This window comes from Photinus pyralis, unplaced genomic scaffold, assembly GCF_008802855.1.
Source record: "Photinus pyralis isolate 1611_PpyrPB1 unplaced genomic scaffold, Ppyr1.3 Ppyr1.4_LG2, whole genome shotgun sequence".
Lineage (NCBI taxonomy): Eukaryota > Metazoa > Arthropoda > Insecta > Coleoptera > Lampyridae > Photinus > Photinus pyralis.
This window is the reverse complement of record NW_022170403.1, coordinates 27,345,075-27,599,788: the sequence shown is the minus strand read 5'-3', so window position 1 is coordinate 27,599,788 and position 254,714 is coordinate 27,345,075. Positions and strand designations below refer to the sequence as shown.

The window sequence follows — 254,714 nt, the reverse complement described above, 5'->3', positions numbered from 1 at the left end:
TATATTATTTAGCTTCGGAAAATAACACAAAATCCTCCCATTATAAAATTGTTTATAATAATAAATGGATAGATTTTTTGTGTTATTTCTCCGAAGCTTCTTTAAAGCACTCCATTGAGAGTCATGGGATCTCACAATTTCAGTATATTATTTAAATAATAAAGCCATATAATTTAATATCAGATCAATTTTTCCTGATATTTATCAAATATTTTTTGCTTTTTTTCCGTTAGCTTTACAGTTTCTTCTCTTTAATTTTAGCGGAAACTCCTCAAAAATCTATTTTGTTTTACCGTTCAATTGATGAGATTCTTTAAGACATACATACGTATTTCGTTATGTGTCCTTTAAATGGACGACATCGAGGTTAGAGAGAACTGGAAACTTTAACTTGCAAGCTACAGTTTTTGTAAGTTTATCGGGTGCAAAAGTGTCCAGACATCAAAATCTCAGGGAAGCCGAGAATTCTGGGCGAATTATTCGGGTGCGAAATTGTCCTATCAACCAAAAAACCATTTGTACATGATCGTTAATAAGTAACTTTTTAGTGGGTTCACATTCACCACCAAGCTGTCAAACGCCTCCACGCTGGAATAATTGACATGTTTTTTATTTTCTCATGCGATGAAAATGATATATTGTATAAGATGCGGTTTCTTTTGAACTGAAAGCCCTGTGTCGACATACAGCAAACTACACTGACGATTAATAGGAACTTGCTGAAAAGGAAAATTCAAGAAAGAACACTTAAAACATGCAATAAATAAAAATCCAATTTTCTCTTAGATGTTGATCTGTGACCGTGACAATTTATATCTTGTTTTTAAAGGAAATCGATACTGCGAATTCTTTTCAAGGATAATAAAGAGTTTTATGTTCCTTTATAGACGAGGTTAAAAGCCAAGAAACTTGATTCGGCATTGTAACATCACATTTTGTCTCTCCTTTAAAATGTTGTTCCGTCGACCCATAATATTTACAATTTCGTATTTCTTTCCTAATTCGTCTAATGCGGATGATATTAATTATCCGTAAAGCATCTAAGGTTGAAGGTTGGTTATTTATTTATTTATTTTTTATTTATTAATTTATTTATTTATTTGTTTTAGCCAGACACCATACAGAATAAAAAATTCCAATTACATGGCCCTAGACTCTGAACTAAAAATTAGGAACTTAAGATTAATTTGAATTTGTTATTGCATTTAGGAGATTGGGAAAAAAGTCAATATCACTCTACTGAGGAGAACCTTATTAAAAGTGATCAATATCTTAATAAGTGGGGAAGTTGTGTTTGCTAACTGCAAAAATGGTATTATTTTTCCCTTAGCTTAGAGATATTGGTTATATATTCCAATCATTGCAGTTTATTGAAAATCTGTAGGTAACAGACGGTTACAGTTTCGATGTTTCATTTCTTTTTAGTTGCTAGTTTAAATAGCTCAAGTAACATTCTCCTGGTAAATGGTATAGTGTATAGAAGATGAATAAATGCGCAATGAAATACGAATAGGAAAAAATTCTCAAGCATGCGAAACTTAGCAAGCCATCGACTATTAAACAATAAAATTCGGTGGTGCATTAGAAACCATACATAGCTATTTCTGTAAATTAAAATAATTTTCAAAAAACGCTTTGGCACGTCAAATTGATCATGGAAGGAAACAGTGTCTAATATTAAACTTGCTCACTAATGTCTTTGTCTGGCATCGCTGACAGTGCAACCCTTAAAATCTTAAATGATGCATCGTTGGTAAGGTCGCCCATCTCTTAATTCGGATATGTAATTTTTTTTGTTTAGTTGTTTCATTTCCAGCGCATTCGACGTTGCAGGTACAAGTTTTCTCTTTTTTATACCACTTGCAACTGCATAATTTTGACGCACGATCGCATTAGCTTCTATTACATAGTGATCGGCCCGACATCTTTCCAATGACATAAACAACAGCGCGCCCTCAACTTACTTTTAAAACATTTCATAGTACTAGGTATGCCATACAAAAATTAAAAAGGAAGTATATAGGTACTTAATAATTACAAACATTTAAAAGAAAAAATCATAAATATCGACCTGTTCCTAAAACGTTTCAAGATTTACTGTTTTGATTATTAACAATCTTTTAAAAAATTGCCACAATTTTTCCACGTATCTCTTCAAACTATAAAATAAATAAGAGTAAGAAAATAAAAAAAAAAACTTTTAAGTTCATTCATTACCATAGTTGTAGCAAAGATAACGCAAAAAAATAAGCAGTTAGTGTAATTTTACTCAGTCCCCAATAATCAACATAATAGCCATAATGTGATCAAAGAAACGTAAAACTGGTTCTAAGAAAACTGGAAACTTACCTTTTCTGAACACCACCACAACACTACCACCAGAAATAAATTTTTTTAAAATTAAAAAAAAAGTATACACAAAACCAAAACCCCTGCTCAGATAAATTTTAAAATACTACTCTGTCAAACGTTCAAGAATGAAGATACTATACAGGCGTTAAAGTTCTAATTAGTTTTGGTCATACGTACTTAAACCTGATTTTTCGGACGTAATTACTTTTACCTTGTAATAAACCCTATTCATCTTCCAGAAATAATAGAAAGGATGCCATTGCAATATTTCTCTTATTGTTTCTTTATGAAGTGAAATTTGTGTTATTGGGGTCTTTTCAAATTTACCTTTAATTATAATATTATCTTAATTCCTTATCCAAATTTAGTGCCATCTATGAAATGCATTGTTCTATTGTCATTTATACATACTCGTTTTGTCTAAAATAAATTTAATTCATTTCCTTTGTCACCCTTTTCAACTAAAGAAATAGAGAACAATCTTTTATGTGTCTTCATTAAGAAATCTTTATGTAAGGGAGCGTTAAAATTACTTCCTTTTTCGATTTTCATCTTGATCTTATAATGTAAATATTTTTAACTTTAGACTTATCATTTTGTTTGTGTACGGTATTATAATTATGTTGATTCTGTTTTAATATTAAGAGCGTCTCAAAAGTAGCGAATATTACACATGTATTGTAGATATACTATAATTAGGTATAACTATTTGGTATTTAATTACTCCACAAAAGACGTTTCAGTTACCTATTCTTATTTTCTCAAAACGAAAGCGCAGTAGATAAAAATTATGTGTTCTTAAATTACAGGATTTAACTATATCCGACTCTTCATACAACTTCAAGAAAAAACCAGCGTGAAATGGAAATACTTAAAGAATCGCGATGTGTTGAAAATGAAAGACCAAATAACTATTATTTGAAACATTTTTCCATGAAGTAGATGACCAAGATGAATGTGTTTAGATTCTGTAAAGGCAATCGTCTAGTAGCCTCTTAAAAATATTTAATTTTAATAAACCAAAGATTTACAGAATTATCCGGGTGTGAATTATTCGGGAGCGAATTTTTCGAGTGCGAATTGTCCGGGCGCGAATTGTCCGCACACGACAAAGTTTTCATTTCAAAACGAATCATCGATTGTAAATTGTAATTTTGAGTTTAAGAAGCACAAATTGCAAAGCCATGTTCAAATTTGGATTTTCAGGTTATGAATAATTTATAAAAATGTTTTTTCTATTTCGGTGTCACAATGATGATTTTGTACAACTGTTTTAGGCCGAAAACAGTTGTACAAAGACAGTGATTATAGTCGTTTTTTTTTTGGTAACTCATCTCTTAAGTTGGCAGTTACTAGTTAGTACAAGTAGGTACTTCGTTGGGTACTTCCATGTTTAAACTTCAAAATGTCAGTCTTACTACGCTGCCAACCTAAAACTTAACGGCATAAAAAGTGTTCCCAACATAAAACATGTTAGTTCTAATGTTCCCTATAGTTTCTGATAATGATTTTTTTATAGTATATTAAGTATTAAGGTCAGTAGGTGTACTTTACTGGTTGAGGATAATAATTGCAAACCGAGAGCGCAGCTCGAGGTTTGCAATATTATCCGAAATCGTTTAAGCACCTACTGACCGTGGTGCTTACGCTATTTTTTGCACGATCAATTTATAATTGATATAAACTAAATTCGAATGTATCAATGTGGTAGCATCACAATGGGTTCAGTAATTTTTTGTGGGTTGCTAGAGTTACGTTTCTGTTTTTGAAAACAAAACAACACGTGCGCGAAACGTGGTTTGGTTGAGACTAAGTGAACATACCTAAATGATTCAGAAGATTTCGAAATAGAAGGTGCATGGAGTATTGGCTGCGCATCGATCATTCACGAAAAATTTAAAAGTAGATATGAAGCCGCATATGATTCTTTCCTTAAATGGTGTGAAAGTAAATGTCAAACTGACATAAGTGAAAAAATTGTGTTAGCATATTTTCTTCAACGTAGTGAAGGATTGAAATGGCTTATGGTGTGATTATTCCATGTTGAAAATATGATTTTTCTAAGAAGGTGTGTTGATATTTCTAAATACAGTACGCTGATAGCATTTTTGAAAAGAAAGAACGTTTGGTATCAGCCAAAAAAATCTAGCGTTTTTTCTAAAGCAGATTTCCATAAATTTCTTACGGAAGCACCCGATGACACGTACTTGGTGAGTCATTAACTAACAAGATTGAAACCGCTCAGAAGATTTTATATGTGGAACTCCAGGGAACCCTTCATCATCTTCGTTGCCATCAACAGAACCTGCTATTTCATACCGTACTAATTCAAATCCGCTATCGACTGCTGAGTGTGAAGAATCTGTAAACACCGTGTTTTCCAATTGCCTGTCTAATTCCCGAACTAATTTTTGTAACTTGCAAATTGTACATTTAACTTCCACATTAATAAACAATAATTTGATTTTTGACACATATCCTACGTGTCGCATGTTACTGTAACTGTCACTTGGTTGCTAAGCACGTTGCTATGATACACTTACCGCCCTAGGTTGGTAAGTGCACCTTACCGCCTTGAAAATGAATTAGTAAGTAGCCGACTATAACCGATCGTGCAAAAATTAAATTAAAGCACCGAAATAGAAAAAATAGTATGAAAAACGCGTGTTACAATGCTTTATTGTAATACTCCTATGTTGCGGACACTCGTGGCTACGCTTCGCGTCGCCACTCGTGCCACAAGATAGTCGTATTACAATAGGTCGCATTGTAACACTTGTCTTTCAATATACTATTGTGTTGTCTTGACAAATGCAAAATAAATCAATTTGCCACATTTCATACTTTGATCAAATGATCATATAAAATTGGTTTCATTTGCTCCAAATGATCTAGCTTTACACAGACAATTATACAGGACGTCAAATAATAAGTTGGCTACATTCATGTGCCTTATTTATCTAGACTATAGGAGATAGTCTTTCGTTGGAGTCATATACTCTATTTATTTTAAGATCCCCAAAGGAATTAATCAAACGGAGTCAACTCGGGAGATCGTGGTGACAATTCTATATTACCCCCTCTGCCAAACAATTTACCAGGATTTACTCCTTCAATGCTGGTCATCTTCCCCCATTGTACCTTGTACAAGACATTTTTTCAAATATCTACTACACTGCTACTGTTATACTCATGTGCATTTAGTTCAGCTCAATTTCTCAAACGATTTCGACGATCTTTACTGTAAAGCCTTACAATATTTTATAGCGCTTCTTGTGTTGCAAGTTGCAAGTAGAAGGAAGGTTGATTGGTTGAAATTGAAATTACGCGCTAATTAATTAATAAGGAAGAAGAGCGTATAATACATATTATTGTTACTTTCGGAAGAGCGGTTTTCACAAACAACGGCCTCTACGCATTAATGAAAACATTCATTTGATGCTTTGTTACGTCTAGGAGCAACCAAACACTTTGTGATAAATCAAATGTTTAATTTAATTTATTTTAATTAAAACATTTGTTGTGTTGCCTTTGTGTAATGTAGACACCGTGTCTGTAGATGAAGTTTTAATCCATGAAGACACGTTGTGCACTTGACCTGTACGAATGGCGGTCAATAGGCATTTATTAATAGTAACTTATGTGAAATTACTAATTAATTTTGCTGGTCTCAGGTAAGGGACTCTAACGCGCGCATGGGCGAGGGGATTTCCTGGTCACTTAACTAAAGGGTGACCTTATTCTGTGTGCAAGGTCGTGCCCTGGGATTTCCGCAGCGAAAAAGACCTTGGTGAAGGGAAACCTTGTTTGCGTTGGTTTTTTGGTAAAATTTATTTTTATACAGTTCAGGATATCTCAAAATGCACGATAAAGAGGGTAAAAAAGAAATTGATAGAGAGAGAAAATGATCTTGAATTAATTAGCATTGGATGGTAGTTTCTGAAGCAAGTAATTAACCGTGGCTTCCAGCAGCGACAGTTGCTGGCCAACGGACGACCAGATTTCAGAAATAACGCATAAATGTAGTTTGCCTGGAACCAAAAGTTATTTTTTAAACATTGCGAAATTATTTCAGACAAACCGAGTAGAACGACACAACAATATTAATGTCATCTAGATGATATTTCGGTCTGAAAGCCAAAAACAATGACGGGGCATCCTGTATATGCGAATATTTTAATTTATTAAGTGTACATGTGAGGGATTATTTACGAATGAGCACAACGTTGGTTTATTTTACTTGAATTTGTGTTTTAGTGTTGTTTTACCTTTTGGAATTGTTAGTAATTACGTAATTTTTCTATTTAGTTTTTATCGCGTGTGAAATTGCGTGTTAAAATGTAAAGACATCTGGTCGTTACCACAAAAAAAGGGATTTTATCAGATGAAACGCACGTGTCTTATCGAAATAACGTATTTCGAAGAATTGCGTATTTTTTGCGGCGTAAGTGGGGACGCGGGGCGCGTTGCTGCGAAGCTGGCCTCAAGTCTAATTATGATTGGCAGCGTTTTTGAAAATGCTGTAGAAGGAGATTATTTTATGGTGAAAGTGGTTTTTCTTTAAATACAGCACGTTAGATGAAAATGAGACAGCCGGTAGCTGCGAGTTCCGCAACGGTAAAGTGCGTGGGAATTTATTTCCGTTAAACCCCGAGCGTTCAGCCGTATTGGTTTTAGTTGTTAAAACGGTTTGTCTGTATTCAGAAAAAGTTAGCTCGAATGCGAGTAAACAAATCAGTTGTCTGCTTAGTGAAGGTTTCTGTTTCATTAAAAGCGAGATTAAAAGTCAAAAGTTTCTACTGGTCAGAGAGCCACGGAAAATGTGTTCATTTTACTCATCAAACCAGATTTTATCATCAAGTCCAGTGTTCTCAAGAACAAGTTTATTTTTTGAGGCCGACAGAGAGTGTTTTTGTGTCTTTGTTAAGTGCACCTGAATGTCACAAACACTTTCACAACCAGATTTTTTTGGATTATTAAAAAAAACTGTAAGTAATTTAAGATTTTTTATTTTTAATTATCGGCCGTCTGCGTGTGGGGTAATATGTCCAAACAAGCTTTGTAAGCTTTTATTACTTTTAGGGATTTTGTTCTAATTGTTTCGTGTGTTTCGGAATACATTTTTGTCATTGTTAATCAATTCATTGCGAGTTTATTCGAATTCATTGTGTGACCCGGATATAGAGTTTGCATGTCAGATTTTTTCTATTGGTGCCTAAGATTTATTTCAGGTGTTGATAAAATTTGTGTAATAAAATCTTTGGAATTGTCGAAAGTGGATCGAAGTTACTGAGTCACTCGTATTGAGTATTGCATTTTCCCTTTGTAGGTACGACACTTAATTTTAAGATATTTACACTGAAATTTTCACATCTCCAGTAGATATGTCTCGTCTAGACGTTCCAACCTCTCCTCTGACACTTCGTTCTGCAGATATTTGCACTGAAAGTTTTGACATCATCAACAGACATGTTCAAGCGATTCATTTGGCTTTGTGAGTACTTTCCTCTGACACACCGTTTTAGAGATATTCGCTCTTTACAAAAAAGTCGCATCCATTTTTTGCGTCGGATTCAAAATAAACATACAGATTTAACATGAGAAATTAGTTATATGCAATATCCTGCCCTCCTGTATATTTTACAGGAAAAACTGTAGAGTTTAAAGTTGTTCAGAATTAAAAGGTCCATACAATTTAAAAATAAATTTCAACATTTCTGTTATTAGTAACAATTCATAAAACAAAAGTCATGGCTTTTTGGCCTTTTAAATCTGAACAACTTTCAACTCTACAGTTTTTCCTGTAAAATGTACAGGAGGGCAGGAAATTCCATAAAACTAATTTCCCATGTTAAATCCCTACTTACCGTGCACCACTCGGTATATTGTAAATCCAACATTTTGAAAGTTTATATGAGATCAATAATATTGATTGGTACAACATAGATTACATTATTCGCTCAATATTTCCATTCTATATTGTGGTAATATAGTTCAACAATAATGGCCCATATTTACAAAGCATTTACATCCTAATATTGGTCAGATGTAGGCTGCAATATTTCCCCGATATTGTAACAGATTGGGCCAATGTAGCATAACATTATTGGTTTCACATTGTAAGTGACATTGAACCAATATTGTTTACTATATTGGCCCAATTTTTAAAAGCGTTCACATTTTATATTGGCGCAATATAAAACTACAATATAAAATCAATGTTGCGCCAGTCTATAGCCATTATTGCTTCCATATTACGTGATACTTGGGAATATGTGATAGTATTGATGGAATTCAATTTAATGGCAAGTAAAGTGAAAAATAAAATAAATAAATTAAACTACAACAAAGGAAACTGGGTCAATTTGACAAGAAACTTAAAAAAATTAATCCTCCTGATCGCACCGATTTAATGGAATTCCTATAAAAGAAAACCCGCTTTCTCTATACGCATAACGCTACAAGTGCTTTCCCCTTGGGATTTTCTTTCAAGTTGTTCTTAAACAATACAATCAATCAATAGCACAACCCGTTAAGGCGCAAATCTAAATTCAATGACGGCGTCTTCATCGCTTTCATTTCCCTCGTATCTCGTTAATCTTTTTATAAGTATTCAAGAGATAACGGTTCAGCTGCGCCTACAAAAGGAAAATGTTTCCAGTTTGTTACTTGCAAGTATAATCTCGTTAAAAATTAAACATCATTCAAAAGTTGGAAACTTATTTTTCTGAAGAACACTTACAAAAGTTCGAAGTTTTTTTTATCAAAGGAGATCCAATTTATTAGAAGTGATGTCGCATGTGAAATTTGGAGAAAAAAATTCTGCCTGTTAACCTACTTTGTAAACAGAACTGAATCCAGCAAATCGAGTGGTTTAATCTATTTCCATATAGAAGAGGTATAACGTTTAGCAGACTACGAATGGCTCTCTGTTAAGAACGCGAACGGCTATTTCAGATCCCGTGTTATTACTTTTATATTACCCATCTGATAGGCGAACAAGATGACCATTATCAGTGAATAGGTCCTGAGGGATTCAACTGAAGTTATTAGCGAGGTTGTGGAAACTCTTACCTTGTAGCAAAGTGCAAACTTTAAAATTGGTGGACGGATATAAATGCAAAGCGGAAGGGAAGCTAAGTTCCTTTTTATTTTTTTGATCGTGGATTTTTAGTTATATGTTACAGGTAGTATTAGTCATACCGAGCTGGAAGTGGTTCATTACCTACACCCAGGGCTTTATAAGCCCTAAGCGTTGGTTATGAACCCCGGAACAGCGAGGTTTGTATACTATTTTACTCGTTTTAAGGAATATATGGTACATCGTTGGTGCACAAAATAACATGGCAAGTTTGTTTGCCCAAAATCGTCCTGAAACATTCATTTTCATGCCTACTTTCTGTCAGGAAATTTTAGTTTCAATGACAGAGGCAGAGCAGACTACGTTTCCTGCCGCTTGTCACGTTACTGACTGGCTGCACTGTCACTTTACCGGCCACACCTGTGACATTTCTAAATGTCTATAATGACTCCTGTCATCACTGACAGATTGACATTAATTAAAAGTTCTATACGAAAATTGAAATTTTATATTAAAATACCATTTCGGGTAAAATTTAATACGAAACTCGTCAGTAAAATGGCACTACTTGACTCGGAAATTAACGTGCCCAGCACCAAAGAGGCCTCGTACTCACATATTTCCTCGCCAGTAATGTATCATTGTCCTGTCAAACTATGTAACTATTATTATTTGCATATTTATTTATTTTTGACTTTATTTTTCAGTGGACGGGGTTTCAGTCATTAAACTTTACTGAAAAAGTTCACGTAACGAAATTTAAAAAAAAAAGCTAATGGTATAATTGGTACTATCGAAGAAACTTCACAAAGTTCTCAAGGGGGATTTTATTTCCCTTAACACCCATATTAATATGTCACTTGTGCACTGTTTAACAAGTGGGTACACCCCTCGCAACCGAATTATTTCCCCCTCGAAAATATTCCGTCGAAATTTTTTAGTCACCAAAAAGTCGTTTTCGAACAATTAACCTCAAAAGAGAATTTAACAAAGATTAATTGCCGTCGGTAAATTTTACTCTCGAGAAATTTTCTTGCGGGTTTTTAACTAATAAAAAATTGTCTTTTCGAAATGGACAAATGGTCGTCAACAGAAAATCCGTCATTAGTCACATTTCCCACCGACGTGTCAAACTCCATATAGGCCGAGAGATAACGACAGATCTTGTGCGATGATTAGTAATTGTCTATCGCTGAAATTTTCTCTACATAGGTTAGAAGTAGTGTGTATATCATAAGTCTGTTGAGAAGTCCATTCCATTTTTATGTAATTTTTAAAATTTTGACACAAACAAGTATTTATTAATTATTTATTTATTATTAAAACGTCTACCTTTAATACAATTAATTATGGAACATTACATAATATACCTATGCTACCAAGCGAATAGACAACGAAAAACGAAATTTTATAGTAATCTTTCAAAAACGATTTCGGGTAAAATTTAATACAAACTCGTCAGTAAAATGCAGGGTAAAATGGCACTACTCGACTCGGAAATTAAAGTGCTCAGTCCCAAAGGGGCCTCGTACTCACATATTTCCTCGCCAGTAATGTATCATTTTCCTGACTTTTATGTAAAGCTATGTAACTATTATTATTTATATATTTATTTATTTTTGCCTTTATTTTTCAGTGGGCGGGGTTTCAGTCAAGGCTGTTCTGCCAACCCAACACATTTTACACATTTACAACCATCCGTGCCCGAAACAGGATTCGAACCAGGGACCCTTAGTACCTCAGTCCAGCTTCAACTGAACTGCGCCACACGGGCCTACTATTAAATTTGTCAGTTTCATTACCTACTTCATCCGACGTAATAAAATTATCACTGTCCGATAGTAAACTTGAATACACTCAGTTTATATTTCCAAATAGTCTTGTTGTTATTGTTATTACTTGGTTCACGTAATTACATACCAAATAGATTTTTTGAATGGCATTAACACATGCTATCCGGGAAAGTGACACATGGTAGCCGGTATAGTAGATTGTATATCTAGTGATAGAAGCAATACATTCCCAGACAACAATCTTAAGGGTGAAGCGCACTTGTCTGGACAGAATCGACCCAGACCGAATGGCAAAAATTCCCCACTTATCCGGACGAAATTGGCGCAGAATGGATTTTCAATAACCGCCCGTTCCGAACCGGTTCCGTCCGGACAAGTATGCTTCAAGCTTTAGCCAGCAAACATTGGAATCCGGGAATGTGCTTTACCCATGAGGTACACATACTATTTTTTTTCTGAAATTGCAATCAACATTATCATAAATCAAGGAATTTTTATAAATGCATAACAATCTTTGGTTACCATCTTATTACACAAAGTACTCCTGACAAAGTACCATCTTCTTGCCTATGAAATCATTTTTCTGAAACCCCCGAGAATTCTTACTTTCTCAGAGCAAATACAGACCTCAAAATACACCAATCCAGTATTTTAGCCCGAACTTTCCTAGACCGAAACGAATCCGGGAACATTTTTGCCGGGCTACACCATCAATTAATGTCAAACAATGGTGTCAAGGAAACGATTTCATAGGCAATAAGTTGATAACCAAAAATTGTTATGCATTTATCAAAATTCCTTAGTTTATGATAATGTTGATTGCGAATTCAGAAAAAATTCTATGTGTGTAAATGCACATTCCCGGACTCCAATGCTTGTCGGCCTCGGCTTAATGTCTCGGCCACCAATTTACACTGTCGTCCGAGAATTGATTGCTTTTATTACTAGGCATACAATCTACTATTCTTTGGCATATGTGGAAGCGTAAGCCGGTAAAAATGTTCTCGGGCGTATTTTGAGGTTTGAATTTACATCGAGAATATACCTACTTCCGAGCCATAAAAAACAAGTTTCGCAATCCATACAACTATCGGAAATGACAACTATATAACGCCATATCATTGAATAAAAATTATTCAATGGCCATATGTAAAACACGAAAAACCCTTATTCAATCGGATCACTTGCTCCACTTTTATTTATTTTTCATTAGGTCCCAAACCTGAGTGAGATTATAGTGTAGATGGTATGCTTTGTGAAAATGCGCTTACATTATTCATTTTAGAGAATGACCTGTCAAATGAAGCTTTGTAAAGGAAATGCTGGTGGTTTGGTTCTCTGCTTTATTAAATAATGAAGTAGAATACCCCACTCTCCAGGTCTGCTCTTAATTCTCGGTAAAGAGGCTGACGTTCACTATAGTGTAAGAGCTTCAGTTCAAGATTGGTTCAAGTGTCTATTCTCGGAACTCAATCAGTTACCTTAATTAAATCCTGTAAAAAATTGCGTAAACATCGCGTGCACTCCACTCTTCGAACTAATTTTCCAGAGATCCTTTATAACATCTGGCTACCAAATTACGATACGGGAGGAAAATTCTCTCCGTCATTTAAAAAGAAGCAGTAATTCTGTAAATGAGCTTATTTAACTGAAAATTATACTAATAAAGGGAGCAATTGTGTTAATTCGACGTTGCCCACATAATGTAATGCAATGTCCTATTATTAAGAAAGATAAACAGGAAGTAACGTTTATAAAGGGAGTGGTTAACCCAAATTTATCGACTGAAATAATTAAAAGGCGAACACTATCATTGTGGGTAGAAAGGAAAGATGCGAATTTTTATGTTTTCTTGTAGGTCTTAACCTTCCCCGTTTCTCGTCTATACTCAGAAGCATTATTCTTTCTTCTAATAAAGCGATAAAGCTTTTTACCCTTACAACAGAAGCAAAATCTGAATTTTTCATTACAAGGGTTCATTACCGTTCTAACGTATAGAAAAATCTAATGCTACTTCACAGTTTAACGAATTTGCAAAATTTTCGTATTGGATTTGGAAGTAGCTAAATCCTTAAATTACAGACCTTATAGGTAACTTAAAGGTTTTGTGTAATCACTGACGTAATCGTAAGTACGCAATGTAAAAGGTACAATATTTAAGAATTTATTCGACAAATAAACGAAATATTAAGACGTTCAACTTCAAAATTCAGTACCGTTGGCGTATATAGAGATACCGTTTTGCAGTCTGAAAAGACGTTAACCTCGAAACAAAATGTAGTTACTTTGCAAAAATGTAATAATTTTGATATCAGCAACTTTTAAAACAATGATCGTCTGTATATCAGATGTCTTGAATTAGATTTACTAATGTTGCACTTTGTATGTTTATTATAAGCGTAGCGTCTCTATTGATTTTCGCTTCAGAGAGTACACTGGTTGTTTGCGTTAATCTTAAAATTCAAGTTTCATATAAGTATTTTGTGCTGTAACAAAAGGTAATGTACTTAGTTGTAATTGCAATTGTTGCATTTGTTGATTGTAAATTGTGTTGCGTCTAACTGCGTGTAAAGGCGGTTCTGAAAGTATTTCCTTGTTTTACTTCAAATTTTATATTCATTTAATTTGTTAATTCCATTTGATGTTTAATGATTTAGATCGATTAGCGATTTCAAACTTTTGGTATGCGAATCTTTTTAATGTAACGAAGTGTTTCGTCCGTGTAGATTTAAATACAGAAGTTAATAAATTAATAATAAATTAAAATTACTTAGCGACATTCGCCTCCAAATAGAACTTTAGTGTAAGAACTACCGCATCTAGGGCCCTAGATATATTCTGGATAGGGGGAGATCGGGTTAATTAACAATGTATTACATTTACTTGATGTAGGAGACTTCGAAGTATTCCACAATTTACAAGTGGGAAAGGATGTGTAGTTACTTCTAAATCTATTTGAGTTGCAAATTTTGTATTAGATGAAGGTGCTCACGGTTTGTGCATTTTTGGTTTTAGAAACATTTCGAAAAACCAAGTGAGGGCTAAGGAAATGTATAGTGGGTTGGGTTGATAAAGCAACCTTGACTGAAACCCCGCTCACTTAAAAATAAAGTCCAAAAAACCAAACAAGCACACATCGGTAGCATAAATACACCATAGGTAAAGCACTAATGCACAGTAGATGCAAAAAAACTATTCATTTTAGGGCTAATGGGGGAAAAAGGTCATACACAGGTCAGTTGATTTAATCAAATCGTTCATTATCCTCTAAATCGTTTAGTTTGACTAATACAACGCAGCTGCTTTTGTTGCGAAACCAAGGTCTCGTGACTTCAGGGAAACTGTGAAGTGTCATAAATTGGGACATAATCAAGTCAAATTGTCCTAAGAAGACGCTCGACAAGAACCCTGATGGTAAGAACATGTTTTCTGCTATATCGTCGTTAAAGTGTCCCGAAAAAGAATGGATTTTTTTATTGTGGCGCAACTTCTCATATGTGCAAGGCCCTTAATTTGATGCTCGTCAATTTCATCCTGATCCTAAGATTGTTGAACAGAGCACTCTAACAAGTGTTACACTAACCTCTTGGGTTAGAAAATCTTCAAGAGTCATTATCTGTTATAGAATGTTAATTTGAAATTATGACAGCAAGTAACTCTACAATCAAAGGACAGTTTGTTGGAAATATTATCATTCCAGCAACGCAAATTAAATAGTTTTTAATGTCTTGTCATGGCAGAGAAATTGAAAACATGGTACTACATCATTAGGAACCATTTTGAAATTGAAAAGTGTGCCTAAATACGTTCATTTTGAACCACTGATTGGTCTCAAACCTCGGACAAAAAACGTAAATATAAATATAAATTTGTTGGAAATTCCATGTGATCAGGTGAAAAACTGAAAAGTAATTTAATTTTTTAATAAAATGTGCCAAGAAATTTTGTTGGCTCCGTTAAATTTGGATTTAGAGTATTCCACAAGAACTATACACAAGCACAACTGATGTAATCAGAACTACTCGACATCCTTCCTACCAAAAATACAACGGTTCTGGAGTATTAATGGCAAGATTACAGTAGATATTACCTACAAACTACATTCAGATTAGCAATTACGTGGCTTAACAATGATAAGTTACTCCCACCTCGAATATGTATTATATTATCTAACAATTGAAGTAGATAGCAAATAGAATTCCTCTTAAAGTAACATTTAATGAGAAACATAACTATTGTATTGTATCAGGTTTATTAACTAAATTAAAACCGAATTTAAAACTTAGAGAGATGAACACGCTATCTAATTAGCAATAAGAAAATGCCAGCAAAATCAGATGCACAAAGAATACTAACGGGGAGCTACGCAAAAACTAATTATAAAGCTGATTTAAAGTTCTAATCTTTACATTAAAGGGGTTTATTTCAATTTGTAACGGTTTTATTTTAGCGCACTGTGCACGTTTAGCGTATTCTTGCCAGTTGATCATTGAAATAAGGTTACGAAACTCGAAATTTAATTTACCACTTCCACTTTAAAAGTTTGTGATTAAGTTCCATGGAAACTATTCAAGAAAGTTAGGGAATTAGCTATTCACTTCGGAAAATACTTTGAAGGCGACCGATTTTTTGTTAACTTGAAGTTGACGGATTTAGACATTTTCACCCGCTCTATGCGGTCAATAAGAAATTAAGTTGTCAACTTACAAATACTTTTTGATTACAATTCGCACTCAAACTGTTAAGTCCGTTGTACTTGCATTTTTGCAGGCGATCAATTTTTTTCTAATTGAACGTTTTCAATCACCTGTGGACGAAAAAGCCGTGTTCCTGGCGTATCTTTCATTTGCTGACTACGACATATTTGTACATTGTTTCTGAGTTGTAGGAAGTGGGTATTTTTTGTGAGAAAACAAAAAATGGCCGTTCTTTAGTACGCTCATCACAAAATCAGTTTCATTTTATAGCACCTTGTTTCTACTTTTGTATAGAGTGATCATCTTCTAAACATGAAAAGTGTTTAAGATGTAATGGGAAAAGTGGGCTAGCGTTTGCCGATACTCTGCACAGAAATTTGCAATTGCAGTAATATTTAGAGACGAGAAAAAAGTAGGTAGCTAATTAATTTCGGTCACGGCCTATAATAGCGCTTTTTAAATGAGGCCTAAAATAATGTCAATAATTAGGTAGTGGAGATGGATGAGCAGGAAAAAGATTGCCATGTTATACAAGCTCCATTTAATTATTTTTTGCATTCTTTAGAAAAATGTGTGACCCACTGGATATCTCGCAAAAATGATCTTTTTATATTTCTTTTGATTTCGATTGTTCTGCATTAAGAAATATTGTAGTCTAATTAACAATCCAGCGTAAATGAATGTTGTTCATTGAGTTGCGACAAATTGTTTGATTAGTACCTAATTTAGTATCTAAATTATAATTGAGATCCTGTATAATCGCTGAAAAAAATCCATTGCAGTTTTGGACGACTATATGGTTCCCATTACAAAAAAATTAAAGTGTTTCATAACTCATTAAGAATAATTCAAATCGAAGACTGTTACCTATGTGGGAATTCAATTAAATTCCAATTACTGTCTATTCAATAGATAATAACTACCAACAAAGCAGGGAATCCCAACCTAATTAACAATACACCTATGTTACCTTCATTACTATTTCTGTATTTACTTACATAGTTTTCTAATTATATCTATTATTTAAGTATTTTCTATACCTGTCGAGAAAATTAAGTGCAACAACCCTTCAAATATGTACCTACTTTAAACTGGTATTTTGTGCAAAATTCTGCTTATATTTTCAAGCACGAAGGCACGATTATTGAATCTTAGAGCGCTAGATCTTATCAGCCTATATGCGTTTGTGCAGTTCCTCTGGTAGGCTTATTTTATATCTTAGATAACCTCCTATCTGCAGCAATTAACAAAAACCCTTAGCAAACCGAACCTTTTACGTGTTTCTTATAGTATTTTTAGCGTATTGTTTAAGAATAAAAAAATGTGCTATTGTCCGTCCGTCTCTCCGTCCGTCCGGTCCCACTTCTGCGGATTTGAACTACTTGAATGGTCCTAGAGTCCTGAAATGTTTTGCAATATGTGGCGTATACCTTAAAGGTGTGTCAGACGGCCATTAAATTTCGCTGGGCCTCTCCATGAATTATTTCCTGAGACGCAGTTTTTGAATGTAAAACGTTCATAACTTTTACATGCGACAACCAACTGGTTTCAGAATTTGTATACGCATACCGTACAAGTACCTAACAGTATTGAAAATAGGGAGGGGGGAGGGGTGAACACACGTTCTACCCTTCATGGTATTCTAGTGAAAGGTCTCTCCGAAATGAATTGGTTTGTACAAACTTTCCTGCGCGACTATTTCTGTTTTCTACCAACTACCGCCCTACTTTCTGACTTCTTATCAAAAAAGGGTTGACTGATTTTATCTTAATGGTACTCTAAAGAAAGGTCTCAGCAAAAGGATTTAATTTCTACCAACCATAGTCTCCTCCTCGACTCCTTATCACGATCGGATAAAATAATTCCTTATATCTCAAGAACAGATTGTCGGATGATGGTGATGTCAAAACTTTACGAGCGAATATCTCGAAAACACTATGTCGGAGGAAAGTCTCCCCATTAATCATCTAACAACAAAGAAAAGATCGAATATAGCATGCTACTGTGCTACTTTTTTTTTTAAATGCGCTTTATCTACACAAGATTTGTGCATGTGTATAAATAAAATCATATTGACGATATACTCGAATTGATGTCTAATTATTGGCCGTTTGCACCGACAATTTAAGCTTAGTTTAAGCGTAGCTTAAAATCCATGGCAACGACTATTGAGACTATGGTTGCCATAGATTTTAAGCTACTCTTAAGCTAAGCTTAATTTGTCTGTGCAAACGCCATAAGTGGACTGTTTATTCGTAATTCCATGATTTCCATGGAAATGTGAATTATGCTTATAAAAATCACCATTTTTGTAAATAAAATGACTTCGGTTGAAAAAGATAATACACCGTTCATTCAATGGCTTGTTGCAGAAGCAGAAGAAAAGTGGATAGATGCAAAATCCAAATCCAGTAAAACCTATTATAAATAATGTGAAAAGTTGTTTTCGTAGATGAATAGGAAGCATCGTACGAACAAAGTCTTCAATGCATCGAATATATGAAGAAAGTGTCAAAGGTATATAAATGTTCTATATCCTTTCCTTTGGTGCATTCGTTCAAAACCTCAAACAGTGCTGCAATTAAGAAACAAAACAGATTTGGCAGCATACCCTAAATTACACGCGTTTTTTAAAGCTTCAGACAAAGCTACATGCCAAAGAAATCTTTGACAGAAGGCAACCGATTTTTTATTACAGCTCCAGCTGACTGTTCCATAAGCTTGTAGTAACATTACTTTTGCTACCTGGAGCAACTGTGTACCATGAATAAAAATAGATTTTTCATCCCTTTGAAAAAGAGGTAGTTTTTTCAGAAATCGTGAGATCTCGGAAACGGTTCAACTTTACGGGTCCAAAAAAATTATGAACAAGCTATGTTTCTTCCAAATTTCAAACCCCTACGACTTTTTCATGTTTTTTTTGCAAAAATAAGAATAAAAAAACGAAAAAAAAACAGTTTTTTCGGTTTTTCCAGGAAAATGGGAGGTTATCTGAAAATAGTGCAGATACAAAAGTTGTTCATTTTTTTATTCTCTATAACTTTTGCGTTGAACATTTTCGTCAGGATTTTCGTTTAAATTTAATAGTTTTGCTATAATTTGCAAAACACCAGTTTCCACCACTCCCGGGAAATTCAGCTGTTTTAATTATTTTTCCCCAATTTCTAATCATTTCACCTGCATGAAAAACCGGGTTCGAACCGATAACTAATTTTTTTGTCAAAAAATATTGCATAGCCTGGACTACAGGGTTAAACACAAAATAAAAGCTTGAGAATCTTCCACAGCGGTAGTTCCTTGTGAGTAATAATGATCTTCGTAACTTTGTTACACTTATCAATGGTTGAGCGCCACTCAATTTCTAACGTAACTCTCCCTGGGGTAAGTAATAATAGTGCAAATCAATTCCGGTACCAAAAAAATACTGGTTTATTCACACCCAGTGTCAAATCAAAAATAAAATCCGCAATGGAATAGCACACAAATATTGGAAAATATGTTATGTCACACACAAATCTTGGTAGGTAACTTGACTTTCCAATTGAAATCTCCCAGTTTAACAAAACTCCAATCAAGAAGGATCGATTAAATTGATTACTGGATCTTTCTGCAACTTTCCACAAATAAATTGATATTCCGGGCCAGGTACAAGTCCAACATAAAAAATCAACGCTCACATAAAATTAAAATTAAACGGTGACACCAAGAAGTAAGCTCAGATCTCGGATTCCACAACCTGCAAACAAAAGAAAACCTTCCAAGACGCAGAGTTTAGTATATAATTATTTGAAGAATGCCTCAAGGGCCCATGAAGGGCCTCGCTTTACTTGTAATAAGGTTCTATCACAGGAAACGGCGGTCTGCAATAACATTCGCGTGTCTAACTCGATCATAACTTAACTAACATCTCAAAGATACTAATTAGGTTCAGAAGTTAACAAATTAATTGAATGTGACTGATAGCATATAGCCCAGAAGAGGAAAAAATAGTTAATACTAATACGCTAAAAGTTACGAAAGATGTCTATCACATCTCGCTCATGATCCAGTGAGCCATTTCTAGCAAAGGGCCGCTCGTTATCAGCAGATGGAAGATATTGTGTCAAAGGCGTCGGCAGTCGCAAACAAATGTTTAGGCTAGTCCAAGGTTATCAACTTCAAACTCGTACGTCGACAGAAATGCAGGTAAAACGCCTCCGAAACTTAAAATAGGACTAACACTGAAACTGGAACTGGTCCTTAAACTGATACCATAAATTAAAACCCTAACAGAAATCAAAGGTAACCCCTCTTTCTTGATAAACTAAAATGTACATGCCTCTTAAATAGGAGGGCGAATTATAGATTAAGCAACAATCATCGATGGAAATTGCAATACAAGAAATGTGAGCCGAAACCTCAAGCCAGATACAAGCAAGGGCATTAAATGCAAATGACATACTTACAAAGAAGAAGAAAAAAAAACGCCATTATATCCTCCTCACATAAGAGTTATAGGTGAATCCGTTCACTAAATATATTTCCGGAATCCCTAACACTAATGAATCCAATCGCCCGAAATTACTATAATATTGATGATGGCAATTTAAATTCCATGCGTTCTAAACTAACGCTTTAGCTGTTTAATTAAAATGAAGTGCACTTTGTTTCTACTGACAATAGACAGAGGAAGACGAAGGTCGGCAAACGAAGAGCACGGTGTCGGCAAAATGCGCGCTAAAATTGAGTGGTTCAATTTCCAATAATAGAGGGAGATATGTGTTAAACTGCTTCCCAATAAGAACGAAGATCATTCAACGAAATATACCGTGAATGCTTGTAATTAAGAAAATAAACTGTTACAATACTCTCCGTGGCGTGTATGTAGAATATTTCTAAAACTAAGATCTAAAACGCTCTTTTTTAAAATTGACCAAATATTTTTTAGTTAAACAGTTCACGTATAGACGCTTGTATTCGAAATCATGTACATTTACACGTAGGGGTGCCAGAAGTCGCAAGAACTATATCTCGAATAAATTTAAAATTCACAAAAAGGAGTTATCTTTAAATTGCTAACTCAACATAAAAGGAGGCAGGCGATGAGTGAAATGATGAATTCAGTGATAGATACTTGTAACAAGACGCGTTTCTCAGAATTCGATTTCTTCAAATGTTTATTTTGTCATATACAATCTCTCAAAGCTTTACCTACCACGGCTGTAATGTTAATTTCAAACCACCTACCTTAAAACGTATATGTGTTACACCATATTCCTATATTCCAATATTCTACCTTAATAACAAGTGAAAATTTTTCCCTCCAACAGATTTGTAATTTAATTACTTACTGAGGAATAAATTCTTTATGGGCGCAAATATTCCGAACAAAATATAAGAATTTTTAACGTCATGTCTAAATCTTATGCGTAAACATGGAACGTATTACATTTTTCCTCAATTTGTTTTAATAAAGCAAGCAGGAAAGAAGCCACACATCTAATACGCCTTATTATTTTCTTTCAGGAAGCGCTTCTAAAAAGACTGGGTCCCAATGCTTACCCGTTTAGTATGGAAATTACGCCTTTAGCGCCCCCAAGTGTACAGTTAGTACCTGCAAAAGAATATAGTGGAGCCCCTATTGGTACGAGTTACGATGTTCGAGCGTATATAGGTAAGCCAATTTATTTTATAGCTGAGATGATGTTATGAACCGGTGGAACATTATGTTGTGGGAAAGGGAATGGATGAGTTGAATATTAAAGCGCGCAAATGTGAGTGATTGCCATCTTATACCCATGCTTTTTTTCTCAATCCTAGCAGATCAATGTCAATTTTCCGTTTCCTACCTTTACCGTATTTTTCATTAAATGGTATAAATTCATTATTTCGGTTACTGTACATATTTACAGAAAATCCCGAAACACCTCAGATTTAAATTATAAATTGACATTCTTCAACGTGAAAACGTGATCCTATACGTTCAACCTCCATCGAGAGACAGTTACAAAGCCCAATGGGAAGTACCGCCGTGTTATATACCGTTTGAAAGGTCTCTTCATTCTCTATTCAATAATGTTGTTGTTTTAATTTTTCGTGTCTATCTCGAGGTCTATCTTTAAGTGGCTGGGATTTCAGATGATACTGCTCTACAAACACGACACTCCATACAATATTACAAAAATTGAAATAAATTACATTGTAAAAACAAGTTTTGAAAAAGGTAGTTCACCGTGTAAAAATAAGCTGCGAAAAAAAGAAATGACCGGTAGCCAACAAATTAATAGTACACTGTATAGCAAAATTAAGGGTAATGACATGAATGCATATTAAGATAATTATCAACAATCCTTGCTTTGTGTCTTTGCGCAAGACAAGAAGTGATTTTTGTTCTTGCATGGCGTTGTACGATAAGACAAGAAACTCACTACAAGACAAGAAGTTTCTTGCATTACTCGCACTTCTTTCAAGGTCTTGACGAGCGATCTTGAAAATATTTGTTTCAGTTCAGTTCAGGGACTGTGGAGTATGTTTCAATATGTTTCAGTGTATATTTAAATGTGCAGGGGTGGAAAAGATCTTCTTTTGACAAAAATTCAATCCAATCTGGAGATCAATTTCTTGTATAAAACTTGGTTTTTGTTCCCAAATTTAAAGTTAAGTACTTATCCTTAAATCTGTACGCTACATATCCTGCTATAAATTTAAGTCTTTCATTAGAAATAGCATCGTCTTTTGTTCTCTTTTTTGTAATATATTTAAAAGGTGGTCGTGGAAGAGGAAAATTCAGAATTATGGCACTCTGGCCCTTCACAATCACAAGTGGATTCATTACAATCAAGGTCCGTTTGGATATTAATAGTTTTGTTGAAACAATCGGATGAAAGATCAACGCTATAAACGTTATACGACAAACATGGGAAAACTCTCTGGTGACGTCACTGCGCGCAACCGAGACCGAAATTCGTCTGCCTCGTGAGCACATCATCCTATATTCACACCACGTATGTGTACCAAATTTGGTTCCAATCGATTCAGCCGTTTAGCCGGAAATGAGACTACAGACGGACCGACAGACGGACATCATCGAGATTTTGTTTGATTCGGATTTCTGACGCTTCAAAACGTGTATTTGTGTTAAAAAAAGGAGGGTGTCATGTTTTTACCCCAATACAATACATCCCTTACTGACGTGCGGGTGGTAAAAATAGTTCACCGAATTAATAGTCTACATTGAGTAAACTCCTATACGAAACAGTCACACATTGCAAGATCTGCAAAAAATTTGCAAGACAAGACAAGAAGTGACAAAAATAGGAAGTTGTAAGGAACTAGATAAAACACAATATACGGATCATTATGCAACGAGAGCATTTATTTGAGTTAAATTTTTTGCGTGTTTTTACCGTCGAATTACGCGGAAGTAAAATTTCTAAGTTGTAAGGGAGTTAAGGTTTTAAAAGTATTCCCCCAAACAAACGCATGATAAGTTCCAGTTTTTAGTTTGTCGATTATTACAATCGTGAGCTTTCGTCATCTTACCATGTTTATCAATGGGATAATTGTTCTAAATCGTATTTGTAGCCTCATTGTCTGGCTATGGTTTGGAATTACACGCTGGAGATTAGTCGTGTTCTGTTACTTCTGCAACTCATCAAATTAAATAAAGCTTAATAAAAAAAAACAAGCAAAATGCGAAAGTCAGATACAGTCCTGGTAGCGGGTTGAATCAATGAAAATTAATAAAATACCGCGTCCATGGAGTGGGCGTTACTGACTATTCAGAGAGGGGATTATTTTGCACAAGTAAGGGATTCGCGTTTTAGCAGTCGAGCTAAAAGTTATGGTATTGGAAGGTTAGCCGTAAGCTGGTAAACAGTACGGCCCAAAAGAGATTGGTTAATTCGCATTTTGTTAGTCGAATTGGTCAGAAGACGGTCTAAATAAATTCATAGCGACCCAGTGGTTAAGTTAGAAAGTTGTGAAGAATTCGCGTTTGTGGTCCAAGTTGTAAAAAAAAGTATGTTGCATAGAAGTCATTTTACGAATTGGTTAGAAAAGCGGGCAGGTTGTTTCGTTCATTATTTGGTTTGGGAGGGCGTATAAGTTTCGAATTTGCAAATTTGTTACTAAATGCCAGTTCATCGAAAGTGAGTGTTAGCAATCAGATCCTTTAGGAAACTTTCCAGTATACGTGTGCGGCGTAATAGAGCAGGGGAAACGGAGTAGTTGACTCATTTTGTCGCGTGGAATTACAACAAAGAAAATTGCCAGTAAAAATAAAGTGTATTATTAGTGCCGCTAACATAAATAGTCGGTCGGTTTTTAGTAATTTATGTCTTTTATGAAATTTACGTAACTTACGTTTTTTATTTAAAAAACCGTAATTTTTGTAAGTTACATAAATGTAATACCTATTTGATACATTTTGATCGGTACTACCGCAGACCATCAACGGTACTACCAACGTAAACGATTCACCGTTGAATCTAGTTTGGTTTAATGAGGATGATGCAGCATCTAATTCGCGATCTGGAACTTCTTCCTCCAAACGACGCGTGTTGGCGAAATACCTACTGCTTGGGTATTTTATTTAATACACCAAACTATATAATTTAGCAAGTGTTTTTGTTTTCAAACACTCACAAAATGCAAAAAGGTTTATGGAATATTAAAACAAACATAAAAAACATAAATGACAGGCAATTTTACAAAAATATTTGTAAATTACGTAAAAAACGTAAATTACTGGTAATTTTACTGTAAAATTACGTTTATTTCATACTGTCCGGTAGATGTTCGATTACACTATCATTTTGAGTCCGGTAGGTGAGTTATTACAGCATCAGAGCCGGTAAGTGTCTCTAAGCAACACTTACCGGACTGTTATTTGTATACATCAAATTTGACATCTTCACACAATTAATTAAAAACCCCAACATAAATTTGGCTGTAATTCTTTATTTCAAACATTAACATTGATTGTAATGAAACAATTTGTATTGCCCTCAACACTACGCCTGGGTTATTACTGTATGTCGAGTTAGTAATGTTTGATTCCTTCTGCTGTAGAACTTCAATGAAATTTTCGCCGCCTTGTATCAGTTGTATCATACGGGCAATCTTAACTTTTCCTTCTACCGAGCCTTCGATGTATTTTTCTGCCGTCGATGAGCTTTTCCATGCTCCATGACGCTTTTAACACCGAAACCCAGGCAAAAAAATCTCAATTCAAAAACTTACTGCGTCCAAAAAGTATGCCAACATGACTTTTTCCTCTACTTGTTTCGCCCCATGTTCGTTCCTCAATTGGCAAAACACTTAGTACTCTTTTTCATCCCTTGCGGCCGACTTCTTAGGAACCAACTTTTCGGTTGCTTCATGAGATATCGACAGGATTGTATCGGGAACAGTGGAACATTCCTCAACGTTTATAACGTCAATTTTTCAGTGAAAAAAATTCAATTGTCAACAAACTACAAACTATAGCAACGGCCGTTGCCACAGAAACAAGGTAATGCGATTTTTACAATATGATGAAATTTTGTAATCTTTGAAATGAAATAATGATACAAAACAGACTTACAGTATGAAATAAAATACGTTACGATATACGTCCGGTAGTACTTGTAACAGTACTCGTTTAAGACATTCTTGACTCGGCTCCTGACGTCGCCTCGTCCATAATGTCTAACTCGTACTGTTACAAGTAACCTACCGGACTTATAACGTAAATAACTATTATTTCATACTATCTAGTAATCGCCGCTTTCCCAGACTGATTTGAGTCTGGTAAATCGTATTTTACCAGACTGAAAATTTTTACCAGACTGGAAATTTTGCCTAGCAACCGCAACTGACATCCATCTAAACGTGATATTTGATTAATTGATTGATATTGATATTTGTCAAACTACTGTCAGATCAAACAAATCAAGTGATCGACTTTTGCTTTTATTTTAATGTGTACCACAGAATACGGCCTTCTCAGAATAGAAACAGCAATGTTACAAATTTGTAAGCATAGATATATAAATACCTAGATACAGCCATCCTTAACAAACGTACCTCGGTTTTTAAAAAACATATCAAAGAAATTTGTACATCTCTCCATTACTTTCTAACCAAGATGAAACATGTTCTATCTCTTTTTATTGCATTAACCACTATGTCGTACGCGGATCGGACGCTTAAAACAAACTTAGCGCGTCCCATAAGTCATGTGACAGTTGACACTTTTCACGATCGCGCGAAATCAAATCTAACTAAAAATATTCGCCCTAAACATGATGGGCGGTTTTTTCACTAAATATTATGTAATTATTGCGTTATCAATTGAATACGAATAACATTAGTGCTTGCCACAATGATAGACGCGTCCATAATTGTTATTCCTGAAATAGTTTTATTACATAGAGCTACGCCATTCAAATTTGGGATTATGTTTACCTTGTTTGGCATGATGTGCTGCAGTGAATTCATTGCTGGCTTGCAGAATATCAAAAAAACCGTAAGTAAGTAAAGTTTATGTTCAACATTTTAATTTTAATTGTATGGTTTTAGGCGTAATGGTAAAGGAAATTAAGTTGCGACAGGAAGTGAATTCGTTTCCAATTATCATTTTGGCCTATATGATGTTGATGCAGTGCGTTTGTATCATGATCACAAAGAAGGATCCGTGCAATATTCTTAGGAAAACGAGATTTATAGACTGTGTGTGCGTGCAATATCAAATTTTGGTCGCTACGCGTCTTGCCTACCTTTCGGCATATGTCCATTCGGTGGGGTTTCTTTTTGAAATTATAGTGCTAATTGTAGTAAGTAAGCTACACGTGTACATTTATTTAAAATAAATACAACACCTTAACAATGATATCCAATTGGTGATAATACTCATTTAGTGAACATTCATTACGTTTGTAAAAGCTCACAATCCGAATCATCGTCAGATGAAATTGACAAATTCGAATCATCACTGTCATTATTAACACTTATTATAAAGTTCAGCAACATCAACCAAATGTAACTTCTCTTTTAAATTAATCACTTTCCACATGTTCACACACTTTCTTCCAGTTATCAGCTGTAATTTTTTCAAATTCTTCATTTGCCAGCTTTCTAAGTAACATCTTCCATTTTAAATGCAACATTTCTTGCTGCTATGCGATTTAAATAAATAAAAAGGCGGTTTATTTATGTTGTAAAGTCTCAAATCTGATAATTTTCTGTGTGATTTGTGCTAACAATTTGATTGACAGTTATAATAAATAATGCGAATCTTGTCTTCCATGCTCAGGGTACCTCTATAAAGGATAGCGCTATACGTAATTAATGTGCCGAAAGTGATGGTAATAGATGGTACGTCCTTTTGAACTATGTTAGGGTATGGCTGTATCTATGTATTTATATATCTATGTTTGTAAGGTATTTTGGCGGACCCTGGTGGGTGTACTGTGAACTAAATCATCAAAATAAGAGTAGCGCCATCTGGTGACCAGCTTCTAAAGCCATGAAGTCATTTCTCCAATTCGATTTGAATCATAAATATCGATAAAGAATACACAGTTATTAAATTAAAGTGTATTTAGATACAATCACATTACATTATTTAACACAGAGAACTTAAGTTACATGTTTACAAATTACATATAAAACTCAGAAGTGATTTGCACTTACGCTTTGTAGATGTTAACACTTTGCAGAAAGATCCTTACATAACGATTTGTTGTACGAAATATTTGGTTTGAATTGCTGTTTGGACTAAATATTTTTGTTAAATCTTGAGAACTGAATTATTTGTTCCAAGAGGTAATAAAACCGTTTCAGTAAATTGTCACACAAGTTTTTGACAACAAATGTTAGCTTGATCCTGGTGCTTACTTTGTTACCAACCCTTACTCTTTGCTTGTTACTTGAGAAGCGAGGGGGGAAGTTGTTGAATTATCTAAAACGAGTTACAATATAAGTATCTACGTCTATATAAATGTATAAAACTCAAGTCTACACCCTTTTGCGCCTATACCGTTGGTAATTTATAAATTCCATAACTTGAATAAATAGGAAAAAATAACAGCACCTTCAACCTTCTTCGCGTTCCAAGCACAAAACATTGTTTCAAAATATGGGAAACGGTGCCTTTTTGATATTTTATCGTTACAATCCGCCACACAACACTTTTTACCGTCACATAACTTGTTCATATTTTAAATCTTTCAAAAGTCAAAATTGACATGTGTAAAACCATGTGTACGTATAAAATCGACGGTAAAAATATTTCCTGTAACGGGCAAAATTACAGGTTTTGCAAAAAAATATTTGAGTCTGCGATAAATAGTTCTCCGTACAACCACGGGAAACGCTGTAATCAGTGACAATTTAGCGCCATTTATGTTTCTGTTCTGTGAAGGTCCTATTCTGTGATGTGTACCTGCAACATTCTAATCAAAATGGTATTTTAATAGAAATAGAGCAGTATGAAATAAAATGTTTTACATTATTTGTATGTTAAATCAGTTAACGTTACTCGTTTCGAAATTCCTGCCTCAGCTACGCTTCGGCAGTAAACATCTCACTCGTTAACGTAAACCTTGATTTACCATACTCATAAGGTAAATAACTATTTTTTTTTAAAAAAAGGAAGTTACATAAATTACATAAAATACATAAAAAACATAAACGATTGGTAATTTTACACGTGATATTACGCACTTAAAAAAAACGTGTAATTTAACATCACTATTTTTAGCAGATACCTACCTCTGAAACTAGACAGTGACCAGGATCGACATTTAGACTCGGCGCTATTCCAAAACCTATGTCAACTATTGGACATTCGTAAGACGAAAACACAAACCCACAGTCAGCGGAATGGTAGAAAGTGTGAATAGGACCATGGGGAAATACCTGTCGAAAGTTATGTCCGACCACTAAGTTCGTTAGGAGTACTATCTATATTTATTCCTGATGGCGAGTCGTTATGGGGTGCAGAAAACTATAGGACAGATCCTAACTGTTTTTTAGCCGGAAACTCCGGTTACTGTGTGATTTGATCTTTGGTAGAAAACCCGACCAAGAAGAAACTGTGGGGCACGAGTACGTCGAAAACCTGGTGCGTCAGAAATTGGGGAGCATCCATGATAAAGTTCCCTCTAATATGCTGTTAGCTAGCGCTAGTACGACGTGAAGGCCCAAACTGGCAGGTTATCAACCCGGAGATCTGGTTTCGTTGTAACGTCTTCAGAGGCGAAATTACAAAGAGCTTAAGAAGGACCGAAGTGGTTAAGAGAATAATCGACCTAGCATGTGGGATACGGAAACTACCATGAGGAAAACCAGTTGTAATGCACATAAATCCGTTGGATCCACACGCGAGACAGGGGGCACGATAATTCACTTGCACAGATTTGCCACACTACTCTGGAAATCAAAGTACTCTGTGATATTGTCCGTGAAGAATGTAAAGATTTGTTTGCAGCGCCAGCAGAATACGCTTTGGCTCACCACGTGGTCAAGGACGTCAAATTGTTCCAGGGTATCTCCTTAAGATTTTCAATTCCAGTTTGATCGTTTAAGAGAAATTACCATCAATGTATGAGGTTGGTAACGCGTGTTTCCGGTTTTGGAGATACTGTTCCAAGGTGCCGGGGTGAAAATATTGGTCTGCGTCAGAGGAACCGCGTTTCGTAAGACTGTTAATTGCGTTATTAACTGAGTCATCGTTTAAGTGTCGGCATCAAGGTCGCATTATGGAACGATACAACCGTAGTCTCGACAGATTAACAGGGGGGAGCGTAACGAATTTTCTGGACGATATCTTTCCATGAAATATGATAGCTGATTCTATAATTCTTGAAGCTTTTTGTTGACTATTATAGACATCTTGAATTGTTGTTTACAGTTCCAATTTGGATTCCGAAGTGATAGATGGTCAAATTCACGATTGCGCATGCTTTAAATTTGCAAGTAAATCGATAATAATTAAACTATTATAAATCAATCTATTTAAAGGCTATTATAAATTCATTAATGGTTAATTGTAGGTACATAAATAAATAAGGTAGTTAAATTTACGTTACGGTATTTTATGGTTGAAATATGTATGCGGTTTATTGATGTTCAAATAATTTACGCGAAACATTTTTGTTGGATGATTGGCGCTAGCATTTCTAAGTATTTCAATGCTTTCATATGTGGACTACTATAGCTTGCCGATTTAACACCGAATCTGTTGCTTTTATGCAAATACCATGCTGGAGTTTGTAATCTCCGATTGGTTAATATAGGGACAGATAGGGTTAATAACGCCAGATGCTTTGTTGAAACCCATTATGAATAGGTTAGGTCCATGTTTTCAATCAGTCAGATTGAAGCTTGGAATTTATACAGGAAACGCAGAGATGTATGAAAAGTTGCACATTTCCAGTTAATATATTTTCTTTCTAGTTCGACTCCTGAATTTACCGAAATTTGATCCACTCATCATCAACTATTTTTTGGCAAATTTGTAAATCTAAATACGCCGCCATGCACCCGAATTTTATTTGTCTTAAGTATCAGACATCTAAACAGCTAAAGTAACTCGTGACACTTTAAAAGTGTCTAAGGTGCTTTTAAGTATACCTAGTAGTTGCAAAATATAATAAATGTGTAAACAAATATAGCAAACGAGCTCCTGGATATGGCTGTAGCTGGACATTGCAGCATACTATACCTATGGCTAAAATTCTGATTTTGAATTTCATGCAATTCGGTTCATAACTAACGGAGATGCCAAAAGGGCGTAATCGATCCAAAGGTTTTTGTTTTCGTGCTAAAGGACATCAGACACCGCAAAATTATGAACTCGCTAGGAGCGCTATGTGTCGTTGTATTGTATTTCTTCTACAGTAATACTTTAACTTTAATTCTCACTTTAATACGCTACTCCCTCTTGAGAATTATTTCGTAAATTTTTCCATCTGATAACTACCCTAATAAAGTGAAATGATTATTATTGATGTGATTATTATAATCATCATTGAAATCCGTGTGAAATAGTATAAAAATTAGATGATTTTAAGACCTGCTAACTGCTAAATATATATAGATAAACATGTGTCACGGTTTGTTCTCTTCCACACTTTTCAGATTGAAATTGGAACACGGTTGCTTTCCATCTCATTTGCACCGACTGAAAATTATAGATTTGCGGCCTGTGTATGTGGAGACGAATTGGTAGATTTGGATCATATCCCATTAATGCCCAACCAGTAACTGCAGGCTATAATGGTGCCATTTTCTTGTAGTAGGCTGTTTTAGTACATATAAGAAAGAATAAGAAATAAAAAAAATAAAAAACTTTATTCTTCAAAAGTTAGAAAGGTGAACTCAAATGAGTACACTGGTCATTAACGTGTATGAAATTTTACAAAACATTCTCTCTCAATACACAACGTAGTATTACATTTGCTACAGCTCCAACGAATCCGAGAATGACACACAGCACACCGTAGTTGATTGGGTAGTTTTCTTGGATAGTGTCCCAAGCTATCTTTTGCAATGCTGGAGATGGCACAATAGGTTTATTTCGGGTAACTTGAGTTCTGTTTGTAATTCGAAGGTAATGTCGAGTCACACATACCGTGTGAACAAAAGCTGGTCCATTTTTGCATCGCAGCATAGCATGTGAAGCTTCCAAGCATTTGTCATGGCCATGTTTATCATATGGGTGAAAATGGGCCACCACCACTTCTTTGCACGGATCGCTATGCGGTATGTACTGACTGACTGATCGTGGAGATCAACCCATACATTTGTTATAGGAATGAAATACAGCAGGCTGATTCATCTCAACCTTTTCCTTTCTAGCTTTTGACCACCTTTTTATCTTGCACATTGGTTGGAGGGTGTCACAATTGGTAGCCATAGTCACCACGCTGTTATCTTTCCATCTAATGACTAAAATCTCATTTTCTGTATCAAACTGAAAATCATAACTTGCCCTCTCCATCTTTGCCATTACCTTTGTTGATTTTAGTGGACATTTCTTCAGTCTGTTTTCCCGTACAGTTCCAGTAGCTCTAAATCCCTTCCGTTTTAGTTGCGCCAATAAATTGTAACTGGTAAAAAAATTATCAAAATATATAACGTGATCAGTTGGATCAATGAAAGTACAACTCGTGACCCCAGAGAGGAAGTTGATCGTTCGTGTTGGAATCAGATTTCCCACAGTAGGTGTCAAACTTGTAGCAGTAACCATTGTAACTGCAAAGCATCCAGTCCTTGAAACCGAATCGCACGGGTTTCCCTCTTATAAACTGTTTTGCAGGATGGTGGCCAAAATATTTAATCATTGCTTCGTCCACTGACAAATCTTGATGAAAAACGCCCCAAAGTAAGTGTACTCAAACGAGTACAGCGGGCACTAATGGGATATTTAATAGTATATTAAGATACAAGTGTATAATCAAGTCTTTAAAGCACGCGCAACGAGTTTAAGGGCACGACGCAAAGCGGAGTGCCTTTAACGTTGCAAGTGCTTTAAAGACCAATTATACACGTGTATCTTATAGTATTTTTTATTATACCTGCAGTATAATTTAAAAATAGGAAATACAATGAAGTCATATTGACGTTATACTCGAATACATGTCTAATTAAGTGGGCTGGGTGTTCGTAATTTCACGATTGCCATGGAAATGTCACTTGACGTTTGCTTATAAAAATCATCGTCTTGGTGAATTAAACGATTTCCATTGAAAAAGATAATACACCGTCCATTAAATCGGTTGTTGTAAAATCTAAACAAACGTTGGTAGGTGTAAAATCCAACTCCAGTAAAGCCTATTATAAAGAATATGAAAAGTTGTTTCCATGGATGAATAGGAAGTTACTTACGAATACAGTCTTAAATGCATCCATAATGCTGGCATATATGAAGGAAATGTCAAAGGTATTTAAATCTTCTATATTTTGGTGCATTCATTCAAAACTTTAAAGCAATGCTGCGATTAAAAAGTGGAACAGATTTGGAAGCATACCCTAAATTACGCGCGTTTGTGAAAGCTTCAACCAAAGGATAGGTACAAAAGCCAAAGAAATGTTCTGCATTTACAGAAAGCGACCTAAGAGGATTTTTTATTTCATCCAGATGACAGTTTCAAAAGTCATACTTGAAGTATCGTTACTTAGCAACTTTAAAGCACGTGTGTTTTAAAGGCCTTTTTTCGCACGCATTTGAGTGTTTAAAACGGAGATTGTGATTCAGGTATAATAAATAGTTATTTATATAACAAGAGCGCGAAGTTCAATTTCGCGCATTGAGACTGAAGGTATTTTGACGAGGCGAAGCCGAGTTAAAATATAAGTCAAATGCGCGAAATAACTTCGCGCTAGCGTTATATACAATATTTTTTCTACAACTGAACCGATTGTTAATTAAGTTGCTGTTTAAGTTCAACTTTGTCCCGTGCGCGAAATACTTTTTTTCACTGTTGACGATTTCGCGCACGTTGTCAAGGGCAACCTTACTTATTAATTAACCGATTAAAAATCTAGTACTTCGCGTTTCGAAATCCGTCAGAAAATGACAGGTTTTTTTGACAGTTGTAGAAAAAAGTAATATAAAACAACTTCCAGAATACTACTTGAAGTGGGAGTGTCAGAAAAATTTGAATTACACATTAACCTGATGAGCAGAAAATTATTAGATACTTGGAACTTAATTCCTTTCAAGTCGACACTTCAACTTCACCGACTCGTGCCCCTGTTTAATTCTTGTTTATATGTAATATAATGATGTTTCCCCATCTCACTAAATATTTAAATTAACGTGACTGAATGGGGTGTGATCCAGATAAAAGCCAAAAATAAATTAGATGACTAGTGTAAACAAAATTTAACTCAACGCGTGTTTATTATTAGTGAAGAAATCAATGCTGTAAATGAGAAGTGCTATTAACCAAAGGTCTAAATTTGTTATACAAACAGAACTGTGTGTGGATATTCTTTTCGGTAGCTAACAAAAATAGAGACACAACTCTCGAATTAATTCTGGAAATAACGAAAAATGCGTAGGAAACTACAGAGCTTATACCCGCGCAATCAGCGTTTTTCAGATATATTTGCACGGTTTTTGCTCCCACGTGCCTGGTTTACTAAGGGCGTAATAGTCTGTTGTGGAGCTTTAAGGCGCATTACAGTATAATTTCTATTGCTCTAATGCGGTGTGTAAGTAGCGCTACATATTCTCTCTTAATGAGCCATTTTGCTATTTACATACACATTTCATTTAACAAACATATTTTGCAGGAATTATTTTGTATTCTACGACATACATATTGTAACGTGATTTATAAATTCGGGTTCGATTTATATCAATATTTATTAAACAAAGCTAAAACACTATAAAAACCGTACAATTTATATCGATATTTATATCACACACTTCGCAATTTATATTTCCGCGCTCGATCTCGTTCGGTAGTAAAACTGGCGCGATGTTCGGTCCGCAACCATTTATACACGCAAGCAATGTAAGTCCCGAACATCCGCGTACATTCTCGAATATTCCTACACAATCCCACTATCGCGCGCGTAGAAAATTCCAGAGCGCCAAAGGCGACGTCATGTCTAGAGCATTTCCGTTACAATATCTATCACTTTCAGAGGTAGTCTTCGTGGTAATTTCCAAAGTGTTCGTGCGATATATGTACTTACGCTTCCTTTTAAATTTCAGCTCTGTCGTTAAGGAGATTTAAACCTTCGAAAGTTGAAGATTCCGAATTTCTAAATGGAAAAACCATCCAAGCCATTCTATAACATTATTTACGTTACTCAATAGGTTTCCGCTATATAAGATGACTGAGCTAAAACACCGAAGTAACAATATGTATTTTGAATCTCATAACTAATTCCATCATATTAATTTTTTCTTAGTGTCACTGCAGACTGCATTGTGAATAACTACTTGTAAACGTGCCAATGGCCACTAGTAGTCGAGACAAATTAAATAAATAACTAAATATATTTTTTTAAATTCCAATCATATTATTTTGGTCTTTTGTTCGCCTCTATTCTATGAACCTGTGGCGATAAGTCTTGTGGAAGGTGGCTGTGGACGGTTGGCAAAAAGAAGAAAAAATACCAATTCTGTAATAGCGGCCATTAAAATACGGTGGGTAACGTCACAAAATCAGCAAGAAAAATGCGGCCGTCAAAGCGTAATTGCATGATGGATGGTTTTTATTTAGACTCTATGGCTTTTACCCATAAAGCACGAGTACTCATTGAGGTGGAGCCCTCAGAGGGTTTCAGATTATGGAGGTCCTGAAGTCAAAGGCAAGTTTTTGTTAGACTCTGGCTCCGCAATTTGTAGTTTTCTGCTGAAATTGTTTGCCGAGCTTCGATGTCGTGTCAGTTACAATAATTTCAGCATTTATACATACCTATGGTAGTGTGCTGTTCAATTTAAATTTTGAACTTCGATGTACCTTTGTTTGGGGTAAATCTTGGCTTGAAGCTCTTGCAATTGTACTGCCTGGAATTCGCACTGTTTTCGTATACGGGTCAGACACTCTGTTTACCGGATGAAGTGTTAACTCGCCAGGCCGAAGCTAAGCGACAGACGGTATATAGCTGACATTCGCCCAGTTTCTGCTTCTCACCATTCTACGCCCAAAGCTTTTGTTTTTCAAGATCTTTGCAAAAATTCTTGTTTTTCATTTCAGTAGTGGACCATTATTTAATCGGTACCTGCTTCAACCTAAAAATCACGACGTTAAAAGGAACTACTATAATTCTTTGTGAAATGTTTCCCAAATGTCTTCACAAGCATAATAGTCCAAATGATATCAATGATATCGAATGTTGTTGGTTGGTGTATCATCACAACAATACTTATATTGACATGTCAGAATTGATACCACTCATCTTTTTTCAAAAGTGTCTTATAGTGGAATATGTTTTTTGATGGGTAAACTAAACGTTTCTGCATATACGTCTTCCCGTAAGATTCCACACGGTGGCCATATTTTTTGTAAACCACAGTGGATGAGTGGATCAAACAAAATCTTAATGTTTTTAAGTTTTTCATTTCTTTTCAGTCATCCCATTCTTAATCTTTTAGATTCGTCGTATAACTCGGATTCGAAAGCCGTTCTTTTGATTTTTAGATACATTCTTATATGATTCTATTATCTATAATTCTTCCGATTTTTTATCATTTAAATTTTTCGCATAACTCAGATTATTTTGATTTTTAAACTTCTCATAATTTTTATTTTTCCCGTTCCATGAAAATTGTAAAATACTTTGGGTTCTTTTTTTACAAAAATGTCAAATTGGTCACACTTCAGACCTCTTCGCGTTCTCCAGGACACTTCGAATACTTTGGATGTTTCTCAATGGAATATTTTTCTGATCTTTCAGATTCTTCAGATCGTTCGAATATTTCGGATTCTTCCGTTCCTTTGAATGTTTCAGATTCTTCGAATTCTTTCGTTTCTCTCACATTCTTACAATTCTTCAATTTCCACGTATCAAAGAAGAAAGTTACAGTTATCTTACTTGACCCATTGCTTCATTAGAATAGGTGTTGTATTATAGCAATAAAAAATGGGTATATTAGTGAGACAGTGTGATTGTAACAAATGATTCCTTCTAATCTAAAATTTACGTCTGTGATTTTTTTTTGTAATTTTTTCTTGAATTATTCTAAATAATGTGTTTATTTTTGACGCCATGTATTACAAGAATGTGCAATTGCAGAAAATTGGCGCCCATATTAGAGGTGAAAGTGATTCTATTGGTGCAAGAAATGTCTGTCGGTCGGTAACTGCTTGATAACTGAAAGTGAAGGAAATAAAAAATATACAGCTTTTCGAAACATCAACAGCTGTTTTTTCGACCTAGAGTCGCATAAGGGTTTGGTGAGAGATTCTAGGACAGAAAATTGAATGAACCTTACTTACTACAAGTTTTCAGAAATATGTTCAAATTAGTTTTCCATTTAAAAATCAAAACAGTTTGTCAGGCTGGATGCAAACGTATATCTGTATTGGGTATTTTTGTCTAATTCAGATAAAAGAAAATTGTGACATTAGCTCTGTTCGTTACTTGAGGAAATATAGGAAAACATTTTAAATTACACATATATGCGTGTTACCTATACATCACCGAACCGATGTATAATTATATAATAAAGGATACGAATATTATAATAAAGGTAGGTTGTGCGTTTACTCCGTCGAATTGCTCAAAAGCAAGATATATGAGGTTGATTTTGAATAACGATGGTGAAATGTAAATAATTATAATGAAGATGGGTCTCAAGAGATGTCTATACGTGCTTGTACAATGTACAGTGGTACACATTGACTGAAGCTACATCATAAGCAACTTTCGAGTTTTTTGCTACCTACACGATTTAAATGAAGACATTATGTGATGGTGTATTAATAGTTATTAATGATACAAGTTCGTTTATGAACGTCATAATGAAACGCAAGTTTCATTAATAACGTTCATATAGAACGTGTATCATTCAACATTTAATTTACGACGGTCCAAATAGATTTTACTCAGATTTTTCAGTTATCTAAACGTTTTCATAAATTATGATTCAAAATTATCAAGTGCTCATACGACTGGATGTCATGGTAATAGCGTTTGTCAATTTTGACGTCTGCTATAGAAAATAATAGTAATTGTGCTTTTATGAATTCATAAGAACGCTAGTGCTTTTATGAAAGCCGTAATGACATCCAATTGGCCATGCTAAATCTGTAATTATGACACCGTCGTACATTATATATAGTACATTATATACCAAGGTAGAGAAGTCTAGTATTATCGCCTGAGCACCAAGATGTAAGGTGCAAAGGCAATAAGTAATAGACTTCTCGACCGTGGTGTATACTATTTTTTTCACTACGAGTACTTGAAGTCCTCTAAATTAACATATTATAATTTATATTGTTAAGAATGTGAACGGTTGGACAGAATTTTTTATTTATTAATTTAACATGTTATGCAAGTGCGTGGAAGTAAAAATCAGGCTGGCCGTATTTTGTTCTGTCATTGAGATATTTTCATCAAACAGTAATTTCGTTCGATCTTTTCAAAATCTGGCAATTTTAAGTTAGTTAACAAAAATTACATCTTTGCGGCGGCGGTATGGCGGCTATGCGGGCCCATCGGAGCGGTATGGCAGGAAGATTGTCGTGTGAATGATTGAGGGCTGATGCACACAAAAAAATTAATTTGTAGCAAATCACCCAAAAAAAAACCAACAGTCGACACGTTCAACTGAGTATGGCGGACTATATGGCCCACGGAAAAGTATGGCATTTCGTTTCCGCCATTTGTTTTGTCACCGTCCAAAGAATTTTGTGTAGAAAATTGTCCAAAATCATTAAATTTTCCCACATGTTTAAAAAATCATCACACAATAACGGCCTCACTCCCAGAGAGTTAGCACCATTTCCGTTTTGAGGAGTACCTAATTAAACCTTTGAATGCTCGCCATATCTATAGCAGATGTGATTACCAAAAGTGGTCTAATTCGTTAATAAAAAAAACTCTTTGCCATAAGAATGCTTCTCATAAAAATTAAAGTAACGTTACCATTAATTTTCAGCTGAGAAGCTGGACGAAAAGCTTCACCGACGCACCACGGTCCGAATGGGTATTAGAGTGGTCCAACGTGCAGCAGCGCCACCTAGTCCATACATTTTCAATCCGGCCAATATTGGACAACACTTACCAAAGCAGCGCAGCAAAAATGGGCACAAAATTCCATTATTTGCCTGTAAAAGTGTACCACTAACAAGCAATATTGCAACACATAATTTAGATGAAGATAGAAAGCCCTCGTCCGGCACGGATGCGAGAAATGTTAAATTAAATTTGAAAAATGAATCAGAAAGTTCGAATGGTCGAAATATCGAAAAAGAGCTATCTCCAGAAAACGAGTGTAAAGTTGAAGCTGAAAATAATCCTGATTCAGATGTTATGGACTGTCTCCTGGCTAGATCAGAAACAGAGCAATATACCAAAAATAAATCTAGTCCGGAAGGTATATCCGGAAATAGAACCCCTACACACGTTTCCTTTAAAGATCAACTTACGAATGGGTTGGACAGCACCGAATGCCATACTTCCCATATAAATGAATCCGGTTCGAATGTTGACGAGAAAGAAAACATACAGAAACAGATAGGATTCTCTCAGGATAACAATAAGGTATGTATTTATTATGTACTTGGTCATGTCGCACTTTTGCGATTCTGAGCATCAAGTGATACCTTTGGAAATTATTTTCACTTCGTGTCAAATGCATGTTCATTGATTTCATAGCTGTACAAACCCCTTATATGATATTGACCACTACTAGTTATTAACTCCAAAAAAAGCTTTCCATAATTCTACCAGTCTTATAGGCTTGTTTCAAAAACCAACAATCGATCAATTTTTTGTAATAAGAACCAATCTATACCGTGGACACCAAAAACAATCTGATAATCATTAACGGATTGGATGTTTGCAGGGTATAACCTTCCTTTTTTACCAAAAATCGACCACAACAGAATTTCACGGGAAAACACTTTTCCTTATTAATTTTGGTGCGTAGAATCCAAAACAATTCGTACCATTTCGATTAGACTCTTCAATCAAAACTTATGGAATAGAAACCAATTGCGAAAGAAAATTCAAAGGGCTGTAACTTTTGAACTAGTAGCCCAATCTTGGAACTGTTTGAAATTATGAATTCTACAGGCCACATTCTGTAAGAAAATTTTTTTCCGGGTAGATCTGAGACAATTTTTTTCTCGGTCCTCAAAAAAGGGCAGTGTATAACCTTCCTTTTTTACCAAAAATCGACTGCACCAAAATTTCTCGGGAAAACACTTTTTCTTATTAATTTTGGTGCGTAGAATCAAAAACAATTCGTACTTTTTCGATCAGACTTCTCAATCAAAAGTTATAGACTAGAAACCAATTTCGAAAGAAAAATCAAAGGGCTGTAACTTTTGAACTAGTAGCCCAATCTTGGAACTGTTTGAAATTATGGATTCTACAGGCCACATTCTATAAGAAAATTTTTTTTTCCGGGTCGATCTGAGACAATTTTTTTTCGGGGCTCAAAAAAAGGCAGTGTATAACCTTCCTTTTTTACCAAAAATCGACTACACCAAAATTTCTCGGGGAAACACTTTTTCTTATTAATTTGGGTGCGTAGAATCCAAATCAATTTGTACTTTTTCGATCAGACTTCTCAATCAAAAGTTATAGACTAGAAACCAATTTCGAAAAACAATTCAAAGGGCTGTAACTTTTGAATTAGTAGCCCAATCTTGGAACTGTTTGAAATTATGGATTCTACAGGCCACATTCTGTAAGAAAATTTTTTTCCGGGTCGATCTGAGACAATTTTTTTCTCGGTCCTCAAAAAAAGGCAGTGTTATAATCTTCCTTTTTTAGCAAAAATCGACTGCACCAAAATTTCTCGGGAAAACACTTTTTCTTATTAATTTTGGTGCGTAGAATCCAAAACAATTCGTACTTTTTCGATCAGACTCCTCAATAAAAAGTTATAGACTAGAAACCAATTTCGAAAGAAAATTCAAAGGGCTGTAACTTTTGAACTAGTAGCCCAATCTTGCAACTGTTTGAAATTATGGATTCTACAGGCCACATTCTATAAGAAAATTTTTTTTCCGGGTCGATCTGAGACAATTTTTTTTTCGGGCCTCAAAAAAAGGAAGTGTATAACCTTCCTTTTTTAGAAAAAATCGACTGCACCAAAATTTCTGGGGAAGACACTTTCTCTTATTAATTTTGGTGCGTAGAATCCAAAACAATTCGTACTTTTTCGATCAGACTTCTCAATAAACAGTTATAGACTAGAAACCAAATTTCGAAAGAAAATTTAAAGGGCTGTAACTTTTAAACTAGTAGCCCAATCTTGGAACTGTTTGAAATTATGGATTCTACAGGCCACATTCTATAAGAAAATTTTTTTTCCGGGTCGATCTGAGACAATTTTTTTCTCGGGGCTCAAAAAAAGGCAGTGTATAACCTTCCTTTTTTACCAAAAATCGACTACACCAAAATTTCTCGGGAAAACACTTTTTCTTATTATTTTTGGTGCGTAGAATCCAAAACAATTCGTACTTTTTCGATCAGACTTCTCAATCAAAAGTTATAGACTAGAAACCAATTTCGAAAGAAAATTCAAAGGGCTGTAACTTTTGAATTAGTAGCCCAATCTTGGAACTGTTTGAAATTATGGATTCTACAGGCCACATTCTATAAGAAAATTTTTTTTCCGGGTCGATCTGAGACAATTTTTTTTTCGGGCCTCAAAAAAAGGCAGTGTATAATCTTCCTTTTTTAGCAAAAGTCAACTGCACCAAAATTTCTCGGGTAAACACTTTTTCTTATTAATTTTGGTGCGTAGAATCCCAAACAATTGGTACTTTTTCGATCAGACTTCTCAATAAAAAGTTATAGACTAGAAACCAATTTCGAAAGAAAATTCAAAGGGCTGTAACTTTTGAACTAGTAGCCCAATCTAGGAACTTAGACTTAGACTTAGACAATTTTTTTTTCGGGCCTCAAAAAAAGGCAGTGTATAACCTCCTTTTTTTTAGCGAAAATCGACTGCACCAAAATTTCGCGGGAAAACACTTATTACCCCCTGGATGTTTGTGATTTGGCTACTTTAAGTTTGTGTTTTTCTTTGTAGGCATTTTCATATTCTAATGGCACAATTTAACATTACAGAAAAATCAAATTGAAAAGTTTGAGCCCCCGTGCGGAGGGAAGCGACCAAGTTTAGCAGCCTTTCTCGCCCAAGTGCCTCCACCACACGCGGTCGTCGAGAAACCATTTTTACTGAGCGATGGAAGAATTGAATTAGAAGCGAGTTTAGACAAAGCTATTTACTCACACGGTGAAGAAATAGAAATCACTTTACAAGTACGAAATCTTAGCAGTAAAACTGTCAAACGAATAAAGGTAAGTTTTAAGTAATCTCAGTGCAATGCAAAATTGTGTCCGCACTTCTAATTCATTGTCGTTGCGATCCATATGTTTTTTTAAAAAATTTTTGAAACTTTTCGCAAATTTTGTTACCATTCAAATTCTACTAATAATGCAAATTACTGCACTTTCAGGTTTTTGTCGTTCAACACGTCGACGTGTGTATGTTTTCTAACGGGAAATTTAAAAACGTTGTGGCGTCGACGACGGTAAAAGACAATTGTCCCGTAGCAAGCGGTTCTACAGTAACCCAAACGTACAACTTGATACCAACAAAGAGCTCTACGAAAAACTGGATTGCACTCGAAGACTCATACACAAAAACAGGAACAAGTTTAGCGTCAACAGTAACTAGCGCTTGCGATAACCCACAAGATCGCAACGTATTCGCCATTTACGTAACATACTACGTGAAGGTGAAATTAATTGTGAGCTTAATGGGTGGTGAACTGTCACTGAAATTGCCTTTCACTCTAATGCACACTTGCTCTGAATTTGACCCGACTTGGACAAAAGAGTTAGAATCGCCTCGTGCTGAAACGCAAGAGAAATCTACACCAGAAGAGATAAAACCTGGAATCGGAGAGACTTGAGATGAGGAAAAGGTGGTCGTGGAAATAAACAAGAATACCAGCGATAGGACTTGTCTTAAACCAGAACATGAACCTGTTATTCAAACTAATCGTCACCCAATCAAGAATTCTTCGCCAAATTTCGACGAGATCGTTACGGAAAAACGAGAAGACGTCGAATTAGAGAAAACCCTTCCGGTACCTGTAGTTAAGAGGACTAGTATTGATGATAGTGATAAAAATTGTGGTATTCCCAGAGCTTGGTGTTGTTTAATGAGCAGGCGTACTTCATAACAACGGAGAAGATTGTATCTTGGTGTAGTAAAGTTTAACTTGCTGTCAATCAAACTTTTCATTTTTCTAAAGTTAATGTTTACTATGTGAAGCCTATCAGATTTAGTCAATTGAGAATTTAATGTTGTGTATAACTGTAAATAATAATCTAACAAGGGCTGAGTTCGATAGGTGCCTATCTTGGAGATAAATTCTCTGTGACCTTTTGTAATTTGTATATCCTTCTTTTTTTATTCCTGTACATAGAAATAAAAAACTATGTTTGTAAAGAGATGTACCTAAGTAAATTGATAAGTATGCAATATTAAGTCTCCTAATAAAGATATCAATTAATATATTGGTGAGATACCTTTTGAACTTAATCGCGTCGACTTCTTGCTTGTGATAATGGCAACAATTTCGAATGTTGAAAATGCAAAGTAACGAATCACAAAAACAAAAGTTACTCCTGCACTCGATGTGTTGTATTTTGAAATAACATACATCTCGAACGTAAGTAATCCCTCAGACTAGATATATGAGATATAAGAGGTAAGTAAGTTATGTCTCCCACCAATAAATGAAGTTAGAGTATGTCCTTTGCGTTCAAGAAGGTCTGCAAATATGAAACCGAATTTTTTCAAAATTAGGTGTTTATTGTGTGAAAACGGCACAAGTTTCTCACGCAATTTGTGGAAGCTCATTTTTTGCCTATCGGGCTTCCACTTTCTGTGAGCACTACTGGGTCAGTAGATGGCCCACCGATGCAAATAAGTGATAATCAGAAGGGACCAGGTCTGCTGAGTAAACCGCATGCGGTAGTTGCTCCAAATTAAGCAACTCTACCGTTTCCTTGGTCGGTTTTCCGCGTTATCGTCAAGAAAAATCACTGTGTTGTCTGGTCTCGGCTCGTGTAGGCGTACCACCCACCCGCGATGAACCTCTTGCCAGAAGATCTGGATACGCTCCTAGACGAGAATGTAGCTACCTTCATCGCCGGGTGATCTCAACACGTGTACTTCCGTAACGGTTACGCAAACGATTGCCCGAGTGTTTTAGCAGAACCGGACGGGTCAACACATTAGAGTTCGGAAGAGGCGACGTCCTATGGGAGATGTACCTACCCCAACGCCCAAACTGGATAATGAATAAAGCACAAATATGACTAGATCAAATATATATTTCTTTCAAAAACTTGACACCCGCGTAATAACAAATGTGACTGGGTGTTGGTGCTGGTGCTGTTTTGACAATACGTGCAATGTTTCATTTTGTGAAAGTTGATAACTTCTTATTTTTTATATCCGACCGGTACGACTCTTACAATGTTTTCTTTATTGTTTTGTTTATTCTTGGGAGCCTTTTGCGAATAACTTGTGACGTAATGGCAAAAAAAATTTAGCAAAAAGTATACAATTTCAATTAGGCTTATGAAGCTAATTCCCAGGAAAAGTGACAAAGAACCTCCAAGTGAAACTGAAATGCAGGACTAAAAGATGAGACCTCAATTCAAGATCTTCGACTTACCTACAAGATCTTCAAAGCTAAACAGGACATCTCGTCTATACTTTGTGGTTGGATGAAGAAGACCCCACCTAAACGTTAGCCTTTGATCAAAATATCCGCTCGTCCTGACGCAGGGTTTTAGTGTTCTGTAGATTAAATATGATATACTACTTACTTACCAAGTTGCTTTCTTTATGGGTAAAGGTAGGTAGGCGACGTTGTGGCATGGTTGAGGACACTCGCAGTTTAAATCTGAAGATGGTTTTGCTATCTCCTTAACGTGTTTAGCAATGCACAACATTTCGGTAATGTTGCAAATTTTTCCACCTGTTTATATTTGTTATGGTCAAGTCGTTGTTGATAGAAACATATTTACCCAAAAAATGATAGAAAAAAGGCCGGCAACCGCAAAATTGGAATACGATATGATATCTACAAGTTAAATAGCACATCGTTGGACTATACACTTGCAAATCATCTGTTATAGGTTCATCATCAAATCGACATTTTCTTTGCGAAGGTGTTAGTTTTCGTAAGGTTGGCGAGGAACTAGTCTCCTCCATGAAGTAGTTTACCTCTAGTTCCTCGCTTTCTCCTAGCGTATATGAACGGCTGTCAATCGCATCGGCAATTTCTATGTAGGAGTGTATAAAAAACTGGAATTGAAATTATTTCACATGAATCATGTTTAAACTTTGAAACTGTCAAAATACGAATTCCCATTAACTAATTAATCGATACAAAAATATGATCGGTTGTGTAAGTAATGAAGCCCCCTTACAACTTACAACTTTTCGCCCTATTTGAGCATTTGTGAGGGATTGCCGCCCCTAGCACAGAGTTAAAGTGGCAATAGTTATTTACATATAAAAGCAGAGCTGGGTACTGCTCGCGAGCGATTCGCTCGTAAAAGCGCTCCAAGCGGAAAAAGCGCTGATCGCAAGCACTTTTCGGAGCGGCCGCTTGGTGCTGGAAACTCGAACGTTTACTTAAAGTGCTCGGTGCTTGAGCGCTTTTTCTGCCCGCGAGCAGTTTTTCCGCTCATGAGCGTTTTTTTTCGCTCGCGAGTTCTTTTTCCGCTCCCGAGCATTCTTTTCGCTCGCAAGCGCTTTTAAACGCCCTCAAGCGCTGAAGGATTAAGCGCCGCTCGCGAGCGTTTAATCCGCTCCCGAGCGCTTTTCCCGAGCGCTCGCAATAAACCGCTCGATCACTCTCTATACTCGCGAGCATTTTTGAAACAATTCGACCGCTCGTCGCTCGAGGGGTTTTTTAGAACGCTCGAGCAAGCTCTGGATAAAAGTGAGAAAAAGGACACATTATCTGGCGAGAACGTATTGAAGTACAAGATCCCTTTAATTTTTAATTTACGAGTGCATGAAGAAAATGAAGGTTTCATGACGATTTCAGGAAAAAAATCTTTTTACTTCTCCTAAATAGGCAGATAAATTTTTGTCAAAACACTTATTTTGCCGGGCTTTATAGGGAGTACAAATTTTTATTGGGAGACCTTTTAGATCTGGTTCTATAGGAGTACAATCCAAGGAGATTTGTTAATATTGGACGACTTCATTAAAAGGTATGCTCCCAAAACTGCATAGAATAGTTCCTTTTCAATATGATTTTTTTCATACAACTAATCCCATAGAATTTCAGTAACCCGTTTCACCGCTGCAGTGCGCTGCACCTTCGCCGCTAGTTTAAAACTCTTGATACCCACTTCTTAAAGTAAGAGGTTCCATAGTAAAACATGATCGCCTTGAATCCCGTCTGCCTACGCATCTTCACGCTCCCTCAAGACATCCCATCGCACACCACTTTTGTCCCTGTAGCATACTAGTGAATGGCTCGAGATTCCACCATCGTGCTCCTGAACCTCTTTCTCCTCAAGAGCAAAAATACCACTCCGATGAACCACTCAAATACAGCAATCCCCAACATGTTCACCACGAGCCACTACATAACATACGACACAAACACGATCAATGGAAACATTCCACACACCACACAAATCCAAAAACAGCTTTACACTTCACTTGCCACATTTCGTCTGTCTCTTATGTACATCGCCTCCCCTCCAATATGAAAACATTCAGCTAATCTCGATGTACATCAAGCCCGAACGAATTGAAGGCAATATAGAGAAGCGGGTGCGTAAACCTTGATCTCATCAGTAGAGGAGCACATCCATGTCAGGCGTTGCCACAGCAGCAATAACTTCGGGCACGTAACGGCAAACTGCCCCGAGAAAGAGGATAAATGCCCACGATGTGCTGAAGACTGAAGAACTGTACCTTGTCAGCGACTGGAGGCCAAAGATACTCCTCATACTGCTATGGATGCATGCTGCCCCATAAATAAGGTCAACTATTAATAGCAGATCGACTTAAAAACAGCCTACGCCGAGGTACCTCTCAACCTTCCCTCTCACCCCTCAGCACAACAACGCAGTGCTGGGAGTAGACAATTCACAAGCACCTATTCTCATAAAAGAAGACATTAAATACATGACCTTCACACAATATAGCAACAAAAACTGAACGCTAGTGGAAGTCAAAAACCAAGAGGGCGGAGTAATACTCAGAAATCTTTATATATCGAGTCAATGCAAATCTGTACCCAAGAGATGAACCTCTTAATGACGATATTGACAAAACACGAGGGCCAAGTGGTAATATTTGGTGACCTAAATGCAAAACACCCTGACTGGGGAGACGACTTGTGCAACCAATGAAGCGATAACCTCTTCGACCTACAAAACGTAGTAGGCGCAGTAATATGGAATGACCAATACTCAAATCTGACCTTCGAAACGGCTAAAGCTGGATTCACATGAATACGAAATCCGACGATACGGAAGCACATTTCAAGCTATTGACCAATCATAAGCATTTCGGATGACCGTATCGTCGGATTTCGTATTCATGTGAAGATCCAGCTTAATGGGAAATTCTGGGTCGACATAACCGCCAGTATAGACGTGTAAGGAGAAAAGGAATGGCGTATCCTGGAAAAGGAGTCGCTAAGCGACCATAAGATCATATACAATGGTCAATAAACGCACGAGACATTCTTTTTAACACTAAGGCTGCATTCAAATAGACAAATACCAACATTTTTAACTTAATAACCATCAAGCAAGATTTACCATTGCAATCTCTGTAATTGGGCCAAAGCTGTTGAGGGCCCAGAACAAGAGAGGGATAATAAATAAATAAACACGTTCAAAAAAGGAAAGTAATTTCAAAACTTGTCCCCTAATAGTCTAAGAGCCCGCGACGCAAACCATTACCATTCAAATAGCAGCATAAAACGTATACTTACATGAGCAAGTTTGGAGGTGACCATACACGAAACGCTCGGTCTGTCGGACCGCATTTAGCCGGAAGGTAAACAACAATTGTTTATAAGGATGATATTTGCGAATGCTTTACTTTTGAGCTAGCAAGTTTCTGAGATCATGACATTGTAGCTGAGGCTTTCCGCTACAATCCTGTTAAGGTCTGTCACCCCTCGCGCGGCCGGATAGCCTTGTCAGACTGGCGGCAAGGGGTATATTTCATAACAAATCATTACTGGAATGGTAAAACACGAAATCTCTTGACGCATCCAAAATTTAATGACAATTAAAGTTGACAGGTAGTACTGATGAAAAACACGACATGTTTCGAAACGCAACTCGCTCCATTATCAAGTGTTACATAAAATTTATCATTACATGAGTGATAGCAAGAGGAAAAAAAAGATTAAATTTCAAGACGACACATTTAAATTTCAAACATTTTTCAGGTTGTTGTGTCTGAAGGACCACAAACAATCCTTTTTTATAACATAATTTAAATAAAATTAAAAGGGAGGCCCCAACGCGGACCACAGCTTAACAGGAAGAAACGTCTAACCTTTGGTTAATTTGGTTTGGTTAATTGTCATTAAATTTTGGATGCGTGGGGAGATTTCTTGTTTTACCATTCCTGATCGAGCTACCCCATTGTGAGGTATACCAGCCAATTTCATCATGTCAGAAATCATTACTTAAATTACTTAAATATGAAATTAATACTTTTCTTCACTTTACAATTGTTTCATTACTTCAGCTGACCTGCTTTTGCAATCTCATTGATGAGCTTCAGAGCTTGTACGGTTTTGTTTTTGAATTGAATGATTCTCTTATATTTTGAGCTAACTGTGGGATTCCAGCAGCAGACTAAATGTTCAGTGACCCCGTAGGGTCAAACTGAGGAGCTCATTCGCTTTTTTAAATCCGTTGTAGAGGTTTATGGTTATTTACTCTTTGGTACAGAACTAAAATGCTTGGATCAGAGTGACCGTAGAAATTTATTTGTAGCGGAAAGCCTCAGCTACAATGTCATGATCTCAGAAACTTGCTAGCTCAAAAGTAAAGAATTCGCAATTATCATCCTTATAAACAATTGAATTTGTTTACCTTCCGGCTAAATGCGGTCCGGCAGACCGAGCGTTTCGTGTATGGTCACCTCCAATACTTGTTCATGTATCCGTTTTATGCTGCTATTTGAATGGTAATGGTTTGCGTCGCGGGCTCTTAGAATATAACCATTACGGTTTTAGTGCAGAGAGGTCCACCGTATAAGCAACTCAAAATTTAAGAAGCACCTTTGGGAGTAATAAACAACATAAACTGTACAGTGCTGTAATTACATTGGATCTAAACAACGCTTTTAATGCAGGGTGGCACCCGGCAATTCGGAGAAGACTGTCCAAATTCGCGACGGCTAGTAACAACAAATTAAAAATGTAGATCAACAGAAGATAACTGGGCAAGGGCCATTTCCCTTCTGGATTACAGAGATGCAGGCGGGTTTTGACTCGCGTTCAACACTGTAATGGGACAGAAATGCATTCCCCTTTCCCACCTCATTTACCACGGAAGCAACTTTGTTTCTTCGAGCAAAGACAAGCCTAACTTATTCGTTAGGTACCTACAAGGGAACACGATCTCCAAACCTACCTCATTTTGATCTCAAACTTAAGCAATTGGTTGATCAGCTGTCGGATTACTTTCAAGAACCGGACATCCTGTACCTGACGAACTCGTTTTAAACGGAATCGCACCCCGTTACCACCCTTAAACATGGACAAAACTCGGCTCCAGGACTAGTACTGAGACGCCTCTCTCCGGTTGCAATCACCCGCATAGCTGATATATTTATTACCGGTTGCATTCAACAACCCCTGAAAACCCTTCTGTATATCCATGAACCCTGAACCAAAAGACATTCCCGTAAACGTGCCGTCTTATGCACTACCATGTCATTTCTCAGTTGCATCAGTAAATATTTTGATCAAATAGTCACCAAAAATCTCTGAGTAAATGTCAAATATAACCTTCTTTCGCCCACACTCCTTTTCAAGCACATAGGTTGCACCCTTGCGGTATTTCAAGATATCCAAAAGGCGATTCGGATACAACTACAACCCTTTGCGCCTCTAGCCGCAGAGCCCTAAAGTACCCTGCTAGTCCATTTACTGTAAATAAACTGCAGACACGATTGACAACAACACACAAACACAACCTTTGCATACGGCGATGTTACAAAATCACCCGAACACTCGACGACACACGTACAATTCCATTGCAGCTGGACTGCGGTACTAAGAGTCCTTTGGTTCGAAGCCGGGTTCGGGCATGGATATCTGCAATAAATTTGAACGAAAATTGAAACTAGGACGAAAGAAAGGTAATCTTCTAAGCATTCCAAACAATTCCATAAAATTTAAACATAAATTGAAAAACTAAGAATGATATGAATAATATTGAGATCACCACCAAATCTACAATAGTATTCATGAATAAAACATAATATTAACTAAGTGGTTCTGAGCAGAAAGGGGTCATCGTAAGGACGAACAAAACTCGACATACATAATATATTGAGTTCATCTCCACCACATCTTTTACCTACGATGGCAGGAAACAACCCATTTGCAAAATGTAAAAGTGTAGTATTTACCCTAACCAGCGCCGCACCGACAGACATCCGCCGATTATTTTAATAGCACCCGTTCGAACTGACAATGGTGAGAAGGAAAGGGGATGTACACTAACAACGAGGGTGATTGCGGGATACATTCTCCCAACACAGAAATAAAGTGCCAAAGGAGAAAGTTTTGCAAAAGTCCCCAATCCATCGAGTAAGAAGAAATATTTCTAATCGACATAACAAACATGCTTACGAACAACCTAACGGAATACAAATCTAAATTAACCCTGAACCTTTCCTACTTTTCTAAGTGTCTGTTGATTCATCGCCTCTTACGACATACAGTGTCTCGGTAGTACCTAGGTAGGTATTCTTTCCCTACCCTAAACGAGTAAATCCCAATTGAAAAAATAGAAATCACGACTACTGTGTTAACATCAATAGTTGCTTTTCTAGTTATGCTCAAAAAAGTATTAAGTAGGTATCTTACGCTTATGTGCGACTGAGGATCTGAGTCGTATCGAGCGTAACATAGACCGTTTAAATAGTGACAGGTCAGCAATGTCTCGTCGGCATCGTCGTCAATAACTTTAACACCTTCTACACTAAAAGCATGTTTAAACAAAAGCTGAAAACGCATACACTCTGGCATACTTAAATGTCAACACGTTGGCAAACTTATTATTGACTGTGAAACATATTCCTTGCTCCGCCATAATTAGCTTCCAATCCGTTTTGCGCTTCGGATCATACGTGACTAGCGTCCCTGTTAACTTGGGATGAACCTAGTTTAACTCACTGCAATTAATTACTTTCCTAAACTTTATGGGTAATACCTTTGCAGCTAACTCGAGCAAGTTAACTTTATTTAAATTCTTGTCCGATGCGAACTTCGCAAATGCGTCAAGACTGTGGTAAGAAACATTTGCAACAGTTTTAACAAATTTCGCATAATACTCGTACTTCGTGTCATTCACCATGATTCCCCAAGCCCTTAAACAAAATGTTTTAATATACAGATGAGAAAGACCATATAACTACTGCTCGATATAATTATCCATCAACTCCTGAGAGTACTTCGTTTTGAAGCATCCCGTTGCAGAGGGCAGCAAATTATTCCAGTTTCGGAAGTCTTTCTGTATACTAACGACGGTTGGATTGGCATTGTATCTTTGCCAATTTGATACTATTAAGGAAGCCGCACCCGTTGCCGAAAGTAAGATCGTTGTTATCCAAAATAATCTACCGATGAGAGATGTGTTTTCACTGCGAGATTGACAGACACTTACCTTTCCAATGGATGCAACCGTGGAGTAACCACCAAAGGAACCCCGTGAATTGTTGTGTGAGCTGCAAAAGGTTTGATAAAGTATGTTATTACACATCTTTTCAGATTTTTAAACATGTCGTCAACGCATAGAGTTAAAATAGCTGGAAATTTATATGAACTATAATGCAGATGTTAGTATCTTGATTCCCTCAGCATTTTAAGGTCTAAAAGCTAACGATCGTCGTTATATACGATTAATGTATGAGATAGTGTATATATACCTACCTATTCTTTTCTTTATATGTTGTACATCCAAACCTTTTAACAAAATATTTCCATTGTATTGCAGCTCAATATTAATTATTACTAGGTAATTGATTTTAAATGTAGTTACGATATTACATACCAATATCAAAGAGTACTTACTACTCTTTGCCAATATCAAAGAGTATCTTATGGAAGTACTGATCGGTAATTTCGACGATCTTTAACCTTTTACTTGTGGTGCTCGTAATAGGTACAATATACTAATTACACTATTAGTATATGAAGCATATATGCATCAAATAGTAGAAGTGGCCAAATGTTTCTACCAGTAGAATGCACTAGAATAATAATTTTGGTAATAATACACCTTTAACGACTCTAACTAATTGTAATCCTTTATATCCTGTTGAAATGTGCAGGGTTCTTCGCAGCCGTAACACCTAAATCCCGAGCTACTTTGAAGTACCATTTCTACTCTACTCGTATCTTACAAAGAATGCTCGTTGTAAAAAAAATACAGGTAGTTATAATAAGCAATAATTTACTGCATTCCCACTCTTGACATTATTTTATAACTTCGGTAATAGTTAAACTTCCAAGTAAGCATTTTCTTTATCATGATTTGATTTAAAATTAAAGGTTCTCTTATCTCCTCCGCCCGGTGTTTCACTTCAAGCACATCATAGTGATCGCCCTTATGGAACTTCGTGTTCGAGACGAACTTTTCTTTTTAAACCTTTTACCATTCGTAGTCGTAGGATGACCTTCGGAGGTGAATTCACCTGATGGTGTCGAGCCGGTTCGTGACAATATGGTCACAAATATGAAGGAGTCTGGAATTTGGTTTTAATCCAAGGACAAGTTTTCTTAAGGACTTCTACTTCTAGATTGAGTTGTCCTGAACATGAATTTTTCTAGCCACCCGGCTGATGAGCGAGTGTTTGGGTTGGGGGTAATCAAGCCAAGAGCGTATTTTCCTATAATAAATAAATAAATAATTTTAGGAAAGTGTATTTCTCTGAAAGTTCGCAAAAAGTGAGTGTTTCGAAAATATTAAACCCGTGATGGTGAAGAGTCCGGACCCAATTTAAGTTAATCTAAACCTCGCTCTTTCTCTTTAAATTATCATCCAATTGTATTTGAGTTGATCGATTTATATGCAAATGTACGGTTTCGCTTATCTTCTCCATTTTCCTTTATGTGTCTTGTGCAAGCTAAAACTTTGATTCTTATTCTCGACTGAAACGCATAATTATGGAAGCGATACCTCGAGTATGTCCTTGTGTCATAAAAATTTAGAAATTTGATAACAAATTGAAGGGTGGCCTCGGTTGACTTAACTTATGGAAATTGGGCAAATTCCCTCTCTTGGTTATAAATAGTAGTTAAACAGGGATAACTTCTTAATGTAGTGTAGCTTGATGAATTTTAAAATGGTATTTCATGATCCTGAAGGAATCCTGAATCACGGTGTGTTTTACACTGGATAACTTCAAATACCAATTCCAGCAAGCTAAATACATGCGCCAGAATTATCGACAGTTACCGTTCTAACACGACATTTCGACTTGCAACACGAAATGTCAAATTGCAAAACGAAATTTCGACTCGCAAGATGAAATTCGCCAAGACAATCAAAAACAAATTTTTTTTTTATAAGGCTTTTTTCGGGGATCTAAGCCCATTTGGTAATATACTATGGGAAGAAACAAGGACACTCGCTTCTCGCCCAGAGGTCTATCAAGGCTTTTCAATCACAATACTGTACACGACCATGGTTAACGTCAACGAGGAAAAGGGTGGCACAGAGGATAAGACAGCGGAAAACAGAATTTTATATGAATTTATATACGGTCAAATATTTAGTTTGATTTTATGAATAAAATCCACTATAGTTCGTTCACCCAACAGAAATAGTTAAGCCCCTCCTCAACAATTATCGCCACATTTGAATACGACATTGTTATTGGTGTAATTTTTGAAGCCACAATCACACTTGTAAAGCGAATTGGCCGAATTGGGTAATCTGTCATCTTGCCTATTGCGTTTTTGCCGGTTTTTACGTTTTTACATCTTTACTTGCGTCAATTTGCCATTAATCTCCTTTATTCACACAAAATAGTCTTTATAAAGACTCGTCGGTGTATTCTAAAGATAGTCAGGTGAGTAATTATAAAATTTTATACACGATTTTTACATGCCTGTTTTTAGGGTTATATTATTCGCGATCAAGAAAAGTTGTACGCAAACATGAATGTCGCCGGTGCTGCTTTCTCTCCACCGAAAAGACGTTCTGCCAAGCACTTTTCAGTTGAAGACAAAACTGGCATTTAAAATATCTTCAAGGCATATTCGGAAGACAACCCGGAGGTATTTAAAACGGATAAAGTTGAGTTTACGGCTAAAGCAGCAGGTAATTTTCATCTTAGGCACATTCATTTTTACTTATTATTGTGTAATTTAGGTGTAAGCATTCCGAGTGTCTACAAGATTCTTCGGGAGTATACAGAGGTACACGAACTTCATTCAAGATATGGTAAGAGCTGAACTTCTACAGCTTGTGAAACGGGCAGCTGTTACACCAAAATATGTAGTTGATGAAATTGCAAAGGAACACAATCGTACCGTGCTGCGATTGCCTCCATATCACTGCGAATTGAATCCAATTGAACTGATATGGGCGCAAATAAAAGGTGAAGTGGCCAGAAACAACACCACATTTAAAATGAAAGACCTTCATCCACTATTTCAACAAGCAGTGGAACATGTTACTGCTGAAAATTGGAAGAACGCAATTCGCCATGCTCAAAGTGAAGAGGAAAAAATGTGGCAAATTGACATTTTAATGGACATCGTAGTGGAGCCATTAGTAATTCATGTGGGAGATGACTCGACATCAACGGAGTCCGAATCCGAGTGAAGCGATACAGGATTTAAATTGTTATGTACCTTTGTTTATATTCAAGTGCACTTGTAATTTCAAAACTTTGTGCTGATGTAATAATACTTTTTTGTACTTTTCTCAATATAAACAGTGTTTTTATGTTGCATATTTACATGTATTTAACAGTTTGCAGGTTTTACTATTTTTGCCACGAGTTTTGTTCAGAGAGATAGCGCCATAATTAGTCTTGAACAAGTGACATTTCAATTTGATTTTTCAAATTTTCCGCTTTTTATAATTTTGTGGTTGTAAAACTGGTTGCTGCTTACATTGGCCCAAATTTTGTAGGAGTGGCTTAACTATTTCTGTTGGGTGAACGAACTATAGCAGATCAAACACCCCTCGGTCGTTACTTCTTAATACGGTGACTATATTTAATGTGGACCCTCTGCGCTTTCGTAGAATTTTACCTTATATGTCACAATAAGGTATATGTACCTAAATGATTATGGAAAAATTCTTTAAATTAGTGTTATTTATTCATGGTATACAGTTAGCTTACATCATATCATTGAATAACTAATTTGTCACTCAACGATCATATGCAGGTATTGTTAAAAAATATGTGGGTTTCTAAGATTTTTGCTCATTTATTCCTATAAGCTCCATATCGGGTAATACCGAACACACTGTTCGGCTTTACGCAGTATAGAAATAAAATAATTGGTTTTTATTTTTCAGATAATTTCCTATTTATTACTTACTTGTCTTGCTATGTGCCATTACCCCATATCTGTGCGGTATTGCTCGATAGTGTCGGATTTTACGAGAATGTTTGTAATCCATTTCACAGATCCCATGGTTGCTAGTCCAAATTCTAAATTTTTAGCATTGATTAACTACCCATACGCATCGGAATTATTTGGAACATGGTTATATTATCAGAAAAATTAATTTTTTTCCTTAGGTGGGCGCAATTACCCTCCGTTCCCCTAATTTTGCAATGACATTCTGAAAACTGCGAGAAAATGATAGTATTAGTAGGCTGACTGAAATTTAGCTTTAACAAAATTGCCATATATTACGAAAATTTAAATTCGGAGGTGTTTGAACCCCTGAAAGTTAAGCGCAACAGTAAAGCTTAGTGACAATCTTCACAACGGGTAAGTTATAATATTGTCTACTACTACAACTCTTCCTTTACCTACTTTCAGCGCCGAAATGCTACGAAAGAAAAAATCACTATACAGTAGATTACACTTTTATTTATCGTTGCTAGTCGCTGTGAGCATCTTGATACAATATATTACAATTTGCGACCAATCTTAACAGTACTTAACAGCTTTAAGTTAACAAATAACATATTGATGAGATGAGAATTTTTTTCTTAAATAGGTACAATTACGTAACCTTGTAATAAAGATTACTTTCAGAACTCGAGGTTAAAGTTTTATACAAATCAACAAATTCCTCGTTGACCTGAAAATAATAGTTATTAACTTACTAAATATTTTTGACCAAAAGTACGTTATACGTATTAAATTAGGTACGGATATTTTCTATTCACGCTAAAAGTGAACAAATTGTCTCGTTAAAATGCCGTATAAACGCATACTTTTGGTACTGTGCTCCATTTTTGGTTTTTGAGCTTTTTCTAGAATCGTTAACAAAGTGTGCAGTTGCACGTGTGTGTTTTATCATTAATATGGAAGCCGCGCGGTGCTCAGTATATCTACTAATAGAAAACTTTGTTGCGTCATTATTATAAGTACTCAAAAAAATAGTGTGATGTTATGATAAAGTAATGAGGTAAAAATTAAAAAAAAATGAAGTTGCATGGGTGATCCAAATGCGAGTGGATCTTTATATGGATGATTCGTTGATAAGGTGTCTACGTTACACAATATTTAATATACCCGTTTTGAGAGACTTTCACTGAAATATAATTAAAAAGATATTGTAAACCTATGAAACTTTTCTATCAGTCGATAGGTGAATACTTTGTGATGATAGTGATTGACTATATGTATCTAACACGAACACCGTCACTACTGCACAATTGCTTTATGTATGAATACATACATACAATATATCTATCGCGAATAGATACCTTTAAAAATAATATTACATCCTAAATAACAATGGCCGAGGCCCGTTCATACGATACCTTGTGCATTTGCTACTGCATCCAACAAAATCTACTAGACTTAAAAATTCTATCTATATAATATTTGTAATTTATTGAACAGTCTGTAATTAAAAATGAAATGTATGATTCAATAACTTATATTTAAGACAATACATATTAGTCTTTAGTAATGCAAGCATTAATTTTCGTGTATATTAATAGTGCTGATATCTAAAAACGTAATCTTGAGATATTTACGGTACTCACAGTCTGTTCAATAATGCAGTGCTAAAAGAAGGCAAACTGATAACGTTGCAATTATTAGGATATCTTTTTAACTATCTCTAAAATATCGAATAATTTTTATATTGAAAAAAATACAATGACTGATTTGAGGAAGACAATGTTACACATAAATCGATGAATTGGTGTTAGTGCTTCTCCAAAAACTAATATATGTTTACAAAACGTTAGTGCCATTTTATGTGTTACTACCAAACAAATAATCAATTGTGTTTCAGCCATTGCATTATTTCAAACACGTTTAGGTTAGTTTTACATAGATTATTTTACACCATCAGTTTATATCAGCCTCACGACTATAATTTATATTACCTAATTGATTACATACAACGTTTTCTGCAGTGCCAGTAAAAACCATAGAAATTTTATTAACTAGTAAACTACATTGAAAATATGTTTGAATTGTCTTTACTGTTCAAAATTGAAACAATTTTCTAGTAGACACGCTATAATATTATACTCAGTTAAATTATCAATGACTCACAGTGCTTTGCAATTCATAAAATATTTGTGCAGCAGCATGCACTTGATTTTCTCAATTATTACACGCTATTTAAGACTCTACAGGAAGCCCGATCAGAAATTTAACATCATCTATATAGAATATCTACTATACAAAACAGGTGCAAACGCATTTTAAATAAAGGTTTCTTCGCGTATTGGCTCTGCAATACGATAATTTAATTTTCGGAAGGGCATTTAGTATTGCGAGATCGAACCGAATCGACCATTGCAATTTTAACTATATTATCTATGTTAAAAAATAGAAAGTTTTGGGAAGTACATGTCAAGTCAAGACCAATATGCACGTCTCTTTCGAGTTTAGAAGAGAAAATGTATGAAGATAAATGTAATGATCTACACGTTAATTACTTAGAGTAGCGCCATGGTTCATTGTCAACTTTGATTGTAATAGGTAGGTAATTTAAAATAACACTGCCTACACTAATTCAAGAAGTCAAGAATCAATTTAACTGAGCATATTTTAATAATAACTATATGTTTAAAATATTCGTACGTATTCCCTTGATGCTCTTAAATCGCACTCATCAGTCACTGTTTTAATAACAATATAAGAACAAACAGTATAAGATACAGAGTTTATTTCAATTTGTTTTATAACGACGGCTACGAAAATTGCACACAGAATTATAGAGATGCACAGTTTAATCTCCATTGGCAGTTCACTACACTAGTTTTTCATTTTTGTGTGCCAGAGAAATCATATTCGTTGTAAAAATAAAATTTGGAGCACCAGCACGTGTAAAATATTAATAATATAGGTTTTAACGCCGGTTCATGTAAAACCTCTCTATATTTTAAATACTTCCGTTCAATACGTTTGTGCGAATGTGCAAAATCTACCTATTTATTGAAAACGTATAAATGAAGTTGTGATTTCTAAGAGGTGTTACAATTAAACGACGTACAAAAATCTTCTGCCCAACGTTTTTTAATTATACTTTTAAAAGGTCAATTGACCTAGGAACATTTCTAGGTTCAATAAGTGCATCTAACATCACGCGTAAGTATTGTTTCACGGAAATACAATAACGTCTTACGTATACCTCGCACTACAACACGCAGTAATTATTATTAATATCAATATCGTATTCTAAATCATTTTATTATTATTGTTATATTAAACCAGGAATCGTGAACATTTTTTTAAAAATTGTTTAGAAATACCGATGTATTTATTGACTGCACATGTTTTGCTGAAGACGGATCTATGCCAGCCGCCAGCAATACATTGTTCATGATTGTCCAATCAACCATTATTTCTCTACTCTCCGCTTCTTAATCCACATGAAACTGAAAATCCATTGGTGGCGTATCTATTGCTAGGTAAATGACAAATCTGTTGCTAAGATTTGAGTGTAACGTTTCACTAGTCTTTAAAAAATAAGCTCCAGCCGCGTACCAAAACTGCACAAAAATGAAATTACCCTGTTTGTACACTTTAGTGTAATCGTCTAATTGAAAGCGTTTCTCGATTGTCGTATTAAATCTAGTAAATGTCCTAAGGAAGTTGATGCCGAGAGTAGAAATATCTTTTATTATTAGCGTTGTCAATAGCTTCTTAAAGACAATGAAAATAAGCCAACATTTACTTTAATATAAATACGGTTTCAAGTAATTTTCGACCCTGTTAGTGTATAATATTGCTGACGACGGCAGTAACGATAACAACCGAAAGGAAGCCACCATCAAACACTGTCAACACTAGCGAAACGTTCTCCTAACTCTTCGCACACGTGTTGAGGTGGCCTTCGTGCTGAACCGCCAGGAACTGGTAACGGAAACGGTCGTTGATGTGGCCTTTGACGTCGTCGCCGTTTTCGATGGCACAACACGCACAGTATTAAAAGTAGCGCCACGATTATGCCTATCGAACAGGCAGTCACTATTGTATGATCTTCTTTTGGTGCTTCTGATCCACCTATAATTTAAAACCATAAGCTTACTCTTGTAAGGATTATTCCTAAACACACTTATCTCATATTGCAAACGAAATTGTTTATAAAATACAACTTTCAATTACTTACTTAACGCGTGGAAACTGTTGTTAGCAAATGTAGCAAGGAATTTAAGCTATTTTTGTATTCCTGATTGTTGTTCTAAAAAACACCCTTGGTTCTTAAATAAAAGGTATTGAGATTGTATTTTTGAAGTGACTTCATATTGCTCGTTAGGCACTCAGTATTGTTTTGGACGAGTGTATAATCATCCTAACACCGCTGAATGTAGAGTACGCTTCTATATCCTGTTGTCATCATGTGCAACGCTCGGCAGCCGAAGGCGAGCTCGGCACGCTCACTTGGCTCACAATTGTTTAAAGCGTATTTGTCCATTTGAAAGGAAGTATCGCATTAAAACCATCGCTGCGTCTTTGAAATTGACTAATAATCACATTTGAAGCCTATTTCTTCGCAGTAAATAAATGTTAATTATAAGTATTGGTATGTCGTTTTATAAGCGGTATTGCGAGCTCGCGCATTTTTTTAAAGGTAGATCGCGGCAAAAACAAAGGAACGAAGGATTGTGAGAAAGAAAGAAGTAGTTACTTCCGTCATCAAGGATCATCGTCAGTGACCCGCCGAAAAGGTCCGAATCGTCCTTTTTGGCCCGACGGGCGCGCCCCGCCCGTTAAAAAGGTTGAGCACCCTTGGCCTAGTAGTATAAGTCTGAAAAATGCGTAAATTAACGTTTCAATTTTGAAAAAAGAAGGGAGAACAATGCGTGAGAAGTGTTGTTGTCTCTAACATATACCCCTGTTTCTTGGTTTTAATTGGTCATTTAGTCTGTTGAATTGAAATCGGAGCAGTAAAAACGTGAAAAGGATCTAATCTGGGTATTTTTCCTGCTAAACGTCTTTTCATGTACACTAAATTGTACAACCATTATATTCAAAACGATGTGGATTATGGACATCAGATCCCGACGCTGTGTCGTACCATGCTGAAAAGATATAGGGTTTTGCACAATCTGCTGGAGGCACTGGGAAGGACGCAATAAAAGACACTTCAATTTTTCCTTTTTAGAAAACCTTGATATAAATTAGGTAAAGAAAATCTAGAAATTCTACTAATCTTTACGATAGTCATGTTTCTTACGAAGAAAATGTAAATCTCATACTAGAAGGGCGGTGGAATGAAGAGATATTAGTTAGACGAACGCAATAAAAATGTAGGGACAAATACTTACAGTGACAAAGAATATCAGTCGGATAGAGCTATTGAAGAGATAGTACAAGATCCATCGACAACTTTGAACTGTGAAAGAGATCTCGCGAATGCTTGTAGTAACCATGAAGAATGCTAAGTAAGAACTTTCAAGGAATAATAAAGGATCAATAGTGTACATTAGAAAATGAGATTGCAAACGTAACTACATTCAGTCCTGGACCCTGTAGACACAAACAAAGATGAACATAGCAATGGTAAAGCAAGAAATGGATGATTTTTTTAAAGACAACCAAAAAAGTCTCAAATTTTGATAGAAAATTTTACAATAGCGCCTAGAACAAGATACCTACCACAAGGAACATTTTTCGTTCAGAAACAAATCTTCCAAAATCTGATTATAGATCATGAAACCTAACATAGGTTGTGTTGAAAAAACTTCAGAGAAAGATATTAACAAAGTGTGTTAAGAGGAGTTTTTTATCAACTGAATAAGTGATTCGTGCACGCGTAAGACAATAAGCGGCGGAGCGGAGAGGCAAACAAGGAGAACGAGGGTGCTTCGCGAGTGTAATGGGTGCTAGAATGGGTGTGCGTGTTTACTTTACTATGAACTAAATATATAGATAATAGTTATTCTTATTGTCACGATTTGATATTGTAAGCTGGAGCTTTATTGTGTTGTTAATATTAATAGTAGTTAGTAGCTACTTTATAAACAACAAAAGAAATTATCGGAATGGCAACGCGAAAGATATACACCATGTACGAAAACAAAATGTGTCTGTATCCTATGAAAGAAATTACAAGTGACATTTGGCACAAAAGATATACACCATGTACGAAAACAAAATGTCTGTATACTATGAAAGAAATTACAAGTGACATTTGGCACAAAAAATACCGCGCCCCAAACGAAGCAAACCGATTAGCGACATTGTATGAAATAAAATCGGCTCCAGTTACCGGTAAAGCTTGTGGAACCTGCAACATAAAAAGAAAAAATTTTCTGAAGACAACGAACAGTCGACGTAATACATTACGTAATAGCTGTTCATATTTATACACGGTGATTTTATCCGTTATTCCGGAGTATACATAATTTATTTATTTATTTATTTATTTATTTGTTTAACGGAAATATCATTTTTACAAAAAAAAATACAAAACATAATATCATATAGCAAAATGTAATAACAAAACAAAGTGTGACTATAAATCAAAATTACTGAAAAGCTTAACAATAGTTATTTGTTTCATTAGTACAATAAATGTCAGTTTTCGGGACGAGGAAGATAGTTGCTGCAGCAACCTTCCGAGTCCCGAAAACGCATTTTTTGTACGAATAAAACATAAAATTTTTTCTCCAACCCCCTTTACTTCAAATTATATTCGAATTTAGATTCAGTTACAGTTTCACTACTATAGTATAAGAACTTCTGCTTTCTTGTCCTCACGTGTCATGCCACTCTAGTTTTTAGGTTAACTTATAACCTATTCGTTTTTACATCTTACTTCTCGCACCTCTCGCGACTTTATAGGGAGCAAATCTTGAGGTAGCATGTTCTGCCGTTTCTATAATCTCTGGCGGAGTGCAATCCATTGCGCTATCAGTTTCAGTCATTTTATTGTATACACAATTAATATTGTTATATTTTGTTTTGAAATAAAAAACTTACCATACAGTTTTTTAATTAAAATTAATTGCAATTAACTTTTTCAAATTTTGAATTCAAAATGACAGATAATAGTGCAATGGGTCTGAAGTAGATGGCGTTACGCGCGACGGCGGGTTGTCTACGTATTAAAATTACGTTCACGGAATATGTAAATTACGTTACACATGGTTTAAATAAAAATAGCGAGCGTAAATCATTTTCAATACATGTATGTACAAGTACATTCGTATAGGTAACATCATTATTTGCATTGAATCTGCAAAAATATTTGATTTGTATGTATAGAAATATCTTACAACCTGCAATATAAAACGATGTCAATGTGACATATCTCTGTGATTGTAATTTTTTAATTGGCCAACTTTCAAGGTCAATTTCTTTTTGGTACTAGGACCAAAAGTATCCACTTTTTGTACAGTTGCCATTGTGAAAGCGATTAATCCGCAAAACGTCAATTTTAGGTACCGAACACTGTCACAAAATAGCGTCTTATTCAGGTGGTTGGAGAAAAAAAATATTTCAAATAAAAACCAAGTAAATTTTAATTGATAAAAGAGCGATAAATTTCATTGATTCTAATAACCCTCAGATAAACACCTACGTAAAAAAGAATACAAACACAAATTATACTGTTAACCGTTGTATAACATCAGCTTCCTTCTGAATTCGATAAACGTAGTACCAAAACAGTTAATATTAGTACATAGTACATTTGCGGAATTGCACATTGTTACTAGAGGAGAGTATTGTCCGTACATTGTTCTGTGGAAGGGCACGTGAATTAATTGTATATTACGTAAAATTCTGGATGGAAAGTTTAATCATATGTTTGACAATAAGTATGGGCAATCTATATCATCGTTAACTAATTTAAATAAGTAGTAAATAAGTTATAATATTGCTAAATGAAGGGGCGATTTTATCAACTATAATGTTTTCAAAGATTTTTTGAATTTTGTATATTTAAGATTGAAATTGGGCGATAGTTACGAATATTAGATTTGTCGCCTGATTTATGTATGGGTGTGGCATGAAGCACAAAAGCAATGCATTAAGCAAGTCTATCGAGTATAAACGCCAAGTGGAGAAATTACACGACAAACGAATAACAGCATTAAGAAAGTGACAACGGAAGAGAATGTTTCAATCGCAATTTTGAAAAATATTTAGTAGAAGAAGGTATTCAACGAGAAGTTACAACGCCGTGCACAACGCAACAAAACGGCTCACCTGAAAGTTGAATCAAAATTTGCTCAATATACCGATGCTTCATGGAAGAGTCCGGAGCAGATAACGGTCTATGGGGGAAACCTTACTGCATCCGTAATCGGAGAACGACAAGCGATAATGGAAAAACGCCTTATGGAATTTGGACTAACAGAAATACCGGAATAAAGCACATGAAACCTTACAAACCTTAAGAGGAAAAGGGAATATTTTTTGGTTACGAGCCATAGACCAAAGCGTACAGGATCTGGAACTATCAACGAAAGACGACAATAAGCCGAGACGTAAATGTCGATACATTACGAAATGAGCACGAAAACGAAAAACACGGCGAAGAGTTTGACGAAGATTCCTATTAACGACGAGCGAAGTCGACAGCCACCAAGAAATTACTAACGGAGACGACGACTCATCATCGGAAATTTACGAGAATGACGTCAAGCCGAATCTACAAGTGGACGAAAAATAAAGAAACCAAATTGGTTGCAGGATTACAGTATCAACGCAGTATCACTAGATTATAATCAATGGCGACGAAACAAACATCATACAAACTGACTATGAGCGGTCCTGAGAACGAGAAGTGGGTCGGGGCAATCAACGCCGAATTCAGAAATTTAACAATAAAAGGTACCTCTACAAATAATCGACGCAGCCAAAAATTCGATTTTAAAAAACGATATGTATTTTCAAAAGGAAATTTAGCGAAGAAGGAGCAATAACTAGTTATAAATCTAGATTTGTGGCGCTAGATAATCACGAAGTAGACTACGGAGAAACGTTCTCAATGGTAATGAGAAAAACCATGCCCGTTTTGTTGGCACTAAGCATGATGAATAAATGGGAAGTAGGGCACGTGGACATCGACATCGACGGAGCTTCCTTAAACGCTGAATTAAAGAAGGACATGTTTATAGATATCCAACAAGGACATGAAGACGATCATCTACGTCACCGATGCGTGCTACAGTTAAAGAAAAGATTGTATGGACTTAATGAATCTGGAAAATTGTGGAATGAAACTGAATAGTTTTATGATAGGTGAAGGTCTAGGACGATGTATCTCAGATCCCGGAGTGTATTACATACAAAGACAAGAGGAACATAATAATAACCACATGCATCGACGATCTCATGGCGAGAAGGAAGAAATCAAAATCTTCAAATTAAAAAAATTAAAAAAGAATTTTAAGGTAAAGGAATTAGGCGCGGCAAAACGAGTATTATCCATAAATTTAAGGCGAAGTAAAAATTCAATAAGGATAGTAGTCCAGGCTATATAATATTTTTTGACAAAAAAAATTAGTTACCGGATGAAACCGGGTTTTTCAGGCAGGTGAAATGAATAGAAATTGGGAAAAAATAATTAAAACATCTGAATTTTTCCGCGGGTGAAATCACGGGGGTTGAAAAGGGTGTGGAAAGTGGTGTTTTGCAAATTGTGGCAAAACTATTAATTTTAGACGAAAATGTTAATTGCAAAAGTTATAGAGATTAAAAAAATGAGCGACTATCTATCTACACTATTTTCACATAACCTCCAATTTTCCTAGAAAAACCGGAAAACTAGTTTTTTTCGATTTTTATTCTTATTTTTGCGAAAAAATGTCGTAGGGGTTTGAAATTTGGAGGAAAGATAGCTTGTTTTATGATAAAAAAGAAGATAATTTTTTGGGCCTGTAAAGTTGAACCGTTTCTAAGATCTCACGATTTCTGAAAAAAAGACATATTTTTCAAGGGGATGAAAAATCTATTTTTTTTTCATCGTACAGAGGTGCGTGGAGTAGCAAAATTTTCGTCTTATTTTTTCCCAATTTCTATTCATTTCACCTGCCTGAAAACCCCGGTTTCGCCCGGTAACTAATTTTTTTGAAAATAAATTATTTTAGAGCTATTTAGCCTGGACTATAGATCAAAGTGGACGAATGCAAAACGATGAAGACTATGTCTAATCCAAATCCACATGTAAAGTGTATGTGAAGAACGAGGATAAGGATAGGAAATATTAAAAAAAGAAATATCAAAATATGTACGGTGGATGTTCCAGCGTTTCCCACCGAAACCGCATGTTCGGGAGTGGACGATAACTTGATGTAGGGTCCTCCTTCTTTTCGATGTGTAACCAAACACTTAAAAGGTACAATGAATAACACTGTGACACAGAAAGTAGGTACACAGCAAGTAAACATTTACACGGATGCAGATTAGGGCAGCGATCCAGATAAAAAGTCGTATAGCGGTTATGCTATAATAATCAGGTCCAATGGAGTAGTAACTTGATCAAGCCGTAAGCAAAGATGTGTTGCACAGGTTATAGCAGAAGCTGAGTTTGTAGCCCTCGGTGAATGCATAAAGGAAGTTCGATTCACTTAGAGCCAAATAACGGGAACGCGAGGGCCAGTAGACCATGAACATGTACAATTTAGTAGCAGTACAGATGGTTGAAAATCACTGGACGAGCGACCGAACTAAACACATTGATATGAAGGTTCTCATGATTCGACCAGTAGCGTAACTACAATGTCTCAAAGGTACGCAATGAGGACGGGCCCCGACTTAAAAGGGGCCCCGGCAAAAATGTACAAAAAATGTAATTTTTATATAAAAATACTGAAAAAAATTGAAAATTTCCCGAACTCCTTCAATGTTACGTTTGTGTTAATTATTTACATAGTTTGCGTTACTAAAGGAACAGATACCATTGTTCACAGGCGGTAAATAGGTACCTATATGTGAAAAATCCGGACCAATATCTACAACATACAAAATTAACAATCCGAGGAAGTAACTATTGAATTTAAATCATCATATCATATCATTTAAACCTGACCTTACTTTAATACGAAATTTGATATGCTCAAAAGTAGCCAGCTCAAAGAGATTTAAGAGCAACTCCACCCGTTTCCCATTTGTGAAACATAAAATTCCGAAGTCTCTTACATAAAGTACCTTCATGAAACACTTTGTTAATTAGCGGGACCTTCTGCAGTCCAGAAGATATCTGAAGGTCCTGAATACGGTAACCTTAAACTGAATTTGTATTTCGAGATGAATGCGACTAAGTACTTTTAACACTCTAGCATTTACCTCTGCATGGACGAAACAGTTACCGTCATTCAAAAAAGGCGGATTCATACACAAAGAATAGAAATCGCTAATCAAACTTAATAACTAAATGAGTTTAAATGTATCTCCAGCGGTGTCTGTAGATACGGCACCTGTACTTATCGTTTGAAATTTTGAAAGCAGACATCTCAGAATGGACGAAAATACCATAGTGGAACCTCCAAGAGAAAAGCAAAAAACGAACGTTGAACAGCGAAGAAATAAGTTCAGAGTTAAGCAACGTCGGATGATCGATATGAGGGTGATATCTTTATTAAAGAATCCGAATCTGCTGGAGTGTATTTCTAGTGAACTTTCATTTATATATTTTTAAGGTGGTTTTCATTAGAAATCCAAGCGGTTATATTAAGCGTAAGGGAAAGGGCCCCCAAATATTTTTGAGGACGGGCCTTTAAAATGAAGTTACGCCACTGGATTCGACAAGAAGTAGAAGAACAGAGTATGCAACTCTAGTACGTCCCAAGCAAGTATAATTTAATTTATCTGAGGGAATGACTATTAACGGTAGCTAAAAATAAGTAAATGTGTCCTAGGCATTGGCCGTCCAAAAGCACGACCGGGTTGTTAAGAAGAGTTTTTTTAAGTGAATACGGAAGCGTAAGACAGTGAGCGGAACGGAGACGCAGACATCGAGGACGGTTCGCGAGTGTAATGGGTGTGCGTGTGTCTATTTTAATATGAACTAAAGTTATAGAAAGGGAGTTATTTTTACGATTTAATATTGTATGGTTATTCGGATTCCTACTTGCCTAGTTCAACCCAAACAAAGTAAATGGGCCAATGAATATAATATCAAAGCAAGAAAATGATTGAAGGATCTACATTGAATGGTGAAAGTATTCTGGAAAATAATTCACCAACTTTCAAAAAGTTATTATATTGACCTGAGAAATCTAAAGCAGTAAAAACTAAAATAACAAATAAAAGATTCCATCCGTCGTAAGTTCTGCTCAATGGAAAGCAAGCAGAAAAATGTGAAAGAGCATGATATATGTGAACGTATAAGAAGAGACGATTAGAAACCGCGGCTGCAATGCACAAGTAACGAAAATGTGTAATTTTAATGTATATTAAATGCAAATAACAAAGATACAATAAGATGATAACAATATGAAACTGTAGACAGTTTATTCGTTGGCAGTAAAGAATTGAAAGCTGTAAATGTAAATTACCTAATTACAAACCGCAAACGTTTACATGCATGAAGCAGTGCAACAATGTTTTAGGTCTATTCTAAACCCTTTTACTTATCTTAAATAACTATACAGTAAATGCATTGTCACAGAAAATTATGAACGTAAAAAAGATAAGAAATAGGACTCACGTGAATGTAAAGAGAAGCATGCTATTCTGGAGGACATCACGCCAGCAGTAGTGCCACCAAGCACAGTGGTGGCAGGAGCTGGAGAGGAGTTGCTATCACAAAGGGCGCACGTGACCCACCTGAACATACACAACACCTGCCACCACTTGTTCCTTACACAAAAAGAACACATCGTTTCATAATCCAACTCAGCGCTATAAAACGATGTGTTCAATGTGCAAACAGAAACCAGCATCCAATATATTTAGGACGCAAATATGAATAATTTAAGTGATTTAAAAATTTTAGAAATCATTGTTTAAAGAGAAACAACTCGTGCAGAAGCAAAATGTACCTAACAAATAAAATTTGTGTTTAAGCAATTTTTAATTTTGATCTCATTATTAAGGTATTATTCAAATAGTAACCATTATGTCACTCACAGTCGGCTTCGTCAGAATCGTCGTCAGCCCCACAGTTGTTTACGAGGTTGCATTTGAGCTTCTTTGGTATGCAATGGCCGCTTTTGGCGCATTGAAACTCCGTGCAATCATCAGTCTCTTCCACTTCAGTCCACACCGCTCTAAACCCCTGGGAACCCACGGCTTTATCGGCAGTTATAAAACTGCGAAAAATTTGCATGACACATCTTCCGTCATCTATAAGGCTACCTTACCTTAGTCTAATGGCGTTTGAATGCGACAAATACTCCCACTTGCTAGCGGGCCTTTTTTCTCCGCACATCTCCTTAGGAGTCTCCGATAAGTTCAACCAAAGCCTTAAAACAGCCGCGGGGCAGCCTCGACCTGTAAGCAAACATTTTTCAAAACGTACCAAACACACTGTGTAAGTAACTCACTTTCAGGATCTCCTTCGACGGCAAACCGTTCAAAATTGATCAATATTTTACATTTCGGTTTCACCGTAACGTACCAATTACATATTTTGGATGCTTGTCCTCTACTAGGCCCATCGTAATTGCTTGGAAAATTTGGACTAGAAATTACGCCGTACTCTAAACTACTCATGTTTCCACCGCAATCCCCAAAAATGGATTTGGCGGTTTCAAACGTGTATCTTGCCTTAAAACCGCTATATACACCTTCAGAGTTTGCGTGTAGCACAATCTTTAGGCCGATTGCGCCGCGATTTGATTCAATTGGACCCGGTGCTGTCATGCCACAATATCGCCCAATTGCCTTTTCAGTGCCGTCGCGGTAAGTATTGTAAATTTCTAGCCAATCTTCCTCGCATACGTTAACTCTACAAGGTAACCAATAAGCATTATGGTAATAGAATATTGAATGAGACATACCCATAGGAGCCAAATGTACCGTTCGCCGCATCCGCACGTACTTTGAAGTTATCAAATACGATTGAAACTTGTTCATTGGGGGTGCTGAGAAATAAATATGTACAGTTAGTGTCGCTGGGATAGTTTGAAGGATAACGGGGCGAATTAAATTCTCCTTTTTTCTTGCTCGAACTACGGTATGTGAATGTACAACTACCGTCCGGGGCAGGGGTGCCTGGGATACGGTATTCTGAAACATTGGCTAATAAGTAAACGCCACAAAAGGGTGGGTATGAATGCACCTGTTTCGAATGTATAATTTGCTTTAAACCCTCTGCCCATTAGTTCACCACTACTAAAAACCATTACAAGGCGAGGTCCATCCGATACAACTACCTGAGGTTTAGTTTCGTCTCCGCACATTTCGTGATCAAACTTGTCGTACGAATCCGTTGTTTCTTGCCCTTTCAAATATACTTTTAGGTAACCATCTGAACAACTAAAAAGATACCATCACTATAGCACCTACGGATTATGTATTTTAAAAAAATAAAACACGTAACACCATCAAGAGCTAATAAATGAATTCGTTAAACTTATTAAAGAGGTAGATACATGTCATCTAGTGCTTTTTGGCTAGTCTCGTTATTAAATAAATTAAATTTTATTCATTAATGTGACTTTTTGGTTTCAGGCACCTCCACAATATTTGAATTTGAATGCGAAACCCATAACCAACCACTTATGTATTCTACCGTTACCGAATTGCATAGATTAGACTGAAACTGCGGCCTGCTGAGATAATCAATACCAGTAAATGTTTTCCTCCAACTCGTAGGTAGAAAATCTGTATGAAAATAAATAAATTTAAAGAAAAGCGCGGTTTCCCAGTCTCTATGTTACGTTACTAGAAAAAAAATAATAGAAAATATTATAATGCACTTACTCTTCTTTAGGGCCCTTCGGAATTTCGAAAAGTACGAATTCTAGACGAACCCTTTCGAGGTGTTGAGCATCTTGCATACCATAAATAAAATATCGACATACTAACTTAGGCATGTACGGGAACGGATAATTCGGACTAAATACAAAGCCACTTGATTCCTTTTTACTTAATATTTTTTGATCACATTCGGATCCTCTTATGTGTTCTCCATCATTTTTACTTATAAAATCTGAAAGAAGAACAACATTTAGGTAAGTTATATACACTACTCATCCCGATGGATTTTGTAAGGATTTCACTATAATTTTAAGGGATTTGAAAGATATGACCTGATTATAAGTATATAGTATAATAAATAAGTTAAAATAGCACCTAAAGCAGAGCAAATCTCTGAACTGTAAAAAATGTAAGAAGTCCATTCTGATTTCGCCATGACTTTGGGTCGTCAAATTGAGGGAATTGCGCATAAAATATAGATACGATAATCGGTTACAGGTGACACAACCGCGCGATCTTGTCACTCTAGAACGATTTTTAAGCGACATCACTAAGTACAAGAATACACCATCAGTTTTCCTCCTTAAAACTGTTTCTTATTTTAGTAATGAGGAGAGGATGTGATCTATATCTGTAAGCAGCATCGTCCATGGTTTGACCGGCTTAATGATCCTTCAAGTGCAATTTACTATACATACATATACACAATCCCTAAGATACGATATAAAACTTGGTCGATTTGAATTCTACATCGTTGTGCTTGTGTTACTGTAAAGAGTGTAACGCCAATTTAAAATCTAACCATTTTCTCTTTAACTGCCACGCATTGTGGTTACACAGTGTCATCATTAAATAAATATTTATTTTCAAACTGAATTCATTAAAATATAGTAGCAGGTTTTTTCACTGCCGCCGTTTCTCGTAGTATTCTAGTTTATCATTTTTTAATTCTTTTATCACACATGTAATACTCGTTGTCTATTAGGAATTTAAAAAGTAAACAGTAAACTGTTTAAATGTCGTTTATTGGAATTAGCTCACCCTATCTATGGAACCTAAGGCAACCGCCTTTGAAATATCTGTATTGAGTTTTGGGGTTCCATTATTCTATTTTTGTGCGAAACATTAATGTGAATGTACCTAAACGAATGATGAAGCAACCAGGAGACCACACTTTATTAAGAAGGAGTGGAAAATTCGTCTGAGTGGAGTCTTCTTTGGGCAATTAAATTACATAGGGAAAGGCATGTGCAATGAAGCAAATACTTCAGAAGCGTCGCCATCCCTACTGAGGATGAGATCTTTTGACCCCGATTGTTTCAATGTTTAATGCTTATCACCAAATTTACCGAGGCAAACCTTTCATTGCGAAAATTTACCGCCTTACTTCAGGAATGAAGAAGATAAATTATTATTGATGAAAATAAAAATGATTATGTTTTATGCTATAAAACAAAATAAATAAATAGGTGACCTACAATCTTGCTTTTCTGCAATTTACCTACAACCCAATCCACTTCGAAAGAGTATTTCATAAAAGCTGTAGAGATATCTTATAAAGCGAAACGTTACGAATGTAAACGTATACTCACATTTGAATATTACGTTTTTGTTCCCACAGCTTCACCGTTTTTTGTTCAGTTTTTCATTTCAGACCAATAAAGGCTTGTGTATAATCTACAAAATATGCCGAGTTACATATCAAGGGATGTACGTTTTACCGCCCCATCGCATAAATGATATCTACAGTTTTAAAGGATTCGTTTTAATTTTTATTAAGAGTGAAAAGAAAAATGTACATAAATATGCGGTATCTAATAATGAGAATTGCTAATGATTAGACAAAATATGTAGGTACCTACAATACACAACAATAAAATGAACGAAATAAAATTCAATCATGATTAGCATCAATCGACAGTGTTTTTACGTCTGCTGAAATTTGCAATGGGTTCTACAGAAACTGTTCAAGATAAGCCACAGATCTTGCGTGCACGAAAATGAATATCGGTTTGGGATCTAAACTTAACCCAATTGCCAAAAAATATTAACGGTGTTTTTGCCATTAAAGAATATTTAAGTTTCTGCTTTTGTCTTTTAAAGCCCGATATAGTTTCCTTTTCAAATGGTCTGCGCAAAAAGAAAGTATTTATAACTTCCCTAAAGTTTTTTTTAATAAAAAATAACATTACGACTTTCTTTGTATGACCAATTGAGGTAGATTAAGGTAGCACCCCTAAATCAGCGTCCCAATTAGTTACATGGCCATTTTTTCGAATCGATTAACTTGAAATTTTGACAGTAAGTATGGTATCATGCCAAAGGGCGCTTTCGACCTGGGGGTGGTTGCCACCCCATCTCGGGAGTGGTAATTTTTTTATTGTAATTTTAACACAGGAATAGATAGAAACATTAATTTTAAGCAAAAAGTGTTCCATACATTTTTTCGGAAAGTTAATACTTCTCCAGTCATTGGCGACCGAAAAAGTATAAGTTTCTCATAGAAAAGATCAATGTTTTTAATTGGTTATTCGCGAAAAACTCGAAAAGTATGCATTTTATAAAAAAACTGTGACCAACAAAATGGTCGCTTATACAAAAACAAAGAAACTGTTTTTTTTTAATACTTGCAGACCAATACGACTCGAGTTGTGGCTTGTTAAAAGTTAGCTCTTGTTCGTCAAACGCTAAATTAGAAAGTTTTACAGTTAAATAACGGCAAAACTAATCATTTTTCGAGAAAAACTTGTCAAATATTCTTTAAAGTATTTAAAAAACCTTTCTTTTTTAAAAACAAACTTTAGCATAAAAATTAAGTGAGTTACGTTGAAAATAACGGAGATGTACTTTTTTCAGCGAAAAAAACAGCGCAAGCAACCCCTTAATTACCACCCCAATTAAAATTAGTCTTTCCCTTTTTTCACTTTTCCATAATTACGTATTATTAGTACATTCTAGAAGTGTGACCAGTTTAGAGGACTGAATTTTGAAATAATCCAAGCTAAAAGTGAAAAACGAATCTGGTCAATTTTGTGAAAAACGTCCTTCGCTTCAAAATAACTACAAAACAACTGGAGATACGTAAAAATTGCTACAGCATCCAATTGTAGCATTTTTAATTCCAAACATTTTCCTCACCGAGAATTTTCTGTACGACAAAAATTAAGTGAGATATAGACATTTAAAAAGCGTGTATTTATATGGGCGCACTACCTTGTTTTAGCCCTTTAAGCTCACCCCATTTTAAAACTAAGAGTTTTAAGGGGTTTGATGTAAAGGGCCTTGTAGCTTTTGCAAAAACCTACAAAATGGTTTTTTAATGCACTTTCTATCATAAAAAACGAATTTTTTTCGAGAAATTCTGAAAGCACAAATCGGAGCATGAGTATCTACATGAGCGGTATACATTCCGTATATTACCTACACATAGAAACTTTTATACTCACTTACATCCATTCCATACACCATCTATATATACAGGGCCATCAAAAAGAATATCACTACTTTTAAAATCTGAATTTTAATTAAAGAAACAAAATAGAACCATGGGTTATTTATCAAAATGAGTAAGTTTTTTTTCACTAAAGAATACGTTCACAGATGTTCAATATGACTCCACTCGAGAGATATCGATATGATTATACGTGGGCGGCTGCCCGCAAGTTTTCTCTTTGCGCAAATATGTAAACACTCCTTCTTTTGAACTGTTTAATGTTCATATCACCGTTGGATGCATCACCATCTATCACGAGGTTGAACACCATACTTTGTTCCAAATTCACACTGAACAACTGCCGTCAATACTAGATTATTAACTTTTTGGGGGTAAATACTTTTTTTTATTAAACGACAATAAGGGTTGATTTTTAAGGGTTAAAATATTCTGACATAATGTTCCAAAACCTTTAACAATCATTACTCAACTCATCTAAACCAAATTTTACCTGCATTAAGCTTTAATATGTATAGTTTTATGAGTTTTGGTAATGAGGGGTACTTTTCACCAATAAAAAATGAAGAGCGCCCATCGGCATAGTATAGATTTTGAAGTGGAGGGTAAGTTGACCTTAATCCCTCATTTTCATGCAAAGCGATGCATTTTGAAAAAAATGCCAGGTTTTATACTATTTGAAGTTAACGTTGTGCGCGGCTGCACCATCATGTTGAGATCAACAGTTTTCAACTTTGGTTTTTTTGCCGTACATTGTTGTATTCGTAATTAAAAAAATGCTACTCAATACGGTATGTAATTTTTTTACGGTCCGTATTAAAAAATAAAGTTGATGATGATTTGTCAGAAATGGAACTTTGAATTAAAAATCTCTGAACGCTTTCTTGTTCAAATAGTGACCATGAGAAAGTGATTTTTTTTACTTTTCTGTAACTGCTCAAACATCAGGAAAAAATAAAAATAAAATCGGCAAGGTTTTTCTGGCATATCTTCGAAAGTCATCGGAATTTTTTGATTTTCTTCACAGTATGTTAATAACTGTTTAATTGCGGAACTTTTCCGTAATTTGATAATCATCGTGTCTTTTAAACTGTTTACCAATTAATTATATACTAAATTCTCCAGTAAGCACTGGTACCCACCCTCAACATTATTTAAGTAAAACCATTGAGTAATTTTCACTCAACGGTAAAACACAATCAGTATTAACATAGTGGCACGAAGTAGGCGCACTGAAAGTATAGGCGCACAAATCGGCAGAACACGAACACAAAACTATGGTATTAGTGTCATGTGTATACGAATATGATGGAGTTCCAGTGTTAAGTTTGACCTTTTGATTCTTTCGTAAACGGAAAGCGCACACAATATGGGGATTAGCGCACAAACTATCACAAAATGAGCAGAATATTTTGGCGATGTAACAAATTAGGATGCCGAGTTATGGGTGCTCCCTTCACCCAGCCATGAGTAGTAAATTTGAAACCTTTTGCAAACTGTAAAATTTACCTACATACCAAATTTTTTATTTCATCTTTTACTTTGTAATTTCATGAAAACGCCTCTAAAATTACTGCATGGAGATAAGCAAAAAAACCCTTAACGCAATGCTCGTTCACATTTAAACATAAATAACATCATATAAACTATTTTTATTCCCCTTAAAGTTATTTCAGGATCTACTTCATCATTTTGAACTGTCATTTCTAAACTTTTTCTTTTCCATTTTTTCGATAAAGTCGACATCTATAGGTATATCAAATTTCTAATTAGGCATTCTGCTGTCGATATACATGTATTTGTTCATAATAACAATAATAATAATAATAATAATAATTATAATGATTTTTTGTTTGTTTTGTTTTCCTCTTTCCTGATAGCGTTGGCTATTGTGCCCATCAATAGGTATGTTGGTAAGTACGAATTACATTATCCCTAGATGTCCAATGTACGTGTGTGATTTTTTTTTTTTTTTTTTAAGGACCCTACATAACTTCACCAGACACAGACACAGACACTAATCGTTACTTGATTTTAATCCGTGCGATTAGTTTACCAGGCTAGACCTGAGTTCTCACAAGAAACACCGACCATAATAATAATAATAAAGATCTTTATTCTTGGAACTGTGCATCACAGCCATTAAAACGTCATACAAAGAGGGAAAAAATAACAAACTTTACGTGCAGGTACGAACAACATTGAGTGAACACATAATAAGTAAATTAGCAAGTGGATTGCTTAAGTGAATCTAGCCGTCATGAACTCTGTGAATTCCTTGGCAGAATAAAATGTGTTTTCTTGAAAGAAATTTTTAATTTAAATTTTAAATGCTTGTTTGTTACAGGTGGTGAACTTTAACGGCAACAAGTTAAACAATTTTGAACCCATCATATAGGGGGATTTATTATAAAAAGAGTGGTGTGCTTCCTTGTGGAATTTTTTTCCTTGCTCCTCGTATTGTAGGTGTGGGTATCTCCCACTTTCCCAAAACTGTTTATATTTTTGTGTATATAACAGAGCAATTTGAATATGTAAATACTTGGGAGAGGTAAAATGTTAAAAGTTCATATTTTTTTGTTTACGTATCACACTGTACACGGAATGGTCTCCCTTTTGTTAGTTTTAGAAATAGTGTAAATTGACCCCACGGTACTTAATTTCCATGGTTGGTAATGAAAACTCTTGAATTTTCTTCTTTTTCCTGAATTATTGGTTTATCATAATCGTTTCTTTCTTTTTTATAAACTAATTTTGACTTTTCTATCTTCCGTATTTTTAGGGGGATTTTTCGAAAGAAATTCAAGCAAAGAGAAGGTGATGTCAAACCAATCGATTTCTTTCAAAGATCAGTGCTGTTGAATTTTTTTTTAATGTGAGATGGGTGTCAAAAAATCCCCTACCAAGGATCGTATTCGAATCTTAATATCCTGTTTCATTTTTGGTAATTTCTTCTAAATTTCTTCTTTTTTCTTGTTGTCGTTAATGTATCGTTTCACTATCTATTCAACTTTGTGTTATACGTTATTTTCGGCATACTATGGTCGCAAATTTTTTAATATTGTTCGTTAAATTTTCTGTATCACTATCAATTTGTTCTTATGTTCATATTTCCGAAAGCTTTTTAAACCGATTTTTTTGTCTAAAATGTTGGATTTTTAAGATTTGCTTTATCTGCTGTATTTTAATTTGCAAGAATGTTGTTTGTTTGCTTCCGAAATTGTTAATATTTTTAATTTTATTAAATTAACGGTTTGCTGACAAAGTTTACTTTAGGTTTAAAGTTCATAATTGGTTCGGCTCGATTTAAAGTTTAATTTAATCTTCTCTTTGTTTATTAACTGTTTTGTTACTACTCTAAAACAACTTTTTTATCCAAATGATCCCTGATATCGTAAACATTAATTAACATTAACAATTAACAATTAAGTAACATTATTTAGATCAGTGTTTTTCAACCTTTCTGAATACGTGACCTCTTTGCAAGTTGAACAATTCTGGCGATCCCCTGGCGCCTTAATAACGTTATGCCAAGTACAAGACTACGTATACAGAGTGTTAATTAATTGAGTGCCAATAATACAGGGTTGAATCCTCGAGAGATTTAAAGGAGAAAAGTTTATATCAACATATGTCCTAAATCTCTTAGTTTTTGAGCTACAGGTGTCAAAAAACCCTGTCATTTTCTGACGAATTTTGAAACTCGAATTACTAGATTTTTAAACACTTAATTAATAAGTAAGGTTGCTCTTGACAATGTGCGAGAAACCATCAACAGTGAAAAAAAGTATTTCGCACACGTGAAAAAGTTGAACCTGAACAGCAAATTTAATTAACAATCGGTTCAGGTGCAGAAAAAATATTGTGTATAACGCTAGCCTCTTCAAAATACCTTCAGTCTCAATGCGCGAAATTGAAGTTCGCGCTCTTCTTATATAAATAACTATTTCACTTTAGACTTCAATATCAGTAACAGTAAACAGCACATATCTTAGGTTTATTAAAAGTAAGACTTTGCTCAACCAACCTTTCTGTGATACAATAATTAAAAAATTACTTACCTAATTTTGTAAAAGAGTTTGAGAATTCAAACATTCCTTTAAATCCTCTATTTTGTGTATTGGCAGTGCGTGATAGAGTTACAAAGGATATAAATAACGACGCTTCCGATGAGTATAACACCAGGTTACGTTGTTGACCACAGTAAGTTCCTATAACCGCAGACGTATTATCTGGACCGTCGTACAATTTTACGTAATCGAAGGGACAGCTGGAAAAAAAAAGGCAATCAATACCGTAAGACAGGTCTATGAATTTTTAAAGTCTCTCCCCCAAAAGAAATCGGGCATGATTTTATTGACGTTGGCATCAAAAAGGTAGCGCAGCATTCGTCCCGGTTAATTTGATGTTACACTTTTTAAATTGTTTTTACTCGTTCGAGAGCTTTGAAGCTAATTATTTTCGGCACAGGAGAAACTTTCTCTCGCGCAAACATTATTTTCAAAATTTTCAATTATACATTTTTTTATTGGAGAGATCATTTATACGAAAGAAAAACGAAATCTAAACCCTAAATTGAGAAAAAGGTACATCATATCTTGTCTAGAACTTTATAACTGTGTTATTTATATAAGTACCCTAGAAGTAAGAGGAAAAAAGTATGTTTTATTTTACTTTTATATCGTACTAAGGGCTTTCTAAAGTTACTAAAGTTACTTTGATCTTTACAAAACTTATTTCTATAATTATTTAGAGTGTGACAGAAATACTTACTGCGGTCCACCAAAAAACAAGTCAAAATCTCGAAACTCCAATCGCACCCGTTGTCCAGGCGTACCAAGGAATTGGTATGTACATGTAATATCCTTTGGATAGGCACCCGGATAAGTAGGCGACATTATGAGTCCTGTTGGTTTAACTGCCCCTTTAATAAGAAAGCTACAAGGAGTGTTCGCTACCGGTACACCCACTTCGTATTCAGCTGCAAACAAAAGGGTTGTATTAAATTTCTTATCATTTGGGTAGGTGCCTAATAAATTGCCGTATAATCTTTACAATGTAAAATTCTATTACATTGAATTGAATTTAATGTAGAAACGGTTTTTATCTATTAGAATATTTTTTGATATCGTATAACTTGCGAAACCTAGAAGAGCCGAGCCTAATTTGGTGTGCTGAATTTAATGTGTGCATTGTGCAACACAAACAATAGGTTTTATTACACAACAATGAAACTAAATGGGTAGATACTGCATTTAAATGGCATGTTTAAGGAATCGCAGGGTTTGATGAAATTTTCAAAGTAGGAATAAGGGAAAATAGTAGCATTGTATTTGGAACAATACAATTACTTTTGGCAAACATCATCTGTAAACGCTAACAAGCTTACATTTTGAAGTGGTCTAAATTATTCATCCTTTAAGATGTATTAGGACAATCGCATATTCAGAAACCTGGATGTATTCCACGTAACCGTTTATTACATGACGTTGCCTCAGTTAAGCTACCTAATATCAAACAATGCCTTCAATCTTCTAATTTGAATTCTAAAACCTACTTAATGTGTACAAAACACAGAGTTATTTCATGGAATTATTGTTACACTTTGTATCAATTTGTAGCGTAAGCCGCTTTCAAATTTCAAGTAGAATTTGTTAATTACCGCCGTAGTCGACGTCACCTTCATAATTTCTCTAATAAAATTTAATAGCGTGTGGGGAAATTTCAGGGTAAAATAAATTGGAGATGCTATAATATGTTTATTTATAAGGCATTGTTGAGAAAATTGGTTTTTCGTCCGACACAAGTTCCCAATAATTTCCTTTGAAGGATTTGCTGATGCAGATCATGGAAAGGATAAACTAATTGCAAATTTTCTAGATTAGGGAAACCTACCTTTGAATAAATAAACTAGTTATCTATTCACCTTGCTTGCAGTATTTAACTACATGGAATTGGAGTAAACAATAATAAACTTAAATGGTATTTTGTTAGGAAACATTACCCAAAAACTTTTTTTTTCTTTTAAATTCGTTTATGTATTTATTTATATTTTAATTTGTACTTAAATCACCGTTATCATACAGAGTGGCCCAACGAGAAGTATACTAAAACACCCCCCAAAATTCTAAAGAGAATAAGTGCTTACAAATAGACAAGAAGTGAACAAATGAAATGATTTCGATGTTCCGGTTGTCTTAGCGTCAGGGTTACCAACGTTTACTTCATATACGTATCGCTTAAATACCCTGGAAATCGCCCAAAATCACAAAATACGATTGTTATTAATGCATTGTATTAAGCCAAAATAAAAGGTTGAGTTTTGTACTACGTCTTTCAACAACCCCCCCTCGAAAAAAGAAAGACAACTTTTAATTCTAGCACCTCTCAAAGCAAATTTCTGATTGCCCCACTGATTTTAGTTAAATGAATGCTTTCCCATTTAAAATAGGAGTTAAAAAGGTTATTCATGGGAGAGAGGTATTTTTGTAAGGAAGACACAGTTGTGGTGAAGAACTTGGTTAATAATTGTCCTTTATGTAACGATGGTTTACCGTGTAACAGCATGAACAGAACTAAGAAAAATTAAAGGTAGGATTAACTATGAAGTTGCGAGAAGACCATTTCTTTATTCCTTTGACATAATTTTTATAATGCTGTGTTTCCCAATATCTTTTTTTTTATTCATTATTGCTGTTTTTTTTTCTACAATTAATTAAATGGTGATCAATCGCAAACGGCAATCTTTTTTTAAAGTCTTAGTGCTGTATATAAAAGGCATTTTTAAACTCCTATAAGAGTGCCTCCTATTTGCTATTTCGGGAAATTGGATTCATTGACTTATAATAAAGACATTGCGAATTTAGAATATCGTTGGACAATGTATATTGAGCTAGCAGGAAATATTGAAAATAAAGCATTTCTGTTCGAAAACTTGGGTTTTACTATTTGTTGTTACGCCAAATCATTCTCTAACAATTCTCGTCCACGTACTTCTTCCAAGAAAGTATGAAAGATTATATGTAATAGTTATTTATGTATTAAGGGCATAATAGTGATGTTTATATTCTCGAGGGCGACAAGTTAAAAAGCTCGAGGACCTATGGCCCGAGAGCTTTTTAGTCGCCCGAGAGTATAAACATCAGTTTATGCCCGTGGTACATACAAAATTTTATGTTTTACAAATAGTTTTCTTCGTCAAAGTAAATATTCGTTTACAAAATAATTCATTGTGTTTGATTAAGTATGCGTGGTTCGAATTTGTTAATGTCATTGAAACCATCCAAACGTCAAACGTAATTTTAAATAATTCACGTCATCGTGAATGAGCAAGAAGTTCCAGAAACTATACGGAATAAGGCCAATCTTGTGATTTAGTATTGACAATTAATAATTGACGTTTCTAATTTTCAATGACCTGCAAGTATTTGTTAGTTTAGTCATTAAGTATGAATGAGTTACTATGGTGATACTTAATGCCCTAGGGCATAAAGTGGTACTTTATGCCCGCGTATCACAGATATAAAATGTGCTATGATAGGTTAGTAAGACATAATAGTACATTATATATCAAGGTAGAGAAGTCCACTATTATTGCCTGAGCACCAAGATTACATCTCGAGGCGCTTGCGCCGAGGGGTGAAAGGTGCGAAGGCAATAATAGACTTCTCTACCGTGGTATATATACTATTTTTTTCACTACTAGCACTTGAAATCCTCTAAATTAACATATTATATTGATAAGAGAGTTAACGGTTGGACAGAATTGTTTGTTTCTTAATTTAACACGTCAATCAAGTAGTGGAAGTACAAGTCAAACAGGCCGTATTTTGTTCTGTCATTGAGATTTTTCAAAGAGTAATTTCGTTCGAATTTTTTCAAAATGTGATAATTTTAGGTATGTAATTTCTCTGGAAATTGCGAATGGTGGCAATTATTCATTTTAGAGAACTTGTCTAAACGTTTATTGAGCGAAATTTCGGGTTGTGTTTTCTAAAAGTGACAGCGTGACAGTTCTCATTTTTGACTACTAGTTAATAATAAAAAATTATTAACCACTTTGAACAAATGCCGAGAAAGCCTACTTTACAAGTGGAAAAAAGGTTAATAATCATGTCATCAGACGCTAGTAGTGAAAAAACTATATTATGTATCTATACCTACATTATTATTATAGTGCAGCATTTTCTTTATGCCACCAGAATATGGTTTGATAAATTTCGTGCTTCAACCCGTGGCGTGTACATAATTATACGAAACGTTATATCGGGCTGTTTTGTTAGTTGAAGTATAGTCTTTTGCATTAATTAATTCCGCCGTTGTATGAATAGATCATATACTAAGAATAACAGTATGTAGGCTATTTGAATTTTACTCTGTTTAGTAATAATATCGACTTCAGCATACGCTACAGATCTAGGAAACTAATTAACATCAAATCCTACTTACAATCGTTAATAAAGGAATATCTGCCAGTGAAGAGATCGGGCGTCGAGTTGTTCTTATCCGAATAGAAACTGAGGGCGATGGCGCGATAAAGCGAAATCCGACGTCTCGGTGAAATGGGTCCACAGTAACGTCCTCCAAAAGGGGAGTTGATCAACTCTGCTGGATCCGGCTGCACCACCTCAGAGTACACGTCCATGTACTCGTGGATACAGCTAGGTACATACAAAATATACGTGACGATGTTATACTCAAGTTCTAAAGATCTTAAAAGCAATTTATTTTCTCGCATGCTTATGATAAAAGAAGAAAAACAGATTATTGAGTAGGTATTCGATAAAATCAATCCCTCTTTGTAATTAAACGTGAGATTGTAGAGAAGCCATGCAATAAAGCAATAACTATACATAGACGTGCGTGTTTATTACTCAATTTAGGTATATCTCTTTGAATTTATAGAAGATTGGGTTTAATTATGTCAAGAATAATTTATGTAGCGAGTTCCAATCCAATGTATACATGCTTTCCATACCAGACAAGTATAGCCATATAGCAAAATTTATTCTCAAATTGTGTATAACAATATAGAACCGACTTGCACCTACCTAGTCCATTTAAGTTATCTACAATTAATGCCAAAGCTTTCTTTTCAAATACAAACTGATTTTCTGAATTCTCAGTAAATAAAGCACACGCACTTGTTTCTGTCTTTCTAAATGTGGATAATTTTCTTTAACCACTGTGATTATTTTTAACGTGTTTCAGTAAAATACACCTTAGTCCATCGGTCGGTCAAAGGGTTTGAACGTTCAACACTCAGGCCTCATGGAAAGCTGCGGATTTTTCATTTAACAAGACGTGTTACAGTCTAACAGTTAGTGGCATATTTTCTTAAAGTTTTGTTATTGTTGAAATTTGGTCTTCGTATATGCTATTACAAACGCGATAATTCCTTATTACATGTAATTATATGGCGTCTTTCAAAGTCTTACTTATCATTTCAGTACATTCATATAAATAAAATAAAGCAAGGTTCATTAATAGTAAAACTGATTAAATTTTGAAAATCTTCGATCACCCACCACCGCCGCGTCATCCGCGAAATGGCTGCCAGACTCTCGCATAATATGCTATTAGCATACACATCTTATATCCAAATATCAACAATAATAAAACTCTTTAAGAAAATGTGCCAGTAGCTCTCCTACTATTTGAAAAGAAGGGATTTTCCGGTGCCGTTTCCGGAATTATTCGACTCCGAAAACCCTGTTTTTTATGTATGGGTAACTTGTGTGGCAATTTACAAAACAATCGCAACATTATTAATTTTATTATCTGACAGTTTGTGTCGTCGCGCGTTGTATACCGTGTGTCCCAGGTTAAACACAGCATAGACAAACATAATTAATGTATTTTTTCGTGACGGATTCACGAGGCCTTTGATATGTATATTTGAAGTTGCTTGTTGCGCTTGCCTGATGCTAGAAAGAGAACAGCAGTACATTGAACGTTAATTTCAAAGACTGCGTGGATCTTTCGCGAGAAAATACATTACCGTTTCCCTATGATGGGTTCTACCTGGGGCACACTGTATGTATCGAAATTAATAAAATCGAATACCGAGCTGTTCTGTTCTTTACAAAACAAGAAAAACCTCCAAAAGTTATCCGGCAGGAAATGTTGACTGTATACCCTTCTAAATCAAGCATTTGCGAGTGATAAAAATTGTGTAAACTTGAACGCGAATCATTGTATGATGATCGCCGTCTAGGACACCCTGTTGACGTGATCACTTTAGATATTATTGAAAAAACGAAGTGTTAGAATGTTAGAGGATTCAAAACTAAAGAAGAAACAATTATGAGTTTCAGAAAGCACTGTTTTCAGTGCGCAAGTGTAGACTTTCAAAAGCTGCTGTAGCTGACGCTGGTTTCGAAGAAATTGAACATCCGCCTTATAGTCCAGATCTAGCACCCAGTGACTATTTTTTGTTTCCAAATTTAAAAAAAAAAACCCTAAAGCACCGACAAATTTAAGCGGAGTAGCTTAAGCGTAGCTTTAAAATCCATGGCAACGATTATTGAGACAATGGTTGCCATGGATTTTAAGCTACGCTTAAGCTAAGCTCCGCTTAAAATTGTCGGTGCAAACGGCCATAAGAGGACCAAATTTAGAGACAATGGCGAACTTATAGCAGCTGTTGAGCGCCATTTTTCTGAAACACCAAATTAATATTTGTGTATTGGATTAAGGATGTTATTGAAACGGTGTTACACCGTATTCAAAAGCAGGGGAACTATATTGAAAAATAAAACTTTGTTTTTTCATGCCTAGTTCGGGAATATAAAAACGACTCCTCGTACTTATGATATTATAGTGAATGCGGCAGTATGCTCAAACATAGATTTGAACACGCGTTAAAAATATGAATGCAACACACAAAGCTATAAAAATGTACTTGCGTTTTGTAAATTTTATCATTTCTTCCCTAAGTCATGGTCCACCGATGTATCGCTACTTTGCTATTTGTGTAACTTATTAACGAGCTCCTAGCGAGTTTATAATTTTGCGGTGTCTGTCCGTCTGTTCGTTAGCACGATATCTCGATAACGAATGGACCGATTACGATAAAATTTAGTAGATGGATTTATTTATCAAATTTGTAGATCGGAGTTTGTGAATTGGCAATGTAGCCCAAAAAATAAGGAAGGCCCTTTTGACATCTCCGTGAGTTATGAACCGAATTGCATGAAATTCAATATGCGTATAGCTTTAGCCATATAAAACGCAATTCCAAAAATTGAGCCTAATCGATCAACATTCACAGTGCATCTCGACCATTTATAAACCGAATTGCAAACTTTCTTACTTATGGAGGGATGTAAATGAAATTTCATACATGGCCACTTGGAGTAAAAGCAAATGTAGCGCCATTTTCCAAATTTGGTTTTGTGCAGGATCCAACATTCTTATTTATGGAAGCAATTAAATGAAATTTCATTCATACATTTATACACTTTAAATAAAAGCAAAACTAACATCCGGTTTAAAATCTGGTTTTGCACATGCTATAGCCATACCTAGGAGCTCGTTTTCTATATTTGTGTAGTTTATTTCTTTATTTATCTTACTGAAATAATATGTTGCTCTACACCATCTTCGTCGAGACTACAACTCACTGCTTCAATACTAAATAAAAAAGGAAGCGATTACACAACAGCCACCAATCAGATGCATGCTATTAACTAAAGTGAATTAATTTAGAAATCAATACATTCCACGTGCAAAGTTCTTGTGCTTACTCAACTATTTCAACAACAACGTACAATGTTTTAGGATCAAAACTCTGCGTATTGAGAACGGGTATTTAACTTTACCTATCCTAGGTATAGTAAAGGGTAGTGCATATTTGTGTTAAATGGTGTCTTTAAAGGTAATAATGTAAAATATCACTTTCTCTAAATGCTAAGGTCAGTAAAAGTTTTAAGAAGACAGTTGCCAGTTGGTACCCTCTACCGTCTTCCCGGAACAACCCTACAGCTTCGTAATTGCCAAAAATGCCCTAAAAACTTCCTACTGCTACGTGAAATGATTCATCAACTACGTGTATAAGTATAAGCCAAATACCTTAAACGCTTACCTATTCCAAAATAAAGAGATTTTCGTACTGACTTTAGGTGAAAATTCCGACTACAGTAGTTTTGATTTACAGATTCAACAATCAGTAGCCGATCTATTCAAGTGGGACTGGGCCCGATGCGAAATGGAAGGTGGACGTCCAAAATGACCGAAAAACTCCCAACACAGGAAGGTGTGAGAGTTAAAGGTGGATTCAAAAAGTGATGTAAACGCATGAAGCAAAACATACCGTGTTCGTCCATCCGCGACTACGATTGGCTATTGGCTCTGCGTTTACACAACAAACCTAACCAATTACATCATTCCCCCTCCACACAAAAGATATAAAATCGGTTGCAGTTAGTATCATATCAACGACTAAGAGGTCGGCAACAAGCCGGAAACTGGAGTGGAAGTGAAGTCAGGGGTTAACAATTTAATCACTTCCCATTAGCAGTTAACCATACCATCATTTTTCGAATGGAGAGAATTTATTAATAGTCCAGTCATATAAACCGTAAATGGCGTAGCTACTTATCAGCACCTGAAGGGGTAGGCAACCCGCACTTAAAGGGTTCAGATTATACCCCTGAATGCCATAAAATCTTTGTGATTTTATTTATTTTCCTTTGTGGCTAATTATGCAAGTTTAGAGCTAAAAGAGTGTCGGAAAAATGGTACAGTCATTAGAAATCTCAACATTTCCGTAATCAAACTTTCACCCCCCTCTAACAACGGGGTTTCCAGGGACGAAAAAGTGTGGCGCCAGGTCGGAACTCTAAGAGGAACGATCAAAGAGCACGTGTGCCAATTATCATAGCTTTACTCAAAAGTGCGAACTTTTACCGTCATCTCCCAGACTATGGGTGATACAACAGGAATAACAAATTTAATTACAGGCCTGCCAATAAAAAAGAACAAGGAGGAGATTAATAAACAACTTGATACATATTCACAAGTAGAGGGCAAAAAAGGAGGAAGCTGAAAGTACTAGTGATGTAGAAAACTAATAAATGCCTGAGTTGGATAAAATATAGGTGATGGAGGTTGATGTGCGTGAGAATCTACGGGATTTACAATAAACCATAGGTACTGTTATTGTGGGTCATTTTAATCATGTTTATTCGCATTTGCAGTAATTTATCGAACTAGGGGACAATAGTACGTGGAAAGTAAATGAGGATTTTAATGATGTTATTAAGATAGGAATGTGTGGTAATTTAGTAGCAGCTTTAGTTAATACAGAGGAGCCAAGGTTTTATTAACTTCAGAAACTATTATGAAGAAAAATAGAAATATTTAAGGTAGGAATTACTGAGATTTCAAAAAGATCATGTCAATGCATAGAATAGATGGCTATAGGAAGCCAACTCTACACGTAATAAAGATCTGCAAAAGTCACGTGATCGATTCGAAATGTTTTTGTAATGACGTCACCACGAAAGTGCCGAATGCGTCTTTAATTAATTTTGCCATTATTTTAAAACGAAAAGCTTGGAGAGGGGTCCCAAAAATTTGAAAAGGGTTTTAAAACGGGTTTCGGTAACATTATATATTTATAATTATATTTTCAAAATGGTGGCACTTCCCGAAAGACCGGAAGTGGCTAGTAACTTCGTTATTTTAAATGGCAACCCCTATTTTTTATTGTACTTTTGATTTCTACGCGAAATTTCAGTTCTTTTGGCCCACATGTCGACACCTACAATTTATGGTTTTTATATTATTTTAACCTTTAATTTAAAAAAAATGCCGGATGCAAACGATACTGATTACTTGAAAACGATTGTAGTTATGGCATTCCATTTTTACCACTGCATAGAGAAAGAATAGAGCTTTCGTTTAAAAGCTCAGTTTTTTTTTAAAATGACAAAATTGGCATATTTTGATAATGCATGTTCTTATAGCTACCTTCAACAGTCTCTGACTTTTCCCATTTCACCGTATCGATACCATTTTTTCCGGATTTTCTTTTTAGTAGTCGGCCATGATTTTATGACAATTGAATTTTAAACAAATCTAGTGACACTATAATGTATCTCGATAGTCGAAAAATTGCCCGCAGTGGTTTCATCCATGAAGATATTTGGAATTTCATTGTTATATTTGTGGTGAAATGGACAGAATCAAGTAATCAATTTTCAAGGTACCGTCTGTATCTGACCCAAAAAACACCCTGTATAGTATATGTACTTTGTATACACTGTCATTTAGTAATAGGTTTACCAAGAAAAAATCTTCAAAGCACAATTTGCGGTATTAAATAGCCGTGAAAAAACTGTAGTAGACACACAATTTTGGCACAAATAGGGGATGCTAAAAATACCGATAGTATGCTAATGCTCTGGTGCTCTCTTGTACTAATAAAATTAAATTATTAGGAAACTTTGGTATACGAACCGTCACGATGGTTTCGTTCAAAACATTAAACATTAACAAAGGGATGGTATGAAAAACACCTAAATGTGAACCTCAACTATCTATACAGTATACGTCAAAATAAACCGTATCGAAAGCCATTTAGATCATTTGAAAGTTAAACATGTGCAGCATTGCGGCGCAAACGGGCTTAATAAAGACTTGCAAATTATCATAGTTATTTGTATACCAAGGCTGCTAAATGATTGGTGTACCGAGAGAATAAGTTTTGGCCGAGGTGTAAGCGACAACATTTTTTGTGCAATCGCAATATTTATAAATAAAAATAAACAATGTTTCAAATTTTCAATTTTAATTTTTAAATACCTTCTGTCAATTGTGGCCTGCCATGAGAAAGTGTACGAAATAGTGTTACCATGGCTTTCTATTCATAAATATTACACAAAATGGTCTAATTTTACTTATATGTTATAGCTACAGGGCTAGCGGCCGATTTCGCCCCGCTAGAGAGGCCGCGAATTGCCCATTTCGCAGCCGATTGCACAAAAAATATTATAGTGACTGCGGTAGTTGCAGTTATCCTTTGTCATAGTTCTCTACGTAGTTCTCACAGTGGTCTTAGTTTCGGTACTGTTTAGCTTGACGGAACTGTATAATTTAAAAACTAAGTAAGTACCTGCGTTCACTATGAAATTTTACTTATAGACTGTGCAGTATTAGGTACACATTTAAAGCACAACAAAAATAAATAAAACAGCATGCAAATAGGAGAGAAAAAGAAAAATGAAAGTTGTGGTACTCACGGAGGGATTTCTCCGGCTGCCCCACTGTGGCAATATAAGAACAATCAGTCAACACCTGCAGTGGCCTTTTTTCGTGCAAAGGTACTTGAATATGAACCACCTTCGTTAACATTTTATGCCAAGCTTTACGATGCTAATTATTTTCCCTTAACCGTACGAAAATTAGATTTAGAAGTTGATAGTTTAGACAAGAGTACCATAATGTCGATGTTTTGTCCCTAAGATTAAAATGATTTTCTCAAAGATATAGTCATTTACAGCAATTATGTCAAAATGGCAAGTTTAATGACAACGTATATACAGTATGGAGGGAAAATGTTAAATATTGACTAATAAAACAAAATTATTTTTCATAAAATGTTGTGTTACTTTGAAATTACTAATGTTGAAAAAATGTGAAGTGAATTTTGATTCTAGTATGAAGATTTAGATTTCAATTTTTTAAATTACGATTCGTAGTTACTTTTATTGGACGATAAACAAATAAATTTTTTCAAAGTATCTGTCATTCATATTTGTAAATAAAGCACAACAAATGTTTTCCCGTTTATATACCCGATTGCTGACACTATACATGTATAGTATGTAATATAAAGTAAAGGTTTATGCAGGAGAAAACTATATAAATGTAATATAGATAATAAGTGCCAGTTTTACAATTACTCGTGACAGGATGGTGCACTTATTAATCATTCGAAAAAGCTACACTGCAATATTCCAATTCCAATCAAATATAATTGCGCAACTGTCAGACCTCTCCTATTAACACGGCGCATTATATCGGGATTATTGAAATTAAAACTAACCCCGCTTATAATATAAAAATCTGTGTATGGAAAAAAAAGAGAGCGGAACGTTATTGGAAACGTTTTAGGAGTCTCTCATGCTGCAAATTACTTTTCATACACTAATGCATATGTTGATTGCTGAAGGTTACTAATAAAAAACCCCATTATGATATGTTCGTGTATATTTGCAAACCCTCTTCACAAAGAGATAGTCCACTAACTGCCAAAAAGGAAATTTGTTAGTACACTACGTCGATTGCGTTAACCGTCGTCATTCTGTTAGGTCAAATATACTTACGTAAAAATCTGATGATTTGCCCGTTGGTTACATGAAACGATATATATGGAGGTAAATAATTGAGAAAGTATGTATTACATATTTTATACAAAAAAGGGTGTACACAAATACACAATATATAAGCTTTTCCAGTTATTTTATTTACTTCCTTCAGAACAATCAGCCGCTTAGTGCCTGCATTTGGAAAACGTAACTGTCTATTCGTGAGTTTGCCCAAACGGTGCAATGTGGTGTTACATTAAAGCGTATCAACTCGCCACTTTAGGTATGTAGGTATGTACGAGTATGTACCTACCTAGGTATACCCACTTCCAAGATAGACCCAAATCCAATGTAAATATAAAATAAGGAACCCCATTTGCATTAAAATCCTTTGACAAGCAATTTCGAATTTGAAATTTATCGAACTCGTGAACCAACAAGTAGATTTGTACACGATTTGTATGCAAGTTACGTGTAAATAAATGCTACTGGCTAATGCTAAATCTGCTTTCCTAATTCAGAAAAGCGCTTGTCAATGCATAAGGTGCATATTGCAATTGCTAATCCCGTATTCTAAACAAACAGTAAATTACAGTAAAATCAAGAAAACACAATCTAGGATCCGTTAGTACTTTAGAATATATCTTGCAAGAAGATGAATGCCCGATTTCACAAAAGTAATCAGTGATTTAAAAAAATTTGAGGATGTTAGCCATCTTTAATTATGTGTTTCCGATTCTAAGATTTCTAATCATTGATTAACCTTAATCATCGTTTGTGAAACCAGCCATATGACGAAAGTCTAGGCCTATGATTAGGTAAATGCATATACGTAATCCATAAGCATACACTTGCTACCTATTGAAAACTTCCCACTACGGATTTATCGAAAACCACTGACTAATGGCAAAAACCCCGAGACACGTCAAAAGATTTGTCAAGGGGGACCACTGTTTAACCAAAAACTACATCACCCTCTTTCACCCTCTGCCCGCCAGGGCCATTCCTTTAAAAATCTTAAATGACAATTGGTATCGAGTAATATCTTGTTGGAAAGGTCTTTCGAAGTCCGTTATTTTGACGCTTGATTTTTTAAAATCGGTCGATTCGTTTTCGAGAAAATTAGAAAAATCGACCTATCTTAATTTGTTCAGATAGAAAACTTTTCCGGAGGTCCGGCATTAAACGTGACGGCAGTTTGCCGAGCACTATGATTTTGGGCACCATAAATTAGATTAATTTCCACCCTTTGGTTTAGTGTGTAAACCCTTTTGGAAGTAAAATCTGAATCAATAAATTGATTTTCACTATTCCAAGATTGTCACAAAGGTAACTAACAGCAAATTAAATTATTTCCTTCCCATGGGAATAAGTAAGTGATATTTTCGTTTGTTTTTGTTTTCTATCTGAACAAATTAACATAGGTCGATTAAATAAATTAAATAAAGATTTTCCTGTGTGTGAAAGGGAGTGAAGTAGTTTTTGGTTAAACAGTTGTCCCCCTTGTCAAATCTTTCAACGAGTCTCTGCGATTTTTCCATTAATCAGTGGTTTTCGATAAATCCGTGGTGGGAAGTTTTCAAATGAACACCCCGTATACTTCGCTTCAGGTTCTATTCACTAAAGAGCTGTTTTGTTTAAGTAAAAGGCTGTGCTCTGAAGTAAAGGTTTGCTTTTTTGGTACAAAAATAAGGATACGGGCAAACACAAATTCAGTAATGCAGAATAACTTCCGGCATAAGAGCTCCCATTGTTTGATCAGTTTTTGAGGTACTTTAGTAAAATTTATAATTGAGCGCAAGTGTGGAGGATAAGTAAAGGACGATTTGTAAAAATGTGGGCAGTTATATGCATGTAAAGCAACAATTTGCGAAAACGCCTCTGATGTGTAACGATTTATTTACAAAGCATTATTATCTACCGTTTACGGTTTATTACTTGTTAAAAGATCGTCGTAACATTTAAATCAATTTCATAGATAGCTCCGTCTATTGTTGGAAGTTAAAAACGCAAAATGCGCATACTACCAGCGCTTTGATTCGTGCGTGTCGATTTTCATCTTCTTTTTTTTCGTAATCCGTATTAAAATACACTTCGTTTTCACAAACAGCTGAAATCGTGAGTTAGAACGCCCGGAATTTTAATTGCCATCATCCATGTATACTCGTATTGATCTCTGGCGATTGGATTCGTAATTTGGGGATTCTGAATTTCACCTATACTCTAGTGAGGATATACATTGCGTTATTTCTTTCTTCCTTATCGTAAGACCACCATGTGCATGTGCATCTGGTGAGGAAGAAGAAACACCACTTCACGTCATTTGGCATTGTGAAGTAACGTGGGTTCGCCTTATCAAAATTCTGGACTTTCTTAAAGGCACAGGCATTTTTGAAGGATAGACAATACCGGGTAGCACAATAGACCAAAGGGTCGCAGTGCAGAAATCAACTGGGACCACCCCTAGTACGATAATAATAAATGATAGTCTTTCAGAATTAATAATTTTTGCTCTGAAGCAGGCTGCGCCCACTTATTATCGTATTTATTTCACGAAAAATGTCTCAGCACGTCGTAGAAGGCTCCGTTTTTTTATTTTATAGGTTACAACACGTAGGGAGAGCGAAAAGAAAAACGAATGTGCAATGCGTTTCCGTTTCTGCGTGAGTGCACAGTAACTGTTATTTACCCCGATATTTTAACAAAATTTTAAATACCGATACTTCTCATAAGTGACTCTAGTGGACATACTATGAAATAGATTTTCGCATGTGCAGAACCAACTTTGTTATTATTTATAAAATTCTGACATTCTCTTTCCTATTACCTATCTTGCAAAGGCGTGTATCGCATTTCCTGTTCTTGTAGTTCAGTCTACAGCTTCGTTAGCACTCAAGTTTCCGAGCACGAACAGCATGTTCGAGGTCATCACATCTCTTAAGTCTGCGTTTCCTGACCATTCTCTTCAAAACGGCCACAGTATTATATTTCAGGAGGCAAACTCTCCCATTCTCCCTTCTTCTACCAAAGAAAAATCCACGAGGGCATTGAGATCTTCAAGCACCCTAACAATTTCCACCGTGACAAGGAATGGTCACTTTCTCCGCTTTGGAAATCTGTCATCCGATTGGATGATGTATCACTTTCGCCAATTTCTCCTGACGGAATAAGTTTCAATAACAAGGGTCTTGTCCTAAGAAGTGGGCGAAACATTGATTTTTCGTTCAACAGTAATACGGTCGTATCTCGGAACTTGCTCGTATCTCATACCATATTATTTACTTATAGACCGGGAGGCAGCGTACATAGTAACTAAACCATAATAAAAATATTCGACAATACAGGCTGAAAGTACGTTGAAAACTAGTAATAAAATCACTCGTCTGCCAGTTGTAAGTGGCAGCATTATTTTTTTATAATAATTCGAAATATGTCGGGCTAACTTCTTCGTTTGTGACTCATTTCATACCCTCAACACCTTAAGATTTGTAAGGATATACAGTGAGTTTTTTTTTAAATGCGAACATAGGAGTTTGCATGCATTGTAATTTCCCTATATTCGATTAAAAAAAAACACATCAATCTATGAGAGGTGCGCGGTTCACATTCCCAAAACGCGCAAATTGTGTGACTATGAACAGCAATTCATAGTCTTTATGATGAAGAGCACTCGGTAAGATTTTTTTAATTAAGCCATGTGAGGTCATAGCAACTTTAGGATAAATTTTTCTTAAACTTACGATAACTTGACTTCACATGGCACGCGCTGACATCACAATTCATTGTGAACCAACCTTCAATTATTTGTAGGCCATGTGCACCTGGTATTCTACTAATTTGCTTTATTCAATACATAAATGAAGAAAATAATAAAATAAATAACGCAAACAATTACAATAAATGTTCGAAGTGTCCTCCTTGACATTCTAAGCAATAAACTAACCGATTTCGTAATTAAATTGGGCGACGGTATTTTTAAAAATGTGACAGCTGTCAATTGTATCTACTACTCATTTGAACTACTCAATAGATTGATGTGTTTTTTTTTAAATCGAACATAGGGAAATTACATTGCATACAAACTCCTATGTTCGCATTTAAAAAAAATTCACTGTATGTGCATATGGCGGTTTTGGGCTTTTTGACTATGGTCGAAATTTTGCACTAAATTGGCGGTTAATCGCGCTACTTTTTATATCTACTCACTGTAGATTATTAACTGGGTCTACATCTGCTTGTAAGTTCACGCCCTACCTTTTACATATAGTTTTGTATCGCTAAGTTTAATCTAAACTTCGATTATTGGTAAGTACCTATAAGTTTCCTATAACACCTTTAAGCACAGATTTTTTGTTAATTTGATATTTTCTATTTGGCACTGTATTATTATACGAGTATAGTATTATAACACCTTCGTTACACATGAACTCATTCATATATTGTATACAGCTTGAACGTGATTAAAGTCACCTTACATGTACTGACCAGAACTTTCAATAATGGTGGTTAATATTCAAGCACCCACTTACTTTAGGAGAACACACATATAATGCACATATATTATTATGCACCATCTAATGCGCTTGCAATAGCAAAAAGTTACTAAATATTAGCAGAGTCACTTTAGGTACCTCAAATTTTTTATTGACCAAATCAAAGTTATTTTGTCTTTTTAAATTTAAGTTTAGTATCTAAAATGCTAAATTTGTATATTAAGATTGCGTTGACGTTAATAAGGCATGCAGCATTTTTTTGTACACCGAAGTAAATAATAATAATTCAAGAGGAATTGCTAGTACTCACTCGGGTGGGGCTCCACGTAATTTAAACGAGGTGAAAACCACCTCAACGCGATGTCCTGGTCCAGCAACGAAAATATAAACGCACTGTCGTGAATGTCCCTTTGGATTTAGATATTCTGGAGCGTGGAATGTGCCGTTTAATGGACCTCCTTGTCTACTCACAAAAGTCTGGTCGCACTCTGAAACAGAAAAAGCTTTATGTAGTAAATGCAGATCTCGTATATAAATATTAAATTGTTGCTGATATCACGAACTCAATCTACCTACATTCCCACTGATGTTCCCGATGAAGAAATTAGTTTTCAGATGGAGTATTTAAATTGACAAGAAAAGGTGCGTGAAATTGCATGCCAATCGTTAGTGCTTCGTTAGTGCTTGATTGTGCACGAAAAAGTAACCCAGCACGTCCACCTCTTTTTGAGATACGTGGCAACTGCAGGCCACTTTTAAAAGCACTATAACGAAATGTTTTGGGGAGTGCGAGGGAATGTTGTGCCTCCTCCCCCCCTCCCCCTTTCAGGTCATATTTCAGATTTGCGCCCCTAATCTGAGAAGCGAAAGAAATCTGATATCACTGGCTAAAAATACCATAACGAATCTCTTGATTAGGTACAAATAATGGGCGATAAAAAATGAGTTGCTGCGAGTCACCTTTGCAAGTTTGAAAAAAATATCCAGTTCTCCGACACACAGGATAAAGATCATAATGACTCTGTTGATCTCCCTAAAGTTAGGTACCTATACACACATTCGATATGCAATTCCATTTGTCTGAGAGCATTTGTTTTTTAACGCATTTTTTAAGAATTAAAAAAAAAAGGTGTTTGCGTTTTGTTCACCCATCTGTCTGTACACCCGGACCCACTTCTGCGGTTTTGAACCTACTTTTAGGGGAATTGTCCTAGAGTCCTAGAGTGGAATTGTTTGCAATAGGTAGCATATAACTTGAAGGTGTGCTAGACCACCATCATCGAATTTTGTTATCATAATCCCCCCCCACCCATGAATTATTTACCGATATACTGTTTTTGAAAGTAAATCGTGCTTTTACATGCGAGTTGCGACAACTATTTGGTCTCACATTTTGCATACGCATGCCTTTTGAAAAGCTATGCTTAGGGAGGGGGGGGGCGATTTGATCTCTCATGGTATTCCTGTTAAAGGTATCAACAAATCGAACTATTCTCTACCAACTGCCGCCCTTCTTTCTTATCCCTTATCAAAATAGGGTATGGGGCGGGAGAGGGGGAGCTTATTATATCCTTCATGGTACTGTAATGAAAGGTCGCAATGAAAGGAATTAACTTCTACCAACCATAGTGGTTGGAAAATTTCTTACACTCCCAAAGAGCGTAAACCTTTGACTTTGAGCCACCTTGGAATACGACTTTTAGGAAAATATTTAGGAAATCGGAAAAATGCGTATTCTAAAGCGTTCACACATGTTTACCTGCACTGAATAAATGTAACTCTTTCTTACAGTATCCGTTATTAAATTTCATAAACCAATAGAACGGCATAATATAAAACTCAATGTTTGTGTTACCATTATATCACTCCAAAAAGGTACGTTTCACGTAGTGTATAAAACGCAAAATGTAGCTAATCTTTCGGTAGAAAAAACAGAGCCATTTTCGGTTACTCAAAAGTAAATTGTCAAAAGCGGCGGTTCTTAAGTTTGCGAAGAATTTTTTTAGGTTCTATAAAACTTACTCGCTAATCTCTTTAGGAATTCTAAAACTTTAAATTGCATTTTATTATTCAGAATATTCCACACTTCAATTCCAAACGCGCTCCTATAAATTTATGCGACAGGAAAATAAAAGAAAACAAAATCAGGTGATATTCAGCTCATAACTTGATGTCCTTTTACGTAATTTTAAATTTTACTTGTGGGGAAAGATGGAATTAGTAAATAAACTTCATCTTCAAAAATATTTCCTTCAAACCTAAAATTGGCATATCGGCGCTTTTTAAAGTTCTAAAACGGAATTATCTCTATCTCGTTTTTAATCTATCCGATGGAAAAATACATAGAAAAACTTTTTGTAAAACCGTATGTGAAAACTGTTCGATGGTTTAGTTTTTAAATAGATAAAAAGTATGTGCAGTCGACTACGAAAAGTTTTGACCATCTGTGTTGTTCGGGCAAGAATGACAGTTTTGTAAGAATTACAGAACTTTAAATTCGTTATGTTCATGTACAAAAACCCCCAGAGACCCAATTCGTCGAGAAATGTAATCATTTAGGGGTAAACCCTTGACTTGTTTGGACGAAATGCCCTTTTTATCTACCCTCTCGCCCATTTTTTTTTACAAATCTTGTAACGGACTCCTGCATCGTGAATTTTGTGTTTATGATGTCGTGGGGGGAGGTGAGAGACTTCAGAATTTAAATAGGACATGTTTACCACTCGCGCGTTAGTAAGGTAAGGGAGGTATTGCATTGGGGTGAAGAATGGCCCTCCACTTTTTTTTACGGAAATACACGTTTTGAAGCACCAGGAATCCGAATCAAACAAAATCTCGATGATATCAATCGGTCTGTTTGTCGGTCTGTACTCTCATTTCTGGCTAAACGGCTAAACCGATTGGAACCAAATTTGGGACACATATTCTTCGACATAAAAGGCCAGAATCGCACATGCACAAGTGTGGGGGTGGTATCTGTGCTAACCATAGAAAATTTTTTATTATACGATAAAGGTTGTTCATTATTAATTGGTAAGTGGTATAAATTTCAGCTATGTTGTATAGTATAGGGATAAGGATAAGTGTTCATGTTCATTTGTCGGGAATATTTTCCTTGAGTGTAAACGATTGAAAACAATTCCATTGGCGTTAATTAACGAACCTGTAAGTGTATTTATAGAAGAATAAAACCTTCTCGCCAGGTAACGATTGACTAATTCTGATAATTTAATTAGTGGTACCACAGCCTTATTCAAATTACCGTTTCATTCTTAAAACAGTAATAAACGGAATGCTCCAAAGCGTCGTTTGAGAGGTACATACACGAAAGCTCCAAAATTTGCATTTGCACGCCGATCATCTCAGTGCGATCAGTGTTGTTTTGGACACGTCAAAATTTCATCAAATATCGATAATTTTAAGCAACATTAAAGAATAAAATTTTCCTCGTCTGTATGTATGAACGTACAGAGTGGTCCAAATGCGCTAGCGATTTTCTCTTTAAAATTGAGTTGCAGACACCTAAGTCTCTTTCTTCTATCTCTTAAAATAAAGGGTGTTTCCATAAGAAAGTTGGTAAATTTGGACCACCCTGTACGTACACGTACGTATGCACGTACGTTAGCAATTTTCGGAGATACTCGACGGATTGTGTTCAAAATATATATATTGGGTATACGCAAACGATCCTTTTTTCTATGTACAACCTACAAAAATTGTGCCAGATTTTATTGCAAAAAAAATAAAAAAAATAGAAATACTTATTGTTGGCAAAACGGTCACTATAATTTCGTTAAAATTTTACGAATTGTACATTAGGCGTAAAGGATGTCAGACTGTCAAAAATATTTTTTTATATCATATTTTCTTTATTAACCAGCAAAATTTTCAAGTGGTTAACTATTCAAATACGAGTACCCGACAACGTGAGGCCCGAGGTATTTACGAGAAAGCGGGTCATAATAAATTATCGACTTGCGTGAGTTAATTAGAATTACTAATTTAGCAAAAGGTAAATTTCGGTTTTGTCCCAGTATAACCAAGACGTGGAATTCGAAACAGAACAATAATAAATAGCGGATTATATACGATGGTTTTGAAGCAAGCATTTTTGCCTAGAAAAGATATCAGTTTCAGGAGAAGATTTAACTGCACCTGCATGAGTGAGACGAATTGGGGTGTTGCGGTCATTTCTTTTGTGAGTTGCAGTAAACTTTGCGACTACCAGTTCAGTAATCTTATATTTGAATGCCACGTAATTAATTTATATACAGGGTGTCCAATTTATCATGAGACAATCGATTGTTGCAGAAACTAGCGGGAATATCAAAAAATGATTTATATAAAATATTCTTTATATGGAAGGGCCCAGTTAACAATGCTAGGTGCATTTTCACATAACTTTCCTTTAAGGGCCAAGTGTAAAGCAATTTAATTTTTTTGAATAGAAATCTATACTTTTTATTGCATATTCTTATTTTACGTCGGAAAGTAATAAGCTTTCGTGGGAAACGTTTTTTTTCCCACACTTGCCATTTTTTGAAGACCCTCTTCCAAAAGCGCGAGTTACTAAGTTGTTCTGTCAAGAATTTGACACGTACATTATTGTCCTAAGTAAACCGGTGGTTCAGAATGTGTCGTTTTATACCGACGTCTTCGGCCCACAAATTTGCATTTCTACTAAACTTAACGCTGCATTTTGCAGCAGGGGAAATTTTAATAATAGAAAACAGAAATCAAGAGGAGCTGGTCTCAAACACCTTGAAAACATTGAGGATGGGAAAACCCAAATACCAGTAGCCTGAATCTTCTTATTGCCCTTATGAAAGTGATTTAAAGTCCCTATCCAGTGGATCGCCACTGCTGCACCAACTTGAGTAAGTGTGTACAGTGGCCAAAATTCGAGAATGAAGTCGGTTATAGTCAAAGTGGCACAGTTTAGTGTCAAATCTAACGCTGCTTAGAAAATGAAGCAATTTCGAAACCTTCGAAAAAAAATTTAAAAATGTAGTTTGTTTTTTATTTTATTTTAATTTAAAAAGATTTTTGGAAACACCTTCCCATTGCAACTTTTTCTAGCCTACAACCTCACATTATTAGATTTTAAATGTCAAACGCTTAGGTTTTTTAGAGTCATCCTCAACTTCATTTCCTTAAAAACAGATCTGGTTTCTTTATTTTATATTTTGATAAAACTGGTCATTCGAAAAATAGACATTTACTTTAAAATTGAAAATAGAGCACAAAAAATAAGGTGGTCATGAAACAAAAGCATCTTTGTTAATCCGTCTGAGTGTATTTGTTTATTATTAAAGTGCCAATAATGTTCACTGTTGTATGTAATGATAGTAGAAGAATGTTGTCAAATGCAGAAAAGCACAATATATTGCTTATGTATGTCCTATTACCGTTCAAATAGAACCTCTAAAATGACTCACGGGTTACATCTTGAGAATTACTCGTGAACGGTACTTCAATCAATATCCTCAGCGAGTGCGACCGCAAGGAATTTCGAATTATGAATCTTGCAAGACAGAATTAGGGTCGCATGTGACGAAATCGTTACTGATTAATGATGTTAATAATCAACGTGTCACACCTTGTATTCGTTAAGTGGTGACACTTTGAATAAATATTGAAATAATAAAAAGAATTTTAGTTTAGCTTTTACGATTGTTTTGTACAGTGAACTGAAAACAATAGGTATAAGGTTAGCGATGGCACTTTTTTACCTTTTCAAGCTACCATAACTCGAAAACGAAGCACGATTGGACGTAGGTATAACAATTTCTGCTATTCCAGGGTGGACCTTTAAATTAGGAAACCCTGTATACGGGAATTTGATACTAAAATGTCCTTTTCTAAACGAGGCTATTTTGTTTTTATTCGTCATGCATGAAAACGGTAATCTGTAATACCAGATCGATATCTCTTATTACAGATTATCGTTTTCAGAAGTGCATGCATGACGAATAAAAACAGTAGAAGGGGGGCACCTTCCGCCATCTTGGATTTTGTGACGTCAGCTGACCTTGGGTTTTTCCCAAGGTCATGGGTTTTTCCCAAGGTCGTGGGTTTTTCCCAAGGTCATGGGATTTTCCCAAGGCCGTTTCTTTGGGTTTTCCCCAAGGTCGTGACCTTGGGTTTCCCCCAAGGTCGTGGCCTTGGATTTTCCCAAGGTCATGGCTTTGGGTTTTCCCAAGGTCGTGGTTTTGGGTTTTTCCCAATGTCGTGGCTTTGGGTTTTCCCAAGGTCGTGGTCTTGGGGTTTTTCCCAAGATCATGTTTTGACTCGTGACTTTGGTACAGGATCATGGTCTTGGATCCTGGGGCAGGGTTGTGATTATGGATTCTGGATCAAGGTCGTGGTCTTGGATGCTGAGTTGAGATTGTGTGATTTGGATTCTGGGATTTGAGTTGGACTAAAATTGTGCTCTGGGATTTTCCTAGCGAATTTAAAAGAGAGAGGTGTAGAGAAAAATAAGAGATGTTGTATTACAAACCTAATCTAAGTACATACTCTTAGAAAATAGTAATCCATACATTTCAAATTTTACAAAGAAGAAGAAGAGGAAAAAGCAAAGCGAGAAGCAAGCAAAACAAGAAAATATTTGTGTACTTACTTTTTCTTAGTTTTTGTTTGAAAATCCTTGTTTTTTCCAAGTTTATCCACACACACACACACACCCTAACATATAAGAAAGAGAGATGCACAGATTAGCACTGTATAATTACGTAAACTGCAGTAGATTATGCGAGGCTAATAAAACTTGTAACAATACGTTAGGTGATATTAATGAGTCGGTAGTCAAATACTAACTGAAATTAGAGCGTACATTTCTTATTTGGGTATTTCCCGAGGCCATTGCAATGGGTTTCCTCAAGTCATGGCCTTGGACTATGAACTTGTCGTAGCATTGGGGTTTTTCCCAAGGTCATGGTCTTGGACTTTGACCTCCCCAAGGTCATGGTCTTGGACTTTGACCTCGAGTTTTCCAAGGTCGTGGTCTTGGACTTTGACCTCGAGTTTTTCCAGGGTCGTGGTCACGTAGTCGACCGCTATGCTTTAAACCATATTTATGAACCTCACTCAAAAGGGATGCTTTTTTATAAAAAAATCAACCGATCTTTAAACGATTTTAACTTGTCTTTATTAGTATCAACCCTTAAATGTAAACAAATTTATATTACAAAACGTAGTAGTATACAATAAACGGATGATGTCGTCGTTAGACTTTAAGTTATCATTAAACATGTTTACAAAATCGCTAGTGGCAACATTATTCATTTTAAAAACTAAGTACATCAAGCAATATTGGCCGCAAAAAGTCGAAAGGGGATGTTGTAACATTAAAATGAGAAACGGCTAACAAAGATTCAAAAGATGATTTTTGCGTATTACTGTTTCCAAAAAATAATAAGTACTTAAACTGAAAACTTCGCACCCCGAAATAGCTAACGATACGAACTCGTTCATTTATTTTATAACATTTTAAAGACAAAAATACGAAAGCAAAACAAAATTATTTAGAGTTTGCTCTGCCTTAAATAAAAAATCTTCGAGTTTAATTTATAGATTCATAAAAAAAAGATTAGGAAGGAAGGTAGGTATTCGAAATACGTTTCAGAACTTGTATCGTATAAGTGCCGTTCTTAAGACTACTCATGAAAAAATGTCTTTAACAAGGTGTGTATTCATAATACCTCGGGATACAGAACCAGTACGAGCATGTACGCTCAAGTTGAAAATTTCAAAATGTCCCTGATAAAACTTTAAAAAATGCCTCCGGGCGATTTAATCACATACAAAATTTAAAAGCTTTAAACCTTTTGAAGGAATTTACAGACAACAACATCTAACGCTACCTAATTTTTATATAAATTAGAACATGATCCACGCAAAAATAAAACAATTGGAACTGACCAAATAGAAACCATTTTCAGTTCATTTGATAGCATATACAATCACAAGTATTAGATGATAGTAAAGCGCAATTCAATGAATGTAATGGTTTTGAAGACTGATACTTCGAAATCATTGCGTATGTTGAGAATTTATTAACTCATAAAGATCATCATCATCGTGTAAGTGATGTCCAAGCTCATATATAGATTCCAATTAAAAAAATTACATTATCAACAATTTTATTTAGAGGAAAAAACATTAAGATAATACATATAGGTACATTTTTTGCGATATTGTACTTTCGATAACTTAATTAATAAAAAAACAATTACAAAGGAATAGTCAATATTTAACATTCTGCTTACAAGTTGAAAGTAAAAAAAAGTGGTTGTTGTAATTCAAGTTTGTTACGGTAATTATGCTATTTTTAGTAATTGCTTGCTGTTATTTAATTTGTAGATAGTAGGGTAGTGTCAATATAAAGAAAAGAGCATACTTGTCTGTCTATGTAAATTGGTTTTTATCATAATATACGGTTATAATTGAAGACCTAGTACGCCTATTGAATTTATCTGTAAGTGTAAAAAATTTGGAAAAATTAAACGAAAAATACAATTTAAATATTGAAGAGTTGGCAATGTGTTATAGTGCCATAAATCAATGGAGTGTGTCCTTTTTGGAAAACTTTGTCTTCAAAAGTCAATCTTTTTGGTGTAGCATAGATACAATGCTAGAACGTGCCGTCGTTCCCGTACCAAATGACACGTTGTACAATTTGTGTGCCAAAAAAATGCTGCGGAGACCTTCTGAATGGATTAATTTACCAATCGATATCCAAACGGAATTGTCGTGGAAAAAGAAGAAGCTAGATGATCTCGGTAGAGACCTACTACATCTTGAAAAAGAAACGGACGCAGAGTTAGTTAGACGAGTAGAGACATAAATAGTTATTTAATTTCTAGTCAAGAACTTGTAGATATTCTAATAGGTAGTTTAAATAAAGTTAAGGATGATATAGATATTGAGTTGTTTAATAATAGTTATTTTGTAGATGTTAGTTTCAATTACTTAAACTTATACGAAAGGATTTGTATAAATATTGTTAGTATGTCTGATTGTTATAGACAGTATTATAGTAGATATAGGGACTTAATTTACAATTGGTCATGTATATATAATAAACAGATTTAAAAAGGGGTATAAACAATTTTTTTATTGTTCAAGTTTAATTTTATGTCGATAAAAACAAAGGTTAATGCTGTTTCAGATAAACGAGCATCTTTTTGAAGATGATGACGGATGATATTCTGCCCGGGGCGATATTCCATTTGCAAAGCGAAACGATCAGAAAATCCAAGTAACTCGGCATAAGTAATCTGAATTATTTTTGCTGCTAAGCTAAAACGCTAAACCATGCACAAATAATTGAACTAAGTGTAAAATGATGTAATGATGTTACTTTACTCACGACAATTTTGACACTCAATCATAAAATGTATATAGAAGGTGTATTACTATAAAATCAAATAGGTCCTTTTATGTACTCCACGTTCAGGCGCGGTGGGCAAAGTTGTATTTACTATCGATGTACTCTTAAGAGCATTTCGTTGTAAATGATGAGTAGTTTATACCGAAAGAATCACACTTAAACAAAATTTTGAAAAATGAAAATGTTCACTTCACTGGATCAAAAAATACAATTCATGTAATGCTAATTATACTAATTAGGTACTTTGCTACAAAGGTACAATAAGAAGGCAATGTCAAACGGGGGATTCACATCGGTATTGCGAACGAGTATTGTAATAATAAAACGAGTACGTAATAGGCTTCTCTTCAAGATACACATCAGCCACGTTCTACAAGCGTATTAATCGGATATTTTGCCCGGGGCTATATGCCCGGGGCTATATTCTGATTGTAAACCGAAACGTAGTAGTCTCGAATGTTTGAGAAAAACTGGGTGTCAAGTTCATCTACTTACCAAAGTTTTGTACGATACGCGCGAAAATCGTTTTGTAGTTGTTTATCCGCTAACGCCACAACACATTGGAATTTAGTTAGGAATGGTTCATTGCGCATCGAAGTTGGATTTCAAGATGCGTTAACTGAAACAGTAAACTGCTTGGTATATGCGGAGTTCGACAAATGTCATTGAAATCGATAAACACCGAAATGTTAACGCAGATTTCAACAGTTAAAAGAGAAATCTCAAAATTGCGTACATTGCATAGTCTTACGCACATCAATAAGTTCGAAAAGCAGAAAAATAAATTAAGCTGATATCCTACGTATGATTTCACTAATAATAATAAATAAAAGATCAGTTTATACGAGTCCTTAGCCAGTTTAAATGTTTTCTGCAATGGATGCATACGTCGATATGCAAGGTTTCCGAGGTGCTCTTAATGAGTTTATACCCAAAGAAATTTCGATTGTTTCCTCGGAGGGTCCGAAATGCACGACTCTATTAATAAAACCCCCTCAAAATTATAGTATTACTGCAACTATGAAAAAAAAGAGATTCGATATTTAGAGGATTATTATCATGGCTTAAAGTGGACCTCCGGTCACATTCGATATGAAAATTTTGAAGAGGAACTACGTACCCTGCTACAGCCATTTAGCAAGATCTATGTTAAAGGACTAGAGAAGCAGTACATTCTAAATTTCCTAAACAAACCTATAATAAATGCAGAGGATTGCGGATGCCCTTCTTTAAAGAAGCTGAAGAAAGAATTTGGAGGCATTATGTGCTTGAATCATAACAGTGAAACTTTAATGTGCTCGCAAGAAAACGCTTTAATGCTATACGAATGGACCCAAATTAGCTCCACCGATGAATTCCCTAGAACTTCAACGAGCCCTGAATCACATACAGGATTCTGTAAGGCCTGGTGTTTTTGCAGCTGATAAATTACCAAAATTTATTCGTCGTCCATATGGACTTATAGTCAATACAGATGTTTCCACCAGACCTGGTCAACATTGGAACGCTATCTACATCGATAAAGATGGAATTGGCGAATTCTTTGATTCCTTCGGAAGGTCTCCATGTGGCCTTCATTTAAAATTTTTGAAAGCCAACTCTAGACGTTTTACATGTAACTATAAAATGTTACAACATCCCCTTTCGACTTTTTGTGGCCAATATTGCTTGATGTACTTAGTTTTTAAAATGAATAATGTTGCCACTAGCGATTTTGTAAACATGTTTAATGATAACTTAAAGTCTAACGACGACATCATCCGTTTATTGTATACTGCTACGTTTTGTAATATAAATTTGTTTTTTCACTACTAGCGTCTGATGACATGATTATTAACCTTTTTTCCACTTGTAAAGTAGGCTTTCTCGGCATTTGTTCAAAGTGGTTAATAATGTGGACATTATTAACTAGTAGTCAATAATGAGAACTGTCACGCTGTCACTTTTAGAAAATACAACCCGAAATTTCGCTCAATAAACGTTTAGACAAGTTCTCTAAAATGAATAATTGCCACAATCAACCATTTCCAGAGAAATTACATATCTAAAATTATCACATTTTGAAAAAATTCGAACGAAATTACTCTTTGAAAATATCTCAATGACAGAACAAAATACGGCCTGTTTGACTTGTACTTCTACGTACTTGATTGACATGTTAAATGAATAAACAAAAAATTCTGTCCAAACGTTCACTTTCTTATCAATATAATATGTTAATTTAAAGGATTTCAAGTGCTAGTAGTGAAAAAAATAGTATATATACCACGGTAGAGAAGTCTATTATTGCCTTCGCACCTTACATCCCTCGGCGCAAGCGCCTCGAGATGTAATCTTGGTGCTCAGGCAATAATACTGTACTTCTCTACCTTGATATATAATGTACTATTACATTTAAGGGTTGATACTAATAAAGACAAGTTAAAATCGTTTAAAGATCGGTTGATTTTTTATAAAAAAGTATCCCTTTTGAGTGAGGTTCATAAATATGGTTTAAAGCATAGCGGTCGACTACGTGACCACGACCCTGGAAAAAACTCGAGGTCAAAGTCCAAGACCACGACCTTGGAAAAACTCGAGGTCAAAGTCCAAGACCATGACCTTGGGGAGGTCAAAGTCCAAGACCATGACCTTGGGGAAAACCCAATGCTACGACAAGTTCATAGTCCAAGGCCATGACTTGAGGAAACCCATTGCAATGGCCTCGGGAAATACCCAAATAAGAAATGTACGCTCTAATTTCAGTTAGTATTTGACTACCGACTCGTTAACATCACCTAACGTATTGTTACAAGTTTTATTAGCCTCGCATAATCTACTGCAGTTTACGTAATTATACAGTGCTAATCTGTGCATCTCTCTTTCTTATATGTTAGGGTGTGTGTGTGTGGATAAACTTGGAAAAAACAAGGATTTTCAAACAAAAACTAAGAAAAAGTAAGTACACAAATATTTTCTTGTTTTGCTTGCTTCTCGCTTTGCTTTTTCCTCTTCTTGTTCTTCTTTGTAAAATTTGAAATGTATGGATTACCATTTTCTAAGAGTATGTACTTAGATTAGGTTTGTAATACAACATCTCTTATTTTTCTCTACACCTCTCTCTTTTAAATTCGCTAGGAAAATCCCAGAGCACAATTTTAGTCCAACTCAAATCCCAGAATCCAAATCACACAATCTCAACTCAGCATCCAAGCCCACGACCTTGATCCAGAATCCATAATCACAACCCTGCCCCAGGATCCAAGACCATGATCCTGTACCAAAGTCACGATCTTGGGAAAAACCCCAAGACCACGACCTTGGGAAAACCCAAAGCCACGACATTGGGAAAAACCCAAAACCACGACCTTGGGAAAACCCAAAGCCATGACCTTGGGGAAACCCAAGGCACGACCTTGGGGAAAACCCAAGGTCACGACCTTGGGGAAAACCCAAAGAAACGGCCTTGGGAAAATCCCATGACCTTGGGAAAAACCCACGACCTTGGGAAAAAACCCATGACCTTGGGAAAAACCCAAGGTCAGCTGACGTCACAAAATCCAAGATGGCGGAAGGTGCCCCCCTTCTACTAGCATATAAAAAGTTTTAAAATCTAAAGCAACGAGTAATTACCGCCGTTATTCTAAAAGTTTTAAAACAATTTGTACGGCACATTCGAAGAGAAACGCATAATTATATGAAGTATGCTTTAGGTCTAAATTCGAATAACCCACACAAGGTTTGGAGAACCCTTAAAAACTTCCTAATCCGCACACCTTAATAAATGTCCAGTTCCGCCAGATCTCTATCGCCCTTCGGGCTTTAATTAATATTTTATTAATTCAATAAAACTTCCTAAACGTATAAATGTATAGTTACAAATATTTTCAATTTCAATCAAATAGATATTAAGATAACTAGGTGCTTTATAGGTACTTTAAAGAACGATGCCAATTTTAAATCCGAGGATTCATTATCCTTTCGCCACCTCTCGATTTACCACATAGACATTTTTATTAAAAATTAGTGACGTTTCGCCACCCAGACCTTTTGGGCATAATTTACAATTTCGCAATAGTCTCGGTTGAGCACCTTATAGAATGTTATTGCAATTTTTGATCGTACTTAAGATATATGTCGTCTAAATACTAGAACCGAAAATATTTTCTCGTCACCCGCAGGACCACAAGGTTCGTTTTCCTCCGTTTCGTGATGCTCGATTTGGGTAGCCTGAATTTACGAATTTTGAGCATCTTTCCTCAAAGCGGTCAGAAGCTCGAAAACGTTTGGATTCTTCGCGATTTTTCTATTTAGCCCACTGTGCCGTGTGCCAGTCTTCCACGAAATTGGTGGTACGTATATCGCCACCTCCTATCTGTTACCCGAAAAGTCCAAGGGCCAATATTTGAAAGAATATGATTTATTTATAAAATGGAGTCGTGTCGAAAAACACTTAGTGGTAGGGTTTTATTATGTTATTTTGACGAAAAATCCAAACAATGGAAGCCGCCAATACTTTGTCGACCAATTCCAAACTAAAGATAGTATCTAAAGAGTTTCTGTTAATCAATAATAATGTGGATATACGAAAATACTCAAAGCTAATTGCTTATTTGAAAAACAAGTCCGTTGGCAACAAATCCAAAAAATCAAGAACATTTGCTTGGGATGAAATGTACAAGTTCTTTCACAATATGCTCCTGATGAACATTTTCTAATGCACAAGGTATTAAGAATTTGACCGTTTGTTATACGCTTCACTATGTACCTATTGTCGTTTACAGATCGCTCTCATTTTGGAATCGCGGGTGCCCTCCGTCGTGAAAAACTGTATACAAGGTGACTGTGGAAGATATTAACGATACCGGACCTGGGCTGATCATTACTATTCCGTATTCGAAAACGCATATTCACCGTAGATTTACCGTAATCAGAAAAATTTCAATCGATATTTACAGGAAGTGTAAATCTCAACGATCATCAACAGTAAACAACCCAATAATCCAAAAATGTCTGGGTCGCTAATCGAGAGGTTGGGAATATACGGCAATATACCTAAACTAATTTCATTTAAATGCATTTAAAATTAATTTCAAGTTATATTTCTGTTAGTAGTACAATATTTGTTATTTAATGTTTCTTTTATATTGCGGCCGAGTTAATTTTATTTTTCTGAAACTACTTTAGAAAGAAATGCTTTCGTCCCTAAAAATGGTGAAGAAAATGCAATTTTCTTCTCTAGTGGGGAAAGTAAAAAACAATTGCTGTGTTAATCTTAATAATGGCATTTAAAATTGAAATATACTCCATCTAGATTGCTATGTGTCAAACTTCATTATTGCATACGATAATTTTTCAATTTTGATTGTAGTTTCAGAAAAAAATATGTGTAAAACTTGAAAAGAAGGGGTTTGGTTGTAGAAAGAAAATATGAACAGAGTTACTATTAGGAATAGTGTGAGATGATGCAGAAAAGTGGCTAAAAGACGGAGCTGTTAAAATAGTTTTTTTTTACTGTTTAGAATGAATGTATTTTTTTATCTACTTTGTATAGGTGTACTTATCAAAGGTAATTATCTCACATTCTGTATTGTAGAATAAATTAAAACGAAAAGTTTGTCAGCGTTTAGGTACCTATATAAACAAAATACGCAACTAACTCCATAATTTAAAGATATAAACGGAAAGGGCGACGTTATATCAGATGCAATAATATACCTATACCATTCCAAACTCACAAACCGCAGCTTTTATAAAGAACCGGCACATTCACAACGCTCCCTTTGAATACAAAAGGGAACGAACAAAACAAAATTCATGTTCTATGTAATCACCTTTTAATGTTATATTCAGATAAAAGGGATATAGAGCAGTATTCATTAATGACGGCAATTTTCTTTTTCCCTTTCGCCGATAAAAAGACTCAGTTTTCGTCCAGAGTTTGATTGAAAATTCTTAGAACTATCTAATCAAACTGTCAATAAATCACAAAGTGAACTTCATTTAGGAATCCCAAAAAGTCAACTGATGGCTTTTCGCAGATCACTTATAAATTACTTTTAAATTAAAGGAAATTGAAAATGAGCGAGAATCTATTTTCACAGCCGGCATTCCGTTTAACTTGATTATTTACAATTCCAATAATTTGACTTACCTATTTAGATTCGATAATGACAGGTGAAATGAAAGGTAAAAACGGAAATGATAATGAAGGCTTACGCTATTGGATTACCTACATTTTATCGAATAAGAAAGATAATTGCTTTTCTATTGATATGCGAATATGGAAAGTATGCAATTTGGAAAATTGATTGCCAATTATACAACGGCGTGACTGTTAATTTTCCGGGGCGATTTTGTTGAACACCCGATCAAGTTGATTACAACCTTTCCGCCTAAATTTACAACGCATGTTTCACTAAGTACAAAAGACAAAGTAACGCTCACTTTACTAATAATATAAATATAATTCATTAGAAAGAAGTTTACAGAATTATAAAGTTATCAGATTTTAAAGAATACAACTTATCCTACTTTAATAAAATCGGAAGAAGAAAAAAGTCAGATAAGCATTTACAAGTTTACCGCTTTACAAGAGCATACCAACAATTAAATCCATTGTAAAGGAGAAGTTTCCAAATGGAGATTTCACAAGGGCCTTCGATTTTCTTTTACAAAGGAACAGTCAGCAAAGCAAAGTATATATTAGTAATTACAAAGATGATAAGATGATTATAATTTAAGTGCTACCTAGGGAATTAGTTCTGAGGGGTTACTCCTTTGGTTCCAGTTTCAACAGAATTGTGGAAAATTCGAGCCAAAGAGTATCCACAGTAAGAGAATCGACGATACAATACAAAGCCCGAAAGGATGTAGGAACTCGCTCGCTAGAATCGGATCCCACGATAGAACCGTATACCTATAGCTAAAGGTAAATGTTCATTTAAGTAAAATTTTACAAAACATTTTGGACGATGGCAAAATGTATTACATAACGGGTATTGAAAGTACGACTTACATTTTTTCTTTGTTGCCCGAGTTATTACGATAAACAAAATAGTGAAAAACGCAAATGTAGTGGTGAATCTATGAAGAAACTACCCCTTATGCACAATATATGTTTTAGCCTAAATACGCGTTTTTGCTCCCTTCCGGGACCTTTAAGCAAGCCATGATATTTGCCGTTGTTTTATAGTGCATGAGCTTAAACAATTATAAAAGTGGTGACTTGCAGAACGTATCATAGGGATTTCAATGTAAAATTCATAACATGCGATTATTGGCTCCCCAAATTATTTTAGAGCAAAAATGTATTCGTTTGTTGTAGAAAATTTTTTTTACGCCAATCAACTGTATTAGTTTTCGATTTTTTTCATATAAAGCCGGAAAATTGGAAAAATAAAACCCGCATCTTTTTCAATAATCTACGATGGTGACTTATTCGAACATTCTAACATTTATTGCAAAATGTTATATTAGGAAACCGTTTTTAGTAATTTGGTCTTCCTTTATGTTGAATTCGCTGTTCTAAATATAACACCTTTTGATAGAATTTGATTTGTTTTATAGCACACATTCCATGGCATCACAGATTATTGAAAAAGATGCGGGTCTTATTTTTCCAATTTTCCGTTTTTATTATGCAAAAAATTGAAAACTAATACAGTTGATTGACGTAAAAAATTTTTTCCTACATTTTTGCTCTAAAATAATTTGGGGGAGCCAATAATCGCATGTTATGCATTTTAGATTGGAATCCCTATGATGCGTTACGCAAGTCACCGCCCTGAACACTTAAGTTCAAGCTTCTATAAGCTTTCTCTATGGATGTTGATTTACTATATTTTATCTATTTGGTTAACTTTTCACTTCCTTTTCATTACGAACATGTTGGTAGAAGGCTATGTTTAGCAGTTTAGTTGAGCGATGTTTGAACGGTGTAATTGCAAGATTTTGAAGTTCTCCTTCAGGGATTGCAACCCGTTAATTAACGCAGTCAATCGTAAACTGAAATAATAGTATATTAAGTAACAAGGGATTAAAAAGAGTTTTTGTTACTGAAAGAACGGTTTAAAGTCCGAGGCTTGCCAAGGGCTTTAATATTCTTGAGGGAACAAAAACTAGTTTAAACCAGTGTTACTTACCTATACTATTTTTTCCAATACCGACCGATCTGAATCCAAAATTATATGCTATAAAAACTTTGAAAAAGTAAGGTATTTTTTTTAATTTGTTAAAACTAATTGCAAATTCGGTATTTTCATGTTAAAAGGCAACCAAACACGAAATCAAAATGTACGCATGCCTCAGTGAAACATCCAAAACGATATTTAATTAGGCACTGTCTCGGGCAATATTAAGAATTATAACACATTTATAGATGTGATTTGACGCTCTAATTTACAATAACGTTCAGTTTAGAAGCAACAGCAAGAAATAGAATGCAATGTTATCCTTTATCGTCGTCTAATTACATTGTGGCATATAGTGTACCTTTAGGAACTCGATTTATTTCCAATAAATTAATTGATTTGATTTGTAACCCAAAATAAGGGGTTACCAGTAGATCAGTGGTCTTTTATCTTTCTACAGACTATTGTTATGGAAGACACTTCATTATACGCACCAGAACTGCCACCAGCTTTGGAAGTGCTCATGCTAGGAAACATGCCAGACAAAATTCTCGAAACTAAATAAATGGCCGCAGAGCGTCAAAGACACCACTTTGCCCAAGGTTCAATGGCTTTGGAAAGGCTAGATTTTTCACAAGAGTGTCAACCACTTTTCCAAAGAAAAAAGTACTCTCTTTTTATCAAGGTTGCATTGTTTGAGGCAACAGGGTGTTGATTTCACCAAGAGGTGAGAAAGAGAGTAGTAAAAATACTTCACGCAGTGCACCCAGGCATGCTGAAGATGAAGGAACCGATCTTACGTCTAGTGGCCGAAGATGGATCACGATGAATAAGTTAGTACGTGTTCAAGTTTTCAAGAAGTGAGACCGATGCCTAAGAAACCTTCAGTACCTACTGCCAGGGGAATACGCACGGGGACCATGGACGCGATTGCATTTAGATTTTTCGAAACCCGCTAACGGTAAATTATTTTATTGTCAAAATATCAGTCACATAGGTACTATGCGATCAAAAAAAGTTGCTGTAGACTGTTGAGTCACCTGTGGAATTTTTGTTTACATATCATTTATTTAACTGGAACTTCCAAAGGTGACTCGACGTCAATCCTTTTTTGATCGCCCGTTATTAGCTTTTACCGATACAAATATCAATAAAACCTTAAGTTAGTGTGAGTGCAACCTTAATTAATAATAATTAATGAAGTAGGTCAGATACTTCTGGGACGACCCTCGTAGATGACCGTAATTCGCTACTTTAGCCACATTTAAGTGCATAATGAAAATGAGGTTATGTTATAAAAGTGCAGTAAAAGTGCAGTGTTTTAAGTGTTTACTATTTTGAATGTTGTATTTTAGCATGGCCAATTTATCTATTAATGCCCCTACATCAGCCGACGCGTGTTTGAGCATTGTTCACAGTTTACTGTGTCACAGACAAGGGGGAGAAAGTGAGGGATTTTCTAAGAGGGCTATCGAATCTCTTGTAAAGAAACTGAAGGAAAAACGAGACGAACTTGATTCTCTCATCACTGCCATTACCACAAATGGGGCTCATCCAACCAAGTGTGTCACAATACAACGAACGTTAGACGGCCGACTGCAGGTATTAACTTTAAAAATTCTTAACCGAAATGTTCACATTTGGTTTGCTAAAGGTAGCCGGTAGAAAAGGATTCCCACATGTAATTTATGCTCGAATTTGGAGATGGCCCGACTTGCATAAAAACGAATTAAAGCACGTTAAATACTGCCAATTTGCATTCGATTTGAAGTGCGATTCTGTATGTGTCAACCCATATCATTACGAAAGGGTTGTTTCTCCTGGTATTGACTTATCTGGATTAACACTACAGTCTGGGTCCTTACCGATCGTTAAGGACGAATACACGGCTGGTGCTGCACCCATATCCGGTAGCGTTGTAGAAGATAATGGAGAAATGGAAACCTCACAAACCATTCAACATCATCCTCCACAACAAAATTTCAATTTTAGCAATCTTCAACAAAATTCGGCAGGTTTGTGAACGATTTGGGTTGATAGTTAATTTACTGGTGACTGTATCTTTCTTGTATTTGTGTTTTATTTAGACTGAGTGTAGCGGTAGAGTAAACACACAGAGGAAATACAGTGATGACTTCTTGCACTACTCGATAAACCCTTCACTTGATTTAGTAGGTAGAAAATGTGTGCACTGAATGACAATTAAGTCTTATTCAACAAAGTAAATCCAGTAATGTCAATAATATTTCGAGTAATACCGTGTGTAAAGCGATGGTATACAAGAGGGAATTTTTTTACATTGATTTATGAAAAAAATTTATTCTTCATGATATTTTTTGCTTGCTTTGAAAGTACCAATAACGTTTCGATAATCTAAAATTTATTTATAGAAATCTGGAAAAATAATAAAATTAATTTTTTTTATAGAAAGTTATCATTACATCATATCACATTATAATCAAGATAGCGTATTGCTATCAAACCACAAACAATCGAAACGTTATTGGTACTTTCAAAGCAAGCAAAAAATATGAAGAATAAATTTTTTTCATAAATCAATGTTTTAAAAAAATTTCCTCTTGGATACCCCATCGCTTGACACACTGTATATTATATACAATGCTAATAAAGTGTATGTGTATTACTGTATTACTTTCCCCCTAAAAATAAATGGCTCAACAAATTGCTAAATTTGGTTAAACTGTTCGCATATCAAATAAACATTCAGGGGGTCCATTTTTCACACGATTGTTTGCTGAAAAAAACTACATTATTTAATCAATTTTGAACTCAATTTTGAAGCAAGAAAGTCACTTGCAACATATGGGTAAATTTGTTTTCTGTAAGATGCCACAGAATACTCCACACCCTCCAATAAATATACCGGACCCGTTTTTGATAGTATTGCCTAATAATAATTGTGCACTGAATGCCACAGTGGATAACTTCTCAGTTGTATGTCTACATGTTTGATTTTGTTTGCGTTCTTTATCTTCATTTCTACTGTAGGAAATACTGCTCTGTACTCTGCACCAAACAGACCTCTATTAGGACAACCTTCAATAGTTCCCAAACTTGAACATGGACTTGACACATCTCCAAGACCTAACTGGTTACCTACGCATGTTCATCCACCTCTTTGTAAGCTTTACTTTAATCACCCACTTGTTTCATTTTAAATAATTTTAAAATGTTCAGCTAATGTAACGACACCAATTCATCAACATACTCCACCAAGCAGCAACCAAGCACTAAATTTACATCCACAACAACCACCTGACAACACAGGGCCACCTGTCCACGTTCCCGGACCCCCCCACAATGCTCAGCGTCAGTTTTTCAACCCTACTTCAAATCCTGGTCAATTAACGGACAGAAGCAACCTGGAAACCTCTTCGCTGCCTTTAGGTAAATATCTCAAATGGCTACTCTCTTACACAATAGCACCAACAATTTTCGCCAGGTGGAACCGCACCAGTTGTCACGCACCAAAATGGTTTTAACCGGCCCCCAAACAATACTCGCCAAATTATAGCTTCGCAACCCACTACTACTGTAGGAGGCATGTGGACTGGTTCCAACACTTTAACTTACACTCAATCAATGAAGCCACCTGACAACAGATTACAACCGGCTGTTTATTGTATGAAACTCATCTTTTTAGCATAGCGTGTAAAATTGATTTTAGGGAATCATAATAATCGAGTTGCCAATGATATGGGCACGACTGGCAGGTTACTTTCAAATCAACCCGCCCCCGAGTACTGGTGTTCAGTCGCATACTTCGAATTGGATACTCAAGTGGGTGAAACTTTTAAGGTTCCCTCCAGTTGTCGAACTGTGACAGTGGATGGGTATGTGGATCCATCCGGAGGAAATCGCTTTTGTCTTGGCGCTCTCAGCAATGTTCATCGAACGGAGCAGAGTGAAAAGGCCAGGTAAGAAAAACCCCTAAAGCGAATCTAAAAAAGCGGCAGAGTACCTTGGTGTAACCCTACGGGGTCATTGGATTTGACCCATTTTCAATAGACTTGTTACATGTGGCATACAGGTCAACTGTACAAAGTTTGAACCAAATAGGTTTCGCAGAGAGAGAGAGAGAGAGAGGGGCGTGACACCATCGACTCCCTTTGAAGCTTGCATCGCTTTGCTCTGCCCCTTAATAATGTAAATTGTAGTGTCTACCCTTTTATCAGGTTACATATCGGCAAAGGTGTCCAGTTAGATTTGAGAGGGGAAGGAGATGTTTGGTTACTATGCCTAAGTGATCATCCAGTTTTTGTACAGAGTTATTACTTAGATAGGGAAGCTGGACGCGCTCCAGGTGACGCGGTCCATAAGATTTACCCGTTGGCCTATATAAAGGTGGAGCTGTTACATGATGTACAGTAGATGTTTATATACACAATTGTAGGTTTTCGATTTACGACAGTGCCATCACCAAATGACATCTCAAGCTTCTACTGCTCAGGCAGCAGCTGCCGCTCAAGCTGCTGCAGTTGCTGGCCATATTCCGGGCCCACATTCTGTAGGTGGAATCGCTCCGGCAGTTAGTTTGTCTTCGGCTGCCGGTATAGGAGTGGATGATTTAAGGCGTCTGTGTATTTTGCGACTTAGCTTTGTGAAAGGTTGGGGGCCAGATTATCCACGGCAATCCATAAAAGAAACTCCTTGTTGGATTGAAGTTCACCTACACAGAGCACTCCAGCTGTTGGATGAAGTTCTGCACACAATCCCAATTGACGGTGCCAGAGGTAGTAGGTCTTGAACAGGGATGTAATTGTTACATGTAGTGTGTCAATAGGTAATCTTTAGAGAAGATTATAAGAATAATGGTGAAACAGAATCTTCAAATTGATAACCATCTTCCAAGAAATATATGGGGCAACAATTCCACCTGTTACCATTCCTTGGATAAAGTTACGTGAGAGCTGTTTTGGCTGTGAACCTCTACCAGATATTAAGTTAGTTCTCTTTTGTCATAAATTTTGTGCAAACATAGTATGTAACTTAGGAAAAGTTATAAATATAGTTTTTAATTACTGTATCGTTTATTTTCTTACCAGGAAACTAGTTTACAAAAGTTTTGGGGCAAGGCAAGGTAGGTCAACTTAAATTTTTTGTTTTGCTTTATGTATTGTGAATAAAAAATGGAGCATTTCGTTTACTGTACGAGTGGCGGCTTGTCCAATGATGTAACGCAATCATAAATTTGAATCGAACAATAAATTAAATTAAAATTTGTCCACGAATTTGCTCTGTAATTTGATGCGCGTCACAATACGAAAGCGCGAGGCACGTGTATCTGCCTCTACAGTTAATAATAATAATCCTTTATTTGCTCAACAGAAAGACATAACCTTTCCAATTTCAGAGCAAATACAACATTTTACAACTTGCCAGACAGCCCAGAGTTAAAAATAAATCAAATATAAAAAAATATGTCTAGTAATAATATTGATAACAGTACTTAAACTACCAAAACCAATAACAACAAAAAAATCAAACAAAAGAAAGAAAAAGAAAAAAAATTATCTATCGGCCCTCTTGAATAATTACTAAGTGCGACTAATAATACCAAAAGTTTAATTAATCATAATTGATTATACGACAAATAATGTTCTATGAAAATATTAAAATTAATTACTGTTAATGTTACTAACCGAGCGTAACATTGCCGGTAACGAACTGTAATGAAGATCACAATTTTGTGAAATTAAATTAAAATTATAAGATTATAAATAACGGGTTTTTGCGCAACAAATTAGATTTAGGAGTGGGGTTTGTAATGGTACTAGCATTTCTAGAATGCGCATCGGAACGGTGAAGTTTAGGCCCGCTAATAAGTGCGGACGATCAATTAAATTATTGATTAAGCCAAACAAAAATGTTATACTATTAATTTCTCTGCGACATTTCAGTGACAATATGTCAAATCTTTGAAGGAGACTAGCAGTTGGAAAACCTCTTTGGGGGTATAAAACCCATCTAATCTATAAGATATATATTTTAAAAACCTTCGTTGCAGTGGTGTAGTGGAGCCGGGGCGCAGCGGAGCGCTGCTCCGGCACTGCTTGTGAGAGGGGAGCGGCGCTCCGGCACAGGATAGGAGACGGAGTTAATATAAGTGATGATACCTAATGATATTTGCGACTTAGATAAGCCTTACACCTTTAGAGCAATAATTTATTCAAAAATCTACGAACTGAAATTGTTTCAAAACCCATTTATTTTACTACAAATTTTTAAAAATTTTTCTGGACCCCAATTTTGCTTGGGGGGGGGTGTATTCGATCCCTTGGTTGCCTACATTTTAAGAGCTCCGGCACTGCTAAATTTGGCACTACACCACTGCTTCGTTGTATTCTTTCAATGCATGCAGTTCCATATAATGAAACACTCTAGGACAACGTAAACTTTCCACGACGCGTTTTAAAGTGCTGTATGATTGACCGATTTGAGGCATGCCTCTGTGCGTTTAGCAGCTAAAGTGTAAAAGATACGGAAAAGATTCGATGCCATGTACGGAAGACTATCGTCTGACGTTCTCCATTGCGGAGCAGCAAATTCTAAGCTGGGAGGACGACTGGACGACGTATGGCGATTGAGTTTTGTTATTTATATTAATTTAAGTTTACACCAATTAATAAAAGAAAAGTAATTTCTGATTTGACTGAACAGTGTGTCTGTCTGTATGTTTTTCCGAAGTTTTAAAAGAGGGTGCTTTTCAAATAACGGATCGTCATCATACATTTTTTGTGACTAATTTTTTCGGAAAAAACTGTGAAAATGCGCATTTTGTAAATCGTTTACAATTACCTACTTTTGTAACTTAGTTGGTTATGCGTTCCGTATCATTATTATAGCGGTACAGACAGCGGCGTGAGTTATGTAGGTATTCGTAGGTAGGTAATAATATATATGGGTAGGTATTATATAAGAGTACCCATACTCTTTGGTACAATGTAACAATCTTTCTATGGCAGTTTCAAGTTTGGCGCTATGGTTTCTGTTACAACAATGATCACGCAGAGTGAAAAGTAAAACACACACAATAAGGAAAGCAAAGTTATCAATGTTATACCGGGTGGTGCACGGTAAGTAGGAACATGGGAATTTAACATGGGAAATTAGTTTTATGCAATATCCTGCCCTCCTGTACATTTTACAGAAAAAACTGTAGTAGAGTTTAAAGTTGTTCAGTATGAAAAGGTGCATACAAAACTGATTTTACATGTTTCATTATGCTTTTGGTAAACCCGCAAATTTAAAAATAAATTTCAACATTTCTGTTATTCTTATTAGTAGCAATTCATAAAACAACAATGGCTACATGAATAATAATTACACTAAGAAAAGGTCTTTATGTACGACTGCTTGATAATGCGGTGATTACAGTCGCAATTAGTGGCCATAATTTGCAATATTATGGCCTAGTCCATAATGATAAAGTAAAACGGCCGCCTGTCAATGTGACAGTCGTAGGTACTTAGGTGTCAATCCAAGGTAAATTCAAGTATTTTAGAAATACTTGACAAATGCTTGACATCTGTTGTCAATGATATATAGATTTTATCGTTTATTGAATTCCATGAAATTTTCATTTTTAAGGGTTGTTGCAGTCGTACATAAAGCTTTGTATATATCGCGTCCATAAATAGGCTTTATGGGGACTCGCCTTGTTTATTTGTGCCTCGCTCGCAAGCTCGCTCGCCTAAATAAATGGCTCGTCCATAAAGACCCAGTTTATGTACTTGATATATAAATAGCTATTATTGTAAAATAGTACCTACACAGAGAAGTCCGTCATTTATTTTCAATTAAGTTTAAGTAGGTACAGGCGTTGAGCGAAAAGTTATTTAATGGTGCAGGACAATCTTTTGTAGCGTAAGTAGGTCACCCTTTCGTGGTTGAAGTGAGATGATAGTCAAAGGAAAAATTTCAGTGAGATCTTGTCGGGGCTACCACATTCTTTCGTTGTCTGACCAGTTCCTCAACCATCATTTTTGACAGTGGAACATTTGCAGCAAAGGACCTACAGGATTGTCGAAGTGTCAAAAATATAATAAGACAGAAAATACATTCGTTCACATTTCAGATGAACGACTTGAAAATGGAAATCTACGGAACTATGTAATGCACGTACTACTGGTTTTCTTTTTAGGAAAGGGAAAACTATTGCATGTGCTTGAAATATTTAAATGGTCCACCATTACAGCCATTACTAGAATATCCATCTGCTGATAGTTCTGACATCATTTCATTTCAAAAACGCTGCTCTCGTTATACTTTTTAGAAATATTGTATGCTAGACTCGATTTCATTGTCAGTTTGAACTGTTTGCGGGTTCATTTATTTCACAGTTGCAAAACTGATATCAGAAACTTACCACTCACGGAAGATTCTTTCCATAACTATTTATTAAGAGCAGTATATTAGTTACATATTTGGAAAACGGGGAGTGTTGTTCATCCTATGCTTTCTACCATGTATTATTAGTTGTTATTGTGAGGATCGATGCCGCATTTTGCGTTAAGTCTAGGTAATACGAAAATACTGTGGAGAACATTCCATAAATTTCGATAGACATCGAGGTGCCATGAAAGATTAGTCATCAGCGATAAAGAACGCAGACGGATGTGCCGTAATATTTCCTAGAAATATGACGTGTTTGTTCGAGAACATTTTGAAGCGCTTTTCACTACTCGAGAATCTTCTAAGAACATTCTAGAAAGAATGTTGTTTGCTATATAAGCAAATCGAACTGCGTTTTGAGTGCAGTCCCAACATAGATCCGCTTGAGTTATGTTATAAATAGTGAGTGATAAATATTAATTACCGTTATAAGTTAACCCATTTTATGACTGTTATAAATTTATTCATAATTATTTGTAAAACAATAAACGCCGTAATTAAATTCTGCCCAAAAGCTTTACAGCTCTTTATTTTATGTCTAAGAATATGTGTACCAAATTTGTTTCAAAACGATTCAACTGTTTAGTCGGAAATGAGAGACATACAGACCGACAGACAGACCTATATGATAGAGATTTTGTGTACACGTAGATCGTAGACAAATTTATGCGGCAGGGTACCTACATGTGTCAGTAGTATTGCTATTCTGACGTGCTCCTGTTACATTTCTATTAATGTTTAACCTATTACATTTCTTAAACGGTTTTTCTGAGTGAAAAAACGTTTTAGTAAAAAAACTACCTTGTTTCATTCTACATATTTTGTCTCGTATATGTATACCTCTATCTCCCATAATAACGAAAATACCTCGCTACTGAAATTTTTATTACACTTCTCGCGCATTTACAGCTTTAACGCGCAACATTAACTTTCTTTTTGTTCCGTGAGACGGAACATGCAATGACGAATGAGCTTTCGAATGGTACCCAAATTCTTGAACAACATTCTTAAATAACTTCAGAAATGCGATGTAAACGTAAAATTTCTAATTTTTGGAAAGTGCGAAATTTTTTACTAATTATTTTTTTCTGACTATTTGCAATCCCTGCGACCATCGCGCCCTTTTGATTCAAAATCGGCATCTAATTCTGCACAAGATACGTAGTATTTTTAAATTTGAAAATTGTGTATGTTCGAGTGCAGGTGGCACTATTTTAGAAGCGTCTTTATGATACCCAGATTCCTGACTAGTAGGTACCTAGCAGGTGCGACACGTCACTCCATGGCCAACCAGTTTTTACCAATTTTTAGGATTTCTAATTCAAATTTTAGGCTCGCATTGCTCGCTCGCATGAGACTTCACAGTTGCGTATTTCTATATCATCCAATGGATTTTTTTAATTATCTATTCGAGGATGTTTTTATTTTCATGTAGGATAAAATGGGGAGCACGAATTGCCGACTTGCCACATTGTATATGGATGACTAGTGTTTGCTACACGATGATCGGTATTGCCCATGAACAACCAAAACGAACTGCCATTTCTAAGAAAAATTCGAGGACCGCTAGAATCGATTCCCAATCAATAATGAATCAATTCAATGTGATCCGCGAACACGAAACTAAAAATCCTACTACCTTTTAGACTGCGCATGCGTATCGTCTCTGAACTGGTTCAGAATTGCATCAGCGAACAACGCTAATACTAAAAATGAATTGCCGTCATAATCCTAAACAATTGTGGAACTGTTTTAAACGATTTAATTAAATATTGCCCATTCCTCCTGGACACCCTATATCAAGGGTCTGCTTGAAGATGGAGACTTCTTCAACAAGTTGGTTACCAGTATTTCCGAGAAGATTTTTGAAAAGTTAAAAACCTACGTCGATGAAAAAGTGTGGGAAAGAACTACTGTGCTCAATCGTAAATTAGATAATTTAGAGCAGTATACCCGTAGAAATAATATTTTGATATTTGGTGTTCGTGAAGAAGATAACGAAGTTTTAACGGACAAGGTTATCTCACTATTGAATACAAGAATGGGTGTCAAGTTGGATAAAGGTGATATAGACCGCCTGCATCGATTTGGGAAGTTCGGTGACAAACCACGTCCGATTATAATTAAGTTTAAAGGATATGAGCCTAAACAATTAAGCCATCATTAGGAAACGGAAGCTTCTTAAGGGGACACCCGTCGTAATCAAGGAAGACCCAACTAAGGAACGACTATCCTTGTTTAGGGAGCTACTATCCAAGGTTGGGAACAAGAACTGCTGGTCCAGGGATGGCAAATTGTATTGTAAAATTAATAACCAAATACGGCTGATAACTACTGACGCTGATTTAAATGATGTTCCGAAGTTTAATTAGTTCATGTTTTCTCCTGTTTTGCGAATGTAATGTTAATTTAATTTAGATTACCTTGCCATATCTCACCTTAAATTATGCAAACTTTTGCCGGAAAATTATTCTCATTTTTTATGGGCTAGAGCGCACATCTTATTTTATTTTTTTTTTTAATTTTTAAAGCGTAATTAATAAATTAAATTTTTTTTTCTTTTTGTGTATTGTCACCTTAATTAATTTATTTTGTTTTAGGCATGTCGCACAGGAATATAAAAATTGGGCATATAAATGTACGTTCATTAGTCCCTAAATTATCCGATGTAAAAGAGAAAATCTTCATGCATAATTTAGATATTTTGGCCATTTCGGAAACCTGGCTGACAAGTGAAATTAATTCTAACGTTTTGGAATTTGACAATTTTAAAATACTACGGAATGATCGTCCGACCAGGGGCGGCGGGGTCGCTTTGTACTATAAGCAAGGATTAAATATGACTTTAATAAAGACAGCTGGCAATATTGAAGAACTGTGGTGTTTGGTAAGCGGAAAAGGTGTTAAAATTGTTGTCGGTGTAGTTTATAGGCCTCCCAATCATGATTACAAAGGATTTGTAAACGAATTAGAAGATTCGATTCTTCTGTGCTCGTCATTGGCCGCCGATTTTGTTTGCTTAGGGGACTGTAATATTGACCTTTCAGATCTTGATCATCCAGGTACATCCCTCTTCCTAGCTAATTCTCTTGAGTAGTTTAATTTAAAGCAGTTAGTCTCTAAGCTTACTAGAATTGGTTTACACAAAGCTGCTTTATTGGATCTCATTATTGTCTCAGACGATTCAATTAATAAGCAGGAGTGGAGTAGCTGGTGCACACTTTTCTGATCATGAACTGATATTTTGCGATGTATTATTTCCCTCTACTCAAAAAGTGCCTACGATTCATACTTTTCGTAACTATAAACGCTTCAATAGTGTTTTGTTCTATGAAGAGTTGCATAACTTATCTCTTGAACGTTTGTACCAACTTGGCAATATCAATGACAAGATTCACTTTTTCAATAACTGCATAATTGCCTTATTTAATAAACATGCTCCCTGGTGTACAGTAGCGTTTTCCAGAAAACCATTACCCTGGCTAACAGACAATGTTAGGCTTTTAATGAATTTACGGGATAAAGCAAAAAATAGGCACACACATAATCCTTCTGGGGGAAGCTGGAATTATTATAAGCAACTGCGAAATATGACTAACAATGCAATTAAATCTGAAAAGCGAGCCTATTTTAAGTTCATTGCTCAAACAAAAAATTCCAAACAATTATGGTCCGAACTCAAACGATTGCATATAAAGGATTGCCGTAAAAATGACTTTAGTAATCTTCAACTAGATGCTGATGCAATTAATGATCACTTTGTTTTAAATACGCCAGATTTACCTATTGATCAGGAAGTTCTGAATCACTACAAATTTAATTGCGTTGTGCAGTCTAAGCTTAATTTTAACCTTGTTGATCAAGAAGCTATTCTCAAAATTATAAATTCGCTTCAAGGCAATTCGATGGGTATTGATGGCATCAATCTGGAGATGATTAAGTTATGCTGCCCATATATTGTACCTTACCTCACCCACATTGTTAATTGTTGTTTAGCTGATTCTATTTTTCCGGAAGAGTGGAAAATTGCTTTAGTTACACCGGTTCCGAAAGTCAAAGCACCCGAGATGATGAATGATTTTAGACCGATCAGCATCTTACCGACGATCTCAAAAATTCTCGAGCGTGTCGTTAACTCCCAAATTATCACTCATTTAGAACTGAACTCTCTTATCCCAGTTACACAGTCTGGCTTTAGATCATCCCATAGCTGTAGTACGGCCCTCTTACATATCGTTGACGATATTTTATCTTCAATAGATTCTGGAAATAGTTGTGTACTTGCACTGTTAGATTTTAGCAAGGCTTTTGACACCATTAACCATTCGATGCTACTAGCAATATTTAATTATATTGGGTTTGGGGATAGTGCGATAAACTTATTCTCTATTTAAAACACAGATCTCAGATGGTAAAGTGCAATAACAACATATCCGAACCACGAGCCGTTTTTAAAGGTGTACCACAAGGTTCAATATTGGGTCCTACATTGTTCCTAATCTATACAAGTGCTCTGTGTAAACAATTGAAGCATTGTAACATTCATATGTATGCGGACGACACGCAGATTTACTACTCATTTTGTCATACTGAACTACACGAGGCTTTTGAGAAAATCAACTACGACTTGAAAGTTACCCGTGATTTTTGCCAAAAACATGCTTTGCAGCTTAATCCCGCTAAGTGTAATGCCATGTTATTTAGTAATAAGTTAACAAAATCCCAAATGCCCAGAATGCACATTAATAATCTGGCCATCCCATTTGTGGATAAATGTAAGAATCTAGGCGTAATTCTTTACACATCCCTTAGGTTTAGACCTCACGTTACAATGTGCATTCAGAGAGCATTTTTGAACTTGAGATTATTGTTTCCCCATAAATTCTATTTGAGTACTTCAATTAAGTTAATGTTATGCAACTCTCTGGTGTTATCACATTTTGCTCACTGTTCCCCGGTTTACTCATCCTGTATTACCCATGATACAACGCATAGTATTCAACGTGTTCCGAATTCTTGTCTCCGCTTTGTATACGGAATCTCTAAATATGACCACATTACTCATAAGTTAAAGGACGCTAATTGGCTATCAATGACGAGTAGACGGCATCTCCAAAATGCTGTTTTATTTCATAAAATCATTTCCGATAAGCGGCCACCATACTTATACAATAAAATCAGATTTAGGACTGACATTCACAATTTAAACCTTAGGCATAGAGGGCTACTAACTATACCTCAACATAAAACAGCACTATTTGAGCGGTCATTTAGCTACACCATTGCTGTGATGTACAATGCATTGCCGTCGCCTCTTAAGAGTTTACCAACTCGTCAGTTCAAAAAACAATTGTTTAAACTTTTATTTCACTCTTTAATTTGATTTTGTGTTACTGTTGATTATTCCTGTTCGTATTGTCTTTTATCTTTCAATCTGTTCATTCATCATTTCACTATACTTAGTAAGTAGTTATTCTAAAATAATTTGTTTTCTTTTCTTTTCTTTCGCTGTTTTGCTCTGTACAAATATTCTCTGTTTTGTCATGGTGTAGATGGAAGAGCAGCGTTTTGCTGAATCTATGCCATGAGGTTCTAAAAAATTTTTTTTTGGAATAAATATGATTATTATTATTATTATTATTATTATTCTGCATTTAGTTACAATTAATTCGTTGTGTTTTTCTTCCCATATCATGCATTTTTTTTTAAATTTTTCTATTTCGCTAAACTAGATAACTGCCTAATTGTAATGATATTTGAGTTTTCCTGACGACGTAGGTCCTGATTTTATCCGTACCACAGATTATATCTGTGCCCGTACTTACCTTTGTTTTTGAATTCCCATTTGGAAAATTGTTAGTAGCGTTAGTTAGATCAGTTTCATAAGGTCCTTTTGATTCAATACCAAGTAAAGCTAGCATACTGAGACTTTGTCAATTAGTCGAGGATGTAGGATTTTAAGATTCATGCATTTGTTAGGAGGGTAAGTGGAGGAATAATTTCCGTTTTTGATTAATTTAAGTTAACGTTATCCTAGGCTCGATTTTGGGCAATAATGTTACAATGGGGATTCCAAATCAAGGGGTCTTCACGAGTTACCCAGTTATAGGTACCCCACTGCACCTGCATGTGCAGTATACCTATGTTTTTTAATTAGTCGCTTATAATAGAATTTATATAAGTATACACGTCGTTCAACATATACGTATATTATTCAACATTTTGGTTGTTAGTTATTTCAGTAATTGCTTTTGTAAATTAATTTTCGTCGATTTTGATTTAAAGAGGATGAATAGGTACTATTCGACAATTTATTTTGTTTAGTAGTGTTTGAAGGGCATTACTAATATGTAAAATATACAAATTCATGCCCTAGTTCGTGCCTATAGTAATGATTATCATGTTTTGTCAGAATAATGAGCTCTGTGTTTATAATACATTTTAACGTGCAAAATGAGTACCTACTTCCATTGCTACTTCTAATAATTCATTTATAGTTGATTAAAGAAAAGGAAACTATTCTAATAATTCATTTATAGTTGATTAAAGAAAAGGAAACTACATGATCTTCAGCTCTGAACGCACGCTAGTGTCACCCATATAATTTAATTTAAAAAAAACTTTTTATAAACGAAAATTTTAAAATAATCGATAAAACTATTGTTGTTGAAAATATGTAGCTGGAGCTGAATCCTTATTGGCACCTTTATTGCTTTACAACATAATAATTGACGTAGCTCATCGTTAGTAACAACAAATAATATACTTTATTACAATATAAATGTCAATAATACTATTATCTGCAAACTGATTTAAATTGAAGCGGGTGATAATTTGACTAAATCGTTTAAACCCCCGTAACGCAATGATGAATCCCCGGGGTGACGCTTAGGTCGGATTACAATACTCACGTCGATGTATAATTATTATATTATTGTATTTACAGTAACACGTTTCATTAAATCGATTCATATCTAACGGGAAATACGTATATTTTAAAAATAGAAACTACCTCCATCCCCTAATACCATAAATGAGGTCAAACGTTATGCAAGAGGTATAAGCACCTATTAATTACACCAGGGGTGGAAAATACCCCGAAAACCTAAACGCGGCGTTAGTCGATTGAGTTAGATGATACCTCGAATCATTTCTGCTTTCCCGAAATTTACCACTAATTTAGATGGCAATCGCGTCACTCATTAACAAAATCTGAAGCGCTGGAAAGCTCTTCCTACGAAGTAAATTCGCTTCGGGGAATGTTCATGTTGTAATTCGGATTAGTGAATCTGTTTTGCAAATTGCCGATTCTAATTAAGTATCAAATTATAATATTCATAGGGAAAGACTATTGTACACTAAAATTTCGCTTGATATCCTGTCAAAATTGAGAAGCTGACTTCAAGTTCCGCAGTAATAAAAGGAATGCGTAAATTTTGCAATAATATTCTGTTATTGATATTTGATAGATCGTTCCGTACTCTCAAATAAATAAACAAAAACTCTTTACTCTCATTACTGTTTAATTACGGCTCTTACGAATCAAATGATGGTTGTAAGTATAAATATGTTTCTTTATTCAGAAAGGTCTTGGTGAAGATGTGTACCTACACCAAACAAGTAAAAAGGTTTTCGCCCTAGGCGAGTAACTTCAGCACATTTTCGATAAATTAATCAATACTTATGCGTTAATTGGTAGAATGTTGTGATTAATTTGATTTGTGTTAGAATAAATGTTGCACTTGTGCTTGCACTTAATTGCTACTCCATCTATTATAATTTGCTTGTGAAGGTACGAGTAGAAGCAAGAAAAAGGTTTTGCTAGTCATTTACACCGGTACTAAATGAGTTGATCAAATAATATACACACATTTCTCTAAAGCGATACGTTTTTTTAAAATGTGACTTTTTAATGGCAGCAATGGAAAACACTTATTGACTTTATCACGCCAATAGCGATCAATAAAAACTAAATTATGTATCAATATGAACAATATGTATGGAAGATTTTAAATGAAATAAATGATGAATGAATGGTGAAATTGTAGCTGACCTTGTGTTTGATTTCTTTTTCTTGATGTCGTCTGAAGATTCAATTAAATTTTGACAGGTAGATAATGATTTTGCTATCGACGAATACTCCTGAAGAAAATTGCTGAAGCTGGTAAGTTGTTTTCTATTTGATGCAAACTACTTCTGAATTTTTGAAATACGGAAGCTGGTTCTTTTTTTTCCAGAAACTAATTCTCCCTTTTTCTGTTTCAGGGGCCCAAATCCGGTACGAAAAAAACTAAAATGTTGTGAAATATTACAAATTTGAAATAAAAAAATTGAAAAACTTACGGTTCTATGACCTTTTTTTAAAAATTATCATCAATAGGAATTTCAATACAATTCGATTTGAATAAAATTTTCTTAAGCGCAATTAAATAAATTGCAAATCTTTATCCGCACCAAGCGTACGAAGCCGAATGCGTTTTCGAATTGTTGATAGCAAAACTAAATTTCAAGTATATGTATAGTTTAAACCCAAACGACATCTTACGATAAACGTCATAACGTTACACATTCCCAGTGATCCCTCATAAGTGGTAAATTGCAATTTAAAATTTCTAATAGAAAAAAAAAAGAATAATCTCTTGAATGGTTTTAAATTGTGACCCCGTGTGTGGTGTAAAAGGTGTATTCGCAAATGGTTTTAACCTCACCAATAAAAAATATCCAGCACTGCGAACAGAATAAATCAAACGATTACACGCCTGTTTACAAAATGCGTCCCAAAATTTATTTTTCATCGTAATATACTGACTCGTGTTTTAACCAATCATAGGTCTATAAGCTTCTCTATGCGTTGTACCGCTACTTCTTAAAATGAATGGAGTATAATTATTTAAAATTTCATATTCGACAGATACCTGTTGATTTTTCATCTAAAAATGGTCCCATTAGCGTTCTGCAAAAAAATTGTACTCAAAAATCACTCTCCAAAAGGAACGTCACTTACGTGAAATACATTTTGGCTATTCCATGTAGTTCTTTAAACTCGTTGACAAACAATAATATCGTAACATCCGCCCAGATTTACATAAGAAAAAACTGGAAATTTTGTCAAATTTATTTTTAGTTAGTAAGCAGTAAAGATAGATATCATTTGGGATAGTTTATACTTCAACGGTACGTTTGTTGATTAGTAACGCCTTATCGGTAGTGAATACATTTGTTCGAAAAGAAAGTATCCAATCGCAATACATTATCGATGGAATTTTAATAGAATTAAGTAAGTAAGGATTCTTGCGTCCTCTCCTTAGAAATCAAAATTCGGATTTTAACATTTTAGAAACGATCAACGGTGCTACGATCGGGGTATTAATGACCCGAAACGCGGATTTTAAAAATACATCTGTTTATATAAATGTTGCACTTATTCACATTTTCATGTTTTATTAGAATTTTGTGTGCCGTTCAGCAGTAAAAGTGAATTTTGGGGTTTATAGTACCGTGCAATTAGTCGAAAAAACGGTCTAACCTCAACATCCTAACTAAGTTTCCCTCCAACTCCAAATTGTTCTACACAGTCCACATATTGTTTGGTAAAAAGTTACACCACTTTAAGCGTCGGGTTTGGATGGGCGATGGGAGGAAAGTTGATAAATTAGTAGTTTTGTTTGATTAGTTTTTCTTAAATATTTAGAAAACTATGGGGTTTAGCGCGAGGGGTGTTATGTACAAAAATAATCTACATTAAATTGTGAACAAAAAAAACCATAGTTATGAAAACTGACATGAGCTACTAATTTTCCAATTTTCCTCCTGCATCCCATCCAAACTCGACGCTTAAAATGGTGTAACTTTTTACCAAACAATATGTGGACTGTATAGAACAATTTCGATATTGAGGTTTGGGTCTAATTGCACTGTGCTATTAGTGAGTTTACATATGGATCCTAATTACGCAAAAATAAAAACTCACCCTTAATATAATTAGGTCAATCACTTGAGAGAGAAGCACCGCGCCGTTTAAACTTTCACCAACTATACTGGATTAAATTTTTAGTTACGTCAACCATAACAGGTAGAATTCAGTTTCGGCGTTACATAGTATCAATAGTCACCAATGCCGTCATTGAAATATTGAAAAATGATTTGGTTTTTTCATGAAAACAACTGCAGCTGTTGACTAAGAGTAAATAATAGTGTTTCTATCCGTCATGATACAATTATGAAAGGTCTCGACGAAAAGATTAGTATTTTGTCCCGTTCCATCCTCTTATTCTCTATTGAGATCGGTTATACTTCTTGAAAACAAAAAAAAACGGAAGAGGGTGCCCGCAAAGGGAGACTGCAACGTTTCAGCCAGCTTATCGATCTCTGTCTTAGCGACCCGGTAACCACACCAACTTTAAACTGGAATCTCCAAGCCAGCCTTTATGACTTACTTCCACTACACAAAATTCCACCATCTGCAGATGGAAGATAAAAATGCCGATTGGCCCAGCTTCAACACCCACTTATAAACACCAATCTATTCTAAAAATTACGACCATCCACAATGGAAACACTGCAGTGTCCAACTAACAGTGCTACATTTGTGGGAATATCGGCGATATGCGGAACATAGGATACGATGCAAATTGCAAACTAAAAACCGAACTCAAAGACACTATCGACAGTGTTCCCATTATATTCTCAGTTCAATCTCTGTCGCGCTTTATTTCCACGGGGTTAGGCTTCTTATAGTGTTTTTATTCAATGATTAAACCTAAAAGTAGAGACTAAATAATAAATATGACATTCTTTGCACCGTTCTATATAGAAGTTTATGGTGGAGACATCACAATTTTCCATCTTCAAAAATATTTTTCTCAGTTATGATTGCACCAAATTTTAAAAATTGCATATTGCTAAACCGAAAAAAAATCATTTTCAAATAAGGCGCCATACACACGACCCCCCTTTAATTTAATATTTTTAAGGGGGTGAGTATAATTCAGGGTGTTAGAGGGGGTAGTATTTTCACACTATAAATTGTCAAATTTAGAATAAAAATCGACTTTTTTCCCAAAATAGTACATAATAACGGTAACAATGAATTTATCCCACATATAGATATTATAAAAGGAACCATTAAAGCTTACGTATTTTATGTTAATTGCTCGAAGTTTTGTTTGTAATGTATGTTACTAGGCGTCTACTTACACCATTCAAGCGAAAATAGAATAATGTTCAGGGCCTGATGAATATTAGGTATTATTACGGTCAATCAATTTTTTACGCATGGAGCATTCATATTTTAATAACAAATTTGTACTGCGGATACGAAATCCGCCGTCAATCGTCAGACTCATTCAGAATACATTAAAATACACTTCACTAATTTTCTTATAAAATTAGTATGGACGCACAATGAATGAACGTTACTGCATTGTTTCGGACCCAATATTTATCAAAGCGGAAGCGTCAGATTACTCGAAAGTCTGAGAAAATTTGTTTCAATTCTGGAGCTTCTTGCAATCTTTCAGTTATAAGGTTTTCAGATACCTACTTAAACAAATAAAACAAAACAAAAACAATATTTTGATATTCAGAAGTCGTCTTCATATCTGTTGCAATACCTATATTTTTTGTAAATATTTTGACGCTTTTTGAAGCTCCAGTTCATGGATAAGTTTATACCTACCTATATTTAAACAAAGTAACTTATACAAATTATCCCTGAAGCAGTAGCTTGAATAAAATGCAATATACGAATTAAAAGAACTGCATAACGACCATAGAATACAACAAGATAAGCGGTGGCACGTATGTGATTGTATTACTATCATTTGCTTTTGTTGTTGATTTGTGGCCATAAAATATTGTTACGTTTTCGTTTTCACACTTAAAAATAGTTTTTGCTACATTATAAATAAATAGATCCAACAGTCAAAAGTAACTGAAACCCTAATGTATTACAAATATTTTAGAACAGTTTGACATTTATTCTTTTGTTTCATAGCCACCTTACTTTTTAATGTAAATTTTGCTTTATAGCGTTTATCCATTAACATGTATTTCTCCAGAATGACGAGCTCTTTCAAAAACCAAAATATAAAACAAAAAGTGCAAGTTCAAATATAACCATGCCATCTTGTAAGGGAGAAAACGTTGCAATGAGGGGGTGTAATTTGTTTTCAAACATCTCTTCGAAGTGAATAAAATATAACAATCGGTTTTCTACAAAGCATTTTTAATTCCTTTACTTTCGAAGTAACGGTAGAGTCAACCCCACAACGCGCAAGTTTGCCTCTATTTAATCGACTTCGTATCTCCTGCAGTTTCCGAGATCGCAATGGTCACCCTCGAATTTCTGACAGACTGCGCATGACGCTAATCTACATCTGAAAAGTGCGTCATCGTCGTTCGCATATGTGAGTAGACTCTTCGTTTTGTTTTCTTCAATATTAATGATTTTATTGATTAAAATCACTTTCTATTATAAACAAGTTTTTCCATTTGACAATTCGCCTTGCCTCTGATCTGCCCTCAAAATGGTGACCAGCCAAAATTCTTAGTTTTTTTAAAAATAAGATCACAGGAACTGCTATTACAAATATTTCTATACACTTAATTTTCACGGTTATTTCTGTTGTTTTAAATCAGTCACTACTTATTGCTTAATTGTATTTGACTACCATTTTCCTTGTTTCTTCATCACCTTTCTCAACACTGTATAAATCTGCAAAATATTCCACTCTTCTATAAGGATTTTCTTCTCCTTTTAAATTTCCTCAAATTCTCTTTACAGCCTTTCCAAATGGAATTTATTTTAATCATTCCTTTCTGAAGGGACCTAAGCTCTGCTTAAACCTCTTTTGGAAAAAGAAGGAAGTTTGAATACCTATGGCCGATTATCCATGTGTATTTTTTTCTTTTTTCTTCCGGTTTTATTTCCACGCCATTTTCATCATGGCAATTTGCTACTTTTATTAAAATTGTTTAAATTATTGTCAACTTCGTGATTTTAATGGGATCTAAAAAACTTTTCCTGCTAAGGGTGGGGAATTTTATGCAAAATTTGGTACATCACAACTTCGTGGTAATTCCAAAAGACTACTGCATATTTAGGTACCCTAAGTTGTTTAACACGTGTAGTTGATGAATTGATCGATGTCTTCATGTATTATTCAATGTCAAAAAATTGTGGTAGTAAAAAATGGCACTAAAATAACAATTATATTTATTTTCCCAAAATCGTCTTGAAACCTTCATTTTCATGCCTACTTTCTGTCTGGAAACTTTAGTTTCCTCCTGCCGCTTATCACTTTACTGGCCGCACCTGTCACTTTACCGGCCGCATTTGTAACATTTCCAAATGTTTATAATAACTCATGTCATCACTGACAGATTGACATTAATAAAAAGTTCTATATAAAAATTGAAATTTTATACTAAAATACGGCTTCGGGTAAAATTTAATACAAAACTCGTTAGTAAAATGACATTACCTGACTCGGAAATTAGAATACTCGGAAACACAGCGGTCTCCCACTTCAATATTTCCTCGTCAGTAATGTATCATTTTCCTGACTTTTATGCAAATAACTATAATGAGCGACCCAGCTCGTTCTTGATTTTGGACTTTCTGTCAATCCACCGCCAACGGTTTCGAATTTTCCAATTCTGTTTGCAGTATTATGTTTATCATCACACAAGGAAGGATTGATTATAATATTATTTTAATAATTTAAGTGACCCAGGAGCTAGTTTGCTATATTTGTTTATTGATCTTGTAATCGATTTAATGTTGTAAAATATAAGGGGTATCTAACGCTAATCAGGAAGCAATTTCCAAGAACCGCTGTAGTTATTTGTGTCATACATAATTGCACATGAAATATGACAGAATTTCCTAATTTTTTAGAGGAAGCTGCATCTCAGTCTGACTTCCACTAGTGGAATAGAAATTATGTAAGTATAGAAGATAAATTGTAGAGGAGTTACTCTTCTAGTATAAAAACAATCACGTCAATCATCCTAGGTAACCGCCCACGGCGAAACTGGTCGCCTGTTATGTTGGACACAAATTATGCTATTATATTTTCATCTCTATCTAGCCCATAGGACATAAAGACATAAATTTTGCAGTGGCCGGCTAACTACGACTGTTCTAATACTACACGACGTATAAATTCTCTACGGCTTTTGCCTATGTCCAAGATGCTACTGGTGTACGTTCAGTTGTATCCCCAAATTCAACGGAAAAGTTGCCAATACATGAATTTATGCTCGTTTTTTGCTGATTTGTGCACCATCACATTAGTGGATCAACATTACCGATGATATGAGGCTTTTAATCTGGGACCACAGTTCCATTTTACATGGAGAACTGTGCTCGCTTGTTTCTGAAGACGCGTTGTTACCTTTATTCCGTAAGATAGGTATTGTTTTTCATTAGCTGCCCGATGATTAAATTCCATCCTCTTTTCCAGCCCTTTTCTCTACACTATTATAATTCCCCCGGTCCTTTTACTCTTCAAATCGCTCATTGCCCCTAAACCGACTTTAATAACGTTGTCGATCATAATTAATACCCCCTTTTCCCTTATTATCATAAATAGGTTACCTTCCCTCATCGACTATTGACTAAATCGCTTATTTCCCCCTACACTTATTTCCATAACCTTGTCCATCATATAATTATACCCATTTCCCTCATAGCATTATTATAATTACATTACTTTTTCTCATCAATTTAATCGAATCACTTTTAAGACTCTTTGGTAAGTAAACCGCAATTTGTCGTTAACATCATTATGAATAATTCCCTTGTTAATTTTTTGGTGCAAATAACGTCGCACAGATCCATTGCATCTAAATATTTGAGCTAGTCAAGGAACAAAGCTCGTATAAAGACGTATGTATCTACTTTTATTAAAATTCGTACCTAATCCGGCAATTCATAATTCTCTACACATGCAGCTGTTCTGTAACGATATGATCTCATTTTCCACGTATATTTCAGTAGGTAATTCTTCATGAATCTTTCCTATTCCGTGATTTTTGTTTAGGTACCTCTATATTTACCTGCCTTCTATGTGCTTAGGATTATGATCAATAAAGATACGCTAAAATCCTTTTTACATGCCAATCTAATGGTAATTTACTTTTGGTTTGACTAAGGAACTACACTTTAAGCCTCTCCCTAGATCAATCCACAGGAATATAATATTTTTAGTTCAGTGGATCAATCCGGCACTGAATCCACCATCACTTTTTTTAGTCAGAAACAACAAACTAAAGACAAATTCACACCGGACTTACATTTCTCTAGTTCTACTACAACTAGCCTTCTAGTAAAAATAAACGGAAAGGTTTCTGCATTTGTATCAAGCTCTTAATTATGAAAAGATCTAATCGAAAACTGTTGATGTCAATGTTGTCCTTCCCAACACACTCGAGTCTCCTTCGCACTTTAATTTTATTGCAATGTGGAGGGGCCATAAAAAATATTTATTAACGGTATACTGCAGTTCCGCATAAAGTTTCACTTATTAATAAACAATTCAAATACATTCAATAAGTATAGGTATTACTTTTTTAAATCAAATCCTTTTGCTCGATTCTTGTAACTAAACGTGAAATTTCTTATATTACTTACTCGATATTCTTTTCTCGATTTTGTGTTATTTAACCTTTTTAATTAGTTAAATAGAGAAATATGTCATTTATTTGTGAACTTGAAGCGTTACTTTACGGTCGAACGTTTAATACCATCTCACTTTTTATTGTAGAATTACATATTTTTATCGAAAAATTGTATCTCACATAATTTGTATTCCAACAAGCAAAGATGTGGTTGTATTTAAACTAGCGAACTAAATTAACATAGAGGTAAACCTGATACAGTCACATTTCTTACTTTAAATATAACTAAACCACCAAACATGACAATATTTATATTAAAAACACAACACTAGCGTTATTTATACTGTTATACACAAATGTTGTTGGGAGAAAGAGTCGGTCGGTTGCTTGACAGTGGCGTAACTAGGTAGGTGCCAAAGGTGGCGCGGCACCGCGCTCTGAAGGCGGGAGGGCGCGCCAGAGGCGCTGAAGTACCGAGGGCACTAAGTCAGGATGGGCAGTACGTGGTGTACCGTATAGGCCAGTCATAAAAGACAAGAACGGTAGTTCAATTCTAATAGTTTGCTAAAGTCGATTACGACTGAAATATAATGAAAACTAAATATACGCTCCTTTAGGATGAACGGAACATTGTTAAAAAATGAAAAAAATTATCAGTCACCGTGTGAGATCCAATGCATTTTTGTATGGCAGATCAGTACTTTGATTAGCCAGTTACAGCGGTAGGAAAAGGCTGCCGATTTAAACTAATAATAATAATAATAATAACTCCCTCTTCACAGAAACACACCACGTTATCACAACCCACTCGTATTCAACCCAAACGCAAAGCCAAAGAAACACTTACACAATAAAATCCATTTAATAAAATTACAGGAATTATTATAATGATTTTTTTGTTTTGTTTTGTTTTCCTCTTTCCTGATAGCGTTGGCTATTGTGCCCATCAATAGGTATGTTGGTAAGTACGAATTACATACTATCCCTAGATTTCCAATGTATGTACGTGTGTGATTTTTTTTTGACCCTACATAACTTCACCAGACACAGACACAGACACTAATCGTTACTTGATTTTAATCCGTGCGATTAGTTAACCAGGCTAGACCTGAGTTCTCACAAGAAACACCGACCATAATAATACTTTATTTGTGATATATACAATAGTCTGTATTAGTGTGACCAGCATTTGCACCCCTATTCTAAGACGCAATCATTTCTACGACTTGTACCCTATGTCATAGCTAAATTTGACGCGAGAATTGAAAACATTATCTCAAACATTATAAATAAATGTATTTCTATTCTTCATTGAGTGAAAGATTTCGTTATTCAAAGCATCTTTCTAAAATTCGAAAGGGTGCAGTGCTTTTAAAATTTTGTGTAAAGTTTCTCTCAAAAATGTACAGTGTTTTATTAATTAGTGCTCAATGGTAAGTCATAAGGCCCCAAAATCTGGTAGGGCGCCAAAACCTGATCCGGCACCGCTTCGAAAAATACCTTGTTACGCCACTGTTGCTTGAGGACATTTTTTGGTGTCCATTGTGTTCTTTTTTATTTGTCTTAATTTGGCTGTTGATATGTCAAATAAAAAATGCTTCAATACTCGCGTATTAAATCTGTAAAACACCTAGACAGGGTTAGGGAATCGTTTGCTTTATATATCCACTGTAGGTACACAACAACATAATGAATCAATAAATTGAATGGGTTTACATTTTGTATTCCGATTTTATCATGTTACCACTTGGGCTGTTTGCCAATTTTTGAATGTCTGTTCTTACTGCTATCTGTCCCACTATTGATCGCTTTCATTAGTCTTGCAGGTGTACGTATTGTCTATTTACAGCACGGACATATTTCAAATGAAATTCCCAACGTGGTAGCATCAATATTAGATTGGGAAGAGGAAGTGAGTAATATAACCGTAAGTGTGAATAGGATAAATTTGAAACGATTTAGGAATTTCTAAATGTAGGGCACGATTCTAATAATACGGAAATTTTGCATTAAGGCCGTAAAATGCCGTTTCGAAGTACTGATGCTTTCCCAAACTTTTTCGATATCTTGGTTTACACAACGTGTGTCACAGTGATTTATTCCACGTTACACAGGTCATATCGTATCTCACGTCATTTTATAGATAAGCACCCACCCAGAGGGATATGTGTTATGCGAAATTTTTATGTAGAACGCGTAGCATATTGAGTGAATCCATGTAAAGGTGGTATTTTTACGACATCTAATTCAAACTTGGCGCTAAGAGGTTTTTTTTAACTATAATATGGATCTATTCTGTGCTTTTGTTTTTTATTGTAAGTATAACACGTCTTATTTAATTACAAGTCGTGTTAATGCAAAATTGTCAACGCTCCAAATGCGTTTTTGGGCAGGTAGATAAGGTGGGGAACGTATACATTCATTTTCTTTTTAAATGAAAAACATAGTTAAATCAAAAGCTATGGCATGGTTTTTTTTACCAATTTCACCGATGAAATTTTATTTATGTATCTTATATCTATGAATGTTAACGGGAATGTTTCATTTACTTGCGAGTATCAAGACTTGCTACTTATCAAGAAATCTGTAGACCAGCTAGCGGCCATTTTGTTTAGAGGTTAATCTCGGTGCTGAGGACATAGCTAAACAACTAAGTCATTCGGTCACCCGGAATTATTCTATCGAGTAATTAAGGGATGAACCAACGACTGAAATTAACGGAGCGGTAGCAAAAGTTCTCCAAAAGCCAATTCCAATAAAAGCGTTGCGGCAACTCAATTACAAAGCAAAATGAAACGGTAAGGATGCAAAGAAATTTAACTGGCGAAAGTGCAAAAAGGCAAAAGATTTAAATACGCCACAAAGTAAATTTACGGCAAAGCTCAAAATTTATCTACTTACAAAACTTGCAGAAATGGAAAGAAAGCAAATTCATAGTGCGTTTTCTATTTATCTAAACGTCCATTTCGGTATGGACCAACTGGAACGTCTCGTACGCTTATAGCTTCAAAACGTTCAAACAAATTAAAACTGTTAAAAAATATTAGGACCAATGTCAAACTTCAAGTTTTTTAAGAGCTCACGTAACGGGTATAATCGGCGGTTGTTATCTGTAACCCATTTACCTAATTACGGTATATACTGATCCAAATAATCGACTCCAAAATATACGGTGTGGTCATAACTTCGGGTATGAACTTCAAGGCGGAAAACGAATGCCTCGTTACGAAGGATACCGAACTATTCCGTCTGTAATTCTTGTAATCACAATATTGATATATTATGATCGACATTGAACGCGTGTACACGCGGATCTCTCGTCTGAGGCCGTCGTGCTTTATCGCCGTAATCGATCCTGGCCCTGGTTAAAAGTAGATCCACGGCCTTCCGAGTCATGTGGTTCTCGGATTTCTTTTGGTTTGTTCTTGAATGACTGAAGCGTTGGAACTGAGCTCAGTTCTGGCAACAGGAACGACTGCGTTAAAGCTAAAATTTGTTTTAGATTATTGTTTGTACTTTCACCATCGATGCGGATTTGTGGAGGTTTGATGTATGGGGATTTAATTTTCTTGCGTGTGTATGGAAATTATTTAAATTTAAGGAGGGTTTTCCTAGGCGCGGAGTTTTTCATCAGCGGAGATCGTTGCGGAGCGCGCAGAATTTCAGCTCAGTGGAATTCTACTTTCCTAGACGCGTAATTTTTCGGTGACCGACAGCGAAAAAAAACCTGGCTCATTTTGGTTGTAACCGTTGAAGACCATGGACAAAAAAGGAAAATACCGTACTCTATAACACTCAAGGACGAAGAGAAGATTGAAGAATGAGAAGAAGATATATTGTTAATGTGTTGAAGTGTGCGAATTCCAAATCCCACCAGAGGCATTTTTAAATCGCGCGAAAATGAGGGTGTGTCTTCAACATATACGTATTGGTAATCACCTTATCGATGATGAAATTCGATTCAAACAGTATTTTAGATTTACAAAAGATGACTAAATTTACCCGAACACGAACTCATTTTTCAGTAAGTAAAAAAATAAGAATGAAAATATGTGCACAGGGCCCAGGGGTACACTTCAGTCGACACTGTTTCGCGGCGGAGAGCAGGCCACATACACACATTGCTCATGGAGCGGACCCATTTATCCGCGGTGTGGAGAGAAACAGTTCCGCTGCCCAGAAAAACAACCTCATTTGATTACTTTGGGACCCGCTGATTAGCTAATTGAATAGAAACACAGTATTTTTTTCATTAATTTTGGGTTGTTACTTTCCTGGGGCCTTTTTAGTTTTATGCAATTTATGTTAGAAACTGAGTGGCGCTCAACTGTATGGTAAGTTGCAAATGAGTAACGGAAATGTTGTACCCAACCGAATCAACCGCTGCGGGGAGTCTCGGGCCTCTTTTCTCTTACAACCCTTAGCCAGCTGGGCGTTCTGGCTGGGGGGTTTCAGCCAAAGCAGCGCGCAGCGCCAGCCTAGCCTGCCGTTGAAGTGTTTATGCAGATCAGCGTTTTTACTTAGCGTGTGTGGGTCCTAATGGAGAGTTTTGAATCAAGCAGAATTCGAACTAATTAGCTGATTTTTCGGGCTAAGGAGGTGGGCGTAATCGGGGAAAGGCGAAGAGTTTGGTGACAAATAGAGAGATTGATGATGGTCGTAAAGAGAGAACCGCCAAATGAATAATATTAATTAATAAATAAGTTGGTATTTTTTAAATTAATTAATAATTGTATTGAATAAGTAATTGTAGGTTACTTATTCAATGATATTTGTTAACGATGTCGAAGATGGATAGGTTGCAAAACTCAATCAGAGCTCAGAAGATTGTTTTTTTAGGTTCGAGGAATTTCTTTTGAGAGTGAATTTGTGAAACGGATGTTTTGAATATCAACTTAAAAAACCCGCTGAATACTACGCATTATGTCAAAGGCGAAGAGAATAACCTCATATGGACGTTACTCTTCTCCATACAGTCTGAAGAAATCAATCGCGTGAGCGCGAATAATAAACATTTTTAATACGTCATTGCTATTTGCAGCCGGTTCTCCTAATTTGATAATCGTAGAAATGAAGCAACGTGGACTGCTTTTCCATAAATACCCAGAAAGTTCCTTTTTTCCTCGGTTCAAATATTGAATTAATCTGAACGAGTGAAGAATATCGAGGTTAGCATTGAAATTTATACAAAGTAGTGCAAAATTTTGAATGGAAGTAACCGATTACTTCAAGGGTATCGCAATATTTCCCTTGATCAATTTGAAACTTGAAACTTTGACATATGCCTGGCGTTGCCGCCTCTCCCAGGATTTAGTCAACTGTCGTGAGGATGCGTCCCTGGTAGACACTATCAGGGACGTTTCTCCACTACTTTGTTGCCATCGCGCTGGGCCGCGATATATGCCAAACAATGTGGTGGATTTTGTGGATTGGGGGGGTTGTGGGGGGCGGCTAACTGGGTGTTATCCGACCCGAACGGGTACGGCCACAGCTTCGCCACTGGTATTCTGCCTTAGAGGGAACTCTGCTTTCTAGTGATAGCTTCTTATCCGGGCGTTCATTGGCTTCCGATGTTCCTATCCTTTGGTCTCGTTCCCTTCCCGGTTTTCCCTCGTGTTAGGCCCTTTTTATTGTTGTTCTCTCTCTGCGTTACTTTCTGTCCCCTTTTCCTCCTCCCCTTGGCTCTTCCTCCACCTCCAGTATTCTTCTGCTTTCTTTCTTCCTTAATGTGTGTCTTTGCTCTTTTCTTCCCATCTTCCCATGGTAATCCCCGAGACCTATACCGTTTGGTTTATGGTGGTGCTCCATGTGTGGCAGGGTCGGCGTACCTTCCATTCCGAGGCACACAGAATCTTGGCAGCCCGTATGATATGGTCTTTGTTCCCCTTGTTGGTATGTCCAGTATCTCATCTGCCTCATCTTCAGTCTCCTGGTAATCGTCTTTCCTTCTAGTAGTTCTCTTCTCTGCTTTCTTGTGAGGTTGCTGTTTTCTTCAGTATCCTGAGTGCCTTCCACTCCGCCCTCCTCAATGTTCGTCTGTTGCTCCTTGTTAGCGCTGAAGTGTTAATTCCGTATAACATTGTCGGTGCTATGTTCGTGTTGTAAATCATCATTTTCCAGCTGCCCCGTATTTTCTTCTCTCGTAAGAAGTTCCAGATTCCGTGTGTGCTTCTGAATGCGTTGGTTATTCTGTCTTGCACTGCGTTGTGCCTGCTGAGGATGCTGCTTATGTACGTTCCCAGATATTTGATCTTGTGCTTCATGGTTATCTCCTTCTCGGCTATTATGGTCTTCTCTCCTTCTTTGTACTGGGGGTGTTGTTTCTTGGCACTCTTATCATCATGTAGTTCTTTTCGTTGTGTATTTGTAGGTCCACCATTTCCAGGTGTACCTGGTACCACGCTGGCCTGGACGAAGGCCTCAGTGTCATAAATTATCCGGGATTACAAATAAATCGTCCGCGTACGCCAGTAATGTCGGTAGTAGTAATTGGCCGCCTGTGCTAAGGTTCGTCACCACCATCCTTGTTTGTTCTATAGCGTGGTCAGGTGCTATCGCGAAGAGCCTTGGAGAAGCGGACATCCTTGTTTGATCCCCCTGGTTTTCTTTTGGTGTTCGGGTTTCTTCCAAAACCATTGTATAAGTGCTTTTGCCACGCGTTTATGGTTCTGTTGATTAGGAATTTGGGTAGTCCCAGCATCGCCCACGCTGTCATTGGTATATTATTTTCTGTTTCCCCCTTGTTTCCTCCTTTTGTATTTTTTGATGTGCCTATACCATTACAGTTGCATATTCCTCTTCATTGGTCTGAGGTTGGCGATGTTCTCCGCGAACACGGTGAATTCCTTGATTTCGTGTTGCTCATAGGCTCCGTTTTCTTCTTCCTTGGCTTCCCTTAGCTCCTTCTTTGTTTCAGGTTAGTGTGGGTTTTGGCCCGCTTTCTGTTCGGTCACATGGTCGTTTCTGTTTCCCTAGTGTTTTCTTTGTTGTTTCTTTGAGCGTTTCGCCGATCTTTTCCGATATGGTATCCCTTCCCTCTTTTTTGCTTCTAATCTCCTACTGCTCCTTTCGGTACTCCTTTCTTTTCTTTCTTCTCCCCTGACAGAAGTTTCTCATTCCACCCTTCGGTTTCCCCGCTGTGCTCCTTGTCCTTTGTTCTCTTCTCCCCCCCCCCCACTCTTGACTTTCCCCTTTACCATTTTGTGGTCCGATCCTACTGTTTTTGCCCATATGTCTGCTGTGTTCCCTTCCTCCTCTTCACTTTCGTCCAGTCTGCCTAGTTGCGTACTGAAGCCGCCTAGTATGATACCTAGGTTCTTTCCGCACTTTTTTCTGTTGTTTCACTTCGATTTCTGAGTTCCGCCTGTCCTCTTTTGCCCGAGGGGATGTGGCATCCTGTGATTGTTAGTCTTCCTATTTTCATCTTGATTTGGGCCTTGGATATACTCTGACCACTGAACCGATTTCGATCAAATAAGCACTAAACAATTACAAATTTTTGTGCGCTCCCGGCCACACAGGGCAAACATTTTTAAACCTATACAGTCACAAAAGACACTAAATGAAAGACGAACTTCTCTCCCACGCAATATTTCTCTTGATCAATTAAATTGAAAATTGGAAAGTAAACCCCTGAAGATTCGGCCAACAGCCAAAAAACAGCGTTGTATGAAATGTGGGCTCAGCTTGAGGAATTGATTTTTTCAATCAGTTAAGATAATGCTAGGTGTACTTTATTGTTGAAGTTGTCCATTTAGTTAGTAGAGAGATTACACCCCGTTTTATTGTTGGTTGAAGAAATTTAGGTTTAGTTGTAAAAGAGGCAGCTTTTGTCGGGACGCCGAGTCTGTTTTCTATCAAGATAGTCAGAAATACATTGGAAGTAATGGGGAAATGCACAAGGGACGCCGATACCTATGCGATATGTACCCTGCTCCATTACTCCCAACGTCTTTCTGATTATCTTGAAAGAAAACAATCTGGGCGTCCCGATTACTTTACAGTTCATGTGCACCGGGCCTTAAGAGGTAAATTGATTCATACAGCCTCATTAAATGAATTTTGCCCGGACTCACAGAGGATGATTACGGTTAATCAACGATTAAAAATATAGAATGGTAAACACTCCACCGCATAATCGAAGGTGGCTATCACTCTAATATTTTTAATCATTGATTTACCTTAATCGGCGTTTGTACAACTGGACATAGACCTCTAAATAATAATAACAAACAAATTTTCCTTTTTCCAGGAAGCTACTCAGTACAGTATGTATTTTTGTTACTGGCCATATAAAAAATAAAGTTAATGATGCTTTCTCCGAAACGAAACGTTGTATTGAAAATCTTTCAATGCCGTTTTGTAGAGCTCACAAAGGGGCAATAAGAAAGTATTTTTTAATTCTGTTCTACAAAAAAATATAAAAACAAAAACGGCAATTTTTTTTCAGGATATCTCCGAAAGCAGTCAGAATTTTTTTAGTTTCAAAACGGCATTTTGTTACGCATCAAAATACCTATCTCTTACAGTTTCAGAGATCTACAGTGTATAGCCTTCGTAAATCACCTTGTATACCTATAAAGTACCAAAAACAAAATTCCCAACGGTTTTTGAGATCAGGAGGAGCATCGATCTATATATACATATACATGCGGAAACACAAAAAGAGTGATCGCTAAATGCTTCTTTAATTCACCTAAAACATTGCACATTCGTAACGTACTCGTTTTCTCCCTGGGCCGCTCAGAGTTCGAAACGATTATGAATTTTTCGGTGGTTAACCTCCCCCCCCCCCCCTCTCCTTGTTTATAGAGGCAAGTCCGAAAAGTTAAGAATATTATTCGAAGCCGCTCTTTTAAGTTTCAACCCGAATTTCCCTTTTCGGCACATAGTTTATAACTGTGCCATTATTAAAAATGTTCCCTAAGGTTAGTGGTAAACAATGGCGTATTGAATAATTAAGTGCAAAAATGTTTTTTTCCTCTTTTTATCCGCGAGCTTTTTCCGTTTTATTTTATGAATAGTCGTTTCCACCTTTATAAAATTAAGCGAAGCAACACTCTTCACTTAGGATCCAGTGCATTATAGCAACAACATACTGTTGCCATATATTTCAAGCTACGTGGACATACGAAGTTCATGCGTCCTTTTTAATTGCAAAATTTAAACTTAATCGAATCTGTTAAGGTTTACACTTCAATGTGTGCACCTGTTGCATTGATTTGATTGTATACGTATATAAAATTTTATCAAACAATAACTGTAGTAAATGCACTACCATTTTTCTTTTCCAAAATTCGTTTGTACAAACAAATGCATGTACGAGTAGGTACTACCCTCGATAAGCACTTTTGGGTGTCCTTTCCAAAAAAAACTCCACCATGAATTTGACCACATCGTACAACAGTTAAGGTCGTACTAGGAATATAGGTATCGAAGATTCCAGACATTGAAATCGACTTCATGTCACACGAACTAGCATTTCAAACAGAATGAAAGGACAGGTACATAAAAGCGTAGTGCTCAGTAGTGGGTTTGTCATGTAAAAGATCCATAAAATCGAAAGCTGAGTGTTTCCAAAAACAGATTCCTCTTTAATAACGAATTGGAAGAAATACTTACCTTGCGTACCTTGCTTGAGCGTATACCCCTTTAATGCTTTGCACGTAGTAAAAAAACAGATCAACCCGTAAAATGCAAATGGAAAAACTATGAGGTTTAAAAATAGATTTTATTTTCCGTAATGCGCTTTATTACATGGCTTTTAACCGCAATTTTCGAATTTCAGTTTATTTTTACTACGTGGTTGCCTTTGAAAGTGGCCATAAATCCTCTAATAGCTAATGCGGTTTGGATTGAGCAAAGTTTGGTTAAAAATAAGTAAGCACATACCTACATAGGTGCCTCACGTAAAGTTTACATAAACGTCACTTCATCAATAAACAAATACGAAACTTTTTTTGTTTTTTATTATTTTTATATCATGTTACAAACACTATCAAAATGTAAAAGGGTAAAATTATGATAATTTCATGGTACAAAATAACAACGTTATACCTCAAAATAGAGTATTTATTTCTCCACTCTACCATCTCATATCAAAAAATATACAAACTATAAATGAATGGGGGTTGATTAGGGGTGCTATCGTAACAACAATGGTTCGAGGTAATGTTATAATTTCTATTGTCAGTTATTTACCTAAGAACGTGTAAAACTACAGTACAGGTAATCATCACTAGCGTTTACACGATTAACAACATTTATGTTTTTGTGAAAGTCCGTGACGACGTATTTGAGACATCGTGTAATTATCAGTCGACTGCGCACTTTCAGGTGGAGAAATTTGTCTTGAACTTTGCTGTTGAAGGTTCCTGGTCAGTCGCCACATTCTCCATTTCCTTGAAATTTCGTTTACCTACTCTCCAAAAAGTCCTGAATAAATCCTTTTTAGTTACTTTTTTATGTGCACCATTAATGAAACAACAAACACTACCGCGTGGGTGAAGGATGGGGAAGACGACGACGATTTAAATACTTTAAGGCTAAGAATGCGGAGGTTCTCCGATGGTCTGCCCCACTACGATGATGATGACTATGAAGACCGCTAAAAGCACGAGGATACAGCATATCGCGACGGCCACCATGGTGTGCCTTGGTGCGCCGCGTACTGCGAGAAAGCGAACAATCTGGATCCGCCCCACCCCTTCAAACGGGGATGAAATATTGATTCGGTGGCCCTTGGCGTTAGCAAATGGCCAAAGTTACAAGCTTGAGGCCGGGTGGCGACACAAGAGCGCGCTCTTGAAGTGCCAATCGATGGGTTCTACAGCAGCTCAACTTTATTACTTTCAGATTCCTATATACATGACTAAGCTCAAAGGTTTCCCGGTGAAATTTCCCCATTACAGTTACACGCTCTGAGAATCCAAAAAATGCACAGCTGCAGGATTCAATTGCACAGTTACACGCTTTCAGTAAGAACAACAGTGCAGTCTAGAGTTAAGGGCATAATACACCGTAAAAGCCAACTCCAGAAGCTTTTCACAAATTCCTTTATCCGTCCAGGTCGATTTCGAGCACACACCTTATCTACATAACAAAATAATACATTTTTGGCGTTTTCTTTTTCACACTTGCAGTAGTTCTCTCTCTGGTTTTGCTTTCCTAGATCGTTGCATTTGATACTGATTTTGCCGTTCAAAGATGAAAGTTTGACCTTTCAAAATAATTAACAGAAATTTGTCTTAGCAACGCCTGCAATCGAGATTGGGCGATATCCTATTGATCCTCTGTAATTACTAGCACCTAAACGTACAGATTAAAGGGCACTAATCTATAATACAGTATAACTACGCGTCGTAAGTGAAGCTTTTTGCTTTAATGAGCAACTTAAATTTCAAATCCTGCTTTCTGAACGGCAATTTATTCGCTTTCTGCCTTGGATTTCCCACAAAGGAGTCATACAAACCGCGCCAAACTAAACTTAGTTTATATTCGGTTAAAATCATAATTTCGTACGTCTCTTTGAATACTTTAATGTAGGTAGCATTTTTAACCGAAATGTTCGTCCTTAGTTTGATTAACAATCAAATTGCATACCGACAAATTCATTTATATGTTTTCGACATTCTAGAAAAGCATAGCTGAAACGCATATTATAGCTTTCACTTCAGTTTCGCATATATTGAAACCACCCCTCAACGTGCGAGCCTGAAGTATGCGACGGTTCTTTCTTAGACATTAGCGATTTAACACGTACAAAAGAAGTTGATAAATCTTTCAAGGATCCTGAAAAGCATTATCATCAGAGTATGACCGCACTTCCCAAAAATTCTTATTTCTTCCTTTATTGATCTACATACACTCCTTTTTTTAATATTTTCAACTGAAGCATTATTCTTTAAGAGGATAGGTACCTACTTAATTTTCAAAATTATTGCAGCGGATAGCAATCTAACTCTTTTTTTCGGAATAGACAAAATCATTGAGTAATTTTTGATTTAATGGGAAATACAGACCTACACCAAACGAAATTATAAGGAACAATGAATATATTTGAATATCGACATTTTTCAGTGGTCATCGAGATATTCACCTTTGAAGGTGAGGAGTTGAGAACATAGGACGATGTTTTTGTTGTAAGTATATTATTATTCAGGAAAGCCACCTTAGTCCGCCTTATTTTTGAAATTATGCATTAAAAGAATCAATTTACTACGAACAACAACGAAGAATGTTTGTCTCCGTTTATTTTTACAAACACAAATTTCTTTCAATTCGTTTACATTGTCGCTTATACTTATGTCTTCAGATTGATTTCTACAATACTTGCATTGGCATTTTTATTTATTATTTTATTTGCCTTTATATTTGAGTGGGCGGGGTTTGAGCCAAGGCTGCTATACCAACCCAACCTACTATACATTTACAAATATCCATGCCCGAACTCGGATTCGAACGAGGGACCCTTAGCACCACAGTCCAGCTTTAACTGAACTGCGCCACACGCGCCGTAATTTACCTACTATCCCCTACCAATCGAACTCGCGAAATTGGCTGAAATCATAGTTTGTAACTGTGAAGTATTTAAAATTAGCGCAATGTCTTTACCTAAAGATGTGTTGAAAATGCTTTTCTGTGGATGGATATTCGGTGGATGGTTTTAATAACTTCAAAGTAAATTGCTGCCTGTCAAGTTATAATTTTTTACCTAAGTATGTCAAATGCAGTTGTTTTTATCTAATAAATATTGTAAAAGGCACATGTAGCGCCCGAATCAAGTATAAAAATGAACCGAAACGAAGTGAATTTTTCAATGGTTTTCTTTTGCTTTAATCGTATGAAAATATACCTACATACAGGGCTAACATTTTGTCTGGAACACTCGATATATCTTCAAAACAAGATTTTTTAAAGACATTTTTTATGGTATCCAAAATTACAAACAGTTTGCTACCAATGTACGTGCTTTAAAATTGTGGTCAGTGACGTACTTCAACATGGTGCAGGGGGCATATTTTTAGTGTATTTTCCTCAAAGTGAAAAATCGCTATTGGCTGCACTTTGTCGTCCGTCCGTTCGTCCGTCACCCGTACGCCTTCTACACCACTGAACCAATTTGGGCGATATAGGGCTCATTTGGAAAGGCTTGGTCCAAGGATTCCGTGCATACTGTATAGACTTCGACGATAGGCGGCTCTTTTGAAAGAGAATGGGGTAAGGATATCGTGCCTACCGGTATTTTTTCCTGGTCCTAGCATTAATATTATTAGGAGGAAAAACGCTCTCGTCATTTATGTTTGCATAACGACTTTTTAAACTTGTTTGCTATTTATCCTTTTTCCTTTTCTACACGTCGCGTCGCATTTACTATCATGCCATACATCATTTATTTTACTGTATCTTAATTTTAATTTTATTTCACACTGTACGTAATTACATTTTGTTTGCCTCTACTCTTTGTTGAATTTAAGTAGCACATCACTTGTGTCCTGCATACTAATTTATCACTTATGTGTTTAACCTTTTCGCTGCTAAATTAAAAATTCGAGTGTAAACAGCCTGTGCTGAATTAAAATTGTACAAAACGTATATTTACGTACGTCGCACTGAGAGAAATCGTCGCGCGTATATATACGTCATCAGCAGATTGATTTGCAGCACCCAGCACGTGCATATACGTGCACAGCAAGGTCAGGAAGTAAAGCTCAATGTATTTTATCGGAGGGGCATCAAAATTTGTTTATTTATTTTTGTTTTGATTTTTTTATTTTTTATTTAATTTTTTTATATAAAAAAAAAATAAAAAAAAATAAAAAATAAACCGCAGCGTCCTACTTCGTCAATCCAACGTATTCATCCGCCATCTACTGATTGACTTATGGATAAAACAATTTATCAAAAGTCTGAATAAATAACTACTACAACAAAATAAATGCGCACACGTGTTACCTGAAACCGTTTTTAGCGTACTGGACAAAACTAAATTGAGTCGTGTTGGTACTCGTTGGAAAGCTCACGAAATGGGCTTTCCGATGGTGTGCAAATGATTGCAGCACGTTAATATACGGAGCTAGCACAGAATTTTAAACAGGTACAACGTATATATACGTACGTCGCACACAGATTCCGCATTTTCAGAACGTATATATACGTGCGCAGCAGTGAAAAGGTTAAAATTATTTTTATTTTAATATTTTATTTATATTTTAATTTACTCTGTTAACCTTGTTTAAGCTTTTATTTTGATTATGCTTGTGGAATGTCACATTTACCATTGATTTATATTTTTTTCAATACGATGTAGTTGCTATTTTAGGTTTGTCCTGTTTGCAACTCAAATTGATTAAATAAATAAATAAATAAATTTCCATTACCCTTCTTCTCCAAACCAGGTCCTATGCTTTCTCGAGGTCGAAGACTACCTACTACTACAGTGTGCTGCTAATTTAGGAAACCGGTTCGCACCTCTGTGTCCAACTTAACAATAGGATCTATCGTTGAGTGTGTTGAAGCCGATGATTAAATTTCAGTTTCAAATAGTATTATTTTCATTTTTGTGTAGATGGAGCATGCATACGTTGATTTAATTTTTAGTTTGGGAAATTGTGATACATTACTGATAACATTTTTCAATTCAATAGTTGTTGTTGGTAAAGTGCTATTGCGTGTGAGGTGTTTTTTGGTCTTTTGGCGTCGTTGGTAGTGTTGGGCATTCGCTTATCTGTCAATTAATTAAATCTTCTCCATCCTGTTTTCTTCCTTTCCCTCGCCATATTCTCCTTGTACCAGAAAAGAAAAAAAAGAAAAAAAATAGCAATTGAATGACGACAGGTAAGTGATATATTTTGCCTATTTCAATTAACTAAAACAGAGTGATTTTTCCTAAAACCACTTTGGCGTGTAGTGATTATGTTATTTGTTTCCAAATAGGTACCATATTAGACGATATTAATCATTTTTCCAAAGAGTTTACTCATGCAGCATGTGAGCGAAATTGGCCTGTAATTTTCTGAGTTGTGTTTTCCACCTGCTTGGGAAGTTATATTGTGTCCAGATGAAATTGTATATTTCCAATAAGTCTTGTTTTCCTTTATTCGACAGATTCTGTAGTAATATGTACTATATGCCATCAGGTCCTGGGCTGGTATCTTTTTTTACGTTTGTAAGGCAGATTCGAGTTCTAAGAAACTTAATATATTGTGTTTGTATTATTCCGTGAGCGTATCAAAACATTTTTTTCTATGTTCTGTTTGGTTTCTAAGAAGAGTTTCTCATAAATATTACGTTTATCAGAAATGGTTCTCTGATCTGAAAGTTGCTCCACTTATCAAGAAAGCTTTCAGAAGTTCCTTTTGGATTACAAAAATACCTACCTAGTAGATAAAGGAGGGAAAAGAATAAATTAAGCAACGCTTCCCTTACTACATGGCCATCGCTCATCAGAATTCGATAATCAATTTGAAGTTCAAAGTGAATCCAATCGTACTTCCTCTAAATCTAATTCAAAGACTTTATTTGTTCTCAAAGCACGCGTAACAAAGAATCAATTTATTATTGAACATAAAAAAAACATTCTTAAAACACATTTTTACATCTATCGTTGAACGCGCGCGGAAACTGAACATAAAGAAAAAGAATTTCCGTATACTCTCACGCCAAATCCCCGTTATTGATAGGGTTTTCCTTTGAAGGTGAGTATACGCATACCTCAATATATCTCCCCTCGACTTTTAATGTTTCTTTTGAGCAAACAACATGCAAATAGATTTTTGTAGGTTTGTGCGCGCTCCTCAAACAACGATTAAAGAATGCGGGCCCGCGTGAGATGTGAATGCTTTTAAGCTTGGAAATGTTAGAAAAAAGGTGTGACCTACATTATTTTCACAAAAACGATATCCTTGTACAGTATTTCAATTTGAATTACAATGATAAGTGCTTTTAAACAAATTTGAAATCCGAAATAAGATGCAGTTCTGATGGTGCGTCAAAAGTATATGTTTTTTGTTTTAAAAGAATATCAATATAACACAGTAATATTTCATTTCAATGTTTTCATCTGCATCATGCTGTGTATTACATTTCCCCAAGGAACGTTCGGAAAAATCTACGGCGCTCCAGAAACAACAGCTGGAATGAATCTAGTTCTACGCTTAATCGGTAAATGAAATGAAATTATATCTCCAAAATACTTCATCAGTAACAGAACATGCCTGAGGGCTACGCCCTTTAAAATCGCAACTTTCTACGGTGCGGATGTTCAGCAAAGTTAGTAATCGGCACCTATTTCTCAGATAAACATTTATTTCCATTTATAAACAATGTAAACGTTTAGGTATACAATTTCCGATTTCGTTATGGAACTTAGTAATTTGTACTTACCGCTTGTAATATGAATACAAATAGCTTGTAAGCAGAAGATCGACAGAACAAAACTTCTCCCTGAGGTGTGCCGGTATGCTGGGGCCATACTGTGTCCTGAAAAGTCAAAGGAAACTGTGTAGGTGGTATAGTTCAATACTACATGCTTGCCTAGTATTAAAAATTTCATTAAAACAATACTTTGGGACGGTTTGATCTCGTTAGTATTTTTTGTTTGTAACACCATGTAGAGAAGAAATTGTTTACTGTACATTGGTACCTCACTCAAGCTTTTGTTTTATATGCGGTGGTGTTCATTAGCATTTGTGTGAAGGACCTACCTACACTGCGAGTACTATGCGATCAAAATCAATTCTGTCGAGTCTTCTTTGGAATATTTGTTTGCATGGGAAATCGTACTTTAAATTGAACTTCAAAAGGCGACTGGACAGCAACTCATTTTTGATCGCCCGTTCCTCTAAGCGAAATTGTTGAAACACGTACCTATTAACAATAATTAATAGCAATTGTAACAGAAAGTAAAAGTAGTAAAATACTAATGATTTCATATTCAGGCACCTTCTATACTTGGCACGATTTTCAAAAATTAAACAATTTTTGAATTTTCTTTTTTGTAACAAGAGAAGGTGAGACTTGAAGCAAGTACGAGTATGTTGATGTTTTATATATAGGCATCGCAAACCGTATGTTATACCAAAGATCAGTACACTTAGCTACTGGTACCGGCACGTAAGAATATCATCATATCAACAATATCGACGTTGACGGTTTCGAAGCTATAAATTCTTTTAAGGCATATATGTAGTTCAGAACTGAATACACATAATTTGATTGTGCAACAAAAACACTAACAAAAATAAAAACTTACGTTCAGGCGCGGCCAATCGCTTAATATGGGATCAAAGTTTTAACTTGTAAAGAAAGCGTTCGGGTGGGTAATCAAAGATATCCGTTGACAGAGGAATATGTACGAGTAGAAATGTGCAACTTAGGCAGACAACTTACTTAGTAAAGAAAAGTGCAATTTAGTCGTATAAATCGTACCGTTACTAAAAATGTAACTCACTATCGAAATACTGCACTACAAGGTAAATTCTTTCTACTTAACATTAACTACTTGAATTAGAGATGTAATATTTACAAGTAGCCTTTATAATCATAATATACATGTTAGCGCTGGGGTGATTCGGGGACAGACATAATTAATCTAGACGTTGCGATGTTACATTGCACTCTATTTGGATTAATTAAAATTAAACCGTCTTGAATATAATTAACTTTATTATAATTTTATTATTTATTAATTCATTCCAGTCACCTCTAGGAGAGACCAGGTAACCATCTGCCGATTAAGAATAGGACACACGAACATCACTCAGTCCTATCTCCTAACGGGACAAAGACGACCGCAATGTGAAAACTGCAACACAAGACTAACATTGAACCATATTCTTACTGAGTGCCCATTGTTCGTTCAACAAAGGCAGAACTTTCTTGTGGGAGAGAATATGAGGGATATGATGACAAAGGAAATACTTAACGTCCTAGAGTTTTTTAAGCGATCGGGATTAAAGGATCTACTTTGAACACCAAATAATAAGAGGCGGTAGCTAATGACCTTGGTTGTCGATGCCTAAATCCATAAAAAAAAAAAAAAAAATTAATTAATTGTTCTTTTGAACTGAAATAGGGCAGTTTTAAAGATTAGCTACAGTTGAAAGTGACACAAAAGAGCCTCGACTGTGGTTCTGTGAATTACAGAAAATTTTACTGCTGCTACTGTTACCTAGTGTGGCCAAAAATGATGCTTTAAATGAGCTTGACAATGATTTCTTGATAACTAAAAAATAACTGAAATTAATTTTGATCTAAGTAATCTAAAGTATTAAAATATTGAAATACCACATTTAATGGCCTACCTTCTATGCATTTTTGTGCAGTCTGAGAAAGACGTCAATGAGTCTAAAAACACGTATAAAGCTACTAACATTCCAAAATTTTTGCGGGGGATTCCATACCCCCGGATCTAACGCGAAGGGGAGCCACAGAGATAAATAACAATCACAAGTAGGCCACCAGTAAAAAGATGTTGGGAAACACTGCTTTACACTATGGTACTGCCCAATATTGGCTATAATTTCGTAATTATAAAACAAGGAAACACATATTTACATATTTAGTACATATTGCTCCTAAATAGTGCATTTAAAATGAGACATTGGGGAGAAAATTAATTAAAAAATTGTAATCCGCGTCTTATCAACCTAATCTAATAAAGCTGCATGACATACAAGAAATTAAAATTAACTACAAAGACCTTCTTTGGAAGGTAGTAATTAGCAAATGACAAATTAGTATCTAAGTAACGAATCTACAATAATGAATAAAGAAGTCATTCAGAGCAGCACGCAAACGTACACCCATTCACGCAAAATCGCAAAACAAAACGATCAATCACGCACCTGGGACTTGGGAGAATAATTATTTAAAAGTTGTGAAATAGTCTCTAACGATAAAACCTTGGCTGTCCGATTGCAATTCTTTAGAGCAATAAAAATAGTTCATGACTGATCCAATTACAAGAAGAAATTGTGGGTTTTTTAAATTATTCAATTAAGTGTCTTTAATCAAAGATCCCCATCTTGCCATGGATCTTGTATTCTCTGTTTTCAGTGCAAAAAATTGTCGTATACTGTATAGAATAGCCGGTTGTTCGTGTTAACTTTCAATTACTGCACGTAATGCTTTATTTGTCACTAATTATCAAATTCGATTTTTATTAACCCTCCGTGTGTTACCCTTTCCGAGTGACAGAGGTGTCACAATTGGAAGCTATATTTACTTGACTACTTATTTTGGTCAGAGAATCCAATGTAGAAAATGGACTGTTACTACACCCTCACGTGTATTTTCGTAACTTGCAATAGAAATTTTGTTATAGCCGCATATCTTTTGAGTAAAACTTCGAGCGCCAAAAAGATATATGGATGATATACCAGGATCGAGCAAGGGTTTTTATCACCTTGTTTGGTTATTTTCCCAACAAAACAATTTTGCACATGTTGGACCCTAAACAGGGTGTATGATTGGATTACGCACCATAGGTGGTTCAATGGTAATTTCTTTATATATTGAAATATTTTCTCCACTAATTAATACTAATAATACAAAGTTGTAAATAAAGGTTTTGCAGATTGTATAATTCTGCGTCTATTTATGTGTTAACTTGTATTTTTTTGTTGTGGGAAATCGGAGAAATTAAGGAAATTATAAATCAATTTTAGTAAAAATCACTCGTGCCGTGAAGCTATTGAAACAAAAATTCGTCCGTGCGGCATACTAGAAAATTATATTTATTATTTTGGGGGCATACATTAATGCTGACACCTTTACAAAACTATTATAGGTTAAAAATTATAATAATCACAAAACAATTTATTGAAAAAATGAGAGACTTATAATAAATGTTCAAATAAGTTGCTATTTGCGGTTAAACAATATGCTAAACTGGCGTAAAAGGCTCTTCAGACATTTGCGATTTGATGAGGGGTTGTGCTAGCACACTGATTTGAATTGAAATTAATTTAATTAATTAATTAATTAATTAATTAATTAATTAATTAAATTAATTAAATTACATGAGGACAAAATTTCTCCAACTACAAGAAACTTATTTTCATCATTCTCATAAATTAATTAGGAAAAAAAATATTTCGATATAAAGTAATTAGCATTAAATCCCTATGGTACGTAAACCGGTTTCTACACCTTGTATAAATGTCATGTCTTAAACAACGTAGTACATGAGAAAGCATCAAAGATCGTTCGGAGAATATAAAAAGAAATGACTAAAGCAGTGGTTCTCAAAGTGGGAATTAAAACAATTATAAAAATGAGTATTCCTTTTTTTATTACAATTCTGTTTTTGAGTCTCTATTTTATTTATTTCAATGGTTCATAAATCATTAATCAATCATATTATGCTGGTATTGCATTACGTCTCACTTTCTCACTCTTAAAACCCCCACTTACAGCCCAGTTACACACCTTTCGTGCTTTTCCTCTGTAAGTAGTGATCTATATCTAATTAGCTCTTTGGCCACTTGGAGATGTCCGAATACCCATGTTAATATCTTTGTGTTGAAGGCGCATGAGTATAATCTAATTTCTCCGGTAATGTGTACAATACACATATCCTCTCTCCCAATTTTTGCGATAAAATCGCCAATAATAAGCTGTATGTGATATCTAGGTATACTCCGAAGTATTTCTTCCAATTGCTCGTAGTTGTAGTACTACTGCAGTGCCGGATTTACCACTAGGCCGACTAGGCCGCAAAGAAAAGGGCACCGCAGCGAATTGTACAACAAAATTATATACACCGCGGTGTGGATCTTAAACACTAATGCAACATTATCCAACCAAATTAACAACGAGACATTTTTCAGTATTAGAGAATAATATGAGAACTGAATGATGTAGAAGTTTATTTGTGGTATTCTTAATATTTTTCTATTAAGTAGCCTATTACAGTGTATATTATTTTGCTGTTACTCATAATGTTTTTTAAAGTTCACTTTTTTTGAGTCTGCATTTTTATTTTTGCCTTTATTTTTGAATGGGCGGGGTTTCAGTCAAGGTTGCTCTACCAACCCAATCCACTATACATTTGCAAATATGTATACCCGAACCCGGATTCTAACCAGGTACCCATAGTACCGCAGTCCAGTTTCAACTGAACTGCGTCACACGGTTTTTGGTGTCGTCTGTACTTCCAGCCCCCCCTTCCCCTCCCCATGAAACAAAGAAGATATTACCATGCTCAAATTAGGGAAAGTTGCGCAATTATGAGTTATTATTATGTTTTAAAAAAACATAAAATTCCGATTACTTCCGAAGATATGCCAGGAAAACTTAAATTTGCTATTTCGTTTTTATTTTTTTTCTGATGTTAGGTATTTGACAGATACAAACACTTTCTTATTGACACTTTTTGAGCTCTAGAAGACACCGCTGAGGGGTTTTCCATGTAACGTTTCGTTTCAGAGAAATTATTATCAACTCTATTTTTCTGGTATCTAAAAAAAGTAATACTTTACGAATACATAATTTCTTTCAGTTTACAAAGTTGCGCCACGCTTAATCGTTAACCAAATATATTTACACGAAAACCCGTACAAAACCCTTCTACTATCCGATGCTTAGTTCTATTTTTATACACGATATCGTATCCAGGTCCTCCCCCCGGTGATAAGAGCACGTTTCAAAAATAAAAAAAACTGTGTTACTTACGTTTTTAACTAAATTGCCGGTATTTGTTCCAGACAAATTGATGTATCCGCACTTACACTTTTCAAATGTTCACTACAATATGCAACTTTCCAAAAATAAAACTCTATACGTCCCAAAAGTGGTGGGTGTAATATCGGAGTACTAAAATTTACAATAACTCACAACTACAGCAAGTGGCGTAGTCCCTCATAAATATTAAATTGTAATATGTCCATTTACGAATTTTTAAGAAGATTTTAGTTATTGTGAGGTAATTTTATATTTTGTCACTAAATTATGAAATTTTGTTATTTGAGTTTATTTTTTTATATGAAATATAAGTAGCCATATCACGGATTTCAAACTCACATTGCGAGTTTGCCGTTAGCGAGAAACCCTTGTTGAATTCAGTCGTGGAAGTGGGTGTCTTACTGTGATACACCTCGGGGCAAATTACAAGAAAGTGTCATAGTTTTTTAAATAGAAACAAAAGTATGCGAGCGGACAATTCGGTAGCTAGCCGTTACATAATGTACGGATCTAAAGTTCTCTATGTTCATTTAGAACAGATTTAAGACGATTGCCAAAATTAAGAAAGTATTATTTTTAAGAATAACAAGGAAATGCAGAATAATAAGGGAATGTGTATTTCTTGCTAGGAAGTACAATGCAAACGTAGTTAAACAACACTAAGAAATTATTGACGCGGTTCAAACTTCAATATACGTCAAAACGCATGGCATAAAGCAACGTTTCAAACGTCCATCACCAAAGAGGCCACGATTAGAATCTGACTCTTCTATTTAACAAGTGTTCCCTTTCCTCACTTCCGTTCCTCCTTCTTTTTCAAAATATTGCGCGTCTTCGAAAAATCAAACTGCAACTGTGTTTTCTTATCGGCGATAACACGTCCCTATTCCGAAATTTAATTCGCGTACGCAGCGATAACAGCTTTAATCGCAACGACTAGTGTGTCACAACAAATGGTACGCATATAACCGAGTTTTTAACTGAGAGTGAAGACTTTTTGGCAATTTCTTGTACGTGCAAGGTGCAAAGAGAGCCACCTATGACAATACTGGGAAGTTCCTCAAGAGAATTACTCATCATTTACACCAAACAGAAACAGGGTCATTATTGAAAATATGGGAATTTGCTATTCAGTGAAATATTTATTCAGTTCGTTTTATCGTTCTTATTCAATTAGTAAAATAAACGAAGTGTTGCACAACGTTTCGGTTCCAAGGAGGATGAGAAGCGAGAACCGTCTTGAGCTATCTCAGTGCATTTTCTTCAATGTTTAGCGTATTTTGGGCGCAACATAAAAGTTGATCACTAATAAGTAATCATATATATTCCCGTTTATGCCGAAGCGAGGAACATTGTAACTAGTGATGTTAAATTACAAGTGCGTAATATTTCGTGCAAAATTACCAATTGTTTTTGATGTATTTTATGTAATTTATGTAACTTACCATTATTTTTAAAGGCCGTAATTTTACAGTAAAATTACCAGTAATTTATGTTTTTTAGGTAATTTTCAAATATTTTTGTAAAATTACCTGTCATTTATATTTTTTATGTTTTTTTTAATATTCCATAAATCTTTTTGAATTTTGTGAGTGTTGTTAAATTATATATTTTGGTGTATTAAATAAAATACCCAAACAGTAGGTATTTCGCCATCACACGTCGTCTGGAAGAAGTTCTAGATCGGGAATTAGATGCTGTATCATCTTCATTAAACCAAACTAGATTCAACGGTGAATCGTTAATGTTGGTAGTACCGTTGATGATCTATGGTAGTACCGATCAAAATGTATCAAATAGGTATCTATTACTTAAGTAACTTACAAAAATTACGGTTTTTTAAACAAAAAACGTAAGTTACGTAAATTTCATAAAAGACATAAAAAAACCGACCTCTTGTAAGTTACGCGTAATATAACCGTTTTTTATGTAACTTACAAATCGTTATTTTACAATCCACATCACTAATAATTGTAACGCAATTCGCTACATATGGCCCCTTAGTCGGGGAGATGAATCGCCGTAGCGTCGAGCTATATTGTAAAAATATGCAGCCCTTACGTACATTTTGGTACCTATGAAAGATCAAAACGATTTTTCTTATTCACTTAGTCACCCGCAATACAAGTAAATAATTGCTCGGGCCCTTGTAGAATTCAAATAATTTCATTTTACACGAAAATCACTAATAAAGTAGTAAATAAATGCTGCTACTTTGTCGTGAATATTTTAGATCAGCGTGTCTACTAACGGAAGTGAAACATCAAGCGACACTACCAAAATGTCTCCGAATTCCTTTAGCTTCTCCAATAGTAATAATTTATACCTATGTGCTTGGTCAGGAAAACATTCATTTCGTTACAACGTCGGCTGTAATTATATTGCCCTACTATCTATAAATTCGATATAATGAAAATGAAAGAAGCTATGTCAAATTAATTTAAGCTCTGTGATAATTATGCTCCCATTTTGTTCCATTCTTTGTAATTGCAGCACCTACACTAATCATGTTTTGGGTTCAGGTCTAAAAAGGAAATTTCCTTTTTGTTCCCTAATATAAGAGGTATTTTCAATTCGGTAGATACTGGAGTAAGCGGTTCAGTTTCGAATAAACGTGAATGATGAAATATTTAACGCTGACTGATTGATTTGTAACTTTTTTTTCGTAAAAAGAGGAAACTTTTACTGAAAAATCCGAATCTAAATCAAAATTCCTTTCAACGAATGTCTGAAGTATAGTTTTCAGATATGGCATAAACTTGCGAAGTGTTTCATCTTTATTAAGAGTGGCTTGCTTTAGAAACCTAAAATAATAACTTTTCCGTCAGCCAACTTTCGCAAATAAAACAAAATGAAGTTTTCAGTGCGGTTCAGTATGTGAAGCATTGAAAGGATTGCAGGGTTTTTTAGTGCGAGTAGTTCAAGAGAAAGGAAGACGCGGATTTTCGGTCTACACATTTTTTGTTCGTTCCACTTCGTGGTTTAATGGAGTAATTTTCACTAAAACTAGCTATAGGTACATATAACTTCCATATTACGTTTCTGTCAATACATGTTTAAAACTTAGTCCTACTACCACACGTGTGCTCACTTTGAAACTATATATTAATTTGAGTGCTTATCACACAAGCCCTGTCGAACTATAAGTTTATTACTTATGACGTGTAACATAATTTTAACCGAGGAACTGATGTAGGTCTGAAAATCAATGTGGCATATCTACCTTTTACAAAAAGTAATGGTGAATCAATTTCTCTAACATGAGAGATGAATATATTTTTTGACATTTCAATGTCAAGTTCGTAAAAAGTCCTATGTTCGAACCCTTTTTTGTTTAATTTACGTTGTACCTACATTAAATGCCATTTTCGAATAGATAATACCTACAGTTGATTCAATCAATTAACATCTATGTATTTCCTTTGGAATCCCGTTTAGTTTAGATGTGGTTAATTAAATACTACAGGTTTTATTTACAATAGTTCTTTATTTTGGCCATCCGAATACACCTTGGTGCACATAATCGACTTCCTTTGCTCTATAAACTATGTAAATTATGTTACGCACTCAAAGTGGCTTCATGGTAGCACAGACATATTAAAAACCATGTACTTTGAATATTTTTATTCCACTCCCAAATATGGAATTATGTTTTGGGGAGGCAGTAGTGGATTCAATCTGGCTGTGAGACGTTTGCTTGTTGATTGAACCTCTTACTCCCTCGAAATTTAAACATTGCATTTCAGATCTCGATATTACTAGATGTCGTATTTGTAATATTTTGACATCATTTATTAAATCACCCTCGATTGTGCAACAATTATTATTTATGTTCTACGTACGCTGTAAATTATTTTATGCTTTAGCTTAATAAGACCATAACAAGAATATCTTAGTCTGCCTTGTTCCCTCTTTCGGTAAGTATTCTCTCTCCTCTGTTTGAATTTACTAAAGACTGTGCCGGCATTGTTTACTACGGTGCAACGCAGTACCAAGTTGCACTGCAGTAAGGTATGTTAAAATGTACGCTGCGTTTGCTTTAGCAATCGTTACTGCTTTACAACGCTGCTGTAAGCTGTAGTGTAGTGAGCTTTGACCGCCAAGAAGGCGATGTAACTAGGACATTATTTACCACGCTGTAAACAATGTGCTTGATTTATTTAACCTTACAAGTGATGACTGAAGAGTAATGGGCTAAGAAAGAATAAACAATGAGAATAAGAAAAATTAATTACCTTTAATAACTGAATACATTCACAAATTTAAAACTCAAAAAAATGTTAATCGTTTTTGCATTTGGTCTATTATGTGGTATGTCCAGCCCCAGATTGTGCCGTCGTTTTTTTGTTTGATTGTTTTCAAGCGCAGAAGGACGTATAATTTTCTTCGGCTGATTGCAGTGGCCTGAACTCCGATTTTACGGGTTCCTTGGGATTGTTTAACGCTGTGAATGTACCTAATTTAATATTTGCATCGGAGTCGAAATTTGTCTAAGGACTTCGTTTAATTTCAATATACCGTTTGCCATCTCGGGTGTTCTGCAATTTTTTGCAACGTCTCTAAGTTTTTCGAAATGTTTAAATAACTCTTCAACTGGAGATAAATGAACTCCATGTAGGTGCTGAATCGGTTCGGTCAAGCCATAATATTGTAGGTAATATTGGAAATACAAGAGCCAATTAAAGTAGGTATATATGCTACCTACTAATAGGTATAAAATAAAACAAAAGAACCATATTGGTACCTTCCCTCCACCGTGTAGGAGATAGATGCGTAAATAATTTTTTCCAAAAAAACCTGCGCCCCTACAAGTTAACAAGTTAAAACTAAACAATTTTAATCATTTGCGAAATAAGCGCTGGCATCTGCATAGATAAGACTGAATGCATCATTTCTGTTGCAGTGCAGTAAACAATGTCTTACTAACTATCGCCTTCTTTGCGGCCAAAGCTTACTACACTACAGCTAACAGCAGCGTTGTAAAGCAGTAAGGATTATCAAATCAAACGCCGCTAATATTTTGCCATACTTTACTGCGATGCAACCTAGTACTGCGTTGCACCGTAGTAAACAATGCCATTACGCATCCGGTTTACCATACCTCCTTTTACTTCGGTTTGGCTACTGTACGAGAACCCCATTATTCACCCCACCCAAAGTAACAGACTTCACTAGCACACGGCGCTGTTTCGTTCTTACTGAACCATTGGGACTATTTTAAATCATGTACCTACGGATCTTGTATTTCAATTATAACTAAAAATGAATTCGCAAACTCAATTCACTTGAGTTTTCAATCCATGATAAATAAACCTCTCTAGAATATGCTATGATTAACTGATTGTGATGGGGGTAATATTATTGTGTACCCATTTAACCCAGTGAGCGGTCTTTAATAAAATCTGTGTTTTATCCACTTGAGAAATTAATTTCCTCGGCCAACTGTTCTCGCATGGATAAAGAACCGTATGATATACTTGAATATTTCACTCATATGTAATAAATCCCATGTGAAGTGTGCAATTATCGCTCAATCACACTGTCCATATCCATGGCAACTGACAACTCATTTGGACACTTTCATAATACACCGACAATATATAAATAGGTAACGTCAGTTTAACAAGTAATGTTTGTTCGGGAAATATTCCTCCAAATTACTCTCGTGCATCAAAATAAATCTGATAAGTTTTTATTCAAGCATGTTGTCAGTAAAAAACTGCATTCGGTCATTTTCATATTTTGTTAAAAGAGCCCTCCACCTTCGGTGTCGTCTTTAATTTCATCTTTGAATTCATCTATGATTTCATCTTTGAATTCATCTATGATTTCATCTTTTTTTTTCTTTTTTTTGTTTCATCTATGATTTCAACTTTCTTTTTCGGTGTTGGGCTCTTTCGCCAAAATATGAAAATAAACTCATGCAGTTTCGGTCTGAATATCGGAAATATCAGCCAGCATATCCTGTAGGTAACATCATTCCAGGTTATTTTATAAGACCTGAGAATTTTTTTATTTCAAATAGTGACAGATTGTGACACTTTTGTTGAGCGATTTTAATGTTTTTTTTGTTGTAAATTTAGTCGGTAATTATTAATATCATTTAAATCTATTTGTTGTATTTAGTTTGTCTGATAAATTTGAAACGGGTGACTTAAAGAACATTTTATCGAAATTTTTATGTTAGTTTCAAGTGTTACCTGGTCAGGTGTTGATAAAAACGTGTTATCGGAGAAGAATTAATTGGTTTTTCGATAAACAGTGTCACGTGCGATATAACCGATGCAGGTGTTTTATCAGTTTTGGCCAGAGACTTGTTATAACTAGACCGCGCGTAACGTAAATTTTACTATAAACGCCTGTTGTCAAGATAGGATAGGCAACCAACTGTTCATCGCGGGGCAGACGTACGTTCTGCAGCTTGCTTTAGCCATGTTTATTCTAAATTTTAGTAGCAAAAAAAGATAACATATAGCTGTTAACTGGTTTAATCGAATTTATTGGTATTTTATTTGAACTAAATTGGTATATAACTGCCTTACTCTAGTCCTAATTTGATTTATATGTTTATTTTGGTGGTGAACACGTATGGGAAAATATACTCTTAAAACTAAAAATGTAAGTAGTAAGATATGATTATTTAGCGGATTTTGATTCAATATATGCCTATCCAGCAAATGGGCTGCACTGAAATGCCAAATTTCATGCTTGTTACGTGCAACAATCCTCCACGATTTTTTCTAGTTAAAAGCATTGAATGAAAATATCGCATCTGCACATATGGAACATTTAACAGACTTAACTATTTTTCTTGTAACAAAACCTGAAATATACTTAGTACCAGTAAGTACTTAGTTACGTCTATACCTAATAGGCAAATGGGTATTGCCGTTGTCTTGCTGGTAAAGGATGTCGAATAATAGTTCTACGTTATTTTAAGTGAATGGGAAAGTCGAAAACACTCGGTATTGCATTATTGTTTAACAGCTTCGTCGGTACCTTTCTAAAATCGGCTTCATTCCCCGCAACTGCACTATGGCGGGAGTAAATTTTTCTCTTCGAATGGCTCTGATCCATTGGCCCTTTAAACTTTTATCCGTTGAAAATCAGCATTATCAAATTAACCTAAGTTTATTGGTTTATTCTCAACAGAAATTTATCTGTTCACTAATTCGAGCTAATCACGAGAATGATTAATGAACGGAACATCTAAAATAACAGCTTATTTCATTATATTGCATAAATCATCTCAGCCATTTTTGCCCCGCGGTGCATTGTGTGTTGCATACTGTGTCGACAACACCTTAGATACGTTAAGCGCAGTCTAGTTATAGCAAGTCTCTGGTTTTGGCGGTGTAGAGGAATTTTCGAATGTCCGGAATAACGGTTGACTGTCTAACCGATGCGAGAGTATAATTGTCACGTTTTCGTGATAGTCCAGCCGGCTATGTAAATTTAATTAATCGTCCTACTGAGTTAAATAATACGAGTTTAATGTTGTGCACGAAGCCGGAATTTCGAATTTACAGATTATCGAGAATGAAGAAATTGGAAGTCTTTAGTACAAAGTCGCCTTCGAGTCAGTTGTGGTGTATTAAAAATTTCTGATCTGCATTCGTGTTGATCTTCTTGTACTGAGCACTGACCAATTTATTGGATTAGTAAAACAGAACTGTGAGACATTTTTAAGATCTCTTAATTTGTTTTTAGATCTACGGTTTGCAAACGGAGTTTGTTCTATTCAAAAGGCACTGCTAGCCGTAAATGCTTCGCATAGGATTTTTTTGTATTTAATTTTCTAATAATAATAATAATAATACATTTTTGTAATTAGCTTCCTAGCATGTGCTAGGTAGCTATTGCGATAGCCGTTTTTTGAACATTTCAAAATTTCATCAAATGTCGACGTTTTAGACCATTTTAAGCAACTTTTAAAGAATAAAATTTTTTTCCGTCTGTATGTACGTACGTACGTACGTACGTGTACGTACGTACGTACGTTTTGTTGGCAATTTTCTGAGAAAACGGCTCGACGGATTTTGTTGAAATTTTGTATATATGTTTTAGGCATACCGAACAGAAAAATAACGGGCCGGATTTTTGAAAAAAAATTTTGGAGCGCCGTAACGGCATCGAACTTTTTTTTTCAAATAGCAACCTAAAATTTTTATTCTATTATTTGGAAGACTTTATTTTCCTGTCTACAACCTACAAAAAATTGGGCCGGGTTATATTATCAAAAAACGGAGAAAATTGTCAAAAGTTAAAAAATTGTGTTGCATATGTGCAAAACGCAACGATCTTGTTTCTGAAGCAATTTAAACGAAATTTCTATGGTAAGTCCCTTTAATAAAAGCAAACAAAATTCATGCGCAAAAATCGTGTTGCGTATGCGCAGAAATGCAATTTTCTTATTTATGGAACAATTAAAACGAAATTTGGATGGTAGGTCCTCCTAATAAAAGAAAACAAAATGCAGGCGCAAAAAATCGAGTTGCGCATGTGCAACATCCAACTTTCTTATTTATGGAGCAATTTTAACGAAAATTGGATGGTAGGTCCCTCTAATAAAAGCAAACAAAATGCATGCGCAAAAATCGTGTTGCGCATGCGCAGAAATGCAACTTTCTTATTTATGGAACAATTTTAACGAAATTTAGATGGTAGGTCCTTTTAATAAAAGCTAACAAAATGCATGCGCAAAAAATAGTGTTGCGCATGTGCAACATCCAACTTTCTTATTTATGGAGCAATTTTAACGAAATTTGGATGGTAGGTCCCTCTAATAAAAGCAAACAAAATGCTGACGGTTTTCTCTTCATAGCATGAGCTAGGTACAATGCGAAATTTCATCAAATGTTGACGTTTTAGATCATTTTAAGCAACTTTTAAAGAATAAATTTTTCCCGTCTGTAAGTGCGTACTAGCGTTGGGCAAAAAAATCGATTAATCGATTATAATCAAATGATAATCGATAATCGGGTTTGATTATTCTATTAAATTAATCGATTAATCGATTATTTGATTAATCGATTATTCTATTCGATTCGATTAATCAAATAATCGATTAATCAAATAATCGATTATTTGATTAATCGGTTATTTGATTAATCGATTGTTTGATTAATCAATTATTAAGTAAAATTTAATTGATTATTATTAGCTGGATCATCAGTTTACGCAAAAAGGAGCACTCACAGCTCACAAGTATTATTTTATTTTATAGCGGATGTTAAAACGTCACTTTAAGCAGCTAAAATGAATTAAGATTGTATCATCAAAACTAAAGCACACCTCATCGGAGAGTAAGCTGCCTAATCATTTATTTTTATTTATTGACCTTCATTTTCAAATGGGCAGGGTTTCACCCAAGGCTGTTCTACCAACCAACCCACTATGCATTTGCAAATATCCATGCCCGAACCCGGATTCGAACCAGGGACACTTTGTTGATTATTGATTAATCGATCTGCCTAGTAATGAACGATTTGATGAAAAGAGTAATGGAATTATTTTTTATTTTTATTATTAAATAATTAACGTATTAATGCATACAAACAGATATTTATCACTCCTTGTATGTGACAATCGACTTTCGATTAAACGATTAGGTGATTAATCGATTATTTGATTAATCGATTAATCAGTGTAATCGATTATTTTTCATAATCGATTATCGATTATTCAAACCCGTAATCGCCCAGCCCTAGTGCGTACATATGTTGGCAATTTTTGGTTTCAGCTAGGAAGCTATTCTGTCAAGAATTTGACACCTGGTTTTTCATTATTGTCCATTTGAATCCAAATATGAGATACAGGTAAAGTTTTATTCTTCTATGCGATTTTTTAATTTCTTTTTATCCGAATGTTATTACCGATTTTATTCAAAATTTCAGTAGTGATTTTTCAGCCAATGTTAACATTTTCTTGTTGTGTCGGTACCCAGTTGTTCCCTGAGGGAGAATTTATAAAGAAAAAAAAAGAAAAAACTAAATTGTGTAATTTCGAGCTATCCAGGTATTAGGTAAGTGTCTGTTGGGTGGTATAGTGACCACATACCACTGTACACAGCATTATATTTCAAATATGTACAAAATAAGCAACATATTGATAAATGCATTTATTCTTCGAAAGGGATACTCGTAGTGAAGTATGATAGTAGCATTAACAAAAATTAAAGGAAGAACAAAAATATTAGATTCGGTCAAATCAAATCCGCATAACAAATGGCAAAAGTAATAAAATGAATGATGATCTTCATTGCGACATTCAATGTCGAAGGGTTCGATGAGGGCTTACGACGAGTCATTTTCATCACTTACACTATCTTCACATAAATGTACTTATTATAATTGGAAGCATATCGCCAATATCCAACATCTTTTCTCTTTCGAACCATTTCAAAATTTCTCCCCATATCTGGTGTGGTGTAACAGCAATAAGTGCTTCAGTCTACAAATTATAGCCGTTCTGCCATCTCTGCTCAATCTCGATGGGATTGGCTTAAGTTTCTAATTAATTGATCTTCAAACCATCGATAAGCGATAACGTTCTATTAAACTTCACGGGTCTACAGTGTTGGTAGGTATCATTCTAATGGCCCGTTATGCCGACCTTTCTTAAAATGTAACTGACAGATAACTTCCGTGTAGATGATTGCGGATGTAATTGCTACCATGGAAATTAACAGGAAGCTAAATTTAACAGAGTTACTAAACTGCAACTAATACGCCAACATTATATTTAAAACAGGCGATTTATTGCTGCTTAAAATAACTAAACAAAGCCAGGAGATTGAAATGATATAACTCAGAAGTGCCATTGTAATAAACTCTTCGACAGCGCAGACTTCTGTTACCTTCCTACCATTTTCTTTTACAGGCTTCTCAAACAATAGGCAACTTCCCCAATTATTTGTTCCGAACTGTATCCACGAAACAAAGCTTTGTATAAATTGAAAGTTATAAATGTCTTGCAACCATTAATTTCAGGGGTCGTAACATCAAAGTTATGTCACATCTAATGGCAAAACCGACAGGAAAACCTCGCATAAGAGTTGAAGTTTGAAAACCCGTTGATACATTTCACTTTATATAACGAGAAAATGTATTTAACAATATCAATAAGTCGGAGTGCAAATTTAAGTTATATAAAGTTACGAGTAATGAAGGAAAGTGCAAAATAATTGCTAACAGGTTTAGTGACAGCTTAAATCAGTATGAAAGTAATTAAATTTAATAAAAATTTCCCCGTACGTTTCTAAATTTATCTAGAGGCAAACGAGCACACTTGCAATGTCGAGAGTTTTCGCTTCACAAAAAATTTGAGTTCGAATTCATAACTCAATAGTAGGTAAATATTTGATTCTACATCGTTTTGCAAAGTAAATACAAATTTGCTACAATTACCCGCGCTTAAATTCGAAATATGTGACGCGTAAAATTGATTGAGCCTAGATTTTCGCATGTAATGGAGGGAGCTCTTAAACTACTGTAATTGATAAAGTCACAGATTTAATCTTTTAGATAAAGTGAACATGTTAATGTGCAGGTTTTTAGGAAATCGATCGACTTTTAAACACCGTAAAGGTTGAAGTTTGAAAGTGAAATACTCGCGCCCTCTTTAGGAATACCTCGATACTTTTGGAAAAGCCACACCTCGAGGGAAACTGCCGCTAAAACCGCAAAGCTTTCAGTGTTTCAACTTGCCGAAGGGTATCGCTGCAGCGCGCTTTCGCAAAGAACTTTGACGTAGTTGCCTACCTATTCATCATATATATCATACTTCTTTTATATATTATATGCTATTCATTCAAAATGCGCTGTGGGCAGGAACGCAAGGGTGATTTTTTTACTCTTTTCAATTCACTTGTCTATTACTCATGCATAATGCATATTAGGTTTCGTAGAGTCTTGGAAATCAAAGTAAGCCCTATTCATACGCATTCGTGGCATTACACTGACCTATGAAAGCAGAATATTATAATACTCATTTATCTAGTGGAGTTATATAAAGCCAACAGCAAACAGTAGTCCATTAATCAAAATGTTCGTGAATTCAGGAACTGTAGGGAAAAAGGAGATTACCTATTTATTGGCTTCTTCAGTGACAAAGCGCTACTCTTTCAAAATTCGGAGCGCGGAACATTTTTGCAATATAGGACAAATTTGAAGGGCCTTATATTATTAATGCAATTTTCAGAAGATTTTGGATTTTGTCGTCTTTCGTCACAGTTTAAACAGTCAACGTCAGTCTAGTCACTAGTGGTTACTAGTGTATTGTATCTCATTTTCAAATCTATTTTTTTGCTAATAATTATGGTGAGCTGGGCAGGAATTAATTCGTGATTTAATTCTATTTAGTGAATTAAACCCAATGGTATTAAGTGATTTTAGTACTACCGTAAAAGGGCTTAAAATTAAATCCTTTTACAAAATTTCAATACTGTAGGTAATTATTCGTATTTAGATATAAATTGCCGATTCCATACTGAATTAATTGTACTTCGCTTGTTTCTCGGAGAAGATCACGTAACACACGTTACATCCGCCAAAGAAAAGTAGGTATATCTATAGAACCACAATGACGTCACGAAGACGTCGCAAGCAGGGTTGTAAATTAGGGCTTGTAAATCACAATTCCTTCTTGAATTGTGAATTAAATCCTTTTGAAAGACATTGTAATTGTGAATAGTAGTCTGATGTATTAGGATTTCAATTGTGAATTGTGAATTAATCCCTTTTTTGGTAGGACTTACACAGCTATGATCGCAATCAAAAGCAATTATTAGGATACTTTAACACAAACATGAAGCATGAGACGAAATGTTAAGTTCGCTCAAGGTATCCTACTTATAATGAATTACTTATATCAAATGTTTCTGAAAAATTGTCAAAAAATGTTAATTTTCTAACTGTCTCTAGATTGACAATAGTAGGTATATTATCCGATTATTCAATTTGTAGCAAATATACGTTATCACAAGACACTTATCGAAATCAAATCTCAGTGTGAATAAGGGCATATCAACATTTTTTTGCGCATTTTCTAACGCAGGCTGCGCAGTGTAAACTTTCTTATTTATTAATATATTTTGTTGAAGTTTTAACCACAGATACTTCTAGTAAACCTATCGCATACAGTAAAAACCAGATGTGCGCATGCGCAGACTGCGCAAGGTCAATTTTTTATTTATGGAGATATTTCTTTGAAATTTTAACCAGATATGCCTCTAGTAAAGAAAAACATAGCGCATATGGCTACAGCCTTTTGGGAAGCACTGATCAATTCTTGGAAAATGCGTTGAAGTTGAAGTATCTAATTCCAATATCATTTCTTCTACTTTCAAGAGAACTGTTGTTTATGTGTTTTAGAAGTACATAAAATCATGCAGAGGTTGTATCACTGGCAGTAAAGTGTCTAAAATTGTTTCCAGGACAGCTTTTGTTTATACTTAGGGGAGAAGGTCATGGACTACTTTAAGCAGATTTTGTACTCTTAGGTCACAGACATCTTTCTTGGGAGACCAATGTACTGCAGCTTAGCAAATAACTTTGTCCTCTTTAGCGCTTTCAGGTCATTACTTAACGTGACATTCGTTGTAATTACTTTGAGCACTTGTTCCTTCATTGAACAAATAAGTAACAAAAAAAGTAATCGTAAACGATTTACAAAAAGCGCATTTCCACATTAACAGTCTTTGTCCGAAAAAATAAGTTGCTCTAGCCAAACTCGTTTTCAACCATTTAACCAATAAAATCCGTCCACAAATAAGAAAGTTAACATTACGCATGCACACCTATTCTTTCACATGTCATTTGAACTTGATTTTATAAGAATCAGCGTATAGAATTTATAGGCAAAAAAATCTGATACAACCGAATACTGAACGATCATCATCTTCATGCATCCATTAATTTTACAACACGCCTCCTTAAGGGGTTGATTCTGTCCCCTCAGATCAGCATAGCTTGTAAAACATGTTTTCATTTGGTATTAGTTTTATGCGAGGTGCGTATATACAACATTTTATATAAGTCTCTTAACAAATAAAAAATTGCAAATGCCAAAGTTGGGTTGCGCATGCGCAACTTTTTTAATTCTTCTGCATAGTTGCTGGAGGTTTAAGGAATATACACAGAAAACCCGGACATTCAATGTTCTTTGTAACAAAATGATACAAGAACCCCATTTTTTGAAGGTTTGGTCAGTTTTTAGACTGTAACTTTTTGGCCCCTTAGTCTACGTCGCTGAAAAATAATAGCGATCTGTTCCTGAGAACATTCGTACCAATTTTCAAAGCGATCCGACGTTTCTGCTCTAAGTTATCGTGCACACAACAAGGCAGACAGACGGACGGACGGACGACCGGGCAGGCAGACATACGGACAGACAGACGGACAGGCGTACGGGCAAACATACGGACAGGCAGACGGACGGACAGACGGCCAGGCGGACAGACGCACAGACAGACGGGCACACTGACGAGCAGACAGACGATCAGACAGACGATCAGACGGACATACAGGCGGAGATACACCGACAGACGGACAAACGGGCGGACAGACGGACAGACAGACGGACCGACGGACGGACGAACAGACATACGGACAGATAACAGACAGGCAGACGGACAGACAGACAATACAACGGACAGGCAGGTGGACAGACAGACGGACAGATAATAGACAGACAGACAATACAAAATCTTATATCTCGGAATCGATTATAGTATACTCGCTAGGAGCTCGTTAATCAAGGAACGGCTCGGCGCTGAGGCGAGACCATATTGTAATAAATTCTTATTTTTCACCGTATGCATTAATCTCGTTTGAAGTTCTGTGTAGCATTTCACTATTTGGAGTGGGTCACATATTGGGCGATCAGGTCGTTCACACAGCAATACATTGCCAGAAATTGGCAAGGGGAGAAGTTGCTTGAAATTCGCGCTTCCTTTATTTCGTAGATTCTCCAGAAAGGAGAAAGGTATTTGAATTTCCAGACTGTCTACCAAATAATTAAGTCTATTGCTTTAATCAATAATTTTGTTTCGCTTTTTTGTTTATTATATATTTAATTAATACAATTTATTATTTTTGAAATTTACATCTTTTCTGCGTAGCGCTATAGTTATTACTCGTATAGATCAATGAATTAAACATCCAAACAATGAAACAGATTTATGAATTTCATTAAAAAATTTGCATATCATTTAATTGTAAACTAATGAATGTATACAATATGGAATCTATGAATCATTTTTACTAATTCAACGAAACCATCGTTAAACTTATAGTTTTAACACAGTATGTTCAACATATCAGTTTACATGAATATAATTAAATTACCATTTGGAGTACGTTTTACAGTAGCAACCTTTTAGATTACGAATTACGTTCCATAGGATATTACGATGCAGTTGCAAATCGTTAAAGTTGTGAATTTCACATCTTTTTAGCGTCGAGTTTTAAAAGAGACGATTATGCTTTCTCCCTGCCAGTAAAAAATAACTCGTAGCTTTCTCCCAATAGTCCATCGCTCGACCAATGGCTCGACGCTCGCCCGCTCGATGGCTTCATGTTCATCGATTTAAAATTAAACGGATGGACCAATTACGATGAAATTTTGCAAGTTATCAAATTTGTAGATCGGAGTTCGTGAATTGGCAATGTAGACCACAAAATAAAGAAGGTCCTTCTGACATCTCCGTTAGTTATGAACCGAACTGCATGAAATTTTGTACGTAAGCACCTCGAATAAAAGTAAAACGAATGCCGAATCAAAAAATTTGACCTTTACCTTAGACATTGATTTTTATCAAGCTTGTAACTCCCGTTAAGTTTATCAAAACGATTTCGTAATTACTGATTAGATTTTAATATTCAATCACTTTAAGTGAGGTTAACATTGTCACTCCGGTTGGTGGGATCATTTTGGTCATCATTCTAAAATAATCAGAGTACATTAGGAACTACTCTAGATCAAGGACCCAACTTCTACAAGCATAAGTAGTAACTACCCACTATGCAGGGATTTCTACCCACTGTATGAGGTGCTTTCGGTTTCAGAATGGGACTGCTTTGAATTAACGGCAAATGAGTTCTATTGTTTACTTATTTTGTTTAAAAGACACAAAAGGGCGATAATTTGATAGTTTCCGTCAGGGGCGGACTGGCCCGATTACCACCTGGCCTGTAACGGCCCGTTGGAAATTTATAAGTGTGTACTGTATTAAATGTAAGTTTCTTGCACTATTAATAAATTATTAACACGTTTCTCCCATTGGGGTTGAGGTTAGGTTGATCAAGCATAAAATTATGTTTTTATGTTAAGTGTTTTACAATGAATTTATTATTTGTGTCGTATTTTGAAAGTGCTGAAACACAGTTACAGGCGACGCGACTCGTTTGGATTATGTATATTTTGTTACTTTTAATTATCAGCTGCAATTAAACAAAAACTATATTCTGTAATTGATTTTCCAGAAAGGAATACTTTAAAATGAAGTTGCTGTCATGTTGTTTTTGTGGTGCAACGCAGAGCCCCCCCCCCCCCCCCCCGTGGCCCGTAACCTATGCAATTCCACCTGACCCGTAAGTACCCAGTCCGCCCCTGGTTTCCGTCTATGGATGTAGAGTGCAACTTACAAAAAATTCATCCGAATGTTTACGTAAGTTCAGCATTATTAGATCCACACAGAACATGAAAGCGAGAATAGTAGGTAAACAAACTAATAAAAAGAAAATCAATTGAATAACAACTGAATGGATTATTGCATTTAGAAAAGAAAATATTCTGGATAATGAAATAATAAGTACCTACAACTAAATTTTGAATTTTGTAAGCCCAAAGCGGCCAGTAGATGAGTGTTTTCTGTAGGTGTACTGCCCTTTTATTCCTTCGTTCGTATCGAACTTTTAGGTTCATAGAGTGTAAGCAATGTAACAAAACTGAGGAAAAAGCAAATACAATTTTCCCTGAATAATTTAACTAATTAATGCAAATTCACGTCCAACCGTTACAACGCTTGAAAGGACAAACAATTTTTTATCCTCCTCATTACGCCCACTAGGAAAATGATTGAAGCGTACAGAGCGATCTATAAGATAACAGAGCACTCTCCTCAATAGATGGCGGTACTTTATTAGCATAAAAGGTGTGTTTAGAAACTTTGAGAAACACTTTAATGACTACTTGCCAATATCCTTTACCGAAGAAAATGCATTATATATAAAAGGAGGAAAATTAAAATATATGAAGTTTCAAGTAAGCCTATTAAAACTTTAAAGTTATCAACAAAACCCTTAATAAAGTAACTACGTCTTCTGAGAATACATGCGGTTAAATAACCATAAGAAAGCCATAAAGTTTTATTCATCGTAGTAAGTGACTGCCTATAAAAAGCAAATCATCTTTAACTTTCTGTAGGTTCAATTCGTTTTGATAATTGGGGAGTTTACTACTTATTTTATATAATCACTGCTCACACATTTAATTAACGCGCAATTAAGACACTAAGTGCAAACATATCTACTTTCTGCCTAATCCCAAAATGTTTTAATAATCATAAATCCAGCGTCTTAAAATACGTAAATTGCAACTTTTATTTCGAAGAATCTTTGTAATATTGCAAATACAAAGCTCATTTCTAGCTTAAAAGCGTTCGTGTTTCGCAATTATGATCTTATACTCTCGTTGCGCCTTCTTTCCCCATAAACACCCTTACTTTTTCGATAAAGCCGTGCTCGCCTTCGATGCGTTTATGTTTTACGTGTAAACCCTTAAAAACTCGATTATTATATAATATTGCAAGGAAAATGTTCGAACGACACAATTTATCATGAAGAAAGGTTGCTATAATGCTTGATAAAACATGACGTGACGGGTATAATTTATATGAGACAAATAGTTTGCGATGGAAAAAAAAGAGAAATGGAAACGACGGGAATAGAAGAAAAAAAGGCTACTGAAACAAATGTCTCGTGAGTCTTTATGACACATTCTCTTGACAAATTCAATAATTTTTATTTGTTGGACATGCTGCCAAGTAGAGGGCAAGTAGTTTATCCCAATGCACTTTACGTAAAGAAAATTTCGGCTATTACAAGGGATTAAAATAGGTAGTGGCTATTTTCCCTAAATAGTCCAATCAAATTACGGTTTGGGCTGGATGTTGTCACTTCACTCAACGACACCAAGCACATCCTATGTAAAAAAATTCGCTGAATCCGAAAATCATAGTCCCCCTGGCCCGAAACGCCCGGAACATATTGTTATAAACAAAAAACGAAGAAAAAATGGGAAAATGTCCTGTTTTTTCACATTTGACTTCGAATATCTCGTTAACTATTGCTCGGAGGGAAAAAGTGAATAGAAATGAACTTGTTTAGAATAAAATTTTCTATAAGATACAGTTGGTCCGGTCTCATCTTCAACTGTTATTGTTATTTATGGAAAAATGTAAAAAAGTAATCTCGAAAATTAACACTTTGTTATTACTAAGTAAAATTCATCCGATCTTTTTGAAAATCCGTATTTAGTAACTTCTTTTCATAACAAAACAATATGACAAACCAGATCACCGTAGGTTTCATACTCATTGATTAATTAAATAAACAAGTAGAAAAAGGGATGCTTTGTCTTTCAAACTGGAGGAGTACAAGAGCGTTCCCAATTTTTTTATACATAGTGGAACCGTGAAACAATCTTTTCCAATAATTAAATTTAATTTTAAATTTGAATTCATGCCTTTTTGCTACCAATTTTTTTATATAATAGAAATAGGCTACCTATATTGTCTTAACATTATGCGAACAATTTTTTTAGGGTCGCAAAGGCTCTTGCAACCTTCAATTAGGGTCACGATCAAAAGTGTTTGGGAAACCCTGGCTTAGCTGAACGAATGGTTTAAATGTTCAAAATAAAATTAGCGGCAATGAACAGAAATGCGCCGATGGAAACTAAATTCAGCGTCTGGAACTTCTGTGCAGTGCCCTACCACCTTCTTGTCTAAGAGAATATACTCTGACAATAACATGCATCGGTTTTTAGAACTTCTTACAAGCGAATCTTGGGAGAACGTTTTCGAAACAGAAAATGTCAACGATAAATTCAATAATTTCTTTGCCACTTTTTTACACTACTATATGGTTTGTTTTCCACTCAAAAAACGTCCGATGACACTCCGAACAAAGCCATGGATTACAGTTCTTTTCATGTGTCAGTGAAATAATATCTTCAAACCAAAAGCTAAACGACCTGTACATACTACAAAAAATGTATCCTGGTCTGAAACACCGATTTGTGGCACTGAAAGCAGCCCATAGGATTTTATTGAGAAACACAAAATTCAATTACTTCAACTCCAAGATAATGGGAGCCAGGAAAAATATTAGCAAGACGACTTGGAAAATAATCAATTCACTCACAAATCAGCGTACCAGTATTCACCAAAATATGTCCCTCAATATTGAACAATCAGTGATCGAGTCTCCCACGAAATTGGCAAACTTGTTTAATGAATTTTTCCAGACAACACCCACCAACCTAGTTGAATCTATTCCTAAGTCAGATTTCCCTCAAGCTCACATTAAAAATCATGCAAATTCCTTTTACCTATTCCCATATGCCGAGTGCGAAGTATCAGACCTCTTTAATAAACTAAATAACAACAGCTCTCCTGGCGCTGACGGTATTGCTCCTCATATACTTAAACAAGCAAAACAACCTCTTACGAAGATAGTAACTCATCTTATCAACGCATCGTTTGCGTCTGGAATATTTCCATTGTGTCTTAAAAAGTCCGGCATAATCCCTATTTTTAAAAAAGGAGACGCCTCTAGCATTTCTAATTATAGACCGATTGCTCTTAGTTCTTGCATTGGCAAACTACTGGAGCATGCTATGCTACAACGAATATCAACATATTTCGATAAACACGAATTAATCTCCGATAAACAGCATGGGTTTAGATTAGGAATGTCAACCATTACAGCGAACTTGGAACTTTACAACAATATAGTTGTCGACCTAGAAAATAAAACAGCTCCTATAGGAATCTTTTACGACCTCAGCAGAGCGTTCGACTCCGTTAACCACGATCTCCTAACTTTAAAACTGAAGAAGTATGGTATTAGAGGAATCCCGCTTTATTGGTTCGCCTCCTACTTATCTGGCAGATCTCAATTCGTACGAATACCGCATTTCTCTAAAGACTGACGAGTAAATTATCACTCCAAAGAGCTACCTATCAGAATTGGAGTACCGCAAGGAGCGATCCTATCTCCCTTCTTATTTTCGTTGTATATTAACGATCTAATTACATACCTCCCCATCAACGCAGTCACTCTTTATGCAGATGACACGACCGTCCTCGTCAGCAGCAGCCAAGGCAACATTGAAAAGGACTCCAATACCATCTCAAATGCCATGTTCAAATGGTGTACAGGAAACCAACTAATCTTAAATAGAGAAAAAACGAAATATACACGCTTTCATTCCTCAACGTCACATCAGAGTGTCCAACAATTATCCCTGAATATTGCAGGGTCAGGAATCGAATACCAGGAGAACATTAAAATTCTAGGCATCACCTTCTCCCATGATCTCAAATGGAAGTTGCACATCGAAGCTATCAGTCGAACTATCTCTAAATCTATTTATAAGCTCAGATTCCTCAGAGACGCAGTTGGCATCCCGGCACTAAAAGCTGTTTACACTGCAGATGTTGAATCCCGATTGCGTTATGGTATTATCATTTGGGGACCCAGTCCTCATGTTAATCGGGCACTACTTTACCAAAAACGTGCGATCAGAGCGATCTTCAAAGTGGCAAGTCGTACCTCATGCAGGGATCTGTTTGTCGATCTAGGCGTTCTGACTGTTATCTCTCTGTATATCCTAGAAGCCGCCACATATGTACACAAACGCAAAAGAAATTTGATTCTTGAAAACAACGCAGCACATAAATATGATACAAGATGTAACAATGTAAGACCCCCTCAACATAGACTTGCTCTCACTGCGAACAGCACGCGTTGCATGCCGATTAAAGTATATAATCACCTACCCGCCACATTGAAGATCCATCACGTCAATCTTTTTAAGAAGAAGGTCATGAATATACTAATGTTAAAACCTTACTACAGCTTACTTGAATTTTTTGAAGACACATTTTAATTTTCCAAACATGTTTTTCTTTTGCTTTGATGTTATTTTGACGATCCTGTGACGTGTTATATTTGTCTTTATAGGGAATAAAGTTATTATTATTATTATTATTATTATTATTATTATTATTATTATTATTAAATTTTATACAGATATCGGTCAACGCCCCTTGCTGCAGGAAAACTCCTTCAGAATTATACCTAGGATGAAATATCCACACACAAAACTTGACACGTTAAAACCTCAAAAAAAATTAAGAACAATAAAACACATAATAGAAAAGCTCAATTCCGTGAAGTTAGCACGGTCATTAAAAGCACTAACGATGGTACATGATCACATCGTTAGTGCTTCGTTAGTGTCTCTTAATGCTTCATAACTTGCATCAGCATGACCGGCCGTTTCTGAGAAAACTACCCCCTTTTGTGTACTGCTGACCATTTTTGAAAACACTACTAACGACCGAAAAAGTGCTAATCGTTAGTGGTTCGTTGGTGCCTCTGAGTGCCGACAGTGCTGCACTCGTTGAAAGCACTAAGTAATTTAGGTGTTCCCGCTCGTTGCTTTCAACGAGGGTAGAAAGTCAGCACTGCACAAGCGGATGTCGATTTCTCGGAAACGGCCGGTCGTGCTGATGCAAGTTATGGAGCACTAACAGGCACTACCGAAGCACTAACGATTAGTACTTGTCCGGTCGTTAGTGCTTTTAACGAGGGTATGAAGTCAGCACTACACAGGGGAGGGGGGTCGATTTCTCGGAAACGGAAGATCGTACTGCTGCAAGTTATGAAGCACTGAGAGGCACTAACGAAACACTAACGTTTAGTACTTGTCCGGTCGTTAGTGCTTTCAACGTCAGCACTACACAGGAGGGGGGGGGGCGATTTCTCGGAAACGGCCGGTCGTGCTTATGAAAGTTATGAAGCATTAAGAGACACTAACGAAGCACTAACGATGTGATCATGTACCGTCGTTAGTGCTTTTTTAGGTGCTTTTAATGACCATGTTAACTTCACGGGCCTGAAAAGGTCAGAAATTTGAATGATAGAGATGGAATCCAAGCAAGATGGTAGCAAAATACCAAAGATACACAGCGATTTGGAAATCTCCATTATTTAATTAAATTAGATAAACCTCTCGCCAGGAAAGATTGCCGGTCACAGAAGACCTGATCACGGTCTAAAATCTCTGTTTTTCTTATGATGCGAGCGACTTCCGGGATAGTATCGTGTCAATGTTGAACGAAAAGACTTTTTGTGCAACATTAGCACGATCCTATTCCGGAAGTCGCTCGCATCTTAAGAAAAACATAGATTGTAGATCGACACAAGATGTGCTGTGACCGGAAATCTTTCCTGGCGAGAGTTATAATTGATACATTTTCAAAAGACATATTAACCAGCAGCATAATGGTTTGGTACCAGTAGAAACATTTAAGCGAGGGAAAATTACCAGATGCCAAACATAATAAATTTAATGAAAGTATTGAAATCTTTCCAATTGAAATTCGTATTGAACCTGAAGTCGAAAATACACCGGATATGAAAATAGAAACTAGAAAACAAGACGAGCAAGCGATAGAACGTCAAAATCAAAAGCAACCAAGACAAAGGGGCCCACCAACTAAATTACAAGATTATTTGGGTATTCAATTTTTAAAATTGTGTGGGTGAATTATTATGACTTTTATAATGTAAATCTCGATGTAAATAATATCAAGTTGGTAGACTGAATTAGTTGCAAAAAAAATCGAAACCATCAACAAATAAAAACCATCTCTTAATGCTCTCCGTTTTATAATTGTTCACTAAAGGGATTTTGAATTAATATACAAGTATACTAAGGTTCATATCTTTTCCATTTATAATTATGATAGAAAATATAAGTAACTTTCATACCTAGGTAACTTATACGAGGCACATTCTCCCAAACTCTCAATAATTGAGTCGGTGTAAAAAGGAAGTTATGGCGGAATATAAATTTTTAGTTGCGTGTTTTCTTTGATAGGTAGACAACATAAAAGTACACACTCGTAACATACCGTAATTTCCTAAGGGTAATCGGAGAATGTACACATTTTTGTAACTTAGAACGTATGGCTTTATATAGGCTCCAACGTATAGGTATGTATAATTTATCTGTTCATCAGTTACAGAACTTTGCCATGAAAATCAATAGAAGGTTAATTTAAGCAAAGCATAATAGTACAGAGTTATAATGTTGTATTACTATAAAAATATGTCGAAAAGCTTTTTAGCTGTCCGGAAAGCTACATGTATTAGCGAGTACCTATTCTTTTGATAAACTTATTTCCTCGTGAAGCTGTCAATACACTATACGTTTATTTAACCATTATAGGTAATTAATGACACAATTAAATACTCATATACTAATTCACAAATATATATTGACAGAAAACACAGAGAATTATTAATTCATAAATTTAATTAATTGAATTCAGATTGACAAATTACCCGTTTAGACTTTGAAATATGGTGTATTTGCGTTGCCACTTGATATTATATTTGCGATTCTGTGAAAGTTCTGCTTATTAGATATTTAATAGCGTAATGCTTATATGCAAGTTACAGACTAAATTGAGTATTGCAACTGGAAATGAAAGGGGATCCACACCTAGGCCAAATTAAAGACACACATTCAATTTGGAACCGTTCCAATTATAAATGGTGTGTATGGATCCTTTAATCGGTAGGAATACATCCACAACAAGACTTTCTTAAAGTGATATAGATCAACTTGCAATACGCTTTTATGAGCAAGTGGTTTCTTATGCATGAAGTGTTCGGTTGGGTTTGATTATGCTGTATAAAAAATCCATATCCCTAACTTCTGCACGTCACACCTCTAGGGTGTTTATTAAGCGGCAGAGCAAAGCGATGAAAGCTTCATAGCGACTGTAAGGAACAGGAAGTATGTTGCTTTATTTTGTAATCTGTACTTTTTTAATATACCGTAACGTAGCTCATGTTTTTTAAAAAGTATTATTAATTACATATTGTTGTGTAAACAACGTCATGTAGACGTTATTTTGGTCTAAACATCGAAAATAATGACCGGAAACCCTGTATATGAGAATATTTCAAGTGTAAATCTGAGAGCTTATTTACGAATAAGCGCAAAGTTGGTTAATTTTACTTGGATTTGTGCCTCAGTGTTATTTTTCCTTTTAGAATTGTATTTAATTGCGTATTATTTTCTTGTTTCAACTTTATCGTTTTTCCAATTGTTTCAATTTAGCTAAAATGCTTTAAGTTTGACAGATCTGGTCAATTTCCTTACTTTATAAAATCTTTTATCCGTTGTTATGCGATAAGGAATCTTATCGAACGAAATTTAATTAACGCACGCGTTCTATCACTATTAGAATAGATAAGGTGTTTCGAAATATTACTCGTTATTTCAGCCCCAAGTGGAGGCTCGTTCCTTCGAAACTGGCATTATCAAATCTAACTGTAATTGGCGGAGTTTTTGAAAATCCTGTATAAGGAGATTGTCGTATGGTGAAAGTGGTGTTGCTGCTACTGCTGCTAGCTGTTAGTTTCCCTAGACGATGAAAACTCCTTGTTTACGCTAAATCTCGGGCTGGTAACCCTAGTTGTTTTGTTGAAAACGCAGTTTGTCGGTTTCGAAAGTGCAGAAGCAACTTCATAAAACTTTTAGTTACCGTCCAATGATTTTTTTAAACAGTTTGTTCCGTATTCAGAAAAAGTTAGTGATCATGCGAAGTATTTTGGATTGACTCCTCTGAATTATATTAATATTGGATTTGTTTGCATATCCCCATATTTCGATTCAGTAAGCCCAAATTGGTGTTTGACTCTCAGATCTATCTGTTTTCGTTTTTTGCTTACATGCATTTTCCAAGTCATTCTGCTGTCCATGTGAAAATCACAGTACACATGATGTTGCCGATTTATCTGCAGCCTTTCCCGTTGTATCTACACCATCGATTTCCTTAAAATTGGGGAAGTGGGTCAAAAATGAAACAATTACGATCACTTGATACGTTTTACTCTCACTCACCGAAACTCAAAATGTACTCTAAGCGCATTTGGTACAGAATTAGCATATAACCACCCATATAATATTAACGGCTACTTATATAGATCATCTACATACAAGGGGTTTCAATGCATTTATACACCACAAAGGATTATCACAAAACACCAGACTTGTAAAGCCTTGAAAAATATAATATCTGGGCTTGAATCAAAATTGTATGGGAGTTAGTGCAGACCCTTTTGAGCAGTACATTCGTTAGTTAAAACTTTAAATCTTTTCGAGCTTTCGTTCATTTTTAAACTTTGAAACTTTAAAGCGCGACTTATCGGTAACGATCGTGTAAATAATGAAAATCCCGTTTAAATGGTGTGTCATTTGAATCCCCATCCCATGTTCAAACTTGTAGGGGGTTGTACCTAGCACAAGGTTAATGTTGCACGAACTATTTTCACAATGGCCCTCTTGATATAAAAGTCGATCGGTTTTTGAATTTTTCTCCAAGGGTTTATTTTTCCGAGTTATAAGGGGATAGAAGAATTCAACCTATAAAAATAAGGATTATATCCAGAGAACGATGTACGGTGTCCATTTCTGTAAGCAATGTGTGCGTTGCGTGCAAGCCATAACTTAAAAGTTTAAAAAATATTTCTTACAATTTAGTTTATCGCGCTTAATAATAATGAAGTGTGCGTATTTTTTCGTGGTAATAAGTAATAACCCCTGCAAGTACCTAATTTCTTTTTATATGGTTTTCGTCACACTTAAGTGAATCTATTTTCTTTTACAGCTTTCTTTAGTATACCATAAAGTTAACTCATCATATTAATCTTTGTTAAACATTCTTTTATAATTAATAAATTATTTATATAGCAAAACATTTGTCATAAACATCATCCGCGTTTTCGCTTTACGTTCACTTCCACTACCTATATGTTTTCCTATACTGTAACGTGATTTGACATTATAAGGACCAAAAGGTAGTAAAAATATGAACAAATCTTAGTTACTCATTCCACATATTTATTTAGCACATCCTATTTTACTGTCTCTTGGTGCACGTATAAAAAGAAAGACTATAAACTTTTTATTGCGGTTCTATTAGTGTTCTTTCTGATCGTAAATTTTTCAGTTTCAATACTTTGAAGGCATATTTTCTCCTTTAATACACATTTAGATCCATTTATTTCGCGACACAAAAGATATAATTAAATTTATTGTTGAGTGAAGGAAATTTAATCATATTCTATTACGTTACGCGCATGTACCCTTACTTCTACTATTCACAATTTTAAATTGAATTAAACTCTCTTGAAATGAAATGGAAAAAAAAATTATGTAACTTATGATGGATTAACGTCCCAGTATTTTCAGCATGCACTAAAAATCTGACGTTAGAAGAAAAAGTATTTTACCGAAATGAATAGACAATTAGAGGCCTACCACATTCTAATTGTACCGATACGAAGATAGGTATATGCGAGCTGTTAATTAAGTTAAGGAGAGTAGTAGGCCATTTCGTACATTAATTTAAATTAATTAACACTAACTACGTTAAAATAGAATTTAATCAAATCACAGTTATGCTTTAATAAAACGTCTTGCAATAGGCTTTTGCAATAAAAGGGGTTGGACTTCTTTTCCTGTTCGAAATCAAAATCTTGAATGTCTAACTAAACTCGTAAATTTTTTAACCAAAATTATTACTTGATTAACAGCTGGCCCTATATGAATTGTTACTATGACTGATTGATTTATGACAGATTTCTCCTCTTTCTAGTTTTTTGAAATTTGATTACAATACGTACTTGATTTTTCTATGCGTTTGCTCCGTAAATTCAAGCACAAAATTACCACAATGTTTTGTATAATGAAAACAAATAATGGTCCAAGAATTTACCCTACCCTTTACAAGATTTTGCTATATAAGAATATCCCAATAAATTTAAACCTACGAAATAATATATTTTTTGAACTAATCTGGATTTAATATCGAATCGAACAATTTCTTTTAAATAAATCCAATTTTTGTGGGTTTATAAACGTTAAATAATACATGCAAGACAAAATAGCTTCATCTGCCTATAAGTGGAGCTCTTTAAGAATTTTCAAACCACAAATTTTTTTAATTAACTTTTAAACCTCAACCAAACTTAAAATTATTAGTTTTAAAGATTCTAACCTAACATAAATGAAACAAAAATTTGTCCTTTATATACGACGGCCCTTTTACCATACGCTCATTTTTCCCCGTTTCCACAGAAAGAAGCCATGCACCCAATAAAACCGTTAAAAAAAGATTTCCCAAAATGACCACAACAAGTTGGAATTATTCATCAAGTTTAGTGTGAATTATTTGAAATATGCTAGATAATCCTGAAAACTAGGTAATATTGGAAGAAGATATGAGTTTTTTGAAGAATTCAACAATTTGTATTTCTTAACAATATTTGAGTGTTTAGTTATTACTGTGTGTTATTTGAGATACTCCAAAACACAGGTTCAGATATACCTTACTTTAGTTCATAAACAACTTTGGAGGAGGTCTCGGTATATAACCTTTCTCAATTATAGAATTTTCTACGAATACTCACCCCGCTTTAGAACAACTATGGATCATTGCAAAACCGACGTATTCGGCAAATTAAATGAATTCTTAATAGAAAACTGTAAGTAGCTTTAAGGCTTTCATTGTTTCTTTGTGTCGACCACATGCGTGTGGGGTGAATGTAACAGGCTTGAGTGTGCGAAAAAAGGCGATTAAAGAACGTCGAGCTTTAAAGGGTGCTAAGTAGCCTTACTTCAAATATAACATATGAAACTATCATCTGAAACTGCAATAAAAAATCCTCTCAGATTGATTTCAGCAAATGCAAAAGATGTCTTTGGATCGTATCCTTCGTTGGAAGCTTTCACAAACGCAAATGATTTAGGGCATGCTACTAAACCTGTTCCACTTTTTAATCGCAGCATTGATTGAAGTTACGAATGAATGTACCGAAGGCTTTGTTTGAAACATGCATATTCATCTACATTCTCATACTCTTTTCATTTGGATTTTGCAGGTACCAACTTTTCTTCTGCTTTTGCAACAAGCCACTGAATGAACCTAGGAATGAACGGTGTATTATATTTTTCAACAGAAATCATTTTATTTAAAAAGACTGTGATTTGGATAAGCAAACGTCAAGTGACATTTCCATGGCAATCATGGAATTACGAATAAACAGCCCACTGAATAAGACATGTCTTCGAGTATAACCTCAATATCATTTTATTTTATTTCCCTTACTTTTAAATTATATTGCAGGCATAATAGAAAACGCGTGTATAATTGGTCTTTTAACACACTTGCAACCGCTCCGCTACACGGCGTGGCTTAAAACTCGTTGCGCGTGCTTCAAAAACTTGATTATACACTTGTTTCTACATATACTATTTTTGTCGTTGGTAATGAATTAATTATGTGTTTATTTCAATCCATTGTACGTCCCAGATAAAGTTCTCATGTTCAGATCTTTTTGTGTATGTCGAAGATTTATCTCAGGTGTTACACAAAATTTGTGTAATTGATTCTTGGGAATTTTGGAAAGTTGATTGAGGCTACCGGGTCTCCTAAACTATTAATTTCGAGTCATTATTAGGAATTTACTTTGTTGTGAATGTCGGACGTGTACGAGGAGAGATTATAAAAGTAAAAGTTTCAATTGTGGGGGTGTAGTTGATCGCACACCATTTCACACCGCCGTATGGTGATGTTTTTGTTGTTGGTCCTCCAAAATGAAAGACAAGGATTTAAGGAGGACAAGCATACGAACGAAATGGTTTTTTTTATCCCTCATTAGCAACTTAATTTTTTTAATCAACGAACTATCGGACTATCGCTAATATGTCACTTCGAAACCTTCGAAGCGAAGTAAAGAAATTAGCACATTTGATGCAATTTCTTTTTCGAGTGCCTCTGTTGAAGAATCATTTTAGGCATTAGACTTCCCTAGATGATACTGCACCAGGTCCCTATCGAGCTTTTCTTTTGTAAATGCCCTCAACTTCAAAGATTTTCCCAATCTATTGATGTCGCGATTTTCACCTTGGACCACGACAGATGACGAAGACAGACTTTCCATTGTACATATTTTCGATGGGCACAGTGTGTACAGACTTAAGAACAAACACGATTCAAAGAAGGTAAAAATTGGCACTTTTTAATTATCTATTCAGATTTTAAATCCCTTTTCGTAAGTGAACAATGCCTTCTTCATTACTATAACTACCACACGGTTTATGTAATATGGCAAACTAAAGTATACCATAAAAGTTTCTGTAAGGGCTGAAATTATTTTAGAAGAAGTCGTAGGAAAACATTCTTCTTGCCATCTTATGTATATGAAGCAACAGTAATTGTCTCTTAGAGATCTCATAGTAGAGTGTGGAAAGTAAAAAACGTTTTTTCGTAAAATTGCAATACTATTATTACACCAGATAGCAATTATTGTTCACTAATTCACTATTGAGTTCTGCTCTCCGAAATCCTATTGATGATATATGTCCCTAAATAAAATGCACATCTAATAAATGGCCTTTAGCATTTCCATCTCCATCGGAATTTTGAATATGTCTAATATGCACTTTGATCAGGCCTTGGCAGTGCCTGTGGAACTACGAAGATCCCTTGAAATCCCCCAACTAGCACACCAAAATACCCCATTGATTTACCCCTCGTCTAAACATAATAATAATCATCGCAGAGCATGTCTCTTGCAAACCTTCATAATCGTCTCATAAAATGTAAAACATTCAGCTTCGGAAATGTAGAAGTAGGAACAACTTCAAGGAAATTGACTTTCTAAACTACTGTAGTCAATACTGAGTGAACTCCTTGAGACTGGAGAACCTTTTCTATATTGAGTATCAGGTTAAAATAAACATGGTAAGGTATACAGCATCAAAATACAGCTCGATTGTCGTGTCTACAAAAAAAATGGTGATAGAATTGAAGCTAAACAAAGAACTCAGTAAATACAACATCTGCAGTTGACAACCTGAATTAAATTCATTACATATATTTCGGTTCCCGGAACGGGTAATCACCAATTCTGATATTCATTAATATCAATTCTTATACAGGATTTACATGTCATGGCCATCCCTAATAAGTACTGGAAGGAGGTTCACGAGCATCTATGCAGCAGAACCATTTAATTTTGTTTGCAGGCGTAGAAAATCCACTAGCACATAAAATCATAGGAACACATAAAACGTTTCAACGAACTGTGTCAAGTACAGAATAATCAAACGCGTGTAATAGTAGTAAGAAGTGAGACACCGTATGTGTGAGGGTGGATACCAAAGATCAATGAGTCAGTTGGAATAGAGATATATTGCAATAACCACACAATCACGTTCTAAGTTTCCTAATTAAAGCTGAAATCTGAAGAGCTTTACCGGTTATATTTCAGCAAGAAACGAGCTGGTAATAAATCAATTGGGTGGTGTATTTTATTTAAGGAGACATTTCTAAATACGGCACTTGTGTAATGAAACATTAATTTATCTCTACGGAAATTTATTAAAAGAGAATAAATGCCTTTTTTCCCTATAAGGTATGTGCATCGTTTTTCTCTATCCTTCCAGCGACTCCCGTTGTTCTCATTAAAAGCGATTAATCACACCTAATTGTCAAAGACACGTTTGAATTTAACAAACGAATTTATAATTGTCCCATTTATTCGTTTCATAAACATAACTGCATATAACTAATGAAGCACAAGCAGTATCATTTTCTGTTTTATGCAAACAAAGCTACCTATCAATTTCGTTTATTATAATTTAAAATTTTTGAGTAAATGCGTACATTCTTAATTTCGATCCTTAGAAAATAACTCCCATGAGTGTTAGAATTTTCAAAACAGAATGCCAGGCAATGACCACAGCAATACATTTTTATAACATTTGTGCCATTGGCCAATCTTTCACAAAAATTAGACCTTGGTTTAATAGACCTTGTTCATCGGAATTAGTGGGTGTGTGGTGTATCAATATAAACCATTTTAGTAATCTAAAAATGTATAATATCAGTGATATCCGTTGTAAGGTAATGATATTACCATATAATGATAATGAATATATTGCAACTGCTTTGTTACATTTGTAAGATATTGGATGTAAAAATTCACAAGGAAAATTACTAACTTGTCAGTTTTATTAATACTTATATCTTTTTGCTACATTTAGTATTATTTATTATGTATATTATAGTATTAACTTCTGGTTGGCAACATGCAGTGGTGTGTAGTGTTTTTCCATTTTGACAAAACAATTGAAGTAGTACCGGAACATTGGGTGTTCGATGATGACAACACCATATGCCATTTTCCACCTGTCAAAGGTTTTAGACTTTATGAAATTATTAAAAGTGGCACTTCTCCAAAAGAGGATTGGAAGGTGTATGATGTCAATATGTTAGCAAAATATCATCTTCGGTATAGTTCTAAGAGCCCCGGGATCTGAGAAACCCAAATGTATTTTTTCAGACATTAAGTTCTTCACAACCTTTGAAAAGACATAATAATAACAAGAATACATGTTATTTCTTTTCTCTTTAGGCAATAGTATGTCATCCATGGGATCGGGATCAGCGAATCTTGGATGACGTGTGCGAAGCTGTGGTACTCGGTCAATTTTATGCAAATTACTTCCAACAGTAGCAAAATTTACTAATGTATCTACCAGGTTAGTTCATAAAATTTTGAAAAAAAAACAAATTTTTTCCTTACAAATTACAAGTCTTACAAGAACTGGGCGAAGATGATTACGATCGGATAATTAACTGTGAATTAAATTGATGAAGATTTTAATTTTTGCAAAAACCTCTGCTTTAGCGACGAATGTAATTTCTTCTTGAACGGATTTGTGAACAACCGCAATTGCAGGTAAGTAGGAGGAGATCGCAGCCAATTTCCGCAGAAAGTCAATGTTTAGGAATCAAATGATTGGGTCGATATTTCTAGAAAAATTGAAAGAGATTTAACAGGAGAATTATATCAGAATCTATTGGAATGAGTGATAGACTGTCTAATCACACAATCTTTGGACAGTCAACTGCACAATAGGGGCATGCTGCTAGACAGAGAACATTTGCATATTCAGCAACAGGGGTTTTCCTCGCATGACTTACTGCCTGCCCAATTTAATGAAGATGTATATGAAGATTAACCAGAGGAAATTCAAAATTTCTCGGGAAAACACTTTTTCTTATTAATTTTGGTGCGTAGAATCCAAAACAATTCGTACTTTTTCGATCAGACTTCTCAATCAAAAGTTATAGACCAATTTCGAAAGAAAATTCAAAGGGCTGTAACTTTTTAACTAGTAGCCCAATCTTGAAACTGTTTGAAATTATGGATTCTACAGGCCACGTTCTATAAGAAAAATTTTTTTGCACTCCTTCGTTCTGAATCGCGTTTTCCCAATAAAACACGAACGTCGGGAACGTCAATTTCACAATTGACTATCTACTTTCGCGCTAGTGCCTAAAAATTCAACGAAATTATCTATTTAGTGCGGATCATAAACTAATAAGTAGTATGATGGAAGAGTAAAAAAGAAAATATAAATACACTTTACATCATTCCCTGTAGTACAAGGGCAAAAATAAGCTTAAACCAGAAGTTTTGAACAATAAATTGACATTTTAAATTTCTAGATTTCTACTTTATCGGCATAGAGGGCTTGATTTTTTCCAAAGAATTATAATGTCGCAAAAATCTCGCGAAAAGGATTTGGATTTATATAAATTTGATTTAATTAATCCGTGCAAAAAATAGAATACATGTTACGTGCGTGAACAGTATTTGCTTGATTCGCGCGACATGCGTCGCTCGTGCGCGTTGCGCACTCGCGCCGCCAAACTTCGCGCTCATCTGCAAAATATCTGTTCCCGCACTAATAATGTAAATAACTATTTCCGGGACGATCTGAGACAATTTTTTTTTTCGTGGCAAAAAAAAGGCAATGTATAACCTTCCTGGGAGAATGGGGCGAAGAAGTAAACTGAAACATCCGTTACAATGGCCTATATGAAATGGTGAGCATACTTTGTACGAGAGTCAACGTTTCAGTTGCGGATATTTCAATAAGTGTTCAAGAGGAGTACTCACAAAGAGGAAATTGAAATCCTAGACACGTACCTTTTCGTATGATAAACTGTGAGTAGAATATCACATCTGGCTACCGTCTCCATACTTCCACTTTTTCTTACAACGTGAAATTGATAGCACCCACCCTTACAGTACTATACACGGTGTCCATTTTTCGAGTGCCACTATGGGGATCTCGCTTCTTAAGAGATAGAAACTTGGTTAAATTAGGGCAAAGTTGCGAATTTTCGTGTTGAATAATAATCTAAAAAGAAATTTATAATATCTTGAATAGTTTTGAAAATATGGCAAAAAATCGAAAATTTCTGATTTTCATTTTTAACTTTTTCATGGTAAACTAATTGTACTAGACATTTCTAATTAACACATTATTCAGACACTTTTTAATGGAGATTTCGAATATGGTTCCCGTTTTTAATAACTTTCAAGATAACGGAGAAACACGTGGCAACTTTAGTTTTTTTATGGGCACCGTTTTGGATTTTAACATTTTGAGATTAGGTCTTTTTTTCTCTTTACAACGATATATCACACATGGTGGTTCAGTATCACATTTTTTCTAAAAATACAATTTTCATTTTATGCGAAGAGTGCTATGCAAAAACAAAACGGTCTTTTGTTGTGAACAAAATGTTGACCTATTTCAAGCATCATTTACGTTTGTGCTAGTTTTATTGCTAAAATATTATTTATTCTTATGTATTTTGTTCTATTTTGAATTATAATTTTCTTGCAAAACGAAGGTTCAATTTTGTTCATATGAAAATCGAATTTTCTCAACACATCTAGTTCCCTGATGCCAACGCTGCAACCGGACATATGCATCAAACTGTCAAACTTTTGTTCACAATAAAAGAACGTTTTGTTTTTCCAAAGCACTCTTCCCAAAAAATTAAAAATTGTATTTTAGGAAAAATGTGATACTGAACCACCATGTGTGATATATCGTCGTAAAGAGAAAAAAAGACGTAATCTTAAAATCTCAAAATTAAAAATGGCGCCCATAAGAAAAACTAAAGTTGCCACGTGTTTCTCTGTCATCTTAAAAGTTATTTAAACCGAGATGTCACATTCGAAATCTCCATTGAAAAGTGTTCGAATAATGTGTTAATTAGAAATGTCTAGCACGACTAGTTTATCATGAAAAAATTAAAAACGAAAATCAGAAAGTTTCGTTTTTTTGTGATATCTTCAGAACTATTGATGATATTTTAAATTTCTTTTCAGATGGTTATTCAGCAAGGAAATTCGCAACTTTGCCCCCATTTAACCTCTCTTAGGGTAAGCGAGATCCCCATAGTGGCACTCGAAAAATGGACACCGTGTATGTATTATTAAATATCGTTTCCTGTTACCATGACTGATCTACCAAAACGGGCCTATAGATTCCTGTAAGTTGTACCATACGGAGAGTTTCATTGTATCAGTTAGCAAATGGAATCATTCACACAATCAATTCCGTTTAGTAACAGGAACAAATAAAATAGAATCCATCATCTGAGCAAAAAAAATCAGATTATAATAACAATAACGGAAACTGAAGGAGGAGTACATAAATGGATGAAAAACATCATTGATTACTTTTCCCCCTGCCTTTCCATTTTCTTTAGAGAAAGCGCCATATATATTTAAATACGACTCCAAACTTTAGAAAAATAAAGAAAATAAGTTAGATGCTAACTACAAACGAATATCAGATATCAATCATTGTTGTCCCTTACGGACGAATGGACATACAGCCAGACACACAAAAGACGATTTCAAGGGGGCCTTGTCGGGTTTTTTAATACCGAAGGAGACCTATTAGGCTATTCAGGACTCGGGAACTCTCACTTCCACTAGCAATTCGTTAGAGTAGACTTCTCTTTAGTTGTTCACTGATGGCTCCTGCATTGTCGAGACGCGTTCGATTTATTATATTTTTGCGTATGTAATTTTTCGCTTTCTCGACCTGGGGTTCCAGCGTTTCCAAATGCTTTTTTTTATTTTAATGAACAAGTAGGATATATAATTCCAAGTCCAAGAGAAGGCATGATAGTCTGTAAAGCTCATCTAGATGCTACTTTACGATAATAGATTAAAATATAGACACATTAAATGAGTTTAAATAGATTTACTGTTATGGCGCTTAAATTTAACGTACGGATTTTATTTCTTTGTTAATGGCAGACAGTGATTGATATAACGTCGTACGTCTTCTGTCTCTTAGCGAAGTCTTTAATCCTTTATACAAAAGCCATTATTTCCTTAAATAAACCAATTTCATTATCGTATCTTATCGTTCATCATCATATTTTCGAGAATTAGATAGAATTGATAAATAAATTCGTGGACATGATATTGTGATTAAGGAAACATAGTTGACAGTATTGATTATCGGTTGGTGACATTATAAAAAACTGTCTAATAATAATTAATCATGTGAATTTAAATGGTAGAAGTGGTCTCCAGAACTAGGAAAAGCAATCATCTTACAAAATTTGAGATTCTGCTCTCAGCCCAGCCTGGTTTCAGGTTATAGTTGCACTGCGTCGCTATTAAACATCACAAATTGTATACAGGGTGTAGCATCTAAGACCCCTTTCATAATAATTCCTTTACCATAAATTATCGAAAAATACCAGACTTCGGTTCGAAAACGTTTTGTTGTTTCAACTTGTTTTTTTCTCTCTTTCAAATTTTCTTATAGAATCAGTGGTTTTGTTTGCCTCAGTGGTGATCAAAAATGTTTTAGAAACATGGCGACGGTAAAAGTGTACAATTTTGCTTTGTCGGTATCTTTTATGGGAAAAGGAATTCTGATCGAGGGGTCTAATATGCTACACCCTGTATTTAAAGCAATTTACAATCGTAAATACGATGGCTTCAATGCTTTTCCACGACCTTTGACAAAATACATCACCAAGCCTAGAATATGTGAGCTTTGAAATAAGTGATCTTAATTTGCTGCAGTCGTCTTTAAGTGAAAGGACTAGTCTAAAATGATAGGAAATCAGAAAAAAATTCAATAACAGCCGGCGTACCCCAAGGTTCCATACCAGATCCGCTATTATTCGTAATTGTATGCGTAGGTACTATGATCTCTTAATCAATCGAGATTTCATCAATATGCGGATGAAACGCCAATGCAAACTGAGTTTGTTGGGTACGACGTGGCAATTGGGAATAAAAAAATAAATGAAGATAAACCGTTTGATTAAAACATCATAGGACCATGATCTTCGTGGCGACAAAAAGCGCAGTGTTGTAGATTAAACAAAATGGAACTTTTGTTTAGCGTTTTTTTGTCGCGTGTCGCTTTCGAATAAAATTTGTTGTTAAATAGAGAAGTGGCCATCGTACCCATAGCCGATGGAACCGTGCAACAAGAAAGTACATATTTGTAATTTTTAAGATTCCTTAATTCAATTTTCACGCCTTCCTGTGGCTCTTATGGTGAATTGTTTTATTTCAACGGCCAACAACGTTTTCGGGATTTCCGTAATATCTAATTTACCAAACCTTCCTAAAACCTATTATCAAGTAGGATCATTTTCCTCACTTTACACTTTAGAGCAGTATTTCCATAAGCAGTGGTAGCAGCGCTAGCGGTAAAAAAGAAGAAAAAACTTGTCGCTCAAAATGACGAAAGATTGGTTGCTGAGACGCAGTAGATAAAGTAATGTGAATCTGTTATCAGAAATAAGGTTGGAATCGGGCGATATTGAATTGGCGAATTTGACGACACTGAAAGTGCACGACGGATGATTGTGTCCACACACCTGGTGTTTGTTCGATCGGAAGACAAAAGTCGGACGTCCTATTTTAACCATACACTTCCGATTTCTTTGTCTGATAGTGCCAACTGACTTTACACATTGACCTACGTTGACCAGAATCCTTCTACTTTAACACTTTAACCCTACAAATTGCAGCTGAAGTTGATGTGTTGCAAAGCACAGTCATGAGAAGGTGTAAATCGGACGAAAAGGTCGGAAGTCTGTGGGTCCCCTTAGGCGATTCGCCACTAACATGAAAACTTTAAATAAACTTAAGTTACGGAAAAAAGACAAGAGCCAAGAGGTGGGTCCCAAGATTGGAAATGTTTGTTAGAAGGGTTGCAGCTTAGTCAACTTTGAGAACCACTGCTTTAGTCCACATCAGGTTCAAATATATCAGAAATCACGTAAGCACGTATAGCAATTTGATTTTACATTTAACCGTCAAATTAAAAATTATGTTACATTAGTAAGTTTAGAAGTGTCAGCGTGTCGAAAGAACTGCAATGATTTACAGTGGTAAAGAAAAAAAACAAAATTAATTGCAGAAGTTTATAGTTTACTGCAAATCGATTGCACACTTCTGACGGTTTCCCAGCAGCGTTCGATTGTCACAACGTCAAATTACTCGAACCTTTAAATCGAATGCAATCAATTTGTGTAGAATGTCGCCAATGTTGGAAGAAGTACTCTCGGATGATACTTATGTGCGTCATCGGCGTATCGCGATATTTTTATAATCTAACCGAATTTGAAGTTACACAGCAAAGTAAGGAGTTTATTATGAAACATTTCCATGAGAGTCGAGTTAAGGCATTCCACCGGGAAATTCTTCCATTTCTTTTAACAAATAAAGTGGGCCCTTTTCTTAAATTGACCTTTATCGAGAAGCATACTAAACCTTTAACCGCTTATAGCGGTTGTTTGAAGTGACTTTAGTCCCTCTGGAAATTGTGTGTTAAATCCTATTTAGACTGTGTTTAGACTTACTTTACCAATTTAAACGATTTTTAATGGTTAATTGGTAAATAGTTGGGTTGTAACCTAAGCTTTTAATGTTTACATATGTACCGTAAGCTCGTTAGGCAATAGTAATGTTGAATTGAATTCATAACCAAACGAAAGTACACTAGGTACATTGATCTATGTAATTGGAGGATTTGTGTTTACAATGTCCTTCCCTTCGCTATGCAAATTACTTCGGTTGAATTAAGTTCTTCTCGTCATAAAATGATAATATGCCCAAGAATTGTATTTCATCTGTAACCTTTAATTATAGATTTTTCCATCATTGCAAACAAAGACAAACCAAATATTTAAAATTAATCAATACGATTTATATTACTTAATACATATTTGCAATGCAAATGAAGACATTTATTCTCTTTTCTTCTTATAAAGTTTTAATTAAATTTTGTTTTCATTTAGTTGTAAAATAATTAAAAAGGTTAAAAGTTTTATACACACAAAATCGATTTTGTCATTATATTGTACGTACTTCCAGTTGCTTATTAACCAAAGAATGTTAATCCAAATCCAATGCAATGCGGTGACGCCGCCAATGTTTTTCAATTAACTAAAGGACAACCGTAAATCCTGTAGCGGAGCACGCTGATTATACAAGTGCAACTTTTCTAATTAAATTTCATGTAAACCTCAACGTTATTAAGCTAAAATTATTATATCGATATCAAATACCGCACCTAATGTCAATAAATTCCAGTTGCGTTGTCCTGAGCAAAGATTCCAATTTTTTGAAACGAAGTTACTGTAACTAATGAGTCGACTCCGAGGTCGACCCCTTGAAATTCTAATGATAGGTATCTATGGACTGCTGGCTGACACTTGATCCAAAGGAATATTGTGAGATTTGAGATACTTTACACTACTTCGGTTTTCTTCTACCCCTATATATTTAGTAAATTATAGGTTTGGTGCCTGAAGCCAATGGCAGTCATAGAAATTGCTTGCTCCTGTGGCTACGGTTACTATTGAAAATTACTACGTTTAGACCTTTTTGCTAATCAAACATGAAATTGAAACACTTATTTGATCGAATTGAAATGATATGCGGTGCAATTCCTAAAGAATTTCATTCATTCAAGAAGCTGCCTATTCCCGATCGCGAGCGCTGGTTACAATGTTCAGTTGTTTCCTGTTTTGTACTTAACAAAACATGAATTCTGGAGTCCTAACCACAGATCAATTCAAAAAAGGCTGTGGATGCAAATGCAAGAGCCACACCTTAAAGGCGAGTGCCTGGGATACGTTTTGGACAGGTCTCGTTCAAATAATTCTTTGAAAGCGGTATAACAGGCCAAACTTTTGAGCTTAAATTGACGATTAAACTGAGTTAGGTGTGTTTTGCAATATAAACTGGGCGAATAGCCCTCAATGAAAGCAAAGAGGGGTGGGAGTGCACATTAAACCCTTTAAATGGCTTTTAAAGCAAGACGCAAACGTTAATCTAAACCGTTCGAAAGTGTGCATAGCTAACGGCCTAATTAGCTTTGAATAATTAAATTGAAGAACGTCGTGTTCGCGATTTTGTTTGTAGTGCCACTTAAATAAACAAAGTAATTAGACAGATGAAAACCAATATAGTTGCTTGTTGTGTTACTCAATTTACAAGATACGTATAGAACAAGTAAGAAACCTGCACCAAAGCTTATCTAAAGGTAACGAACTCAAGCAGAAACGGATAGGATCTTTCGTTGTTTTATTTAAGGATAGAGTTTGTATATTCTTACCAATCGATAGACGCACTTCTAAAAACTGGGATAAATAGATTTAAACTCATTAATTAACAATTAATGGATAAATACCTTAGAAGCATAGTCGCACATGTCCTACACATCATAAATTCAATTAAGCGTCTTACTTAAAAATTATGCAAATATGTAAATTAGAGTGGAACATTTTGGAAGGGTGTGCACGTAAAACCCGATTTTAGCTTCATAATTCCTCATGAGATAGGGATTTAGCTAACAATTGTGAAACATAACGTGATTTATTTCGTTTACCTTTCTCCTCTCGGAAAATAGGGGAGGAAAATGGAGTGACGGTAAAGAAGGGTGCGAATTTAATTGATAGGGAATTAAAGATGTCGAATGTAAACAAAACGCTGCAAACATATACCGTATAACGAAAAAATACCAGTAAATGTAACTTAAAGGGGTGTGGTTGAACGCCGCGGCGCCGGCGCGGCCATCGCAAAACAAAAGGATATCCTCAATGCGCTCTACTTGCCAGCTTACCCTGTGTAACTCATCTTGTAGGACTAAATGCAAAGGTCAACATCCTAATCGAAATGTTATCCTTGGATTCTATTAATCTCAAATTGACTAATTAAAAGTTTCTGTATATTTATTATTTTCCCTTCTTAAAAATTGAAGCATTTGTGTTGTTTAGGTATCGATTTCGTAATGGAAATGGCGCGAGGTTTTTAACTTATAAATATTTACTAGATCTGAGACATAACGCGTGCTGTGGTCTTTGCAATTCAAATTTGGTATACTTTACGGGAAAACCGAGGCGAAACTACGTTAAATAGTTGACTGCGCAAAGTGTGACCGCTCATGCTGCTGCTCTAAAATATTAAACTTCGAGGATCAATCTCCCACAACGCTATATTAACAAAGTTTTCATTCACTAAAAGAATGCGTATTCGCCTTCGATCTGTCAAGGGGCCATCTAAATTCCTTTCGCACATGAATTCACGGGCATTTCAGAATTGCCCTTCGCCACTTTTTTAGGCAGTAGAATCCTCATCCCTATTTGAGTAAGAACCTGTAGTTAAAAAAACAAAAGGTATAAGTGCACACAAATTTTAAGTACATCACGTGAACGCGGCAAAATTTACATGACGAATTTCCCTTTGTTGATTATCTGAAATCCTTCTACAGGGTGTCCCTAAAAGGTCTGTACAACGCGCTACCAGGGGTTCTTGGTATCAAAATTTAACCCAACTTACCTCTATCCAAAAGTGCTTCGGTAAGGCGCTATCTACAGCCAAAAATTAAAAAAAAAATCGTTATTTTTATTTTATCGGAAAATGGTTTTGCCGATTAAAATGAAATTCGGGATGTGAATGTCTAATGTAAAAAGGGTCTTTGTGATATCATCTTTTTGATTGTAGTTGCTATGTAGGTGGTAAAATACTGACCATCCACATCTGAAGAGGTCTAAAACTTTTTAACTACTATTTTGACGGTTCTGAATTTTTAGACACTGATAGACAGTTTACTTGCAAGCATTTTTTGTCTCTTGATGAATATCGCTATCTGTGATGGTTTACGAAAAAAAAAAAAATTAGGCATGATGAATGGCATGCACCATACATGCGATTGTTCCTCAAAAAATCAGAAGATGGCTGTGAAACCTTAGAGTGTCGTAACGTTTGTTTGTTGTTTCTTAAACTTTAACAATTTACGTTTTTTTTGCGACCATTTCCACGACAGTATCCAAACACTAATAGCATATCAGTTAACTCTGCGTTACTGTATTGAAAGGCCATATTACAATTTTAACAATGAAATTTTAAGTCTTCAAGCAAAACGTAAATTGTTAAAGTTTAAGAAACAACAAACAAACGTTACGCCACTCTAAGGTTTCACAGCCATCGCATGTATGGTGCATGCCATTCATCATGCCTAATTTTTTTTTTTGTAAACCATCACAGATAGCGATATTCATCAGAGACAAAAAATGCTTGCAAGTAAACTGTCTATCAGTGTCTAAAAATTCAGAACTGTCAAAATAGTAGTTAAAAAGTTTTAGACCTCTTCAGATGTGGATGGTCAGTATTTTACCACCTACATAGCAACTACAATCAAAACGATGATATCACAAAGACCCTTTTTACATTAGACATTCACATCCCGAATTTCATTTTAATCGGCAAAACCATTTTCCGATAAAATAAAAATAACGATTTTTTTTAATCTTTGGCGGTAGATAGCGCCTTACCGAAGCACTTTTGGATAGAGGTAAGTTGGGTTAATTCGTCCTATTTTGATACCAAGAACCCCTGGTAGCGCGTTGTACAGACCTTTTAGGGACACCCTGTATAACACTATGACGGCGTGAAGCACTACAATATTTGAACTGCTGATACTTAATGTATTAAGTGTTTTTCAATTACAAGTTGAAAAGTTGATCGTTCGCAAACGATTTACCAAACAACGCATCATATTTCGAAAATTATCTTTCAAAATAAGGGTTGGCGTAATCATTAACAACATACCGCAACTATATTTTGTCATTTTTGGAACAAAGCAAGTGTTGCTGAACAGTTACTTCGCCAAAATCGTGATCATACCATTGTAATGTAATAATAGTGTAGCGCAGTTCAGTGGAAGCTCGACTGCGGTACAGGGTCCCTGGTTCGAATCCGGGTTCGGGCATGGATAGTTGTAAATGTATAGTGGGTTGGGTTGGTAGAGCAGCCTCGGCTGAAACCCCGCCCACTTAAAAATAAAGGCAAAATAAAAAATAAAAAATAAAATAGTTTAATGCGAAATTAAGATTAGGTATCATTAACGATTTTAAGCCGTTGTGTGTGTCTTTATAGGAAACGTATTTTAAACCTGTACAAGTGGACAAGTATACATCGTACTTCGTAGGTATAAAACTCTCAGAAAGGATCTGATCTGCAAGTAGTTGCGATACGGGTATAAGCCCCCGTAAGGATCGTAATCTGCAATATTTATTTACGTAACAACAATTGGCGACAGTATGATATGTAAGGAGTAATAAACCAGTTATTCTCCCCACCATATGTACCGGTTGTGGGGGATCAATATGTACCTACTAACCCATGTGGTAAAAACATGAAGACTCAAATAAATTACATTTTATAAGTATAAGAGACTATACTCCCCTTTGTGTCATCTCGCATGGCCACAAAGTATAGGTATTGGAATTATACGATCTTCACTTTAGTGACCATTTTCCTATCGTAATTGAAGATAAAAAACCGAGTGTATACTTTCCATAAATCCGATATACAAATGAAAAACTTGAGAGGCGCCATGGGATCTTTTACAAGCCCATCTGCATGTGTCTGGTAATGTACAACCTACTCCAAGATCTATACCTATACAAGACTTAACGAATTTAATTATTTGATGCTGCAAACATCTCGATTCCAAAAGCTGGAGGTTCCCCATAAAGCGCAGAGTGCCTTGGTGCCATCAAGGGAATGAAACTGTCTGCCAAGTGATCTTTGCCAAAAAGCGAGCCCTAAACCTTTTCAAGAGATACCTACCCCACAATTGTAACGTTTAAGAAGGCTAGATGTTACTGCAGCAGAACGAGCTACATACGAACGACAACTGACGGAGTACGATGACAAGGATTTTGGTGCACAGTTAATTATACAGGGTGTAGCACCTAAGACCCCTCGGATCATAATTCCTTTACCATAAAATATACCGAAAAAAGTCTTAGAGCAAAATTGGCCGGAATTACCGCCAGCATGTTTGTAAAATATTTTTGATCGCCAAGGGCGTGTTGTATTCCAATGGCGTATCAAACTTGCATTTTTTTAACACCTCATATTTTATTACTGATTTGGAGAGTACTTGAAAAGTGCTTATTTTTTTATGTAACATAGATATACACATACACCTAACTTTAACGATTTCGCTGTTATAACTTTTTTTGTCAAAATTTGACAGTTTTTCGAAAAGAAACTAAATCGCGCAGGCGGCTAAATTTTGGACTGAGGCACAGGTTAAGACCTCTTTCACAACCACATAATTTTTTTTAGGTACTTTATCGAAAAATGAAAATTTTTGATTGACCTTCGTTACAGGTCATATTTTTAAAAAAATCAAATGCACCTCCCTAAACAAATTATACCACTGAGTATCGGCAGTGTATGATTGTTTTTTAATCAATGTTGCAAAAATGTTCCAAACTCAAGCAGAAATGGTAAATACAGTGTTTATTCTTAGAGACCGTTACCGGAATTGTTTGCTGGCGTCCCGAGTGTACGCTGGGAGATATCCCGGCAGCACACATTCAGATCCACGCGTGTTTCCAAACGTGTTGGATAGATTTACAGCTACAGGGAGTGTAAAACGCGCAAGGAGAGTTAAACGGACGCCGGTTTTGGCGGAAGATCATGAATTGCAAGCTCTCGGTGCAGCTGTCGACAATCGCCCTATTAGTGTGCGTGAAATTAGTACTCCCAGTAGTTGTAAATTTATCCAACACCTTTTGACGCGTGTGGATCTGGAATCTGGATGTATTCTGCCAGGATATCTCCCAGCATACTCTTGTGACGTTAACAAACAATTCCGGTAAAAGTCACCAAGAATAAACTCCATATCAACCAGTTCTGCTCGTGTTTGAAACATTTTCGCAACGCTGATTAAAAAACAATGAAAGAGCTGCTACAGACGGACGTTTTTGTACGCGTTCATGTACGTACATACAAAAACGCGCATACAAAAACGTGCACTACCACTGCCTCCAGACGCATAAAACAAAGGATATAAGAAAATTCAAATTAAAATAATAAAAACACTGCAGCTTGCCTGATCATTTACGACGCTACTGATGTGCGACGCACAATTTGCATCCACACGTAGAAACTTTTTGTACGCACGCATAAAATTTCTGTCGTCGACAGAAATTATAGTCCAGGGTAATTAGCTTATTCAAACTAAATACAAAATATAAAGCTAAAAATTTGTGTGAAGATACCTAATGGATAAGCAAATAAAATTGTATAGTCTTGCAGCACGAGCATGTTGGTGGAAACCTTTTGTCTTAGTTTCTCGTTCGATTGCAAAAGTTTAAAAGCTTGGTTTTTGCCTTAATTGAATAGTGAAGGAGTTGTATCGCAATCTGTAACTGTATGGAGGAAAGCGATGTGATTTTTTAAAATCGCAAGTGCTTCTTGGGGTAGCTTGCTATTAAACTATTTTTGTAAATTAAACTTTGTTGTTGGAATTTACATAAAACGTTTATCATTATTCCGTGCTACAGCTATCATTATGTCTAGATCAGTGTCCTCGCCGACTATAACTCCTTTCTTATTTTCGTTAGGAAATGCGAAAGCTGTATTACTACGTGAGTCGGCGTCTCTCGGAGAAATTTGAACTTTAAATTTAGCAGCCAAGAATGAAACAAAGTTACTTTTTCTCCAACCACCTGAATAAGACGCTATTTTGTGACAGTGTTCGGTACGTAAAATTGACGTTTTGCGGATTAATCCCTTTCACCATGGCAACTGTACAAAAAGTGGATACTTTTGGTCCTAGTACCAAAAAGAAATTGACCTTGAAAGTTGACCAATTAAAAAATTACAATCACGGAGATATGTCACATTGACATCGTTTTACATTGCAGGTTGTAAGATATTTCTATACATACAAATCAAATATTTTTGCATATTCACTGCAAATAATGCTGTTACCTATACGTATGTACATGTATTGAAAATGATTTACGCTCGCTATTTTTATTTAAACCATGTGTAAGTGTAACGTAATTTACATATTCGGTGAACGTAATTTTAATACTAATACAACCCGCCGTCGCGCGTAACGCCATCTACTTCAGGCCCATTGCACTATTATCTGTCATTTTGAATTCAAAATTTGAAAAAGTTAATTGCAATTAATTTTAATTAAAAAACTGTATGGTAAGTTTTTTATTTCAATACAAAATATAACAATATTAATTGTGTATACAATAGAAATGACTGAAACTGATAGCGACATGGATTGCACTCCGCCAGAGATTATAGAAACGGCAGAACATGCTACCTTAGATTACTCCCTACAAAGTCGCGAGAGGTGAGAAGTAAAGAAGTAAGAACGAATAGGTTATAAGTTAAACCTAAAAACTAGAGTGGCATGACACGTGAGGACAAGAAAGCAGAAGTTCTTATACTAGTAGTGAAACTGTGACTGAATCTAAATTCGAATATAATTTGAAGTAAAGGGGGTTGGAGAAAAAATTTTATGTTTTATTCGTACAAAAAATGCGTTTTCGGGACTCGGAAGGTTGCTGGACTCCGCTAACGCGTCGTCCAGCAGCTATCTTCCTTGTCCCGAAAACTGCCATTTTTTGTACTAACAAATAACTATTTATTCGAGGTATTTTTCAAAAATGCGTAGAAGAAGAAAAATTTGAATCACAACAACATCCACAGACTACTTATACTAATGTGTTTTAATGTGTAACATTTTCTACCGCACATGCAACGTTTATACTGAGTAGAATTGTATTATATTCCACCATGGGATTGTTAAATCGGTAAGACCTGGATCACCTGTAAGTTCTCCTTCTACTTTCATTGACGCTACTCCAGAATTTTGATGTTCTACTGGCGACATATTTCTCGGTACTCTTCCTTAATTGGTTGGTCAAACGTTACAATACAAGGTTTTTAGCCTTGCTTCTTGCATTCTTGCAATGCATGTTGAAGACAAGTATAGACAGTTGATGGAGTTGTTGGTAACATATTTGCAAAAGGTAGGGGTCATTTTGCTGATGTTTCATATTCCTGACTTTGATTTTTCATTGAGCCGGAATGTCCCCCTTCAAAATAGCTGGGACCTGACATCCACAGAATATTTATAAGTTGTGCTACTTTAGCAGTACTGTTATTCGAAAAGTACATGCAACCTCTAGACACCGATTGAACAGCCGCGGCGCGCGGCCGCCGGCGTCTTTTCTTTTCTGATGCTGTCCCGCGACTACACCACCAACCACACGCTGCAACACCCGAAATTAGGAATTGCTATACTAAAAGCTACCTGTTTAACAATTATCAGCTTTATATTTTGTTTTAAGAATACTATACGTATAATTATTGGCTAATTACCCTGGACTATTATGAACGTCATACAAAATGATTGCGTATTCAAAAACGTGACGTTTTTGTATACACGGACATGAACGCGGACAAAAACGTCCGTCTGTAGCAGAGCAGCCCTTAGATTGTTTTTTGACAGCATTGCGAAAATGTTCCAAACACGAGCAGAACTGGTTGGTATGGAGTTTATTCTTGGTGACTTTTACCGGAATTGTTTGTTAACGTCAGGCCCTCTACCCAGTGGTATAATTTGTTTAGGGGGGGGGGGGGTGTCATTTAAAATGTTTAAGAAGTATGACATTTAGTGAAAAGGTCAACCAAAAATTTTATTTTTTTGATAAAGTACCCAAAAAAATTATGTGATTGTGGAAGAGGTCTTATCTTAACCTGTATCTCAGTCTAAAAATCAGCCGCCTGCGCGATTTAGTTTCAGTGACAAATGCTTGGACAAATATATAAATTAAATGTTTACATTGAATCCGCTTGTTGCACCAATATTTTCACCGTACAGGAAGAAAATAGAAAAAATCCTGTGCATTCCGAAGCCTGAAATATTATTAAAAGAGTCGTGGAATACTTAGACAAACAGAAAGCTACCGGTGTGTAGACATTTCCTTTGGGAAATGCTATGCAGAACTAGCTGCTGCTGCGATCCTCAAATCAACAGAATTCATAACTAAAATTAGGTACCCCATTAATTTTTCTCTGAAATAAATACTTATCAGAACTATTGTTGCTGCTGCGATCCTCAAATCAACAGAATTCATAACTAAAATTAGGTACCCCATTAATTTTTCTCTGAAATAAATACTTATCTATTGTTATTCTGTAGATCGAAGCCAAACGTTTTCATGATCTTCTTCAAAGAAGCAACGAGGTGGGAGTTCCAACAAAATAACATTGGATAATTCTGATTTAGGCGTCTTGAAGAGTGAAATTTACATGATCGATAAAAAGTCATGAAATTAAGGAAATTGTTAGATGAAGCTGTAGAAAGTTTATCTTTCACAGTAAACACTGATACGAAGGGTCTCAAATCAGTGAAGAGGAAAGTGACGACGATACATGTTAATAATTAATTATAATTAGTTAATTAGTTTAAAAATACACACTGCTGGGTCATTAGTAATAATAAGTATTTTGTTATTTTGGTTTGCAATTATTGTACTTGTTTAGTAAATTTCTTTTTTCAGTTTCCAAACGTAGCTACCGAGGTAGCTACATAAAAAGCCTATAAAATGTCTCCCTTCAAAATAAAGTTGACGTGTTTTTGTTTTTCCGTGGATCTTTTGTTGTGGGCCATATGGGGTGGTACCTTTTTAAATTGACACGATGTATATTAATGATCTATCATCTGTATATTTGTACGAACAGGTAATAAATACAAATATTTGCAGTAACAAATTATATTCTGAAAATGTTGGCAACAGTATTGTAAGCAACAACTCTTGTAACCTAGCAATCATTGAAAATCAATATCTGTTTACCATAGGTAACAAGCATATAACACCATATAAATAATTGTAAAGCTTCTGACAATTCTGAATTTAATTTAGAGACGTCAAAAATAACAAACTTAGGCTCTGCCGTCGCAGTCGTTTCCATAGAAACAGTATTGTCATATGTTCTGAACGCATCCCATTTGAAATAAGAATGGCAGATTTCATAGAATCAATAATTATATGTTTCACTTTATCTACTCTTGCGGTTAAATTGATCACTTTATCTACCCTCACGGTTAAAGAGCGACTTACGCTACTCATTAAAAACCTAGTAAAATGTCAATTTAACATCTGCTATAAAATAAAATAATGAACACAACGACCTACTGAAGCCATTCCTTTTCAATTATTACTTTTATATACATTCCGAATCCATCGACGATATAAGTGGTGAAGATCTGAGAGTGGCATTTTCTTGTCAATCTCATATCGATAGTATGCAACACAAAAGTACGGAAACTGATAAAAGAATCTCGGTCGGAAAAGAATTAATCCTGCACTCTGAAAGTAAATGGAAGGTAATGCTCCAAAGTCGATGATAATGCAAAATAAAAAATTTCATCGATTCTATAAAACTGTGTGCACAAAGTAAGCAGTCGTTGAAGTGGCATTTTGAGGGGTTGTCTAAAAACATCTTATAAATATTTTTGTTTACTTTCGTTCCTTTACATCAACTTAAAAGCCTGTGCGTGATGTGTAGCCCAAAAGTTAAATATCAGTAGGTACCTACGTTACTGCTAATCCCGATCCATCATCATCAATTCTCTGTAAGTTATCCCCCACTCCATCAGTTAAACAGTAATAATCACTTATTGGAAACGTATTTTCAACTTCGAGTTTGAAAAATTGCAATTTTGTAAGATTTCCAAATAGAAAGCACATTTATCATTAAAAAGAAGATCTCTTTCTATACGTATCTAATTGATTACCAATTTATAGCAACTCAATCTAAACGTTTTATCATTGAACTTTTGAGAAATGAAATGGCGGCTAAGTTATCTTTTAACCATTATGCAGTATCCCAGTAGGTAATTATTTACATGAAATAAAGATAGTGAAAATTAGTTTCGCAACAGCAATGCAATGATTTATTCTCTTTAGCTAGCTCTGTAGAATTCGCTATCAGAGCATGCTATGTCTTTCACTAATACCCGCAATATATAGGTACTTCAGTATGTTTATTCACTTTAGCATAGTGTAATGCTTTCTAGGTAGGTTTAGTTACCTGCTATTAGTACAGGAAGTATTCGTAGTAATGCATTTTCACCCCTCTGTTTCTATCTGCGTTTGTATAGTCGTATTTAAATAGTCACTTATCGTGAAATAAAATTACCGAATTTATTTTATGGTTAGGTAAATAAATTCCTTTCCGAAAATAATACTATAAACTATAAGTAACTTATTTTACACTAGAGTCTAGAACAAAATAAATAATAAGAAAGATACACCCTACAAGTAAAACAGTTTCAGTCATATGGAGCGTAAATCTACCCCACAGTCAACGGAACTTCAAAATGTCCAATATAAATACATAATTCATTTGTAATATAATGTGTAAGTAGGTATTTGTTTCATGATAAAAGTGTAGTGTGACACTGGTTACACGGGGCTTTCATTTCAAAACGGACAACCGAATGTAATTCGTTAATTGGATTAATTTTACAAAAACGAGACAAATACAAAATTAATAAATTTCACCATGTGTCAAAAAAGTTGTTAACCTCAAAATATGTTAAATAATTTCAAATGGAAGGGTTCTAATAATTGTCATATCTATATCTCAAACGGTTTGAGCGTAAAAGCTTTTTAGTTCCATTTTAACAGCGACCCTGTATAATCAATACATGGGGCATTTAAAAGTATTTTCTGATAGGTGGTAAAAGAGTTCACAAAGTCGCCTTTCCCTCAATTTTGGGGTGTAACTTACAAATACGAATTGGCCTCAGTTTGCAAAATCTTGGAATATATTAGGTATTCCAGAGATATTGGACCAGAGAACGAGAATGTTAAGGATGGAATAGAATAGAATAACGTTTATTACTGTCATTGTGACGAAAAGAAACACATTAACAGAGGTCTAAATTATGAATTAATTGCTACATATTCCTAAAATTAAAGTTCTCAAATTCTGATAAACTATAAAATATCCGTTCCAACAAAAAAAAATTTAATTTTAGTTTTCAATTTTTTATATTCTAAATTTCTTATTTCTAATGGTAACCAATTAAAAAAAATGAATCGATAAATTAATGTGACTTTTGTGGGTTTTAATCAACCTAAAATAGTTATTTATGTATTAAGAGCATAATAGTGATGTTTATATTTTCGAGGGCGACGAGTTAAAAAGCTCGAGGGCCTATGGCCCGAGAGCTTTTTAGTCGCCCGAGAGTATAAACATCAGTTTATGCCCGTGGTACATACATACAAAATTTTATCTTTTACAAATAGTTTTCGTCGTCAAAGTAAATATTCGTTTACAAAATAATTCATTATGTTTGATGAAGTATGCGTGGTTCGAATTTGTTAATGTGATTGAAACCATCCAAACGTCAAACGTAATTTTAAATAATTCAATTCATCGTGAATGAGCAAGAAGTTTCAGAAACTATACGAAATAAGGCCAATCTTGTGATTTAGTAGGTATTGACAATTAATAATTGACGTTTCTAATTTTCAATGACCTGCAAATATTTGTTTGTTTTGTCATTAAGTATAAATGAGTTACTATGGTGATACTTAATGCCCTCCCTAGGGCATAATGTGATACTTTATGTCCGCGTATCACAGATATAAAATGTGCTATGATAGGTTAGTAAGACATAAAAACTTTTACACAAATGTTTACAACCACGTGTTTGATAATTGTGAACAACAGATCGTAAATTAACTTTTTTGTTTTGTTAACTAGTTTGTTTGTTTGTTGGTTGGTTTCTATAAACCGTATGCGGTAGACAAAAGGAGCCTTCTCACATTTTAAGCTTTCACTTATGCCCATTTATCAGTAGAAGAACATCCCTACGAGAAAGAACAGATGAACGGTGGTCGCTTTACTCTTTAAAGGTTTTTGGCGTGTATAAAAAATGCGTGCAAGCGTTTTTTGAGTTGAGTCCGTTTCGCATTTGCATTCGTCGAGATGCTTAGGTGAAGATCTGGTGGAAGAGATTCATTCTGTAATCTTCGAAGAGAATCTATGCCGGTCGAGACCTTCTTTTTTCGATCGCATATTGATTTTTAGCCGAACAGTCGGTGCAAATTTACATATTGTGAACGCGAAAGATGTAAACTTCATTATTGATTCAAAGTTTAAAGCTAAAGCTGTATTAACCGCTATGTGTGTGTGTGTGTGTGTGAATCGTTGTCCCCACAAGCGACAATGCCGCAATTTTTATCAAGTTTAAGGAACGTGGGTGCCTTCTAAATTCGCTTAGAGTTGCCAGAAGTAAATTAATAATACGTGTCTAGATTATGCAGCAAGAGAAATTTATTGCCTGAAAGAGACGATCGAACGGTTAGTGTAATTTGAAAACGTGAATATTGTGAAGCGTTGCCATATTACCTAATAAGGACGCGAATCTTTTCTCGTTTCGGTGCATATTTGGATTAAGGTGTTTCGCGTTTAAATTATTTGTTATTACGAAAGCGTTTGGGGCTAGGTTGCAAAAACATTCTGCTGCGTCATATTTGTAGTCGCAAGTTAGGTGAGAAATAAAGTTGTTCATCCAATTTTTTTTATTATAATAAGTGCAAAAAATTTACGAACAAAACGGCTACCGGTAAAAAGGTTAATGACAATTAATTCAAACTTTTGTTTACTGTTAAAATCCTTGCGTTACACTCATCTGTAATGTGTTTCCCACATTGGATTTTTTCTCTAGATGAACTGGCATGGCGTCTATATTTTTACGTTCAACAACGTTGAAGTATTTCTCAACCAGTTCTACTAAAACTAAAATAAACTATATCTCTCAAAGGAATCATCGTAGAATGCTCGGATTTGAAACATTACCTTTGTGTCACAATTCTTTGCATGCAGATTATATTTCAGCACAAAAAGTTTCCTTCATAATGAATCTGTGGCATAAAATAAGTTTGGTAATAAAACCTCGATTCGGTGCACAAAAACGTGCTCAAGTAACTCGACAGTACTTTCCAACTTGTTTTTAAAAATAAATGAAAGCAAAAGTCGATCACTTGATTTGTTTGACAAATTAATATATAGGTTTAAATGGATGTCAGTTGATGTTGCTAGGCAACACTTCCAGTCTGATAAAAATTTTCGGTCTGGTAATAGTATTTTACATTATTAGCCAGGTAAGTGAGTTTTTACTGGCGATAGGAGAAGTTGACTGGTGAGCCGTCAGGCGAGCCTGTCATCTCCTAGAGCCAGTAAAAACTATTACCTGGCGTATAATGTACAATATTTTATTTGTTACTCATTTGTAAACGTAAATAATTAGTTCTTAAACTGATCTCGAAGAAATGTCTAAAATATCATGTTATCCATGTAACAGAGACTTCGCATTAATTCTGGCCAATGAAATTACTAGATTACTAACTTGTAAAATTTTTACAGGTCAGCTGTCAGTTTTACAAGTCAGTAGCGTTTAAAGATGACGTTTATCCGTTTGCGTTTTGTCTTGTTAATCAACGTTTACAACTGAGTAACAAATAATAGTTATTTACATAAAAGTCAGGAAAATGACACATTACTGGCAAAGAAATATTGAAGTGCGAGGCCCCTTGAGGCCGAGTACTTTAATTTCCGAGTCAGGTAATGTCATTTTACTGACGAGTTTTGTATTAAATTTTACCCGAAATCGTATTTTAGTATATTCTATAACATTTCAATTTGTATATAAAACTTTTGTCAATCTGTCAGTGATGACATGAGTCATAGATAATTAGCAATGTCAAAAATGCGGCCGGTAAAGTGACACTGCGGCCAGTAAAGTGACAAGCGGCAGGAAACGTAGTCTGCTCTGCCTCTGTCATGGAAACTCAAATTTCCTGCCAGAAAGTAAGCATAAAATGAAAATTTCAGGACGATTTGGGGTAAAATAGATTTACCAGACTCAAATGGGTCTGAGAAAGCGGCGATTACTAGATAGTATCATTGAATAATAATTATTCAATGATAGTATGAAATAAATCGTACCAAAGACGACTCCACTGCAACTCATTTTTGAATTTGATCGCCCGTTATTAGATCGCATCTAGCAGCCACATAATACCGAAAGACTCGAACATTTTAACCTGACACTAAAGATGTATAGACTTTTGAAAACCAATGCCTACCTCTGTTGCAACCTAAGCAACCTGGTATTCCATTTTTTCAACAGGGTAGAAAGTTTTGAAACTAAGTTATCGTGCATCAAACAAACGGATAGATAGACAGGCGTTGAACAACACAAAGCTATATCCCCAGGAGATATGCACGATAAAGTTGTTTAAAGATGGTTGTACTGCGATGTTGTATTCGTATTTATTTAATTAGACGTTTGATAAATGACCATTTAGTAAAGAATGTGTACCATAGCACAAGGCTAATGATAGTTTCATTGTTTCAATACACAAATTAAATTTCAGCGAAATTGAGATTCGCGTATACATCTTACTAAAACGCCGTTTTCCATTTAATTCAGCTGCCAACAGCAGTCTTGGGTGATTAAAGAAGACATTTTTCTCCCTTATTTATTTATATTTTCATTTAGACAACTTTACTGATAAAATTAATTAATTGCATGCAATTTATTTTCCTTTTAGATGTTTCTACAACTTATCGTATAAATTCGTTCGTACATGCAACCTCAATTATGTAGAAAAGTAATTGGATGAGTTATATGAATATTTAAGGGACGTATCTAAAATAAACAGTTTATTGTTGAGGACCAACGTATTTCTTGTCCCATCTCATGAATATGATAGCAAGCAATTCTCGGGAGTCTTAACTGAAGCACTGAACCAATTTCAGTAAAGGATCAAACAGGCTTTTTAATACCTTCGACATCGTTATGTAGGCATGTTTAGAAAATTTCACCAACGTGCATCGATTTATAAGAAAAATGCTTGCGAGTGGCTCATGTTTGGAACTCTAAATCAAATCAAAAAGGGTACAATGATCGAATTTGGAGCGCGAGCTTATTGTTCCGTAACTGAATTCCCTACTAAAACTTGCAACTTCCATAGTAGCAATAACAACAAAACAAACGATTTCGTTTGAACTAAGCCCTTGTTTTGTCGTACAATTTTAGATTCTAATGCCTTCACGCACACGCCCCTAACCGAACATAGCTAAATTGCAACAATCTCGAGAAGTTGAATAATGCAAAAGGCAGAACGTCAAATTTGAACCTATGTGCCACAAATAACGATCTTCGTCAGATCATGTTTGGACTTCTCTAGAATACGTAACAAAGAGTCTTTATTTTATTTTCCCATTCGATCTTTTAGATTTACCCACGGTGGTTTCCGTTTGCGTTATGAAAAGAAGGATGATTGATATTAATTCTGTTTCGACCTAAAATTTGCATTACATGTTTGCCGTTTTTGGATTACACTGAGCGCTTAAATGAAATGTTTAACCACTAAATCATACACTGAAATCTAGAGTTAGGAGTTGTTTACCGCATTTATTAATAGTATATTACAGTACAATTGGAGAAACTTAAAGTTTTACCTACTCATGCGTTAAGGCTCGTTTTCACGATGATAGTGCTCTCACGAGAGTACTATCGAGAGAGTGATAGTGATAGTACTATCACATTAGTAGGCAGTTTACACGGATCGTTATTTTGTGATAGTATAGTGCGTATTTAAAGAAACGTTCCGCCATTTTATTAAAACAATCAAACACTATAAAATATAGTATCACGAACCACGATAGTCACTGTTTTCACGGCGAGAGTTGTCGTGATAGTTGTGGTGATGGTGCGAGAATACTGTCAACTATCTAGTGCAACGTGATAGCGTGAGAGCACTGTCGCGACAGTGCGAGAGTGACTATCGGCTAATTTACACGATGATAGTTGCCGCGAGAGTGGCTCTCATGACAGTTAACTCTCGCGCAAACTATCATCGTGAAAACGAGCCTTTAGTTGAGATTAGACACTAGGCGTTAGACACAAGTGAGTGACATAGATTTTCTCTGAGTGCAGTATATCATTTTGTTAAATGCTGTTACTAATAATTTTAAATAACCGCGTGTAATTAGTTATGTTGAAAACTAATGAAAAAAACATAGTAAACACTTTTCGTTGTTATGGGTCCCATGAGACCAACAGAAACCAAACAGTAATTTATACACAATCTGTCCACAAATTATAATTGTCTTAGGGCCGTGTCCCACCAAAGCGGCGCAATAGCGACGCGACAGCGACACGATTTCGGCATGGCACAAGCGGACGAGATGGTGCTGTCCCATCAAAGCAACGCGTTTTTTACATTAGTTCCGTGAAAAATGTTATCAAGTGAAAACGACGATGTGACTGCGATGCACTGATGCTTACTAAACAGAAAACATTCTAGAAAATCTAAGAAAAGGAAATGGAGAGTGCTTTTATTGCAAGAAACCAAGAACATAAAATGTTTGTTGCTGCTACGGAACTCGACAGGCACCCAGAGCATATCTATTAGTTTTTCATGAAACTTCAGTTTTTTGTTGATAGTTAATTTACTGATTGTAATCATATATGGAATGTTTTAGGTTTAAAATGGCAATTCTAAAAAGTAATTCGAAGGGTTATCAACCTAAAAACGCGAATATCAACGCAGAGTGGAAAAGTTTTTGAATGAAGCTTCCGAGATTTACTTGCTAATGAAAATGGTTGTTGTGATGGGAGTTATGGGGGCCTGTAGGTGTGACGAGTTAGTAAATCTTAAAACCACTGATATTGAAGATAAAGGAACTATATTAGTTGTCAGTATCAGCAAAACGAACAATTATAAACCGGGTTCCTTTGTTGTGACTGGCGCTAAAGGAAATAATTGTAATTGATTAACAATATATCGAAAATCAGGAAAATGTACCGTTCAGCCAGTGGATATAAATATTGCATCCAAAATACCTAGATTAGTGGCCAAGGCTTTATACAGGACACTGCTTTCGGCGGACATCGGCAACGCTATTGGCGGATGCTTCTGCTGACATCCTGAGTCTTAAAAGACACGGAGGTTTGCGTTCCTCATCTTTTGCTGAAAGTTATGTAGAACAGTCGGTGACCAATAAAATCGAGAAGAAAATTATTGCGGGTGATAATGGCAGTGAACAATAAAAACATTTGTTTGCAAATTGGAGCAGATAATTCTGTTCAAGTTCAAGTCCCTGGTATCAATCAATTTTGTTTTACTTTTTTAACTCAGTTTTGGCTTACCATACGTGGAAACTTTCATAAAAGCCTATCAATTAATTAAAATTGGTCACCTTGCATATTTACAGTTACCTACTTCATTATTCGCGATGTGTACTTTTCCAGGATTACAGATCATTCGAATGACATTTCGAATATCTTATCTGCCAATAATCTGACTATGCCGATTAGAACTTTACATCGAAAATTCTTTAGCCTTCAGCGTTTTTCAGCAGTTCAATAAATAATTTCATCAATTTATAACTTTCCTTTTTAACATAGGGTAAAATAAAGCATAATGACAACGAAAGTAATTTGTGGGTAAAGTTTCAGGAGTCTGCTCAAAGTTTAACACCATCCTTCACAAGTTACATCGTACACTAACATACAAATATCTATCGTTTCATTCAAGTGGTTCATTTAAAAGTAAATAATTTCTTCTCTACATTTTGAAATAGGGATAGTAAAACACAGACTTACCATATCGTCAGAGTCGGGGACAAGGTTCGGAGACAAATGACAGGTCCAAACCTTCGAATTCACCTGGAAGTAAATAAAAGTTTAAATTATTAACTGTGCTAAGTAAATAATATACTATATGTATGTATACTATACACCAAGGTATTATGTGTATATTATATGTATACCAAGGAATTGATTGTATTATACAGACAGAGGTATTGTTCTAAGAGTATACATAGGCACAATTCCCCTACGTACCTGTATCCTTTTAAATGGACCACACGAAAGCATTAGGGAGTTAAAAACCTACCATATATTAACTAACGAGAAACGACATTTTATTTAGACTTTGACCTGAAAATTGGGTGCATCGACAATTTATATCACATTTCATTTTTCAAGTAATAATAATAATAATATATATTTGACAATGGACAATATGTGTTACCATTGTATAAAAGCACTGTTTGATAGATCTACATCAAGTTCCTCCTTCTTCTACCAAGAAAAAAAATATGTCAAATTCGTGACAGAACAGCTCCCTAGCTCCAACCAAAAAGCGCTCTTCACCGTTTAATGTCTTCGCACGTTTTTTTTTTACTTTTGTTTGTGTTTATTACTAATACTTATTACTGATAATTCATTTATTGTCTAAAGTCAGCAAACACAAAGCCCCTTATTCACGAAAAATTTAGAATTACATTTTAAAACTTATCCCTTTGAATTTTTTTGCTCAGTACAGTACTGTACTGCACTGCACTGCACTGCACTGTACTGTAAAAGAGATAGGTAGGTAATTTAAATTTGGCAATTGCGTATTTTGATACTTAACTAAATGCAATTTTAAACTGAAAAAGTTTCGACTACTTTCGGACATACCCTGTCCGTACCCCATGCCCTTTTTTATTTACCAAAGATATTTAAAGAGATATTTCAAAATAAATGACACATTATTATGGCCAATTTTTTCCCTCTACAAGATGCTAGTTGTAAATTTTAAGTCTGGGGTTTGGTCTCCCTTTAACCATCAACTTTTTTTTCATTTAATAGAACACTTTTTTCTGATTTCAAAAATGTAAATATTGCTATTTTTTAATAAAATATGACGCTATTAATTCGTAAAAACGTAAGAAACTACGAACATACACTACCCATGACAAAGTTTGCCAGGCATAAAAGAAGATATTTTAACACTATTTAAAAAATAGTGATGTTTACATATTTGAAATCAGAAAAAAAAGCACTATGCATGTTCAGAGTTTTCAGTATAATCCTGTATAAATATCAGAAAGGATGTATACGATGACCCCAACGTGCCCAACCAAACAAAACAAAAATGTTTAAGGAAAGGCACACAAACACTAACGTATAGGCGCATAAAATAATTACATACCTATACTGGGTGAATATTCCAAAACCGAACGTACGCAGTTAACATGGGAAAAAGATTTTTTGCAGATTGTTGCCCTCTATGTTAGCTTAAAAGGTTTATAATGACACCAATCGAAAGAAGATTTTTTATCTCATCTAATTGTATCAAAGGCATTTAAGGCATTCCGAGAATAAGTGGCGTTGCGTTGCAACCTCCTACAGCAATTTTAATTTGCTTCAACTAAGACAAACGCGTCCAAAATCTTGGTATCGTCGCACATATCAGAGTAAAAGTACAAAAGTATGATATTAGTGTCGTGTCGATGCGATGATGTTGGTGTTTACTTTCTTCGAAACGAGAGACGCACAAAACCTTAGTACTAGCGCACAAATCAGCAAAAACCAGCACAAAACTGTAGTATTAGTGCAATGCCATCAAAACCAGAAATTTTCTTCGACACGCTTTGTTCTGTAACCTGACACCACCGTAAGCAACCAAGGATGTCAACGAAAAACAACGATACGAAGAATCGCATACGATTTTCATTCGTTATGGCTGACTGGCTGTCCGACTGAGATTTCAGCAATTACAATAGCTAGAGACTTCAAATTTTCACTAAAAGCTTTCTGATGTAGTGTAGATATGCAGGCTCTAGTCATTTTGAGTTAGATTACTTGTGAGATCGATAATTTTAAACTTTGCTAATGAAATACTGATCTGCATTCATTAATTAATTTAAGAATTGAAAACCTTTTAACTCTTTTGTAAACATTAATTAAACGTTTTAATCTGCCCTAAAACACTTTCTGGTATTTATACACAAACACTCTTACTATTTACATTTGCTAATTTGAACGTTATTGTCATGAAAAGAGATTTGTTTCGCTTACGTTAGCAACCTTAGAGATCTGAATTGGAATTGTAGGTTACTAAGTCACAAGTGGAACAAGTTATTCGACGAACATAAGGCTGTTTTGGAAATTATATTATCCAACAATGTGCCGTTAAGAATTTTAGGAAAGGTTGGAAAAGTCGAAATGGAAACAATACGTAACAACAATAAAATTATGAAGTAGTAGTTGGAACAGCTGTTGGGAGTGTCGCTGGAAAAGCACAGACTGTGATCAATAACCGTGCCGCGCCCAGCTGCTTCTACGAAATCTTACAGTTGTATGGTTATACTTTTTTAATACTAGCGTTTATTGTTGTTCCTCAGACTGCAAATCGATCATATAGGTACCTTATTCAACTTTCGAAGAGGTTTCTATATTCAGTATGTTTTCCCCATTTCGATATGTTTTCATAGCAAATTCTGCTTTGTGCCTGCTTATTTTTACTATTGTTATTGAAAGCGGTATATTTTCTCAAGCGGGAAATATTTCATTCTCTCAAGCAGAAAAACAAAACTTCGCGAGGCTATAATGAAATGAAAAGCTCAACAAAAGATCGAAGGAAATACACGTCACTCCAAGACACTAGTGTCCAGTAGTTGCACTAAGTCGTGTTAGCCTTTATTTCCCTTTCTTTTGCATATTTTTTTGTTAATTGTTAATTGCGAAACCGACTTGTAGTACGTAGGTATTACGATAGAGACCGTAACGTCTTAATAAAAATGTAACAGCACATCTCGTGATCAGGTGATAAAATGAAGCATTTGCTAATATAAACCAATCGTTGACAATTTTATTTTTAATTTACCTACGACCTAATGATCACTAACGGTCTAAATAATGGATTAGAATTTCTATTGCAGCAAATCGAGTGACAAGAAGGCTAGAAAAATAAAATTTAAATGTAGCAATATACTGAAATAATAATGCTTAAAATGACCACCTCCAATTTCCCGGCTTCTCAAAATTCCAACAATAGCCTCCGCTTTGAATAAAAGCAATGCATTGCCTGTATTATGTTTTAAACAGTTTCCGATGATTCTTGAATAACTATTATTGAACACAATATAATTATACGTTTCTAATATTTTGCTAACTGAAAACAGTAATAAAATTATTACAAATAATGTGATTAAGAAATAGAAATACAGAGATTTCATTTCAAAACGAACCAGCAATTTTAATTTCTAACTGAACTGGACATGTATTCGAGTATAACGTCAATATGGTTTCATTGTATTTCCCTTATTTTTAAATTATATTGCAGCAATAATAAAAAAAAATACTATAAGAAAAACGTGTATAATTGGTCTTTAAAGCAATTCCAACGTTTAAAGGCACTCCGCTTCGCGTCATGCCATTAAACTAGTTGCGCGTGCTTTAAAGACTTGATTATACACTTGTCTCTTAATATACTATTTTACCAGGTATGACCTAGGAAAGACCGACGCACTGTTGCAGGACCCTGTATACCGGGTGGTGCCTAGCGGGACGCAGCATAGGGATTTCAATGGTAATTTCTTTATAGCCAATTACTAGCCCCCCTAATTATTTTAGAGGAAAGTCTAAATATGTTTTTTTAGAGAAAAAAATACTGCATCTGTTTATACGATTAGGTACCTACTTATAATTTTCCGTTTTTCAAAACCGTAAAAATCCACATAATAAAAAATTAAATTTTTATAAATCAGTGATGCTTTGGAATCTTTTAACAAACTACAAGCGCATCGCATCTAAGTTTCATATTTAATTCTGTTTCAACTAATCGACGCAAGAAAAAGCGTCTATGGGGTAGGTAATGTTTTTTTAGAGAATGTAATGCTGCATCTCCATCGGATACTATTTGTTCATCTTCCGAAACCAGAGTACATAATCGAAGAAAAAGAAATTGATTTGAGGAAGAATAATTCTTCCTCCGAATATAAGTTTAAGAACAATTATTGTTCTTAAACATATTCGGATTTTCCGCTACTGCAGCCAAAACGTTGAATGTATTGTCGTTTTCTTGATGGTTTTGAAGGAAATTTTGAACGTTATTGCACTTGCATTAATTTAACACTGTTCCTGTTCTTTGAAACTTGCCCACAATTCTGTCTACCGCGGTACTGCTTGGAATCGGTCGATTGGGGTACTTCACAGTAAATAAAGACGTTACTTGGCGGGCATAAAACAACTTTAGCATTTCCACTTTCTCTTCAGTTAAACACATGATAAACAATTTTATGATTAACTAATTTATAAGTAACAAGTATAAATTTAATATACGTCAAAGGCAAATAATGAAACGTTATTTATCACTGTTTTTTAGGTTATTCCAAGTCATATCTGATTTATTGTAAAATGAAGCTTTTTATTTTATCGATTTCTACGGTTTTGAAAAACGGAAAATTATAAGTATTAGTATGAACAGATGCAGTATTTTTTTCTTTTTTTTCTCTGAAAAAAATGTATTTAGACTTTTGCTCTAAAATAATTAGGGGAGCTAGTAATTGGCTATAAAGAAATTACCATTGAAATCCCTATGCTGCGTCGCACTAGACACGGTCTAGGACATTAGGGCGCCGCCGAAAGGGCGCGGGACATAAGGGCGCGAAGACAAAAGGGCGCGGGATAGGGATTGTGATTGTGAATCTACCAAACCCAAATTTTGGCATTGCCTATTGTTGTGTTGGATTTTCAGGATTATACAGGGTGTCAATTTGAAAACTTGCAGTCGGCCATATTTTCCAAACTAAAGAGGATATTGGAAATCGCGCAAAACCGTTTCGGGGATATCGAGGGGAACCAGAATGATGTTATGAGTGAGTGTCCATATGTCCTTGCGCCCTTATGTCCCCGCGCCTTTATGTCCCGCGCCCTTATGTCCCGCTCCCTTTTGTCCTCGCGCCCTTATGTCCACGCGCCCTTATGTCTCGCGCCCAAACGGTCGCGCCCTTTCGGCGGCGCCCTAATGTCCGACTCCGGCGCTAGACACCACCCTGTATAACCATCAAATACTATAATAATATTGAATCGAAAAATTTTAGTTGCTCTTTAAAAACTGGGAAATTTTGTAAATTGTAACTTAGCGCCTATGTAGATAAGCGCCTACAAGGGCTCTTGACTAGCCTAGGGACAAATTATGGAAATTGCTGTAGGAAAATTATTCATGTGTTCACAATGATGAATCGTATGATCATGAATTTGTAATCAGAATTCCGATAATCAAATATTTCTGGGGTAGTGGAAGCTAACAGCGAGTCGGTAAACGAGCTAAATCTTTGTCCCATTAACGTTGTTGTATTTAAAAAATGTGCTTATAAATCGGCCTCTAAAAGATCCGTCCGCTATTTTAAATTTGAAAATTGGTCAAAGCAACCAAATTCATCTTTATTTAGTAGTAAAAGTATCATCATTTCGGCATGTCTGTTGGTGACCATAACGCCTTATCTGTAATGGACACACATGTTGAAAATATAGAAATTATAGAATCACAATACATTTACGATAGGATTTTAATTTAATCGTATGATTTACGTCACCTTTTGAGGAACAAAAATTCAGATTGTAACATGTTAGAAATGACGGGGTGCTACAATCAGAGCATTAAGAACGTGAGACGTGAAAAAAAACACCAAATCTGCCTATCCCATTTTTTGTTTTTGGTGATTTTTGGTGGTAATTGAATTTACTAGGTACCTACTATATAATTGAACAAAAATAAAAACTCACTCTTAGTTTGTCTCTTCAAGAGAAGGGCCGTTGCCATTTACCTACCCCATTTACCATTGAAACGACACTACACACAGTGCATGGTTTAAATTATCGCCAACTGTCGTGGGGCAAATTGTTATAGGTGAAGCGATAACAGATATGGAGCGGTCAGCGTCGGCGCGCCCGCCTTATCTTGTCACCAATGCCTGAATTGAAAAGGTAAAGCTTTTCAAATAAAAATCTGCCATCCGAAAACTTTACTGTTTTAAGGGCTAGATTTACCACTAGGCCCACAAGACCCGGGCCTAAGGAGCGCTTCGTTCCAAGAGACTCACGTTGCCAAACCCATTTAAATTTTTTTTTAATAAGAATGCACGCTTATGATAATTTCAGCTCAGTAAAAGAGTCCCATCTATGGTTGCTCGTCTATACAAACTATTTTTGAATGTACAAGGTGTCCCATTTTAACTGTGTAAATAAATAACTGATTGTTTAAAATAGAACACTGCATATTTTTAGTTGTTTCGATGTCAATTGTTAATTTCTACATTTAGTATAAGTAATAGTGTTTAATACACCATGATTTAAACCCATTTTTTTCAATGTTGCCATCTTATTCATTTTAATAATTCTCCATAAGTACGCCTCATTTGGTAAATTAGAATGGTAGTGTAGCGACCATTCAAAATTTGAGCCATCAGCCATATAATGTTCCTCCGAGTAAAAGGCAACACTTTGATAATGAGAAAGTTAGGTTTAGTGATATAAGGGTGAAAAGGTTATTTTTTTTCAAAGGGAACTTACCACTATTTTATATCACATTTCGATAGACGAAGACTGTCGCTTCAATTTTTATAAAGGACTTCTTGTGTGTAAACCCCGTACTTTATTATAGATTAGAGATTCAATATTTCTTATAAAAGTACCTATACCTACTTATTAATTATTGACGGGCGGCAAATTTTTTCGGGCATAGGGGCGCACAAGCATTAAATCCGGTCCTGTATACGGCCATATCATATCATAGCGTACAATGCCACATTGAAGAAAAAGGAAAAGGTCAACGTGTTGCATTCCTCCGACACCCCTTAGGGATACCAGAGGCGAGCTGCTCAGGGTTTCCTGGCCCTCTTCAATCAAACAAATATACCTTATGTAGGTAGTATTATCTTTGAGTAATATACTCTTTGCTTTGAACCAGAGAAAGGGAATGTAAGGATGGGTAAAGTTAGGGATATGCGTGGAAGGAACTGAGTCAAGGTGCTGGGAGGGAAGAGTACTACTCCGGCATCGAATAAAATCTTTGAATAAAATCTAATTTTTATGGAATGACATAAATTCAATGCTGTGGCCATACGAATGTGCGAGTATTAGAAACTTATTTCGCCTGCTTATAGGCAACTAACACAGCGCATTGAATTCAGGTGTCAAAAGAGAGTTTTTTAATAAGAGTTTTTTATAAACAAAGATAAAAGGAATATGTTTTGTTATGATCCTAAGGTTTTGTAGCATGCCATTAGCAAATGAATAGTACATCCGAATCAGAAGTCTGTGTCGGAAACTCATTTTTGATCGCATAGTACTAGTACTCATTATTAGGCCATGCTAGTACTAAAGTGTTTTTTTTATTTCATGTAAGTAGTGTATGTATGAGAATAGGTCATACTGCATATTTCATAACGCTTATAATAAATATGCCGAAACCGAGTTTACGTTCCATCGCTGAGCGGGGCGAGGCATTTGAGTGAGTTTGAGTTTGAGTTTCTGTCCCATCCTGGAGTGGGATATTAGGACGAAGTAAGGCGGCGGTGTCTTCGAAACCAAGAGTATCTTCCATCCTATAGAAAACGAGTTTTCCCAAAGGCGGTACCAAAGTTCATGCTGCTATAGTAAAAACATGTAATTAACCTCAGGGCCGTTTCTAGGGTACCTTCCTCTCGGATGCGAGAATAATTTTACCCCTCCCCCCTCCCAAAACCCTGCAACCCAAACCCCTCCCCCAACGTTTATAAGAATTTGTAAAAAAACACATACATGCATTTATATGCTTTGACCACAGACGACTGACGAGTATTTTCGTGTAAAATCTTCGTCGCGACGCGAATGATAGCTTAGACTCGATGCACACTTGCATGTTTTCAAGCCGCGTGCAAGCTGCGAACAAGCCGCGTGCACTACTTAGCTTGTTTCTGTCATTACACATTGGAGCGGTTTTGAACCGCGGAACGCTGCGCTGCTAGAGCCGCATTCCCTGTATTTCCAAGTTAAATGGATGACTATCAACGCGTTACGTTTGCTTTCTCAGTGTATGAATATTTATACAATAACAAAGAACAGCATGGGTTTTCCCCTTGGTTAGTGCTCGTTCGTTTCCCTGTTTCAACATCTTCGCAGATAGGAAAAGAAATTCTTGTCTTTACCCTAATCATGGAACAGTCCTGATCGTGTACCATATTGTCGGTTTGTTTTTAACAGCATCAGGCAATAATTCTGTGTCGATGACGACTTCCATCGCGCGATCAGTGTGCACTCGTTGATTGTCTAGCACAGCCACAGACTGCCAAGACCCACGACGTGTTGTGGATGTCCATGAACTTGGCAGGCCTACTACAGCAGACCATAGTTCTGCTTACTCATATCGTTAGTGTTCCGTTAGTGCACGTTAGTGCCGCTGAAGAAATCGTTAGTGCACAAAAGGAAACTTACTATTTTTAAAAAATATTATTTTGTGGGCCTGCTAACTTCATGCCAGCAGACCCATTTAAGAAAATCGATTCAATCTTTACACTAGTTAAACTAGCAGAGTTAGTGCTCGTTAATGCCGCCAATGTAAACGTTAGTGCTCAAGTGTAACAGCTCAAAACGTTGTAAAAAGGGGTCTGCTAACTTCATGCAGCAGACCCACATTTGTCAAATTGGCTCTGTCCTAATGCGAATTTGAAGCGGCTCGTTAGTGCTCGTTAGTGTTTCGCATGCGAACGATAGTGCTGCAAGGGATCCGCGTCAAAAAGGTACCACAGGACATGTGTTGTGGGAGCCGCGTGTACGGCGGCGTAGCCAAAAAACTGGTGTCCTCCAAAAACAAGCCTGGTGCACGCTACTTGCACGCGGCTTGAAAACACGCAAGTGTGCATCGAGCCTTAATCAGCACTCCCACTCAGTTTAGATGAAATCGCGGTTAAAACCTTGTCCAGAAGGAGCGTCCAAAATATGACGTGCACTCGCTCTGAATTTCGCGCGTATACTGGATGCCATAAATAAAAAGGGTGTTTTATTTATGACTGGACGCAAAACGGCGGCGTCTGGCGAAGTGCACGCGATGCTTATGGACGCGATGTATTGGCGCCTAGCACCTCGCCAACGCGCGAATTAATTCGCGCGAAACGATTCGTCGCAAATTCACTCCTTCTGGACAAGGTACATTTTCCAACTGGTTGCGACCTGAAGTTGTGTAGGTAATAGGTATATAACATTTGAATTTGAAAGGTATATCCAATTAACAATGTTTAGAATCATTGGGTGGCTCGTGTCGTGGTGCCGGGGTCAGTTCAGCCCTGATTAGTGGTTAGTAGGTATATTTATCTATTCGATCCAGTAGGGTCTGGGAAATAAATGATTACAATTGTTGACTTTACTAGCAGATAATGAATTCGCCGATTTTGTAGACAACGTCATTCCTAAAGGAAACATGATAGGGAAGATTCAAGATAGATAGCATGATATGCACAGCTATAGACCTAATAATAATTTTCATCAGGCAATAACTATAATAACAAATATGTGCTCTTGTTGCATGCTTGCTTCTTAGCTTGTAAAAACTTGATAGACTATAGGTAGATGGTGTTTTTTTTGTTACATCACCATCTCTTCTTGTCTTCAATTCAGAAGCTATAAAAGGACTTCCTATTCCTATTGTAACAAAAACGCCCGTGGATACGCCGATAAACTATGGCTATGACAACCAACTGCGTCTATAGCGATGACACAGTTAGCGTATAGCCTCTATTCCTTCACTGAACGTTATAAGTCGGCCAACATCTATTGTAACTTTTAAATTGAACCATTTTTCGTTTCAGGGTCGATTTCTTGTGACTATACGCAGATTAGTGTAATCTGGAGTAAATAGGTAGCCCCCTTCTATATTAAATTTGAGTAAGTGCAGACATGATTTGGGCATCCGCCTAGAACTCTGGTACCTACATCTAGCTTCAACTTCTTCAGTTTTCCGCGCATTGTGGTGGTCTTGTCCTTGCCGTTAATTTGTCTCTACTCTCTGCTGATTCAATTTACTACCAAACCAAAGCCAGTTTCTTATGTTTATATAGGCATTCGTATCTAACGCCAAGTTGTCCTATGTAGTGTTGTCATATTACCGCCAAATTTAAATATTACAGTAACTATATATATACGTTGACTTTTTCCCGGCAAAGTGAAGTATTGGAAATACTCTCTCGCGCTGCTCAGCAACACCGCGTTTGGATGAAAGCAAATTTCTCAGAAAAGCAGAATGTCACGATCAAAATCATTCCTAAAGGTAGAACCTTACCTGCTACTTTAGGCTCATGGTTTCTTAATTTGTTATAGGTAAACCAAATTTCTATTGCGAACACCAAGAATACCATACGTCCATACGATTGCACTGTGAACATCAGTTTCTACTACATTTAAGGCCGATTTGATTTGAAGTGTAATGAAAAGAATCCCTTTGCCATAGGAACCTGTATTATTATATAATCTTAAGCATATTCAAAGGAATTAAACAGTTGGCACCCAACAAAAGTATATAGGTACATTTTCTTAAGATACACTTAGGGTATGCTGCGATTTACTCCGCATCTCGCGTTAGAATTGTGGGTTAGCTAGTGCAAGCCACGCCCCTTATCCTAATACAGAAGTTATAAACGTTGACTTTGTTTATAACAAAGAAAGTAAAGTAGCGCTTCGAATCAATATCATTTACCCATTATAATATAGCACTGTGTATATTTGGATAGGTACCTTTGTATGAAGGTAATAAAAAAATGTAATCGCGGTTTAAATAATCGTTAACGGAGCGCTTTGACGGAGACTCGAACTAAAATATTATTTGGTAAATTTAGGGTAGTGAAGGAGGACTAAATCACAGAGTGAAGAATGCGGCGCTCATTGTTAACTTACCGTTGCAAGTTACGCGCGGTATTGGCAGCCATTTTATCCATACGAATAATACAAAACAATTATCTCTAGTCACAAAATGTGGTGAACACATCACACACTAAGCACGGCGGCAGACGTCAGGACACCCGTCGGGTGGTAGCCCGCCCCGCCCAGTCTCGTGTCATCGTCAGACGGCCGCCCGCTATCGTCCGACATGCAGCCGCCCCAACGCGCACCGACGGAATGGGAGCGGTCGTGTTGTTAGCCAGGGCGGCGGCGGCGCGCGCGCCAACTCCGCAGGGATAGGGTTGGGGTGAAAATAAAACTAAATTTTCAAATGTAATACACATACAACTGTTTATTGAGACATGTAAATCAGTCCTTTCTTTGATTGATAATTCCCATATTGAAGCTTTATAATATAATATATAATCGCTCCAGTAAGAATCGGTAATTATGATGTAACAAACAGTTTTTTTTCAATTGTATCATGGCTACAGCACACTAAAATTATTACAGAATGTTGACGGACATGATGGGGAAGCAAAAGCAATGAAGATATCAGAAAAATGTTTGCAAATAATGAATGTTTTAGCTGTAATATTGTACGGAGCTGATCAAATATTTCTACCAGAAACAGAAGTATGCTTAAGACTCCTTAAATTACCGCTAAAATACATCACAATGCAGAATGCATTATTTGCAGGAATAAAAATAATTATATGATACATTAATTAAAAAATCACTCGTTTCATGAGCAATGGTCAATCAGGTCACTGCATGAACCGAGCGCAATCCCTCCATGCCCAGGTGCTACAGCCAACACTTCAAGTTAACTGCCACACCTTAACAGTGCCAAACCCACGCTTGTCTAACGAAATACATCAAACATACATAAATATATTTATATATATGAAACAATTTGCTGAAAGAAACTAAACTCAAACAAAGATGCAAAAGATGTGACACTTGGGATGTCAGGGTTAAGTAAAACACAATTAAAAAAAATAACACCTATAACACCAGAGGGCAACGCCATCTGGCAATTAATTAAAATGGGCGGCGTCCCCATGATGTAGTCTCCAGAACGAGGGGACGCAAGGCCGCAAATAACAACATTTAAACACAATAACTTAAAACAATTTAATCTGTGTATCGGAAGCAAACAAAAGTAATTTTCAAAAAATTTTGAAAAATCAAACACAATGACTAAACCAAATCAACAAGAGTATAAAAAAAAACTAATTGCAGAAAGGTATGGGGACACCATCAGCTGTTATTATTAAATGGTATGGGTTCCACTACCTCGGGCTTAGGCGCACACCAGGCATGTAGGGTGCGCACCCTCCCCCACTGCCCAGACGCAGGGCCACTCGCACTCAGTTCACCGCGGGCCACACTGTCCTTCACTTAGCTCCAGGACGCGTATGAATCCTGGTACCACTGCTGCTCTCCATTAACACCCGCTGCTCCCAGCGGCTGCTGCGCCAGGGGCTGGCTGCCCCAGTTGCTCTGGTATCTGCGCTTTGACTCCCCCTGGTTCTGGTGACCCCCGTCTAACTTCCGCTTACCTAAATAAAGAACACACAATCCTGTAAATAATTCGTACAGCTTACAGTAACAAGGGAGATTATTACCATATTACACATACTTATTGACTACACGCTGTTTTGCTAGGTAAACTTAGCTTTCAAACGTAACTTTTGAAAATCTCCCTTGTTACAAGAAGTTAATGCAGGAGTAATGAAAGGAAAAAATTGGATAAAAGGTACATACTGTTAGGTTATAAAAACGAATGGTCCTAACTCCATATGAAGATGTTCAAAAAAAAACTAAGCAACCGCTAACAAAACAGCTGAAATAAAATAATAATCAACCTTGTTAAAAAGCTAGATTGTTATAAAGCGGCAAACGCTTCTACAATTTTTTTAGACATTAATTAATGCAGAATGCAATGCAAAAATTTAATACCTCACACAGAAGAATCACTCCTTTCATTTAAATGTCAACCATTTACCTATTTATACTGAGTTAGTTTTTTACAATGTGAGCGATGGGCATCTCGGAAACTAACAGAGATCGAGAAACAATTAAAGGGGAACAAGAAGTACACTTTTACAAACCAAATTCAATACCTTCCTTTAATTTTCACTTTTATTGCAAATATGATTTTCTTGATGTCTTTTATTTGAATACCTATAGCTTTTTTTTATGGAAAAAATTGTAGTGAAAATAGTCATTTTTTCTACAACTGTCAAAAAAACCTGTGAAAAATAGTTATAAATAATTATAATAAGAGCGCGAAGTTCAATTTCGCGCATTGAGACTGAAGGTATTTTGACGAGGCGAAACGGAGTTAAAATATCAGTCGAATGCCCAAAATAGCTAGCGTTATGTACAATAGTTTTTCTACAACTGAACAGACTGTTAATTAAATTTGCTGTTCAGGGTCAATTTTGTCACGTGTGCGAAATACTTTTTTTCACTGTTTCGCGCACGTTGTCAAGAGCAATCTTACTTATTAATTAACTGTTTAAAAATCTAGTACTTCATGTTTCGTTTCGTCAGAAAATGACAGATTTCTTTGACAGTTGTAGAAAAAATTTAATTTTTGTAATGCAACTATTGCATTATGATACACACTTCTAATTTGCTGATAATTTTTCTAAAAAAACCTAACAAGCTATTATGTAAATATTTTATACTTAAATTATTGAAACATGTCTACATAATAACACATTTTTGATCATCCTACAATTCCTGTGTAAAATGATTTAAAAAATAGGTATTATTTTCAACATTTGAAAGCAACAAAAAGTATTGAAATGGACACATTTTGATTCCAAAAATACTTCATTTTGTAGAGGCGAAATGTGTGTCCACTAGATGAAAGTTTTAAGAAAATATATTGACTACCTACTTTTTGAGATGAACATGAAAAATGGTAGCATGTTTTCCCTATATTTAACACAGGTAAAATCCCAGCCTTAAATTAAAAAGATTTGGTAATAAAGTTCGTTGAAACATTTAACAAAAACTATCCACCCCGTTACTTTTCTATTATTCTCTTGCACTTTTTCATTACTGCGGTTATAAATTTGAAATTAAAGTGTTTAATTTACAAAATTACAATACAGAAGCTCCATCAGTAATAATTTAAAGGAGAGATGCTTCTGTGTCTGTTATATTAAGGGAAAAAAGTGAACAGAACCAAAATATACCCAAGTATAAAATTTTTTTCTCACCTGGTAAACTTCCCTTGGCGCGGGCCCCCCCACGGGCGGGCTGCTGCCGTGCTGCCCCACGAACCCCTACTGCTCCGCCCCGGCCCGCCCGGTTGGCCGCCGCCCCACGGGCCGGGGGCCCACCGACCCGGCCACGTGCCACCACCCCACGCCCACGGCCAGCCTAATTAATATTAAGTCATTATTGCACACAATAGTTATAAAACTAACATGTTGCATTATTACAAGACACAAAACTAACATCCATTCTTAACATTTCTTAATGCACACCCTGCTAATGTATAATAGCCTAATTTTGCGTTGCAGCAGGTTGTTGGTGGGCACAGATTTATTTAATAATAAAAAAAATCTGCCATCCCTTTCTACTACTAATGGATATCAGGGCATATGTGCACAATCAAAATTGCATTAGAAATAAAAAAAATTGAAACGTGCTTTAAATGAATTAATTTCGACATATACCCTCTTATCCCATATTGCGCAGACCAGCTTGCGTCTGATAGTATTATGTAATAACAATTTTTTTAAATATTTGAATTACTTTAAGTTGAAGTGTATGATATACTCAATACTAAAAACAGTTCAACATTAAAAGAGGCCTGTGCAATTATTCTCATGAATAAAAAAAATTTCAAATAAAATTAACTTCAAAATATTTAACTACAATGTAAATAAATTTGATATGACTATAAAGGAAAGGTTTCACTTCCTGGTCATAAATAAAACTGAAATAATAGTTATTTTTAGTACAAGTGAGCAAAGGCACTACCTACTCTTGAGCTCTAGATATGAACACATCTAGAGCAAGAGACTACAAGCGCGGTTGCTCAAGAGTGCTAAACATAATTTTTTCCACAATCATACTCATAATTTAATTAAAATAAATCATGATCAATAATTTTCATAACATCCAAAGGCCATAAGTAAACAATCAACAAATTTTCCTCACTAAAGATCAAACGCCCATTTTGCTAACGCAAACTGGTGCGAGCAAAGGATGCTATTAATGATTGCGGAAAAAAAATTTTATTGCACAATTTGTCAATAGGGTAAAAATATAGCATCAGAAAGAGAAACAGGATAACTTAAATTTGGTTGAGAAATTACCAACATAAACCTGCATTATTGAGCACAATTCATGCACACATTCACAAACTAACATACAAATAAAGCAATTTCAAGAACCTTAATAAAAAAAATTAACATCTTAAATTAAACCTAGCTATCCTAATAAATGAGCAAATTAGTGCCTAGTAAAAAAACCTTATCTAGCACTTTCTTACTAAACTCAAAATATTTAAAGAAAGTGTTTCAAAATCACTCCATAATATCCTGCAATTAAACTGTTAATGGTGTACTAAACGACATTTCGAAACTCGCAGTGTTAACTCATGCGTCCATTTTGGGCCCGTAAAAACACTACGAACTTCAAAATGAAAAGTTTATACCTGTCTCCAAACTTAAAACAGTACAGGATTTTTGAAATTAGGGAAGGGCAAGTAGAAAGGGCTGGAACAAACCTGCGTCCCACTGTTCACTTCATAGTATAGACTGGTAGAATTCAATGTGCTTCCGTCGTCCAGTTCCTAAGTGTCAACATAACATCAGTACTAGTTACTTTGCCTATGGCAACACTTAGCACTGGATCACTTAATGTGAATGCAGCAAGTTCGACATATAATGTACAATAAAGGTGTATGTTACATGTTGAACTTGCTCGCAAATTCTATTGACTGCGGAAGCTTTTAGACAAAGGGTTATCCAAAAACAACAAAATATATAAGACAAAATAACGGCTTGGCTACACAGCTAAAAGCTGTCTACAGCCAAACAAAGCCAAAAAAAGCAAAGCCTCTATAAAGCACTATTAAGCAAAAGCAAAGACACAAGCAAGATGCATGGCGGCCCTGTAGGGTCGTCGACAAACATTGCAGTGACACGGACACACATGATAAGCTGCGTTCTTCTAGACACTTTGCGGTTAAAGCAACTCAAATGAAATGTTAGTGTCGCTGTGGCGGCGCGGTCCCTCGCCCCACCTTTTGGATAACCCTGCAACTAAGAGCTCATCATATCTGAGCCAGTCCTGGCATACCTGGCATCCTGACTCCTCAATCACTTTTCCCGGTGCTGAATAATTTTGAGCGCCTATTGGCTCAGATATGATGGTTATTTGAGTGTGGCAAGTGTTTTCGTCAGTTAGTCGACCATGCAAGCGGGTCGGGCAGTTAAGAGGTTTAGTGCGGCTCGGTTAGTGGCAGCTGCCAACACTGTGCCACAATCAAACTACCGCATTGTCATCAAAAATACTTTTAAATATAAAGAAATCTGAGTTTAATTTAAAAATGCCACCCACCGATTGTGGCTGCCGACCTCTCCCTCTAGCTTGTGGCGGTGCCGGCGGATAATCACAATAGTAATCTTCATACCGGTAATAGTCATCATAATAGGGATCACTGTAGCCGCCTCGATAATCCCCATACCCGTAATAGTCGTAATCATAATCTATAAAACACACAATAATAGTCCCAATTTAGCCAACTTGGTCCAATTTGTATGCCTGGAAGTAGTACTAATAGCATGCCGGGAAAAGAGTCAAGTAAATATTCTTGGCCAAGAATCTAGGCTCATACTGAAGAGTCTCCCTACACCATTACCACTGCAAGTACTTACCCCCTCCTTACTGCAAGCTGACAAACACAAGTGATAAGAAAGATAAGACACATGCATGTTATAAAAGAACCGGAGCGCGTGCAATGCTATACGTTGCCCTTGCCTGCTGGCAGTGCCCCTTGGCCACCGAGGTGACCGCATGCACGCTTACACTCTCACACTACCTTAATAGCAAGTAATCCAATACAAACATTGTTATTCCACATTCAAAGCTACATGTTAGTGGAATAAACGTGCGTCGAATACAACTAACTGTTATTTGCAGACCTGCAACGAATTCATATACAATTACCATAGCACCATATACTCGAAGTGGCGTACACTCCAAGAAACAACACAACAAAAATGTATCTTAACTTAGAGCACACTTGTACACATCTTTATAAACAAAAAGCAATGTAGCGCACAATAACTTTTTTGTTGAAGAACATGAAATGTTAGTAAAGTTAGAAGGCGTTTTCCTCCAACCGAAACCTTTTCGCTTATAAAATTCTTCAGAAATTGCAAGATGTGTCTAAAAGAGAAGCTACTAATATAATCCCTATACCGTGTAGGCACTACACTACCCTACTTGTTTAAGACAATCCTTTCATTTTTGAGGTTCTATATCAAATACTGTACATGATAAGAAAAGTTTTTAAAATTGAAATCACTCAACGCAATTTCTGAGGAAAAATGTTTTTCTTCATCTTGTAGTAAGAAGTAGAATAGTTACTTGACTAACAAGCACGCAAAGGACCATGTTTAATATTGAGGGTGCTTACAAAAATACAACACAATTTCAACATAATCCATTTTAACTTACCATAGTCACCACGACCCATTGCACCTCTCATTCCTCCACCAGGCCTAGGCGTTTGTCCTGGCGGTCCTCGCATTGGCATAGCACTACCTGGCATCATACTGAATGTAAAAAAATTAATAAACGATTCCAAACTATCATGAAGTTAAACTTACCCTCCCCTAACTTGCATCATTTGCATCATTCTTCTTTCTCTGGCACGTAATATTTCTTCTTTCTTTTTCTTATCCGAAGGTGGTTTGGCTAGCGAAACTTCTATATGTGAACCTCCCATTTCTTTTCCGTCTAAGTCTTCCATCGCCTATGAATTAATCAACTCGTTGATTACAAAATCTCAAATTGTGGCATTTAAAACTTCCAAGAATTATCTTTAGAAAGTCTTCATTTTCGTTAGTGTTATTCTAAGGTCCAGTTGCAGAAAAAAAGTAATCCGGTGTTAACACTGGATTACATCATAGTTGTTATGGCATTTGATGAGATGTGTAGTGGGTGTGTTTATACCCTGATTGAATAGTATCAATATCATTAACCAATCACACCAGGATCAGTATTAAACCCAAATTAAATATTTTTGAGCAACCCGCCCTCACTTTATGATAAATGTGGTCTAGTCCGGAGTCAAAAGTGATTGATATCTGAGGTGCTCAATTTTCGCGCCTCACCATAACAACCTCTTATTATCTCTAATAAGGGGTAAAATGATTGCTAAATTGGGGAAAGTTGCTAAATTTAAAACGACCCTTGAAATTACACCCCAAAAAACCAGCATTATACCTATTGGACAAGACTGTACAAGGAACGTTTTCGTATGGCAATTTGCCTTTCTGTTAAAGATACAAAATACTTAATCACCAGGGCTATGTTTTGTGAAACTCACTTGTCTCGATACTATCTCAAACCATTTGGTCATGAGTGGATAATTTGGTAGTAGAGCTTTACTTAATCAATTGTTTCTCAAACAGTTTTGATTGTATAACTGATGTCTAGTGTGATTCTTTTTAATAGAGTGTAATTTGATACAGTAAAAACATCTCTCAAAGGCAAAAGAAATGGTATAAGTGAAAACGTACACACTCAAAGTACAGCTTATTCTACCCATAAAGTAAGTTGAGAAAGTGCTTTTGGAAATCAATTATCTCTAATAACCCCAAAGGTGGGTAAGAAATAAATCAGTTAGAAACGCCCCCTAGCGGTGAAATTTGGGATAAGTCAGCGCCAGTAACTTTCTTAATAAAATTTAAACTGCAAAGAAGTTGGTAGTATTTTTCTTTAACATAAACATGAATTACCATAAGAATACCTTCTTATGACCCTCTTTGTACAGAGGTTAGAAATGTTTGGTTCAACATTGACATTCAATCACTCAATTCAATATTAACACATAGGACTTTTGAAGCAATGATTTATGGTTTCCAAATTTAGTACTTACCTTAATTGCGTGATCGCGCTCTTCAAAATGAATGAATGCATAGTCCTTTATTTTTTTAACTCTTTCAACTTTTCCGAAATTTTCAAACGTTTCCTTTAACTTTTCCTCCGAAATTTCTTGAGTGAGATTACGCACATAAAGTACTTTGACTTTAGACATGGTCTGCTCGTCGGGTTCTTCTTGTGGATCTGCCCAATCTACTATAATATCACAACCCCACACTTTGATACGTCCAGTTCCGAGACGCCGCTTGGCTAAGGAAGCCGCCTTGTGGGACTCGTACTCGAGAAAACAAAATCCGCGATTTTTCTTCTTGTCGTCTGGCGAACTGTAGATGATGACCTCCATTAAACCAGCTGTTGCATAAAAAATAAATTTAGGAACAACGTGTCAAAAACTACAATTTTATTTGAGAAATGGAGGAGCACCAAAGTCCACTGCCCTAGTCTATAAAGCCACTGCACAACGCTACTTCGCACTGGACCTTGCTACCCTTCCCATGCTCGTAGCGGCCCTGCCCTACCCTTGCTCAGGCGCAGACTAACGCATTCCAGGGATTAAGGGTGCTCAACTTACGTGCATGTTTGGAAAACTCTTCGAAGAGATCATCTCGATCCCTGTTCTTGGGAATATAGCCCACAAACAACCGGTGATTGTTATAAGATATCGTTACACCAATCTTTTTGCCTTTTCGTATCTCATAATCATTCAGCTGCAAGAACAGTGGAAGGGTAGCCAATTATGCCTTGGGCAAGGGGGTAGGACTAGGAAGGAGTAGGACTGAGCCCGGCAGCCGGCCGCCACTAGCTACTGATGCACTTTACCTGTTAATTTACCGAACTCGTCCAGTATCTCCTCTTTGCCTTTAGACTTGGGTATGTTTCCAACGAAAAGTCGAAGATTCGGAACACTAATGTTAATTTTCAACGTCTTGCCAGGTTTGATTTCATAATTATCGAGCTGTGGGTGAAGAAACAAAACATGCCAGAATTTGGTTTGCCACATCAATAATTATAGTACGCTTATTATAAATTTAGTATTCATCAAAAAAACAATTTTGCACCAACAAACTACTGAACGGGCATGCTTGCTATAGATTTAGTAACCCGTATATGAAGTCTGGAACTCTGGTACCGCTACTCCCAAACCAATGCACTACAACTATCTTTTTTCTTTACTTTTTTGCGTAAAACTAAAATTTTGCGTTTGAATTTTGGAATTTTAGGACCTCTGCTTTGCTATTTTCCGGTCTCAATTTTGCCCCTTGTGCAAAGAGGAGACCTGAAAAAAAAATTTATCCAGCCAAACACACCAGTACTTCACTAGAGCCAATTGTGACACTGAGTGTCTTTATCATCTCAATTTGGTCACTCAAGGGCTCTGATGGAGGTGAAAGCTACAAGGAAAAGAACGTATGCTCCGTAGTCAGAGCCGCTGTAACAAAAGTCAGCTCTCAATTGACGGCTGTGACAACAGTTGGCACACATCGCTATAACAGAACTGCCAATTATGATGCATGTGCTAAATGAACAACAAGACGCCCAATTTCTTTTCTCACGATTCCCAATGATTATCCACAAAACAATCAGTTGAGCATCCAAGTTCGGCAGTAAGATGCTAAACTAAACATCAGTGGACTGGCAAAATAGGAATCCGGCATCTTAATGTTCATTCTTTTTAACGTAACGGATGTTCACCAATTTACAATCAGTGCTAAGAAGCATCTAATTGAATATAATACTGTTACGTTACAAAGTACAAATTTTGCTAGGAAAATTAAGAGGTCCACACAAAAGTTTGAACTTTCACACTTAAGACCATTAATTATCAACAGATGTTTTAGTCTATGCAAGGTGTCACAAAGTGTAAAAAGTTGTACTATACTAAATTCAACAAAATGAAAACAAAATATTTTGATGCATTGGTTTCTTGAAATTGAGTAAGAATTCTACTTTAATTAAGGTGTTACATTTCAATTCCAAATTGTTTTTCATAATTTGCAAGTTAAGTTCCATTCATTAGTAACGATCATGTACTGTATTATTTAATGAGATGGTTTTCCACATAAAATGACCCCTCATAAAAATTTGGTTCATGGTTGATATCTAATTCCTTAAATGATACACACAAAAACAAAATTTGAAAACTGTTGGTTTCAACAGAATAGTGCACCCGCGTACCAAGAGTTTTCAAATTCTGTTTTTTTTGAGTGCCGTATATTGTTGTATTTGTAACAAAAAATGCTACTCAATACAGTATGTACGTTGTTTATTGACCATATAAAGAAATAAAGTTGATGATTTCTTCGAAACAACATCAACAAATTTCAGATTTTCCGACTTGTCTTTGAAAGGAATCGAATTTTCTGGTTTTCTTTAAAACATGATAATTGCTCTTTAAATGTGGAACTTTTCCCTAATTCTACAAATCTACAATAAATGGAAATAAATATATGGTATGTGATAATTAATAGGTAGTATTTGTCTTTCCCAAATTTTAATTTTAAACCTTTTCTTTTGTTACATACTGGGTGAATATTCTAAAACCGAACATAGGGAATTAACATAGGTAAAAGTTTTTTTGCAAATCGTTGCTCCCCATGTTAACTTAGAGGGTTTATGACACACCTGAAAAAAGATTTTTTTTCTCATCTAATGAGCGTCCAAAGTGTAGTCTAGCTTTAGCGCACACTGGCGCACGCGGGGTCTTTGATGATCCCAGCTAACACATTTTTCTACGTTGTCGTGTCAGCTAGAAAGTGGTATTCTTTTTTTATACCATAATCTCATAAGGTACTCATTTCCATGCACGCTGATACCATACTACTGGAGAAAAATATGATCGAAAGAGAATGCAGGAATAAAATATTATGCATAAATTGAAATATTGTATTTTATACTTTGTAACGTTGGAACGAAGAACACAGAAAATAAAAGGGGACAAAACAAATAAAAAAAAGGAAACTAATACCCCTAACCACGACTGCGGCTGCTCACGAAGAGACTATGGTACGTATCTGTGAGATTATTTTAGGCGCTAATAACTTTTATTTTCCTGTTAGAACAAAACGCAACCAGTAACACGCGATAAAAATAAAACAGACCAGGCGTGACTGAGACGCTTATGCGACAGCATGCGTGTTAATATAAACAGTTGGTCTGATTGAAAAATGTTTCAGTAAAAAAAAACTTGAAACTGATCTAAGAAAATTCCCATTCCTGCCACAGATGAAAAATTCTTCCCTCGGCCCAGTTTCGAATACCCGACATCCGGCTATATAGCCCAACGCTCTACCACTGAGCTACATAGTCGGTTGAGGTTTTGTTGTTTGGTTTCTTACCAATGGTAAGAGTAGAATTCCTATTATTTTTGTGATTGTAAATTATATTGAAATTAGCCTTTATTTTTCTTGTTCCGTTTTTACCCTCGTTCTTATTCTTTCGCTCCTTTAATCCTTTGCTCTATAATTGTATGCTCGTTTATCCTTCACCCTGCTTTCTACGGCCTGTGTGTCACCTTTGGTTTTCTTTGTAGCATCCTCGTTCAATTGATATAGATAAAGCTCGAAAAAGCTATTATTTCGAGAACCACCTACATTTGTCTTATTTTCCCCTTAGCTTCCTCGTCCACCAGAGGCCTATTTTCAAAATTTTTGGACACAGCTCACTAATAGGAAAATAAGAGTCAGTACCGCCTAAAATGTAATCTCACACAAACATATCCTAGTCTCTCCGTGAACAGCCGCAGCCGTGGTTAGGGCTATTAGTTTACTTTTTTTGGTTTGTTTTGTCCCCTTTTAATTTCTGTGTCCTTAACCACGTTACAAATTATAAAGTACAATGTTTCAATTTAATAATATTATTATACAATAGGTAAGTGATACCATTTTACTCCTGTATTCTCTTTCAATCATATTTTTCTCCAGTAAGATATCAGGATGCATGGAAATGAGTACCTCATCAGTTTATGGTACAAAAAAAAGAAAACCACTTGTTAGCTGACAGGACAACGTGGAAAAATATGTTAGCTGGGTCATCAACGCTATACTTTGGACGCCCAGCTAACAGGTTTTGCAACATTTAAATATAAGCTGACAGTCATTTGTACCATTTTTTTTACAATTTTTTGTACGTATTTTCCAATCTCGCCAAATTAAGCCACGCTTTTGAACCAGCTAATGCCCCTATCGTTGATAAGTTATGGATGAAAAATCTATAGTAGAAAGATGAGCTTTGCGAAAATGCTCCTTTCAAATAAGCAGCTACCTCCCGGACTTGATAATATACGAATCACTTCATTTTCAGTTGTATTTTTCGTTATTTTATCAAAAATTATATCCTGGTACCTCGCCTGGTACCTACGCTACATTTGTTTTCCGTGCATTTTAATGAGCATCCCATTCACTCTGTGTCAAAAGCTATTTCAATTCTTTAGAAAATTTCCATGGTTAACATGATTTTGCTAATTGGATTTATTGCCGAATTTTTTTGATAAAATAATGAAGAATACAAGATACAACTGAAAATGAACTAATTTGTATATCATTAGATGAAAAAAAATCATCTTTCGACTGGTGTCATTATGAACACTCTAAGTTAATATGGGGAGCAAATGATGGGTTTTTCTCTTTCTCATGAAAGTCTACTAGGTTAAACCCTATATCACAAAAATTCTCATAACGGGACTATCCCTTATGCTTAAAAAAATTGGGGGTGCTTAAAAATGTTCGATATCGTATTAGATCAGTCAAATATGGCACAAAAATGTTCAAGCTACTGCCACAAAATGGCAATTTGTATATACTAATTGACTTGTTTTGCATTTTTCTGAAAACAGAACAGAAAAAAAGATGATTTTTTACGTTACGTTTGTAGCGCTCTGTATATATGTAACAAAAGATCAATAAAAAACCATTTTGTACAATATTCTTCCATAGCGTATAGTGTGATACGGCAAATTCAAATATACCCAATTGTAGCTCCTTGAACAGAATTGGTGAAACTATGAATATTTTACCGTATCCAATTAAATGAAATAAAAAAACAAAACAGGAAGATCTTCGTTACTGTTTGACTATCCAAGTAAGTAAAGATCTTGCTCAAATTAGCCTAGAAGTAATTTGTAATTTTACTGTACTAACGAGAGACCTATTTATGAGACATGAACTAACACTTTCCAGTGGTGACATCTGTCAAACAAATTGACAAAAAAGTTAGTAATGGCAACACACGTTAATATACAGAGTAAGGCAGCAGACAATAGACAGATCAAGAGGTATACTAAACAACACCGAAGGAGTACAAGTACTCGATTACAAAACCCACTTTTTCTTCCTTTTAGAAAAATGAGTTAACAAAATTGAAAATTCAATAACACATCCACTTATAGCTATACGTAACTAAACACCTGCACCTACACTGGCACAGATTTACATGCCTATAGGACTGCAAAAGGATTCGCCATCTGAAAAATTGATTTTAAATCGAACCTTCAGTTTCAAACGTCTTGAAAAAAAGACCATCCATTTAGGAGTTCTAAAAATGTTACAAAAGGTTGATGGACAATATACATAACTAAGATTATCCAACTAACTAAATTCTTTTTAAAAAATGTTGTTTTCTGGGAGCTTTTTATGAGTTAAAATGTTTTAACTGGAATGTGCAAACAACATAGCCCTAGGGAACAATAATTTAGTCCCTATGGCTACAATGTTTGCATATGCATTCCTAGGAAAGCTTAAGCTAAGCTCTTGTCCCGCTCTGGTACTGATTAGATCATATGTAATAAACCAGATCATACAATACCTAATAGATTGATTATACAGGGTGTTTTTTTGGGAGCTTTAGTTAAACGTTTCTGGGAAAGTAAAATAGGTAGGTTTTTGAAAATTTGTACTTAGGAGTTACTCTGAAGACCGAATCTATGTAAAATATTTTCAAAATGGCCGCACTTCCGGAAACACCGGAAGTAGATAGTAACTTCGTTATTTTAAATAGCAACCCCTATTTTTTATTGCATTTTTGGATTCTACGTGAAATTTCACTTCTTTTGATACCCATATGTCGATATCTACCATTTATGGTTTTTAAGTTATTTTGACTTTAAAAAAAAATGGCGGATGCAGATGGTACCTTGATAATTGATTACTTGAAAACGGTTGTATTCAATGACAATACATGTTCCTATAGCTATCTTTAACAGTTTCTGACGTATTCCCATTTTATTGAATTGACACTATTTTTTTCGGATTTTCTTTTTAGTAGTCGGCCATGAGTTTATAAAAATCGAATTTTAAACAAATCTAGTGACATCAATCCGTCACCTACTGTTATAGGTTAACATAAGTTTTTCAAAAATCGAAAAATGACCTATTTTGGAATTTAATTGTTATTTATGGTGAAATAGACAGAATCGCGCCACGTGCTTGCCGTACATTCATTCGAACACTGGAACGAAATTGTATGAATTTTGGAAATGCACTACAAACCGTTGAATCACAAGTGATACAAAGCTCTACAAGAGAATATTTAAGAAAATGAATTGAATTGCAAGTGCAAGATTAACAAAATAAATTCAATGCAAAATATAAAAAACTTCGTTGAAACATTTTTGGTATGGAATTGTTGCTAGAACCGATATCGCATTACGTCTCTTAATTTCCAGACTTATACGTTGTTTAAGAAATTCAGTTGAACGACTCTGTTTAGATTTTTCAAAAATTTTCCGTCCTATATCCTTAATAAATGAGTTATTTATTAATTAATTATTTAGACTAGAACTAGAATCAATGGTATTAAAGAATCCATTCCTTGATTTGTTTAAAATTCGACTGTTATAAAATCATGGCCAACTACTAAAAAGAAAATGCGAAAAAAATGGCATCAATTCCGAGATCAATTCAATGAAATGGGAATAAATCAGAAACTGTTAAAGATAGGTATAGGAACATGTAATATCAAAATATGCCAATTTCGATTCTCTATCTCATGCAATATTAAGAACATGGTCATTCCATTTAAAAAAACTGAGTTTTTAGTCTTTGAAGTTTCATAAATTTGGATATCCATAGGGGTGGTCGTACGCAACTTAACTTTTTTTTAAGTGCACTAAAAGAAAGCCCTATTCATTCTCTATGCACTGATAAAAATAGGTTGCCATGACTACAACCGTTTTCAAGTAATCAAATATCAAGGTACCATCTGCATCCGCCATTTTTTTTCTTAAAGTCAAAATAACTTAAAAACCATAAATGGCAGATATCGACATATGGGTATCAAAAGAACTGAATTTTACGTAGAATCCAAAAATGTAATAAAAAATAGGGGGTTGCCATTTAAAATAACGAAGTTACTATCTACTTCCGGTGTTTCCGGAAGTGCGGCCATTTTGAAAATATTTTACATCGATTCGGCCTTCAGAGTAACTCCTAAGTACACATTTTCAAAAACCTACGTATTTTACTTTCTCAGAAACGATTAACTAAAGCTCCCAAAAAAACACCCTGTATAGAACTACAAAAGATGGCTTTAGATGATCATAATTTTGTAGAAGGGTGCTATTATTCAATACATTAATCCAAGAAAACCTGCAGACTAGTGCCAGTGACCGTTACAGCTGGTGCATCTGCTGTTCCACAACAAAATCAAAGTCTCACTTCAAATTTAATTAATTTTCTTTACAGAACTAGAGTGCATTTTGAAATGCTTCTAATGCAAAACCAATTAACAAGCACATCACTTCATTAATGCAACTGAAGAAAATCGAATGTTTATGTCTGCTCTACAATTTGCAACACCATTGAGATTATAAAAATAAAAATAAATACAAAACCACATTAAATGTGACAAGTTCATACATATAATTAACGGTTTGGGTGATTCAATATAAAAAAGGCATTCAAGGAAAAGAAAATTTTAACTCTACTGCTTAAAGGACCCCATAAATAAAACCACAAACCTTCCATTCTACAGTAGTACAAACAATTACATCACTATTTTACCGGCACCAACGTATCTTACCTTCTGGACGGCAGATTGGGCAGCATCACGAGTTGTAAAGGTGACAAAAGCATACCCTCGATTAGTACCAGTCATGGGATCCATCATTAACCGCAAATCCCAAATAACGCCGCATTCTTCGAATAACGGAATTAATTCGTCTTCGTACATATCCTTGGGTATTTTGCCACAAAACACTTCACAGCCGGTTCCAGGAGTAGAACCGTCCCAACCCGGCGGTGGTCCTCCATATTTTCGTTGTCCTTCATAAGTTACATTGTAATTAAGTAATAAAGATCAATTAAGTTACCGGTTGTAACATCCAAGGTATATCCAGTACGTTCTAAAATTGCTTTAATCTTATCTTCATCCGGGCCTTTGGCAGGAATTGTGGCGGGAGTGGCAGGTCCTTGCGTAGAACCTGCCCTACTTTTTTGACGATACGTTTTCATAACACCACATAGATAGGCGGATTTATTTGAAACATGTTCTAAGTTGGAATCTAAAAATTGTCCTAATACATTTAAAGCTCCATCGACTGGAAATTCCTTCAGCGCATCCAAAGCTCGTTCATCCAAATCGACGTGTGCCAATTTTCCCGTCTTATAAATATCATCGAGTTTAATTGCTACTTTCTCATCTAGGCCATATTCGATTAATTTTTTGAAGTCCTCTGTTCGTTCCTCCGAATCAGGCTCAATTTTCATTGATTCTTCCAAACCTAATTCGCCATTCCCTTCTGCCATAGCTGTTAAATAGAATTACGTGGAAATTATAGAAAAATTTTACAAAACATTTCTAAAAAATTGAGAAAACAGAATTTCGACTGTTTTCATAGTGCACTAAACAATAACGATTAAAATTGGCGCCAATTTTTAACGCATGCGTGGTGAAATGTTAAACCGGCATTCTCAAGTTTTTTTTCTTCTAGTACATGACTTTAGTATGCTATTTTCGTTAAAAATAGCGTAAGGTAAAATGACGAAGCAAATTGGAATAAACTGAAAAAGAATGTCGCATTGGAATGTATAAAATGTGTTTGGTTAAGTGCCGGTTTGTCAATTACGATAATCTGGACTGAATGCGTTAGGGGAAACCAAATCGATAAAATGACGCTAAAACCGCCACCGTAAAGAAAATCTACACGTAAAAGATAATATGGAAATTTGGTTAGCCTACCTTTTGGCTTATTTACTAATAATAACTATAAAAATGGCGATCATACAACAATTTAATGGCCGTCTAAAATCTAACGTCAACGTGACGGGAGCCGCTTTTCGGGGTTCACATAACGACGCGCACGGGCTTAGCCTCGAACCCGGCGTACAGTACGCTGCGCATTAGCGTAAGAAATTCAAAAACGACATTCTAGCGCTAAATAAAAAATAACAAAATCTCACCGAAAACCAAAATTAACTTAATTGCTGCCCAAATTCCAATTCACAAAACGCACAGCGCGGCCAACGCGAACACATAACCGCAAAAATACAACCGCTAACAATGAAAATTAAAAATAGCTACATACCAATCACTATAATCCTTTTTAATGTAAAGCTATTGCAGATTTACAAAACACAACAAACATTTTAAAACTTAAAGTAGAACTATTTAATTAACAAAAACGTGATAATTTCAAACTTAATAAAAACGATTTTTTTGTTAGTGAAAAATTTTGGTGTAGTACCGACTCCCGCGGCGTTATGCCAAATGCAACGTGCAGCCGACAAAATACGTTGTTTTGCAACCCGTCTGAGCGACGCGTCACTTGCATTCAGGGTTGTTAGCGGCCAATGGACATGCGCCTTTGTAATTCAAATATCGCAAACCAGTCTACGAAGACGACCAGTATGTGTGAATAAAATATTTTGCATTCAAAATCCGATGTAAGACAGAAAATACGTATTCAAAACAAAAATTCGCGCGTTTATGGAAACAAATTAAAATCGATCGCATCTCGCTTCGATTTTCTATCTGTAAATTAACGACGCTGTACCTACTCGTTAATAATCGACCGGTAAAAATGTACGTGCATTCTTAAGTCAGTAACGGTTTCCGTTTATTAATAGTACATCAATTGCATACACAACATTATTGAATTAGTTTTCTCAATTATCTACAATTTGGCACGACGAGGTCGTTGTCGCCCACACTTTTATCTCGGTATTCGAGCCTAAAAAGTTAATTCCGAAAGTGGGCCGCTAGTAAAATTTCCCGCCAACAGAACAAACGGGTTATTCTAGATAAAAAATAAATATCTTAAAGGGGCGGAGGCGGTTAAAATCTGGCGAACTGGTTTCGAAGTCACGACTGCAGTGTACGGTTTATCTATAGAGATGAATAAGAATGGCAAACGGCTTTGGCGCGAGTACCAACCAAAAGCATTACCAGCTGCTTCGCAAATTGTAGTCTTCTACCTCTTTCCCCTCTCGCCTAAGCACTTGTTAAATGCAATCGCGAGGTGCTCCAAACAAAGGACATCAGTTGGGGTAAACGTACATTACGTATACGTTTCGTAACGGACGAAATGAAGACCTACAAGTTGTAAACGAACTGGTTTTACTCTATTTATTTCATATTTTGCAAAGTGGAATTACAATGCATTCGCATTTTACGTGGCCAATTCGCTTCTGTATACTGAAAGAAAAGATAATTGATTCTCTCTACAATTTGTAAAACTCGATTTCTACACGATGAGAAGTCTGGGACAGTAAAAGAAATATACACATTTACCGACTGAAAAATTATTCCTAACGGCAAAGTACTTTATAAAGAAAGTTTAATGCGACTGTACAGTGTACGTATACGCGTATACCTTATATTGATTTAGTGCAGTAATTTCGGTTGCTACTCTCTTGGACAAGGAGAAATAGGGACAGACGACTTTAGACATTACTGCTTAGGAACCTCATAGTGTAAAAATTACAGTATATGGGAACATAGGACATATGCACAAAGACATTTTTGGGCAGTGGAATTGGAAATGTTTATCTCGATTGACAATTACGTCTCGTCTCCCTAGATAGCATTTGAAAAGGAAAAGAAAAGAAATTCCAGTTTGGAAGTGGAGGGCACTCTCTACGATTTACGACACAATTTTGTGTCTTATTGGTGCTATTTATATCATTATCAATAAGTGCACTTAAATACTGTTGTTAATTGGGTAAACCTCCAGTTAAGTAATGTGATAAGATTTCTGTGCAAGGCAACTATGATCGGTGATACCTATTGCTTAAAATTCGATTAACAAGAAGAAAACAGGCTCGTTGAGTTACTGTGTCAAAAATATTAAAATATATCGTTTTACAATGCAGAAACTTATATACCTATCATGGCATTTTGTGCAGAAGGAAGAGACAGCTCATCAGCGTCCGGGCACAAGTGGGATAATTCTATAACCTTGGGCACAGATAAAATTCTGTGCCTTGGGCAAAAAAGAATATAAATTTGTACTTGTACACATACGACTCGTTCAGTTGAAACATATCTTTGACCCATCAAAAATTTATTAAGAAATATATTTGCAAGTCATTACTGGCACAATTAGGGCACATGTCCACCAATGGATAATGGAACCTTACTCCCAAAATACTGCGGTGGCTGCCGCTTAATGAATTCTTTTACAACGTTTTGCACTTCTTCGTCTGACCATCGTAAATATCAATACGTTGCACTCAATTTTTTCTGATCGTTTTTTAATAACTAAGATCTCTCGATTTTAGTTAAAATAAAACAGATACCAAAAATGTCGAACCTCCCTATTGTTAAAAACCGTAAAAAACCGAAAAGAACATAAAAAAAATAATAAGGGTTCCAGTTCTCAATAATTTTCCATTTCTGAAGAAATGACGGTTTGCCTTTACTCTTGTGTAGTATGATCTTTGATACAATCAACTTGGTAAAACTGACACATGGTACGTTTGTTCGAAATGTTATTCAAGTGATGTCGCATGTCATGCTGAAAGCATATACCTAGTGGTAATCAGAGTTACGGAAGTCAGAAGTAGAGCACCACAATTATTGTAACTTCATTTGATTCATTTGATAGAAAATCTCAAAGTAAAAGAATTAATTATATTATTTCTTTACTTACTTTCGCAAACTTATTCTTTCTTCCCCTACCTATTCAAAAAAAACTGGCATTGTATCCGAGATAATATTTTCTTACAACAACCGAAATTACAGCATTTTCTGAGTTATGAATATTGAAGAGGAAGTGGAAACTATTCTTCTTTACATTTGAACACATCGTGATATAAAAGGACTTTATAGATACCATTTGTTAGTTCGGTTGTTTTTAGTATAAATACATTACATTTTACATCAATAAAATTATTTGCTTCTAAAAGTATTTCCAAAACCAATTAGGTATACACAATGTTTCAATTCGATGGTATGGTCACGATATAAGCTCCTAGCTAGTAAACTAGAACTGCCTACTGACAAATACTATCCTGCACATAATGTAATGATGCGTGAATTTTCTATGGAATTTAAATTTATTTCATAGCAGACAAAAATGTATAGGTACACGTTGAGTGAAAATACTATGCGATCAAAAATGAGTTGCTGTCAAGTCCCCTTTGGAATTTTTGTTTCCATGGGACTTAACCTGAACTTCCAAAGGCAGCTGGACAGCAACTCATTTTTGATCACCCGTTATTCAATGGTAAAATGAGGCGTATAGGATCAAAACCGGACATGTCACATATTTTAACAAAATGAAGTGAGATATACGTTTTGTACATTGAGGCGTGTTTTATAATAATATGAAGTCAGCTTAGTTGCAAATCCGTACATTTCCTATTAAAATCAGGCTTGAAAATTGCCATTAGATTCAAAAGCGGACATGTCCCATGAAATTCTGATGCAAAAACGGACATGTTCATTTGAACCAATAACGTTCTGGCATTGTGTCATGTGATCATGAATTTATTGAGGAAGTTTCTTGCATATAAGTGGCGTGGCCCCTTTTTTGTGCTTTTTTTATATAAAATTTATTTTCATTTTTAATAAATTTTTGATTATGTTGCAATTGTCCACATTTTGGGTGCAAATTCGGCCAAACCCTAATTAAATTAATTAATAACTCATTATTGTTTCTTGAGTAAGTATCATTTTTTGGGTTTTTGGGTAGATCTGCAACTCAAACCAAGAATTTTTATGTTTCGAATCCACTGGACAGATTATTCCGTTTTTTGGAAAACCATAATCATGTGACATGTCCGGTTTTGATCTTATACGCCTCAAATCAATAATAATCTTTGTAACGTGTGTTGCCTATACGATAACAATACACTTGTTGATTTACCACCCACCGCCATCCTAAATGATTGTGTTGTGATGAGTGTTGTGGGCAGGGCACCTGAGGAATAACCTATCTTTATTGTTATTATTTAAAAGTGCTCAAAATATGAAATTTTAAGTGCAATTAATTGTTAAAAATGTGGAAAATTTATTTATCATCAATTTCTGTATGTGTGTTGTCGTTTTATGTTGTTGCACAATACGAGTGGCAGAGTCGAGATGCCTTCGACGAAATTCGATTACAAATGGACAAAGTCAATAAGGATAACTGCCCAATTCAACACTTGGGAGATTTGTATTTGCCGGAAGATTCCGTTTCTCATAAGCCTGATATAAAGGACGTTAATATAAATCCAATCTTTCCCAATAGGACGATGCTTTTACATGTACACAATATAGCACGTAGCAGGGCTTTCTTTTGGAGTTACATTCTACAAAGTCGTTTTATTCGACCTGCTATTAATGATACGTACGACCCTGGAATGATGTACTACTTTCTGTCCACAGTTGCAGATGTTTCATCAAATAAACATGTGAATACTAGTGCAATCTACTTTTCACCAAATACTTCTTATTCATCATCATATCTTGGTTTCTTCAACAAAACCTTCCCCAGATTTGCCCCTCGAACATACAGAGCAGATGATTTCAACGATCCCATTCATTTGGAGAGAATATCGACACTGAACACATTCATTGTGCAGGACTTGGGAGCTGTTCCGGTTGATACTAGTTACGATTACAGTTCGGATTATTATCGCATAAATGAATGGTATAAGCTTTGGCTACCTGATGTGGTATCAGAGCGTCATGACACAAAGACCACATATCAAGTGGAAATTCGCTATGCTAATAACACAAATGAAACATTTACATTCCATGGTCCTAGAGATTCGGACGAAGTGCCTGGACCTGTAAAATGGACAAGGCCATATTTTGACTGTGGTCGCTCTAACAGGTGGCTTGTTGCTGCTGTTTCACCGATCGCTGACATCTACCCACGACATACTGGTTTTAGACATATTGAATATCCAACGTGAGCTTAGTGAAACATAATTTTGTTTTGTGGCATAATGATTTTTAGGTACACTGCGGTTTCAGTTGTTGAAATGGAGTTTGACAGAATAGATATTAATCAGTGCCCGAAAAGTCTTGGCAATGATGGACCAAACATATTTGCAGATACAGCCCGTTGTAAAAAAGAAACAACTGAGGTGATTTTTTTTGTTTTCTGAATTACATAACAGAATGATTTTATTATTGCAGTGTGAACCAATTCACGGATGGGGTTTTCGAAGAGGGGGTTATCAATGTCGATGTAACCCAGGGTATCGTTTGCCTTTCCAAGTTAGGAGGCCTTATCTGGGAGAAATTGTAGAAAGAGCAACTTCAGAACAGTATTATAATGAATTTAATTGCCATAAAATTGGATGTAAGTTGATTTCTTTGTTAGGAGGTAATAGAGATCTTTTTCATCATTGGTAACGATCCGGGAGGGACCAGGGAGTTAAGGCAGGAACATACCTTCCTGACGTAACATGATGTGACGTAACGCAGATCTAGATGCCGAATTATTATAGTGATGAACACATTTCCCTGACGCAGCGTGTCGTGATGCTTGTCATTCCCGGCATTTAGATTTGTGTTGTGTTGAGTAGCGTAGTGAAAAAATACAATTATTTTAAAGAACTGAAAGAGAGGTTTGAACATTTTTGTTTTTATTCAATACTCCTTAAAATAAAGGATGACGATTTTTCGAAATACAAAAGAACGTGAATAACTTCGAACCGGGCACCAAATCAAAAATTCGAAACTAATAAAAGTCGTTTGTTTTAATAAGTTGTAACTCATGGTGTAAGGACTTAGTATTAACACCCTGTGTAAACAAATTTCACCCAAACGCTTTTTAATACCTACTTTCAGAAATATAGCAATTTACACGAAATCAGACGAACCGACAGACATTACGATCTCATGAAGTAATAGTCAAATATTTCTATGGGGTTGAATTTTTATAATTTCTACTACTTACTGTTTGCTAATAGCCAAGTCTGTCCACTATAGCCTAACTACCAATATGATTAAAAAAGATCCTAACAGTCCTCAATCTGAAAATAACTAAATTCTGACTTATTTTTAGGGGTGCAAAAAACCCTGGTGCAACTCAGTCGAGCACCACCAGTTTTGAGAGACATCGCTATGCAAACGTACTCTGAATACAAAAATTATACTGTGGGACCTGATTCTGTGCGCGCTTCACACTTGAATATTCACAGAGTGTTAGACTTTATTTTAGGATTAAACCCTGAAAACTGTAGAAAACTTGCACCTCAACAATTAATATTGATTGGTGGCTACAGTTTTGGTGCAGAAGAGTTTTTTGAAAATGAAGCAAAAATGGCATTACGTCTAGCCAATTTTATAAGTGCATTCCTTCAGGTTATTTACTTTGCTTTATGAAGTACGTTGATAAGAATGTATTGTAGATTGCAGATCCAAAAGAAGTCTTCTCCGGTAAGCGAGTTACTGATAAGCCATTAACAGAGGATCAAATGATTGCCGAAACTCTGTCAATTGTAATGGGCAACAGTCGTATTTGGTCAGCTGGTACTTACTGGGACCGAAATAAATTTACCAATCGCACTTTCTTTGCTCCATTCGCATACAAAACACAGTTAAATACAAGGAAGTTTTTTGTAGAGGATTTAGCTAGGTTAAATAAGTCAGGTTTGTATTTTTAATACCTGTAACCAAAAGTGTGGAATATTCCTAAAATTTGTTTTGTATTCTTAAAGTTACTCTAATCCACATAGTTCAAGTAAGGAAATACAATCATTGCCAAATATTGCAGATGAGTTATACATAAATGAAGAATGGTATCAATTTTTAAAGCAGAGGTGGTCCACAAATTTCGATAGCTTAGAGAAGTACTACATGAAAATAAAGATTCGTTTCAACGAAACTGGGGAGACAATGAAAAAATATGAGCATTATCCAAACTTCTATAGAGCTGCTACTTTAAAACACGGTTATTGGGGAAATCCTTACTACGATTGCTATGGAAAGGTTCCAATGTGGAAAGTTCCATATGCAGCACCTTTTTTCGGATGGGACTCTTTGAAGGCGAGATTAGAATTTAAGTAAGATCTCACTTCTAATAAAATTTGTCATGACATGAATGTTTCAGGGGTGTTGTGGCGGTTACAATGGATCTGACAAAATTAGATATAAACCAATGCCCAGACAAAGCATATGTTCCAAATGCATTTAAGGGGACAAATAAATGTGATAAGAAAAGTTCATATGTAAGTAATTATTACTGGGAATATTTCAACATAAGTTAATATTTCAGTGTGTTCCGATCTTGGGACGAGGATATGAAACGGGAGGTTACAAGTGTGAATGCAAACAAGGCTATGAATATCCTTTTGAAGATCAAATAACCTATTACGACGGACAGTTGGTGGAAGGAGAGTTTATTAATTTAGTTGATAATAATAAAACCAGGTTTCATACGTATCAGTGTCGTATCGCTGCCGGAAGTACTACCTATGTGAATTTTATGACACTTTTTGTTATGACATGTCTTTCACTTCTTCAAATCTAAAAACTCGAACATTTTTATCATGAAATGCAATTTTATATAAAGTTAATTACAAATGAACCGTCCAAATTTTTCTGCATAATTAAATGCAGCAATAAAATGACATGAAGATATAAATTTAACTGAGACTGATTTTTATTTGTCTATGGCAATGTTTAGCTTTATCAAATCTCCAAATAAAAAATATGTCGGCATTAAACAGGTACGGTTGGCACATTTTGCTTGTGACACGCGCACATGGAAATAAGCTAGATAATATAAGGAAGAGGTGACATGGGCACAAATGATCAAAATCATAAGTTGTTGATTCCAATTTATTTTGTTAATAATTTTACTCATTAAATGTTTAATTATAGATTTTACCTAAGTTACCATCTGAAAATTAATTGACACACAAAGTGTATCTGTTTAGGGTGTAAGCAGGAGTATTTTTAATTTATAAGTGTGCCTTTTGATATTAATTATTGTAAGAGTGCTGAAAGTGTATCTTATTTTCCGTCCATTTTTCTATTTTATCTCTATACAATTTTTTTATATAATGTACAATTAGATTTTATAGTAGATACTTATTGTTCATATTTTGTATGTTCTAATAAAAGTAAATAATAGAATTTAGTTACAAATTTTGTAGATCTACCACAGGGATCAGTAGATTCTCTATAACTTGCTGTAATATACGTGTCTAAATAACAACTGACTGCATTTGCTGCGTTACAATGTATCCCAGACAATTTTTTTCTCTATCAAGTGACATAAAAATCCAATAGAGCGTCCATAAGAAAATTGATATGGTTTACTCGAAACTGACATGTAATAAATATTTTGTTTTAGCACTATTATATCAGAAAGCTGGGAAAAAATCATTAAGCGTTTGGTTACATTTATTTTTTGATATCTTTCTTTTTTAAATTTTTTCTCTAATTATAAGATCTTTTAAAATAATAAGATAATCTTATAGTTAGAGAAAAAAATTAAAAAAGAGACACTGTCAAGTCATTGGCAGTATCTACCATTAGTCTGTAAAAAAATCAGCTTCATACATCCAACCTTGTTACCTAGTTATATCCGTAGAAATTTCGTGAAAAACCGACTAAGAATTGTTTTTTAAATGTTGGTGATTTTTTAAAGAGCTATTATCAACATTTTCATTTGGTGTATAACATATTTTCTCAAAAAACAACAATTTAAAATTGGTACCGCAGCGCCTTCATATGACCTGAGGCGGGAGACGATCGATTTTAGCATACTCGGATAGGCCAAAGTGGAACTCCATTGGTTAAAATTTTGATCACTCTTGTTTAGTGGATTTCGAGCTCGTCTCTACTATAAAGGACTGTTCACAGTAGGAGCGGCGAGCGTAATGTAATCAAGCGCATACGTATTCAGGGTGGTTGGGCTCCCACTATATTAAACAATAGTGGCGACGCTCGCTGCTGCCACTCTGATCAGTCCTTTAGATCCTACATTAAGGCCAACGTTCCTCCGCCTATTACCGAGTGAAATACATTTTAAAGCAAATGAGTTGTCTAAGAAAATTAATTAACGCTTAATTAAAATTCATGTAATTCATATTTCTGTCTGCTATTACATCGAGAAAGCGCATACGCACTCTCTTGCATCGATAGGTACACGCACTTGTACACTACGAGCAACTATAGATACGCTGCGTCCTCTTTATTCGCACGGAACAGTATGGTTTGGTTGTCGGAATTTTATGTAGCGCGCGAGAGAGAAACGTGTATTATTCCGTGTGAAAGAGATGGACACAGGTAACAGCTACTCGCGGTGTAGGAATCGAACTTAAGCGTACGCATGAGCTCTTTCCATATGATATAGGAAGCAGTAGACAGAAACATTAATTACATTAATTTTAATTAAGGGTAGTCTTGACTTAATTTTTTAGGCAACCCATTTGAAATAAAAAGATAAATGTATTTCACTTGGTAAACAGATGAGCGAAGGTTGAACCTCGGGTTGAACTTATGTGGAATCTTGTACTTTTGTGAAACCTTGAGAAATTTGGAAAATCTTTCTCGTCAGTCATTCCTCGTTTGTATAAATGCAGTATAACAATAGTTAGATCACAAGTCTGACAGAAAGATTAATGTAAAATTATCTCATAACACAATTTTCATTTAACATCAAGTTATTATTTATCCTTTCCGTACCGGAGCGGGGTAACTCAGTAACTCCAGAAATAATTTTTTCGCGACTTTAATGGCATTTTGTCCTTCCAGGTAAGGATTCAGTCACTGCATGTCGAGAGTTGCATAAGGGTGCTTAGGTTTATGATCGCCTGTGAGTTGGATTTTGAGTTTTTCGCACGGTGGACGCTGCTAAGTTTTAGCTTATTATGGTCAGAAAATATTTTACAGAAAAGCACCTATGCGAGAACGACTCGGTGAGAACATGGTTAATTTTGATGGTGATAGTATCAGTCACTTGGCCATTGTAGACCTATTACTGAAAACAGAATTGAAAAATTCAAAACCGTTCTCGATTTATCATGTACACAGACGGACGGACAGAAAGTCCAAATGACCAAAATTGAATCAGTTAGTCCCTTGATCATCGTCCGCCTATTACTGAAAACAGAATTGGACAATTCAAAACTGTTCGGGAGATACCATAATGTACACAATTAAGAGAACAGCAAGTTATCATATGTACCTACACAGATGGACGGACGGACAGAAAGTCCAAAATCATGAACCTACGTCGCTCGTTAATAAAATGTAAACAGAAAAGAAATAAAGCCCCTGCCCCTTGTTAAGGGTTGTTAACAGACAAAATTTAAGCTGGCACTCCGGTGAGTACGTGATTTTTCATAACAACGAGCCGGGAGGGTTAAGGTGAATTAGTTTTTAAACCACAAGTAGTAAGATACATGAAATAACTTACAGAGTATCACCATTTTCTTGGAATTTATCTTCAAATAATAATTTATCAGCTTTTCAATTTGAATCACTTCCAAAATTTGGGTAAACTTCAAACTTTGTTTCTGTTCCTATGGTAACGCAAACCAGATAGGTGTAAGAGGTAATTTTATTCAAAAGTTAAAAGGCGTGATGTAATATGCGTCTTACATGGAGCAATGTTAGTATGGTGATTACATAAATTGAAGAGAAAATAATGACATATCCACAGGCAATTTTCTTCCAGCGATTCATACTTTGGCGTTTATATTTTTTTAATTATAGTTTGACGTTAACATGAAATGACATTTCTAACTATTGTCATCTAACTTATGCGTGTTTATCAATCTTATAAAGTACTAGATTGTCTCCCCCCGACTTCGTACACTCGATATTGATGACTACATGATAACAAAAACAAAGCGTACAGAATGTAGAAATGTAAACAAATCGGCATGGTACAGCCATTTTGGAATTCAGGTCCCAAACACAAGTACAAAAGAATTGCTTTATCTCAATTATTACACCAAAAGCACAACTCCATAACAAAAGTCACGCACCTATTGGAATTCCTGTTA

The 254,714-nt window shown here is 35.5% G+C and overlaps 7 protein-coding genes and 1 long non-coding RNA gene across 21 annotated transcripts; 5 read left to right on the top strand and 3 right to left on the bottom strand.

The window, feature by feature from the left end:
• The first annotated feature begins 18,407 nt into the window (after positions 1-18,407).
• LOC116164577 (phosrestin-1-like) lies at positions 18,408-43,125 on the top strand. The gene is made up of 5 exons (XM_031478771.1): positions 18,408-18,440; positions 21,429-21,576; positions 38,518-39,122; positions 41,667-41,900; positions 42,059-43,125. The coding sequence occupies exons 1-5, from the start codon at positions 18,423-18,425 to the stop codon at positions 42,515-42,517; spliced, it is 1,464 nt and encodes a 487-aa protein (XP_031334631.1). The 5' UTR covers positions 18,408-18,422; the 3' UTR covers positions 42,518-43,125.
• Positions 43,126-44,015: 890 nt separating this feature from the next.
• Positions 44,016-51,637, bottom strand: LOC116163916 (sodium channel protein Nach-like). The gene is made up of 9 exons (XM_031478044.1): positions 51,522-51,637; positions 51,274-51,474; positions 51,069-51,225; positions 50,887-51,017; positions 50,723-50,837; positions 44,652-44,931; positions 44,455-44,602; positions 44,297-44,400; positions 44,016-44,245 (listed from the first exon to the last, which is right to left on the bottom strand). Exons 1-9 carry the CDS (start codon positions 51,635-51,637, stop codon positions 44,061-44,063), a joined length of 1,437 nt encoding a protein of 478 aa, XP_031333904.1. The 3' UTR covers positions 44,016-44,060.
• Positions 51,638-53,778: 2,141 nt separating this feature from the next.
• LOC116164223 lies at positions 53,779-54,052 on the top strand. Its single transcript, XR_004143841.1, has 2 exons — positions 53,779-53,931; positions 53,981-54,052. It is a non-coding gene; the product is annotated as an uncharacterized LOC116164223 (long non-coding RNA).
• Positions 54,053-54,302: 250 nt separating this feature from the next.
• On the top strand, positions 54,303-54,689 carry LOC116163914. The gene has a single exon (XM_031478043.1). It carries the CDS (start codon positions 54,303-54,305, stop codon positions 54,687-54,689), a length of 387 nt encoding a protein of 128 aa, XP_031333903.1.
• Positions 54,690-55,900: 1,211 nt separating this feature from the next.
• LOC116162958 (cubilin) lies at positions 55,901-226,392 on the bottom strand. Of its 5 annotated transcripts, XM_031476754.1 has the most exons (16): positions 221,050-221,173; positions 215,095-215,157; positions 152,527-152,622; positions 94,910-95,087; positions 89,039-89,062; positions 82,242-82,453; positions 78,567-78,774; positions 77,855-78,063; positions 70,346-70,574; positions 69,702-69,898; positions 69,421-69,649; positions 68,965-69,368; positions 68,782-68,911; positions 68,549-68,730; positions 68,127-68,245; positions 59,391-59,527 (listed from the first exon to the last, which is right to left on the bottom strand). In XM_031476754.1, exons 3-15 carry the CDS (start codon positions 152,612-152,614, stop codon positions 68,163-68,165), a joined length of 2,373 nt encoding a protein of 790 aa, XP_031332614.1. In that variant the 5' UTR covers positions 152,615-152,622; positions 215,095-215,157; positions 221,050-221,173; the 3' UTR covers positions 59,391-59,527; positions 68,127-68,162. The 5 variants fall into 5 exon arrangements, with proteins under 5 accessions (XP_031332612.1, XP_031332611.1, XP_031332613.1 ...); XM_031476752.1 differs by lacking the exons at positions 68,127-68,245; positions 221,050-221,173 and adding an exon at positions 226,189-226,392 and having other exon boundaries at positions 55,901-59,527; XM_031476751.1 differs by lacking the exon at positions 68,127-68,245 and having other exon boundaries at positions 55,901-59,527.
• On the top strand, positions 113,417-117,149 carry LOC116162959 (mothers against decapentaplegic homolog 4-like). 2 transcript variants are annotated; one of them, XM_031476757.1, is made up of 9 exons: positions 113,417-113,706; positions 113,759-114,119; positions 115,114-115,245; positions 115,303-115,512; positions 115,568-115,747; positions 115,793-116,042; positions 116,301-116,469; positions 116,519-116,858; positions 116,909-117,149. In XM_031476757.1, exons 1-9 carry the CDS (start codon positions 113,446-113,448, stop codon positions 116,917-116,919), a joined length of 1,914 nt encoding a protein of 637 aa, XP_031332617.1. In that variant the 5' UTR covers positions 113,417-113,445; the 3' UTR covers positions 116,920-117,149. The 2 variants fall into 2 exon arrangements, with proteins under 2 accessions (XP_031332617.1, XP_031332616.1); XM_031476756.1 differs by having other exon boundaries at positions 116,283-116,469.
• A 113-nt stretch (positions 226,393-226,505) lies between the features above and the next one.
• Positions 226,506-254,218, bottom strand: LOC116163665 (heterogeneous nuclear ribonucleoprotein R). Of its 9 annotated transcripts, XR_004143785.1 has the most exons (12): positions 254,123-254,211; positions 242,624-243,061; positions 242,335-242,576; positions 235,141-235,276; positions 234,317-234,672; positions 233,043-233,188; positions 232,891-232,988; positions 231,769-231,917; positions 230,933-230,998; positions 229,413-229,575; positions 227,944-228,022; positions 227,601-227,738 (listed from the first exon to the last, which is right to left on the bottom strand). XR_004143785.1 is itself a non-coding variant. In XM_031477719.1 (11 exons), exons 1-11 carry the CDS (start codon positions 254,133-254,135, stop codon positions 227,578-227,580), a joined length of 1,968 nt encoding a protein of 655 aa, XP_031333579.1. In that variant the 5' UTR covers positions 254,136-254,218; the 3' UTR covers positions 226,506-227,577. The 9 variants fall into 9 exon arrangements, 8 of the variants coding, with proteins under 8 accessions (XP_031333579.1, XP_031333578.1, XP_031333580.1 ...); XM_031477719.1 differs by lacking the exons at positions 227,944-228,022; positions 235,141-235,276 and adding an exon at positions 234,893-235,028 and having other exon boundaries at positions 226,506-227,738; positions 254,123-254,218; XM_031477718.1 differs by lacking the exon at positions 227,944-228,022 and having other exon boundaries at positions 226,506-227,738.
• On the top strand, positions 247,634-251,832 carry LOC116163664. Its single transcript, XM_031477717.1, has 8 exons — positions 247,634-248,653; positions 248,702-248,831; positions 248,884-249,049; positions 249,758-250,056; positions 250,104-250,344; positions 250,469-250,757; positions 250,805-250,922; positions 250,970-251,832. Exons 1-8 carry the CDS (start codon positions 247,755-247,757, stop codon positions 251,222-251,224), a joined length of 2,397 nt encoding a protein of 798 aa, XP_031333577.1. The 5' UTR covers positions 247,634-247,754; the 3' UTR covers positions 251,225-251,832.
• Positions 254,219-254,714: the final 496 nt, after the last annotated feature.

What these genes read in the sequence shown, in the direction of transcription:
- LOC116162958 (XM_031476752.1), bottom strand. Translation starts at nt 152,614, where the DNA reads ATGGCCCCAGCATACCGGCACACCTCAGGGAGAAGTTTTGTTCTGTCG. An exon ending in GGTACATTTGGCTCCTATGG is followed by an intron (nt 69,369 to 69,420) that starts GTATGTCTCATT and finishes GTTACCTTGTAG; the next exon opens with AGTTAACGTATGCGAGGAAG. An exon ending in TCAAACGCCATTAGACTAAG is followed by an intron (nt 68,731 to 68,781) that starts GTAAGGTAGCCT and finishes AATTTTTCGCAG; the next exon opens with TTTTATAACTGCCGATAAAG.
- LOC116164577 (XM_031478771.1), top strand. An exon ending in CGATGTTCGAGCGTATATAG is followed by an intron (nt 21,577 to 38,517) that starts GTAAGCCAATTT and finishes ATTAATTTTCAG; the next exon opens with CTGAGAAGCTGGACGAAAAG. An exon ending in TCTCTCAGGATAACAATAAG is followed by an intron (nt 39,123 to 41,666) that starts GTATGTATTTAT and finishes TTAACATTACAG; the next exon opens with AAAAATCAAATTGAAAAGTT.
- LOC116163665 (XM_031477719.1), bottom strand. An exon ending in CCCAATCTGCCGTCCAGAAG is followed by an intron (nt 235,029 to 242,334) that starts GTAAGATACGTT and finishes CTGTTCTTGCAG; the next exon opens with CTGAATGATTATGAGATACG. An exon ending in AAGTGAACAGTGGGACGCAG is followed by an intron (nt 229,576 to 230,932) that starts GTTTGTTCCAGC and finishes AATATTAATTAG; the next exon opens with GCTGGCCGTGGGCGTGGGGT.
- LOC116163664 (XM_031477717.1), top strand. Translation starts at nt 247,755, where the DNA reads ATGTGGAAAATTTATTTATCATCAATTTCTGTATGTGTGTTGTCGTTT. An exon ending in TAATTGCCATAAAATTGGAT is followed by an intron (nt 249,050 to 249,757) that starts GTAAGTTGATTT and finishes ACTTATTTTTAG; the next exon opens with GGGTGCAAAAAACCCTGGTG. An exon ending in AAGGCGAGATTAGAATTTAA is followed by an intron (nt 250,758 to 250,804) that starts GTAAGATCTCAC and finishes TGAATGTTTCAG; the next exon opens with GGGTGTTGTGGCGGTTACAA.
- LOC116162959 (XM_031476756.1), top strand. Translation starts at nt 113,446, where the DNA reads ATGTTGTATTTTAGCATGGCCAATTTATCTATTAATGCCCCTACATCA. An exon ending in GCATGTTCATCCACCTCTTT is followed by an intron (nt 115,246 to 115,302) that starts GTAAGCTTTACT and finishes TAAAATGTTCAG; the next exon opens with CTAATGTAACGACACCAATT. An exon ending in ATTACAACCGGCTGTTTATT is followed by an intron (nt 115,748 to 115,792) that starts GTATGAAACTCA and finishes AATTGATTTTAG; the next exon opens with GGAATCATAATAATCGAGTT.
- LOC116163916 (XM_031478044.1), bottom strand. Translation starts at nt 51,637, where the DNA reads ATGTTTAAAAATCTGAAAAGATGTGTAATAACATACTTTATCAAACCT. An exon ending in ATGGATAATTATATCGAGCA is followed by an intron (nt 51,226 to 51,273) that starts GTAGTTATATGG and finishes ATTTTGTTTAAG; the next exon opens with GGCTTGGGGAATCATGGTGA. An exon ending in ATCCTCAGTCGCACATAAGC is followed by an intron (nt 44,932 to 50,722) that starts GTAAGATACCTA and finishes TTTCAATTCCAG; the next exon opens with TTTTTTATACACTCCTACAT.
- LOC116163914 (XM_031478043.1), top strand. Translation starts at nt 54,303, where the DNA reads ATGGTAAGAGCTGAACTTCTACAGCTTGTGAAACGGGCAGCTGTTACA.